This window comes from Macaca mulatta, chromosome 11 (assembly GCF_049350105.2).
Source record: "Macaca mulatta isolate MMU2019108-1 chromosome 11, T2T-MMU8v2.0, whole genome shotgun sequence".
NCBI lineage: Eukaryota > Metazoa > Chordata > Mammalia > Primates > Cercopithecidae > Macaca > Macaca mulatta.
In genome coordinates this window covers 24,508,405-24,772,500 of record NC_133416.1, presented here as the reverse complement: position 1 = coordinate 24,772,500, position 264,096 = coordinate 24,508,405, and the positions used below count along the sequence as shown (strand labels likewise).

At 38.8% G+C, this 264,096-nt stretch overlaps 1 protein-coding gene and 1 long non-coding RNA gene across 2 annotated transcripts; both read left to right on the top strand.

Annotated features, from left to right (window-relative positions):
• The first annotated feature begins 20,253 nt into the window (after positions 1 to 20,253).
• Positions 20,254 to 24,362, top strand: LOC144332805 (uncharacterized). The gene is made up of 4 exons (XR_013400929.1): positions 20,254 to 20,394; positions 20,978 to 21,140; positions 22,709 to 22,795; positions 23,167 to 24,362. It is a non-coding gene; the product is annotated as an uncharacterized LOC144332805 (long non-coding RNA).
• A 12,785-nt stretch (positions 24,363 to 37,147) lies between these two features.
• On the top strand, positions 37,148 to 173,489 carry ST8SIA1 (ST8 alpha-N-acetyl-neuraminide alpha-2,8-sialyltransferase 1). Its single transcript, XM_001099511.4, has 5 exons — positions 37,148 to 38,061; positions 85,472 to 85,616; positions 118,433 to 118,542; positions 124,375 to 124,467; positions 172,460 to 173,489. The coding sequence occupies exons 1-5, from the start codon at positions 37,826 to 37,828 to the stop codon at positions 172,944 to 172,946; spliced, it is 1,071 nt and encodes a 356-aa protein (XP_001099511.1). The 5' UTR covers positions 37,148 to 37,825; the 3' UTR covers positions 172,947 to 173,489.
• The last annotated feature ends 90,607 nt before the right edge of the window (positions 173,490 to 264,096 follow it).

Genomic DNA, 264,096 nt, shown 5'->3' with positions numbered 1-264,096 from the left:
TTTTCCTTTAAAATTATTTGTGAAAGTTCTTTGATGCCTGGGTTAAAGATGAATCCCTACAAAAATGATTTGTGTTTGCATTTGCTGGACTCTAGGCTATACTATAATCAGAAACAATTTTAAACTGAATTCTCAATTTGAATTTTTTTTTTTACACATTCCAGCAAATGTGATCATGATTTAGTCATCCATGCGTTCACTTACTTCTGTTTATGGTTTTTCAAGTGTCTCTCCGCTTCTTCCCTTTTCTGTTCAACTAAGATAACATTCGTTGTGGTCTGTGGTTGGGTCTCTAGAGTGGGTTGATATTATTTTTTACATTTGTGAAGCTGAGGGCCTCTTTGCAGTCTCCTGAACTTGTCAGCATAATCCTCACCAGCTGAGCCAAAATCTTGGTGGCTGAAAAGAATAAAAATGTATTATTTCATTCATGGCATAGTCAGACATAAGTCAGTTGGCTCTCTTAGGTTTGTCCCCTCCAAGGCATCTGTCAAGAAGTTGTTAATATTTGGCAAAGGAAACTGCGCTCTTGAGGATGACTTAAAGGGCTGGGTGTGGAAGTGACATTCATAAGTTCTGTACTTATTCTACTGACTAAGCTAGACATGTGTCCCCAACAGAACTATAAGAAGCAATAGGAAATACAATCTTCCTGTGGGCCCAAAATAAAGAAACAGTATCTGCGAGCACAGGGCCAGTCTCTGTCTTACCTGTCTGTGGTGGTCCCACAGCCCTTGAGCAGTGAAAACAAAATCACAAGTCCTCAGGGTTCAGCAAACACTCTCAGAGCAAAATTAGCTTCAGAGCTTTGTTTTCCTCTCTGGGTTTCTGCCTTCTCCTAGATTTATGCCTGGCAATTGCTTGTCATCTCTTCTCTTCAAGGCTTTAAAATGATACAACAACATTTAAATGTGTTCAGCATTTATGGTTGTTCTCAGCTGGAGTGATGGTCCAGAAATGCAGCCAGACTGAGTTCCAGAAATGAAAATCCAAAAAAATTTTTCCGGCTGGGCGTGGCGGCTCACCCCTGTAATCCCAGCACTTTGGGAGGCTGAGTCAGGTGGATCATGAGGTCAAGAGATTGAGACTATCCTGGCCAACATGGTGAAACCCCGTCTCTACTAAAAATACAAAAATTAGCTGGGCGTGGTGGTGGGTGCCTGTAGTCCCAGCTACTTGGGAGGCTGAGGCAGGAGAATCACTTGAATCCGGGAGGGCGAGGTTGTAGTGAGCTGGGATCATGCCACTGCACTCCAGTCTGGTGACAGAGTGATACTCTGTCTAAAAAAAAAAAAAAAAAAAAAAAAAAAAAAAAATTCTGTTACCTGGGCTTTGTAGGGCTATCACTATGCATATGATTCCCTGGAGCTTAACTCCCCTAAATAGCTTAACTATTTGTTTGGAGCTGGTAGGTAATAGATTCTTATTTTGTAAGTCTAAACAGCACATATATGCACTATATAACACTACATAAGATAACACTACATAAGGTTTAAGTGATCTCACATCTAGGTTTCATACCATCAGTTTCCAGAAGGGCCACTTTGTCTTTCTAGGTGAGAGGGCAATGTCTGTGGCTTTACCCTTTATCTATCTGGGGCAGAGATTATCTACTTTTCCATGAAGCTAATCACGATTACTCATTCAAGCCTGTTTCTGCCTCTCCCACTCTTGGGCATTGCTTTGCTTCTCCGGTTTTTCTCTGACATTCTGTTTTTAAATTGGCTTTGTCTGCTTGGCTGTGCTCAGGCTCTGCATGTGCAGGGTAGGTATGGGGAAATTCTATCGGCTTGCTGAAGGTCAGGGACCTCACATCAGCTCTTAGCTTGAGAACCAGCCTCTCGCCTCTCACTTGTTTTTCCGGGCTCCTGGAATCCGAGCTTGTGATGCCTGCTGACCAAATCTGATAACAGATTTTTTTTATTTTATTAATTTCATCCCTTGGACATCTCTCTCCTTTTATGAAAGAATGTAAAAAAGGAACAACCAAACCTCAGCTTCTTTCTTAAACAATTCAGAAGCCACAGAAGCTGTGGGCTCCAGCCAAGGTCTCAAACTATCCTAAGCCATGTTATTTTTTTCCCATTGCTTAAAATGTTGGTGACATCTAGGAAGACCATCTATACCTAAACAGATTTATGTCTGAAATAGGAAAGTAAGTTATTTAACACTTAGTTGCTTTGTCTCAGTGACATTTTTTAATTTAGTAAAATAGACCTCCCTGCAAATAGTGAGCCTTATAAATGTCTCAAAGACATTTAATCCAAATAAAATTCTATTTTACTTGGCATAGATAATATAGAGGCAGAGCTTTTAAAAATAAATGGTTTGAATGCTTTAGCAATGAAAGTTTTATGAATCTATTGAATATCTAGTTCAACTAGAGAAACATTTTTAAGGTCCTGTCTTTAAACACAGATTTTTCTTTGAGTGTAATTTGTTTGTATAAATTTTAGTGATTCAGGCCAGGATTGTCACTAAGGAGAAGGATTTTGGTATGCATTTTAACAACATTAGTTAAAAATAAGAATTTATGAACCAGTATTGGCACTAAATTATTTATTGGCACGAAACTATTTTTTCATAATTAACCCTTTTCTATAATTTTCACATATACGATATGTAGTTTTCATTTAATATTTTAAAGTGGAGAAACTATTTTTTCATCGTAAGAGGAAGTATGCCTTTTTGATCCAGATTGTCTGGTGTGACCTGATCCATTTTCCTACCCCTCCAGCATGTAGACACCTTGGGCAATTTACTTCCTGTGCTTTGGTTTCCTCAGCTACAAATTGGGTTTAATAACAATAATTCAAGTCATAGAGTTGTTGTGATATTAAGAGAGTCAATAGATGTAAAGCATTTAAAAGAGCTCCTGGCGCATCATAAGCCCTAAGAGTTACCAGTTAATATTAACATAAATAGTATTTTATTAACCTTTTTGTTTTGTATAAGCAAGTTATTATTACCGTAATAAAATAATTTTAAAAAATAAGTTGTGTTCCCAGAATCACAGGTCTTAACCATTTTGTTGTAATGATTCATCAGTCACCACCCATTCAGACCTATAAAAGCTACTCAACCTCAGTGTGTCACCTTCTTTATTCACAAAAATGGATATCACAGTAGTGCCCACTCGCGAGGATGCTCTGAGGACCAATTTGAGCCATCATCGTATGTCAGGTACTTGGAGGAGCGTGTGGTGTACAGCAAGCATACCAGCAAATGTCAACCATCCCCACACCTTTGTCACTATCCCCGTGAAGGTCTGTATGTCTCCTTTATTTTAAATGTTATCTCAGTCTGATTTGTTGAGCATTAAACGGAACTCAATGATATATCTTAGGTTTTATTTTTAACCCTGTACTATTTTTTTTTTTGTATTCGTGACATGAGTGAACAGAATGCTTTAGTAAAAGTAACTTTATATTTCTGTCACAGTTTGTCGAAGTCAAGGATAAATTTTGAAAGCTTGTCGCTAGTTTCCATTCTGACTTTCAGGATTGGATATCTAACAAGTTAAAAAAGTAGCAGCCCTGCCTATCACAGGGAATAGGGAGAATGGTTTCAGTGCTAAGAGAGTAACAGATAATAAGAGTAACAGATAATAACGCTACCCATCTTCCATTCATTAGGCCAAGTTCTTTAAAAATGCTACCTCATTCAATCCTCATAGCAACCCTACAGGGCAGGTTCTATTGCTATTATCATTTATAAATGAATAAACTGAGTCAGAGAATGGTTCAACAGATTAAATAACTTGCCTAAGATGATACCACTATTAAGTGGTAGAGCCACAGAAATTAAACCCAGGAAGTCTGGTTCTCAAATATTGACTCTTAAACATGAGCTTTGATGCAGGTGGAGAAGGATTTTATGATGGAGCAATGTGGTCTTCTCTGACCAAGGCTTTCTCTCTGTGGGCTTGCTTTTTTCTTATGACATTATAATTAGAGCGACCTAAATCAGGGGCAGACACCAAGTGATATTGTTGTAGGAAAAAACCGGGTTCTTGTTACACCACCAGGAAAGGTGAAGCTCATGGACACACAGAAGGGCTAGGAGTGGAGTTTATTGGGTGAAAAGGAAAAAGAAAAATCAGCAAAGTGAGAGGCGTTCCTGTTAACAGGCCCTCATCTCACAGACAGAATCCCAGGGACAGGATAGGCCGGATCCTCTCCGCTGCAAACAGCGCGAACTTCCCGAGGCCCCGCCCCGTCCTCCCACTGTGCAGGTCGGTGGGAGATTCTTCCAGAACCCCTTTTTACTTGGCTGTCTCAGGATTTTGTAAAACTTATAGTTTTATGGAGGACTTTATCCCCTTACTTTTATTTGTATGTCAAGTAATGTCTGTTTAACCTTTAATCTAGGTATTTCCAAATATTCCCAAACTCTTTACGCAACTATAAATAAAAACTTATAATGAGCCAATTAAAATTTTGAAATATTTAAACATAGATTTTAATCTTAATATTTCTATAAGCCCAATAGAGTGAATTTTCTTGTGTTGTAAGGACTCTTAAATATGTCCACTTTATTGGATTTATTTTATATTATAAGTTATCTATTCACTTACCAGGGTGAACTTGTTTTGTACTTCCAGTGCCTTTTAGAGACGAACAATATTACTTGAGCCTAAGGATCCATTTAAGGGTAAATTCAGTTTACTATTATGTTATTAATGTACTATAATGCCAGGTAAAGAAGTAGTAATTATCCAAGTATTTGCAAGTATAATTCTGCTGGTATTTCATGCTTAAAGCTTGCTTCATTTTTTTCTCTCGCTTTTTGGTATTATTTTTTAATAAGTTTCACAAGAATATTATTATTATTCCCCTTGTGAAGGCAGGGAGTGCAAACGTCAGAATTGTGGAAGTTTCTACTCCGAAAGAGACAGTCTGTTCCTTTTCAGAGTTTATGTGGCTACATAAACCAGGGTTCTGCAGCTTGAGTCAGAAACAAACTCCCAGTGCTCAGTATTACTGAAGACATTATTCGAGGTCTCCAGTGAGTCTGCTAATAAATCTGGGTGATCTCTTAACCAACCAAACATGCTTACCTGAAAACTCCAAATATCCCTAATTACAAAAACTACCAGAAACCTAAAAAGACTGCTTGGCTTAAAAATAGATACAAATAAGGAGGTAGATGTTGAAATATATCTATAGATCAGTGTTTCCCAACCTTGGCACTACTGATACTTTGAATAGATTAATTCTTTGTTGTGGAAGATTGTCCCGTGTGTTATAGAATTTAGCAGCATTCCTGGCCTCCGCCTATTAGATGCCAGTAGCATCCCTCCCCCAGTAATCATGGCCAAAAATGTCTTTGGACATTGCCAAACCTTGAGAACAACATCTCCTTGGTTGAAAATCACCGATACACATGTCGTAATTCAAATATATGCTGTGGTATGGAGAATGAAACCCAAGTAGAAACATTTAAAAATACTTCCCTGACCTTGATATTGTTGATGGAGAGGGAGGAGAGGGGTCCTGCTTCTCACCACAAAGCTGAAGGCCATGAGAGAGACCAAAGTGGCACCAAGTGTAGTAGAAAGCAGAAAAGCAGACTGAACTCCAATTTGCACACAGGTTGTTCTCTGGTTGTTCGGGATGGATAGGGATTGCTAACTTTTAGAGAGAGGTTCCAGAGAATTGCCTATATAAACCTTTTATGTTAAATGTCTTCAGCAGCAGCATGAGGTGAGTGCACTTTTGTGGGAACTTTATGGTAGTCTTTATCTACCTTATAAATTGATTTCAATGTTGTTTGCAACTTAATATTTATGGAGAAAGTAGTTTTTCTACATTTAAAGGACGCAAGAGCCAGCATCAGAGATACTCTTAAAAGGACATTTAGACAATTTCATTTTCTGAGATAGACAGTGATATTTTATAAGCTAGAACTAAGGGGAAATAATGGGCAATATTTTTGCAATGAGGGAGACTTTTAGTAATTTGTTTCATTGTATGAGAAACTTAAGTTAAGGTACCAAAACAAAGTAACACATAGTTCCCCACTGACTTCATTTTTGCTTTATAGCTACAACTATGAAAAATTATTCCTTATAAGAAAGATATAAAAATTTCATACACTCCCTATTTTTTCATATTTTTATTTCCCATTTATCTTGTCTCCCCTTTCTAATCCTATCTCTCCTCTCTGTTTACACTGTATTCTTCTCTTTTACCCTGCCTTGTACTTTCATTTTTTCCTCTGTCTATTCCCTTGCAGTTGGTTTTCTCATCTCTTTACAATTTATCAAACAGCCTGCAATGGTCTTACCAAGTTTCTACAAAGAGGACAGAATTGATTCAGTGTTTTTGTTCTGCAACATGCAAATTTTTAATCTTCACATCGTTTTACTTGTGGATCTATATGGAAAAGGTTTGCACTAGAGAGTAATTCCATGCAGAATTAAACTTTATATGGTGGATGCTACTGATTATCCATAAAAGTCTGTTTTCCACTTGAACTATAGTCATAGAATTGTGACTAGATATGAAGTAAAAGCACACTGGGTTGGTAAAAACTACATGGAGAGACATTCTAAGAAGATTGAAATTTAATTGATTTAAAAATGTATGTCTGATTATATTTTAATTTTACATGTAGTAAAATTTACTATTTAGTTTACAGTTCTTTGAATTGTGAAACATGCATAGAGTCATAGGATCACCACCACCCAATCAAGATACATAACAGTTTCATCATCAAAAGAACATTTCTCCATATCCCTTTGTCATCAATCACTCTCCAGTCCCAACCCCTGACAACCACTGATCTGTCCTCTCTGCCTGTAGTTCTGCCTTTTCCACAATGTTGTATAATTGGAATCATACAGTATGTAGACTATGGCTTTTTTCACCTAACATGATGTATTTGAGATTTATTTTTGTTTGGTATCAAGTTGGGTATTTAAAACAATTGCTGAATCATATTCCTTTTTATGGATGGAGCAGAGTTTGTTTATCATCCACAAGCTAAAGAGCATTTGTGCTGTTTCCAGTTTTTGGCAGTTATAAATTAAGCTGCTATAAACATCTACATACAGGTTTTTGTGTGAATATAAATTTGGATTTGTCTTGGATAAATAACTGGGAATGGAATTGCTGAGTCATATAGTAATTAATGTGTAGTTATATGAGAAACTGTCAAACTGTTGTCTTAAATAGCTGTGCCAGTTTGCATTTCCATCAGTCATGTATGAGAGTTTTAGTTGTTTTGCATCGTTATCAGCATTCGGTATTGTTAATGACTTTTAATAAATGCGTAAGTAAATAAATGAATAAATAAAGCTATTCTAGTAGGTGTTTAATGATAACTCCCTGTAGTTTTAAATAATTATTCATAATGAATAATGATAATGTGCATTTGTTCATGTGCTTATTTTCCATTTGTATAATTATTTTACTAAACTGTCTTAAAATCTTTTGCGAATTTTTTAAACTGTTTTCAATTTTCTTATTGCTGAATTTTGAGACTTCTTTACTCTTTTTTTTAACATTTTAAAAATTATACTTTAAGTTCTGGGGTACATATGCAGAACGTGCAGGTTTGTTACATAGGTATAACACATGCCATGGTGGTTTGCTGCACCCATCAACCTGTCATCTACATTAGGTACTTCTACTAAAGCTATCCCTGCCCTAGCCCCCCCACCACCCGACAGGCCCTGGTATGTGATGTTCCCTTCTCTGTGTCCATGTGTTCTCATTGTGCAATTCCCACTTATGAGTGAGAACATGTGGTGTTTGGTTTTCTGCCTCTGTGTTAGTTTGCTGATAATGATGGTTTCCAGTTTGACCCATGTCCCTGCAAAGAACATGAACTCATCTTTTTTATGCTGCATAGTATTCCACTGTGTGTATGTGCCACATTTTCTTTATCCAGTCTATCATTGATGGGCATTTGGGTTGGTTCCAAGTCTTTGCTATTGTGAACAGTGCTGCAGTAAACATATGTGTGTGCATGTGTCTTTCTTTATAGTAGAATGACTTATAATACTTTGGGTATATGCCCAGAAATGGAATTGCTGGATCAAATGGTATTTCTGGATCTAGATCCTTGAGGAATCGTCATAGTCTTCCACAATGATTGAACTAATTTACACTCCCACCAACAGTGTAAAAGCGTTCCTATTTCTCCACATCCTCTTCAGCATCTGTTGTTTCCTGACTTTTTAATGATCACCATTAAAACTGGCATGAGATGGTATCTCATTGTGGTTGTGATTTGCATTTCTTTAATGACCAGTGATGATGAGCTTTTTTTCATAAGTTTGTTGGCCGTGTAAATGTCTTCTTTTGAGAAGTGTCTGTACATATCCTTTGCACACTTTTTGATGGGTTTTTTTCTTGTAAGTTTGTTTAAGTTCTTTATAGATTCTGGATATTAGCCCTTTGTCAGATGGATAGATTGCAAAACTTTTCCCATTCTGTAGGTTGTCTGTTAACTCTGATGATAGTTTCTTTTGCTGTGAAGAAACTCTTTCATTTAATTAGATCCATTTATTAATTTTAGCTTTTGTTGCCAATGCTTTTGGTGTTTTAGTCATGAAGTCTTTGCCCATGCCTATGTCCTGAAAGGTATTGCCTAGGTTTTCTTCTAGAGTTTTAAGGTTTTACGTCTAATATTTAAGTCTTTAATCCATCTTGAATTAATTTTTGTATAAGGTGTAAGGAAGGGATCCAGTTTCAGCTTTCTACATATGGCTATCCAGTTTTCCCAGCACCATTTATTAAATAGGAATCCTTTCCCCATTTCTTGTTTTTGTCAGGTTTATCAAAGATCAGATGGTTGTAAATGTGTGGCATTATTTCTGAGGCCTCTGTTGTGTTCCATTGGTGTGTGTGTGTGTGTATATATATGTATATATCTGTTTTGGTACCAGTACCATGCTGTTTTGGCTACTGTAGCCTTGTTGCATAGTTTGAAGTCAGGTAGCATGATGCCTCCAGCTTTGTTCTTTTTGCTTAGGATTGCCTTGGCTATACGGGCTCTTTTTTGGTTTCATATGAAATTTAAAGTAGTTTTTTTCTAATTATGTGAAGAAAGTCAATGGTAGCTTGATGAGGATAGCATTGAATCTATAAATTACTTTAGGCAGTATGGCCTTTTCACCACATTGATTCTTCCCATCCATGAGCATGGAATATTTTTTCATTGGCTTGTGTCCTCTTTTATTTTGTTGAGCAGTGGTTTGTAGCTCTCCTTGAAGAGGTCTTTCACATCCCTTGTAAGTTGGACTCCTAGGTATTTAATTCTCTTTGTAGCAATTATGAATGGGAATTCACTCATGATTTGGCTCTCTGTTTGTCTATTATTGGTGTATAGGAATGCTTGTGATTTTTACACATTGATTTTTGTATCCTGAGACTTTGCTGAAGTTGCTTATCAGCTTAAGGAGATTTTGGGCTAAGATGATGGGGTTTTCTCAATATACAATCATGTCATTTGCAAACAGAGACCATTTGAATTCCTCTGTTCCTATATGAATACCCTTTATTTCATTCTCTTGCCTGACTGCCCTGGCCAGAACTTCCAATACTATGTTGAATAGGAGTGGTGAGAGAGGGCATCTTTGTCATGTGCCAGTTTTCAAAGGGAATGTTTCCAGCTTTTGCCCATTCCGTATGATATTGGTTATGGGTTTGTCATGAATAACTCTTATTATTTGAGAGTTTTTAGCATGAAAGTGTGTTGAATTTTGTCTAAGTCCTTTTCTGTATCTATTGAGATAACCAGGTGGTTTTTGTCATTGTTTCTGTTTATGTGATGGATTACGATTATTGATTTGCATATGTTGAACGAGCCTTACATCCCAGGGATGAAGCTAACTTGATTATGGTAGATAAGCTTTTTGATGTGCTGCTGGATTTGGTTTGCCACTATTTTACAGTGGCTTTTTGCCTTGATATTCATCTGGGATATTGGACTGAAATTTTCTTTTTTTGTTGTGTCTTTGCCAGGTTTTGGTATCAGGATGATGCTGGTCTCATAAAATGAGTTATGGAGGAGTTCCTCTTTTTCTATTGTCTGGAATAGTTTCAGAAGGAATAGTACCAGCTCCTCTTTATGCCTCTGGTAGAATTCGGCTGTGAATCCGTCTGGTCCTGAGCTTTTTTTGGGTGGTAGGCTATTAATTACTGCCTCAATTTCAGAACTTGTTATTGGTCTATTCAGGGATTCAACTTTTTCCTGGGTTAGTCTTGGGAGGGTGTATGTGTCTAGGAATTTATCCATTTCTTCTAGATTTTCTAGTTTATTTGCGTAGAAGTGTTTAAAATATTCTCTGATGGTATTTTGCATTTCTGTGGGATCAGTGGTGATATCCCTTTTATCAGTTTTTATTGCATCTATTTGATTCTTCTCTCTTTTCTTTGTTAGTCTCGCTAATGGTCTCTTTTGTTAATCTTTTCAAAAATCCAGCTCTTGGATTCATTGATTTTTTGAAGGGTTTTTCGTGTCTCATATCTACTTCAGTTCTGCTCTGATCTTAATTATTTCTTGTATTCTGCTAGCTTTTGAATGTGTTTGCTCTTGCTTCTCTAGTTGTTTTAATTGTGATGTTAGAGAGTTGATTTTAGATCTTTCCCACTTTCTCCTATGTGTATTCAGCGCTATAAATTTCCCTCTAAACACTGCTTTAGCTGTGTCCCAGAGATTCTGGTATGTTGTGTCTTTGTACTCACTGGTTTCAAATACCTTCTTCATTATTGCCTTCATTTCGTTATGTACCCAGTAGTCATTCAGGATCAGGTTGTTCAGTTTCCATGTAGTTGTGTGGTTTTGAGTGAGTTTCTTAATCCTGAGTTTTAATTTGATTGTACTGTGGTCTGAGAGACTGTTTGTTATGATTTCTGTTCTTTTGCATTTGCTGAGGAGTGTTTTACTTCCAACTATGTGGTCAATTGTATAATTAGTGCAATTTGGTGTTGAGAAGAATGTATATTCTGCTGATTTGGGGTGAAGAGTTCTGAAGATGTCTATTAGGTCTGCTTGGTCCAGAGCTAAGTTCAAGTCCTAAATAATTTCTGTCTTGTTGATCTGTCTAATGTGGACAGTGGGGTGTTAAAGTCTTTCACTATTATGGTGTGGGAGTCTAAGTTTCTTTGTAGGTATCTAAGACTTGCTATATGAATCTGGGTGCTCCTGTATTGGGTGGATATATATTTAGGATAGTTAGCTCTTCTTGTTGCATTGATCCCTTTACCATTATGTAATGTCCTTTTTTGTCTTTTTTGATCTTTGTTGGTTTAAAGTCTGTTTTATCAGAAACTAGGATTGCAACCCTTGCTTTTTTTTTTTTTTTTTTTTTTTTTTTTTTTTTTTTTTGCTTTCCATTTCCTTGGTAAATATTCCTTCACCCTTTTATTTTGAGCCTATGTGTGTCCTTGTATGTGAGATGGGTCTCCTGAATGCAGCACACCGATGAGTCTTGACTTTATCCAGTTTGCCAGCCTGTGTCTTTTAACTGGGGAATTTAACTCATTTACATTAAAAGTTAATGTTGTTATGAGTGAATTTGATCTTGTCATTATGATGCCAGCTGCTTATTTTGCCCATTAGTTGATTCAGTTTCTTCATAGTGTCAATGGTCTTTATAATTTGGTATCTTTTTGCAGTGGCTGATACCAGTTTTTCCTTTCCATATTTAGTGTTTCCTTCAGGAGCTCTTGTAAGGCAGGCCTGATGGTGACAAAATCTCTCAGCATTTGCTTCTCTGTAAAGGATTTTATTTCTCCTTCGCCTATGAAACTTAGCTTGGCTGGATATGAAATTCTGGGTTGAAAATTCTTTCCTTTAAAAATGTTGAATATTGGCCCCCACTCTCATCTGGCTTGTAGGGTTTCTGCAGAGAGATCCAGTGTTAGTTTGATGGGCTTCCTTCTGTGGGTAACCTGACCTTTCTCTCTGGCTGCCCTTAACATTTTTTTCTTCATTTCAACCTTGGTGAGTCTGATAATTATGTGTCTTGGGGTGGCTCTTCTTGAGGAGCACTTTTGTAGTATTCTTTGTATTTCCTGAATTTGAATGTTGGCCTGTCTTGCTAGGCTGGGCAAGTTTTCCTGGAGGATATCCTGAAGAGTGTTTTCCAACTTAGTTCCATTCTGCCCGTCACTTTCAGGTACACCAGTGAAATGTAGGTTTGGTCTTTTCACATAGTCCCATATTTCTTGGAGGCTTTGTTTGTTCCTTTTCATTCTTTTTTCTCTAATCTTGTCTTCATGCTTTATTTCATTAAGCTGATCTTCACTCTCTGGTATCCTTTCTTCTGCTTGATTGATTCAGCTATTGATACTTGTGTATGCTTCACGAAGTTCTTATGCTGTGTTTTTCAGCTCCATCAGGTCATTATGTTCTTCCTTAAACTGGTTATTCTAGTTGGCAATTCCTCTAGCCTTTTACTTCAAGATTCTTAGTTTCCTTGGATTGGGTTAGAACATGCTCCTTTAGCTCAAAGGAGTTTGTTGTTACCCACCTTCTGAAGCCTACTGCTGACAATTCGTCAAACTTATCCTCTGTCCAGTTTTGTTCCCTTGCTGGTGAGGACTTGTGATCTTTTGGAGGAGAAGAGGCGTTCTGCTTTTTGGAATTTTCAGCCTTTTTGCACTGGTTTCTCCTCATCTTCGTGGATTTATCTACCTTTGGTCTTTGATGTTGGTGGCCTTCTGATGGGGTTTCTGTGTGGACATCCTTTTTGTTGATGTTGATGCTATTCCTTTCTGTTTGTTAGTTTTCCTTCTAACAGTGAGGCCCCTCAGCTGCAGGTCTGCTGGAGTTTGCTGGAGGTCCACTCCAGACCCTGTTTGCCTGGGTATCACCAGCAGAGGCTGCAGAACAGCAACGATTGCTGCCTGTTCCTTCCTCTGGAAGCTTTGTCCAGAGGGACACCCACCAGATGCCAGCTGGAGCTCTCTAGTGTGCGGTGTCTGTTGACCCCTGCTGGGAGGTGTCTCCCAGTCAGGAGGCATGGGGGTCAGGGACCCATTTGAGGAAGCAATCTGTCCCTTAGCAGAGCTTGAGCACTGTGCTGGGAGAGACATACTGCTCTCTTCAGAGCCGGGAAGGTAGGAACGTTTAAGTCTTCTGAAGCTGTGCCCACAGCTGCCCTTTCCCCCACATTCTCTGTCCTGGGGAGATGGTAGTTTTATCTATAAGCCCCTGACTGGGGCTGCTGCCTTACTTTCAGAGATGCCTCGCCCAGAGAGGAGAAATCTAGAGAGGCAGTTTGGCTACAGTGGCTCTGTGGAACTTCGGTGGGCTCCACCCAGTTTGAACTTCTTGGTGGCTTTGTTTACACCGTGAGGGGAAAACCACCTACTCAAGCCTCAGTAATGGTAGATGCCACTTCCCCCACCAAGCTTGAGTGTCCCAGGTCAACTTCAGACTGCTGTACTGGCAGTGAGAATTTCAGGTCCGTGGATCTTGGCTTGCTGTGCTCTGTGGGCATGGGATCCACTGTGTTAGACCACTTGACTCTCTGGCTTCAGCTCCCTTTCCAGGGGAGTGAGTGATTTTGTCTTGCTGGCATTCCAGGTGCCTCTGGGGTATGAAAAAAAAACTCCTGCAGCTAGCTCAATGTCTGCCCAAATGGCCACCCAGTTTTGTGCTTGAAACCCAGGGCCCTGGTGGCGTAGGCACCCGAGGGAATCTCCTGGTCTGCGGGTTGTGAAGACCATGGGAAAAGTGTGGTATCTGGGCCCGAATGCACCATTCCTCATGGCACAGTCCCTCATGGCTTCCCTTGGCTAGGGGAGGGAGTTCCCCAACCCCTTGTGCTTCCTGGGTAAGGCAATGCCTCACACTTCTTCGGCCTGCCCTCCATGGGCTGCACCCGCTGTCTAACCAGTCCCAGTGAGATAAGCTGGGTACCTCAGTTGGAAATGCAGAAATCACCCACCTTCTGCATTGATCTCACTGGGAGATGCAGAACGAAGATGTTCCTATTCGGCCGTCTTGCCTGTGACCCTTCTTTACTCTTTATACAAGTCCTTTGTCAGTAATAAAATTTGTTGTAAACATTTTTTCCCAGTTTGTGGCTTTCAGTTCATTTTAAAAGTGTTTTTTAGAGGCAGAAATAATTTAATTTTGCTGATACTGATTTCATCAGCTTTTTAAAAAAATGCCTTGTGCTTTTGGTGTCTTATCTAAGGAATCTTTGCCTAACTCAAGGTCACAAAAATTTTCTCCTTTGTTTTCCTCTTAGAGTTGTATATTTTACATTTAGTCTTATGATCCATTTGAGTTAATCTTTTTAAATCAGGTATGAGATATGTGTTGAGGATTTTTTTTTTATGTCGATGTTTTAGCACCATTTGTTGAAATGACTATTTTTGCTCCATTAAACTTCCATTGTGTTTTTGTAAAAAAAACATTGCCTATATTTTTGTGAATCTATTTATGGGTTCTCTATTCTGCATCATTATTATATTTGTCCTTTCACCAATACCACACAGTTTTCACCATGTAGCTTTATTTTTGGTCTTGAAATTATGTAATTGTAATATGAATCCTCCAACTTTGTTCTTCTTTTTCAAAATTGTTTTGGCTATTCTAGGTCCTTTTCCTTTCCATATAAATTTTAGAATAAGTTTGCTAATATCTCTACAAAGTCCTGCTGGGATTTTGTTTAGAACTGCCTTAAATCTATAGATAAATTTTAAGACAAGTGGCACTCAACAATATTGATTAACACAATCTGTGGACACATTATCTCTCTTCATTTGTTTTGGTCTCTGGCTTTTTTCATCAGTGTCTAATATTTTTCAGCATACTTATCTTGCACTTATCTTGTTAAATATGTACATATTTCTTTTATTTGTATTTCTGATGCTATTTTAAATGGTACTCCCCATCTCCAAATTTTGATTTCCACTTTTTTGTTACTAGAATATAGAAATATAACTAATTTTTATATATTGACCTTGTATCTTGGAATCTTGCTAAATTCATTTATTAGTTTTAGGAGCTTCTTACTGGATTACTTTAGACTTTCTATGTAGATGGTCATTAATCTGTAAATAGAGATAATTTTATTTGCTCCTTTCCAATCTGTAGGCCATTTATTCTTTTCTTGCTTTATTGCAGTGGCTAGGACTATCAATAGGATATTAAATAGGAGAGGTGAAAACAGACATCCTTGCCTCATCAGTGATCTTAGGGGAAAGGCTTAGATCTTTAATTGGTAAATACAATGTAGTTTATAGGTTATTTTGTTTGTTTGTTTTTTGTTTCTTTGTAGCTGCCCATTATCAGAGCCAAGGCATTTATTCTTTCATTATTAAGTCTGATGTAGAATGTAGAGATTTTTTAGATGTCCTTGATTAGGCTAATGAAGTTTATATTCCTAGTCCATATCAACCGCTATTAAATTTTATAACGTGCTTTTTTGCATCTATTGAGATGATTATGTAATATTTTCTATTGATATTGTAAACCATATTGATTGATATTTTAATGTTGAATCAGCTTTGAACTACTGGGAAAATCCCAGTTGGTCATGATATATTATCTTTCTGACATATTGCACATGCTGTAAGATTCTATTAATATTTTGTTGAAAATCTTTCTGTCCATATTCATGTTTTTCTATAGTTTTTACTTCTTGCTATATCTATATCTGGTTTGGGTATTGGGTTATGCTGGTCTCATAAAATGAATTGAGGAATGTTCTGGAAAGGCATTGTATAGAGTTTGTATCATTTCTTTGAATGTACACCATAATTTTTCAGTCACATGCTCTGGGAATAGACTTTTCTTGTGGAAACGTTTGTATGTACAAACTTAGTATTTCTTTAATGGACATATGATTATTTATTTTATCTATTTCTTTATCAAATTTATCAGTGAATCTTGGCAGTTTCTGTCATGCAATTATTCTATTTTATCTATATTTTTATATTTATGGGCATTGAGCAATTGATAGCCTTTTATTAACTTTTCTTTTGGATGGTTTTATTTTTAAAATGTTGTATTTTATATCATTATTGGCTTTTTGACTATCTAGCATGTGTACCTGTGCGTGTGTTCTAAGGATTGCAATATACCTACTTAACAGTCTTTGAGTTAATATTTTGCCATTTCAAGCAAAGTGTAGAAATCTCCCCTTTAACCTTTCCTTTTCTGTTATGGTTGTCACATTTTACATCTATGTAAACTGAAAACCTGCATCAAGAAATATTACCATTTTTCTTTTTGATGGCTATGTATAAAGAACTTAGGAAGAGAAAAACAATTTTTAAAATATTTACCTGGATATGTACCTACTTACATTGTTCTTCCTTCATTCCTGAAGTTCCAGATATCTCTCTGGTATCATTTTTCTTAAGCTGGGAAAACGTCTTTTACCATTTGTTTTAGAGCAAGTCTACTGACAACAAATTCTCTTAGGATCCCTTCATTTGAGAATATATTTATTTTGTCATTACTCCTGAAGGATATTTTCACTGGACATAGAATTGCGAGTTGACAGTTATTTATTTATTTATTTATTTATTTATTTATTTATTTATTTATAGTACTTTGAAGATGTCGTCCCACAGTTTTCCGGCTTCCCTAGTTTCTGATGAGAAATCCACAATCATTCATGTTGTTCTTCCCTTATATATAAAGTGGCATTTTAAGTGGCTTCTTTCATGGCTTTTCTTAACCTCTGGTTTTCAGCAGTTTTATTCTTACATGTCTGGTTTTGGTTTTCCTTGGGTTTTCCTCTGTGGAGTGTGCCAAACTACTTAAATCTGTAGATTTATGCCTTTCCTCAAATCTGGGAAGTTTCAGTATTATTTCTTCAGATATATTTCCCTTTACTAATTGTTTCTCCTCTTCCTCCATGATGCTAATGGTATGAATATTAGACCATTTAATATTGTCTCACATTTTCCTAAAGCTCTTTTAATTTTATTTTTAATCTCTTTTTCGCTTTGTTTTTCAGATTGGATAATCCCTTAACCAGTGGTCCCCAACCTTTTTGGCACCAGGGACCAGTTTCGTGGAAGCCAATTTTTCTGTGCAAGGGGTGGGTGAGGGATGATTCAAGGGCATTACATTTATTGTGCACTTTATTTCTATTATTACTATGTTGTAATACATAATGATAAAATCATACAATTCACCATAATGTAAAATTAGTGGGAACCCTGAACTTGTTTTCCTGAAACTAAATGGCCTCATCTGGAGGTGCTAGAAGACAGTGACACATCATCAGGCATTAGATTCTTATAAGGAATGTGAAGCCTAGATCCCTCACATGGGCAGTTCACAATAAGGTTTGTGTTCCTATGAGAATCTAATGCCCCTGCCGGCCTGACAGGAGGCAGAGCTCAGGCTGTAATGCTCGCTCAGCTCACCTCCTGCTGTGAGCCTGGTTCCTAACAGGCCACCAGTCTGTGGCCGGGGTTGGGGACCCCTGTCTTAACCTATCTTCTAAGTGTCTCTTCCCTTTTCACCTCCATTCTGCTATTGAACCCATACCCTATTTTTATTCCCAATATTGTATTTTTCAATTGTAAGGTTTTGATATCATTTGTTTTTAGTTTCTAGCTGAAAGCTTGTTTTTATTCGTTTTAAGAATTTTCACCTTTGCCTCACAGGATAGTTAATAATGGCTGCTCTAATGTATTTTTCTGATAATTCCAATATCTAAGTCATCTCAGGGTTGTCATCTCTTGATTGTCTTTTCCCTTGGTAATTGCACACATTTTCCTAGATTTTGATATTTTGAGTAATTTTAGATTGCATACTGAACATTTTGAATATTATGTCATAAAACACCGAGTCCTGTTAAAATTTTCTGGAGGAAGTTGATTATTCTGTTTTAAAAGACAATTCCGCTTTCTCTGGTTATATGATAAGATGAATTAGACAAAATTTTTCCTAGTTCTCCCACCAATTACACTTAAAAATCCTAAACATTATTTATGAAGCAAACACAGAAGACTTTTGAAGGTAGAGAGATGACAAGCTAGAGACCTGGGACTTGTAGAAACTTTAGCAGAGTTTCTTGTTTCTGTTTTGTTATTGTTGCTGTTGATTTACATACCCTGGACTGGGCGCTGAAGAATGGGGCAGTCTGGAAATACCAATGGGCATAGACAAAAATAATCCCAAAGAAAAGCAATTTTCTCTAGCTAAGGGACCATGACAATGGCAGTCTAGAAAGAATGAAATATTTTAGATACTAACTACCCTAATGCAACCATTACAACCCAGAGTAAATGGGCTACTTCCCCTTCAGCAAAGGCTGAGTGAGGAAACTGGACTTCCACCCTCACCTGGCTATAATGAGCCCTTTCCTTCCCCTGTGCTGTCAGCAGAGACCACAGTGGGAGCTTGGACTTCCATCCCCATCTGGCAGTAATGAAAAGGTTCCTCCTTTCTCCTCTCCCACACTGGCCTGGTGTCAGAAAAAAAAACTGTTTGACAGAAGATTTAAATAAGTCCTAGAGTCTCATAGGAATACCTGAAATGCCCGGAATACAATAAAAATAACTTATTGTAAAAATCAGAAAAATCTTAACATGAATGAGAAGAGAAAATTCACCAGTGCCAACGCTGACTTGATAGAAACGTTGGAACTATCCAACAGGAAATTTAAAGCAGTCATCATAAAAAGGTTTCAATAATCAATTACAAGCATGCTTGAAACAAATGGAAAAAAAAATAGTATTAAAGAAATACAACACTTTGGGAGGCTGAGACGGGCGGAGCACGAGGTCAGGAGATCGAGACCATCCTGGCGAACACGGTGTAACCCCGTCTCTACTAAATATACAAAAAATTAGCTGGGCATGGTGGCGGGCGCCTGTAGTCCCAGCTACTTGGGAGGCTGAGGCAGGAGAATGGCGTGAACCCGGGAGGAGGAGCTTGCAGTGAGCCGAGATCACGCCACTGCACTCCAGCCTGGACGACGGAATGAGACTCGGTCTCAAAAAAGAAAACAAAACAAACAAAAAAAGTTAAAAAGAAACAAAACAACAACAAAAACCCAACACACATAACGTGCACCTGAGTGCATCGTGGGAAGAAGTGTAATTGTGAATGGAAGGCTTTGCTGTTGCTGGGATTTCTTCTACCCTTTGCCTGATTTTAATTGAGTATGTTAATTAAGAAATCTTAGAATTGTCCAAACCCTCCTCCATAGTGAATATTAAGCAATACCCAAATCCCAGAAGGATAAAAAGAAATTTCAGCTTTAATTTAAATATATAACAGAGTCATTTAATCCTATAGTATGAATGTAGATTGGTGTAGCCTTTATGGATATATGGATACACCTTTATGGATAAACACTATAATCTCTATAGAGGATAGTGGATAAACACTATAGTAGATATTCCTAAAGAAATTAAAAATAAAACAACCATATGACTCAGCAATCCCTCTTCTGGGCACATACCCAAAAGAGACGAAATCACTAACTCATAAAGATATATGCATTATCATGTTTATTACAGCATTAGTCACAATGCCCATGATAGGGAAACAGTGTAAGTGTCTGCTGATGGGCAAATGGATAAAGTGTCTGCTGATGGGCAAATGGATATATGATACTATACTATATATGACAGTATACTATACTATTTCGCCTTAAAAAAGGAGATCCTGCCAATTTGTCACAGCATGGATGGAGCTGGAGGACATTATGCTAAGTGAAATAAGCCAGACACAGAAAGAAATGTATTTAATGATCTCACTTACATATGGAATCTTTTTAAAAATGTCAAATACATAGAGACAGAGAATAACACAGTGGTTACTGGGGTGGGGGCATGTGAAGGAAATGGGGTGATATAGGTCAAAGGATACAAAGTAGCAGATATGTAGGATGAACAAGTCTAGAGATCTAATGTACATGAGGACTACAGTTAATGAAATTAGATTTTATTAGGGATTTCATTAAATAAGCACATTTTAGCTGCTCTTGCGACAAAAAGTGACCATGTGAGATGATAGATATGTTAATCTGCTTCACTACAGTAATCATTTTACTGTTTAAATGTATCCAATAACATCATATTGTAAACCCCAAATATACACAATAACATTTATTTAAAAAATAATAAAAATAAATATTAAAATATAGTAGAACGACACTAATTTCCAACAGCTTGCTTGACAATTGTTCCTCTCTCGCTTGTGGGAAGAAAAATGGGTGACTCCTGTAAAGTAACTTGTTTACTGTGGCTTAAACCAAGTAGCTCCATCTGTAACCCTCATCGTGTCAGACATGGGTGAACCTATTCAGGAAATCCAATAGCGTAATATGACTGGGATGCTGTGAGAGTCTTGGTGATTTTTTTTCTTCTCTGTCCTAGTCTTAGAAGAAATCTGGCAAAATGTCCCTTTTCAGGGGAATGATTGATGTACACTCACCATTCTCTACCACAGGTAGTTGAATTCTCCGGTATATTTTGACGAGTTGGTGACGTAAGGTTTAGTCAAATGCAAGTTGGTATATGCATTAATGATAACAGGAGTTTCCCTGTCAGAGGGGAAAGCCCAGGAGGATCTGAGAACAGTACTGGCATCTATGACTAGATGAAGATGGCTAATCTGTGTGGTTAAAATACAGCTCAATCAGTTAAACACTTGAGAGTGACTTGGATTGGAGGCCACGAGAGACAGTCCACAGAAGGCAGAGAATAAACGAATGTGTTTGCTAGACTCTGCTAGTAAGAAAGGAGACACAAAAATCTGTGGGGCATTCTGGACTTGGGGGACACCATACGCTGTTCCTGGGCATCTTGCTAGCTAAAATATATCGAGTGACAAGAAAGAAAAATATGAATTTGAAAGATATCCAAAATAAAAACAAGCTTTGAAGACTTACAGAGAGCTGTAACCCAAAACAGCACTATTTGGGTTGGCCTACTGTACAAATTATTTTGGAGTGTTTTACTATCTAGATAGATATGTGCAGACTGTAGTCTCTTGCCAAAGTTGTTAACACTGTTCTCCTTGCCCTAAGCAGTGACTGCTGGAAGAAAATTGAATTTGAAGATACCTGATGTCAAGACAAAATATGGCCCCTTCAGAAGACAATTACTGCCCTTTTACTGGGCTTTAGTGGTGATTGTTCCCACCACTCAGGGATTTCAAATAATTCTGAGACCTAAAGTACCTTGATGTCCTAGGTAATGTCAGATTCATTCCGATAAGGAAGGAGCACCTCAACAGGGTTCAGTGTTAAAATAGAAATAGTATATTTATAGGAATGCTCCACTTGCTATGGCCCTGAAGACACTGTATCCATAAATATATTGCTACTTTGCTCTTAGGACCAACAACAGGAGCCCCCAAAACTGCCAGCTCTTGGTGCTGGATGGTTTTAATCATAGGTTTCTCTCCTTGTTAAAGTAAAGTGAGTTTCCTGGTTTACTTATAGAAGCCCTCAAATCAAGGATGCGCTGCAGTCTAGATGTTTGAGCCCATTTGATCAGTAGGTCATAAAACCTTGGCTGAAGAAGCAAGGGTAACGAGTAATGCTCAAAATTGAGGGCAGTATACCCATAGAACAGTAAGAGCTTGGACTTGCCAAGGCCTTAAGGCATAGTCAGGCAACACATTCTCCCTCCCTCCTTCCCTCCCTCCCTCCCTGCCTTCCCTCCCTCCCTTCTTCTTTCCTTCCTAGATTGTAATTATGAAATCCCTGTAGGAACTCCAAGGATGAATTAAAATGGCCTATGTATATGCCAACCAGAAAAATGCAGTTGGTGGCTCAGAGGAGGACTGAGATGTAGAGGCTGTCTTGTCCAGCCTCTAGAAATAGCTACTTAGGTACATAACCCGAGCAGCATTTCAAGTTATGAAATGTTGGATGGAAAAATGATATATTTCTTTGTCTCTCATTGAAGCTGGTAATAAGGTAAATGTCAAGAATAAAAGAATCATCTAAAGATGGCTTTAGGTAAGATTCCCTGAGTTTAGGAGCTGGCATTTAGCTAGCAAATTGATACCTGGGACCCTCACTAGTAGTCCCAGCTGGCTTGACATGGGTCCTGCCTGAAGTAGACATGTAATCTGCTTTGGTCTTTTCTTACTTAGTCACCCAAGCAATGGTTAAGAATGTCATTTAAGGTATGTAGCACCAAGTCTGGTCCCGCAAATCACATTTCATTGGACTAAGGTATGCATTTAGCTGCTGGCAATGTAAAAAACTGAACTAAAAAAATAATAATGCATGGACCAGTATCCCTGATCACACGCAGAGTAACAGTTTGGATGAGAACTGGGATGAGCAATTAGAATACCTATTAATAAACCTAAGGGGTGATGAGGCATGAAAAGATTGCTGACTCACTTGGGTGAACATGTTTCATCCAAGTATATAGGCAGCAAAGGGGAGGAACATCTTTTGGACAAGTTTTTGGAATATGGCATTGGGGAAAAAAGGAATAGGGTTCGATGCCATCACAGTGATTCTGTATTCCTCCTTTGCCACAAAATTTTTTGGTTTTCCTGTGTCCAAATGTCTCGGGTCTGGATTGCCCTTGTGTGTATGGAAGAGAGAGACAGTATTCAGGACATTCTTTAAATTACTCCTAATTTGACTCAGTGTATTCTTAGCATAGAGTGAGATGGATAGTGACTTTCTGTCATATGGCTAACTGAGGCCTGACCATATGTGCTACTTTATTGTTTAGTAGTAGAAGTCCCATTATCCCTAACTTTTTTTTTTTTTAAACACTACTTTCTTGGACAGGGGCAAAAAAGGAACCTCTTACAAGGCTATGTCTGCTACCTGCCTTGTGATTGGGCAGAAATTCCCACCCATGGAAGCTGAAACTAGGTAATAAATGCAAACAAGTGGAAATTGTAGGAGATGGGAATGGGATATTTAACTGGTAACAATGCTAGGAAAGGGAACCATCATTCTTTTCTTGAGACAACATCTCACAGCAGGAAAATAATATTTTTAGCTGTCTCAGATGTGGTGTGGAACCATGGCCAATGCTAGGCAAAGCCCCCAGATTTGTTTTTCCCTGAAAAAAAAGATTGGATTGAATCCATGCTATAAAATTCACTCAAAGAATGTACTTGGGAAGTTTTGAGAAAATACATTAATTAGCATCCCTTGATGATTCTTGAATATGAGCAGGTTGCAGTTGCCATTTGGGTTGTGTTATGTTGGTTGTATTTATTGTATTTATTCTTTTGTAGCTTTTAGAGAAAACTTTTCTTTGAACTGGAGGATACATTGTGATTTTGGCATCTGTAGCTGATACTCTGCATTGCCGTGAACCAAGATGACAGCCTGTTAAGGCAACTGTGCGTGATGAGAGATGACTTGCCACATCGCTGCCTGCCTTGTACATCAAGGTCTACTTTGCTTATTTGACAATACCAGATGTGAATACAGACAGTGCTAGACAAGCTCATCTTGATAGGGTTGGGATTGTGCTCCAGACAGTGAATATTGGCTTGACATGCTTATCATATATCACAGATAATTCATCCCTGGAACTTCAAAAAGGATAATTATGGAAATTTTATGACTTACTCAGAACTGTATTTAAGAGTTGCATAGGCTCAAATAGCACAATTCTTGAATTTCACCCATACCACAAATACACAGTGGCAACATTTGTTGTCCCTTAACAAGTAGTGGCTGCAATGTGCTAAAAGGGGCTTTTGGGTCTTAGTAATTGGGCTTGGTATGTGGAGACAAGTGGAGATGACAGTCCTTTTGAAGCTTCACAATTGTGATAGACCTGTTAAGTCAGATAAGTACAACTAGAAGGACAGCCATGGGCTTGACAGTTGGTCTGGAAAGATGATAAAGAAATATGCAAATGGATATTGCCCATTACCAAACTGATTGAGAATTAGGCTTGCTAACATCTTTGAATGACATGAACCTTGGCATGTTGCTTACAATAGAATGTGATGTACTCGCAGGGAAGTGCCCAGGTATAATGAAGCACCAGGCTGGAAGGATACATTCGGGGGTGGGGAACTGTGGCAAGCCTAAACTATGATGAGATGTCACTAGTCATTAGATGCCTTCTATCAGTTTCATCACACGCACAGTGCCACAAATTAAAAAGGCATTTATATTCTGTGTGGTACAAATTGGTTGACTTTTGACAAATTAAGGATCGTGACTTATTGTTCAGAATGACAGGCCCTCACTCCAAACTTTCTGAATCAGAATCTGAATTTTAACCATATTCCCCAGGTGAATCATATACACATCAAAGTTTGAGAAACACTAGAATAGGCTTTATCTGTCCTTCTCATAATGCAGGATTGCCTCTATTTCTGTCAGTAGAGCTGAAGGAATTATTAGGGATTTTATCTGGTTTTGATATTGTCAAATATACTATATTGTATAAAAGAGATTTTCCAAAAGCCAACTGTCTTAGTCCATTCGTGTTGTTATAAAAGAATACCTGAGGCTGGGGGATTTATAAAGAAAAGATGTTGGTTCATGACTGACAGGCTGTACAAGAGGCACAGCACCAGCAGATGATTCTTGTGAGGGCTAGAGGCTGCTTCTACTCAAGGTGGAAGGTGAAGGGAAGCCAATTGCGTGGCGATCACATGGTGAGAGAGAGGAGTGACAGAGAGAGAGAGAAGAAGAAGGAGGAGGAGGTCATGCTCTTTTAACAATCAGTTCTCCAGACAATGAATATTGGCTCGAGAATATTACCCATATATATGTGGGTATATGTGTATAAAAATAGAATTATGTATATGTATAATTATATACAATATGTAATTATATAGATATAATTATATGTAATATAGATATATTATATGTAATTATATAGATATATGCATACTTATATATTATTATTATACATATACCTATATATAATAATAGAATTCTATAACTGGAGGAATCTTCAAGATTATCAACTATAATTGTCTGATTTTAGAAGAGAGAAAATGTAGCACAGAAAGATTAGGTGGCTTTGTAATCCACCTAGAATTTGATATAGTGTATATACTGACATTTAGAAAAAAGGGAATATCTCATGCCAGAGGGAGTGGGCATTTAGTCTCCACTGGGTCTCATGAAACAGATGACCTTACAAAGTATACAAAGAATTTACCTGAACATGGTCCCCATAATAAAACCAGCCCAAGTCACTGTTAGGATTTGAATGTTTGTCTACTCTAAAGTTCATGTTGAAATTTAATCCCCCATGTGGCAGTATTAAGATGTGGAGCCTTTAAGAGGTGATTGGGTCATGAGGAACCTGCCCTCCTGAATGGGTTAATTCATTAATGGATTAATGGGTTACTGGTTTAATGGGTTATCATGGGAGTGGGACTGGTGGCTTTATAAGAAGAAGAGAAACCTAAGCTAGCATGCTCAGTCCCTCACCATGTGATACCCTGATCCACGTTGGGAAGAGTCTCCACCAACAAGAAGTCCTTCACCAAGGTAGCACCTCAACCTTAGACTTCTCAGCCCTTACAACTGTAAGAAATAAATTTATTTACTATATAAATTGCTCAGTTTCTGGTATTCTGTTATAGGAAAATGGACTAAGACAGCAACTGGAACAAGAGTGAATACAAATTTTCTTATGAATATTTTTACTGATAGGAGAAAAGATATTTGAGTATGGAGAAGGAGGGAATTTATTTGCTTTGTTGGGAAGATAGACTTCTTTTGATAATTTTTTCATGTTCCATGGACATTTTGTGTAACATAAAAAGTCTGATTTATGATATGCTAGCAGGAGTTATGGGGAAGCATAGTCACTGAATACAGTTTTAGCTCCATTAACACAGAAAAGACTGGCTGGTGCTAGAAAGGATGGAGAAAATACGCTTTGTGTGAACTGGGACTCTGTCTGACTTGTTCATAGCTGTATCTTTACCCCCATGGTAGTGACTTGGATTAAAATAGTGGCTTTTTAGTTGTATGCGATTGGTGTCTACTCTCAAGTAGCTCAAAATAAAATTGAGAAATCAAATCATGTAATTCCAATATGCTGGTAAGAAAATAAAATTAAAATTCAAACCATGTTGCAATAGTTTTTGATGCACTGCTGAAAGAAGTTTACAAACAATTGGCATAAAATCACAAGGGGAGAGATGATCAGGACCTGGAATGTTGCAGGAGAAAATAAACATTCATGAAAAGAATGGGATATTGAAAATGGTTAAGATCTGAATAAGCAGAGAAAGTGAAACAGAATTTCAAATGAAGGAACTTACATGCATGAAGTAAGTCCAAGAAAGCTGAGACAAAGTATAGAATGACTCAGATGCAGGCAATTGGGTGTATGAGGATATAAGGATGAGAATAAGGGTTGTTGAGATTGTGGTTTATCCTGCCTGCTAGGCTATGGATTTTGACACGTATTTGTAGGCAACTGGTGGTTCTTGTTTAAGTGCAGGACGGAGTGACTAAAGGTGTCTTAGAAAGATAAATATGTCAGTGGTACACAAGATGGATGAGTTGAAGAACTGCTGGAAAAGATAATGTTAGGAGATAAAAGAAAAACCAGAAGCAGAATTGGGATGGTAGCAAATGGACTAAAAAGGGAAGATTGTCTTCTAAAAACATAACAAAGAAAGAATTGGAAGAACTTAGCACTGATCAGCTGGGGGACATTCACCATTGCTTTCCTCTTTCTACCCATAACCTACGGACTTAGGATTTTCTTAAGGTTAAGACAAATATTTATCATACATAAAGTTAATAATATATTCTTTTCCATGCAAAAAGGTCAATACACTTTCATTAAGTAATCTCTGAATGTCTGTGGGAAGAATAATACCCTAAGCCAACGATTTTAGGATGGATGGTTTCAGGGTGACATTGTTCTACCTCAGATCATCAGGCATTGGATTCTCAAAAGAAACACGCAACCTAGATCCCTCACATCTGCAGTTAACAACAGGGTTCGTCCTCCTGTGAGAATCTAATGCCACAGCTCATGTGACAGGAGTCAGAGCTCAGGCAGTAATGCTCACTGCCTGGCGCTCACCTTCTGCTGTGCTGCCCGGTTGCTAACAGGCCATGCATGAACTGGTACTGGTTCACAACCTGGGGGTTGGGGAACCCTGAAGCCCTTTCAGTTCTGTTGCTTAAGGTTACTCCATAAGGAAGCTACCCATTTATAAAAAGTTTTCTCAAGATATTTCTAGGTAGACCTTAAAAAAGAATAAAATGATGTAAATTGTTTGACTTCTATATGCCTCAATTGCTCCTTTCAAAAATAGGAATAACAATAAATAGTACATCCCAGGACTTTGTGAGGATTGAATGAGTTTATACATGTGAAGTGTCAACTTAGTGTCTCAGTGGTAGCTCTTCTTCCTCTTTTCTTATTTTTAATGCATCTGAAATAGCCTTTTTTGAAATACTAGAACAGTTGTTGTACACTAAAATGGTTGTTTTTCTCCTCAAACTATAGTTTGCTAAAACTACTTTTGAAATGATTAAATATCAGTACACAAAATTGTCCTTTGATATTCCAACCAGACTCTGACCTTGGATCACCTAAAAAAAATAGACCATATGAAAGGAAATATATTCTTTCTTTATACACCATTTATCATGTCTTCTGCCACTCAATACTCCCTTGCTTTCTATGACACCATACTCTCTGGGTTTTCTTTCCCTCTTGGGCCAGTCCTTTTCTAACTCTTTTACACACTTATTCTTTTCCATGGGTCCACCTTTATGTTGGGTATTTATAGCTCAATCTTAGGTAGTCTTCTTTCTGCCCTGTGTTTTCCTCCACTAATTCAACAATTTTATCGATGTCATTATCTACAGATATGTAATTTCCAAATATATATCATACCCAAATCTCTTCTCTGAGTTCCAGGTACAAATACTTCCCTGTCCAGAAGATATTTCTACCTGGATGTCTCAAAGGCACCTCACATTCACTTGTCCAAAACCAAATTCAAGTCCTGAGACCCAACTTGCTCCCCTTCTGGTGTTTGCTGTCTTTAAGAATAGCATATTTTATTATTTCGCCAGAAATCTATGAATTACTCTCAACACCTACGTTTCCCTCATGTCTGTTTTCAAATTTATCTTCAACTCCCATCAATTTTATTTCCTAAATGATTCTCTAATCCACCCTCTTTTCTTCATCTTTACTGCAAACATCTCAAGACTCTAAATAATCTCCCTGAATATCCTTTGGCTCTCTTCCTGCTTGTTTTTTTTTTTTTCTATTTAAAGTTTATATTTTTTATTTTATGGAATGAATAAAAGCACATGTTTTAAGAAGCCATATAGTAATACCAGAACTACTAGGCTTAGAATAGTAAATAAATAGACAAATACACAAACAAACAAACAAATAGTACTACCTGTCCCATCCCTAATTCACTATTCCACAGAGGCTATCCTTTTTAGCTGTTTTAGTTATTTCTTAGGCAGTTACTTCAAATTTTGAAATAATGTTCTTACATTGCCTTTCCTAGATCTTTTTTTAAAATGTGATCTATTATATTCCTTCTAAGGAAGATAGAATTTTGTTGTGTTATACCCTCATATTACCCTACTCTCACCCAATATTATTATATCACATTTTTTGTTAAATTAGTATTTATTGTTTATGTTATTAAGATTAGGGATTAAATATATTGAAATATTTCTTTTCTTTTACAACTTTTCATTTTATCTGGAGTTAATTATTGCCTTGTTTTTACATTGGCTTAGTTAGTATATAGAAAACTAGCTAACACAATGTTCATTCTAAACACACTCAAACTTACCAGGTGGTCTCTCAGCTTAATTTTTTCTTCTGGGAGAACTTCTTTTTCAGGGTCTCTATTTTTCCACTTCAATAAAGTTTGCTTGCTCTTTTTCCCCTACTTTTCCTCTTCTTCTTTTTCAACCCTCTCTGGTTTTAACTGAACATTCTATATGACTCCATTTAATCTTTTGTCTTAGTTTCTCTTCCTGAAAACCTGCTGATGAAACAACAGAGTTCCCTTATTCTCCTCACAGGACATGCAACAGGGGTGTGGCTTGCTCCTTTGATGGCCCTGCTACTCAAACTCTTAGGGGGAGCATGCAGATGGGCAGGTGCAGAGGCTCTGGGGAGTGCTTTTGGGGTTTGGCCCCATGGCAGCATATAGGGATGGGTATCTGTGACTCCCGAAGCCCAAGTGGGCATGTGTTACAGTGTGCTTTTTCAGCTTTGCTGTCTGCAGATGGCTTGTGTTAATCAGCTCAATAGACCCTCAGCCTTATCAGTTGTATGATATGAGATTGCAATATTTATTTTTTGAGTTTTTCTAAACTCTTATTTTCAACATATGTTGTTAACTCTTCTAAGTCTATCTTCAAATAACACTATACATCTTCAAGTGTAGTACAGGTATCTTATAACAAAGTATTTCCAATTCCTCTCTCCTGATTCTTATGATACCGCTATCATTCACTTCGCTTATCTGTATGTTATGATCATTCTATACATTGTTATTACTATCACTCTTACAATTATTTTTAGTTGAATTAAAAATAAGAAAAATAAAATATTTTATTATGCCGTAATTAATTTAATGTAATTTAATTTAATTCTTTTGAGACAGGCTCTTGCTCTGTCACCCAGGCTAGAGTTCAATGGCATGATGATGGCTTACTGCAGCCTTGACCTCCTGGGCTCAAGCAATTCTCCTGCCTTAGTCTCCTGAGTGGCTGGGACTACAGGCACATGCCACAAGGCCCAGCCAATTTTTAAAAACTTTTTTAGTAGAGATGAGGTCTCACTATGTTGCTCAGGCTGGTCTCGAACTCCTGAGCTCAAGCAATCCTCTCACATTGGCCTCCTAAAGTGCTGGGATTGCAGGCATGAGCCACTGAACCTGGCTTATACCTCAATGTATTACTTCTCTAATGCTCTTTCTTTTTTTATGTGGCTCTGAGTTTCTCACCTGTATCATTTCTTTCTTTCTGAAGAACTTCTTTCAATATTTTTTTCAGGGTCAATCTGTTGGTGATGAATCAGTTCAGTTTTTGTTGAAGAAAGTATTTATTTATCTTTCACTTTTGAAAGATAGTCTCACTCAATTTAGAATCTTATTGGTTGTGATTTTTCCCCTCAACAGTTCAAGTATTTCACTCCATTATCTGCTTATTTGTATGGTTTTTGATGAAAAGTCAGTTGTAATCTTAACTTTTTCATCTGTGGGTAAGGTGTTTTTTTCCACTCTGGCTTCTTTCAAGATTTTTTTCTTTGTATTTGGTTTTATGTGGTTTGAATAGGATATACCCATGTATTTTGTGTGTGTGTGTGTGTGTGTGAGTGATTTATCATGCTTGGTGTTCTCTGAGGTTCCTGAATTTGTGGTTTGGTGTCTGTCATTACTTTTGGAAATTTCTCAGCTATTACCGCTTTGGATATTTCTTCTGTTCCTTTTTCTTTCTTTTTTTTCCCCTGGTATTCCAATTACTTTTATGTTACACCCTTTGAAATTGTCCTGTGGTTCATATTGGCAAATTTTTATTGAACTGTCTTCAGGCTTACTGATTCTCTCCGCAGCCAGATCCAATCACTGATGGGCCCATTAAAGGCATTCTTCATTTGTGTTATAGTGGGTTTGATTTCTAGCGTTTTTGTTTGATTCTTTCTTAGAGTTTCCATGTCTCTGCTTACATCAGCCATCCATTCTTGCATGTTGTCTACTTTTTTACTAAAGCCTTTAATATCTTAATCATAGTGATTTTAAATTCTCTGTCCAATAATTCCAACATGTATGCCTTATGTTTTGTGCTGTGACTGGTTCTGATGCTTGTTTTATCTCTTCAGAATTTTTTTCTTGCCTTATAATTATTTGTTAGCCAGATATGATGTATTGGGTAATACAAGCAAAGGTAAACAGGCCCTCAAGTGTGAAGTTTTATGTTAATGTGGCTAAGATTTGGGCTGTGTTTAATGTTTGCTATAGCTGTGAGTATCAGAGTCTTCAAATTTCTCCAATGTTCTAGTTTTCGTTTCTCCTGTCTGGGCTTGTCTAAGTACTTCTCCTCAGAGAGAATCTGTGTCTTGTATCTTTTTCAGCTGTAATCCGTTGATATTATATCAGAGCCATACTGGTGTGGTGATAAGGTATAGGGGAGGAGAAATGTTCTATAATCTTATTATTACATTTTAGTGTTTAGTGGCCCTGTGTCCTTGGACAATGAACTTGGCAAGTGTTTCTTAGCTTTATTTTCCCAGCTTAGGAGAGACAGAAAGCCTAGAGGGGATTGGAGTGGAAGAAATGCCCTTCCCCAAGATGAGATAATGATATGGTAAGGTTTTCTGCTCCGAAGAGTAGGGCTTTGTTGTGGATAATCTTCTGGGTATATTTCACAGTGGTTACTCTTCCCTACCCATGTAAGAACCCTAAGATGACCTTTCTTATTTTCTCTTCCTGCAAACCTGGTGATGAAACAGGAGAGTTCCCTTATTCTCCTCACAGAACATGCAACAGGGGTGTGGCTTGCTCCTTTGATGGCCCTGCTACTCAAACTCCTAGGGGGAGCATGCAGATGGGCAGGCACAGAGGCTGTGGGGAGCGCTTTTGAGGTTTGACCCCATGGCAGCATCTAGGGATGGGTATCTGTGACTCCTGAAGCCCAAGTGGGCATGTGTTACAGTGTGCTTTTTCAGCTTTGCTGTCTGCATACGGCTTGTGTTAATCAGCTCAATAGACCCTCTGCCTTACTGCAAGAGCAGAGAGCCAGTGTGACAGCTTTCTGTATCCTGAGCTCTTGCCCAGTATATCGGAAAAATCGGATCACATGTGGGCTGGAAGGCTCAGTGCAAAGTTTTATTGAGTGGTGGGGGTGGCTTTCATCCGATGGATGGGGAGCTGGATGAGGGGGATGGAGTGGAAATGTGGTCTTCCCCAGGAGTTGGGCCGCCCAGCAGCCAGACTCTTCTCTAACCGCCCCCAGCCGAACTCCTCTTGGCATCCACATGTCCCTCCCCTTCTCTCTTTCTCTGCCATGTTGTTCCACCATCACTGGTCTGCCAGTCTGCTGGTGTGTTCCTCTGCTCTGCTGGACATTCAGCTGCTTGCATCTGTGCCTGCTAAGGCCGTGGGTTTATATGAAAGCAGGATGGGGGGCATGGTGGGCCAGAGTGGTCTTGGAAAATGCAACATCTGGGCACAACAACAGGAGTGCCTGTTCTCACTTAGGTCTGTGGGCACAGGCCTGAGGGTGGAGCCCTCTCCAGGGACACTGCCCTTCTTTACCCAATACTTCCCTGGCCCCCATCCTGTATCAGTGAGATTCTTGGAGATAAAACTCCTAAAAGTGTGGATGCCCACTTGACCATGATCTCCAGGAGTTCCTGATTGTGATCCCCAGGAGTTTCTCCCTTTCACTCTAGTCCACACTCAGCCTCCAGCAATTCCACTATGCCAATTCCAAATGACCACTTAAGCTTTCCTACCAGTTTATGGCTTCAACATCTTATGCTCCAGATAAACATACCTCAACTCTGGCTCTGGATTTGTTCATCTCTCCATTTGGAGGAGGGGGGAATAGACTTGTAACTTTAGTTCTTTGATGAGCCCAAGTAAAGTTGATTTTCAGCTTTTTTGCTTTAAATAAATCTAATTCCAACATAATTTCCAATCTTTTGAATGCATTTTTCTTTTTTAATCTTTCATGATTTTCTCTTTCTTATTTTGTAAAATTTCACTGTTATATACCTTTGGTGTGGGTTTAAAAAATGCATTATATTGAGTCCTTAATGAACCCTTAAATTTTAGGATTTCTTTTTAGTATGTCTTTGAAAATCTTCTCCTTTTTGTTTCTCATTGTTTAGATATTGATTTTTTGTTTGAGTCTATAACTTATTATCTTGTTTACCCTCTTTTATATTTTTGGCCTGCTTTCTGAGATATTTCTTCAACTTTGTAATTCAACTTTTCTATGAATCCTGTTATATATTTTGTTACCATATTTTCAGTTTCAAAGGACTTTATTTTTTGTTGTCTGAACATTCCTCTTGTTCTTGCTTCATTGGATTGTGTCTTAGCCCATGTGAGAATATTAATTATGGCTTTTATTGAAGATTTCTTATGTTTCCTGTGTTAGCATTTTTTTCTTAGGGTTGATTTCTGTGTGTGATTATTTGCTTGTTTTGTCTCTGCTTTCTTTTTCTTTTTTTTTTTGAGACGGAGTCTCGCTGTGTCGCCCAGGGTGGAGTGCAGTGGCCAGATCTCAGCTCACTGCAAGCTCCGCCTCCCGGGTTTTTACGCCATTCTCCTGCCTCAGCCTCCCGAGTAGCCGGGACTACAGGCGCCCACCACCTCGCCCGGCTAGTTTTTTGTATTTTTTAGTAGAGACGGGGTGTCACCGTGTTAGCCAGGATGGTCTCGAACTCCTGACCTCGTGATCCGCCCGTCTCGGCCTCCCAAAGTGCTGGGATTACAGGCTTGAGCCACCGCGCCCGGCCTGTCTCTGCTTTCATGTTGGAGACTCTCTTTAAATGTCTAGGGATCCTTGACTCTCCCCTCATATTTAAGAAGGAGGCCTTAAAAAGAGGCCACAAAACTCTGTGTAGGCAGAGCTTATCCACTGGTGGGTCTCACTAGAGGGTGTTAGACAGGGATTTGGCCATATGATTGGAGATTTCTTGCACATATCAGAATCTGTAGGTCTTCCCTTTTGTGCTGGTCAATCTCTAGAGAGTTAACTTCCTGTTTTAAGCCAGGTTGGGGAGTAAGATCTAGATGTTTCAACTGCTCCTTTTTAAAGATTTCCAACAAACCTCTTACTTCGTTTAATTCATTACCTCCATCTCCAGAGGTCCTAGGTGCTTTTATTTCTGAGCCTTTCAAGAACCCTGTAGTACAAATTAGCTTGATTCTTGTTGGCTTCTCTCTATGCTCCCCTAGTTTTTGTGTGTGTGTGTGTGCGCGCGCGCACACACACACACACACACACACACACACACACACACACACACAGAGTTACTTGAAGGCCCAGACCTTTTTCTCTCCTGATAAGGCAGTTAACACCTGTTTAATTGCATTCCTCCTTGTGAACTTTTTGACATCCTTTGTCTGCTTTTGTATTCCTTCTTTTTCTCCTGTTCTTCTGAATCTTTTTTCTCTTTTAGTCCTTTACTGTTCTTTTAGTGAGGTCACAATAGGGAGTGGAGATAAATAAATGCATTTATTCAGATAAACTATGTTTATAACCTTTCTCAATCTACAACCTTATTTACCTTGGTATTGTAATTGGTTGTGAAACAGGCATCATTTTATGCTTTTGACTGGCCATTCCAAGCCATTCTGACAAGAAGAACTTGAGCAGAGACTGAAGAATGGCCTTTTAAAATTTTTACTTCAAATCACTGATAATTCTGCTTAATCTGGACTCTTGCCTTTACGTTTTTCTACTCCACATTTATAGAGTTTTAAAAGTTGTTTAGTCCCTGAGGAAATCCTGTTTGTGTCCACTAAGCATACTTAGATGCAGAAGTATAAAAGAATACCTAAGCTACTTACTATAAGTCATACAAACAAGATGGCTAAATATCAGTTAAAATATTTTATTTAAAACATTAAAACTTGGGGGTTCATACTTTTCCTTAAACAGTGATGCCTTGGCAATAGACTGAATAAGTTTGAGGATCTCACTGTAAAACCAAGCAACAATTATTTGTTGAAGTGCCTGAGTTGGTACCTAGAGGAACATGAAGAAAATGGGAAATATTGTTCTTTCTCTTCTCCTAGACACTTAGCCATGCCATGTGGAGTCCTAATTTGATCAAAAGCACAGGCTTGTCATTTGATACATAAGACTAAATACCCTTCCTGCCTAGTTGGTGAGACATAGTTATATATGAAAAATGCTAGCAGTACAACACAACACAACACAGCACAACTAAGTGTTTAATCATCTGTCAGAGCCAGCAAATACTATGAAATCAGAGCAGGAGGTCAAAGAGAATAGAAGCAGAAACCACAAATATTTATTGAGTTCCCATAAAGTCTGTGTTTTAGGTGGCCTGGGAATACATTATTGAATGAGAACTTTCTAGCTACTTGGCTTGGTCTTGAATAATGCACTGGATTTATACATGGGGAGAAAAAAAACCAAACACACATCCCATGCGTGGATCACAACACTGTGACAGAACTGAGACCTGTGTGTGATATGGTTTGACTCCGTGTCCTCACCCAAATCTTATCTTGAATTGTTTTCCCAATAATCCCCCCATGTCCAGGGTGGGACCTGGTGGGAGGTGATTGGATCATGGGGGCTGTTTCCCCCAGGCTGCTCTCATGATAGTGAGTTCTCACGAGATCTGATGGTTTTATAAGTGTTTGACAGTTCATCCTATACATGCATTCTCTCTCTTGCCTACCACCATGTAAGACATGCCTGCTTTGCCTTCCACCATGATTGTAAGTTTCCTGAGGCCTCCCCAGCCATGTGGAACAATTAAACCTCTTTCCTTTACAAATTACCCAGTCTCAGTGGTATTCTTTATAGTAATGGGAGAACAGACCAGTGTAGTATGACTTGGAAGGGTGAGAGCGATGGCCTGATTAGATTTGGGGCTCACGTTAAGAAAAAGCAGGGAATAAGTTTGGATTGTTGGGTGGGCAAAAGCCCATCAGGGTAAGAGAATTCTTAGTTTGCAGAAGAAAGAAAAACAGCACATTGTGTTACACAGATCTTTTGATATAAAGCATGACTTTAATGCATTATTATGATATTAAATGGAGAAACATTTACATAGCCCCTTCATAACTGTAATATGCCTTAGTTTTGTTTGCCAGTTTATTTCTTTGTTATTTACTCTACAAATATCCCTTGAACTTGAGGAAGAAAAGAGAAATGGGAATGGTTTGTGTTTTACTTAAATTATAAGATCAGAGATGGCAGATGATTTATCCAAAGCCCAGGCAAGTAGGAAAAGCTCCTTCCTCCCTTCCCCTTTTCCAGAATAGAAGAGAGTTGACTGGTTAACTTTGCAGGACTTAAGATGATCTTCATTTTAAAGAATCTGTATTAGCCTCCACTGTGGTAAGATGTGACTGGGATTTCAAGGTTTCCCCTGTCTCTACTGATTTACCTAAGTAGGACAGAGATTTCTGGGGCGCGCCTGCCGGTGGAGGGCAGTAGGTCACTCAACTAAGAGAGCGCAGTATTGTTGAGAAAATGACACCAAAGTGGTCATCTGGGATGCTACTTCGCTTTTGGTAAATAACTTTGCATCAACTTCTCAAGGTCTACCTCTCAGTGGAGAAGGATGCTAGAGAAAGATACCAGGCATCGCAGCCTAGTCGGCTGAACAAATGGAGTTATAGCCTTAGATTTTGTTTTCGTGATGACTAAGCTGACCAGGTTTCTTCTTTGTCCTTGCACACTTTATGCTTGACGAGATGCTTAAGCAAATAGAATAGGCGACCGCTAGGAGGTACCCAAGCTATGCGTCGGCCCCGAGGAGAGCAGAAATGGCTAACAGCGACTCCCTCAGCTCGGTGGGTCCAGGCGGGTGGCGCTTTTCCAAGGTCGGGGTTGCGATAAGCTTATCGCTTATCACAAGCAAGAAGAGCAAGAAGGACGTCTAAGAACCAATGATCCTTTAATCCGAAAGGCCGCGCGCCTCCAAGGCAATTTGACATCTTGAGGTCTGGCGTTTGGGCACCAGCTGCCTGCACATCTGGATGCAGCAGTGCCTTTCCTTGCAGGGAGGAGGCGAGGCGGAGGACCCCGGAGTGCACGCACCTCCTCGTGAGCGCGCTCGCTTGCGCCCGTGAACGTGTGTGTGTGTGTGTGTGTGTGTGTGTGTGTGTGTACGCGCGCGCGCACACGGGCCGCGGGTACGGGACCGGCTAATGGGGGTGGGGGCCCAGGAAGGAATAAATCTCCGCCAGCCTCCTCGCGCCTGGCTGCGGGTTAATATCCAACCAGTTAGAGAAAGACAAGGGTGACGGCAGCAGGGTGACAGCCCGGGCACACCGGCCGCGTGTCGAAGGGTCAGGATATTAGCCAGTCTCCGCCGCACTCAAGGACTGATATATTTCTACTGGCGGGGGCTGTTGTTTTTTATTGTCTGCCGTTATCTCCAGGGCACGAGTGAGGGGTGCGCGCTCTGGGCGAGTGTCGCGGCTCGGATCGGGTCGAAAGAGGCAATTTTGCGGGTGGGGGAGGGAGGGGGAGACCTTGATTTCCACCAATCCCCGGGCGTTTGTCTGCAAAGTCCAGGGCGCAGCGGAAGGCTGCGGCGCGCCGCTGAATTAACTGATGAGAGCGAGTTCTTTTCTTCTCCGGGAGGGGTGGAGAGCGAGGGTCCTGGCGGGCGAGGCGGAGGAGCCTGGGGCAGGATAGCGGTCCCGGGCCGCCGTGGAAATTTCCAAGGACTTGGCGCGGCGCAGAGAGCGCGTCTGGGGGGGTTGCCTGGCGGCGCAGTAGCGCGGGAGGCGGCGAAGGGCGCAGGAGCATCGCTTGGAAGGGGACAAGGGAACGCCACGGGCCAAATGTCTGGGAGAGAGCCGAGCCTTTTCCCGGACCCTCGCCGAGGGCGACCGTGATGCGGCAGAACCGGCCGGAGCGACTCGCCGCCACCGCTGTCTGCGCTCTCGGAGACCCCAGCGCCCGCCTTCTGCAGGGGAAGCGACCATGGCCATAGATCGTGACTTGCCCCCCAGCCACTTCCCCTAGAAAGAAATCCTTGGAAAAGTTGCATTTAAAAAAATCCTTGCGCTGACCTTTGGGGCCGACGGGGCAGAAGAAGCGTGCGTGCGTTTGCAAGCAAGAGAACGAAAGGTGTGTGTGCATGGGGGGCCGGCGGTGGGAGACCCTCCGCTGCCACTTCGCCTAGCTTTGTGCTGAGGCCCCGGCCCCCGCCCCTGGGACGCCGGGGCTGCGATGAGCCCCTGCGGGCGGGCCCGGCGACAAACGTCCAGAGGGGCCATGGCTGTACTGGCGTGGAAGTTCCCGCGGACCCGGCTGCCCATGGGAGCCAGTGCCCTCTGTGTCGTGGTCCTCTGTTGGCTCTACATCTTTCCAGTCTACCGGCTGCCCAACGAGAAGGAGATCGTGCAGGGTGTGCTGCAACAGGGCACGGCGTGGAGGAGGAACCAGACCGCGGCCAGAGCGTTCAGGTACTCCTGCCCTCGCGGCTCATCCCCTCTAGCGTCCTTTCCTCCCCTAGTGCAGAGGACAGGGTCACCGGCGAGGACCGCCTTGCACCGCCTCGCAGAGGCATCCCTTTCATCCGCTCTTCCGTGTCCTTTCCCTCCATTTGTGCCATTCCCAACCTGGAGACTTTAGTTAGGGTCCCTTCCCCACCCCTGACCCCCAGAGATGTGCAGACACTTGCTTTGCGCAGGTAAAGACTCGACGCATTTCTTCAGAAAGCGGAGTTTTATTTAACAATTTAAGGAAAAACAGAGGGAAGGAGAACCCAGGATAACTTAGTCTCTTGCACTTAATGAGAATCTATCTCTTGGGCTCTGCAGACATTTGAAGCTGTAGGGAACAAGAAGCAGGTAAAAGGCATCTCCCCGAGGTGAGGTGCACAGTTGGTAACATAAATCCCCAACGTCGGACTGATGGGCAGTGGACACATGGACGGATCCCGCAGCTTTGCGCAGTGTGCCCACAGCAAATGCATAGTACTGACTGACGTCCTACTAAGAGATGATACTGTGCAATATTTGTGTTGAAACGTCAAACAACTTTCTAGTATTATTATCTCATCTTGTTGACCACAAATTGATTCTTCAGAAGGATGAGTAACTTCCCCCAAGGTCATTACTTTTGACCTGTGGGTGCTGGATTTTTCATCACTTAAAGCTTCAAAGCTCCCAGCTCTTTTTATTGGCTTAGACTGTGGATGCCTCTGGAAGATGGGAGATGTACTTTAAGTAGGCACCTGAAGTCAGAAAACAAACGAAATCCCCAAGCCAGGTTGGAAATCAGAACTCTGAGGATCACTCAGAGGTTGTAGATCCGCTTCCTTTCCGGGAATTTTAGATTGAATGTCTAAAAATAAGTTACGGCAGCAGGGGTTGTGTAGTTAGATTGGAGGGAAGGCAGAGCTGCTTCCCCTTCCTCTCCACCTCCCCGGGCATGTTGAGGGAACATACGGGTGCTTCCACCACTGCGAGGTGCCCCTTTCACCTTTAGTCCCTGGGGCTGAAGATGCTGCCGTTGGCTTCTTCCTGTGATTGTAGTGGTCTGGGTGGTTGGAAATGCTCCCCTCTGCTCTGCAGAGGATCTTTCTAATCAGTGCAGGGGCAGGTGAGTTCTCATGTAAACATTTTTTCACTACAGTTATTTACAAATATTCAGGAGCATCTATACATTTTTAAAAACTTTTTAAACATATGGTTTCCTTCTCCTTCTGAGGCCTCCTCCTGGAAAGAGGGTTAAAAAGATAACAGAGCCAATTTGTTTAGAGGAAGGCAACTGCATTCTCCTTGGAAGGCAGGATTTTCCTTCTGTTTTTTTAGAACTCTACCATCATTGAATTTAAAAATAACTCCACTCTTTCTAAAAGTATATAAGGGTTAATTTTTTCTTTCCTTCACAGTATTGATTGTGGGACTCAAAAGCAGGCACAGGCATCACATCCAGCAATTATTTTCCCTAAAGACAGAAAGCACTTTCATTTCAAGTGATCTAAGGAAATGAGTTAAGAACTTCCCATTGGTTTGCAGTGAAAGAGTCTATTTTTTTAATATAGGAGGAGGAATGATGAAGCCCTGTTAGAGGATAGATTTCTTGTTAGAGGACACAATCAAGTGGAAAATGCTTCATATTCTGAGAAACACAGGCTGATAGTTTCTGAGACACATTTGTTCCTTGCTTTCTGTAGCCTGGAGTAATCTTCAGTGTGTTTGGATGTTATTTGGTCTGGTCTTTATGTGCAGGGAATTACTTATTAAAATCCATACACTATAAAAACGACCTAAACACATATCCCTCAAAGTTAGTGGCTGTAAAACCATGTAAAAGGCACCATTGCTTATTGAAATAAGTTTGAGCTTCAGAGTAGAATTCTGAATTTGTACACTGAGTATGCTGTGACTAGATAAACAGCAGAGAATCTTTGGCAAGTTACTATATTTTTCGAGTCCTGGCTTTCTTGTTTATCTATATTGCAGAGTTGTTAGAAGGCTTAAATTTTTAATAAAAACTGATGCCAAGGATCTGGTACATTGTGTACCCAGAAAATGGTTGCTTTATAATTGTTATAAATTATAATTTCTAGTATATGTTACAACATAAATAAGGAAATCTGGTCAGCCCATGAGAATTTGGAATGTTTCTCCTGCCAGATTTACAGGTAAACATTATTAGTCCTTACCCCTCTCCCCAACCACATACACTTATGCTAATGAACAGGGACAAGACATTTTGAAAGGTAGGAGAAGTTTCATAGCTTGAGTTAATTATTTTTTTACATGTGCATTTAATGTTCTTTCACATTTGGATTGTTAGTATATGGCAGTAGTGTTTATTTGTTAAATATTAGACCGGTCAGTCAGAAGCCATGATCATGTTAAGGAGACACAACTTTGACAAACAAGCATCTGTTTTTCTCTAGTCTGAAACATCTTCTGCATAAATACGAATATATGCACACAAATGCACAAGGTGCACTTATATGTAGAGTTTTATGTGAATTTATTCACAAATCATGGAATGGTGTCATATATGTGTAAAAATATATATGTATATATATATGTAAATACAAACATTTGCAATCAGTCAATTGACCAATATTTCATGAGTGACTACTCTGCATCAGATACGTGTTAGGCCTTAGGGGATTGCAGTGAATAGAATGGATAGATTGCCTCCTCTAACAACTTGCCTCCTAGTAGAGGATGATTGACACACAATTAAATAAATACGATGACAACATACGGTTAAATTGTATGAAGAGAAAAGAGAGTGTTTCCCTATGTTTATAAACACCAAAATTTAGGATTTTATTTTGCCCTCTGTGCTTCCATTTACTTTCATAATTTTCTTCTTCTTCTAGCTCAGTACTTGATATGTACTGAATTCTCGGAGGAGAACCTTGTCAAATTGCATAGGAGATGGCAGGAAGAAAGTAAGAAAGCTGTAAGAGTTTTGAACAGAACAGGAAGTTTTCCTAATGTTTATGTGGTGATAGAAAGATAAAGGAATCAATAGAACTTATTATAGAAACTTTCTTAATTCTTGTTGCTTTTGATTAAGTGATATTGTGGGAAGTGCCAAACCAAAGTAGTGTTTGTTTCTTCCTTCAGATCCTCACCCATTTCATTTGCTCCTCAGAAATGAACCTGAACTCAGAATTTATGTGCACGGCTTTATTCTTGGCACCTGACATGGTAACAATAATAGTAACAATTAAACTAGCAAGTTAGTAGGTGCTTATTATCTGCCTGACACTATGCTAGTATGTATTGTCTCATTTAATCCTCATAAGAATCTTGTATAAATGGATATATCATTATCCACTTTTATGAAAATGAACATGCCCTGGTCTTCAAGGGAGTTGCTATAATCCCATGGAAGAGACAGATAATGTATATAATTAACTAACTGGAAACAGGGCCATCAAAGAGAGGAAACATAGCAGAGTGAAAACGTTATGGATTTGGGAGCTGTCAGAACATGGTTGGAATTCTGGCTGTATCCCTTTCCAGTTGTGCAATCATTGGTAAGTCCAACACTCAGAGCTTTAGTTCCTCGATTTGTAAATTGGGGCTTGTAAGAATGTCTTACAAGTTTCCGGTGAAAACTACATGATAGCATATAGACAGCACCTGGAATGATGCTTGCCACCTATCTCTGTTTAATACGTGATTGTTGTAACAACAGAAACACCAGTGAATGCTGGGGACGTTCCCACAACATGACATTTAATTCTACTGAAGGGAGGGAAATCGGGTTTCAGAGAGGAGGTGGTGCTTGGAGTAAGCCTCCAAGGATGGTAGGGTGGCATCGTGGTAAGAGGTGAGGATAGAAGTATATGCCAGGCAGAGAGAACAGCAAAGATCAAGGCGGAGAGATTTAGAAGTGCCTGGTGTGTTTACTGTATGGAAAGTTATTAAGTCACCCATGGAGACCACCATAGAAAAGTAGGCTGGATGGTAAGACGAAGCCAGGAATTTTTGAATGTATTTAAGGTGTGGCTCATTAGAAATGGACAAACATCAAGGATCTAATGGTACTGGCTGCATGTTAGCTATCAGCAGAGATGGCACATCACTGTTACCAGTGGGTTTGGGGAATAGAATAGAGGTTAATACAGTGAAGTGGTTGTTTTGAAAATTCTATCGACTCATTGGGTGGTAACCATTACTCTAAGCAGTCAAGTTCTTTCTTTTTCAAAATTCTGAACAAACGACTACTTTCAGCAGTTCCACCTTTATGTGGCCTCTTTTATTTACCTATTTTTGAATAGGGATGTTAAAAGCTCTGAAATTTCCATAATTGTCCTGGTGGCAGGAGAAGGGCATTGGGAGTGGAGGGGATGAACGTAGGTGCAGCCATCTGTACGGATAAAATGTAAGTTTGGTGTTTGAAAGTTGGAGATTTATGGAATTCACTTTGAAAAGGTAGTTTAGGAAAAAGAGGGTTTAATAAGTTTTGGTGCTCAAGAAAATAGGCTACAGTTATGTTGCAAATTTACAAATGTGGAAAAAAATCTCATCAGCAATCATCGCAATAGCAAAAATCAATCACTAACATTTATTGGATACATAAGATATACCAGGCCCAGGTCTTAGCACTTATATATGTGTTTTCCCCCAAAGCAACCTTATAAAGTAGGTTTGTGTATCTTCCTGGTTTTACAGATGAGGATATGGAGGTTTAGAGAGATCCATGAACAAAATGATGGAGTTTGATTTCCAACCTGGAGCTATTTAATTCTAAACCTCATGCTTGTTCCCTGCTAATTTTGGATAAATGAAGCAATGCTGTATACATTTCTCTCATGATTTGGCTCTGATTACTTCTCCAATGTCATCTTTCATCAGTTTTTCTTTTTATTCTTTGCTAATATTGGAATAATTACGGTTCCTGAAATAGGCCAGGCTATATTGGGTTTGCTCGAGCCATCTCCTCCACCTGGAATGACTTGACTTTAGGCCACATCTTCCTGCCTTTCACCTGGCCAGTTCCTTCTCATCTATTGACAGTGCATTACAGTGCTTAAGAGCAAAGGTTCTGAAGTCAGCTGTGTTCAAATCCTGATTCCATCACTTGCTGTGTTGTTGAGCAAATCAGCCTTCATTGCTCATTTCTCTATCCGTAAAATGAGGCTTCTTAAAGGATTGTTCTAAGAATTAGAATAGATAATGTGTTTAAAATGCTTAGAACTATTTCCAGCATATAATTAATGCTCAGACTTATTAGTTCTCCTCAAGGTGGCTTCCCTTACTCCTTCCTCCCTTCCCAGGCTGTGCTTAGAAGCTTCTCCTCTCTGTTGTCTTTATACCATGCACATATGATTATAATCCTTTCAATTATTCTAAATACCTACTACTCTGTGTCTACCACTATTACTATAGGATAGGAGATGCTGGGTCTGTAGCTGTGAACTGAACAAAATTTTTACTTTCTTGGAATTTATAGGATAATGATGACAGACAGAAAATAAACAGAGAAATATACAAATGACTGGTAGTGACAGGTGCATTAATCATGATGTATTAAAAATATGAGTGCACTTGCCTGCCTTTCCTGCTAAATTTTAAGTTTCTCACAGACAGGAACTGTGCCTCATTCATAGTTGCATTCCCAGAGCCCAGCATGGTCCCTGGTACACTACATTTTGCTTAGATATTATGTGAATGAATGTTTAGGAAGGTGTGGAACCAGATAGCCACCCAATCGGTCAACAGATATTTAATGAGACCTACTGTGTGTCCAGCACGCTGTTCGGCAGTGTAGCAGATCAGAGGAGTAAGCATCCTTTATATTCTCAAAGAGCTCTTACTCTAGAGCAGAGGTTCTTAGTTTCAACCCTCCTGACATTTTAGGCTGCATACTGCTTTGTTGTGGAGTGCCGTCCGGGCACATTGTAGAATGTTTAGCAGCATCCCTGGCGTCTGTCCACTAAATGAGACAACTAACTATGTCTCCAGAGTTGGCAAAATACCCCCTGGGGGGAAAAGTGCCCCTGACTGAGAACCACTGATTTGCAGGAACAAAATCTGCCCAATCGACAGGATTTAAGAAACCTTGAAAGTATGCGTAATTAAGAACTAAAATTGGAAACTACAGTATAAATGCTTTGACTGTTTAGAGAAAGGAGCTGTCTCTGCGGGCTCAAGTTGTTGGAGAAGGCCTCCTGGAAGAGGACTGAGTGAACTGTACTTGACAGATAGGTCTTGGTTAGGGAAAGGTCAGGAGAGGGGAGGCGTTTTAGGATATTTATATAAGCAACCGTCTCTGTTGAAAGTATATATAAGAGCTGTTTAAGATTTTCATGAATGTTCCCCTTAATCCCTGGTGAGAGGGGTCCATGCTCTGTGCGCTATACTTTAAGGGGCCACATCCTGGCCGGGCGCGGTGGCTCAAGCCTGTAATCCCAGCACTTTGGGAGGCCGAGACGGGTGGATCACGAGGTCAGGAGATCGAGACCATCCTGGATAACACGGTGAAACCCCGTCTCTACTAAGAAATACAAAAAACTAGCCGGGCGAGGTGGCGGGCGCCTGTAGTCCCAGCTACTCGGGAGGCTGAGGCCGGAGAATGGCGTGAACCCGGGAGGCGGAGCTTGCAGTGAGCTGAGATCCGGCCACTGCACTCCAGCCTGGGTGACAGAGCGAGACTCCGTCTCAAAAAAAAAAAAAAAAAAAAAAAAAAAAATGGGGCCACATCCTTCTTTTTCTCTGGTTTCACCCTTTCTCAATGAGGCAGGGTGTTAATGGGACCTTTCTAGACCCTGAAATTTCCTGCCCAAATGACCCCAGTCTACTTCCACAGCCTGCCTGCCTGCGTGGGGCATTTTCCCCAATCTTCTTCCTGAGAGTGGCTTGCCCCCTGGTGTGTACAATCCTAGGCCACACATCAGAGAGGACAAGGGACGGCTAAGGGACAGCTCTTTGAGGGAGACGTTGTGGAAGGAACTTTGATATGGGGCTGTGGAGCCGACATACGCACGTAGTATAGGCTTGCCCTGTGTCCCCAGGTTGCAGGACCAAACTTCCTGGATTTCAGGAGTCTAAATGTGAATCTGGCATTCCCGATTGTTTTGCAGGTTTATTTTTCCAGGGAGGAGAACAGAACATGTTTTATCGGTTTGTTGGTTTGATGATAACTTCTCAATATTAGATACAGTTGTACTTTTGTTCTCTGCCTTGCAAATAGAGGTGGCTGGAGAGTTTTGGTCTGTACTGTATAATCAATACTCAAGTGAAAAATTATACTGGGTTTTTTGTAACTTGGGAGTCTATCAGTCTTCATCTGAGAGCAGAGTGTTTTAGGAAACTAGTTGGATCAATTGAATAATTATGTAAGTCAGTATAGAGTGTGGTCAGTTAGTCTTTTGACAAAGTTGTGAGTCATCTTGGAAATAATGATACTACACATCATTAATGCACTCTCTCATGATGGATTTGATAGACTTCTGGTAAAATAATCTATTTTAGCTTCTCATTCTGACCTGGCTCTATCAGGAGCGGTGTGACCTTGGGCAAGTTACTAACCTCTCTGTACCTTTGTTGCATCATCTGAAAGATGAGTATCATGGGCTAATCTACTTCATAGGTTTGTGATGATAATTAAATCAGATAACAAATGTAGAATCCATAGCCATCCTCACCTGGCTGGGTGGGATGACAGGAAGCTTGTTCTCACCTGGAAAATGTCTGGACTTTGGAGTCCCAGAGATCAGGATCTTATCTTGGTTCTGTCATTTATCAAACTTGTGACATTGAAAAATTTACTCGGTCTTGCTGAGCCTTAGCTGCAGGTGGCAATAGTTACCTTGAGAGGATTAGTTGTTGGATAATTGCTAATTATTAGTCCATAATGAGGAGAAAGTCCATGCCTTTGGACACATTCTGTGCCTATTAATTGCACTTCCTGTAAAAGAATATCTGACAATGAAATGTGACCTTGTGACACACCCTCTTTTTTCACAGAATTAGTGCTGAGGGTGCTGTACTGTGGCCTGAAAAATTTTATGGAAGACAGCAGAGCCCAGCAATCAATCAACTGATTTCAATCATTTATTCAACCACGTTCCCTGAATGTCTACCATGTACCAGTTAGGTGCGGCAATACAGTGATGAATACAAGAATGTGGTCCTGGATTTGATAAAATTTATAATCTAATTAACAGCAGTTCTTCCATATCTGTGGGTTTGTTTTCCGTGGTTTCAGTTGTCCATGGTTAATTTGGTCCAACAATATTAAATGGAAATTCCAGAAATAATTCATAAGTCTTAAGTTGTGCTCTGTTTTGAGTAGTGTGATGAGATCTCGCTTTGTCCCACTGCATCTTGCCTGGGATGTGAATCTTCCCTTTGGTCAGCATCTCCACACTGTTGACACTTGCTGCCCATGAGTCATTTAATATCCATCTTGGTTGTGGGATCACCATGCTTGTGTTCAAGGAACACCTATTTTACTTTACCAATGGCCCCAAAATGCAAGAGTGATGATGCAGGTATATTGTTATAATTGTTCTATTTTATTATTGCTATTATTGTTAATCTCTTACTGTGCCTAATTTATAAATCAAATTTTATCATAGGCATGTATGTATAGGAAAAATAGGAAAACACGGTATACAGGGCTTGGTACCATCTGAAGTTTCAGACATCCACTGGGGGTCTTGGAATGTGTCCTCCACAGATAAGAGGAGATTCCTAGTTTCATTCTTTAAATCAGTAAGGAACTGAGTAACATGGGGTTCCAAGTCTTACAGTTTGACTGTTTTGGATAATGATAATGAGCTTTGAAGGAATCGATTTTTTCCTCTTTCTGTTGAACTGTGTTCTAGCTATGGCATTGCATGAGAAGGAAGCAGCCAAGACCGTAAGAGCTGTGTCACTCCAATTAGGTGCCAGGAGGAAGTGGAAATGAATTCAGAACCACACATTCTCCATTTTTCAGATCTTAAACACAGAAGACACTACCAGAGATTTCCAGGTGACCACAATGAGAAAAGGGCCTTTTGTCCCACTATGTCTTGCCTGGGATGTGAAATCTTTAGTTTGTTTCCATTATTGATAAAATAAACATATATAGTACATGATTTTATGTTCCCCATGTTCATTTAAATAATTCATAGTGTTTATTATTTGTCTGATTTTGGAAAGAATACATATTTACTATAGAAAATGTTTAAATATAATAAAAAGAAGAAAAAGCCTGCTCAAATTCCCTCACTCAGAAGTACTCATTGTAAACAGTCTCTTTTATGTATGTTTGTTTGTATGTGTGTATTTCTAAATTGTATGTATTTTGTATATTTAATTTTATATCCTCTTTTATTCACTCAAAATTATACCTTTAGTATTTTCTCATATAATTAATTTTTAATTTACAAACTTGTGAAAAAATAGCTTTATAATTTTTTATTTTGGAAAAATAATTATTTATTTTCCAAGTATTACCATAAAAATACTTTAAAAAAGATTGTTTATGCTGCTGACAAATTTACATTAGACTTTTTTTCTTTAATGATTTCTTCATATGTATTTGTTGTATAGCTGAGCATAGGAAATTAAAAAGCCTCTTTAAAGATCTGTACTTTCTCAAGGTTGACATTTAAAGGATAAAAGCAACACTATTTTCATTTGTAAAATTAATTGACATTTAACAAACATCGCTAATATTTTGGTTTATGTTCTTCTGGATCATTCAATGCCAATGTGTGTATAAATGAAACAAAAATATAATGAATTTGACGGTACATTGCAAATATTTTTCTAGTAGTAGTATATGCAGTCTACATTATCTCTTCTAATGACTCTAAGATTTTCTATTGTTAGGATAGATACAAATTTATTTAATTAATCTACTGTTATTGGATATTTATGTTGCAATTTCTCACTTTTATGAATAATTATGTGGTGACCATCCTTTTATGTACATCTTAAACATGTGCTTATAGCTTTCTAGAATTAATGTTTTCACATTTTAATTTGAAGTGCCAATTCTTTTTTTTTTAAATCTTTTTAAAATTTTTGTTCCTTGAGTTTATTCACTTAAAATGAATGCTACTACAAGCATTTCTTCCGTGCCATTAAACATTAGCCCAGACATACATTTCAAAGTTTGCATAATTTTCTGTCATATGAATATCATTAAATGTATTTAACCAATGATTTTTGTCCGAAATTTAGTTTATTTACTATTTTATGATCATGAATAACACTGTCATTTCATGACTTTAAGTTGACTTAATTCTATGTTGGTTTTTTTCTTTCCTTTTTTTTTTTTCAACTTTTATTTTAAGTTCAGGGGTACATGTGCAGGATATGCAGGTTTGTTTCATAGGTAAACATGCGCCATAGTGGTTTACTCCACATATCATCCCATTACCCAGGTATTAAGCCCAGCATTCATTAGCTATTCTTCCTGATGCTCCTCCTTCCCTCACCCCACCCCCGACAGGTGTGGTGTTGTTCCTGCCCATGTGTCCATGTGTTCTTATCGATCAGCTCTCACTTATAAGTGAGAACATGCGGTGTTTGGTTTTCTGTTCCTGGGTTAGTTTGCTGAGAATAATGGCTTCCAACTCCATCCATGTCCCTGCAAAGGATATGATCTCATTCCTTTTTATGGCTGCATAGTATTCCATGGTGTATATGTGCCACATTTTCTTTATCCAGTCTATCATTGATGGGCTTTTGGGTTGATTCCATGTCTTTGCTATTGTGAATAGTGCTGCAGTGAACGTATGCATGCATGTATCTTTATAATGGAATGATTTATATTTCTTTGGGTTTATACCCAGTAATGGGATTACTGGGTCAAGTGGTATTTCGGCCTCTAGGTCTTTGAGGAACTGTCACACTGTCTTCCACAATGGTTGAACTAATTTACACTCCCACCATCAGTAAACACCAATTCTTACATTTGGCATCTTTGGTTGTTCATAGAGAATCTTTGGCTTTGGCTAAGTGCAGATTTGGGGTTTTTCCCTCTTTCAGTGTGCATAGTGATTGCATAAATAGCAGACATACTGTGATTGTTAAATTAAATGATAAAATTTCCCTTAGGTGGATTTACAATAGGTCGGGCAACAAAAAAAGATCCCCATACAACTGGATATGTACAGTGGCAGGTAAACCCTTCATTCGGGATTGCAGAGACCCAGCTATGAGGAATTTATGTAGCACAGTGGTATATGTGCTTTTATTTTTCATGATTATCCTCTCCATTACAGTACAGTTGATAATTAGCATGGTGTTTTATCTCCATTTAAAAAGCCGTAGATTTCTTTCTTCTAGGACTTAAGCAATTAAATAAAACTGTGATTTTAAAAGGAAAATGAACTTTTACTTCATAATAAGGTAGAGATTTCAAGGTAAAAGAAAAGTGTCCTAGATAAAATGGAAATATTATGTTTAACAACTCTAATTTTAAGATTTTCCTATTTACTAAAATAAAACGTCCTCAGCATGAATCTGGAGCAGATCGTACCCACCTGGTGAAGGGTGGAGGTGTCGTAAAAAGGCACAAAAATTCCATGGTAATATTTTGTTGGGTCAATATTTTGGAGGTCAGGTGTTGGTGATTGCGATGACATTGCCAGATATCATCTGTATTGTGTCCTTCTGCTCCCTTGCACCTGTGTGAAATGGCTCTACATACCGTTGCTTTGGTGCTTTGGGGCTAGAAATGAAGTCTTGTTGATATTTGTCTGTCTCAAGTCCCTGGTCACAGCCTTACTAAATGTCTAATGAGTATTGGATGAATAAAAACATCAGATTGTCTGAAAGACTGGTAGACAGCTGTCTGAATACCTTTTAGGGGCAGTTTCATTTATTGTCTATTATTAAGACTCTAGGCTCTAAATAGTCACTACTAATTCATTTATTCACTCCTTCATTCCTTTATTCAACAAATACGTATTCGATGCCTTCTATGTGCCATGCACAGTGCTAGGTACTGAGAACAGAGTGATAAACCAAGAGGATGCGGGCCTTCCCCCATACAGCAAACAAGCACGCGGCACACATTGGGAAAGAAGCAGCAACATTCTCCAGTCTCTCCACTTCTTTATATGGAAGGAAAAACAAACACAGGTTTGCCTTAACTTTTCAGAACTTAGCTGTGTCTGTCTGTGTTTGATTCAGTCCAGAAAGGGCCCAAATCGCCACTCTGGTCCATTCAGTGTGGTGCCTGAATCATGGCTGCGATGCCAGAGGTTTCCCTCTAGTTCAGTGGTATGATATCTTTGGACTCTTGCTAACCTATGCAACATGTGAAATGCTGGAGAGGACAGGCACTTTAAAACCTTGCTGGGCCGGGCGCGGTGGCTCAAGCCTGTAATCCCAGCACTTTGGGAGGCCGAGACGGGCGGATCACAAGGTCAGGAGATCGAGACCATCCTGGCTAACACGGTGAAACCCCGTCTCTATTAAGAAATACAAAAAACTAGCCGGGCGAGGTGGCGGGCGCCTGTAGTCCCAGCTACTCGGGAGGCTGAGGCCGGAGAATGGCGTAAACCCGGGAGGCGGAGCTTGCAGTGAGCTGAGATCCGGCCACTGCACTCCAGCCTGGGTGACAGAGCGAGACTCCGTCTCAAAAAAAAAAAAAAAAACCTTGCTGAAAGATACATGAGCTCATGGGGGAACACAAAGCTCAATTACTGGTAGAGTCAAAGAGACAGAGGCAGGCTGGCTTGGATGGGCATTGCTCACTTTGTAAGCAGCTGTTCTCAACTCAACCTGCCACCCTGCAATAGCCAAGAGGAGGAAGTGGAGGGGCCGGCAGAAAGGCTCTCTGGTGAGCTGAGTCGGTAGGCAGTGAGCTGAGTCTCGATTTGGGGTAAAAACACAGTCGCTTTATTGTTTCCTAATAACTGCTCCAACTATGGCATGTCAAATCTACCCCCTGACCCCCACGCCATACCCCAATTAGATGGCTCTAATGGGTCTCTGAACAACTTGGCCAGGTTTTACTGATTTTTTATCCACTTTGATTCTTGGGACAGTCTCACTCTGGTATTTAGCTCAGTTTTGTTTATTTTAAAGCACAATGAATATTCTGGCGTCTACCGCCTCCGCCTGCTCAGGTTCTAGAACCTCTAGGTGCTTACGGTGGAAGGCAAGAAGAGCATTCTCTGAGGTGGCGCCCACTCCACCCTCCTCTAGGGGCTGCTTCTTCAATTTGGGCAGGGAGGAGGGGAATATTCATAGTCCCTTTCTCTGTGGGGGTGGCTGCTTCCACATGAACCCTGCCTAGCTGCCCAGTCTTCTAATGGCAAAGTGTTCTGGTTCTTTCCCCTGGCGGGCAGCCTTCTTAGGTGTGGTCCTGATAAACACTCCATCCACAGGGAGATCCCCTATCCTTGCCACGCCAAAGGGCTCTTTCTTGCCCACCCCTCTCAGCCTCACCATCTGGCTTTCCATTTCCGTTTCCGCTTTCTCCATGGCTCAGGGACAGCCCTAGAAAAGATCCTGGTGTGTCTGGTGTCTGGTTGGTTCTGCTGACTTCCTTCCTTCCTTCCTTCCTTCCTTCCTTCCTTCCTTCCTTCCTTCCTTCCTTCCTGCCTCCCTCCCTCCCTCTCTCTCTCTTTCTTTCTTTCTTTCTCTTTCTCTCTGTCTTCTTTTCTTGTCTTTTCTTTCTTTTCGGGTCTTTCTTTGCACCCAGGCTGGAGTGCAGTGGTGCAATCATAGCTCACTGCAGCCCTGCAGGGCTCAAGCAATCCTCCTGCCTCAGCCTTCCAAGTACCTGGGACTGTAGGCCCGGCAAATTTTTAATTTTTATCTTTGTAGAGAAGGGATCTCCCTATGTTGCCCGGGCTGATCTCGAATTCCTGGGTTCAAGCTATCCTCCGGCCTCAGCCTCACAAAGTGAAAGGAAACTCTATCCTCTGTGTTGGAAAGCCCTTGTCTCCCCTCTCCGTGGGGGTGGAAAGGCTGTGGCCTCACCGCAAATGTATGCTCCCAAGGTAGCTCCTTCCCCAGTATGAATCAGCAGGGTCGTACCAGGACTGGTCCTCTTAGAAAACCTGTGGAGTGGTAAACATAAAAGATCGGGTACTTAGCCTATTTTGGCCTCAAGGTGGGGCCTTGACTGTCATTCCCAGATAACAGGGAAAAATCCTCACATTTTGTTATACTTATCCCCTGGATAAGTCTTTGAACCTTCGTGAAGCTAAGTTGTTGTACACTGACTAAGTTCCTTTTCTTTCTTTAAATAGATGCATTATAGATGTACATAGCTTTGGAGTACATGTGGTAATTTAATACATTCATATAATTTGTAAAGATCCAATCTGTTGTATACTGTTTCTTAAAGGATCTCTGAAGGGTCTATGTGGTACGGAAATGCTCAACTGAGTCCATTCTGTTTCATCTTGAGCAAGAAATCAAGGTTTCCCATTACAAATGAGATTCCTAAGCCCCTCACCTCCTCTTTAGGGGGCTTACCATGAATGTCTTGAACTGTCTCTTCACCATTTAGAATCACTCTTGACTGCCTTTTTAAAAATTTCCTTTTCTTCTTGCTTAGGAAGGTCATGGTCAGATCAACATACCTTCTAGCTAAGCTAGGAGTCTTCCAAATGGGGAATGATGAATGATGCCTCTTCGGCCAGGTAGCCCCCAACCTTGATTCTCTTGGGGCCTCCCTCTTCTTCAGGGGAGGGAAGAATCCCCATTCTCAACAGATTCTTCTTGCTCCCAATTTTCTCCCGAACGCCAAGGTGAGGGGCAATTATAGTGGTGGTGCTGGACTGCCAATCAGACTCTTCCTCCAGCCCTGCTGATGGACATATGTCCAGGGGCTCTCCCAACTCATGCAGGATACTCAGCAGCTGTGTCTCCAGCCTTGGACTTCAACCATAATTCCAGCGTAAAATCCCACTGAGCATTCTGTTACAAAAGGAAAGAACCAATAAAGAAGCCAGAAGATTGCTCCTTGTGTATCAGATGTCAAGGTTTATAACTTATAAGTAGTCCAAAAAATTCTCTTTGGACTTTTAAAATAGAGATGCAATATGGAAAATTAAGTTCAGATTTAATGAACATTTATTGAGTACCAACTGTGTGCAAGCACTGTGCTAGATGCTTTAATGCAGATTTTATCAGTCAATTTAACCCTAGATCAGCTCCATTTTTTAGGCAATAATGATGATATTTTCAGTAATAGAGTTGCTATTTATTTATTTTGTGTCTGCCATATGCCAGGCACTATTTTCAGCACCCTACACAGTGTTATTTAACACTTGCAAATGCAAAATGAAGAAGATATTATTATACTTATTTTACAAAGAAACAGGCTGTGAACAATGATTTACCTAAGGGCAGTTAGACAGTCAGTGGTGCGCAGGGCTAGCATTTAATGAATACTTACTATGCGTCAACTCCTCTTTTAAGGATGTTTGTGGTTGTTAAGATCATCCTTTTCTTGATGGAGAAACTGAGCCACAAAGAGCTGAAGGACCTTGGTTAGGGTTACACAGTTAGAAAATGGTCTGTCTGGCTCCAGGACTTGCAAACTTCCTGACTGTGCTGAACCTTTGCAGTAAGATCCACATTCACATTCAGGGGTTCAAGTCAAAGCCTGATAGCTCCTTATATTGCAGTGTCTTCCCGCAAGGGAATGAATCGCAAATGATAAAACTTCATTCCATATACCTGAATTAACACTTTATTCTATTTTGCTATTGTTAGAATCAAAGGCTGTTTATATCACCCATTCCTCAAGAGCCCTACAAATAAAGCAGTGAGGAAGGAGGATGTCTCTTTTTTTCCTCTCTCTGCCTGACATCTCTGATTCATCCCAGTGGCTTAGCTTGGGAAGGAGGTGGGGAAAAGAGGGGGAAGGAGGATGTGTGTTTTTTTCCCCTTTCTGCCTAACATCTCTGATTCATCCTAGTGGCTTAGCTTTAGGATTGTTTGCTCTCTTAACTATCTAGCTCTCACAGCCCACTTGCTTAATTCCCCCTTTTATCTGTAAGGTGGAAGCCTAGAAAGGATGCCAGCCATACTACAGTCAGGGAAACTATGGCCTGTCCAACTGAGAAACAGGAGAGGAGCAATGAATCTTATGGAGACTTATTCTGCGCACCCAGAAAGGGCAGTGATTCTTTCATTTCTCTCCATTGCTCAAATCTCCATGGATTTTCCTTTTGGCTACACTCACTGTCTCTGAAGTGGAATCTATGGGATAGTGTTTTGAGTTATTCAGAAAGAGAATCCAATGTGTATTTTTTAATTAAAATAATGTACTTGTATTATGCAAGTGTATTAATCAAACATAAAAGTCTTATCAGGCTTATTTCCTAGAGATAAACAATGTGATTATTTTGATGTCTATTCTTCCAGATGTTTTCCTATTTAAAGTATAATTCATTATTTAAACTGGGATACCTGAGATAAAATGCTATAATTATGCCAGGACAACAGGCACAAACTAAGACTATTTTCAACAAACTGAGGTATATAATCTCCTTACTGTGCATGAATTTTTATAGCTATATTTACAGAAATATCTAGATACACTCAACATGTGTTATATGTGGTGATGCACAACCTCTAAGATGGCTCCCAGTGATCTCCACTCCTGCTATTCATGCCCTTGTGTCACCCTCTGCTTCCGAGTGGAGGCTGCATTTAGTGACTCACTACTGGAATAGAATAGGATACTATGGAAGAGATGGCATGGCACTTCAGAGATTAGGTTATGAAAAGACCATGGCTTCCATGTTGAGTGCCCTCGTTCTCTCCCTATTGGATCACTCGCTCTGGGGGAAGCCAGCTGCCATGCTATGAGGCCACTCAGGCAGTCTGTGGAGAGACCCTTGTGCCAAAAAACTGTGATTCTGGTTGATAGCTAGTGAGGAACTGAGGCCACCGACAACCACATAAGTGAACTAGGAAGCAGGTCCTTTAGCTTCTGATGACTGCAACCCCAGCAGACAGCTTGACTGCAACTTCATGAGAGACCTTGAGCTAGAGCCCTCCAGCTGAGATACTCCTGGCCCTCATAAACTGTGTGAGAAAGTAAGTCTTGGCTGTTTTAAGCTGCTACGTTTGTGGTAATTTGTTATATCATAACAGATAACTCATCCACATTTATTAAATAAAAAATCAAATCACATAATAAATTGTTTTTAACAATATCCTCCTTTCCACCCACAACGTCTATCAGTAGATACCTCACTTAGTATGTGTAGTACAGAGCAATACTATTTTATTTTTTAAAATAGATAAAATGTAAAATTATTTTAGGGTTGACCATAATGTTTCTCCTTTCCTTTTCATTAAATTTAAAAAATGCCTTTAAAATCCTTGGAAATATGTTTTGTGCTCCTGCAATTATCGCCACAGGGTAGCTTCTTAAAGGAAAGATTTCCGGGTCATGAGACAGCACATTTAAGATTTCCGGGTCATGAGACAGCACATTTAGATTTACACTGATATTTATGAATTATGTTCCAATTGAAGTCAATGTTTTGTGGCCAAGAGTGTATGAGAAAGCCCGTTTGTTTTTCCAATACTGAATGTTATCAACTTTAAACAATTTTGCCAGTATATAGGTGAAAAAGTATAATTGTATTGATGAGTGAGACTGAGCTCTCTTTTACCTATGCATTATTATCTCTGTGGATTTTGTCTTCTGTGAGGGGCACATTCATGTCTCTTAGACACTTTCTTCTTGGGTGTCTCATCTTTTCTTTTTTGATACTAAGTGTTCCTTATTTCTTAAGGGACTGTAGCAGACGTTTTTGTCACATCTGTTGCAAATATTTTTCTCAGTTTGTCTTATGACTGCTTACGTTCATGTTTGAATTTTTTTTCCATAACAACTTTAAAAATTATCAGGCAATCAACCTCATCAGTTTTTTCTTTTATAGCTTTTGAGCCTTCATGTCATGAATCGTGCAGCCCAAAACATTTTCATCTGGTATTTTTATGATTTAACTTTTTGCATCTAAATTTGAGATCTATCTGTGATTTGTTTTAGTATAGTGAGGTAGAGATCCAACTTTTTCCACCAGATGTTCTAGCATCATTACTGAAACAAAAACAAAAACAAAAATTCACCTCTCCCCACTAATTTGTAATGCCAAGTTCATCCATTCTAGATAATCCGATATGTGTGGGTCTATTTCAGAAGTCCCACTTTTCTTCCATAGTTGTGTCTCACTTGTTCTTTTCTAGAGTCATACCATAGCTTTATAGTACATTTTAATATATGCTGGGCCAATCACTGTTTCTTTGTCAGAATTTTCTTTGCTATTGTGTCATATTTTTCTCTCAGATACAATTAAGATTGTTTTACAAGTTCAAATGATTCCTGCTGAGATTTTTTATTTGAATTTCACTCATTTATAAATGATTATTAAGAACTGAAACTTCTTGTTTATGAATATTTACTTGTATATTTAATTCTTATTTTATTTTCCTAAACAGAGTATTTAGTTTTTTAAAAATTCTATCTTTTTAAAATATTTAATTTAATTTTATTTTAAGTTCTGGGCTACATTGCAGGATATGCCAGTTTGTTACATAGGTAAACGTGTGCCATAGTGGTTTGCTGTACCTATGAACCCATCACCTAGGTTTGAAGCCCCACAGGCATTAGCTATTTATCCTGGTGGACTTTTGACTCCAAGAACAATTTTTTCACCACACCGCATTGCCTCTCTGTGAGGGTTTTTTTTTTTTTCTTTTTTTTTACATTAAGGGGTTTGTGAATGTATTTATTTGCTTGCCCTAACTACTCTTATCTCTTCTGGATTGTTCAGAGGTGTTTAGTTCCCTCATTACTCCAAGGTTTGCTGCTGCATATTCTCCTCTTGCCCTTCAGTATAGGCCCTTGGTTTGAAAGGAAACACAGCTCACTGTGAGATGCTTAAATCAAAAGAATCCGGTTTCTGGAAATGTCATTATTTTGGGAGGGAGCACGGGAGGTAGAGAAGGAAAATAGTTTAGATTCTTGTGGGGAAATGGAAAGCAAGAGGCAAAATAGATGTTCTGTTCAGAAAGGAAGTTTCTCTAGGTTTTAAAAATCAGTATGTGTTAATTTTGCTATATTTTCTCTAGCAGTGGGATTATTGCATGAATCTTACTGGTAGAAAGAGTGGTTGCTCTAAACCAAGTCCTCTGTCAGTAAAGCACAGGTCTGTGATGGGTGGTTGGGATGGGGATGAATAAGGAGTAGGAAAAATGACAGAAATAGATGCTTCTTATTTGCAAGTGATAGAATTTACAACTCTGTTTAGCACTTTTTTTTTTTTAATTCAACGAGTCATTATTGAGTTTCTACTATGAGGACAGCTTCAAGGGAGAATATAAAGAAAGCATAAGGCATAGTCTCTGATCTCCAGGTAATTGTAACTAGTGGATCAGACAATTAAATGCTGGTACTCGGTAGCAGAGAGGAGTGCTGAACTTAATCTTGAGGGTGAGTGGGATTTGAATTGGCAGAGAAACAGTCATGCATATTCTGAGCCTGAGAAAAATCTGAGAAATGGTTTTTGGTTGAGAGTTAGCTGAATGGTTGGTTTGAGCAGCATTATGTGAGTGGGAGAAATGAAAGAAAACCTTGGGCAGTTAGGATGAGCTTCACTTGGAGTTTGAGAGCTATTGTCAGCTCTGGAGTATGCAAGTAACATGGTAACTGTAATTAGGAGCATGAATCTGGGAGAGGCAGGCCTGGAGCCAGGGATGTGAGTTAAGAAACAGTCATGCCAAGAGCCCAGTCTAGAGTGCAAACAATGGGAATGGCATAGAATGGGCAGATCTAACAGACACAACAGAAAATCCTCCAGAATAAGGAAATGATTTTGTAAAGTTCATGGAAGAGAAGGAAGATACACAATTCAAAACCGGACAGGTTTGACACTACCTGGGTACTCTTGCTCTATATCATGGAATCTGGACTGGAATTGAGTTTTCTTCTGCTAATTGAGCCAGTTACTGCATTTTTTTCTTTAAATTTTTCTTTAAATTGTTAGATAGCATTCTTGATGTGTTCCCATAGGTTTTACAGTTACGCTGAATTGTCTTCAGGTGAACCTCCCAGTAGATGCTCTGGTGACTGAAAAGTTAAAGCTGTCACTATGATGGCATAAATTGAGCAGGAGGTTAAACACTGTGTTAAGAGGCTTACCGGCTGGCCTTCTCTCTGGGTTAACATATTTTGGCCTTGTGGGATAATCATGTTTGAGAGTTCTTTGATGGCTAAAGATGTGCCATGAAGGGTAGTACTAGTGAGCATGGAGGAAGGAGGGGGAGAGTGCAGGGTTTCATGTAGCCATGTTGTCATTTTCTCTGTCCTGTCCCATTTTGCAGCAGCTCTTTGTACACGTGGTGGGACTAAGCTAGCAGGAGTCTGGATGGACGGGGGAAACAGCCTCCTGACATCCTTATTTGCCTCCTTTATCCCTCCTCAGACAAACCAACTCATGGCTTTAAGGACCACAAAACGCTTATTCCAAATGCACCCCTTACTACAACAAACCCAAACGTAGACACACACATACGTGGAACAAATGCAACCAAAATATTTTTTAAAGAGATAGACATTTTAAAGAATGAAAATTTCTAAATTTGCATTATGAGCAAATGCCAGGGCATAAGTTGAGCATATCTGCTAGTGTCAGGTATCTGGCCACTGATTGGTCAGTCCATATGGCCTGGGGCACCTTCCTGCTGGCAACACATGCTCTTGGCTCCATAGATATTCCTGGCACGTTCCAGATACAGCAGTACCTATGTGAAAGTTAAAAATCATTAGCATAAAAATCGGTAAATTGGCTTTATGCATAAATTCATCAATATGAGTGCAACTAAATGTACATTCCAGTGATTCCTTTTTGATGACGAACATTGAGGGTATCCAGCTTAGTTGTCTAGATTCACTGAAATAGGTGACATTTGTGGACAAATGTTTACCCAGGCCCTTTGGCATAGGCTAGAATCCTCTTGCTTCTCATTTTCAGTGTATTTGGCCATTATCCCATTTTCTATGCCTCATGGTTTCTGTGTGGAAGTAACTCCTCCAACATTTGTTCTGTTCCTTTCCTATTTTCTTCATTGGCAAAACTCAAGTGTGTTTATTTGGTAGCTTGACGGCGCTGAGCTTTCTTGCCCTTTTATCTTATCTATTTTTGCTGTTGTTGAAAAAAATGAACTTAAATAATACTACTGCTGCTAATGCCTAACTGGTTGAGAAATGTGACAGTTTCCATGCAAAGGGGTTTATATGTATGGGCTTTATTAGTTCTCTCTTCTAATGTATGAGGGAAGTACTATTTAATTTCTGCTGTCCAGTTGAGAAAACTAAGGCTTAGAGAGGCTATGGAACATACTCAAGGTCTCATATGTAGTAGGAGACAGGGCCAGAATTTAGATTCGGTATGGCCTGCCTCCATGAACTCAGACTCTACCAGCGCCTTTATAGATGATTCATATTTAAACAGTAAATTATACAGATATGTCTCAAATTTAAAAGTTATTCCAAAATTATAGCATAAAGTATCAATGTAAATTCTCATCTCTGTATACCAAAGGGTTAGACCAGTAATTCACAAGAAATGCACGTTTTTTGCTAACCTAACTAAAAGTTCTGATTAAAACTTTTAGAGGGCTTCAGCATTGAAAAGCATATGGTATACTCAGTTTAGTAAAGTTTTGCTTGTGTCCATCAGGACCACTTTAATGCCTTTAGGAATTTACATACCAAATTCTTTTTACAATTTTTTTTTTCCATTTCCGTGATGCCCCTATTTGGTTGGCACACCAAATACAAACAGTCTGCTTTTGGTTAATCCAGCAATGACTAAAGTAATTTATATTTACCAACAAGAGCAATAGCAATTGAAAATCGTAGCCAAGTCCCCATAACACTAATGATGCACTGATAAAACATGTCTTTTCCGACAATTGTGGGAATTTCCAAACCGTGCATGTGTCTGTGCACAAAGGAAGCATTGTTCTATTGCCAACTGCTGCTCGGCAGCCAGGCTTCTTTGGAGAATGTTGAATGAGAATCCTTGGTAAACTCTCACATGTGGCAATTCTAGTGTTTGAATACTGAATTTTAATAACTCTTAAAATTAACTTAGTAGATTGTTAGTAGGTTGTCCTCCATCACAGATAAAAATCCAAGTCTGGGGAAAGATGTGCCATTCATTTATTAGAACCCAAGAAGTGTCTTTTGGTTTTCTTCACTTCATGTCCTATTCTAGAACCCTGGTAGGCAGTATCCCGGCCGAAGGTGATCCAGGAGAAAGAGCTAGGAGGGGAGATTTTAACAGCTGGTTAGTTTATACATTTATTTAGCAGAGAGGGAGGGTCTGATTGATGTTAACCTTCTACCTTTGGGGCAACATACTAGAATTTATGGGGAACATCATCAGCTCATCTCAATTGTGGTTTACGCACCCACGAAGCTTGGTAGGTTGGGTGCTTATCAGCATCAACAGTTTAGAAAGGAGTACCAGAGAAAAAGAGTGGGGGACTTGCCCAGCATTGTACTGACTAATTCCTCAATTTTGACAGTCACCCTTATCTTTTGTGACTATGGGATGAAGCCTAAATTTCCTAGCCAGCCATTTAAAGTCCTTTGTAATGGAGGTCCTGCCTACTCTATGCATTTAATCTCTTACATAAACTATTATTGTTTATTTGCTTGCTGTGTGTACTCTGCTGATTGATCATGCCAAGTACTGGTGGTTCTGTTGATGCATCATGCACAGAGTTTCCCAAATTTAGGATTTAATGGGCTAGAGAATTGCCAAATAAATAAAAACATGAATAGTGTTGATGATTTCGTATTACAGCAAGTAAGGACATTGTAAAATACCACCATTTCACTAAAGCCTTTATATGTTGACATTTTAAAAAGGAGAAAGGACATCATCTCAGAATAAAGATCACTAATTAAAATAAACTATGAAAACCTCACACATTGCCTATATTTTCCTCATTTTGCCAGAGACATTTGAAGAAATAGTTGTGGACTGGCGCTGGCCTGTGATGTTTGGGAATGATGTTGCTTACCCTTTTGCCTGTCTGAATAAATCCTCCTAGTCTTTCGATTCTCAGTTTACACCTTGACCTTAGAAATTCTTCTATCCCCCTCCACCTGCTGTCTTGCACCCCACCCACCCTTCCAATTATCTCTCTTGGTGGCAGTCTGTGCGTCCTCTTCCAAGTACTGATAAGATGTGCTGGGGTAATTTGCTGCTATCTCTTGCCACAAGACCATGAGATTCTTGTGGACGGAGGCTGCATCTTATTCACCTTCATTCCCAAAGTTTAGCACGTAGTCTTTGACACACACTCAGTGCATAATAAGTAGTAGGTGAATGAATGAATGAGTGATTACCTGGATGCCCTGCCTGTTCTTTGTGTTTTGCACGTCTTCTGTGACCTGCAGTTTTGAGCACATGGGATTTATTCAAACAAACACTAATATTCATTAAATTGAATTAATTTATGGGTTTTGACCTCATCAGTTCTTCTATTTTGCTTTGCTGAAGAAAACTAATTATGTTCTCCATTATCAGAGTGTCTGGGAACAGTCTGCAGCTGCTGTCTGAAACACAGGGGCTATAATGCGTCTCTCAGCTCTTCTGGCCAGCTTGTGTTTTTCTTTAGTCAATTCATTTTGGGTTGCCATGTTGATTATCATATTTTTATTTATTTTTATAGGAAAAGGAATGTACGACATTGTAAGACACGCTATCTAGTGAGTGTAGAGAAAAGTCAGCATGTTTTGTAGACTGATTTTTCTAAATCCACCGAGGCGTATATGCTTTGCTGTTATGTTGTTATTGTTTCTTTTTTAAAAAACACACTTGTATTTGCGTTAAACATTTTTTGAAATCAAAACAACATATCCAGAAAGCATAGATGCAGCTTCTCTTAAGATTCAGTGGTGATCTGAGCTGTCTCATTTGGGGACATATGGTCTCTAGGCAATCGAGTTACTGGGTTGAGCATTTTCCCAGCTCACAAGATGACTGTGACGAGTTATTGCACTGACTCTTGCTCAGTCACGGGGAGGACCTGCCCCTTTGTCTTTCTCACAGACAAGCCCCTTATAGATGCAAGGTTGTGCAGCCACTAGAGACCTGGGCTTCAGCTGGGCTTGGATCTGTGCCTTGAAAGAAACATTCGATCTTCTTTCTGAAACTCTCTCGCCTTCCTTCTCCTAGTGTTATATTCTTTTGTTAATGACAATAACCCATATTCATAGAGTCGGAATAACAACTATTGATGGGCACTTCCTGTGTACTAGGTACTTTATACAACTTATTTATAAGCCTTTCATTTGTAATCAACTAATTTTGTCCTTATTTTATAAATGAGAAAACCGAAGACCAGAAAGTTGTATTTGACCAACGCCACAGAGCAGTAAGTAGTAGCATCAAAGCTGTGTAATCTCCAAGCCTCTGTTTCTTCCATCACATCAGTCTGGTTTCCTTTTTTTATAACCTGGAACATAGCTGTGTCATTTTGTGTGGCTGCTTAACTCTTGTAAAGAGAAAAAAAGGTACCTAACTCACAGGATTGTTTTGAGAATGAAATGAAGGTAATATATATGAAAGGACATGGCATAGCATCTGTGCATAGTGAGAACCAAATATATTTTTAAAATTTCTTCTTCTTTTTCCTGTAGGCCCTCCTTTCTTCACTGATCCAGCCCTACCTTTCTACTGCCAACTAAAGGATGATGAGGTTCAAAAATTTGGAAAGGAGAGCTTTATTTCTCATAAAGTGTTGCAGCCTGCAAGTGACCATTCTGCTAGGCTTAGAAGCATAGCCTCCCACCAGAAGCCAGAAACAGATACTTTGAGAGAGGGACAAAGGGAACAAGAATTCATACTGAGCAGAGTGGCCAAATCTACACATTCAATAAGCTATAGAAAGACTCATGAATATTAATGAAAGGAGAAATGTGTACATGTGCAATTGAGCTTCATGCCCCTTCTTGGGTATCGTGTGCAAAAGGTAGTGGTGTTAGCATGATCTGAGGGTGGAGTGTTTGGCCCTCTGATGTCAAAAGGTGAAGCAGAGGACACAAAGACCCTTACTGTGCATTCTCCACAGACTGGCCAAAACCACTCTGTAGTCGGTGGTGTCTTATCAGGCAAAAAGGAGGGGCAGTGTCAGATGTATGGTGGACATCAGTGGTGGAGTTCTTTGAAAGGGCCGGTTTGTCTTTAGTCTTTAGGGAAGAAAAGCTAATGGTAATTAGCGAGGGAGGAGGCATAGCAAGGCATGTCTGACTTCTATCCCACGTCATGGCCAAGAACTTAATTTTCAAGATTATCTTGGGGTCCCCTTGGCCAAGAGGGTGTCCATTCAGTTGCTTGGGGGGCTTAGAATTTCATGTTTAGTTCACAATACGTTAGACATCTCCTGATGGTCCATCCTAGGTCTTTTCTCTTTTGTATCTCTTTTAGAGATATTCGTTTTCTTGGGATGCATATAAGGAATGTGGCTGTGATTCAATCCTTCATTATGAATAGAATAATAAACGCTGAGGATCAAGGTGTAAGCCTTGGGACAATACTATTTAGGTGATGGGAGGAAAAAGCGCTGTTTTATCAGGGAAGAGAGAAAAAGCCGTTAGAGAAGAGTTGATATCTAGGATGTGAGACTACCATGGATATCAGAGAAGGCAGACTTACAAGAAGGAGAAATTTGGTCAACTGTGTCAAATGCTAGAGGGATCAGGATGAGTAATGAGGAAGGGCCATTTGATTTGATTTGATCATTCAGATATCTTTAAAGACCTTGAAGAGGGCAGTTTCAGTAGAGGCAGTGGGCTGGAGGAAAGTAATAAGGATGGTGAGGAAATAGAGGCAATAATTATTCTGAGATATTTGGTTTGTAAAAATCAGAGAGATTTTATCATATCTTGAAGAGATGTCATATTTGAAAGAATTTTTCTTTTAGTTCAGAAGTAAGAGTTTGTATGGGCAAAAATTAAAGATCTAGTTAAGAAGGAGATTTTGAAAATGTCAGAGAGCAGAGATAATTGATAGGTAAGTGTGTGCCGATTTTGAAGAAAGCCTGAGAATCTAATGTCAAGATCACGCTGAGAAAATTGTTAATAGTGTTTTTCTTTGTATGATTGTGTTCCTTTTTAACTTTTAATTTCTTCTTTGTTCTCTTTTACATTTTCTAGATTTTCTATAACAAGCATCTATAACTTTTAAATTTTTAATAGCTCTTAAAAGTTAAGCAGATTTAAAATGATAAAACATGTTCATGACACTAAGAAACTATAGAAACATGTAAGATGAAAATTATAACTTCCCACATGCCCTAATATTTTATTTCCATTTCTTTAAAGCAACCACCATCAAAAACTTACTTGGTAAGCTGGGTGTGGTGGCACGTGCCTGTAGTCCCAGTTACTCAGGAGGTTGAGGCGGGAGGATCGCTTGAGTTCAGGAGTTTGAGACAAGCCTGGGCAACATACTGCGACCTCTCATCTCAAAATAAAATTTTTTCTTGGTAGCTCTTCAGTAATTTTTTATACACATATGTTTTAAAATCAGAAAACAGTATTGAAAACTCATTAGTAAAGAAGTTAAGCTTGAAAAGGATAATACCACCTGACTTATGATTTTCTGATCCCTCTTGAAAGACTAATAACATGAGAAGAGAAGAATGTAAATAGTCATAAACCTGTAAGAACGAAGATAATGGAAGAGAAGAAAATAGCAGACAAAAGACCTCAACGAAATATTAGGAGATGAAAAACAGATGGGCTAGTGATATCTGGCTAGGAGAGCACAGAAGTCTACAACTTCAGTGCTCACAACATGGGAAGCAGTAAAAGGTAGTCAGTTCTGTTACAAATTCCTGAAAGACTCAGGAATTAGAGATGAGAGTGCTGATGTCACTAAAACCTGGAAGATTGGCTGGAAGTGTGTCTGCTCTCCCCCTACCCACAGGTGCAAGGAGTTGCCCTTTCCCATCTGTTAGAAGACTGGAGATGAAACAGGGAGGCACTGGACTTGGGACATTAGCTGAAGACAGGAAAGGTCGTATCCTGAAGAGAGAGACCTCAGCCCATCTTATCACCTGGCTGGCAGAATGTTAGCAACTAGGCTTAGACCATACCAAGAGACTGGAGGGTTTCTTTCTGGGGAGACTGACTAGGCCAAGAGAAAAGACTGCTGTTATGTGGAGACTGACATTTGTGAAATGACTGAGTCCCCGTGGATCAACCTCTGATGAAGCCCAGCGCTTGGCAATTACCACCCAAGCATAAAGAGCTTTCAGTCAGCTGTGCCTCATTCTCAAATGTAAATGACAGCTATGGATCAGTAAATATTTCTAGAAAGCTTCTCACGTAAAAAAAGAGAGACCAAACAAAGCAATAGAAAAAACAGAAAACAGACAAGCAGGAGGCAGAAGAATATATAACAAATGATATAGTTATGATCATTTCAAAGAAAATATACTGCATTCACCAAGGGTAGGAATCTATGCAAATAGAACCTTTTGAAGCTAAGAAAGACTTTTTGTTCTTAAAAAATGTGATAGTAGAAATTAAAATGTCAAAAATGGATTAGCAAAATAATGTTTAGGAAATCACTCCTGAAAGGACAGAAAGGAAAAAAGAGATAAAAAGGTTAGAAGTATGGATAATAGGAGTTCCAGGAAGAGAGATATAAAAGAGAGGGCAGAAGTTATTAAACAAACAATAAAAAACTGTTTCCAGAGCTGAAGGACCTGTTTTCTGGTTGCGAGGGAACACCAAGTGTCCAGCACAATGAATATAAAAAGACATATCCAAGGCATATTAGTGACATTTCGGAATCCCTAAATTAACATCTTACAAACATTTAAAGAAAAATCGTTGTAGTAAAATAATTACTTCTAAGAATGATGTCAGATTACTCAATAGAAACACTGAAAGTCAGAAAACAATGAATAATGCCTTCAAAATCTAAGGGAAATTATTTCTAAATGTTCTGGAATTTTGTTACCCAGCCAAACTAGGAAGTGTTTTCAACATGCAAAGCCTCAAAAAGTGTACTTTGCTTGTACCCTTTCTCAAGAAAGAAATAGATTGTATGCTATTCCAAAATGAGGGCGTACTAAAAAAAAGAAAGAAAGAATAAGGTGTGAACCCTGAATATATAAGACAGGTTTCAGTTAACTTAGAAAGTTTATTTTGCCAAGGTTGGGGGCGCGCCCATGACACAGCCTCAGGAGGTCCTCACAACATGTGCCCAAGGTGGCCAGAGCACAACTTGGTTTTATACATTTTAGGGAGACATAAGACATCAATCAATATATGTAAGATGTACATTGGTTCCACCCAGAAAGGCAGGAGAACTCAAGCATGGAAGGGACTTCCAGGTCACAGGTAGGTGAAAGACAGTGAAAAAGATACGACCTAACTGATTCCATCTTGCTTCTAACCTCCAAGCTGTCTTTGTTCATTCCTGGACTTTGGGAGGAACTTAGTTTATAGTTTAGCTCTGAAACAAAGATGATGACAGTCCTTTCCCAAAACAAACCTTCTTACTGCCTATGGACTAGACTGCCCAAAACCACAAGATTAGAAGTTATGATAATTTTAATAAATAATTCAAGGTGTAGCTGTTTTCAGTAAACCAATATCAATGTCTTATTTATTAAAAATTACACAAGCAAAGATCATTCTGTTTTGGGCTGGGTTTAGAGTAATGTAACCCCAATGCCAAATTTTGACACTTTATAGTATTTGCCAGGGATAAGTATGAGATTGCTTGGTCAATAAATGCAAACAAAAATGTATGCTGAGCTGGGTGTGGTGGCTCACGCCTGTAATCCCAGCACTTTGGGAGGCCGAGGCAGGTGGGTCACCTGAGGTCAGGAGCTCGAGGCCAGCCTGACCAACATGGTGAAACCCCATCTCTACAAAAAATACAAAAATTATCTGGGCATAGTAGCGGGCACCTGTGAACCCAGATACTTGGGGGGCTGAGGAAGGAGAATAGCTTGAAGCCGGGAGGTGGAGGTTGCAGTGAGCCAAGATTGCGCCATTGCATTCCAGCCTGGGCAACAGAGCAAGACTCCATCTCCAAAAAAAAAAAAAAAAGTATACTGGAAATTCTTAAGACATTTCTAATATTACTTTACCAGTAATATTAAAGCTAACTTATTTATTAAAGATTCAACTTAAGTCACATACACTTGAAAAAGCATTTGACTAGTCGTTCCTTTTTTCTGATAAAGTATTTGATTTAAGCATTTTTATTTTTCTTTAAGCCCATTCATTAGAGCTCTTTTATATATTTTTAGCGGTGAAACATTGTGTACACAACACATAAATAAATAGATGTATTAGGCATACTGATAGAAGTACATTTATAGATTCCTAAGACCTCCTTTTTTGTTTTTCCTATCTTAGACTTGCAAACTCTTGATAACCTGTTTCATCACCCTGGTAGCTGTCAGCTAAATAGCCCTAAATCTGCATATTGAAGGAAACAACTCTCAGTGAAAAATCAGATAGCAAAATTTACATCTCAAGGTACTGAAAGAAAAAGTCTGGTAGTGCTGGAGGGAGATTAAAGATGGATGTCAAACACAAAATTATACAAATCTACCATATGATTTTAAGAGGAGACCAATTTTATTTAGATAGGGACTACTTGTCTTTTAACTGGATCTGAGCTCTGGGCAGAGCCTACATTGAATCCTGGGTCTCCAAAAAGGGAGAATTATTATGAGGCTAGACCATTGATGCTTTTACAGTGCACTTTAAAAAAAGTTTTTTTAAACAAAGACTTTTCTGAGTGTCTAAACTACACTCTCCCTAAAAACCCAAGAGTAGCCTCTGTTGCAATAACCATTTTAGTCAATAAATCAAATAACAATACAAAAGCAAGTAGTTTAAGAGTTGAGATGAACTGGTCTGTTTATGCTCTTGGGGTTCCATAAGGAAAAGCAGATTTCTCCCCCAAAGGGAGTCTGGCACTTTCTCTGTTTTCTTTAAGGCTGTTATAAACTATTTTAGGTTCCTTATTCAGCAGAGGGTGCAAGAGAAAGGAGAGGCAGAAGAAGTAAATGGAGAAAACAGAATTCAGTCAACTGAGAAGAAGAGAAAAAAAAAAAAAGGAAAGACAAGGTCCTAGGAGAAAAAAAAAAAAAGCCAACATGAAGGCCTTTTAAATACAAACACATAGACACACACATGCATTTTGGATGTTAGCTTTTAATTAAGCTGACTTTTAACCATCGAGCTCCTTAGAAAAAATCTTTTTAAATCTTATGACCATAGTTCAGCTGGAACAAATTGCTGCTATTTTAGAAGTACCAAGTGTCAAACCAGAAAGGGCTTGATTTAGGAAACAAACCCAGGCTGTTGCGGTGGAATAAAAGATGGCAGAACCCTTAGCTAAAGCAGCGTGAGGTGACAGCCATTGCTCTTTTGGTTGGCCTGACTAGCAAAAAGGTGGCCTTGTTATGTAAATAAAGCCTTTTAAGTAGTCAGAAATGAAAGTCTTTCCTGTTTTTTTGCTGTTCATTTTTCTCCCTGTACCACACCACCGTGTGTGTGTGTGTGTGTGTGTGTGTGTGTGTGTGTGTGTGTGTGTGTGTGGTGGGGTGGTGGTGGTAGTGGGATTTAGCCACTTCAGAGGCCTTTTTCCCCATAATTTGGAACTTTCCTTCTAATTTGATTAAGTCAGATAGAGTTGATCAAACCCAACAGGAAAAAGACCAAAACAACCACAAAAACAGAAACAAAAACAACAACAACAGAAAGTTAAGCAAAACAAACAAACAAAAACAGTTAAGCAAAACAAACAAAACAAAACAAACAGTTAAGCAAAACAACCTATACAATTACTGAGCGTTCTAATGATAAGGAGCAATTAAAACCAGCTGGTTGTTAATCTTAACTTTAGCCAAAAACAAACCCTAACTGAGTTACTTACCTAGGAATGGGTCTCAGGTTGAAGACTGCTGTCTACCATCCTAGAAGCAGGACAAATCTCAAATTCATCTTCCCTGTTGGAAGAGAGTTCAGACTTCATAAAATAGTTACCTGCCTTCCACTGTTGTGGAAGCAGGTAAAACATGCATTCCTTGTGTGGGAAGCAAGAAAAATTCCAAAAACAAGGAGCTGTATGGCAATATAAACTTTAGATCTTGACCAAATTTTGGGAGATCATGGATTCTCTGTAGAGGATGCTTTCAGGCTTCAGCAAATTGTCCTAATGGTCTGAGCCATAAAGATATCTCAAGCTGGTACCAAGCACCAACAGGAGATTTGTCAAAGGTCAGGGGCACCTCCACTCAGAATCTCTTTGCAGTTATCAAAATGTGAACCCTGAATATCTGAGACAGGTTTCATTTAATTTAGAAAGTTTATTTTGTCAAGGTTGAGGATGCATACCCATGACACAGCCTCAGGAAGTCCTGACAACATGTGCCCAAGGTGGTCTGGGCACAGCTTGGTTTTATACACATTTTAGGGAGACATGAGACATCAATTGATATATGTAAGATGCACATTGGTTCCATCAAGAAAGGTAGGACAGCTCAAGCAGGGAGGGGGCTTCAAGTCATAGGTAGGTGAGAGACAAATGGTTGCACTCTTTTGAGTTCTGATAAGCCTTCCCAAGAGTGTCAATCAGACATGCATTTATCTCAGTGAGAGGAGGGATGACTTTGAATAGAATGGGAAGCAGCTTTGTCCTAAGCAGTTCCCAGCCTGACTTTTCCCTTTAGCTTAGTAATTTTTGGGGCCCCAAGATTTATTTTCCTTTGACATTTCCCACCTTTTCTTTCCTAAAGTTTTTGGAGAAAGCATTTTACAAGAAAACGAGCCTTTGGTCTCAGGTTTCATCTGATCTCTCATGTCTGGGATGGTTTATTCCTGTATAGGTAGGTCCCGAATTATTAGGAAAGCTCATTTTTAGCAGGTTGAGAAGTCTCAAGTTCTATGAAGAGAAAATAGGGGGAGGAAGGGAGAAAAACAATAACAAACAAAAGCGCAATCCTGGAAAATTGGTATAGGCCACATTTCTCTGAAGTCCATACATCAGTAGGCAGGTATGAAAGTGGCTTATGTGTGTAAATAGGTTGCTGTTATTTTCTTCTGATGTTTATTTAAGTTGTCTAAATTCAGTTAGCAGGGCTTTAAGAAAGCAAAGGTTAGTTTTTAGTGATCTCAAATTAGAAAAATTGGGGGGGGAAGGAAAAGAGAGAAGAAAAAAATGAAAACATTATTTTTGGATACTTGCAGCCAGGAAAAATTAGAATTCAATCTAAACTGTAGAAAATAATAAAAGTTAAAAAACCTTAAGCAAGACTGGAATCTAACATCAGGTGTACTATAGTTTTTTTTGTTTGTTTGTTTGTTTTTGGTTTTGGTTTTTTGTTTTTGTTTGAGATGGAGTCTTGCTCTGTTGCCCAGGCTGGAGTGCAGTGGCATGGTCTCGGCTCACTGCAAGCTCTGCCTCCTGGGTTCATGCCATTCTCCTGCCTCAGCCTCCCGAGTAGCTGGGACTACAGGCACCCACTACCATGCCCAGCTAATTTTTTGTATTTTTAGTAGAGATGGGGTTTCACCATTTTAGCCAGGATGGTCTTGATCTCCTGACCCTGTGAGCCACCCGCCTCAGCCTCCCAAAGTGCTGGGATTACAGACTTGAGCCACCGTGCCTGGCCTGGTTTTTGAAACATAATTTTTCTCTCTCCAGTTTCCTATTTTTTACTAAGGACAAATCATGGTAGGACTGATTTGCTTTATTATAGTTAGCCAGATCATTTGTATAAAGTATAGCAAGAATAATTATCTTTCACATAGGCTTTTTATATTGGCTTTGATGGAACTTTGTTCCATAAAAGGAATCTCAGATAAGATTTTTTTAAAAGCTGAGCCCAGCCATGGATTTGTACCATCAAATACCTATGAGTTGGATGAATTACTCTCCTCTTGAGGTTCCAAGGTATTAATAGGTTGGGGCTCTGGGCCTATCAGAAAGTGACATTCTTTACTTGCTACAGGTCAGGAACCCTGTACAGGAACCACGTAGACAAGGTATGAGGCCAGTTTTCCCAAGAGGCTTTTATTGGCTTTCTAAGCCAACTTTGATTCCTTAAAGGAAAGCACACCATGCCAGTCAAAGCCTTAGTAAAATAACCAGTTTCTCTAATTGTGTCCTGTTACAAATGAAAACAGATTCTTATTGAATTTATGCAAATAACTATATTGCCATAAGTTAAGAATATTCACAAATAGTTTCTGAATTCTGGAGAAATCAGGTAGAGAAAAATAAATATGCTTCAAATTTTGTTTATAGGAGTATACTCAATTGTTAAAAGCTGTCAATAGCTCAAAAGAAAAGTTTCCTTTACTCTGAAAAACAAAACAAAGGATCAGCAACATTTTAAGCAAAAAGTCAACAAGATTATTCCAGTCTTCTATTAGTTTAGTCTGTGCAGTTAATACCTATTCAACTTGATACTCATAAACATTTAACCTCTCCATTAGTCCTGAAAATTTTACCACTATTCTGATGTCACAATCTCCGGAGTTACCAGACACCTTCATTCAAGAGCACCTGTTAGAGTTTTATAGCTGATTATAAAACCACCTTCAAAAGAGGATCAAAACAAGACAATAATTGTCCATGGATGACAAAAAGTTTTAGGGCAGCCATAGTCAAAGACACAATTGACAAGGAAATTTGTTACCTCTGTGGCACACAATAATTTATTATAACAATTATAATTATTACTGAAAATGTACACTAAGTCATATCAGAGTGATAGGAGTTTCTCATAATTTTGGAGCATATACCAATAACATATTTATGCAAATACAACCCAAAGAAAACCAAACACCATTTCAGATTTGACAATGCTTCCTATATAATTTTTATACCAAATAAGTCAAATATATCAACTTTGAACTTTAGGAAGCCTAATATCTTAAAGGATTAATGAAGTCAGAAAAAGACATAATTTATGATTTAATTTTGAGAAGTTTGATATCACAAAATCGGATCACAAGTCATTGTAAAACAAGTTACTTAAACAAAATGGTAACTCAAGGATTTCAAAAAAAGGCAAAAACCTTCAGTCTTTGAGAGAGGAGACTTAGAAGCCCTAATAAAAAACAGCACAAAGCCAATTAAACTTGTTTTTCAAAATTTTATAAATGATCTATAAAATTGTAATCTTGACTGTAAGATATAACTTCCATAAACCTTTTATAACCTTTATAAGCTTTATTAAAGAGTCAGTTAATGCTTCAAGAAAACCTTGCTAATCTGATACAGGGGCCTATATGTTGGTCTTGCATTAGTGTGCCTTTGACGTTAATGGTTAATTTATTGAGGAATTGAACTTATTTCATCTCTCAACATCAGCCCTTACAATCACACATACCTACCTCTTCTGCAATACTCCCTGGACCTTGAGGAGCTGAATAGCTTTAAGTTCTGGCCCTGTGTCGGAATGCAGTTGATTTTGATTGCCATTTTATAGTGGGACTGGAGATGAGGCTTTAATTGCTTTCAGTTTTTAAGATTTAGCAGGACTTGGTGTCCTTTTTAGATCCAGGAGCCAAAGCCCTGTAACTCAATATCACGAGGACTTTAAAAGCACATAAAGTAGGATATACAGATGTAATAACCTTAATTAAAAAATAATTATTTTAAATCTTAGTTTTTTTTTCTAAGCAAACCAAAACTTAAAAATAATGGCATAGGAATAATTTTGATAAAATGTAAAATCTGTTAGGCCTGTTACCAAAAGGCAAAAGAAAAGACTTTCTGTAGTGCACAGAATATATTATGTTGGAAGAAATCATTTCCTTTAGACCTTTAAGAAAACATTGTGGCCAGGCGCGGTGGCTCAAGCCTGTAATCCCAGCACTTTGGGAGGCTGAGACGGGCAGATCACGAGGTCAGGAGCTTCAGACCATCCTGGCTAACCCAGTGAAACCCCGTCTCTACTAAAAAATACAAAAAACTAGCCGGGTGAGGTGGCGGGCACCTGTAGTCCCAGCTACTCCGGAGGCTGAGGCAGGAGAATGGCGTAAACCCAGGAGTCGGAGCTTGCAGTGAGCTGAGATCCGGCCACTGCACTCCAGCCTGGGCGATAGAGCGAGACTCCGTCTCAAAAAAAAAACAAGAAAACATTGTTAGCATCAGGCCACAACAAACAGAACTTGAGGGGAAAAAACCTTCTATGAGCTGAAAATGAGTTGAAGGAGGGTGTTACTATTTTGTGGCTTTTAAAAGGGGAGAGAAAACTGATAATGGTGAGATGCAATAAAAGTTGAACTTTGGGTTAAAAAATTAAAATCTCTTATAATTTATTAAGAGTAAATCAATCCCTAAAGAAAATTGTATTGTTCTAATCAATTTTTTAGTGTATTAGTGTTCTTTTACATCAAACCCAATCTCTAGAAAGACCATTATAATTTCCCTTTAATTATAGACAACTGGATCATATAAAAGTTTTTATTAATAAATCACCTTATTGGATTTATACTCTATACATTTTTAAATACAGCCTCTTATTGGACTTACACAGACTCTTCATAACATGCTTGGACTTCCTGGTTTGTCCTGAACATCCCTCTTTCATAAACAACCAGTAATTTTATTCTAGGACTAAATTTACTATATAAGATTCCTTGTCATACAAAACGATTTCTCTTTAAGCTTTCTTACCAAAAAATACCTCCTTATTTCTATAACTTTCTTTACATCTGTCTTATTTCCTGGTTCTTTTCACCTTGTTTTATATATAAAAGGTAAATAAGCTTTGGATTAGACAAAAATTGTTCACCTCTTTAAAAAGGACACTTTTTTTAGAAAGAATATTTTCCTACAACATATTTTTATTGGAAAATACCCAAATAATGAAATACACATTATTTAATTTAATATACCTTTAGATTCTAAATTATGACAAGTTTGTCTACAAGTATTTATCCCATTACATTTACCTAATTATCTTCTCAGCAAACTAAAAAAAACCAAACTCCATTTCATTTCTCATTTTCCTTCCCTTTTGCCAGTTGTTGCTTCTTTATTCACTCCTTGTCAAATGATTCGTTCCATCTACATTTGTAATATCCTTTATTTTCTCAATGCTTCCAAGTTAAAAAAAAAATCTCTACTTTTGTTTTCATTACTAAGCCTATGCTTCTCCTTAACTGTTGCTTTCAACTCTCTCAATACCTCTTCACTTTTCTATCAAGATGGCCAGTGATATTCACAAAACAATATTAAGTACAAATGCAGTGAACACAGTGAACAGGTGAGGGATGATGGGTGGATGAGGTGGCAGTGCCTGCCTGACTGTTTTCACAATATGTTGGTGAGGAGCTGAGTTAACCTACTGGAACTAGAAAATAGCTTTGTTTATGTCTATGATCATGTATAGGGTGGATGTTTAAAAAGAGTTACCTTTATGTGATATAAATAGCTTACTTTCTTATGATTTGACTTGATATAGAGAAAGAATATTGAGAGTAGGAAAAAACCATGCACAAACTCAAAGTGCTTTTTCTATTCTTTCACTCAACACAATCAACACAGACTTCTGTGATCAAATGCATGGGGATTTCTCCCTACCAACAAGCAAGCAATCAATTCTGTGGTGGACCCAGCTGGGTGTCTTCCAATTCAGTTTCAACACTGTCTACCTAGATATAGAATCATATCCCACAGGATGAGGGTTTAGTCCCTGAGACTGCCCTCGATTTTAGATGCCAGTGGCAAGCCCCAGGTTGTTTTACCAGTGCTTCTGACTGACTTGCTATAAATTGGGGATTCCACAACCTCCTCCTTGGGTTCAATTAATTTGCTAGAGCAGTTCACAGAACTCAGGGAAACACATTTACTGTTTATTATACAGGATATTACGAAGGATGCAGATGAAGAGATGCATGCAATGAGATATGGAGGAAGGGGTGCGGAACTTCCATGCCCTCACGAGGCACATCACCCTCCAGAAACCTCCAGGTGTTCAGCTATACAAAAGCTATTCAAATCCTGTCAATTTCAGTTTGATTAAACCATTGGTCACTGGTTTCAGCCACCCTTTCCTCCTCAGAGTTTGGGGGATGTGGCTTAAAGTTCTAATCCTGTAATCATGCTTTGGCCTTTTAAATGATCAGCCCCCATCCTGAATCTACCTAGGGGTCTCTAGCCACCAGTCTACTAATTAGCATACAAAAAGACATCATTTTGGAGTTTCTAAGGATTTTAAGACTTGTATGCCAGGAAACGGGGTCAAAGAGCAAATTTATGTTTCATAATTTCACAAATATAAAGACTCCAGCTCCCAGAATAAGATTCAGCTAGCACATTCCTTAATGGAAACTGGATGACAGTCAGTTAAAGGTTGTTGACAACCTGAAATGCTGATATTCTGTGCTGAGTAGAGAGACCCATATGTTTTAGACAAGCAGGTGGCACAGTTAATATTCTGTAAAGAAAATTGAGAATCTTTGACTTGTGTTTACACAGAATTCCATTCTGTGAAAATGGTTCATAGCACAAAGCCAAATTTTTTCTCAGAAAATAATTTTGAATCTTACTCACAGAAATACCAGAAGTGTATGCCATGAATCATGAAAGAGACAATTAAGATCTGCAAAAATGTCAGGACAGATGCTACTGTCCAGTACTGTATCTAGTAGGCAGTGCAGCTGGGATGAGTCCACAGAGCTGACGCCAGGATCTTACCCTCTGAAATATGTCACTTCCCTGATCATCTTAATGTTTGCTGGTTTAGTTCCCTGACTTAAAAAATCTGTGTAATTTAGAAATTCATAATGCTGTTTCTGTATCTTTTTTCTCTTCCTTTCATTTGCTTTGCCTTTCACAAACTTCTCCCTATCTTTCACAGACATAATCTCAGATCTAGGTGTCATTACAACAAGAAAGAAAAAGTGTTTCTGAATGGAGTTCTTATATCTATTATATAATGTCTGGCCTCCCCAGTGCTATTCAGGAGCACCATGGGCCATGATTGGATAAAGACATCCTTGCTGCATCCCACCCTGCTGTGTAAACATGTATATTCGAGAAGCGGCTCAATTATAAGTCACTGCATGCAGTTTGGAGCATCTGCTACTTGCATACATGTCTAAAAGCCCAGTGGAGTATACGGGCTCATGTGGGGACTGGTGCTCCTGATATGGACCGTATTTTCAGCTGTTCTCACAATGACTGCCCAACTACTGCATCTCTCTGAGTGGATGGACCTGCCCACCCCTATGCTCCTGCTCAAGCCTCCAGAAGTGAATTCATTGCATCTCTCCAAACATGTGTTTTAAACTTCAGACCACCGAAACACACTCTTCAGATGTGGTAGATATCCATTTCCCTGTTTTTCTGTGATGCCATTAACAGATGAACAGAATTTTATTCATAAAGATATGAATTCATGTAAAACAGGAATATTTTCTTGGGTGGGTTTTCTCATATCTAAGCATGGTATTAAATGATTATGAGGGGAATCAAAATTGGAGAGTCTAATGGAGGGATACCTTGCTGTGGATAGGACAGAGATAAGAGCGAGAGAGGGTGGGCTTGATGGGGCTGGTTAGAGAAAATGTTAGAAATATGTCTAGGAGAGAAACAGGCATCCACTGGAAGATTTTATGAAGTTTCTGCTGTGCAGTGGCCCCACATCCTCCATTGCAACTTCTAGTCAAATTCAAACGTCTTGCTGTGCTTTTGGAGTTGTATTTATTCTTTAGGATCTGTAAGGGAGGGCAGATTCTTCTCCTTTTCACTCAGAGTAAGTGCTGCATGCACCCAGCCCTGTGTGAGCCTCTCCCCCAACACACCAGTCTGTCCCATTCTCACTTTATTCTAGCTTCACTGGTTTCCTTGATGGCCTTTCAGCATACGAGGCATGCTCCTCCTTAAGACCTCTGCACTTGGTGTTTGCTATACCTGGAATGCTTTTGAAGGACAGTAGATTATGACCCCCAAAACATACCACTACCACACGGGGATTACTTCAAGCTAAAGATGCTTGAAGAACAGCAGATGCAAGAAGGACATTCTTATCTTCCCTTTTTCTAACTGAAGGCAGGAGATTAAAAACTCCCAGGTGAAAGCTGCCCTCCATATGCTAGGAAGAAAGAAACATTCTTTGATGGCGAGGCATAGCCAAGAGAATTCCGTACAAGCAGACTTAGTTAAAATAAATCTTGTCTTCCTTTAGCCTCGCCATAGTTTAGTTACTTTTCCACAATTGCGTCTCTTTGTTCAACCTATACAAAATCAAGTAAGTTCTTTTTGTTGGTTTGTTCTGAAACAGGGTCTCACTTTGTTGCCCAGGCTGGAGTACAGTAGTGTGATCATGACTTACTGCAGCCTTGAACTCCTGGGCTCAAGCAATCCTCCAGGCAGCGTCTCAAGTAGCTGGGACCACAGGCATGCACCGCCACATCAGGCTAATTAAAAATATATTTTTTGCAGAAACAAGGTCTCACCATGTTGCCCAGGCTGGTCTCAAACTCCTGGGCTCAAGCTGTCTTCCAGCCTTGGCCTCCTAAAGTGCTGGGATTACAGGTGTGAGCCGTAGTGCCTGGCCTACACGTATGTTTTGCCACATCTTTGAGTCCTACTTTTCTTATGAGGGCTCCCATATCCTGTAAAACTTACATTAAATACATTTTAAAACTTTTCTCCTGTTAATCTCTCATGTGTCAATTTAATTTTCAGACCCAGCCAGGACCCTATGAGGGGACAGATAGAGTTTTGACTCCACTATACTCTTCTTTCAGATATTCACATGGCTTTCTTCTTCACCTCCTTCAGGTCCTTACTCAAATGTCACCTGGTGAGGACTGACTTAGTCACCCTGTTAAAAATTGCATCTTTCCCAGCTCACCCAAGTAAATTATTTATTTTGTTTTTCTGATTCCTCCATTAGAATTAGGAGGGCAAGGTGTCCCCTGTACCTCTGCTCCTGGTTTATTCACGGCCTTATCCTCAGTGTCTAGAACAGCACTAGGCACATAGACGTTGCTCAGCAAATGTTTGTCGATTGACTGAATGAGTGCAGCCTGAATAGGCCCAGTCACTTCCAGCTACTAAAATAACAAATAAGTGGTTCTCAAAAGATAATACTAGAATCTTTCTAGCTGTATAGACCAGTAAGCCTGAGTAGGAAGACAAAAAATAAGCATTCATTGAAATCCTTCCTGGAAACACTGATATTCTTTAATCCAAATAATTCTGTGTACTTGTTCAATAAATTATAAAACAAATGTGTATTAGAAAAAACAGATCCTCCTTGAAATATTTATGTTTCAAAAGTTCCTTCTTTCAATTTTCTCTGCCTGTACTAGAGAAACACAAATTACACATGGCACTAATCTCCCTTTCTTTGGAACACATTTCCTTTATCATGCAGTCATTTCAAATATGAAAAATAAAATACTGCTAAACACAAGACTACTTGCTGGCTTAAACAGTGGATAAGAGTTGTTTTTCTCTGTGTTTGTAGTTCTGGCAGATTATCCAAAAGATTAATCTTTGAAAAGACTTTTTTATTATTTCTGTAGAAAACATTATTTTAAAGCAATAATCTAATGAAAGTACTTCTCCTTCATACAATTTAAGAGATTTGATTGAAAAATAACATGAATACAAATCTCTATATGGAATGTGTATTTCGCCCTGTTCGATCAATGATGTAAGCTACTGCAGGGAACCAGTACAGTTGCCCCAATACCTGGGGCAAAAGTATTGTCTGCCCCAGAGGCAGTTTTATCACCACTTGTCTCCATTCCTCCTCCGTGAGCAAGACCCTACTGCTTGATTCTGAAAACACAATATTAGAATCTTTCTAGCTACATAGACCAGTAGATATAAACAGGGAGACTGAAAATAAATATTCACTGAAATTCTTCAGAGCAGCTTCTGCCACTTCTTGTTCTAGATCATATAGAAAATATGTCTGGGCCCTCAGCCAACAGTGACCCTTGAAAAAAAAAAAAACACCTGCTTTGAAATTGATTATTTCAGACAGATTTCTTTAAGTCAGGGGAAAAAATAAACATATACTGGCCCAGACTCTACTTTTTCATGTGAAATCTGCCACTTAGTTTTTAGAATAAAAAACTTCTCTGATTCCTATCTAGGCTACCAGATTCTTCACTTAAAGAGAAGCCCCCTTTTGTGAGATGCTTAACTTTTCAGCTTCCACTCTTTATATGGTGAACATACAACTTATTATTCAAATAGGGACAAGTTTGAGAATAGAAGGGGTAACTATTAAAAATTATGGCCAGAAAAAGTTACAAACTGATATTGTGTGAAGCAAACAAAGTTGTATTGTCTCTAACTATTAAGAAGGAGAATGAAATTACTTACTAAGGTCATGTAATGTGCTAAGTGATTTATATCTATTACCTCAATTTCAAAACCATCCTCTGATATTGAGGCTTGGGAACATTTTCAGTCATGAATCTGAGGCTCTGTGACATTAACCCAAAGAGTCAACATGTCGTAGTCTAAAAGGAATTTTAGGAACTCAGCTCAGGACACTTTACCATCAGGACTATTGATTTAGCTGTCTGGAGGAAATGCATTAGATACACATTTTGGCTGAAAGCCAAATGTTAAAATCAATAATTGACAAGTCAGATATCACTAGAATAGGAAGAACTTTGGGGAGACAAGATTACATTTGAAACCTTACCAAACATTTTCAATGTCAACATTTGGAAGTTTGACAATATAGTGAAGGAAAAGTAATTTCTCAGCACCATCCACTGGTGGATTATTCCTGTGGTCTCTGTCTGTGTGTCTGCAGTCCTACAGACATGCCTACTTTAACAAGACTAACATTTAGCACATAGTGGCAGGAACTGGGATTCGCTGCTCAGCAAATGCCCCAAATCCTGGATCTTCTACTACTGAAAATGTTTGCCAGTCTAAAGCAATTATTTTGACAAGTGTTTGTTTCTTAGTCCCAAAACAGACAACACAGAAGAAAACTATAAGGAATTGACTTCTTAAATTTGAATTTTGACTGTGGAAGCAAAATGCACATTGCAATTCTCTGCTTTCTCTAACACTGTCTTTTTTCTTCCTATTTGTTATTTATTCATTCAATCAGTATTTATTTATTTATTATAATTACAACTTTTAGATTCAGAGGGTACATGTGCAGGTTTGGATATATTGTGCGATGCTGAGGTTTGGGGTACAAATGATTCCATTATTCAGATAGTGACCATAGTACCCAATAGGTCATTTTCCAGTTCTTTTCTCCCCTTCTCTCTCCCCCTTCTAGTACTCCCCAATGTGTATTGTTCTCATCTTTATGTCCTTGTGTACTCAGTGTTTAGCTTCCACTTATAAGTGAGAACATGTAGTATTTGGTTTTCTGTTCCTCCATTAACTCACGTGGGATAATGGCCTCCAGCTGCATCCATGTTGCAAAGGACATGATTTCCTTCTTTGTATGGCTGCATAATATTTCATCCATATATATGTCACATTTTATTGATCCAATCCACTGTTGATGAGCATCTAGGTTGTCAATAAATATTAAGCACTTTTTTAATGTCTCAGGCAGCATTTCAGGAAACGGGGATACAACAGTGAACAGAAGACAGAAGTCTCTGCCTTCATGGATTCTATATTCTGGGCCTTAGGGATATGGAAAATAAACAAGACTATAAATTAAATATATAGCATATAAATAGTTTTAAGTGCTAGAGAGAAGAATAAAGCAGGGAAGAGGGATATGAGGAATTCTGTATTGTGATTGGATCAAAGATGATTTCTCATGATATTGTTTTTGGAGTATTTATTCCTCATGGAACTTTTTGAGGGCAGATTTAATATTTAACATTCAGTTCTTCATAACAAGATGTAAAGAGTTCCAATGTAGGACTTTTTTTTCCTTGAAAATCTCATTGTCTTAATGGAATTAAATAATGTAAAATTAAATATAGTTCTTCAAGGTTATTTTGTCTAATGTTTTGAGTGTCAGTATGTAAAATAACTCTATGAAGACCTGACTTATTTAATGTCAACTCTGTTATTCTGCTTTGTATTATTTAAAATTTTATAAATATTAGTTGGCAGAATAATGATGTGGCGTTTTTCCTAAGGTTATATTCCAGACATGCTCTGACTTAATATTTCCTTTAACTGACAATTTACTCTCCTAGGTAGTAAATAATACCTCAGAATTTTTTTGTATATAAAACTAATAGCTTTCATAATAAATTTACTATTGCAGCATTTTCTTCTTGCAATATTAAATATTCACTTACACTTCACTTGACTGATAGAATTTCAACATAGAAAGCACATAAAGAGATTGTCATTGTTTACCCCTATATTGCGTATAAGAATTGTAGATTGCATATTGCTTACAAACAATAAACTCCGATGACACTCCCTGTTTGTGCTGCTCACATTGATGCCCTGATTAGGTATCAAGGGGACATACATGATCACTTGATCATTTGTCACATGCATGTTCAGGGATGTCAGCACTGGCATTGATTTGGATGTTTGTCTATCTGACTATTTAACCTTCCAAAAGCTAAGTCTAAATAGCTACAGTGTAACAGTAGATTCTGGCCAGATGCTGAGACTGAGGTAGAATTCTTGCCCACCCCTCCTGTCTCAAATTCAATTATCCCTTGGAAGGGGCACAAAAGTATCAGTCATTGGAGTGGCAGCCTCCCAACCTTGTTCCTGTCTGGTGACCAAAGCGTGGAACATGGCATCTCAAAGGGTCATAACAAAGTTCATTCTGATCCTAGGCATTGTTAATTGCGTGGTTGGATTTTCACCGTTATTTGCCTGTTGAGTTTCCTCAGAATCTGACTTCCTAGTCAGTAGGCGCAGTCAACAGATGAGGGCTTCTTAGCTTAACTGATCTTATGAATTCCATTAGGAGGGATGAGAACCTGAGTTAGGTTCTAGCAAGTGGTTCCCAGGCTTCATAAGTATTTACCCTTATGCTGCAGTTATAGCATCATTAGTTACAACTGTTGCTGAAGCTTGAATTCAAATAAAAAGCAATTAGATGTTAATTCCAGTACTCAATTCACCTGCAACTGAAACTTAATGATCTGGCAATTTGAACTTGAATATGAAAAAGGAATTGCTTTAGCTTTTTTGATCCTCTGATTTTATTGTCTGCCACAAAAGAAAAGCAAATAATACACAGCATCAGTGCAAAGCATGGAAAAGGGGATAGGAGCCACATTCGCTAAAAATTCTAAAAGCTGGTCTATAGCTCTGCTCCAGAATTACCTGAAGGTTGGATGGCGGTGAAGTCCATTATTTAATCCGACAATTTCCTAGACATCACAAACAACAGGCCGCAAATCTCAGATCAGGAAATGCTTCCTGGAACCCTGGATGTGATCTAATGTCCTCTTTTTTCCAAACAACCACAGACATCTGTGCACACCTCTGCTGTGACTTTGGTCACATCTCCCTGCATACACAGGAAGTCACTTGCTTGTTGGTTGCCCCTTTTCTTGATTATGTTTTCAGAAGGAAGATCTGATTTTAAATTCAATTTTATATCCCAAGAACCTAGCACAGTTTTAGGTAAGAACTCAGTAAAAATCACTACTACGACTTCTAAAATGACTACTACTATCAGTACTGCTGCTGGTAGTACTGGAGTGCTAGTACTATTCCTGATTTTGCTGCTGCTACCATATCCAGTGTAGCTGGTGAGCTAATGAGGACCCCACTCAGGCACATGGGATATGCATACACATTTCCACATTGGGGTTCTTTTCAGTCACCCCCCAGAGATGGTCATGGCAGAGGGAAGATGTGGAGGCATTCTGGATGAAGGGAAAAGTTTAAGAGTTTATGATAGAAAAACCACTCATATTGCAAAGAGTGATATGATCACTGTGAATTTGCTATACCTCTTGGATTTTACAATATTTCTATCATTTGTGAAATTTTGTATTTTCTATAGCGTATTTGGTAAAAGGTATGATTGCCCTAGCATGGTGATGCTGTAGAAGGAGATGAGAATTTGATTCAACATCATCTAATACATATTTTATCAATAATTAAGAAAACATTTGCTAACCTAATGAACTTAAACAAGTCTCTGAGTCTCAGCGTCAGTTTCACTGTCCATAAATTCAGAATAATGTAACCTGTCTTCTCAGGCTATTTTGAGGATGCAAAGAGGAAACAAATATGAAAGTGATTTGCAAGCTGCCAGGTACTAGGCAACGTAAGGTGTTACATGGCTGTGACAAATTTTCCTTCTGAACCTCCTGTAGCACTTTGTACTGAATGGCACGTTCAGCTGGTTGGAGGCCAGAGCCATGGTCTTGTTGGAAATAAGTACCTGATATGAGGTACAAAGACCTGGGAGCAAAGCTCTGCCCCACCGTTTCACTAGTTATGTGACCTGAGATAAATTACTTGAGAAAAGAATCTTAAAGTCATCCCGCTCATGGGTTACTGTGAGAATTAAGTAGAAAAATATCTGTGCAGGCACCTGGTGTACTGCAGGCAGTTGGCCAGTGTTTACACAGCATTTCTTTTAGGGCAGAGAAAGATACAAATGAATCAAAATGGTTTGGAGTAGGTAACCTGCAAAGAGGAGAAAGCTTGGACGCTGCAGACCTGGCTTCCTACTCTGCCCTGTATGACCTGAGCAAGTCCTAGAACCGCTCTAAGCCTGTTTCCTCAGATGAGAATTGGGAGGAATAATGATGATAATAATAATAATAAAGCATTTCCTTAATTATCTCTTAGGGTTGCTCTGAGGACTAAAAAATATAAGATATCAGCAGACATGGGATAGGAACTAAACATTTAGCCTATCCTCCCCCAAAGTTTAGCATCATGCTCATGATAATTCTCCTTATTTTTAAAGATAGTCTTAAACCATGTCCAGGTGTTTTCTGTTGATTCAAGAAGAGCCTAGGATGCACTTTTGACAAAATGTTTGCAGTCCAGTATAAAACTTTACCTTAGCCAGGCGTGGTGGCACGTGCCTGTTGTGCCAGTCATTTGGGAGACTGAGGCAGGAGGATCGCTTGAGCCCAGGAGTTTGAGGTTGCAGTGACGGCACTCCAGCCTGCGCAACAGAGTGAGACCCTGTTTCAAAAAACGAGGACGACAACAACAACAAAGAACAACAACAAAAAACCTTTACCATCTCTGGAAGCCACCTTTTGAGTGGCAAAACACCAATGAAAATGAATGAAGGTGGAGAAGAAGAGGAAAGGGAGAGGCAGCTGATGAGAAACGGAGGGCTAGTGTAGGAGCAAGAAGAGACACTCGGTCTAGCAACTTTGATAAGATGAAAGCTTTCTTCCTGAGCTCTTCTCCCCTTGTCTGCCTTGAGCCCTTCTCTCCTGTCCTTCTTTCCATTGAAACCTTCGTGAAGGCAAAGCCAACGAAGATCTCGAGAGTGCAAGGGGAGACAAAGTGTGGCGGGAAGAGCACCTCCCCGGCAGGCTGAGGAAGCCTGCCCACACCGCAGGGCCCGCTGCAGGGGCAACCTTACTGACTAGGCTGATTCCTGGCAACAATGAGGCTGGGACAGTGTAACAATAAGAAGGAGAACACCTGCCACGTATTGAACTTTCACTGTGTGCTCTACCAGTACCTTCTCAGTGGACTCTCAATGAAAGTCTCATAGGGCAATTCTGCAGCCCTGTCTCTTTGCCCAGTCATGGAGTTAGTAAGCTGCAGAGGCAGGACTTGAAGTCAGGTCCCCCACTCCACCGTCCCCTTTCAGCTAAGGAGGTCGAGCGAGCATTTCTGCGTGAGGTCATTCAGAAATGGTTTATGCCAGCAATTTTATTCATCTTCCTAGAGGTGGAAGTGGTGAATAAGCTCTTTTACTCATGACTAAGTGGAATTTATTTCTGGTAGATTATTAAGTGGAGGGTCATATAAAGATTTCCCCATAGAACAAACATGGCTTAGACTTGAGGGGCTACCTGGGGAGTAGCCTGCAAGCCAGCCCAGAAGGGTGAGTTTATCCCAGTGATGCTGGTAGCTGAATAGCTCTGCTGTAGCTGAATAGCCCAACAGTCTCCAAAGTTAGCTATCCAAGTCTTTTCTGGACCTGGATGTTGGAATTGATCAGTACATCTGCAACTGTAATGATTATTTTTGTCTTTTGACATATCTCACCTGAATCTGAGAGCTGATGTATTTTTCTTAAACATTTTTTTTCTTTTACTGTGAAATATTCTAGTCACGCACTTTGGTGGCTAGAAGAGTGAATTAATAGTAGTCTAATCACCCTGGAGATGCTATGCTTCTGTGAGCTGGCACTGAGGTAAGGCGGCACATCTCTGTGGAAATGAGAAGTGAATGAATCTGCCCCTCATTTAACTGGCTGTTCTTTTCTCTCTCTCTGTTTTCTCTCCTAGGAAACAAATGGAAGACTGCTGCGACCCTGCCCATCTCTTTGCTATGACTAAAATGAATTCCCCTATGGGGAAGAGCATGTGGTATGATGGGGAGTTTTTATACTCTTTCACCATTGACAATTCAACTTATTCTCTCTTCCCTCAGGTTAGTATAGAGTTGGTTGCCTTCAATATAGTTTCTTAAATTTCTTGGTATCATAGAAAAGGGATAAGTGAGTTTGCCTAACTCATCAGATAGACTTTTTGTTTTCTTTCTTCTCTCTTAACTTTAAATGCTTTTCTTTATATCTGTCATTTGTGTGTGTGAATAAATCACATAGTCTTTTGATGCAAGGGTGGAAGCAGGATATTATAGAGTTACAGTTTTCCTAGCCTTTCTGATTTGAGCCCTGAGACTGAAGGTAGCAAGAAATGAATGATCAGGGACTTGTGGAATTCTAGTGTTCTGAGGTTGGCTGTGGAATGCCCGTAAGAATTTGTGTGATACTGGAATGTTTTCTTAGGACTGATGTTGCTCAAGGAGTGGGGACCATATGATGAGAAGTTTGCTTCTTAGAGCTCTTGAATGTGGTTAGATTACTGCTGTGAAATGGAGGAGTGGTGGATACGGAGAGGAATAATTCAACTTGACCACTTTTGAAGTGGTCTAAATCAAGCTTTGCTTACTTAATATCTCTTCTTGGTTTTCTGAGCATTGAAATAAAATGTTTTTCTAACATACATGTAGGCAGCAAGTGGGGGGAAAAGGGAAATTTTATTTTAGGGAACTCTAGCTGTGGGGAGGGGAGATCTTAGGCAAAATTGCAATTAGGGAAAAATTCAGAAATGAATTGTGGCCTCCCCAAGACCTCTTTTAGCCTCCCTTGGTTTGCTCAGATGATTGTACAGAAAGAAAATTTTGAGCCTTGGAAGGTGGGACTGAACCTTTCATGCATCTCTGTTAATAGTCCTTGAGACTTTAAAGGAGGAATCCCACAAAGTTGAGACACAGGTTCTGCCAGATCCAAAGTCACACTCTCTATGAAATAGCCATGCTGACTAGCTCATCCTTAGCTATTTTAGTCTAGTTTAATGGTTTTAAAATGTAGTGATAAGGTTTTTCTTTTAATTTTTGAAATAGGAAATAGAAGCTTTAGTTTATTGCCAGTATCTACGTGTTTTCTCTCTCTTCTTCATCTGCCCTTGGGAGGCTTCGAAGTGTCAAAGGAAATAACTAAGAGTCATAATATACGGAACTGAATTTTGTCTCCATCTCTCACTAACTAAATTCCTTGGGTAATTACCTAAGTCGTCTGAGATTCAGCTGTCTTGTCTCTATGATGGCTAGAGCAGCACTTGTCCTATTTACCTTACAGAGCTGTGGAAAAGATCAACTTAGATAATGCGTGGAAATATCCTCTTTTTTTTTTTTTTTTTTTTTGACAGAGTCCCACTCACTGTGTTGCCTGGGCTTGAGTGCAGTAGCATGATCTCGGCTCACTGCAACCTCCACCTTTCAGGTTCAAGCAATCCTCCTGCCTCAGCCTCCTGAGTAGCTGGGATCACAGACATGTACCACCAAACCCAGCGAAGTTTTGTATTTTTAGTAGAGACCATGTTTCGCCATGCTGGCCAAGCTGGTCTCGAACTCCTGACCTCAAGTGACCTGCCCATCTTGGCCTCCCAAAGTGGTAGGATTACAGGCGTGAGCCATCGCGCCCGACTGTAATGCATAATAAATATACTTTATAAACTACAAAGCATTATATGTTTGGTGTTAATGTGCTGATTCATACTTAGTATCTTGAGGCTGAGTCATGAAGAATAGAATTGTATTGGTGAGGGTTTTGGTAAGGTACAGCAATCTCTGTAGGTACTTTTAGCAGAAAGATATTTCAGCAGAAAGATATTTCATATAGGGAATATGCCATTTAAAAAAATCATTGAAAGATTGGAGAAATGGGAGCCAAAGGTGGTTCCTAGAATTACTGAGTTCAAGAGCCTACTGCTATAACTGTGGTCTAGGGACTGGGAAGCCCTAACTTGCATTGCTGTTAGCATGGCCACAACTGCTTCCATTAGAAATAGGGAAAGAAGATGAGTTTCAACTCTCCTCATCGTTTCAAATCTTCTTCAAATGCTTCTAATGGAGAAATGATTTGCATCCAGAATACTAGTTATGAAGAAGTCCAGGAAAGGCAATTTTTAACTATCACGCTTCATCAGGAAACTGGAAAGAGAGTGGTATAGAGGTTAAGCAAGCCAATCCACAGGATATTCTATGTACGAAAACTGCTACCAACTAGTTGTGGCATGAGGAAAAGATAAGGAAGCAATCTCCTTTAACAGTTCCTCAGGCAGAAACATTTTAAATGAAATCCAAAGTAGCTTTTTTTATAGATGAGGACTTTTAGTTATACCAACTGAATTCTAACTTTGTATTAGAAAATACATTTAAAAGGACGATTAAAAAATATAAACTAGCTTCCTATGTTAGCTGTCGGTTGCAGTAATAGGGTTGTAAGAAACATTTACTTTGTAAAGTGTGTGCAAATGAATTCTGTGCCTCTTTGTGCCAGTTGCAAGACCAAGGAAACATCCTTGAGTAATAAAGGAAGAATGCTCTTTTCTTGGGAATTGGAAGTCATTACATCATTGTGTATGGGCACAACCATCGCAAAAGGCAGAACCAATTCAATGAGTAGATTTTTTTTTAATTGCATATGTATGTATTTTCCTGCTAAGAATCTGAAATGACTAATTAATTCATAGAAATCTTGGTAAACCAGTTTGTATCACTGGAAAAATGGTATTTTCCCTCTGCTCTCACCCATTATTTCCTAGCAAAATGTTTCTAGTTTGTTATTAGCCAACAAGGTTGCCAGTTAATTGATATGCTTCATTCATGTTCCCAGTAGGAAGATAATAGTGTGTGCAGATGAGGTAGAAATGCAGGTGAGTGGGCCAGGCTCAGTGTTTTCAGCATGAACAAAGCTTCAGTCCTTTCCCTGAGTTTCAGTGAAATAATGCTAAGTCACTCATTTCCAACCTCGATTCTACATCTGTACCTTTACACTTGCCCCTTAAATGCTCTGTATATGTTAGCCATCATTATCAATGTTATTTGTTTGCCTACTTTTAACTATTGTTTTTTTGTTGTTGGTACCAAGATGCAATGTAAGGGAGATGCTCTCATACATTAGGGAACATCAATAGGTCCTGTAGGGGCTGGGGCGGTGAATCCGCAGGAGGTAACTATTGAAATGTCTGTACGTTGAGATTCCACATCAAACTCCTTTTAGTTAGTTAGTTCTTTGTTATTTGAACCTTCCACAACTTTCTGTAACTTTGTGTTCAGATTTGTTCAATTCTGCCACATAATGCTGCGTATATAACTTCATACCTCCATATGACAGTGTTTTGTGTTCTAAAAGTCCTTATCTGCTATCTCAGTAGCATCTTGTGAGCTCTTGAGAACAAGAGGGTTTTCCCTTTTGCGCCCACTGCATTGCTTCCCACTCAGTATAAATATTCATTTCCAACCACTCATGTCTGTCAAGGGCTTTCCTGTCTGTGTCTCACTTGGGCTGGACCCCTGCAGTGCCCTTGCTTGAACTGTAGGAAACTAAGCAGGGCATTCAGAGGTAGCTGTTTCCAAAGGGCTCTGTAAGTGTATTTTGGTGAGATATTTGTTGAAGATTATTAGGCATGAAGGGCAGAATTTTTAACCTTCACAGAGGATTTTTAAAACACGTGATGTATGTGTGTGTGTTTGTATTTGGGGAGGACAGTGCGATGGTATTAGCATTCCCACTTTGAGAATAGCTGCTCCCAGTCCCCTGTGTTGAGACCAGCTCTTTTCTGCTTAGCCAGGAACTGCCCCTTTTAAGCCTGCATGGTCCAGTGTTTGCAGGAATTATTGAATGAACCCTATTTTGGCCTAAGATATATTGCCCAGGAAGAACACAAATTTCCATGGAAATGAGTGAGGGAGTAGCAGGAATGTTAGAAACCACAACTGTGCTGATACCATCTGAAAAATATTTCCTTTTGGTGTTATAAAAACACGGTTGGCTCTCCATTCTCTTACATTGTGATATAAATTACAAACGACTATTCATTTCTCATCAGCATGTTCACCCAAGGCCATATGTAAAGCATCACAAAACATCATTAATGCACCCCTCATTTCCAGCTTCCTAGATTGACCGTAGGCTCCTGTCATGTTCCACTGAGCCTGGACCTGCAGCGTCCTTGGCCTGTGGGAAACCCAGCAGGACATTTTGGAGTACTTTGTCAAAATAGCCTTGTTAAAATGAAAATATACTTTTTTTTTTTTCCTTCACAGTAATGTGCTTAATAGAATTCTCTGAGCTCCTGGATATCCCTGAGTCTCACAGCAATTTTTTTTCTTTTGATAAAATTTGGATCATACTATATAATCTACAGAATTTGGTAGTTTTTTTTTTTCGACTTATTCGTATTATTGTAATCATTTCCCCTGATATATATCTTTTTGGCTGGAAGGAAACTAAGGGATCTAATGTCTGGTGAGGATTGATCTTTGCTGGACTTTTGTTAGGCTCTGTTGTTAGGCTTGCATCTGGCTGCTTTATAACAGAAACCTGATTGGGGGCAGAACCAAATAGGCGCTTATTTATCTCAAGCAATAAGGAATTAGAGGGTGGGTAGTTTAAGGCTCAGTGATGGCTACATAGTGTGCCATCAAGCTCCCAGATCCCTGTCTTGCTATTCAAACCTCCTTAGCTGATGGCCAAGGAACTTCACAGTTTTGGTTCAGGATCCCAGCAAAAAGAAGGAGTAAGCAGAAGAGGAAAGTTGGACAGATTCCTGCTCACATATCATTAATCAGGACTGAGTCACATGGACGTGTCTAACTGCAAGAAAGCCTGGGAAGTTCAGTGTTCCAGTTTTAGGCAAATGCCTTGCATTTGTCAACTGTACGGGCTGCGTCAGTTTCTTCACATGTTCTCTCAGCCCTTACAGTGACTCTGTGTGGCTGTTATTATTGTCTCCATTTCATGGATGAAGTTAAGACTGAGAGGGGTTAAATACCTTATTTAGGGTCCCGGAGCTGGTAGGTGGAAGGGCTGGGATGTGAAACCTGGCCTGTCTGATTTCAAAGGTTTTAGTGTTTACTCTCTGGTTTATTTCCTTAGAAGATGTGGGTTCTAGTGGATTAGTTCATTCTTATCACTCAGTCATCTTGAAACCATTTTAAGGTTTTTCACTTCTTTTATAAGAATACCCTTATAAGAAATGGAGAAGTTTCATTTTTTAAATATATTTTTATTTTATTTTATTTTGAGACAGGGTTTTGCTCTGTTTGATAAACTAAAAGCACAGTGGCATGATCATGGCTCACTGCAAGCCTCCACCTCCTGGGCTCAAGTGATCCTCCCACCTCCATCTCCCAGGTAGCTGGGATAACAGGCATGTGCTACCACACCTGGCTGATTTTTGTATTTTTGTATTTTTTTTTTTTTGTAGAGACAAGGTTTTGTTACGTTGACCAGGCTGGTCTAGGACTGCTGGGTTCAAGTAATCCACCCATCTTGGCCTCCCCAAATGCTGGAATTGCAGGCGTGAACCACTACACCTGGCCAAGAAATTTCTTTTGCAGCTTTTTGGGAGAAAAAAATAGAGTGTAGATATACAGGATGTGGAATCCTATACAATAACATAGTTTCCCATACAATCGTCTCTGTTTGGCTTTGAGCTCCCCAGTATCCCCTGTTGAAAGGAGAAATAAGAGCATTTACATTATTTTGAGTTTTATAAAGGGGAAATCTTGCATTGCTTCTTTGATAAAGGAATCTAGAACATGGTTCCACTACTACTGAATAATTAAGGTAATTCACCCTGCCATTCTCTTGGCCTAATGCTAACACTAGAGTACTATTTAGGGCTTGCAGTCTTAAAATCTGGATCCTAAGCCTGGCCTTTCTATGATGACGCTTATGATCCTAGACAAGTTGTGGAACCATTCTCAGCCTGAATTTTATAATTTGCACATTGGGACAAACAATACCTGGCCTTTATATTTCAGTATTATTATCATGAGTAACAAAGTTAAAATGAGATAATGGGTTTAAAAGTGCTTCGTAATGAATGCACTGTGAAAACATATGATAATATTATTACTGTTATTTTTTTTCTGATTCCAAGTCTAGTTTTCTTTTTGCTTTTTATTTTTTTTTAATTATTATACTGTATGTTATAGGGTACAATCATGCTGCTATAAAGACACACGCACACGTATGTTTATTGCGGCACTATTCACAATAGCAAAGACTTGGAACCAACCCAAATGTCCGTCAATGACAGACTGGATTAAGAAAATGTGGTACTGTTATTTTCTCTTAAAGTGTTTATGGACTTTAGCATTGCTTTGGCATTTGGGTGATGCCAGGAACCCATGGAGCAAAACAAAAACTAGAACACCACTAAAAAAGGGGTGAAATCCATTTTCCAGGACAGTGAAAAGAAATAAAGATGTTGAAGCTGGGATTTTGGAAAACATAAAGTAGTAATGGAGAATGCTATAGTCTTTGTTTCATTATATTTGGATAATAATTGCAGTAAAGTAAAAGAGCAAGGTGAAATAAGTCATTAACTTCCAGTGAATTAAGATTGTGATCTGAACAATGAATTGATATCCACTGTTCTTCAAATGACTCTGTAACTGAGAAGAGCAGGAAAATGGATCATCACTGGATGTCCAAATATCTGTTATCTTCACAGGGAAAGGAAAACAATTGATTAGAAGTGAGGTAGTGCAATGGAGTTGCTCAGAAGAATAGCTGACAGGAACTTTAAGATGTCTTGTTTTTCAAATTTAGAAATAATTATAAATTAAGACATTTCTTTAATGAAAATTTGCAGGTTGTCTGTGGTTGAGAACAAAATGGAAAATAAAGGAATGCTCTATCTTGCCATGGTGTAGATCTTTCTAAATTACTTGACAGTGTGTAAAATTTCGTACAAAGGCTGATTATGGCTCAGGATTCTAGCTTCCTGGGAATAATTGAAAAGAATTCGTGACATCAATTACCACTGAGTCACATCTCATCCTGTAGGCCTGATGGGAGTGATAGCTTTTCTTAGGAGGTGTTACTGTTCCACGTAACATTTTCTTGTTAGGTTTGCTGACATGACAGGGTGTTTCCCTGCAGAAAAACCTAGTATACCTTTATTTTTTTTTATTTGATTAGTTGCTTAATCTTGGTTGCTCTTACAGACAAAGGTCCAAGTGTAGAAAGGAATTTGCATCCTATTTTAATTTAGTTTTGAGCATTTGTTTGGATACTAGGAAGCCTCTGTTTCATTTCTATTAATATGCTCACTTGTACTTTTAAACTCTATTAGGAGTCGCTTAAATGCATAAACATATTTGATTAACTTACAGAGAGGTATCATTTCAACCCTGAATTTTCTCTGAACTTTGGATTTTAAAATATCCTCAAACAATCTCCATGTCTGGCTTAATTAATTCAGTCAAATATTCAAGATGTATGAATAGGTACAGAGAACGTTTTCAGAGTGTTTGTCTATGTTCAGATCAATTCACTATCTTCCTTCTAATTCATTGTCTTCCTTCCATTGATGGTTAAAAATTCTTAGATCACAGGTGAGCTAGCAGAACATTTTTTTAATCACTCATGGCCTGACTAGCTCTACTGTGTTATCTTCAGGGTTCAGAACTTCTGAGTACATTGAAGAGACTGACCCTAAAGCTAGACTTGCCCAACACAATGGGGAAAGGGGTTAGCTAGGGATAGGATAGGGAGTGAACATAGCTTTGGGGGCTAAAAGGAAGTCCAGCCAGTAGCCAGAAAGGGGTATTGCAGTTCTTAATGTGGGACACTGTTGGCAATAACCAGAAGATAATAAGGAGTAACATGATGTGCTGCTAGTATGTGGGATGCAGAGATGAAAATGGGTGTGGATGGAGCTATATCCAGAGATCCGGTTAAAGCAATTGACTTCAAGTTCCCAGTCTCTACGCTGGAGGTTTTGGCAACTGGCAGCTTCCAAGGGTACTGGTCAGAAGAAGGCAGAGCCTCTGACTTCTAGAGGTTTGGGAACTGGCCGTTTATCACAGCAGAAACACAAGTGAACAAGGTGAGGGTCCCAGCATTGGGGCCAAAATTAGGGACTGTTTTTGTAAGCAAGGCTGAAGCTCAGTTACTGGAACTTGGTATGAGCTGGGAGGCAGGGACCTGGGTTATGTTTTGAAATTAAGTCATAAATCAAGTTACCAGAGCCATACCTCAAAGCCAGGGCCAGAACACAAGTGTAACTTGATAGTGATTCCCATAGCTTCAGGTGACCATCCCCATTCATTCCCCTAAAGGCCAGGATTCACCCACGTTGCTCAGGGCTCAGTCTGAATCTGTAGTGACCTCAGCTGTAGGTTCAGGTGTATATAGAGGTTGAGAAGTATTCTGGATAAATGAGTAGAATTTTTCAGACAAAGACGTTAGATTCTTACTGTCTTCAATGTCTAGCTCTGTGGAGGCTGACAGTACAGAGAGAGCAAAAACTAAGTGTAAGCAGAGGATTTGGGAAAATTGTTAGTTAACTAAGAAATTACACTAGCAACTTGTCAGAAAAATAGGTAAGTGGATAAGTGTGGTGAGAAAATTTAGGATAGATGGGCGTGGGTCAACATCTGCTGATTGTAAAGGAAACAAAAGTGCTTTCTGAGGGTAAGACAACATTTTATACTCTGAAAATTATTATGCATAGGTTTTTTTCTTGCTAAGTTTTATTTTTCCTGTCTATTCAGACTCTATTCCTGAGATTTCAGAATTTTAACTCTATACAAAGAAAAAGAAAATAAGTGCTGAGAGAAATGCGATTATAAATTAAATTAATTTGATAATCACTTCACCTGGGGTAGTCTGCAGTTAATGAAGCACTGGCTAACAGCCCCATATATAATATGTATCATCTGATTATTTTGCTTACATTTTTCTGTTTCTAGAGTTCAATCCACTCTGATTTTATATATGTCTTGGGTCTAATATACTATTCAGAGGATAGTGTATTCACAAAGTCTGGTTAGTTCTGGAGCCATAATTTATAAATTTCCAATTGCCTTTTCTTGTTATAGTCTTACATAGTCTTTGACTATAACACCCAACGTCAGTAAGAATTGAAGTTGCTACAGTTTGTAGGTGCTTCGAGATGCCTGACATGGAGATTGTTTGAGGATATTTTAAAATCCAAAGTTCAGTAATATTTCTGGACTCAAGAAAAAACACAATATTTCTAGATGAACTATAAAATTTAGTGTAAATCAAAAATCTACAAAATAAAATCAGGGTTAGAATTAAATTGAAAGCAAGGATTTGATGCATTGAAAATTGCTTTACACATTGATTGGACTTGTCACCTAAATAAATATGCCCTGCTACCGGCACAACTATACTTTCCTGAAATTTTCATGATTCTATGTAAGTAAAATAAGTGTTCAACCACTCATTCAAGAAGTACTTATTGAGCAACTACTACTGTGTGGTAGGGACTGTGCTAGTTCCTGGGGAAACAATAGTGAGTAAAAATAGATCTGATGCTGTACCTATTGGATACTGTCCTCAGTGTTCCATAGGCACCTTACCTTTTACATGCCCACAGTTCTGTCCCTCTCTCCTGCTTCTTTTCCTCTATTCCTGATCTCAGGTAATGACACTATTGTCTACTCAGTCACTTGAGCTGGACGCTAGGGTCTTATGTTTGAATTTCACTGTCCAAATCCAAGTTTATTTCTTAAATATCTCCTGAATCAATCCCCTCTTTTCTTACCTCACTGCCACTAGGTTAGGTCAAGGTTTATCATCTGTTATCTAGACTAATTCAAGAACTTTCAAAAATGTCTCACAGACTGGCATGGTGGCTCATGCCTATAATCCCAGCACTTTAGGAGACTGAGGCGGGCAGATCGTTTGATGTCAGGAGTCTGAGACTAGCCTGGCCAACAGGATGAAACCATGTCTCTACTAAAAATACAAAAATTAGCTGGGCGTGGTGGCAGGCACCTGTAATCCCTGCTATTCAGGAGGCTGGAGCAGGAGAATTGCTTGAACCCAGGAGGCAGAGGTTGCAGTGAGCCAAAATCACACCACTGCACTCCAGCCTGGGCAATAGAGTGAGACTCCGTCTCAAAAAAAAAAAAAAAAAAAAAAGTTCACTATTATGAATTTGCCTTCCTATGACATCCTCCACCCTCTGCCAATTTTGTCGTTATAAAGTATAAACTGGTGTGTGTGACATTTCTTAAGTCACTCTTCACTACTTGCCATGCAGATGAGCAAGTGGCTAAATGGCAGAGTCGCCAAGTCGGCTGGAGCAGCATTCACAGAGACAACTCCTGAAGGACAAGGAGCAGCTAGTAGATATGCTGTTGCATTTTATTATTAAAAATAAGGAAATTCTACCCTCTAAGAAAGGGAACCTGAAACTACACTGGGCTTTGTAGTTCTGTAATTAGGGATGCACCAATCCTTCCCCGGGGGCGATTCAGAGACTGAGATATCACATACTTACTAAGATAGGGCAGAACTGTGGCTTTGGCCTGTTTTATCAACTTAGTGTTTATAGGGAATGGAAAGCCAGTGTAGCTATGATGGGTGACTCAGGTACAAGTCTTGCAGATACAGTTGAACAACATAGATGGCCAGAAACGGTGGGTTTTGCTTTTTTTTTTTTTTTTTCATTTTATTTTATTTTGTCATGAGCTCAACAGCATCTCTCTTTCTCTCTCTCTCCCCTCTCCCTGGCAGGTCACAGACATAAATTAAAAATAAAATCTACAAGGAAAATAACTTATAAAAGCACTCCCAGGCTCACACCTTCTATCCCTACTGCTCAGTTAGGAACACCCCAACTGGAAATCAGTGCTTGCCTCCCTCCACTTCTCTCCTGCTTGTCTGGGGCAGACAGTACTCCAGAGCTGGGCAGGGGTGGGGACAGTGGTGGCAAACAGTTAAAAATAAAGACATTGTTATCCTGGAACCATCTGGTCACCTTGGCACTTCCACGACTGCCTCCCCCAGGCAGCCCTCCAGGAGCTTGGGCTCAGCTGGGGCTGTGGAGACGCTGCTCGTGGCTGAGAGCTTGTGTGTCTGGTGGGTGCTCTCAGCCCCTGTCACATGCACTTCTCCATCTTCTAGAAAGAAACCCAAAAAAGAAAGCAGACAACTACCTTGGGACAAAGGAGAAAAATCCCGAGTATTCACACAGTTACATGGAGTCTTTATGGCAAAGAGGACATTTAGCTGCTTTGAGTATTGGAGCATCTCCTTTTTACTCAACACAAGCACTCTAGACTCTACAAGAGAAACAGGGCACAAGCCCTAAAAAAATCAAAGCGCATGAAATTCTAAGAGGACCAGTTTTATTGTTGTTGCTGGGTTGTGCGATGTTTTGTGTTTTCCCAGTAACAAGCCCAGTTGTTGGTAGGCAGAGGCCCGAGGCCCGAGGCTAGGATCACTCCCCAGTGTTGTGCTGAATCCTGCCTGGAGGCTGCTGCACCAGATCCTCCCTCCATATCATTTCCCTGACTCACAGCAGTACTGGAAGAGGAAGGCTGCAGGCCAGTTCCCAGAGCACTGCCAGCACCTCACCCCAGCTACAGAAGAGCTCAGGCAGCCGGTGAGGGGTGGGGAACACAAACGGGAATTATTTCATCAGCTTATGGTTGCAGAAGAGCTAGTCTCTTCCATGGCTTGCTGAGAATAGTGAGAATCCAAGCCTTGCTACTGACCAGGATTGAGGGCCTTGGGTGCTGAGCCCCATCTGGTTTCCAAGCAGCTCTATAGGAGGCCACTTCTTTTTCCTGTCGACAGTGGATCAGTCTTGAGCAGGTTCATCCTTCCTGGTTACAACCTGTATGATAAAGTTCAAACCCCTTAGAGTGGCACCCAAGGTCTTCTCTGAGAATGTCAGCGAATATAGGCTTACCAATTGACATCCATCTGCTTCCTCCAGCTCCTCATTATTAACATACATTATTGTTAAGAAATTGTTATTGGATGGAGCTGAAGGATATTTTGATACTTGTGAAGATAATTTCTTTTTCTCACATTCACCTGTTATTTTCTCCCATTGTCTTTACCATCTTATTTCAAATGATAATGGCCTCTTGCCTAGAATTCTACAAAAGTTATCTTTGGGATTTTTGTATCTAATCTGACCTCTTCTCCTGTCCATTACCAAACTGTAGTCTGAGTTAGCTTTTTAAAATGCAAATCAGATCATGCCATCATTTTGCTTAAAACCCTTGATTGTCTTCCCATTGATTTTTTAGGATAAAGATAAACTCCTTAAGGCTTGATCTCTGCCTGTGACTCCAGCATCAATTTCCACAATGTTCCCTCTCACCCTCATACCTTGCTTTACTGGCCTTCTTTCATATCCTCACAAACACTGTGCTCTCTTCTTCTGTAGAGGTTTTCAACACACTATCCATTTTCCTGGAAAACTGTTGCCTCCTCTTACCTAATTAACTTACATTGATCCCTTACATCTTGTTTGAGAACCATTTCCTGGGGAGAACGGGGCTGGTTCCCAGAGCACCTGGTACCTTTCATTTGCAGCTTCATATTCAATTGTATAAGTATTTGATTCAAGTTGCCTTCTCTCACCAGCTGGGAACCTCTCCACAGAGAGTGTTTAATTCTGGACCACAGGGAGTTGTGCATCTCAGTTTGTAGCATAGTGCTTGGGACATGGTAGAGATTCAATAAATATTAGTGGAATGAATGAATGAATGAATGAGTTCAGCTGCTTGGTTTTGGTGGATACAATCACCAAGTATATCCTGGTGTACCTAGAGCCTATGCTTTGGTATAAATATAAATAGACTTGGAGTTCATTAATAGAGAGTGGAGGGGAAAATCCTCACATCGGAAGCAGTCAACATAATGATGAGGGATTTTTTGCTTGTTAGGTCAACTAGGTCTGGGTTCTTGTCTCAGGACCAGGAAGAAGTAGGCACACAGACATTCGAAGAGTGAGCAAGGTGGGGAGTTTCACTGAATGATGAAACAGCTTTTAGCAGGGGTTATCCCTCTACTCAAAGGCAGTAAAGTTCTCAATATGGCTGAGTCTGGGGCTCTTTGTGGGCTCAGAAGAGGTAGTTTGTGTTGATTGGTTTGTGAGTATGCAAAAAGGTCAAAGCAAAGATGCCACTCAAAGGTGGACATGGCAGTGTAGAAAGCCATTTAGGAAAAGGCAGGTATATGAAAAATAGGTGAAGGGTGGGGACCAATCAGAGGCAAATGTGCCAAACGGGCAGGTGGGGTCTCAATCCAGTCTGAAGATTTAATTTGAGGCTTGGCTTTCAGGGTTTAAACTGTCTGCAACTTGGAGGTGGGGTTTCGCCAGGACCTGCCACTATCTATCTAGGCATTTGTCTGCCTCCTGTCACTATCAGTAAGAAACTCAGAATAACTGTCCCAGACTGAAGCCTTTAGGGCTAACTGTGAAGATAGTCAAACAGCGTGACTGCGAGCCCTTTTGTTACCATGTCACCCTTGTGTCATTAGATAATACAAGTCTCAGGTGTTGCAATGACATCAATCTTAAAGGACACCATAATGGAGAAATTGCTGTTCTTTTTGAAGATGTGAAAATCACAGTGAGAGATGTCAGCTCAGCCAGTCTCTGCCTTCTCCCCAACCAGAACTAAATGGCAGAGTGCAGTGACAGAGCTAAAAGCTGAACTGGCTCCAAGGTCTCTTCCCTGCCAGGAGCTGGCATCTCCAGACTCTCGGCTCCTATGTTGGGGCCTTGGTGCTCTTCAGTCTTTTAGCCATCAAATATGCTTGTACCAATTTTCCCACAAAGCGAATGAGTGGGAGTTGTGTTTTAAAACCACAGCTATTATAATACCTGTATCTTTGAAACTGACATACTGTCTCCCTGTTGGTTTTCAATTTTTCTTGGCCCAGCTGCTGGAGGAAAACACTTTTTAGTCTTTGTAGCACTGTGGAGCCAATATGTTTAGGAAACAAGCCAGTCGATATAGCTCCCAAACAACCTCTTGCCAGAGACAGTAATAATTTTTTAATCCCTTGAACTCTAAACAAGAAAATGGTTTCATCCAGATTATGAACACTAAACCTTGGTTGGTGTGGGCAGTTTGAACAATCATCCTTTGAGTTGAAAACTTTTTGACTGTCCTTGGAATTAGTAAAGGACATACATTAAGTAATCCCCTAGGACTTCTCTTTCAGCTTGTAATCACATTTCAAGGAAATGGCCCTGTAAAACAAGCAGCAAAGTGCTCTCTGCAATATTCGAAAGTGAGACCATAACAGGTCAAAAATTAAAAAGTAAATTATAGTCATTCACTTAAAACATTCACTTAAGGCATTTTATAATTTCATTGCTGACCTTTTATTGCATCATGAACAAATAGGGGCAAGAAAGGACTTAGAAGATAAAGATTTGGGCTTAGGAAAATAAGCATTCAGTGGTAAGGATTTATAAGATGTAAGATAGATGAAGTAAGGTCCAGGAAACCTTTGGGGGAAAAGGCAAAGTGTTATCATATGAATAAAAATAATGGTAATAAAATGTCATAGATTATGTCATGTCTTTAAAAAGAGAATACTTGAAGGAAATATAAATTTCATATTTTAGGTTATGTCATACCATGGGGATCTTGATATATAGAAATTTCCTTTCACTTTTGCACATGATTGAGAGATCTAAGAACAGTGGAGAGATGCAGAGAACAAGGGGACAGGAAGGGCTGGTGTAGGGCACAGAACATCAGAATAATTACGTGGAGCAGGGAAGCCACAGAGCAATGTAATGATTGGCGCTCTCATATTTTACAGCTGTTAATAGCGCATATTGACTGAATGATTTCTAAGTTCCAGACCTGGCACTTTTTATAATTATCATTTTATTTAATTCTTTCAATAAAGAGGTAATTTCTTACGATTCCCTTCACCCCATTTTATAGATGAGGAAGCTGAGGCTAAGAAAGGTTCAGTACCCATCACAAAGTACATTGGAAGTGGCAGAATCCTCTGATGCTGTAATTGTGTATATAACCATTTTATTCTCCATGACCTGGACAGTTAGAAGATGACTGAGGAATGATTTAGATATGTTATGTATATTCATATAGAGTTTATATATGCTGTTGTTCCATCTGTCTGTGAAGTTTTCCTCAATTAAGTTGTGCTTGAGAAGCATTGAGGATTAAATTGGCCAACCCCGAACTTTTTATTGCCAGTGCTTCCTGTGGGCTTGGCATTCTGTTTAGTACACTTACAAGAAAGTCATTCCAGCCTTGAAAATCATCCTGTTAATGCAGATGTTTTCTTACTGAGTCAGTTAATGGATATGTGAGCCAAAAGTTTCATCAAAGCCACTGCTGATGAAACAACCAAAGCTTCATTTTCTTGAGGCTCCTATTGGAAAGAAAAAGGAAATCTGTGTGCCTGTGGGAACTGTAGACATAAACTACCTACCTCATGTAAAAGGCTGCCACGATTGAAAGTGACACGGTAGATGCAAGCATGGCCAAATACATAGGGGAAAAAAGGCATATTTTGATGAACTTTTAGTATATTTGCATTTACTAATTATGAATCTGTGACCACCTGTACAAATAAAGCAATTAATGTCAACTGTTTACGACTCCTACAAAAATTCTTCTTTTCAAATTTCAATTTTCTTTTTGTTCCTATTTTTAAAATTTGTGTACATTTAGGGGTACAAGTATGATTTTGTTTCATGGATATATTGCGTAGCGGTGAAGTCAGAGCTTTTAGTGTATCCATCACCAGAATCACATACAGGGTCTTCATTAAATAATTTCTCATTATCCAGGCCCCTCTCACCCCTTTACCTTTCTGAGTCTCCATTGTCTATCATTCCACACTCTAGGTCCACGTAAAAGTTGCTTATTTGAAATAGATTATATCTATTTAGAGGAAAAAATTATATTGAACATATTTTTGTTTTAATTCAGTATTTAATTTTAAATTGGAAATAATAAGTAAGTTAATTTAAACAAATTAACTCAATTCCCCAAAATGTGACACCTTAAGGAAAGTGCATAGGAAACATTAATAAAACTCAAATGTATTAGAGAAAACCTACCTAAGAGTAGGTTGGTTATAGTTTCACAATTTGATTCAATTTTGTGGATACACTCTACAACTGTAGTTTGTTGAAGATTAACTATGTGCTAGTCTCTTTGCTAAATGTTTTGCATGCATTATCTGATAATCCCAACATATGATGCTGATATTATTGTCTCCATTTTACATGCAGAAATTGAGGCTGAGCCCAAAGTGTCCTGCCTGGGATTTCCCAGCTAGACACTGGTTCCATGCTGTGATTTCAAGTCAAGATTCAAACTGAGGCCTGTTGAAGTTAAGCTAACATCTGCAAATTTAGCTGTTTAAATTGCACCGCATTTCCTTTCAAGTTAAGTAATATGCTACAAAATGATTACAACCTAATGAAGTCTCTCTCCTGATATGTCTGAAATACCTATAATAGTGTATAAGGAGATTCCCATTTTGTTTTTCTTATGGAAACAGATGGACACTTACTCAGTTGCTAATTTCTGTAATGCAGTCCAAATTGTTTAAACCTAGCAATTCCATATTTAAGCATTTATCTTAAAGAATTAACTGTATAACTGCTCCAGGCTGTACATATCAGATAAGTAACAGCAGGAGGACCTCTGTGTGGAATGGGTTAGTGATGGTGAACATGTTGAAAGGGGGTTCTGTCTCTTCAAGACTCCATGTGAGGTGTTTTACATACAATTAAGCAAACTTTATTGTCCATATAAAAGAAGAGAATACAGTGGGCTGATACTCCCCTTTCTCAGCTAGCTTCTTAGCTCTGCCACAATTCAAAGATGTTTATAACAGTATTGTTTACCACAGTGAAAAATTGGGAAAGACCTAAATTTTCAACATTAAGGAATCAGTTAAAGTATGAACCACCTCTACAGTTAAATACCCTGTTGATATTAAAATCATGATGGAAAGTTATCCATAATATCTTGTTAAATAAACATACACATTACAATAGTATTCATATGGGATCATCTGATCCCCTTTTGGTTAGAAAATAAGCCATTTAGGATGGGAAGTCCAGGCTGGGCGTGATGGCTCATGCCTGTAATCCCAGCACTTTGGGAGGCCGAGACGGGCAGATCACGAGGTCAGGAGATCGAGACCATCCTGGCTAACATGGTGACCCGTCTCTATAAAAATACAAAAAATTAGCGGGGCATGGTGGCGGGCGCCTGTAGTCCCAGCTACTCGGGAGGCTGAGGCAGGAGAATGGCGTGAACCCAGGAGGCGGAGCTTGCAGTGAGCCAAGATCGCGCCACTGCACTCCAGCCTGGGCAACAGAGCGAGACTCCATTTAAAAAAAAAAAAAAAAAAAGGATGGGAAATCCAAGCAACAGAGAGCTGAGAAATCACTGCAGGTAATATAAAAATATTACTTAATGTTATTTTGAAAAGAAGCAAGGGAGACTTTTAGAAACTTTTGGACTTCTCTTTGTCAGTTAGAATCCTGAATTTTTCAGTAACTGCCTTATAAAAAAAAAAAAAAACCCTGTATTTCATTTAAATCTGGCACGGAGAAAGGAGTCTTTCCCAATCTTTGGCTAAATTTCCCTAAAGCATGTATTTTCCTACTGCATCTTTTGAAATAATTTAAGATATGCACTCTTCTCTAACTGCCTACTCTTGGAATAAATATATTTATTAAGTATGCTAGGGCCCTGCCTGGGTCTATAGTAGGATATGAAAATTGGCTACCAGTTAAGACAAATCTGGCCTTCAAATTTTGGCTTTACTTTAAAAAAACTCATTTGAACTATATGCCAACTTTTAAAAACTAGGAGCTTTTACATTAACACCTGGATTTTTAGTATCACTTGGAAAAAAATCAGAATATCTGGCAGTCCTGGCTCCCAAGTCCATGAGTAGGGAATGAGCAGCTCCTTATCGTGTTGCTTTGGTGATATGGTTTTGGGTTGGCTGTGTCCCCACCCAACTCCCATCTTCAACTGTAGTTCCCATGATCCCCACATGTAAGGGAGGGAGCAGGTGGGATGTAATTTAATCATGGGGGTGGTTACCCTCATGCTGTTCTCATCATAGTGAGTTCTCACGAGATTTGATGAGTTTATGACGGGCTTCCCCCCTCCCCTTGACTTCGCTCTGCACTTCTCCTTGCTGCTGCCACATAAGAAAGGATGTGTTTGCTTCCCCTTCTGCCACGATTATTTCCTAAGGCTTCCCCGGCCATGCTGAACTGTTAGTCAATTAAACCTCTTTCTTTATAAATTACCCACTCTCAGGTATGTCTTTATTGGTAGTGTGAAAACAGACTAATACATTTGGCCATGTGCCCTTTGTTTGCCACAGTCTCTAGCACTTCCTACTGCCTTCTTTCCACTCGTTTATGTCACCTGCTTGAATTGTGTAGGCATTTCATTTTGCACCTCTGGTGTGCTAGACTTTAAAATAATCTAAAAATCTCCTCTGTGTATCATTTAGCAATTTCCTTAACCTTTCTGTCAGTGGTCTGAAAAGGGGAACAAATTTGCTCAATTTGCTTAGATTCTTGGCATTTCTCCAGAAAGTCTGGGGCTGGATTAAATCAATTAATCAATGATAACATCTGTATACTTATGTGGTAGGCTCTGCAGACACTAAGAGTTACAAAGTTGTGGTTTATGTCCTTGAGGGGCTTATTCTCTGTTGTGGAAGATGGGTGTACACAACGGTAGCTAGTCAAGTGTTACCCAGTGCCAAGGGCCTAGAATGTCTGCTTAGTGAGACTGACGGTAAGTGCAGTAGGTGTTTCTATGGGAGTGGGCAGGATGTGCATGCCAATCCTAGAAGATGACATAGGTCAGGGAAGGTTTTAGGGAAGGAAGACCTCAGGTCATATCTGAGAGTTGGCAGATCCGGTGGGTCACAAACATCACTATGCATGTGAATTGTATCGTGTAGGGCAACTTCAGATTCCTAAGCTGTACCCAGAGATCCTATTTCTAGAGGGCTGAAGTGGACCGAGAACATGCATCTATAATATGAATTCCATGTGACTCTGAAATATGCGAATTACACTGAGAAAAAGGGGTGGAAGATAAGCCAAGCAAGTCAGGAGAAATAAGAAAAGGTAGGAATGTGGGAAGGCAATTTAGAGGCCGCACAACTCAGCTGATTGGATGCTTGTATGCACAGTCCTGCGAGATAATTAAGGGAGGAATACTGGGAAGAGAGGGATGCTCTGGAAATCACTTCTTTTCCTTTTTACCAGTAAGAAAGGATGGCAGATACATTTTATTAAATTGGGGAAATAAAACAGCAGCAGCAGCCAGTTATTCCCAAAAAGAATATTCTCTGCTTGGTTTATTTATCTTTTAATGGAATAAAATAGTTATATATGAGACAATCAATCATGGACATGCTTTTTTCAAAAAATGCAAATAATAGTTAATTAGCAGGCAAATTGATCCTGGTCCTGCTAGTTCAGGTGCCTAATCAGTTAAATTGGATTAACAGTTTAGCAGTCGGCTGCATTACTGAGTAACTGCACACTATTTATAGTTGAAAACAACATGGATGCCCTAATTTATACCACCTTTTAGTGTAGCAAATACTGAACTGAAGCTCACAGTTGCTGACCCAGCATCTCACACAGTGACTGGTATATGGTTAGCTGGCACTCAATAAATACTTGCCAAAGGTTCTTAACTGAAACTTGCTTGATATTTGTAGTTCTTCATTTCTGAAAAAATGGAGTTGGATTGTACTCATGGTTTTCTACACCATCAAATTCCTTGGGGTGTCTAAGTGTCACTTCCAGAAATAGAGAGACCAAGAAATTAGGGAAGAGTGCCCACTTTACCTCATCTTCTCTTTTGTGTATATGTGTGTGTGTGTGAGTGTGTGTGTGTGTGTGTATATATATACACTTTTGTGTGTGTGTGGGTGTGCATATGTGTGCACACATTTTTTCAAGAGACAGGGTCTGACTCTGTCTCCCAGGCTGGAATGCAGTGACACAATCATAGCTCACTGCAGCCTTCAACTCCCAGGTTCAAGAGATCCTCCCGCCTCAGCCTCCCAAGTAGCTGGGACTACATGTCCATGCCACGATGCTGGGCTAATTAAAAAATATATTATTTTTTAGTAGAGACAGAGTCTCACTATGTTGCCCAGGCTGGTCTCAAACTCCTGGCTCAAGCAATCCTCATGCCTCAGCCTTCTGAAGTTCTGGAATTACAGATGTGAGCCGCCGTGCCTAGCCTATATTTTGTTCTTTTTTTTTTTTTTTTTTAATAGGGGTTTTCTGGTATAACCTTGTCTGAGAAACAATAAAGGCTTCCATTTTGAAGCAAAGAAAATAACCGTAGCAACAGTAATAAGTTTGGAAGTCTCTGAAGTATTGAATAAATGATTTGTTTCAATTCCATGTGTATTTGCCGGCCACCGTGCACAGCTTTAATACATAATCTCATGACTCACGGCGCATAAATGAATTCCAGTGTGCCTCTTGTCTGCTTGAGTTTATTTAGCATTCCTTGCACTTGCAGGGAATTTTATTGGACCCTATACTTGCAGTCCCTTCATAGGTCTTAAGGTTGAAAAATAATTTGGAAGGCAAGTAATAGAGTAGAGAAAGTAAGGAGAAGGGGTGACGGCGAGCCATTGAAGCAGCTTTAAGAGAGGTAGGGAGACAGGAAATTCAGGCTGTGTCTGAGGAAACACAGGTGCGTAAAATGGTGTGGAGGGAATACTGGGTGTATGCATAGATAACGAGGTGTTAGAAAAGAATGAACAGGAAGTTTAGGGTGTTGAGAGGTCCTGGATGGTTGCTTCAATGAAGATCCCAAATGTTTTTGTCTGTGAGCAAGGGAAAACGTACATTTTTTTTTTAATTAGAAAAGTGATTTGCACTAGCTTTTGTTTTAGAAGAATTAGGATATGAGAATGAAGGACTGATGATAGGCAAGAATTAGAGGCCGATTGATAGCATTAAGCCATTTTAAACAATAGTTACAATGAGGGTGGAAAGAGAAGAACAGAAGGGCCTCTGCAGAGGGAGGTGTTAGGTAGATATCAAGAGAGAGGTGAGCAAAAATGCCTCTGAGATTTCTAGCCTGTGTTGCTGAGAAAATGTTGATCTCTTAAAGATAAAAATAACAATTATTGATCATTTACCTTGTGCCAGACATAAGTCATTTAATCCTCACAACAACTGTAAGAAGTCAGTACAATTATTACAAGTGAGACAACGAAGGCACTACGTTTAAATAACTTGCCAGTGGTCATAGAGGAACATTAAAGCCAGGGACTGGATGCAGGCAGGCAGGCTACAAGATGATGTTCATCAACATGAAGATGTGCTTTCTGTATTTGGAGAAAATGAATCTTTCTGTGGTATTTCCAATGAGGGGATTGCAAATATGACGTCTAGCAATGGCATGAGGCTTAGTTCTTCCTGCTGCTGCTGCTTCCATTTTCTGCTCCACTACTAAGATGATTGGCACTACCTTTGAAATGTTGGGCATGCCCTTCATTATTTCCTTCCCTTTCCATCATGAAAAGAAAACAGTTTTGAGGACTTTCAAAATGTGGTCAACCTCTGCCCTAAAGTGTAGGCACAGTCTTTATCACCTTATGGTTCCAGAAACAACATCAGTAAGAAATTTCAATTCATTGGGACTTGACTATGAAATGTTTAATAAATCTGCTGCATGGGTACATGAACTGATGCCATACGAATTGTATCCAGAATAACAGATCATATGTGAAACATACAAAACACTTTTTGGAATGCTTTCATGTTATTTTTTTATAACGGATTGAGTAAGAAATTTGAATAGGCAAATAACACCCACTACATAAATATTCACATCATTCAATTTCCAAAGACGCATCCTGTGTAGAGAGCATAACACTGAAGTTATCCTTTTGAAATCACAATTTTGGCCAGGCGCGGTGGCTCAAGCCTGTAATCCCAGCACTTTGGGAGGCCGAGACGGGCGGATCCCGAGGTCAGGAGATCGAGACCATCCTGGCTAACATGGTGAAACCCCGTCTCTACTAAAAAATACGAAAAACTAGCCGGGCGCGGAGGCGGGCACCTGTAGTCGCAGCTACTCGGGAGGCTACTCGGGAGGCTGAGGCAGGAGAATGGCATGAACCCGGGAGGCGGAGCTTGCAATGAGCTGAGATCTGGCCATTGCACTCCAGCCTGGGCGACAGAGCGAGACTCCGTCTCAAAAAAAATAAACAAAATCAAAACTTTATTAATAGAATGGGGAATACAAATCTTAGCAGCAGCTTTCTGGAAATTTGTTTTCATAGGAGAACTGTTAAAAGTCCTTGAGTGGTAGGGCAACTGCAAATATTCTATAACTAGCATGTACAAATATATACCTTCAGGGAAAATTTTGTGTAATTTTTTAAAGGGTTTAATAATTAAATATCTATAATGAGACGTATTTTTTTTCTCTGAAATAAGTGAAATAATTTCCAGATATTTTCATCATAAAATGCTTACGTATGCAAAGTAAGAAAACAGCTGAAATTTTAATTTGGACTTCCAAGGGGCTAGTTAAATGACTGAAAAAGCCAATACGTGTTCATTTACTTGCTGGAAAGAACCAAAGCTGCTTTTGATTCGGCTGCATCTTGTTATTATTTTGTTTGTTTAGCTGGGCACCATGCTCGCTAGGAATTCGCTTGTGGGAAGTTGCCAGTCCTTAGTTGAGGTAATAAAGTGACTGGGGTACAGGAATAAAGAGATGTTCGTATGAGGAATATTGTTGGAGAGTTGGGGACTTGACTGGTGCACTGGTTAGAATGCAATTAGGTCCTGAAGCAGGGCAGTGCAATTAAATATGTTAAGGAGGGATAATTAGGTGGGAGGCCGAATGATGTAATTACATTTATAAGAGGGGGGCTATAATTAAATGTGAGGCAGGGGTGTGTATTTAGATGCCTAAGTTGAGGATATAATTAACATATGGGCAAGAAATTAAATTATGTGTGTGGGTGAAGAATAATTATGTGTGGGAGTTCAGGAGGATACGTGGGTGAGGGTATATAGAAAGAAATGGGTCGGAGTGCAACTAGATGTGTGAGTTGATGTTCTTATGGTCGAAAACTTGAGATTTTCATTAAGAAGGGCAAACATATGTTTTGACATCATGATTGATAGCAGGTGGCATGTAGTGACAGCCTTTCAGACCACTCTGAAGGCTTGCAAAGCAAACTCTGTGCTTTTCCAATACGGTTTGAGACCTGCAGCTAACACTGCTGTTGATTCTTCTTAATTGTGGCACTCGGTGCCACAATTCTAAATACTGAGTGGCTGGATAATTTTTCTAGCTTTAAAACACAATTACATGACAAGGAATACCTGCTCCCCCTTCCTGTCAAAGAGAAAAGTTTGGCGGGGATTACTATGGCAAATAAACACACAAACAAGAACAACAAAACTCTCTTACCACCACCAACCAAAAAACCGATTTTTCTTTATATTGCCAAATGTGAAAGTAAGCATCACTCTTTTAGCTAAAAGGGTATCACATAAACATAAATGTGTAACAAAATCAACAAAACTTAGTTATGGTAGTATCATTATTTTAAATTTCTAAAACAATATGTTTTCGTCAATAATTTTAGCATCCTCCCAACATATAAAAGCAACAAAGCAACAAATGTAGGCTGCAGATAAAAGAGGAACTAGGGAGTGGCAGAAGGAAGCCAGGGGAAGAATGATCACAAGGAAATAGGTGAAAAATTACTCAGGGCATCTCAGAAACTTACATTGAAGCAGTGGAGTATGGTAAGAGTGATCATAATAATCTGATATATCCTATATTAAACTTAAAACATGGAGACTCCTGTTGTCATCTTCAAAAGCTAGAGAACATTTCGAGTATTTGTTCGTTGCTTAGATAATTGTTGAAATTAAAGATATTTGGCCGGGCGCAGTGGCTCAAGCCTGTAATCCCAGCACTTTGGGAGGCCGAGACGGGCGGATCACCAGGTCAGGAGATCGAGACCATCCTGGCTAACACGGTGAAATTCCGTCTCTACTAAAAAATACAAAAAAAAAAAAAAAAAAAAAAAAAACTAGCCGGGCGTGGTGACGGGCGTCTGTATTCCCAGCTACTCGGGAGGCTGAGGCAGGAGAATGGCGTAAACCCAGGAGGCGGAGCTTGCAGTGAGCTGAGATCCCGCCACTGCACTCCAGCCTGGGCAACAGAGCGAGATTCCGTCTCAAAAAAAAAAAAAAAAAAAAGGAAATTAAAGATATTTAATTGACCACTAGTCTGCTTAAACTGATTCAATCTAACACTCAATTTTCATAAACCGCAGAGCCTCGGAGCCTCCTCATATCTGCTCAGGCCTTAGGTCAGTTCTGACAGAACACCACTATTGGTAGAATCCTGGTGAGCTGGTTGTTTCAGGGATTCTGAAGTTTTTAGATTCAAAAAGACTCCAAAAAGGATTCAAGAAATCTATATTTAAGGTTAGTTATTTTTTATAACGTGGATGTAAGGGCATTGCAGCCTGCCCGCCATCTCTTGTTCTGCCCTTTAGTGGTTTTAAAGAACTTCTTTTTAATTCTTAGATGTTGATTTCACATCAATGCATGATGCTGATTTTTAAAATTACAGACATGCCTCAAAAGCAGCCTCTCGCAAAGGCTCTTGTTACTTAATTTGTAATCGGAAGTGCTCTTAGTAAAATGTTGTGCATTCCTGTGAAAATTACTGTTGCATCCAATTCTCTATCCACTAAGTGGTTTACATTTTCTTTTTCTCCATGCACTTGCTACTTTTTGCCCTGCCTCCCAGACCAGCTCAGACTCTGCAACAATTAATGATTTATGGTGGTTAACTCATGTGCTTCGAGAGGTCACACAATTATCTTTCAAGACATCTAGTTATGTCTGTGGGTTGGAAGATGAGTAGGTGTAAAGTCTCCTTGTGCCAGTGGACGAGGTCAGTGCTGGCTCTGCTGTTTGGGGGTGGGGGTGGAGTCCCAGCTCGCCAGCTCTTTGTTGCTTTGTGTGGATTGCACAAGGAGAGGAGGAAGAGGTGGGATTCGGGCTTTGGAAATGATTCTGGTAAATGATGCTTTGTTTACTTAATTATAAAAACCATTCTGAGATGCTCCAGTACTATTTACATAAGGCACAAAAAACAGGGTTTAAATTCTTCAGATTTGAATAGCATTTTTCCAGAATTGATATTGTGAGCCAGGAATATGTTTGCAGCTGGCAGTTAACAAGCCTTTTCACTCTCATGCATACTACAAAACACCAAAGATCCTAATTTTTGTTTGTCTTTTTTTTCACCTTCCTAATATTATCTAATAGACCAGAAATCTCAACTACTTTCATATGCCTAAAGCTATAGATCTCAGCTTAAATGTTAATTCCTCAGAGAAATTTTTCCTAATCTTATAGCACTCTGCACTTTGCTGTCATGTTTGTTAAATTCTGTTTTTCTATTTAGCGTGTAATCTGCATGAGCGGGGTATGTGTCTATTTTGTTCACCATCACATTTTCAGCATCCATAACAGCTCCTGGCCCATACTAGGTGCTCAATGAAAAGGTGATGAATGAACAGGGAAGTTAGGTATTAGGGCTATTTGAGAAGAGGCACGAGTGATGCAGACTGTGGAAAATGAGGATAAGGGATATCTCAGAAGCAACGCACTGAATGGCCTTACTGATGGGTTCATATTTAGAGTGATGGGGCTCACACTTGTTCTTCAAATTTGGAGATTTATTTATATATTCATTACAACATAAGGAAATGCCACTTTAGGTCCAGAAACTGCTGAGAATGGATTAGATGCTCCAGGAAAATTTTGTGATTAAATAACTAATTATTGAACAATTTGTTGATCATCTCATCTGTACTTAGCCCAGATATGACGTGTTGAAAAAAGGTATGATACCTGCAATGATTTCTACAAACATATATGTCATTAAAAGTCATGACTTGATAGAAGTTGTATTAATAGGCCAGGCGCGGTGGCTCAAGCCTGTAATCCCAGCACTTTGGGAGGCCGAGACGGGCGGATCACGAGGTCAGGAGATCGAGACCATCCTGGCTAACACGGTGAAACACCGTCTCTACTAAAAAATACGAAAAACTAGCCGGGCGAGGTGGCGGGCGCCTGTAGTCCCAGCTACTCGGGAGGCTGAGGCAGGAGAATGGCGTAAACCCGGGAGGCGGAGCTTGCAGTGAGCTGAGATCCGGCCACTGCACTCCAGCCTGGGCGACAGAGCGAGACTCCGTCTCAAAAAAAAAAAAAAAAAAAAAAAAAAAAAAAGAAAAGAAGTTGTATTAATAAATATACCCTTGGCTGAGCACGGTAGCTCACACCTGTAGTCTCAGCACTTTGGGAGGCTGAGGCAGGCAGATCACCTGAGGTCTGGCCAACATGGTGAAACCCCATCTTTACTAAAAACACAAAAATAAAGACCCGAGTGTGGTGGTGTGCACCTGCAATCCCAGCTACTAAGGAGGCTGAGGCAGGAGAATTGCTTGAACCCAGGAGGCCGAGGTTGCCGTGAGCCAAGATTGCACCACTGCACTCCAGCCTGGGTGACAGAATGAGACTCTGTCTCAAAACAAACAAATAAACAAACAAACAAATACACCCTCAAAGGACCAATGACCAAAAAGATTGATTTGTTCAAAATCTATATAAATTAGCTTGGGTAACGTGGTGAAACCTCGTGTCTACCAAAAAAACACCAAAAAACAAAAAATAAAAATTAGCCAGGCATGGTGGTATGCGCCTATAGCCCCAGCTATTCTGGTGGCTGAGGCAGGAGGATTGCTTGAACCCAGGAGGTTGAAGCTGCTGTGAGCCGTGATTGGACCACTGCACTCCAGCCTTGGGGACAGAGTGAAACCCTGTCTCAAAACAAACAACAAACAAACAAACAAACAAAACAGACAACAACTATATAAAATTGAAAATAAATTTGAAATTGAAAATATCTCACACAAATATAGACTAAATATCACAGTGCTCTACCAAAATACTAACTTTCCCCTAAGGAATGCAATTTTGTTAGTATATAATAATGAATTAATATAATATATTTATATGGGACTTCAAAGGTTCCTGGTAATGGTCAATGCCTCACCTTATTTTAAGTCTCATAATAGTCCTGGAAGATGGAACAGATGGTTTTTTTATCATGCCTTGTTTCCAATGAGGCACTGAGGGGTTGAGGGGCCTGACAAATCTGAATGTCAATCCAGATGATTAATATAATATGGTCACTAATAAGATGGCCATTAACAGATGGAACAGTTACAGATAAAAAAAACTTTGGACAAAGATCCATAGGATGGTTAGTGGCTGAGAAAGAATAGGAAATCTTTGAGGCTGGGCACAGTTGCTCATGCCTTATCTCAATACTTTGAGAGGCTGAGACGAGCAGATTGCTTCAACCTGAGTTCGAGACCAGCCTGGGCAGCATGGTGAAATCTTGTCTCTACAAAAAATACAAAAATAGCCGTGTGTGGTGGCACGCACCTATAGTTCCAGCTACTTGGGAGGCTGAGGCAGGAGGATTACTTGGGCCTGGGAGATCAAGGCTGCAGTGAGCAGTGATGGCACCGTTGTATTCTAGCATGGGTGACACAGAACTAGATCCGGTGTCTAAAAAATAAAAAAAAAAAAGGAAGAAAAAAGAAAGAAAAGAAAAAAGAAAAAAAACGCTTGAGCTCATTACTATAGTTAATCTGTCTAATTTATCCTTGCATTTAGAATAGATTTTTTAAAGTTAGCAAGAGTGTTATAGTATATTATATTCTCAAATCCAGTAGATTATTTTCTTGCATAGGTACAAGGAGACACATTTGAAAAGACAGCATGCGATGCCTTAATAAAAATACTCTCTGTTAAAATAATAATATTCATGTGGCAATGGATGACCAAACTTCTTTCTATATAAGTAGACTCAAAAAGGAAAACGTCTTGTTCATACATCGTTCTGGAAAACATGGACCATTGCCAAGCTGAGAAATTAAGGAGGTATTCTGTGAGTGTTAATGAGAGTATTATCTCAATTACTTTTAAAAAATCCGTAGTATTTTCTCAGTTAAGTTTTTTGTCTGTAAATGGGCTTTGGTGTGCTGTTATTGTTCACTGATGTATTGTAAGTGCCCAGAGAGTGCACTCAGGCACTCAAGAAATATTTATTGAAATGAAATGAAATTGCTTGTCAATAAAAAGTCAAAATGGCTTTGTTTTTAAACCCCTGGACTTCTGTTTGAGGGCTTTAGGGGGATGGTATTTTACTAGTGCATGGATATAATAGCTAAGTTTTCTGTTAATAAAATTATTACTAATTTTTAAGGTAGTGTGATAAATTACTATTTTACCATGTTCTACAGAAACCATGAAATCTAGGCACTTCATGGCTTGAGCAAGCCAGGGAGAATCTGCTAGAAGGAGGAAAGAAATGAAAAAGGGAAGGAAGATGAGTGGACTTCCATGCCACTGGCTTGGTTAGATGCTTGACATCCACAAACTCATATAATTTCATGAAAACCTGTGTGAGGTTAGATCCCTTCTAGGACAGGAAGCAGAATACAGAGGGGTTTGACAGCCTATCTTCCAATTCCATAGTTCCACAGTATGGAAGTTAGGAGGTAATGTTTATATCTAGGACTATGTTGCTGCTTTCAAGCCCGTTTGTTTTGGGGCCAGATTCCTGACAGAAAACCTGGAATTCCCGGTCTAATAGGTTCAGGCAAGAACCACTCTTTAACAATTAAAGGGATTTTTAGTTGGCTTTTCTAAAGCAAACTAAATATTAGTTAAGGATGAGTGAACCCAGATTTTTCAAATAAGCTATATGAAAATAAATATGCAAATGTACATGTATAGCTTACTCAGATCAGGTTTTTGTTCTTATCACTGAACTAAATTTACATTTTTCAAGGTCACCAGTGACCTTCCTGTTGCTAAGTCCAGTGGCAATTTTCAGCTCTTGTCTTACTTAATCTATCAGTAGCATTTGATGTATTTTTTTTTCCTTTCTTCTTGAGACACTTTTTTTTTAACTTGGACAATTCTTAGACCTCTTCTCTTTTCCATCTGCACTCATTCGCCATCCAGTCTCCTGACTTTAAATACCCATGCTGATCACTCTCTATTTTCTATCTCCAGGAAAGACCGACTCCCTGACTGCATAGTCATATATTCACTTGCCTACTTGACATTGCCACCTGGGTATCTAAAGGACATCATGCACTTGACATATTTATTTTTTTTTTATTTTTTTTATTTTTTATTTTTTTTTTGAGACTGAGTCTGGCTCTGTCGCCCAGGCTGGAGTGCAGTGGCCGGATCTCAGCTCACTGCAAGCTCCACCTCCCGGGTTTACGCCATTCTCCTGCCTCAGCCTCCTGAGTAGCTGGGACCACAGGCGCCCGCCACTTCGCCCGGCTAGTTTTTTGTATTTTTTAGTAGAGATGGGGTTTCACCGTGTTAGCCAGGATGGTCTCGATCTCCTGACCTCGTGATCCGCCCGTCTCGGCCTCCCAAAGTGCTGGGATTACAGGCTTGAGCCACCGCGCCCGGCCGCACTTGACATATTTAAGACTGAACTCCAAATCATTCCCCAGAAACCTGATCCTCCTGTAATCTTCCATATGTTGGTAAATTGCAAGTCTATCTTTACAGTTGTTCAAGCCAGAACTCTTGGCATCATCCTTGATTTCTCTCTTTTTCTCTTGCCCTGTTTCCATTGTATCAGCAAATCCAGTTAGCTGTCTCCAGAATATGTCCAGAACCTGGCTACTTCTCACTATTCCTAGTGACAGTGATAGGGTAGTGTGAGAAGCAGCCAGATTCTGGACATATTCTGGTTCAACAGTTACCAAAATCTCTTACAAAAGACTCCTATCTGGTGTCTCTCTTTCTGCCCATGACATTCTACAGTCTGTTCGCGTAGCAGTATAGTGATTGCTCCAAAATATGTCATAATGTCACTCCTTTGCACACCCAACGTTGACTTGATTCTCATCTTAGAATAAAAACCTACGTCTTTACAATACCCTACAAGGCCCTTCAGAATGTATTCCCCAACCTCTCTACTAGTCTACTCTCCGATATCCTTCCTACTTCTCCCTCCCTCGCTTCTTCATCTCCAGACACAACAGGCTCTTTGCTCCCCCTGTCCCATCCCAGGAATGTTTTCTCCTTAGGGTTTCTGCCCCAGGGGTTCCCACAGAGATCTGTGAGGCTCACCTACCTCATCTCCTACAGGAATTTGCTCACTGATCACCCTATTAAAATTGTCGTTCCTGGGGCCAGGTGTGGTGGCTCACTCCTGTAATCCCAGCGCTTTGGGAGGAAGAGGTGAGCCGATCACCTGAGGTCAGGAATTTGAGATTAGCCTGGCCAACCTGGTGAAACCCCATTTCTACTAAAAAAAAAAATAAAAAATACAAAAATTAGCTGGGCATGGTGACGTGTACCCGTAATCCTAGCTACTCAAGAGGCCGAGGCAGGAGAATCACTTGAACCCCGGAGGTGTGGGTTGTAATGAGCCGAGATCGTGCCACTGTACTCCAGCCTGGGTGACAGTCTGTCTCAAAAGAAAATAATAATAATAATAATAATAATAATAATTGCAGTTGCTCTCCGAAAGCATCTCCTAATCCTTTCATGGCAATGCTTTCTTCCTTTCCAAAGCTTATGTCACCATCTGACCCACTGTTCATTTTACTCATTTATCTTTACTTATCGTCTGTTTTCCACAGTAGAATATAACCTCTGTGGGAACAGGAATTTTTACTTATGTCTCTGTCACCCAGGGCAGTGCCTGATGCATAGTAGGCACTTTGTAAATACCTGTGGAATAAACAAACAGCTACTTTGAATATAAGCATTTAAATCTTCACCTAACAAATTATAGCTTTAACTGATGTTTTTCTAGTGTTGATTCCAAGCCCTCCTCTATTTCTTGCCCGTCCCTCCACTCTGGATCTGCTCTGATGTTTGTTGGGCTGGTCTCTGGTGTAGTAATGCAGGAAATTCTTAACTCTGCTGGCAAATGCTTAGACATTACACTTTAAGTACTGTATTTTTATCAACAATATTTCCATAGCTCTGGCTGTTCCTTTGACAACTAGAAATCAGAGGATTAAAATCCTCTTCTTGTGCTGCATTAAGTTGCCACCTCAGCTACCAATGAATACAGAAACACCTGGAATTTTATTTTTGGTTTAACTACTTCCTGCCTATATGAGGCCCTTACAGTGTATATTCATATACTTATGGAATTTGTTCTTTTGGAATAACCCATATTATTTGCCTGAGATTCATCTAGGGTGGTTATTTTTGATGCCAGCTGTATATATGTAAGGTCTTTCCCTAAAGAACTCCAGCTGCTCTGCGTTGTTTCAGCAAGCAGGAAATTCTGTACCTGGCAGTTCTTGCTGACCCAGCTAGAAGTGACCGAATGACGCATTTCACTTTCAGGGGCTATTGCTGGGTTTTCATATTCATTCTATAAATAGCACTTCAGGGAACACTCAGATACACTGAACATTTTCTTTGCAGTCCAGTTCAGTGCTGGCAGAAGGAAGGTCACATGCTATCTGGTTCTGCACAAGCCACTTGCCCCTTAGTGGATCCTAAGTTCTAGACAGACCCACCCAGAGTGTTCATTAGCTCATAAACACAGCATTACTCTCAGCAAATACTTCTGTGCCATTGTTTGTGCTGCGTTCCGTGCCTGGAGGAATCCTACGTATTCCTTATTATTATTATTATTATTAAGATACTTTAAGTTCTAGGGTACATATGCACAATGTGCAGGTTTGTTACATATGTATACATGTGCCATGTTGGTGTGCTGCACCCATTAACTCGTCATTTACGTTAGGTATATCTCCTAATGCTATTCCTCCCTACTTCCCCCTCCCCCCAATAGGCCCCAGTGTGTGATGTTCCCCTTCCTGTGTCCAGGTAAATCATGCTGCTATAAAGACACAGCCACACGTATGTTTATTGCAGCACTATTCACAATAGCAAAGACTTGGAATCAACCCAAATGTCCATCAGTGACAGACTGGATTAAGAAAATGTGGCACATATACACCATGGAATACTATGCAGCCATAAAAAAGGATGAGTTCATTTCCTTTGTAGGGACATGGATGCAGCTGGAAACCATCATCCTACATATTCTTTAAGGTTCAGCTCAGGTGAGAAAGCTTTCCCTGAGTTGGCTCAGCAGAAACACCTTCTTCTTCCTTGTGGATTGCCCCATAACATTCGGTCGGTATCTCTTTGGCAGCAACTTCAGCATTATAATAGAGTTTGTTACCTAGGTATATATTTTCACACTCTCATCATCCCTTTCTCTCCTCACATCCCGAACTGTGAACCCTCAGGCCTGTGACTTCTGTCGCATGTATCTCTCCCCAACAGTTAGCAAAGGAAATATTCAGAAACATTTGTTGAGTGAATGGCCGATTGTATGAAAGAATGAGTTTGCAATCACAGAGGAGAAAGGAGCTCATTTGATTCCAGCTTAATGGCTTTAAAAATAATCCTGCGTTTAGTTTGTATTTTTTTTTTTTTAATTTTTCCTAGCAAACACGTTCTACTATGTGCATGGCCAATGGGAGATGAAAAAAAAATGTTGTTATATTTAAATACACTTCAGGGAGGCTTTTTAAAATTTTGCTTTTTAAATTCCAAGGCAACAGACGAGTTTGTTCCTTACAAACTTCTTGGCATCTTTCTTTTCACATGCTCTTTTTTGCTCGACCCAGTCTTCAGTCAAATTCCTCCAAAGGGTCTGCTGTAAACAATGATTTTGTGAGCAGTTGTGTGTTCTTTGCAGTGAAAACCCGCCTTGTTTTCTGTTGCTAGGCAACCCCATTCCAGCTGCCATTGAAGAAATGCGCGGTGGTGGGAAATGGTGGGATTCTGAAGAAGAGTGGCTGTGGCCGTCAAATAGATGAAGCAAATTTTGTCATGCGGTAAGAGAGAGCACCCACAGCGCGGCCTCTGCCTTCTCTCCTTTTCCCCACCCCTCCCATAAGCCCTGGGGCTTTTCAAAACTAGTCACTTGTGATTAATCAGTTGTAGCACGCTCCTTAGCTTCACTTCCAGCTCATAGACAAGTGAGTTTAGGAGAGAGGTAAGGGGAATGAGGGAACATGCCCCGAGAAAGTACAGAGCCGAGAAGGCTCAGGCGGAACAGAGATACCCACTCTGCTGTGAATAAAGGGAACAGGGGAAAGTGGAAAATCTCACATCTCATTTTAGATTGTACAGCCAGGTGATTCTGACTTTTTAAATTGTTCTTTTCCTTAAGGGCAACTCTCTGTGAATAAATGTTTTAATGGATTCATTTTATTCTATACCATATTCTTAGTTTGTCACCAAAGCATGTGTAAGTAGCAAGTGGGATTTGAAGACAGATTAAATCTTTGAGTGAGTGGGAAAACTGGAACAAAGAAACAGGGGTAAATTTCAAACAAGGAGGATGCTTGGTAAAGGGACTGAGCAGATTGGTGATGTGCACATCTGTTCCAGGAAAAACAGGAGGCCCCTGCAGGAGATGAAAAGGAATTGCTGAGACATATTCAGCCAGGGGCAGAGACTGCCAAACTGTAGTGGCAGCAGCCTGCACTGCTGGGTGATTCTGCCCAGACATGCTTACCAGCCAGGCATAGAAGGAAAGACAGCAAGTGATTCGATAAAGACAGGTTTGGGATTATCTGGGTGAGAGGGAAGAAGGACAGGGAGTGACAACTTGGAGGGCTCTGGCTAGAGAGAGTGTAAAGTAACACACCTTGAAATCTGGGCTGGGCAGGAAGAGAGCTCTGAGATGAGTGAAAGAGAAAGGAAAGGGAAAAATGATGGGGTCATTCAGAGCAGGGGTGAGGTAAGTTGTGGCTCCTGGCTGTGAATGAAGGAGACGTGGAATAAGAAGCAGCAGCTAAAGTCAAAGAATGGCTTTCTGGAGGGCAAGATTTCAGAGCTCAGGGTATCTGGGGGATGAGTGGACATGTTGTAGAAAAAGAAAACATTTGTTATTGAGAAAATAAAGGAACCTTGAGGATAGACTCTGAGAGGCCTTTCAGGTGGACCCTCAAGTCTCATTGAGGTAGAAATGACTATGAACCAAGTGCCAGCAGACTCTGTGGCCAGGAAGGGTGAAGACCGCAGCAACATCAAGGACAGAAAGCTGAGCGAGATTTTGTATTCCTGTTTATGTTTAAGTATAAACGAATAACAGTCTAGGAGTGGAAAAAAGGTAGCCGAGAGAATGCTAAGCCACCTCTGAGCCCTGAGCTAAGTGGGAGAGGGAAGAGCAAAGACTTTATCTGAGAGGGTTTTTAAGAGAAGCCGTGTACTTGTGGGGGCTAAGTTCTCTCTCGGAGTTAGTCTCCTTGAAAGACATTTTTTCTCACTTGTTGAAGCCTGCAGGAGAGTCTAGATCCTTGTCTACCCACCTTTCCTTCGAACAGGTACCCCCAGCATAGTTTTTCCTCTATATTGCAGTTTTTCTTTTCAATATATACAAATAATAGAAAAATGGAAAAAGTACAAATGTAGTTCTTTTAGTTCCAGTCAATGCAACACCTGCTCACTGAGCACCCATAACCTATGGGCCTTGAGCTGGCTCTGGGAATGGTGTGCTGAACAATCCTGTAATGAATTTATGTCCTAGAGATGTGCTTGCTACCGTGGGGGAGTTCAGACACACAGGAGCTTCTCAAGAGAAGTGGTGTCTGAGCTAAGTCTTCTCTTCATTTCACCCTAAGCAGAGAAACAACCCAAGGGTCCAAGGTGGGAACGACAGCAAGTGCTGTTGCAGTGTCATGAACAGTGGAGAGAGTGGCTTGAGATGGAGCCAGAGAGGTGTTTAAGGTATTGGAGTGGAGAAAATCACCTAGAGAGCATGAATAGGTGAGAGCAGAGCCCTGAGCCACCTTCAGGCACCCTCTTCAGTATTTTGGCATTAGGTGAGGCTGAGGAGCCAGTAAAGAACGCAGAGAGGTAGGAGACAAGTCCTTGCTGTTGTTAACTAGGTCTGTGACCTACAGTGCATTATTTTACCCTTGCTGGGGCCCGGCTTTCTAATTTGTAGGAGGAAGCAGAGTAGTCAGTTCCTCAGGCCCTTCCCACTATGGCAACTCTTACTCTATCTATGACTGTATGAATACCGTATAATTGTAACACCGTTTATGTAGTTTAGTTTAGATTTTCAAATTGCTCTTGAGTATTATTAGTTTATGTGCTCTTTCCAAAAATTATGTAAGAAAGAAGGAATACATAGTATTCAACTCACGGATTCAAAGAAGTTAAGTGATTTCAAGTGGCCTTGATACACGTGGAAGTGTAAATACACTTCGTGCAGTATAATAAATGTATTTTTGTATTATTCATGAGTGTGTATGTGTGTGTGTCATACATTTGTGAAGATGGACATGTACTAACATGTAGAAGACTAGGCTTAGGCACCATAGAGTGTTATCTATTATTTCCAGTGGGCCATATTTATCACAAGTAAACAAGACTTTGTTGGCTTTATATGCAATCTGATGTTGATATATTCAAGTTCAGAATTAAAGGGTGCTTCTGATTAGAGTGCCTGGCACAATATTGAGCATAATATTTCTAAAATATGAGGAGATGAGGGTTGAAAGAATTCTTGTTATGGTAGCACCATAACAAGAACGATGTATGCATATGCCTTTGATTTAATTTCAAGAATAGTGCTGTTTTATGACACATTTTAATTTTTAAAAGCCTTATGTATAGTTTAAATTATAGGAGTAATAAAAGTTGATAAATTATTTTAAAATTATTTGACCATTTGCAGATCTATTAATAAATCATTGCTTAATATGCATTTTGGGGCATGCTTAATATATCGAGATATTATATATTCAAAATGTGACATTTAATGAATAAATGTAGATTAGAAAGCATGTCGTATGTCTGGTCCTAGACTGTAGGGTGTGTGATGGACAGATGTACTGGGAGACAACATCAAAAAGTAGTGCTGCCTGTACACAGTGATGTACCAGATTACCGTTCAAAGTGTCTTCTAGGAGTAGGATACAACAATTTCATAATTTTCTCTGCTTAAATGTTTTCAAACACATCTTCTAGTGCTGGAAATCAATTTCCCATTTCTCAAAGTAAGCATTTGCTCTGTAGCCAAAAGCAATACTTTAAAAAATAATATTGTTGAATTCAATTTATTGGGAAGGTTTACCAGACAAAAGTTAACAGGGATTGCATCCTCAAAAGGAACTGGTTAACTTGGGGACATGAATGAGAGAACATAATTTTGGTGCCTTTTGAATTATGCCCAAATGTATGTTTTGTATACTCACATATATATAAAAAATGTAAAGGGATTTTGTGATTTTTCTACCTTAAGATTTCTTTCTATCAAGCCCATTTCCCTCTTACTTCCACATCCCAATTCAAAGAATATTCATTTCTTGTTAATTCTCTGATCAGATCTCTTTTAAGATCGTGAGTACAGTTGCTAAGACACTTCAGTCATTAATATTTGTTAATTGTGCCAACAGCGATAATGCAAACTTTGAAACATTTTACACCACAAATATGCCTTATTAAAACAATTTGACTTTATTAAATGTGCCTTTTGTGTACATCTTTGTAATTATCAATTTCTGAGTTGAGGAACGAAAATTATGGTGTGCTTTTCCTGAGAGAAGACAGACAGGAAAGTGTCACAGATATTTGCACTTAAAGAAAAAGTTTACCCAGAACTTACACCAAAATGTATTGTCGTTATTTTCTGGAAATACATCAAAATTCATATAAAACGTTATCTTTATGATTTTAAGCATGAATCCCTCTGTTCTAGATGATAATAAATAACTGCAAGTTTTTCTTGAGCTATTACTCTGTGGCAGTAGATATGAAAAGACCCAGACACATGAGCCATGGAACACACAGGAAAACAAAGTGTTTACTCATGAAAACCAGTTTGTTTAATAATGACAAAACACGTTGACAGCACTCTCCAGCAATACTCAGAATTTACAGTTTTAGCATAACATAGCTGATTCTCACATGCTTTCAAGGGCAATTAAGATCAAAGCTGCTTTAAGAGACAAGTATCCAAATTTTAGTCTGTGTTTTATCCTGGAAGTCATCTTCCTCTTTGCAAAGATCAATTAAATCACAAGACCACAATCCGTTACCACAACCGGATGAGCCTGGCTGTTGATGCATAAACTCACTCCCTCATGAGAATCCTCAGGAAACACCACATGGGATATGGGGCAACCACTCTATCTACTCTTGTACATACCTCAAGAGTAGGTTCTCTGACTTGGGCTCCAGCCCCAAGCACTGTGTGCTTTCAGTGGGCACTCAGCAAAAGCCACTGACTGGTTAACTGACCTGTTGGCAGCTACCAGAAAAACCAGTATCTTATCACCAAAGAGCAGATAAAAAGAAGCTTCTAAATCAACTGAGACAAGTTTCTGCCTAGGATGCTTTGATGTGGTGACGCTCACAGGGTAAATAAGAGACAAAATCAGAGAACCTGAGCTGATCAGCTGAGTGGGTGCCTGGATACTGGGGGTAATTTGTAGGGAAAATTTAGTTGTTGGGAAACTAGCAGAGACTGCAATATTTGTAAGATATCTTTACCTACAAGTAAGTGATGCTTTGGTTTACTGAAGTGATAAAAAGTTACAGATGCCCTAATGTGGTAGGAATCAAGTTAGACATATGGTTGGAGAGGAGAAATGAGGACTCGGTAATAAAAGAAAGCTTAATGGAAACTATAGGCCCAATTGGCATTTTCATAGATAATAAATGTATATTTAATTATTTTTGTATGCTATATCTGATTTGTGATGTTTTTTAATATTTACTAAGTGTACACATCAAGGTTAGGGAATTTTTTTATTACATACCATTTTTAATCCTTACAACAATTCAATAAAAGAGGAAAAATCATCATCCTCATTTTGTGTAATGGCAAAACTGAAGTCAGGCAAATAAATTAACTTGCCTAATGTTCCACAGGCAGAAAGCCATGGGATTTGAATTTGGGGTGGTCATATTTCCTATTGTAAGCATTTATAAGACATGGCGGCCAAGGAAAGCAACTAGGGCAGGGTGGTGTTTTGGGAATGGGAGTGGAGTGGCTATTCCCATCACCAGGGAAACATCACCTGTACTCTTTCCTTTGGCTGAACTGGGATGGTGGATCACTGCATTTATTTGGATGATGAGCCGTTATGCCTTCACCAGTAATCAGCCTGTGCATTGGCCACACACACACAAGTCAGACATGCTGTGATTTAAGTGAATAGCACATGGCCCTGAATGCACTCTTATAATTTAGATTTTGGAAAAAGAAAGAAAAACACCAGAAAATATATTAATTCTTCCCTGTCTTTTGAGGTTTATGGGTGTGCAGAGGTACTGTAGGTCCCATGTCCTCTAGTGTACCATACTGTCCTGAGTTCTAATTCAGGTCTAAGAATGTCTGTCCTACCCTCTCAAAAATATTTTGAATGGAATAAATACCTCCTAGTTACTGTCTCTTTCTTTTTGTAGATCATTTACCCCTTTGACTGACATTATCTTTCTTCCTAAACAGGAGTGGTTTTTATGACAGCATTTGGAAGATGCTGATAGTTAATTATTCATCTAATGTCTATTAAAAGGGAGAGGTGGTTAAAAAAAGAAACAGTTACTTGTGAATTGAGCTAGAATTAATAAAATTTCTATTTGTATTATTCTCACTGATGATTTAAAATATGCGAATCATTCCAAAATGTTTGTTCTTGTTTCTCTAGATGCAATCTCCCTCCTTTGTCAAGTGAATACACTAAAGATGTTGGATCCAAAAGTCATTTAGTGACAGCTAACCCCAGCATAATTCGGCAAAGGTAAGAGTTTATGACTTCTGTTTGTGACGAATGAAGATGAAGTCTTCTCAAGTACTTAGCATCTCAAAGGCAGTGAGCATAGTTCAGTTTGGGAAATCAAGAGGAAAACCATCTGGACAGGCAGGCAAGGATGAAGGGAATTGTAAATAAGGAAAGCAGGATTATGGGAATCCAAACAGTATTTTATGCTTCCTCTGGGATTCTGTTTCTTGCCTTTAGAGATGGTAGAAATAACAAGAAGATCAATTGTTTTGCTCAAAGAACAGCACAATATTCTGCTTACTCATTACTGCTACTTTTCAGTTTGTTGACTTCGGTCCCAATTTATTGATTGGCAACTGTGAACTGAATTAATATCAAGAATAAAAACAAAGCAATGGCTAATCCATTACATTGCTTTGGCCAATCCATGCATGCTTTAAAATAGCAATATTGTCAGAATGTACAAGAATATGTGGTTATAGTATACTATATCACATTACATTATATTATATTCAATCATATTTGGGAGAGCAGTTGTAAAATTCTTGTTCTAGTATCAATTCCAGAAATCTTGAAATTCCCTGCAATCTGGGAAGCTGCTGTGGGAGCTTCGGCGGGGGCGGGGTCAGTCTGTAATTGATGAAGTGCATCAGCGAGCTATCAGCTGTTTCTCCAAGGACTGTTCATTGTAGAGAAGGAGGAATCAAGCATTGCTTTAGGTCCTTCTGTGTCCCTAGCAATTAGGAGTGAAATATCCAGATGTTCTGGGCCCAGGCGCTTGTCATCTAAATAAGTCCCATCCAAGTGAACGGCATGTGTGTTCACTTTTTCACAGTGTGGCACTACTTGTTTTGGTTCATAAGTATTCCCATAAAATACATATCTAGAAATGCAATCAGCTTTTAATTTTGGGAGATATTGTTAAATTACCCTCCCCAAAATGTACCATTTATCTTCAATAATGGATAAGACTGATTGTTACCCATATGGAAAAACAATACTATTTGTGGAAAAAAAGGATACATTATATTTGACTTAATTTGCATTTTTCTGAATATAAGAAGAGCTGAGTGGGTATTGACTATTAGTATTTTTTCTTCTGTTTCTTTGTATTTTTTGCCTACTTTCGACTTGCTTTTAAAAATATTTTTCTATTGATTTATAGGAACTCTATATTATGTATATTAAGTCTTTGTATCAAATATTTTATTCTAGCCTGTTACATATATTTTAATTTATATTCTATTGCAATTTAAAAATTTTTATGCAATGAGACTTTTTAGTATTTTCCTTTATGGTTTCTTTTAAAAAAACAATCTTTCTTTGGATGATCTTTCTTACTCTGATGCTCCTCCCTTCCACGAAAAAAATCCTGAATTTTTCTAATGTATTTATAGTTTATATTTAGAAATGTAATCCATATAAATGTATTTATTTTTATTCTTGTAAGAGTAATTTTATTGTTTTTCAATGCAAATATATATTCATTATAAGAAATCAAACAGAAAAGTACAAAGAAGAAATGAGAACACTTACAAGAAATTTTTTTATTAAAACAATTTATTTTTATATACCTATAGATTCACAGAAAATTGCAAAAAACAATTTACAAGAAGGTTCTACATAGTCTTTACCCAGTTTCCCCCAAAGGTGACATCTTTGACTATTATTTTGATTTGGGAATAAAATAACTTTTAAGCAGGAACACATGTTCCTTTGGAGGGAAATGAAACATTTAATATATTGTATCCAAGACCAGAAGATTCTGTTTTTCTACCTGAATATGTGGAGTTGTTGTAAGATTTAAAAAGGAATGTGAAAAAGAATGTTCAGAGCAAGATTTAGAACAAGCTGAGGGAGAGAGGAAGGGAGGAAACGAGGGAGGGAGGGAGAGGGAGAGATTGTTTTTTGGGGAAAAATATAAATACAAATGGAGGAAGGACAGTCAAAAATTAAATTTTGAAGAGGAAAGTAGAACTGTTTTTTAAGACTTAAGCTCACTGTGAAGAAAACATGCATGGACAAGCAAGAATCATTATCACTAACGTTGGTAAGTATTTAGTTCACATTTCTGTGTGCCAGGTTCTGTGCTCTTTATAGGTAGTGCCTCACTTCATCCTTAAAACAATCCTAATAGACAGGAGCTATTTTAATTTATGCATTTGACAGAAGAATCCTGTGATGTGGTGAATCTAGGAATCTGTTCATACACACAGCTGCTAATAATCGCCTGGGACTTCACCCAGGCCTCTCTTATTCCAAAGCCCATGCTCTCAACCAGGGACCATCTCTGGTCACTGCTGACCAACTGCTTTTTCTCTGTTCTCACACTACAACACAGAAGACTGTGAAAAGAACCAAGGTTGGGTGGTGTCTGGCTGTTTCCAGGGACCAGCCCCCACCCTGAAGCTGCATAGGGCCTCAGTCAACTCATTAACATGCAAAAAGATAACACCGTGGTTTCTAAAGATTTTAGGTGTTGTATGCCACGAAATGAGATCAAAGATCTCAAATATATATTTCAGAATATTACACCATCACACCCTCTCATCTTTTTCCGAAATCCATATGTTGCCCAAGGAGACAATAGAGTTTTCCCAGAATAATCAACATAGAAAACTTCTGCCACCAAATGTGTTTGTGTTTTTCCCCCACACACCAAGCAAGCAAGCAGTTCTGCAGCAGACACCAGCGGGGTATCTCCAATTCAATTCCAGCACTATCTACAGATAGTGTCAGATCCCACAGACTGAGGGCTCAGTCCTACAAGACTACCCCCAACCCCTACCAGTCACAAATCTAGGCCTCTGGAACTTTTGACTGACTGGCTTCAAGTTGGGGTTCCCCCAACTCTCTTTTTGAGTTTGATTAATTTGCTAGGGCAGCTCACAGAACTCAAGGAAACACTTACTTACGTTTACTGGTTTATTATGTTACAAAGGATTCAGATGAAGGAGTGCATAGGATGAGGTATGGGGGAAGGGACGCGGAGCTTCTGTGCCCTCCGTGGGCACATCACCCTCCAGAAACCCCCACCTTCTTATCTGGAAGCTCTCCAAGCCCTGTCCTTTTGGAGTTTTATGGAGGCTTCATTAACAGGCATGATTGATGAAACCATTAGCCACTGGTGATCAACTTAACCTGTAACCCTTTTCTCCTCCCCAGAGGTCACGGAGTGGGCCTGAAAATCCCAACCCTAGAATCCTGCCTTGATTCTTTCCAGTGAACAGCCCCCACCTGGAAGGGCTGGTCAGCTGTCAGTCAACTCATTAAGATGCAAAGAGGTATCAATGTGGAGTTGCTAAAGATTTTAGGAGTTACAAGGCCAAAGATCAAATATATATTTCATAACATTACACCATCACACCCTCTGATCTTTCTCTGTGATTCATGTGTTGCACAAGGGGACAGTAGCATTTTCACAGGTTATACATAATTTTGTAAAAGTGAAAGTTTCTTTACTTTAAAAAATGTATTCAGGCCGGGCGCGGTGGCCCAAGCCTGTAATCCCAGCACTTTGGGAGGCCGAGACGGGTGGATCACGAGGTCAGGAGATCGAGACCATCCTGACTAACACGGTGAAACCCCGTCTCTACTAAAAAATACAAAAACTAGCCAGGCGTAGTGGCAGGCGCCTGTAGTCCCAGCTACTCGGGAGGCTGAGGCAGGAGAATGGCATGAACCTGGGAGGCGGAGCTTGCAGTGAGCTGAGATGCGGCCACTGCACTACAGCCTGGGCGACAGAGCAAGACTCTGTTTCAAAAAAAAAAAAAAAAAAGTATTCAATGTAACAACATTTCTGTTCAAATCAACATGCATACACCAATTCCATTTTGTAACATAAGAAAAAATTGCATTTACAATAGCATCAAATAATATGATACATTTAATTAAACAAGAAAGCAAGTCCTCTTTGGAAAAAATATGAAATTTTATTGAGAGACACTTTAGACAACCTGATTAGATGTACTGATAATACCATGTGCATGATTGAAAGACTCAGTATTGTAAAGGCACCAGGTCTACCCAAATCTATCTACAGATTCATTGAAATTTCAATGGAAATCTTCATGATGCATGCATGTGTATATGTGTGCTAAACTTCAAAAGTTTTGTAGAAATATGAAGAGCCGAGAATAACAAAGAAGCTCTTGAAGAAAAAATGATTGGCAGCGTTGCTTTATAAGATGTTAAGACTTGTTAAAACGCTATTATAATTAAGACAATGTGGCTCTGTTGCAGGGATAAACCAACTGAGCAGTGAAACAGAATAGGATACTCCCAAATATTTCCACATAGATATAAACCATATATATGACAGATGTCATATTTATATCAGTGATATAAATATGAAGAGTCGAGAATAGCGAAGAAGTATAAATTTTTCAAAATGATGTTGGGATAATTAGATTACATATGGGAAAAAAATAAAGTAAATTAAACCTCTACCTCATCATAACTTATACCAAAAATTATTTTCAGGTGGTTAAGACTTAAAAATAAAGCTGCTGGGCCCAGTGGCTCACGCCTGTAATCTTAGCACTTTGGGAGGCCGAGGCTGGTGGACTGGCTGAGGAGTTGAGACCAGTCTGGGCAACATGGCAAAACCTCATCTCTACCAAAAAATACAAAAGTTAGCCGGGTATGGTGGCATGCAGCTGTAGTCCTAGCTACTTGGGAGGCTGAGGCAGCAGAATTGCTTGAGTCCAGGAGGTCAAGGCTGCAGTGAGCCAAGTTTGTGCCACTGCACCAAAGTCTGTCGAGTGAGACCTTGTCTCTAAAATAATAATAATAATAATAATAATAAGAAGAAGAAGAAGAAGAAGAAGTAGAAGAAAATTTAAAATAAAAATAAAAGCAACTAACAATACAGCTAGGAACAAAGATGTAGCAAGTAAAACTATAAGGAATAGTAAGTAATCACTTATCAGGGTAGGAAGAGTATTGGGTTCAGGTGTGGAATAATGAGACTTCTGGATTGCTAGAAGTGTTCTTTTTCTTGGCCAGGCTGGTGTAACATGGATATAAACTTCATAATGATTCCTTAGGCTGCACATGTATGTTAGATGCACTCTTCAGTACATATACTTTACTAAAAACGTAAGAAAAAGGTATGCTAAGTGATGGAGGACTATACAACTTATAGTTAATTTTAAAGGTTCTCGGTTTGCTTTTTTGACAAAATTGAGTTCCAGAGAAGTATACTAGAGTGTAAGTTCTATATAAAAGGGATCTCAGTGTCTTGAACATAAGGATTGATAAAAACATTTTTTTTTTTTGAGACAGTTTTTCACTCTTGTTGCCCAGGCTGGAGGGCAGTGGAGCGATCTTGGCTCATTGCAACCTCTGCCTCCCCGGTTCAAAAGATTCTTCTGCTTCAACCTCCCAAGTAGCTGGGATTACAGTCATGCGCCACCATGCCCAGCTAATTTTGTATTTTTTGTAGAGACAGGGTTTCACCATGTTGGCCAGGCTGGTCTTGAACTCCTGACATCAGGTGATCCACCTGCCTTTTCTCCTGAAGTACTGGCATTCCAGGCATGAGCCACCGCACCTGGCCAATAAAAATATGTGAATAGAAATATAGTTAAAGCCTAATCAGCACCACTGTCAGTGTTGTGAAGCTCTGTGCTCAAATTGGAATACAATGTTTTAAGTCATCACTTATCAACTTTTCATTGTCTAGAAGGGATCAAACAGGTAGCAAGTGCTGGAAACTTTTGGTTAAATACGTCTGAGACTGCATTCATAGCATCTTCTTCATGTGGCCAGCAGTATATGCAAACAGGGTGGTATACAAAGTGCAAACACTTGTATGTAGGGATTAAAATATAGATGATGCTATACTATCATGGCCCAGTAAAATGGAAGAAATGATATTAAAGTGAGAAAGGCAGTATGTATTTCTATATTAGATTATCCTATTTATATTAGATATTTTATTCCTATCTCGTAGTCTTCCCTCAAAGCTGTGCAAATCCAAGACATCAGTGGTTACCTTGTACTTTCATGTGATGAAAAATTAAACTCATTGGGCAGAGATGTGCAGTGGAAATGCTAATTTTCATAGCTGTCTCCAAAACCTTGATTCTGCTAAAAAATATTCTATCAGAAGTTATAAGCATTAAGAGTTTTCACTACAAAATTCTGTTAGAAAATATCAGTAACAAGATAAAACAGGTTTTAGAAAAATTAAGTACACATATATGAGAGGCACACAGAATTATAGTGACAAAAAGAAAGTTAGAGAAGGTAATACTTATTGCTCTATCTGAAAGAAATTCTCGGTAAGAAGGAGATTTGCTACAGTAAGAAGGAGCTTTGCTACAGCCTTTGTTAGGATATCTTGTTTGGAGTGCATTCTTCTTGACAGTACCCAGAACAAAAAGATTAGTTAGGGTGCCTGAGACATAAGATTAGGAAGGGCTTTGCAGTCACATTCATCCTCTGATTGAATTTTTATGGGCGAAGAGAGGAGAGAGGTGGTTTTAATCTGGCAGCTAGATCTTTAAACTCCTTACTATTATCCTTTTTCTTCCTTTGCTGGCCCTTACAGGTGGAAGGCAGAGGATTCATACCTATCATTACCCTTCATCAATGCACCGTCTGTAGCCTTTCGTCTTAAAACATTTTTGTTCAAATACTCTTTATTTTATTTGTATGAATTTCAAGGATATAGTGCCATTTTGTTACGTGGTTATATTGTGTAGGGATCAAGTTAGTGTCCAAATATCCTTTAAAATATTTTTAAAATCCATGATTCCCTTGATTATTTTAATTAACCTAATTTTGTGGCATAGGTTAAATTGTTGCCAAGTATGGACTTTTGAGGGCATTACATACATATGCTTTAAATATGTATTGTCAGAATTTCAGAAGTGCGGATCCAGTTCTTCCGATGTTACATGTCCTCATGGCAAAGTCAGTCTCTTTGTCAAATTAATTTATTAAGTTAACTTTTTGTCAGAAAAGATGGACTACCTTTTTAATTCAAATAAGTGTTACACTATAATGTTACCCACTATAATCATCTCACTTCTGAGGTTTAATTATTCAACATATACAGTACAGGGAACTATCAAGAGTTTGTCCCTTGGACAAAATAAGGCACAGCTCCTCTCTATTTCTTCTAAATAAATGTTTGCTTTTGTTCAGGGGATATTCTTTCAGAAGCTGTGTATTTTGGAAATGTTTCTTTGTTTGGTGGCCTAGTGGCTTTTATCCTTTGGGGCAATGCATCATTATAGTATTTGGGATAATAGGAGGCATGACTTTCTTTTATGAAGTAGGAAAAGAAAAATTATGGAAATAGAATTTGGAAAAGAGAGTTCTTTAGACTGTCAGATTGGTCTTGAGCAAATATATTTTAGAAAAGTATACATATGGAATTTGAAGGTCTGGAAATTTACGGGAAGATGGAGGAGGAAAAGGAGAGCCAACAAATATTTCTTGAAATATACTCTGGGATGTGACATACAAAGTTGAATGAGATGACCTCAAACCCTGAAGTTGCTCACGGAAGCAGATATGCCCATGGTTGTAGTCTCCATTGAAGGGATTTTATAAATTTGAGGGGACCCTTCTGTATTAGTCCATTCCCACATTGCTTGCAGTGAGCAGAGATCACGCCGCTGCACTCCAGCCTGGGTGGCAGAGCGAGACTCCGTCTCAAAAAAAGAAATGCCGGAGACTGGGTAATTCGTAAAGAAAAGAGGTTCAGTTGGCTCATGGTTCGGCAGATTTTACAGGAAGCATGATGTTGGCATCTGCTCAGCATCTGGGGAGGCCTCGTAAACTCACAATCATGGCAGAAGGCAAAGGGGGATCAGGCATATCACATGGCCGGAGCAGGAGCAAGAGGGAGTGAGCGAGCTGCCACACTTTTAAACAGTCAGGTCTTATGATAAGTCACTTACTATTGCAAGGACAGCACCAAGGGGATAGTACTAAGCCATTGATGAGAAATTGTCGCCATAATCCAATCACCTACCATCAGGCCCCACCTCCAACACTGGGGATTACAATTCAATATGAGATGTGGGTGTGGACACAGATACAAAACATATTACCTTCTGAAATTATAAAAAAATGTTCTCTACAAAAAATAATAAAAACCTGGCTGGGTAGGGAGGCATGTTCTTGTAGTGCCAGCTACTCAGGAGGCTGAGGTGAGAGGATTGCTTGAGTCCAGAAAGCTGGGTTAGGGTTAGGGTTAGGTTAGCCATAATTGCACTCTAGCCTGGGCAGCAGAACAAGACCCTGTCTCAAAAAAAAAAAGAGTTGGCATGAACTAGGAAACAGAAAAGTGTTTAGAACAAACGTAGTAAAAATCATGGTGGAGTTAAACTTTTAAAATTTGTAAATGCATTACTTTTAATTCAATAAGGGGACTTGATATGAGACCTCAATATTTATTTTGAGGTATAATCTGCATACAAGTGGAAGAGATTTTATCCAATGGTTAGTGCCTCTAAGTTGAATAAAGGGAATTGAGAACATAGAGATAATCACAGGGGGAACAATTGCTTATGTTATTTATGTGCTTTTTAAATAATAACTTGAGCTTTGAGGAAAATAACTTGGGTCCAAGAAGGTTATAGCAATTTATCTTTAAAATTGCGTACAACCCAATGTACACATAATATACATGCATGTTTCAAACTGCCTTCCTAAAACTTCCATATCTCTTTTGCTGTTTGACTTCTTTTTTTTTTTTTTCTTCAAACTCAGAGCAGCTTATCAGTGTTTGTATCAAGGCTTCGGAGTCATTGATAGCTATTTATTCTAACATCTGTTCTGAAATAAGGGAATTAGAAGGCAGATAATAAAACTGAGACTAGAGATAGCAAGTAGGAGATAGAAAAGAAAAAGCCCCTAAAAATATGAATACATGGAGGTGGTGTCTGAGAGGCAATATTACATAGCAGTGAAGAACACAAGTTTTGATTAGAACGGATTTGTTTTCAAATTCTACTGCTAGTGCTAGTAAGTGCTCCTACCTACTAGCTATGTAACCTTAGTTACTTAATGTATCATATGTCAATTGAGTATAAAATTATTTACCTTGGGGACCGCTGAGAGATATAAACAAGATAATGTAACTGCATCTAGTAGAAGCTATTCTGACTGATATCCAAATTAGCTACTCAAGAGGACTCTCCTGTTGCAATACATTTTGTTCTTGGATAAAACATATTATTCAATACATTTTTGTACTCATCAGATTTAGAGAAATCTCCAACCATATCTGCATGCCCACCTTCCCACCAAAAAAAAACAAAAACAGAAAACGAGGGAACAAAAACCAGACCAAATGCTGAGAATTATAAAAGTCAGATATCAAAACTTAGAAAAGAGACCAATCTCTGGACTCACCATGTTAATGGGTGTCCCTTATTAAGCCCTGAGAAGGAGCCTATTGTGGTTCCAGGTCAGTAGCAGCCCTTGGCTTCCAACAGAAGCAAACAAATTTCTTCTGGAAGAAAGCTCATGGAATTCTTATATGCTATGTTCAAACAAATGATAGCTCATAAGCAAACACTCAAAATGCACACAAGCCATCAATAGTGTAAATTCTCAGAGACAAAAATCAAACAAAAAGTAACAGATGAATTTAATGCCTGAGAACATATTGGAATTTTCAGATGCAGTAGATTACTAAATATGTAATCTTTATAGAAAATAAAAAGAATGAGAAGTCAGTAAGAGAATATCCAAATTAAGTAGGTAGACTTGAAAAAGAACTAAATTGAACTTTTAGAAATGAAAACTATAATTGTTGAAATGGAAAGACATCAAATTAGACATAACTGAAGAGAGAATTGGTGAACTGGAAGATAAAGCAAATAATTTTCCAGATAATGAGGCTATGGAAAATATAAAGGCAAGACAAAGAAACATGGAGGATAGAATGAGAAAGAATATGCTAAAGTGGAATTGTGGAACTATAAAATAGAGATAAGAATTCTTTTTCAGAATTCATGATTAATGTGATCCATAAGTAAAGAAAACACAAAGTATCAAGCAGATCAATTAAAATTTTTTTAAATGCAAACAGACAACTTTAGTGAAACAGAACTAAAGATAATAAGAAGCTTATAAAAGCAGCCAGAAAGAAAAGACAGATCACCTGCAAAAGAATAATTATACTAAAAACAAACTTCTAACAGTAAAAATGGACATCAGGAAACAGTGGAAGAGTATCTTCAAAGTGCTAAGAGAGAAACTACCAACATCGAAATGCATATTCAGCAATCTATTTCTTCAATAGTTGTTTCAATAGAAAATGTTTTCTGAAAAGCAGACACAGATTTTTTACCTCCAAAGATCCTTCACTGAGAGGAAATCTGAAGAATATATCTCAGAAAAACAGTGTGTTACTCCAGAAAAAAATCTGGGATGCAAATGAGTTGCTAAGCATATCAATAAATCCAAACCATTTTGTCTGTATAAAATAATAATTATTTTCATACATTATTTTTGCAGATTTGTGTGATCAAAACAAAAGACAACTAAAATACTGGAAAATGACATTGCATAAGTTGGGAGGGGGAGATCGAAATGTTATTAGCTCTTCTTTCAGTTTTTTACTTCTTAGTGACAAGTCATCCTTTTGTCCTAAGCAGCAACAGCAATAATTTTAGTATCTTTCACTGTTTCTGTGGGTCAGGAATTCAGGAAGAACTAGGCTGAACAGATCTGTCTCATGATCTCTCACATGGTGGCTGGAGTTGAAATGGCAAAGGCTTGGAGTAGCCGGGGCTGGTCAAGCATCTCCCTTCCTGTAGTCTCAGGGCTTTCCGTGTGGTTTCTCCTTGTGAATTAGTGTGGGCACCCTCAGCATGATCGAATACAGGAAGTTGGACTGTTTACATGGCAGCTGGATTCCCCCAAAGCTAGTGTCCATACAGAACAATTTGAAGTGCATGACGTTTCAATAGCCTTACATGGGAAGTGCGCTAGCATCACTTTCATCATACTCTATTGGTTGAAGCAATCACAAAGTCCCACCCAGGTGCAAGAGAGAAGAGTTCTAGCACAGATCCACCTCTTGTTGGGGGAAGTTTTCAAGTAACATTATTAGAAGAGTATGCATGGTAGGAGATTTTTTGTGTCCATCTCTGGAAAATATAATCTGCCACAGTCTGCCCTTGAGTGACAACAATGTATATCCCTCACATATTCAAAATAAACTCATTGCCTTCCTGAAGACCCTCAAGACCTATTCCATTACAGCATCAGTTTAAAATCCAGGATCTCCAAAAGGTTGAAAGAGGAACAGACAGCAACAACAACAAAAACCAGAAAAGAATAAACTGAAAACAAAAATACAACAGAGTGGGTCCAAAAAGCCAAAGTTGATACTTTGAAAAGTCTACCACAATTAACAAACGTTTAGTAAAGTTGACAGATAAATAAATAATTATTATTTTAAAATAGACTTTTCATGATTTTTCTACAAATCCATCCTAAAAAACAAGAAAAAACTCTACTGTACACAAACGTATTATGTACATCATAAATGGCTAATGAGAACAAAATAGTATCTCCAAACCTAAAAAAAAACCAGTGATTTTGTAACTTATGATATATCCATATTGATGGTATATTATGCAAAGATATTATGGATTAATGTACATAAGTGGTTTTAATAAATGGTGAAATGCTCATGTTCTAATATTAAGTGAAAAAATAAATATATAAATGTGTAAATATATAAAATTATATTTATGTAGTTATATTAAGAGAAAATCTCTAAGGAAAAAAAGATCAACATTTTCCAAAGTTGCAAAACTTTATAATGGGGAAAAAAAATATTTAAAAAGCAGACCTTGGCTGGGCGCAGTGGCTCACACCTGTAATCCCAACTCTTTGGGAGGTAGGAGGCTGAGGTGGGAGGATTGCTTGAGGCCAGGGCTTTGAGAACAGCCTGGGCCATACAGTGAGACCTTATCACTACAAAAATAAAAAATAAAAAATTAGCCAGACATGGTGCCTATAGTCCTAGTTGCTTAGAAAGCTGAGATAGGAGGATTACTTGAACCTAGGAGTTCAAGGCTGCAGTGAGCTGTGATCATGCCACTGTACTGCAGCCTGGATGACAGAGTGAGGCCCCATCTCTCTAAAAAAGGGCCTTGTTATTTTATAATTTCTCCTAATATTAACTCATTTTGACAATACCACAGCCCTGTGAGTTGGAGGGGCAAACAGTTTGAATAAAGCCCTGATTTTGTGTGTGGGTTCCTGCCCTTCCAGATTTAAATGAGATTAACTTGCACTCCAAATTTTATGCACTTAATTCAGAGTCAGAACATTCTCCACATCTTTCCGGTAACCTTGTCCTGAGAGCAGCAGAGGTGAGCATAGAACCAAGAACCCAGGACCTGACACACAGGAGTTACTGCGTAAATGTCCGTTTATCTTCTTCCTTTCTTTCCCTCTGTGAAGCTCTAGTCTTCAGTGTTAAATAGCAGATAAGATCAAACATTACTCTAAAAGCAAAATTAGTACAGAATTAGTAAATAAATATTAGAATAGCCCAAGTTCTCGTGGCGCTTTCATGCAGGCCCACTGAGAGTGGGTTGTACCCCGTGGAAAAACATTAGGGGAGGACCCAGCAAGGGTACCAGGTGGAGAATCTTTACCCAGGATTTATATTGATATGCCACTGGGCCAACAGTTTGTACCCGCTTTCTCTCATCCACCCCTCCTCAGCCCTCTTTTTAATGTGTGCTTCAGTTGAATCTTTTTTTGAATCAGTAAAATGTCAGTGAGTTGCAATTTCAGTGAAAGAAAATGTGCGGAGGGGTTTCTGTCAGCTAATGGGACAGCATTGCCTGTGTGATCAAAGATGAGTTGTTCAACCACTCTCTGCACGGAATGAGGCAGAAAACGTTTAACAGTCAGCACCAGAATTTTGTTTTGAAGGTGTGCTGTCTGTATATGGAACTATTTCTTGCTGACTTCTAGGGATCAGGGAGAAACTCAAGGGCCTGTGTTGGTTCGGGAGTTGAATCTGAGTAATAGGTGAGTGTGGAATTGTTGGGATGAGCAAAAGAGAGGGGTTGGGGAAGAAAGAAGGTCTAGAGAAGGGAGACGTGGTGAAGGAGCAGGAGAGAAATCTTTGGGAAACTTAGGCATGTTGACTAGAAACAAACTGAAATGTCTGAAATCAATTGTAAGTTGTTTTTCAGAAAGTGTGTGTCCTGAGATGATTTTCCCTTAATTCTCTCTTAACTGCTATGACTCTTCAGATTTCTAATGTAGCTATGCATTTTTGTCAGTTTTGTATATGATATTAGCATGTGTATGTGTGTGTATGTGTGTGTGTGTGTGTGTGTGTGTGTGTGTGTGTGTGTGTGTGTGGTGAAGGGAATGTGCTTCATTCGTCTGGCATCAACATGGTTTGTTCTCCTGGATAATGGCACTGAGGAGACAGAGAGGACCTGGAAAATGTAACCCTCCTAGGGATGTTCAGATGCAAATCCTGGGAAACGCCACTTTAGTAGTTGACTGCATGCCCCTTTTGGAATGTAGAGTCAACCTTTTGATTTACAAAATAGCTTTGTAGCTATTTCGTTACAGCCAAGGCATTTGTGCCCCTGCTGAACTGTGGGAGGCAAACTTAAGTGTGAAGTGTGAACTGGCTAATTATCTTATCTCCATATATGCCAAGAGCCTCTTTGAGCAAAATGGTAGGGGTCCATCTGTGAACAATTCATTGCACAGAGTTGATTTCGTATTCAGTGATTTCAGATTGTTCAGCTATGAACTTTCTTCATTATCCTCATGAAAACGGATAAGACAGTAATATTTATTAGTAGGTGAATATTTCTATTACTTTATTAAAATTAAAATGACTTTATTGCTAAATTTATATTTGTAATTCATTTTACTGGAGACTAGAAACCATGTAGATTAAATAGAATATAGTCTCAATGATTACTAATTGTATTGCATTGGATTATATATTGTTTAAAACAATATTTTTCTTTTAAAAAAGTTTTCTTTCCAACTGGAATTATAAGAACATATCTCTATAAGTTTCTGTTCCTAAGTTGCTTTAATTCATTTAATAGAATTTTAAAAATCAGAGCTTTAGAACTTTGGTGTTATTGGATTTATAAATCACGATACGCATTTTTAACCGAAGTTTCTACTGTAGCTTTTATATCTGAATCTCTGTGGACACACACACAATACACGTGCTCACACACATGCACATACACCCGGTAATGAGACAAAGGAGAATCAGAATCACCATGCAAATTATTGACAAGGGCAGAATATAAATTAGTGGAACAGATATCATATTTGATAAATATTATTGCAAATACAAATGAAAGGAAAGGCAGAAAAAGGAAGCGCTACCCGCATGATTAAATTGACACATTTTATTGATTGTGAGCTGCACAGTTTTTAATATTTTAACATCTGTGAAACAGCTGCTGTGTACAACCTGTGATGTCCAGTTGGAAGCTGAGGCATAGTTGGCACTGGGAGTACATAGTTGTCACCTTGCTCATAGCTGCTCCTGTGCTGTCCTCCTGATTAAATTATGCACACTGTTGGTACTGCGCATGTTGAGTTTGACTGGCATTTAAAATATCTCCAAAAACATAGAATATCTATTGTGTATAAAGATAGAAACAAAGCCTAGGATGTAAATTTGATTTGTAAGCAAATTACTTCAGAGAAATAATGGAAGCAATTTTATATTTTCTTGCAAAGCAACATAAAAAAGGAAGAAGAAAATAACCACCAGCAAATGATGGTTTATGTTAAGTAGTTACTAAGTTCTGTGCAAAATGATTGTCTAGACAATGCAGATGAAAGTAGGAAAAATTGTTGTGTTCCTTAGAATGGATGAAAAATGCCAAAACAAGAAGAGACCAGTACAAGACTATTCACAATACTATTATAAAAACACTGAGGCATGGTTTTATTGGCAGTGCTTTTTTCTTTATAGTTAGTAAATAATATCTTTTTTTTTTTTTTTTTTTAGACAGAGTCTCGATCTGTTGCTCAGGTTGGAGTACAGTGGTGCGATCCCAGCTCACTGTAACCTCCGCCTCCCGAGTTCAAGTGATTCTCCTGCCTCAGCCTCCCAAGTAGCTGGAATTACAGGCACCCACCACCACACCCAGCTAATTTTTGTATTTTTAGTAGAGACGGGGTTTCACCATGTTGGCCAGGCTGGTCTCAAACTCCTGACCTCAAGTGATCCGCCCACCTTGGCCTCTCAAAGTGTTGAGATTACAGGTGTGAGCCACTGCACCCAGCCAAATAATATATTATATTTGATAAAATATAATTTGTTTTAAATAAACAATATCTGCCAATTCCTCTGAAATACAAATGATTAGATAGAAAATAAAACAGGGAATATTTGGAGGAAGCATGGCATATAAAAGAAAATACTAAGCACTGCACAACCATGAGGCACATAGAACTGATATGTTGAGAGGTGAGTAATGTATGTATTAGCATTATCCTGATTTTTCAGTGAAAACTTTTGTGACGGACAAGTGAGGTGAATTGCTTCAATCAGCTATTAAGTGGCAGATTAGGCACTTGAACCTAGGTCTTTGGACCCTTTGTTTTTTTTTGAGAAGTAGTTCCAGAGATATTGTGGAGGGGTTTATGGTTGGGATCACAGCTTAGTCGTGTTTTACTGGGAGAGAAGAGAAAACAAGAGAATTCCAAGAGGTCAATAATGAGTTTACCATTTAAAAGAGAAAGGGAGGATTTATTGACTTGAGATACTTAAGTGAAACTCCTGGGGAGACAAAAAAGGGTGATTTATGACTCTGTGCTCTGTATTTCAAAGATTCTGACAGTAACAGAATATATGAAAGGGTGAAAGAATGCATGCTCAGTAAATGTTAAAAAAAAAAAAAAAAAAAAAAAACACCACCACAGTACTCTACTCTTACACTTGATTGATATTTTTGCTGGGATTTTATTTCTACTTTGGAAATCCTTTTAGCATTTTGAAGATGTTCCTCCAATGTTTCTTCCTAGAGTCAGTGTTGCTTCTGAGAAAACTGATGTCATTGTGATTCCTGATCTTTTGTATGTGACCTGTATGTCTGCTTACTCCTGCATTCTAATCTGGTCTTCTTCCTCGCCTCATATTTTGAAATTTCACAGTGATACGCCCAGTGATTGGCTTAATTTCATTCATTGTGCTGGCATGCAGTGGAGCTTTTCAAATCTGCAAAGTTATGTCCTTTCATTTTGGAAATTTTTCTTGAGTTATTTCCTTAATTCTGCTTTGCTGATTGGAGTAGTCAGTTTTCAGTTCTCTGATTTGACCTACCCGGAACATGTGACACATTGATTTTTCTCTCCTTAAACCACTTACTTCACTTAGTTTCCAAGTCAATGCTCTTTAGATTCTCTTGTTATTTTATTTTTTATTTATTTTTATTTTAGTATTTTATTTTTGAGGCAGAGTTTCTCTCTGTCACCTGGCTGGAGTGCAGTGGCGCGATCTTGGCTCACCGCAACCGCCACCTCCCAGGTTCAAACCATTCTCCTGCCTCAGCCTCCCGAGTAGCTGGGATTCCAGGCATGCACCACCACGCCCGGCCTATTTTATTCACTTTCTACAGGATTTTATCCAGTCTCAGGGCTTAAATACTATATGTATATCCTCTGATGACTCTTAAATTTGTACTCTGAGACCTGTCTTTTATCTCCAGACTCATATACCTAACTCCCAGCTTGGCTCATCTATTTGGATATATAATACGAATATCAAACTTAAAATACCCAGTACAGAACTCCTAATTCCCCCTTTTCTGTGAACCTGTGTATTCTGTCATTTCCCCCATCTCAAAGAAGTGGAAACTCCATTTTTCATTTGCTCAGCTCAAAAACCTTGAATTGGAGTCCCCCTTGGCTGATTTTATTAAATCCACTGCTAAATTATGGTGGCTCTACTTTCATGTTTTATGAGCATTATTCACCTCCTCCACTGGTCACCTTGGTCCATGTGTCTCCTGAATAATTGCAGTCATCCTCCAACAAGTTTTTATGCTTCCAGCCTTACCACTGTGCTATTTAGTAGCTTGTTGCCTCTCAGCTGCAAAACCACTTCCATGTACCCTGGTTTGTGTTGCTGAAACCATGATTTTACAAATCATGTTTCCCCCTTGCCAGCTAGTTTCCAACTGGGGGCACTAGAGGGACACTATGGGAGGCTGAAAGGGGAAAGGGATTTATTCCTTCCTGCTGGTGTCCTGTGGGTCTCCTGTCTCCTTGTGGTTCCTATGAGAATAACCCTAGCAACCATTCCTTTCTATAGCAGTAGCTAAATTCAATTGGCAGTATTTCTCAGCACTTTAAACCTAATCAACACACATGTAAGAGATTCTTATTCTTGTCTTTCAAACTTTGACATTTGTAAAACCACAACAACCCAGTCTAAGAATAAACCTAATACTTTGGGAGGTCGAGGCAGGCGGATCATGAGGCCAGGAGATTGAGACCATCCTGGCTAACATGGTGAAACCCCACCTCTAATAAAATATACAAAAAATTCGACGGGCGTGGTGGCAGATGCCTGTAGTCCCAGCTACTCGAGAGACTGAGGCAGGAGAATGGCATGAACCTGGGAGGCAGAGCTTGCAGTGAGCTGAGATCCTACAACTGCACTCTAGCCTGGGTGACAGAGCAAAACTCCATCTCAAAAAAAAAAAAAAAAAATAGAATAAAGCTTATTGCATTAGCGCAAAGTAGAAGATTTAGTTTATCCTTGGCCATCCCAAACTCTTATGCTTCTTTATTCTAGCCAAGTATTTCCTTCCCACATGGGCTGGTTTTTCTGCTTTAAATGATCATTTCATCTTACAGTTGTCTCCTGTGGTACTCTTCAGCTCAGGAAAAAAAGCTTATTCTAATTAATTTGACAAAATTATTCGTCTCTTACTTGTTTTGGAGTGAAGATGTTAGTGATAGGGTGGTGATCGTGGAACAACTGGAATGTCAAGTCAGGATTTCCAGCAGGGCACGGGTCTTTGGAAAATCACATGCAACATTATTCGTTTAATTCATTTGGAAATTCATTAAATTTTCCAAATATTAGTATTTAAATATATAATCTTATGTACATATTATTATGTCTATTACATATTTATATATAATTAAGTATAATTATATCTACAAAGTATATAATTATATATTTAAATACCCATACTCACCTATTTTCACAACTCAACTTACAAAACATCAAGTTCACCAACATATTTTTAATTGTTTGGAATATGCGGAGATGTGATTCTTAGAAGAGGCCATACCTTCCCTGGGAAGTGGATCAGAATCGGCAGAGGCATGGCCCAAGAGATCTTAACGTTTATTAAAGACAAATATGGGTTAAAAACAACAGTCTGGGGAATGCTGCTTTCCATTACCCCCTCCCCAGTTGTGGTATCCTTGCTCCCAGTCCCAGTGACGTGGTGTTCCTTGGTTCCAAGAGCCCTGTCCCCTAGCAAGGCCCTGTGGTTCAGATCTTCTAAACTCAATGTCTAGTCTCTACTCTATTCAACATGATAGTGAGTCATTTGATAAACATATCTTTGTTGAACTGTTAGTAGTTTATAAAGGGTAATGTTTTACTTCTCTCTGTGGTTTTACATTTTAACTGGAGCCACCTCAAGGAAACAGAATGCTTTTAAAAAATGGAATAATTCTTTAACTGGAGAAACTGCAGACACTTTGACTGTCTTGGGAGTGGGGGCTGGGCAGGGGATTTTAGGCGGGGGATTGGAAAGCAATCCTTCATGTTCTTTACATCATTCCATTTATACAGCTAGTTATTCCTAGGGCTGACCTCGCTACTGCAAGATTAATGATGGCTTTTGGAGAACTAATGGGAAACAGACTCTACTCTTTTGTATTGCAAAGCCCCAGAGAGGGCAGGATTCAGAGAGTTTATAGCTGTCCTCTAAGACTAGAGGCTCTTAGAAGGTTGCCTTTTTCATGGTTTACATCTCACAGCAACAAATTCTGTGAAAAAAGAGATTTCATTTCTCAAATATATGCTAGATCATAACATGTGCCTGATGTCGCTAAAACCCCAGAAGGCAACGGTTTCATAACACAGATTCTCATTAGACGGAAAAGTTTTCTGATTTTTGTGTAAGAGCATTATTTTGTAAGAGCTTGACATTATTTGTTTGAACAGTTGTTAAATAAATATTTTGAAACAGAGATTTAAAGTCCTGGACGAGTGAAACTAGTGGTTACCGGTACTTACATTACTTCATCTCTGCCGCACTTAACACATGTTTCTGCATTCTTGATATTCTTTTCACCCTATGTCCCAATACGGCTCTCTTTACTGTTTCTTGTTAGCTTCCTTTGTTGGTTTTCCCTTCATCTGCTACCTTAATGTTGGTGTTCCCTAGTGTTAAACTACCACTAGTTCAGACCTGTCCCAGGCCCTGATTCTCTTCTGTGCTTCAGACAGCTATGTGTCTACTGGCCAACTCCACTTAGAAATCCTCAGGTACCTCATGTTTCATATGTCCTTAAGGTGAATAATTTTTCTCCCATCTAACTGTCCTTGCTCCTGTAGTCCTCATCACAGTTATTGGCACCATCTGTCAAGCCAAGCCACCATGGTGAATAACTTTGAAGTTATTCTTTTTTTTTTTTTTTTTTTTTGAGACCCTGTCTTGCTCTGTCTCTCAGACTGGAGTGCAGTGGTGCCATCACAGCTCACTGTAGACTTGACTGCCTGGACTCAAGCAATCCTCCCACTTCAGCCTCTCAAGTAGCTGAGAAAACAGGAGCATGCCACCATGTCCAGCTGATTTTTTAATTTTTCTAGAGACAAGTTCTCCCTATGTTGCCCATTGTGGTCTCAAATCCCTGGCCTGGAGCAATCCTCCCACCTCAGCCTCCCAAAGTATTGGGATTACAGGCATGAGCCACCATGCTGAGCCCTTGAAGTCATTCTTGTACATCCTTGCTGTCATCATCCCTATATTAATCTACAAAACACTGTTAATATCACTTTTACATCATCCATGAACTCTGTTACTGTCTCAGTATTTCCACTGCCATTGTCTTTGTTCAGGCAATTCTAATCCCTTGCTGAAAATAGTGTCCTAAGATCTTCCTTCAACACCCCTCCCCGTTTTTTTCACAGTATAGATTTGTCTTTTAAAATCCAGAGTCAATATTCTTCACTGGCTCCCCATTACTTTTTTTTTTGGAGATGGAGTCTTGCTCTGTGGCCCAGGCTGGAGTGTAGTGGTGTGATCTTAGCTTACTGCAACCTCCGCCTCCTGGGTTCAAGCTGCCTCAGCCTCTCGAGTAGCTGGAATTACAAACGCCCACCACTGTGCCCAGCTAATTTTTGTATTTTTAGATAAGACAGCGTTTCACCATGTTGGCCAGGCTGGTCTTGAACTCCTGACCTCATTATCCACCTGCCTTGGCCTCCCAAAGTGCCAGGATTACAGGCGTGAGCCACCGCGCCCAGTCCCCATTACTTTTTAAATGGAATCTCAGGTCATCATCCCCACCACTGTCTCCTGCTTTCCTCAGATACCGGTATTGCTTGTCACTCTCCAGGGACCACACTCACCAGTAGCTCTGCACACATGCAATGTCCTCTGCCTAGACAGTCTTTCTTTGTATTGTCCCTTAGAAGGATTAGCTCTCCAATGGCAATGCTCTGTCTCTTTTTATCTTTTTATTCTCAGTATCTAGCAGAGTGTTTAACACAGTGAGTCATTAGCAAGTATCTGGGTTAGTATGTGCCATTCTGGTGAAATGTTATATTCCAACTTTTAAATTAAATTATCATAAATAAACACATAGACAAAAAAAAATCTACAAGAGAACTGAAAAATAGGGACAAGAGAAAAATAAAATGCTGGAATCTGCAGGGAATTTCCACTAACTGCAGCAAGGAGGGGGTTGGGTTGAGAGTCATAATCCTAAACTAAGCCTGCTGAACCAGAATAGCACAGAAATCTGGGAAGAAGATGGGAAAAGACTGTGACTCAACCCCACTCTATCCACTGGCAAAGAAACACAGAAAATCCCAAAGCTGTGTGAATTCTTTTCTTAGCTGGCTAGGGCCATGCCCTTTCTTCTCTTAATCAGTTCTTCTCTTTCGTCATCCACTTGACAGCCATACTTCACGATACACAAAACTGCCATGGGTAGAGAGTGAAGAGTAGAGGCAGTATCACTTTGCAGGCTGAGCTGTGTAAAGATTTTAGGAAACCATTCAAGGAGGGAAGATGAGAAGAAGAGCCCTTAGAACAGTGCAGCTGGAGGTGCGATTTTTATCTCTATCACTAAAGGAAGAATTAAATTCTGCGTGTGACTCCCTCACCATCATCAGACAACCTGTCAGTTGGAGTAGAAGATCTTCCCTCAGTTGAGCAAAAATTTTAGATGACCGTTTGCTAGACATGAGAAACCAGGCTCAGGTCTTTGCACTGTGGCATTCTTTGTAAGTCTAGGTCTAAGAAAGAAAATGCACGAATACTCAAATGATTAGTGCCTGAAGATAAAAGGATACTATATACACCTTTTTGAAGCCAAATATGGTTCTGGAACAAGTTTCTTGCTTTATGTTTGTTTTTCTACTATTTAAGATAAATAATAGAAAAAAATATTTGGTATAGAACACCTTAAAACATTTGTTTTTGTTTTTGTTTTTTTTAGATGGAGTCTTGCTCTGTCGCCAAGGCTGGAGTGCAGTGACACAATCTCGGCTCACTGCAACCTCCGCCTCCCAGGTTCAGTGATTCTGCTGCCTCAGCCTCCCGAGTAGCTGGGATTGCAGGCACCCACCACCATGCCTGGCTGATTTTTATATTTTTAGTAGAGACGGGATTTCACCATGTTGGCCAGGCTGGTCTCGAACTGCTGACCTTGTGATCTGCCTGCCTTGGCCTCCCAATAGTGCTGGGATTACAGGTGTGAGCCACTGCGCCTGGCCTCAAAACATTTTGTGATACAGAAAATGTGACTTAAAGACTTAGAGGAAAGGTCAGGTGCAGTGGCTCACACCAGTAATCCCAGCACTCTGAGAGGCTGAGGTGGGTGCATCATGAGGTCAAGAGATCGAGACCATTCTGGCCAACATGGTGAAACCCCCTCTCTACTAAAAATACAAAAATTAGCCAGGTGTGGTGGTGGGTGCCTGTCATCCCAGCAACTCGGGAGGCTGAGGCAGGAGAATCATTGAACCTGGGGGTGGAGGTTGCAGTGAGCCAAGATCACGCCACTGCATTCCAGCCTGGAAACAAAGCGAGACTCCATCTCAAAAAACAAAAACAAACAAACAAACAAACAAAAAAGACACAGAGGAAAAACACGCATATAAACATGCTTTTGCAGAGGGAATAGAAAAAATTTCAAAGCCTTCGCTTGATGATGTAATAAGAATTGACCCCTTAGGTGCACAGAGTGGTTAGGAGAACAAAGGATGAGCTGAAAGTTGAGATGAAAAGAGAGATGGCTGAGAGCAGGCAGAATTGCAAAGAAAGCAATAAAGTTCATGTTGGGTGTTGCAAAGAGCAGAGCTATAGTGCAGAAAGTAAACTCCATAATATTTCCATTTTAAGAATGTTGAGGAAAAAAACTCAGAGAGATGAATATAATGAGAAAAAACAGATGAAGGAAAAGGAAAGGAGATTCATCCTAAAGATGACAAGTTTTCTGAAGAAGAATCAAGAAAGAATTTTAAAAAGTAATCATTAGTCCCAATAAGAAAAAAAAAAAAGTTTTAATAGCCTAAAGGCTTTCCAGAGCTGAGACAGGACTGGGTCCACAGACAGAAGTACTTAGTTACATTCCAGATAAAATTAATGCAAAAAGATTCACATTTAGACATATTGTGATGAATTTTTACACTTCAAAGATAAAGAGAAAAACTCTACAAGCATCCAATCAGAAAAACGTGATTTACCTACAATGGAGTAAGGATCAAGGTAGCTTCAGACTTTTCCCTATCACTAAATTTCAGGATAGATGTCATGGTAAGTACCAAGATGTGAAAAGTATGATTCTTCAAAAAGTCTAGCCAAGTTGTCATATATATATAAAATACAAGAACTCAGAAAGGTTATTTCTTGCATATTCTTCTTGAATTTTTTGAATATAAAATATGTACTATATGCATATGTATTATGAATACGCACTACAGCTGAGAGCCAAATATTCAAGAATAAGAAATTTGCAGTATAAGATACTGATAGTAATTCAAAAGCAATTAAAAGTATACCGATTGAAACAGTGTGCTGGTAAATGTTTCAAAACCAGCTCTGGGGTGGGGAGGAAAGCCTTCATTTTTAGTGTTTGCTGATATGCATGGTTTAAGTACTGCCCCCACGGCCAATTCAAGCTATGTTGTGATGGTAATGTGGAGTTGGGGAGTGATAAAAAGTAAACTGAGGTACACTAAAATTTTAAAGAGTTTATTTGAGCAAACAGTGGTTCTTGTTTCACAAAGCACCAAACCAAAGGTGGTTTCAGGCTCTGCAGAGGGAATGCAAGGAGAAGACTTTTTTATGGGGTGAACGCTGAAAGAAAGCAAGAAAACATTTGATTGGTAACGGTTATAGAGTTGCCTTATTTGGTCTGTCCTGCAGAAAAGTATTTAGTTACATAACCGTAAGTTTGTTAATTGGTGGCTTCTGATAAACTGAACTTAAAAGTTTCATTTTTCTTTAATGTAGGTGTTTACAAGGAATATTAATAGCTCAAGTTTTGTTTCATTTATGTTATCAAGCCAGTTTCATTTTTTTTTAAATAGGCGTTTACAAGAAATATTAATAACTCAAGTTTTGTTTCACTTATGTTTGCAAATCAAGCAAGGTTAAGGCCACTTATGAGCTCTGACTGGCTTTGTCTGCTCAGGAATTCCTCAGCCCTGGTCTCCATTTTAATTTAACAGGAGAAATGTGAGCAACTGGTCCTCACATGCCTACTAGGATCCAGCTATTAGTAGGATCCAGATCCTAATAATTAGAATCTGGACCTATTAGTTCACTCTTTGAGCACAAAATAACTTAAATCTTCATCTCAGGCCATATATCAAAATTAACTGTATAATCATTTTATTAGTTTCTTAGGGCTGCTACCACAAGTGACCACAAACTGTGTGACTCAACGGAAATTTATTTTCTCAGAATTTTGGAGGCTAGAATTTTGAAATCAAGGTGTCAGCAAGGTCAGACTCTCTGTGAAGTTTCCAGGGCTCTAGAGGAGGATCCTTCCTTACATCATCCTAGCTTCTGGTGGTGTCTAACAATCTATAGCTTTCCTGGCTGATAGACTCAGCACTCCATCTCTGCCTCTGTCCTCACAGAGCATTCTTCCTATGTATGATCTGTGTCGCTGTTTTTCCTTTTTATAAGGCTGCCAGTCATTGGATCAGGGCTCACCCTAATGTGCTGTGGCCTCATTTTGACTTAACTATTACATCTACAAATATCCTGTTTCTAAATAAAGTCACATTCTGAAGTTCTGAGTGGATGTGAACTTTGTGGGGATCAGTACAAGCATTTGACCCAGGAGAAGGATTCACACATTAAATGTAAGGAACAGACTACAAAAATTAAAAGCATTAGTGTGAATACTTATTTGTCTCGAGGATAGAGTACTTTCTGCTGGCAGAAATCAAAGAAAAATGATTTACACATTTGACTCCAAAAATTTAAAATTTGTTCTTGTCTCTAAAACATCAACGAAATCTAAAAGCCAACAATTATTTGGGAAAAAAATTGCATCAGAGATACCAAGATAAAGTATAAATAGGCCAGGCATGGTGGCTCATGCTTGTAATCCCAGCACTTTGGGAGGCCAAGGTGGGCGAAACCCTGTCTCTACTAAAAAATACAAAAATTAGCTAGGAGTGGTGGTGTGCATCTATAATCCCAGCTACTCAGGAGGCTGAGGCAGGAGAATCGCTTGAACCCAGGAGGAGGAAGTTGCAGTGAGCCGAGATTGTGCCATTGCACTCCAGCCTGGGTGACAGAGTAAGACTGCATCTCAAAAAAACTATACATATATTTTTATATATTTATAAAGATGATATGTAAACAGGTATGAAAAATATTGTAGTCTTAGGAGATAATTGGATGTAGAGGGGGAAAAGTCACAAAGGAGTAAATACAGATGGCTTGTAAAATAAGTATTCAGTCATATTAATAATTAAATATACTCACATTAGAACTGGAAGCAAATTATCTATTTTTAACTACCAAAATGGCAAAAATAAAGAGAAATGATAACAAAGCTGCTGTATATTCTCATGCGCTGCTAAAGGGAGTATAAAGGATCTAGAGGAGGATACAAACTTTCTTTTAGGAAAACAAAAGAATTGACATGTATCAAGAATCTTGAAAATGTTCCTACCTTTTGAATTCATAATAACACTTCTAAAAAAGTCAGAAAGTAATAATCTAGCAATGTATAAAGGATAAAGATGTACAAAGCAAAAGAAGATATAACAGAATTAAGTATTATTTTGCACAATTAGAAACATTCTATTGTTAAGGATATTGCAGAGAATGTAATTCATTCTAACTAGCCTAAGCATAAAGGGATTTATTTAAAGGGATTTTACAGCTGTCGAGAGGGTGAAGAAATAGATTCTTGATTAAGGAAATGGAAAACAGCTCCAAAAGCCAAACGACAGAACGTCTCCAGCAATCAATAATCTGCAGAATCAGTCAGAATCAGAATCCCTGCCATGCTGGGAAGCCACAACTTCAGCTGCTCACTCCAAACTCATGCTGCTTGAATCAGAATCTGGCTTGAAAAATGGGTCCCTGTCTCCTCATTTAACCCAGTTCAGAAGTCAGGACTCACACAGGTACATCACATTGGCTGAGCCAGCATCACAGTTGGAATCCCAGCTATAAAGAAGTCTGAGAAAGGCAGTTCTGGCCGGGCGCGGTGGCTCAAGCCTGTAATCCCAGCACTTTGGGAGGCCAAGATGGGCGGATCACAAGGTCAGGAGATCGAGACCATCCTGGCTAACACGGCGAAACCCTGTCTCTAATAAAAACACAAAAAATTAGCCGGGCGAGGTGGCGGCGCCTGTGGTCCCAGCTACTCGGGAGGCTGAGGCAGGAGAATGGCGGGAACCCGAGAGGCGGAGCTTGCAGTGAGCCGAGATCGTGCCACTGCACTCCAGCCTGGGCGACAGAGCGAGACTCCGTCTCACAAAAAAAAAAAAAAAAAAGAGAAAGGCAGTTCTTAGCTTTCCCACTTTGGACTACAGGAAGATACAGATTTGGACTACAGGAAGATACAGAAGGAGGTTGAAATGATTATTTTGTGATCTAGTCCATATATGCACCATACTCTAAACATTCAAATTATAAGAAATGTATTCAATGGCTTTAAATGACTCTGAAATACTTTTGATTAAACATTTTTTTAAAAGCATGAAATAGAAGCATATATAATACATGATCTCATCTATGTAAAATATAGAAGACAAAACACCTGAGAAATATGTCAGTGCATTAAACACTTGCATGAAACTATAGGAGTTGTTCTTTTTCTTAATTATACCTTTTCTGTTTCCTGAAATGAACATAAATTAATTTTATAATTCTCATTTCCCATCAAAACAAGCAAACATATGTTTGTTAAATAAATGAAGGAAGTATTGAGGACATGAATGAAAAGAAAATAAATGTATCCATGACTGTTTCTTTTGCTGTTTTAGGGTTTGAAGAGATCCCAAAAAGGCTTGTTAATTTCCCTCTAAATTTGACTTTTTCACATCAGGCATGAGTTGTAGCTGCTGATGAAATACTAGAGTTAGCACAGGCTAATCATTTAGACTTCAATTTAGGGGTATTTGTATATGTATGGGTTTCTCTTGGGTAATATATAATATATATGTGTGTATATTTAATATTTGGGTTAAAGTATATGACTATTTAGAATCTTATTTAATATTAAAATGTAAAGAAACTAATTTTATTTATCAATCATAAATCAATGAGTACAGTGATTGCTTCCAAAGAAAACAAAAACCCAGAGATACAGTATATATACATGTGTATACATATATATATGATCTTTTTCTAGTTAACTGTCAGTAAGATTATTTACACTTCTTTCACATAGAGTGCTACTTTTAATTAAAATATTATTGATATTTTGAATGAATACTTTATACTGCTTGTTAACTGTGATAAAAATAAGTTCTTCAACGTCTTTTCTCTCACTTGTTTAAGTATTAGAGATTTTCTTTTTGGAAAATTAGAGATTTTCTAATGTAAATCCATTACCAAAATAAAAATACTCAAGCAGAGCAAAAAGTTACTGTCTACAATTTTTCCCTCGTGAGGCAGCTTCTCTCGCTGAACATGTTTGGACCAAGCTTTCCAACTTAGCATATGATGTAGCACAACAAGTCCCTTGGAGATTCTGAGGGATGATTCAACTGCCCTACCTCATTACAAGAAATTCCTTCAGGGTGAAGGTGTGAACTAATGTGTTAAAATTAACCCAATCATAAAACAAGTTAAATAAGTTTGTTTACTTACGTTTGTTAAATGTTAATAAACTTTTTTTGAAATTTATTCAAATTTCAAATTGAAAAATTGAAAAATGTAAATATATTTTGTTTCTTATCCTATTGCAATTATAGGACATACTATTAAGAAGATTCCAATGTGCACTGCATTGTGCAGGGTTTTTTTTAACTTTCTTTTCCATTTTTGAAAATAGATGAAGAATGGTGGTATTAGCCATATTTTAGAGAGATAGGAGAATGATTGCTGTATATACATGTAACATATGAAATTCAGTATTCAAAATACTTCTTAGGCTAGGCAGACAGTAACTGAGGACATGTAGAAATGGAAGAAATTACTATTTGCCCCACATCTAATATAGGTATAAGCAAGGAAAAGGTTTACTTTAAAAGCTGATGTCATCCACTACGACTTCAATCACAATGTGAAATGAAAATAGATGTTCTGTTTTCAACAACTGTAATATAATTAACTCTCAGGCTCTGTTTTTGCTTAGCCACTGAATCAACTGTTTTGCAGCCTACTGTGGTTTGTTTGGGGCTGTTTGCAGCACGTGATTTAAAGAATTGGAGGTGAAGTGAAATGAGTGTATAATTTAGGCCTTGAAATTGAAGAGAGCAAGTGAGACATTTCGTCTCACCTCCTCTTCTTTGTTATTTTCTGCACTTTGATATTTCCCTCTTCATCTTTGTTCATTGTGGCAGATAAATAATGGGATGAGTGATAGGAAGGAAAATGATTTTTGTTCTTTTTCTCTTTTTGCATTTCAGCCTCTTTATCATACAAGTTTTTGATTGCCTATTTTATCTTTGCTATTGTTTTTGGTAATACCTTTTTATTTACCTCCTCTTCCTCTTGTCCTTTTGCTTCACATTCTTCTGTTCTCTTTTTTTTCCCTTTCTTCTCCATCTGTCTTCACTCATCATTTTTTTTCTTTCCAGGTGATGGTGTAAATTGGAAAGTTAGGGTAGTGGTATTTTTGGGGGGCATTGTGGGTGTCTGAAATAACTACATGCTTCTCCAAGGAGACTGGCGGCCTAGGAGGGAGCCATCTTGGTGCTAGGAGAGAATGAAAAATGGCTGAAGGGAAAGCCCAGGGATGGATTTGAGATGCTACCTCCAGTTCTCCATAGCATGCATGTGATATTTTGGGAATCATGACATTTCCACACTTCCAATATGTAGAAAAGCACTAAAAGTACTGATAGAACAAAAAGGGCCCAAGGCAGAGAAAAGGCAGGCACGGATTACTGGGACGACAGAGAAGGTTACAGACTTGAGTTCTGATTGTCAACTTGGTGTCCAGAAAAACCAGACGTACCAGCCATGCAGACACCACCAGTGCTAGGTCCCAAGGACAAGCTCAGATCAACTTCACCACACTGGAGACAGCATGAGGATCCTGAAGGGAGAGGACCCGGAGAGACCACCTGGGAGGGAAAAACCAGCTCTGAAGGAGTTTTGCATTTCAAATGAATGAAATGTTTGCCCCCAACACTATTTTTACTTTGAAAGATACTTAATTGCTTTTAATTGGCAAATTTAAGGGTTTTTCTTCTGCCATCGGTGAAGATGGGAACATCAGAGTAAGATGAAGGCAATTGCAGGGGGAAAGAAGTTAGACTTTTGCACATGCGAGTTGTGTGTAAATTTTCAATTCTGCTATTGGGGTGTGTATATGAAAGACAAAAATCGGTATGTTAATTGAGGTAAACTCTGAATGGTAGAACTGTCAGTTGGTTATTGTTTTACTTTTCCTTCTCTCTCTCTCTCTTATTCAATATACATTTATTAAACACTGTCCCTCGGCCAAACATACTCCTTTGTGCTTATCTTTATTTCTAAATTTCTCTACAAATAAAATATTTCTGTTTTACTTTTGTGAAGAGGAAGACATAATTCACTGTTATTTAAAAATAAATCTATCCTATTCACTCACTGTAGTATTTGAGTGACCATGTCTCACGATGTGAATTGAAAACAAGGCCTTGGAGTTGACTCTTCTGTTCCTCAGTATAGGTTTTTGAGGTTAGTTAAATATAAGTTCCAAGGTTTTCAGGAATCATTTTGCTGGGCTTATATAGAGCTTAATTCCCATGCAAGCCTTTTCATTCACTATTTTAGGCTATGTTGTGGTTACATATAAACTAGAACTCTGTTTTGATCTTCAGTAGTGGAGGATGTTTGTAGAGTGTTATGATACTCTGGTACTCAAGTGATCATACTGAAAATAGATTAGAAAAGTTCACGTGAAAGTCAAAGTCAAATCTGGTAGTAGTTTCTTTTTCAAATATAATGATTTCTCTACGTGGGTCAAATTTTTATCACATCAAATACAATGGAAATTCATTGCAGATGAGTCATAGGCACCCTGGCATGATGTCTTATAGCAGCCTCCTAATGTAGTCATGCAAGGTATAGATGGCAGGCACGTACCAGTGAGAAATTTCCTTTTGCTTTCCCAGAACTAGCAAATACACTCTCTACCAGCTATAAAGATCTTGTAAATGATTAGTTCATGATAATTTCATTTAAAAAAAATCCTCCACAACAGGGTTCCCCACATTAATTATCTTGTGGCTTGCAGTAGACAACAATCAACCTGCCAGGTCACCTAACCAAAGGCAAGGTGAGTGGAATATTAAGTCCTCTCTTGTTTCTTCAGATGTAGTCTGAGGCCTGGGAAATGGTTTCCAGTGCTCTTGCCTCCACCCTGTCTGGGCTCTGAAGTGCAGCTGATGCTCCCTTCCACTGCTGCATCCCAAGAGAAGGATCCCTATCTTCACACCCTTCCCAGATTTTCAATTTGAGTTTATGGCACAAAGAAAAATTCCAGATTACTTCTGAACTTTTCAATTGAAGGATAATCAAAGAGATTATAGCGATATCCTATCCATATAGCTATAGAAATATAATAAAATTAAAACACAATATAATTTACATTTGTGGTATGTTTTTGGCAAGAACTTTTAATAAAATAATAATTGAATAATGAAATTCATCATTAATTAAATAAATGTGATACCTATAATAAATGTGCAATATATTAAAACTTTCAATGCTAATGCAAATAGTTCTGTCAGTTGTTTTAAATTAGAGTATAGAGAGGGCATAGCTAAGGTCTTTGTCATAAAATAAAGATGATACATTTTATAATATTTTGGTGGGATTCCATTCTCTTATAAAACTTTGCTTACATTTAGCTTGTTTCTTTTGGATTATGGAAAAGAGATTCTTTGATATTCCCTTTCTGTGCTGAGTCTCTGACAAAGAACATGAAATTCACCATTTTCACTGATCCCTGCACTTATTATTCCTTGTTATTTCTTTTTTATTTTATTTTACTTATTATTATTTTTTTTTTTTTTGAGACCGAGTCTCACTCTGTTGCCCAGGCTAGAGTGCAGTGGCTCAATCTCAGCTCACTGCAACCTCTGCCTCCCAGGTTCAAGTGATTCTCCTGCCTCGGCCTCCTAGCTGGGATTACAGGCATCTGCTACCACGCCTGGCTACTTTTTGTATTTATTTATTTATTCATTTTTTTGAAACTGAGTATTGCTCTGTTGCCCAGACTGGAGTGCAATGGCATGATCTCAGCCTACTGCAACCTCTGCCTCCCAGGTTCAAGTGATTCTTGTGTCTCAGCCTCCCGAGTAGCTGGGATTATGGGCGCCTGCCACCACACCTGGCTAATTTTTGTATTTTTTGTAGAGATGGGGTTTTGCCATGTTGGTCAGGCTGGTCGGGAACTCCTGACCTCAAGGTATCCTCCCATCTTGGCCTCCCAAAGTGCTGGGTTTACAGGCGTAAGCCATCATGCCTAGTCTATTTTATTTTTTTGAGAGAGTCTCACTCTGTCGCCCAGACTGGGGTGCAATGGCATGATCTCAGCCCACTGCAACCTCTGCCTCCCAGGTCCAAGTGATTCTTGTGTCTCAGCCTCCCAAGTAGCTGGGATTATGGGCGCTCGCCACCAAGCCTGGCTAATTTTTATATTTTTTGTACAGATGGGGTTTTGCCATGTTGGTAAGGCTGGTCTCAAACTCCTGGCCTCAAGTGATCCTCCTGCCTCAGACTTCCAAAGTCCTGGGATTATAGGCATGAGTCACTGGACCTATTTCTTGTTATTTCTAAGTATTCACTGACAGTTTGGAATGTCAGTCACATGTTTAAATTTTATTTCACAAAACAGTGAGAAATGAACAGTTATTTACATTCATCTCACTATTCTGATAATGCCTTTATAAACAAATGCACAGCCATACCAAGACTAGGAAGTGGTTTCCTATTTATAACTTGTGTCCCTGGAGATAATGATTATTTCTTTGGAAGAGTTCTTTTAAGATTCAAATTTTCATATCTTGCTCTTGCAAAGAGGAGATTAACGATGATGATGATAATGATGATGTGATGATGATGATGAAAGCTAGTAGTGTAAGACTTATGTGCCAGGCACTATTCTAAGTGTGTTATACATATGAACTCATGTAGTCCTCACAACAGCCCTGTGAACTACATGCTATTATTTTTTTTTTTCAGATGAGAAAATTGAGGCATAAAGAAATGAAGTAACCAGCTTAAGGTTGCGCAGTTTGCCTGTGGAAAAGGCGGAACATACAGGCTTGTCAAAATACCTTCCTTAAAATTTGAAACCACATTTGAAACCATCATCTATATTAGACACAGATACGAACATGGCAAAAATCAATGGGTTTTCCATGATACAGCCTATTTTTAAAATATAAGTGTTGCTTTATGCCATCATCTCCATTTTTTTACTTAAAGGGGGACAGTCTATAGATTAGAATATACTTCACTTAATTTTATGTCTTGAAATACATTAATATCTGTTTTTAAAGTTTAGTATGGCCTTAATTTCATATAAAGGAACTTAAACAAATAAATTGCTATTCTGAGAACTTCAAAAGGGAGAGACCATAAGAGATGAACACCTATGGTCAAAACAACAGCAAGTACAATTTTATTTGTCCTGGAAAAAAATGAGATTTTTCTAAATGATTTCTAATATTAAAAATAGTGGTGTGATTTGTGGAAAGTTTAATGTTTCTCAGAAATTACCATATTCTGTTTACAAGAAAATGAACTAGTGTCTAATGAGAGATTTGTATTTAAGGGTGCTATTCAGTTGCTAATTACCCATTTTCTGGCTTCAGTCAGGAAAATAGCTTGCATAAAAGCCAGTGATAGAAAATGTTGCATGACAAATGTGAAGGCAATCAAAGTATCTCTTATGTTATCTTGGTATTCCTTAAAAAAGAAATAGCATATTTTGCTTTTCCTATAGCATATTTTGGTAAGAATTAAATGCACTTTGTGACAAAGATACAAAAGTGCTTAGAAATTCACTCATTTCATTATGCATTTATTTGTTCAACAAATATTTATTAGATGCTGCATGTCAGACATAGCATTGGCCTTAGGGGACACCAAGATAAAGGACATTAGTCTTTTCTGAAGGAATTCAGTAAAGGAGATCTAAAAATTAAGACATGGCAAGGTGACAAGTACCTTGATAAAAATAAAGTGCTAAGAGAACACAAAGTTAGATACCTAATCCAGGCTCAGGGTCATGGAAAACTTTTTATAGTAGTTGCCATGATTTGAGTCCTGAAAGATTAGTAGGAATTAGCCGGGCAAAGGGGGCATTCACTTTAAACAGAACGAGTAGCATGTGCAACAGCTTAGAGGCTTCAGTGAGCATGACCCTTTTGATGAACACAAAGTAATTGGGCAGGGTAAGGGTAGGGAGTGCTGATGAGCAGCGGCAAGAAAAGAGGCTGAAGGTGTAGGCAGGGATTATATCACCAAAGCCCTTTCAATATCCAGATTGCTTGGACTTAATCTGAAGATGAGGAGAAGCCCTTGAAGAATGCCCCCTTGACAGGAAGTGACATGGTCAAATTGGGACTTGGGACAATTACTTGGGGAGCATTGAGAATTATGTGTTGGAGACTGAGCTGTTAAAATAATATGAAGGAGGCTTGAAGGTAACCTGAAATTAAATCATGGTACTGAAGATATGCATTAGTTGGGGTTGGCCAACTGCCATGATAAACTACCCCAAACCTTCATGACTTAATGCAGTAAAGCATTCTTTCTCATCGAGATACAATTTGAAGGTGCACAGAAAAGGAGAATGATTCTATTCTACACTGTCATTTATGGACCCCAAATTCTTCCATCTCTGGTTCCACCATTCCCTTAGGGCTACAGAGTCCTTGAATAGATCCTGTTGTTGCTGAAAGGATTCTGTTGTTGCTGACAGAGGAAACAACTGTCTTTGACCTGCATAATGGCCATTTCATGTGGCTCAGTCTGTAACACTGTAATAGGTAGAGAGAAAGAAAGGTAAACTTAAGAGATGCTATGAAAATGGAACGTAGTGACCAACTGGATGTAGAAGTTGCAGAAAAGGGAAGAATATATGTTTTTACTTTGGTTGAGTCACTGGTGGATGGTTGTGCAATCTTTTCATGCAAGCAATATGGTTGTCCCAATGGATACTGGGGGAAAGATGTGAGTTTGAGATGCTTCCCACAGATCTCCACAGGGCTGACTCCCTAACTTTCTTTGAACCTGTGTTAAAATGTCAGCCTAAACAAAATAGCAACACTCTCGCTCTCTCTTTTCTTATTATCCCACTTTATTCTCTTCATAGCACTTCCCACACGTTCTTCATTTTTTGGTTTACTGGTTGTCTCTTCTTACTTGAATGAAAGCTCCATGACAGCAGAGACTTTGTCAGTATTGTTCATTGCTACATCCCTCAGTGCATAGAACAGCATCTTGTACATGATAGGTACTTAATAAATAATTGCGAAGAGTGCGAATGAATCCATATGGAAATGGTCGGTGGAATGAGGCTTTCCAGAGAGTATGGGTGACACGAGAGAAGAAATCAGTCATTGAAAGAAGGAAAGAGATTGGGAAGTAACTAGAGAAAGATGTACTTTTGAGCACATTTTTGTTTGTTGTGTTAGTTTTCAGTCTGGGGAGACTTGGGAAAGAGCCTACATGGAGGAAGGGGCCAATGACATGGAGTAGGCAAAGAAAACGATGTGGACCAGGTCCTGTAGAAGGTGAGAAGGAACCCAGACTACCGGGGAATGAACTCATAGGACAGGAGAGATGTGTCTTCTACTCAGGGAAAAGCTACACAGTATAATTCAGAGCATTGAACCAAGTGTCAGGCTGATCCGAGTTGGAAGCCAGAGTCTACTACATTCTTGTTATGAAATTTTGCTAGAATACTTAACTGCCCTGATCCTTAATTTTCTCAACAGCAGAAAAGCGATAATGCTTTCCTCAAAGAGTTACTGCAAGGCTTAAATGACATAACATGCATTAAGCAAGAATCTTGTGATGGAATTTGTTGATTATTTCTCTAATTTAATTACAGATTTTTAATTATCACTGGTGTCATAAATAAACAAGAGACCCTATTATATGTTTTTTTTGTTTCATTTGCTCCGAAGGGATTTGGGATTTCATGGTTTCATGTCCTTTGGAAATCTGAATAAGTTTTGAGGGTTGACATCAAACTTGTTGCCAACAGGCCAAATCTGGCCTGCAGAATTATTTCACTTGGCTCTTTCTTTTTTCTTTTTAACCTGAAATCCTTAAATGGGACATGCAATATTCCATTTCCAAGTCTACTCCCTCTTGTCTTTTGCCTCATCTCTTCACATATTTTCCTAATCTGCTTGGCCCTTGTAGATGACCCATGATCTAGACTGATTTCTACTATGAAATGAATTTTATAGTAATTTCTACTATTGATTTCTACTATAAAATATCTCATACCTTTAATAACTCTCGTGTTGCAAAATCCCCACAGACCGTTTTCTGTCTCTCAGCATTTGCCACTGTTGATAAACTTTTGAAACTCCTTTTTTCCTCTATTTCCTGTCACCTTCCTTTTTTGTCTACTCTTTGCAGCAGCTCTGCCTCCTTTGCCCACCATTTCAATGCGATAATTTGTCAGTGTTTTTATTTTAACTCACTGTTCTTCTGGTTGGCTCATGTCTGTGGCTCAACATGTCCAAATTTATATAATAGTCTTTCTCTTCAAACCATTTTCTTCTATTGTGTTACATATCACAATGAAAGCAGTCACCGGAAATCCAAGCCATTCAATCCCCCAAACCGAAACCACTTTCACATCTAAAAATAATAAATATTCAATAACTGGCACAGTACAGGCATTAAATAAGACTGGACAGTGCCCTGTATACCTCACCATTGCTTCCCAGCTAAAGATCAGCTCTCTACACTCAGTTACCAAAGCCAGCTCCTACTGCCCCTGTGGTAACATCATTTTACCATGGACTATTCACATTCTAATGTGTTTTCATTTTCCTTGTAGGTAAAATCTCAACCTTGAGTGGCATAGATCCTTCGTTTATTCTGTCCTGTGCATCCAGCTAGCTACATCTGTAACTGCTCCCAAGGCTCTAAACTTTACCGTATTAAATTGTTTGCATTTCCCCAGGTACTACCTACTCTTACCACATGCCCTTGCCCATGCTGGTCTTTCAGCAGAGTGCTCTTCTCCTTCAACTCCGTTTGCATAGCTACCTTTTACTCATTCTTCAAAATTCATTTCAGATATATGCATATCTGAAAGGCCTGCCCTAACTTTCTTCTGTCTTAGCAACCAACATCCCCAGTCTAGGTTTGGAACCCCCATGCTGCAAGTATTTTAAAAGTTTGCATTTGTAAGTCATATTTTATTATTGTTATAGCCCAACAAATTATTCTTGCCTGCTGCACAGAAAAAGCAAATACACAGAAACATCAGATATTATAGTAGAGAAAGAATGTAATCATTATAGGGTGTCAAGCAAATAGGATGGAAGATATTTCTCAAATTCACCTCCTTGAGAACTCAGAGGCTAGGGTTTTTAAGGATAATTTGGTGGGCAGGGGACTAGGGAATGGCTGATTGGTTGGGAATGAACTCATAGGGATGTTGAGACTATCTTCATGTCCTGAGTCAGTTTCTGGCCGACAGGGGTGGGCAACAGGACCTGTGGACCTGTCGAGTCAGTTCTTTGGTGTAGGTCATGGATTCAGGTGGCAAGAGTTGGTCTGCCAGAATGCAAGAGTCTGAAAACGATCTCAAAGACCAGTCTTAGGTTTTACAATAGAGATGAATATACAGGAGCAATTGGGAAAGTTACAAATCTTTTGCCTTCTGGCTATATGATTCCTGAGCACTGAGCAGTTATAGAAAACCAATCTAGGGAACAATGGCTGGTTATTGTTTAACTATGCCTACCTCTTAGCAGAATCAGGCCCCACTACAGTCTTACAAAGATGGTGTCAGTCCCCAGGGATCAGTTTGGGAAAGGGACTATGATCATCCTTGCTTCAAAGTTAAACTATAAGCTAAATTCTTCCTATAGTTAGTTTAACCTGTGCTCAGGCATGAGCAAGGGCAGTTAGCTTGTGAGGTGAAGAGCAAGATGGAGCCAGTTTATGTTAGATTTCTCTCACTGTTACAAATTTTTTTAAAGGCAGTTCGTGTCTTGTCTATCAATGGAATAGCTTGACATAGAATGTTCATTGCAATCTGGTAAAATACTTTCCTGTTGAAGAAACACATCCATAAAATGAGAAGGTACGGAGGAGGAAAGTATTGTAAATCAACATAAAATTAACATTCATTGACAGAAGGAAAGGAAGTGACAGCTGGGTAAACAAACAGCTGCTCAAAGAGACAGAAAAATGACAGTAAGCAGCCGTGAACATGGAAAATGGTCCCCAAATATTAGAAAAGCAAGTAAATAATATGAGGAAATGAATTAACCCATTGGAAAATTGCTGAAGCATTTGAATTAGAAGTAAATAAAGGAAGTGTTCAAATTAAAGTTATTATACAGAAAAAAGTAGAATAAATATGCTGTGTAAAAAAAGTGGACTTTTAAAATGCAATATGCTTAGTAGATAATTAACTTGAAAATTTATATGACTTATTTTTTATAAATGTGTTTTATACTGCACAGACATTATAATAATATTTAAAAATCAAAAGAATAAAAGTACTCCATTATCCTCATTTGTCATTGTGTTAAAAATAGTAAATTAGGGCCAGGTGCAGTGGCTCATGCCTGTAATCCCAGCACTTTGGGAGGCCGAGGTGTGTGGATCACCTGCGGTCAGGAGTTCAAGATCAGCCTGGCCAACTTGGCGAAACCCCGTCTCTACTAAAAATACAAAATTAGCTGGGCATGGTGGCAGGCGCCTGAAGTCCCAGCTACTCGGGAGGCTGATGCAGGAGAAGTACTTGGACCCGGGAGGTGGAGGTTGCAGTGAACCAAGATCGCACCACTGCACTCCAGTCTGGGTGACAGAGCGAGCAAGACACCATCTCAAAAAAAAGAAAAAAGTAAATTAGAAAATCACAGTTGGTTTACTTTGCATTTATAGGATTACTAAAGAGCCTAAGCTTTTAAAAGGACGTATTTAATAACACAAGTAACATACATATATTCACCTTCTAAAAAATTAAAATCATTACAGATAAGGCTTTGGCCCTGTGAAATACGTATTTGATCTTCAACCTATTTCATCACATACAACCCCTAAAATCCTTAGAATCTCCACAAGGTGATGTATTTTGTATGCTAATGATTAGCCAATTATTAGCATGCAATCATGGTTGACAGCCCCTAGGTAGCTTCAGGCTGGGAGCTGATCACAGGAAAGACCAAGGTATGATTAGAGGATTGAGACTTTTAGCCCATTCCCCAGTCTCTAGGGAGGAGAGAGAGGCCGAAGGTTGAGGTGATCACCAATGGCCAGTGGTTCAATCAATCGTGGCTATGTAATGAAGCCTCCATAAAAACCTAATGGGACAGGGTTTGAAGAGCTTCTGGATAGCTGAACATGTGAAAGTTCCTGGAGGGGTTGCACACTCCTTCCTCGATACATTGCCCTGTGCATCTCTCTCCCTCTGTATCCTTTGTAATGTTAAAAGGAAAACTTTAGACAAATTAAATTTAACCGAGTGTAATTGAGTAAAGACTCATGAATCAGGCAGCCCCTAGAATCAGAAATGGTTCAGAGCAACTCCATGCTGCTGTGTTTTCTGAGAGAATTTATGGTCAGAAAAAGGAAAGTGACATGCAGAAAGTTGAGCTGAGGTACAGAAACAGCATGATTGGTTACGGCTTGGTGTTTGTCTTACTCGAACACAGCTGGAACGGTTGGCCACCTTTGGCTGAAAGTTGGTGATTGGTACAAGAGTAGGTTATGGTCTGTTTACACATCCTGTTAAGTTACAGTTCACTGTGTATACAGAAATCTTTAGGCTGAACCTAAAATATGTAAAGAGGCAGCTTTAGACTAAACTTCATTTAGCAGTAATACTCTTTATAATAAACCAGTAAATGTGAATGTTTGCCTGAGATTTGTGAGTTACTTTAGCAAATTAATCCAAAGTAAAGAAGAGATTGAAGGAACCTCAATGTGAAGCCGGCTGGTCAGAAGTTCTGGAGGCCCAGACTTGCAACTGACGTCCAAGGGGTTGAGGGGTGTCTTGTGGGATCTGACTCTATCTCTAGGTAGATAATGTTGGAATTGAATTGGAGGACCCCCAGCTGGTGTCCGCTGTAAATTGCTTGTTCGATGTGTGGGGGAAGAAACCCACACATAGGTCACAGAAGTTTTCTGTGTTGATTGGTGTTGAGTGATAGAACAGAAAAATCACTTTGAATTTGTTTTTTCTACACAGAGACCCTTAGCACTACCTCCATACCACTGCTCTCCCTGGAGGTAACCATTGTTTTCAGTTTTATGTGTATCTCCAACATTCTCCCATGCACTTACATATGTATATGTAACTATAGAAAATTTTTATCTTTATCTTTTATGATATGTATATATGATAATCCACTATACAAATTGCAGTAGTAATTCTGCAACTTCTTCATGTTTCTATATAACATTTGTCTTGGAAATATTTCCATTTCAATGTAAATTAGAGTTGTGTCATTTAAAAAAATTGCCATGTATCATAATATGGATATAATGTAATTTATTTGGCATTCTACTAGTGATGGCATTTAGGTGATTCCTAATCTGCATCCTCCAGCAAACATTCATGGATATTTACTTAGTGCCATGTGCCAGGCACCTTTCTTGGTTGAGAGGATTTAATAGTAAACAAAATAATCCTTCTTGTGAACATGTAAGAGGAGACAAACATAAATGAAGACATGTATATGTAATAAAACATTATGTATGATAAAAGAATTACAACAGAGACGGTGAAGATGTATATGTAAAATACATCTTAGAAAGAAAATACAAAAAATACAATAAAGATGTTGTGAAAAACATAGAGAAAGAAAACAAAGATGAGAGAGTAGGTGTCAGTAAAGGCTTCTATGAAGAGCTTTCATTTGAGCCAAGACCTGAAAGAAGTGATGGATGGTGCCCTGCAAATATGAAAGGCACCAGCTGAGAACTGGAAATGCAGGGTCAGTAGGCGTGCATATTTGAAATGCAAAATCACTTTCCCAGCTGTCAGTAGCAACTCATACTCCCATTTGAAGCATAAAAGTGTACTGTGTCTCACAGGTTTCTTTGTTATTATCAATTTCCTTAATTTGTACCAGTCAGATGTGTGGAAAACTGTTAATTTCCTATATAGTTTTGTCATAACTTGAATGCTAGTGAGGTTGTGCTTATTTTAATATGCATATTGGCCCTTTGAATTTCCTCATCTCGGACTTGGCAGTTCTACATCGTTGTTCATTTATCCATTGTGATATTTGCAAGTTTGTTATTACTTTTTATGGTTTGTGTTCTGGATACTACTGTCTTGTTATATGGTGCTATTTGCGGTATTTGTTACTGATTTTTATCATTTGTATCCTGGATACTAATCCCTTGTCATGTATGTTGTAAATATTTTCAACCCAATCTGCTGCTTGTCTCTTTAAAAATATGTTTGTGGAAGACTTTCATTATAAAGCTGTCATGTTTAACAATCTTTTATGGATTTTTGCTAAGGAATTGCCTCATGTTTACATTGTCTTTTGTGTCCTAAAGGTCTTAAAGACATTTTCTTATATTTTCTTCTAATTTTATGGTATATGATTATTCCATCTGGAGCTTAATTTTTGGGACAGTGTGAGGTAGGAATTTATCTTATTTTCTATTATTGGCTAGCCAGTAGACCCAGTACAATGTATGGAATAGTAGATTTTTATGAATTGGTTTGAAATGTTACTTTTAGCATAAAGGAAATCTCCAAAAATGCTTAGGTACATTTTAAGACTCATTCTCCTGTTTCATCATACCTGGTTTATTTTTGCGTGAGTTCCATAGTGTTTTTATTATTATAGTTTTATAATCAGTTTTGACGTTGGTAAGTTAAGTTTTCTGTTATTCTTTTGTCCAAAATTATTGTCAGTATACATACTAATTTATACCTCCCATATGATGTTTAGAATTATCTTAATGATAAGTTAAATCTGAAGTAAAATCAAATTTTACTTCAAAATAATGTTGGGATTTTTGTAGAGATTGCGTTTGAACCTACAAATTTATACGGGGAGACATCTTTCAATGTTCATTATTGTCCCCATAAAAATGTTGTATTTATTTTTAGCCTTGTTTCAAAGTGTTTGGGGGCTTTGTTGCTATTAACAATGAAATTTTTGTTTTGTTGTATTATTTTAATATATGATTCCTGCTGTATAGGGAAGCTAAGACTCTATTGATTCCAATAAATATTTTTTTCAGTTGATTCTTTTATATATTCTAGATAGGTAATTATAGCATCTTCAACTAGTGACAGATTTCCCCTTATATACATAATTGAAATATGTTTTTAAAAATTTTTTCTAGTGCAGTGTGTGTGTGTATTTTTATGTCGTTGACTTCTGTTTTTTTTTTTTTTTCTGAAACGGAGCCTCACTCTGTCGCCCAGGCTGGAGTGTAGTGGAGCAATCTCGGCTCACTGCAAACTCCGCCTCCCAGGTTCACGCCATTCTCCTGCCTCAGTCTCCCGAGTAGCTGGGACTACAGGTACCCACCAGCATGCCCGGCCAATTTTTTTTTTTTTTTTTTTTTTTTTTGGTATTTTTAGTAGAGAAAGGGTTTCACTGTGGTCTCGATCTCTTGACCTTGTGATCTGCCCACCTCGGCCTCCCAAAGTGCTGGGATTACAGGTGTGAGCCACTGTGCCCAGCAGACTTCTCATTTTTTTTTTACATTTTTGATCAGTGTGACCCATATGATGATAATTGTTTTATTATTGCTTTTTCTTTTGTAACATGATGTTTGGTTTTTGTTTTTTTTTTTTTGAGACAGAGCCTTGGTCTGTCGCCAAAGCTGGAGTGCAGTGGCACGATCTTGGCTCACTGCAACCTCCCCCTCCTGGGTTCAAGTGATTCTTCTGCCTCAGTCTCCTGAGTTGGGACTACAGGCACCTGCCACCACACCCGGCTAATTTTTGTATTTTTAGTAAAGATGGGATTTCACCATATTGGCCAGGCTGGTCTCGAACTCCTGACCTCATGATCTGCCCACATTGGCCTCTCAAAGTGCTGGGATTGTAGGCATGAGGCACTGTGCCTGGCTAGAAATTTTCTATTTTATGTGTTTTAAATAATATATTTTAAAATTGAAAACTCACTATGATTGTGGACTTGTGAATTTCTATCTGTAGTTTTTATTGGTTTAACTATATATATTTTTAAAAGCTATCATGCTAGGTATTTAAAGTTTCTTGACTATTATTATTTTGGTAGTCTTGTGAACTTGGTCAACAAAAATTGTCTTATCTTTTTTATAATTTTAAACATAAATTTCTGTTTTTACCAAAATAATACACATACGTGGAAAAATTAACTCATATGACAAAGTTCAAAATGAAAACCAGCAATCTCCTGTCTCAGACCCCCCCCCACTTCTCCAAGTTATGTTCCAAGAATCTATACCTTTCAACTTCTTCAGCTGTTTTTTTTCTTGTCACATGTGAAAACAACATGCTTAATTACAATTCTTAAAATTTCAGCTTGTCTGTTGATCTCTTATGGAAAAATAGACTGAGTTCTCTTCATGTGCTCCTCACAGCACTGCTGACTACCTTATACACTTATACTTTCTTGACCTCTCAATCCAGATATATCACAATCAAATCAATAGTCAGTGTCTACCTAAGTGTAGTTCACATCTGAGATAAAAAGTTTATTACAGGAATTGACAGCCTGTCCACATTTAAATTTTCTCCCAGAGCACATAAAGCCCTTCCATGCGGCGGTCGTGAATCCATCTCTAGAATCCTTTGAAAGTGCAGCTCTTCCATCTCTGCTGCACATTGGTTTATCTGGGGCACTGTTTGTTTCTGTTGAGACGTTCATCTGGAGCTGTATTTTTCTCTTACTTGAACCTGATTGATGGCTTTCTAGGCCTACTGTATAGCTATATTTCTGGAGCTTTCCTTTACCCAAATCCACCTTTTGTTATATTTTTTAAATTGCCAGCAGCACTTTCTTATTACCTAAATGCTTTTTCTTTTTATATCATCCTAGTCCAGATGTGGTAGCCATGAGCATGAGTAAACAAACTAATTATAGATGTTTAAGAGTTTTCCTCTGCCCCTTGAATGTGAGTCCCTCTGCTCTGACTCTTGTGTTGGACACTATCCATCAGTGTCTTCTGAGCTTGCCTGTGTGTTCTTGTTTGGTGACTGGAAGCTCTATGCAGAGACTGTACCTACCAACAGGTGGGTTTTACTCTGGGTTGAGAAGGTGGCAATGTTGCCTTCTCTTGGGCGGTTCCCAAATGTTACTGCTTGTAGGTCTTCTCCTTGGGCTACTCAGTGTCAGTATTCCACTTGGGAACTATAGGCCTGACTGCTGATATTGTATGAGTTGAGAATTCCATTTCCCTGGGATGAGCCAGCTTTCTGGACATACCCACTTTTCCTGCCTGGAAACTGACACCTCCTTCCATATACACGGTGATAATTGATCAGTGCAGGATTTTAGAGTTCAGCCCACCTGGGTGTCTCTGCTACCCCATAATCCGAACAATAACCTTGCTGATTGCTGTTAGACACCACTTTCGCTAGTATCTCCTGCCTCCAGGCATAGGGCACTGCTACTGCTGTCTTTTAGAGGAATGCTCAACAAGTTACTTCATGCTCTGGTTTCCTTTGGTAAGCTGTCTGTTTTTTTGAGGTAACCTAGATTCAGGATCCACTGAGGTTTGCTTTCTTTCTTATTTTCAGAATGGAGGTGGACTTTTCAAAAATGATTTTCCCCGATTTCTAGAGATTTGTCATAGGAGGTGAGAGCTGGACCCTCACTCTTTATTGTGTTTCTTTCTATTCTGTTAATATTCCCTTTTGTATTCAGTTTGCATCTTGTAACTGTAACCAAATGCTTTAACATTTTTAATTGAAATTCCTTCTAGATTAATTGTCTATTTTCATATCAATGTATCAATATATTCAGACACTACAGTTTATTGATACCGATTTATGTTTGTCATATTTGCTGTAAATATTTCTTGGAGTAATTCCCTTTTTACTTTAGTTATCTTATTCTTCATGGTAATGAAATTTCACATCATGACATAATCAATGTTGTCAATATTTTCCTTTGTTGAAATATATTTTGCAAATGTCTGATAAGTTCGATTTTTTTTTAGTTTTTTTGTAGCATAGATTTTACTGAATATTTACTCATAATTTATTGAGATGGTTGCCCAGGCTGGTCTCGAATTCCTGGCCTCAAGTGATCCTCCCACCTCAGCTGCCTAAAGTGCTAGGATTGTAGACCTGAGTCGCTTTGCCGGCTAGATTTTAAATATCTATCTTACTTATCTTAAAATTATTTAGTAATTGTCTTGTGAAGTATGAATCTGTTCCCTCTCAGATTTCCAAATTGTTAGCTAACTATCTCAGTATTGTTTATTAAGTAATTAGAAAAATCTTATTGGTTTTTCCCCCATTATCACATATTCAATTCCTTTGTAAAATGTGGTACACTTTTGTGCTTTCTACTCTGTTTTTGTTTTTCCTTTTATGCTCATATTGATTATAAATTAATCATTTCTATTTTAATAATATATGGGCTGATCTTACTTCATTTTTATTCTTAATTCATAGGCTGGTCTGATTTCTTTTTTATGTTTAAAAATTATTGTTTAGTAGTTTTCTATTCATATAGTACACAAATATTCTGAGCTAGGTTATAAAAATTAAAGGATGAATAGGACTCATCCTTTGTTTTCAAGGAGTACATAGTCTTAAAGAGTATGAGCAATTATTATTCAGGAATTCAAAGAAGACTTTTGAAAGCTTAAGTTGGAAGGAAGGAATAAGCCTAATAAAGGAAATCTTAAGTTGGGTCTTGATTTATAGACACAGCGTCACCAGGGCAGTGACTAGATCAGCAAAAATGAATCTATATATGCAATAAGAGTTGTGGACAGGTACACACACAGGGATGGCTGAGGCATAGGGTGAGGACATGAGGAGTAGCTGAGTATGAGGCTGGAGAGACAAACTGGAGCACCCCTCTTTTCTTATTCCAGCTGAATTTTGCGATAATGTAATAAAATTCAATACCAGCCCCATTAAACTCTTGATCAGGATATTATTAAACATATTCAGTGTACCATAACAATTATTGAATTGAATTGAATTCTTAAATAATAATGTCATTTGTCACAGAATGGGAGAGGTAAAAATAATAACAGTGTCAATAAAATTAGGACTGTAGTAAATTCAAGCTGTGTGTTCATTTTCAAAGTGAAAACTCAGAGAGGGAAAGCTCCTCCCTTCAAGACTAATCAGTTGGCTTTAAGACAGGAAACAGAAAATCAATCATCCTGACTTTATTGAAGCAGCATGTAATTCTCCACTAGTATGTAGTCCACTACGGAGACGGGGATCAGTTCCATCAGCCAGCAGGGCCCTGTGAAATGGGAGCCGTTCTGTACAGGAATAAGGAGGGAATGGAAGCAAGCAAGGAAAGCAATAGAGGTATCCTAACTGCTCTAGAAGGTTGATGGTGAAATGACAGAACGAGAATGTAGCACTGGGAACAGTGTGAGCATATTAAGAAGAGTGTTTTTAAGTTCTAACCTGCTTTTGTAATCATTTCACAGTGTATGTGTATATCAAAACACCACATTGCACACCTTAAATATACACGATTTTTATTTGTAAAATATACCTTAGTAAAGTTGAAGGGGAAAGTTCTAACCATATGTAGAAGACAGAGGAAATAATTCAGTCAAGATGGAGAGATTGAATTTTTTTTTAAAGAGGAGAGACCCACTTTGGAACATGAGTTCTTCAGGATATGTTAAACAGCTTGTCTCAAGATACAGAGGGGAAGATGGAGCACTTCTTAGAATGGCAGTAAGGATGTCATTAGAAGATATAAAGAAAAAGTGGTGACGGATGGATGCAGAAAGCCAGACAGCTTACACTGATGCTTTGATCTTCTAAATAAGTATGTCCCACCTGTGTCAGATTACCCAGGAGTACTGGGCAAAAATTCAGCCCCTGGATCACTCTCATCAGAACCCAGGAAGCTGTGATATTAGTGAACTCTCTGGGATATTCTAACTAAAGTGTGAGAACCAAGGGCTCAAAAGGAGTAGGAGGTTATCTGCATGGTGTGTCTATATGATTGGGAAAGCACTGGTATTTCAGGAAGAGAGTGGAAGACATTAGTGGGCAATGGAAGGGAGAAAAGAATTGCTGAGCAGAGCCCATCTGGAAGTTGGGAAGCAGGAATTTGTATTCCTGGGAGAGAGGCTGGCCCAGCTCCAGATATGTGCTTCCATGGCTCCTTCTAAGTTAAAGTGAATCTAACTAAAGATCCTGTTATTACTTCTGTATCAGGGCCCAGGGAAAATTGATAAAGCAGGCTACTGGATCAAGAAAGCAGGCTACTGGATCGAGGATATGAAGACAACTTGAGAGATTTCCCTTCCTTCTGGCCTTGAGAACCATACCTTTCTGAGCAGGCAGAGTAAATAACATTGATTTCTACATACAATCCTGTGGATTTGTGTATTCAGAACTTTAATTTCACCTAATTATGATGAGCCTGCCAACATGTCAGGCCAGACTTTCCTCTGCTAGTTGTGGCTCAGTTCATTCTTTGATGTTGCTGCTCCACCTGCACATAACCCAAGATGGGCAGCTCCCGTGGTCAAAGGAATTAAAAGTTGCAAGGCCCTAGTCTAGTTTGTTGCTTTTCTCTCCCTCTACCCTTCGCACTCCCTCTCTTTCTCTCTCTCTCTCTCTTTCTTTCTTTCTTTTTTTTTAACTTGAGTATATTAGCAACCTCTTACCTGGTCTCCAGGCTACCAGCCACTTCCTTCCAAGGTAATCTTCTAGTCTATTAGAGTACCTTTTTTTTACACAGACTGACAGTTGTCATAAGTGCTGTAAGCAGTAACTGCTGTGAAGATTTCCCATCACCACATGTGACGTTCAAGCAAACAAAACAGACATAAGAGGTTTTTCGAAGAGTGCATTGTCTTCAGCCACTGCCCCTGCCATTAGCACCTCCCACATTCTAGGGACAGGGAATCCTTGTCATTGCCTCAGTATATTGTGCACTCCTGCCTATAACCAAAGTGTCTCTTCGAGTTCAGTTGCTGTTCTATCTATTGCTTCCTTATAAGAAGTGTATTTAAATGTTATTCCGGCTCTGTAGCTTTCTTGGGCCACACTCCCTCTTTTAAGTCAGAGTTATTTTTTTCATCTGTATTCCATAATACTTTATACAAATATGAACATTGTATTTAGAACATTATATTGTACTTATTTGTATCTTTGTTTCTACAACTGCATTAGAATGTCATGTAATCCAAACTGAAAGAACATAGGAAAGTAGAGTTCTCTGGAGCAAGCAATATGGGCAACTCCCTGCATTATTTTGTAATAGTAACAAGCTTTTATTTTTCCATGTAATACTATAGTTATAGCATTGATGAATCTGAATATTTATAGAATCATAGAATTTCAGTGGGAAGAGGCATCTTAGAAGTGATTCCTTTGATATGCAGATGAAGAAACCACTCCTGTGCTTACGTTAGACCGCCTAAGTACCTTTCATCAAAATTCCAGCCAACAACCTTTAGGAATTTATGAGAATTAAACCATTTTACATTTCAGGCAGAAACATTCTGGAAGAGAACAAATGTGTAATGCATTTGAGTTCAGAGGGAGCCCCATTAACGAATGTTAACTGTGTTTAAGAAGTTGGGGTCAGGGGAAAAGCCAGGCTATTTGATGAGAGATAATTGATAAGTTCAAGGAGGATTTTAAATACGAATAAAGTGTTTTTTATGTGTTTCATTGAGATGATTTGAGGTATCACGGTCACCAGAAGACAGCAGAGTGGGTTTTAGTGAGTTTCTTTTTCTCTAGGTTTAATTGAACCATTTTTTTTTTTCTTTAATAGGTTTCAGAACCTTCTGTGGTCCAGAAAGACATTTGTGGACAACATGAAAATCTATAACCACAGTTACATCTACATGCCTGCCTTTTCTATGAAGACAGGAACAGAGCCATCTTTGCGGGTTTATTATACACTGTCAGATGTTGGTGCCAATCAAACAGTGCTGTTTGCCAACCCCAACTTTCTGCGTAGCATTGGAAAGTTCTGGAAAAGTAGAGGAATCCATGCCAAGCGCCTGTCCACAGGACTTTTTCTGGTGAGCGCAGCTCTGGGTCTCTGTGAAGAGGTGGCCATCTATGGCTTCTGGCCCTTCTCTGTGAATATGCATGAGCAGCCCATCAGCCACCACTACTATGATAACGTCTTACCCTTTTCTGGCTTCCATGCCATGCCCGAGGAATTTCTCCAACTCTGGTATCTTCATAAAATCGGCGCACTGAGAATGCAGTTGGACCCATGTGAAGATACCTCACTCCAGCCCACTTCCTAGGGACAATGGAAGAAGAAAGGACTGAACCAGGGTATTTTTGTTAGGTTTTCTACATGACTCCAAGAGGGAATGGTTAAGTTGTTTCATGGGTTTGCATGGGCCCTTGGAAAAACAGGAAAGGAACGATGATGATCCAAGCAAAACTTTACTTTCAGTGTTGGCTTGGAGGACAAATAAGAAATGAAACATCCTGTGAAATACTTTATAGCACATGGCAGATTTGCAACTAGTAAAATGCTGGTGAAATGCTGTTGGTAAAGCACATGGTTCAAATCTAGAAGATGCAGTTCAAAAACAAGACAGACTTGAGTTGTTAGGGCTGAGGAACCAATCAATATAGAATAAAGAAAATGTTGGGGTAAAAGTGTTGCTGATTGTCAACACAAACTGGCTTAATAATATTAATAAGAACCTGTCTTATTAAGACTGGCTTGAGAACTGTAGGTTTTTAAAAAAATTATTATTTATTTTTGCCCTCTTTAGGGGAAGTGGGTGGGTAGATTTAAAAAATCCCTTCCTGAGTAATAAAGATACAAAATGTTACTGCTGATAATTGTGATTTGTTGAGCCACGTCTATATTAACTATAGCTCCCCTCTATTTTTAAAATTTTACATAAGAATTGCTTCTTCCTCTTTTGTCAACTCTACAGAGACAATGTGAAGCATTATTGAATTTAGACTGTGTTGATTCATAGTCTGGATAACAGGAGCCACTTTCCTTCCTCAGAATTTAGGACATAAACCCAATTTTAGGTCTGCATTATGTAAGCCTGTTTGCATTGTCATTTTTATTTTAGTGCAAAAGACTACCAATGAGTGCATTATTTATTTGTAAATTGGCATAATTGTCTTCATAATTCAATATTCAGAAATACAGTAAAGCACAATGATGGAAAGCTTAGTCTCTGTGGAAGACAGACCAGAAGACAAATCCCTTTTCTATCTACTGTGGCATATTCACTGCAAGATAAAGGACATGTGTGCATACATGCAAGAATGCATATATACAAACATGTAGACACACACATACATACACACAAAGTTAAAGCTCATTTCTGTGCAACTATGAAAGCTGAACTCATATGACTCGGTATGGCAAAAATTTGTAACCAGTGTTGGAGAATCACAAATGTGTTATGCACTATTACATGTTGATATAAGACAACCAAGCTCACTGGTTACTGCACATAATACCCACAGCAGCACGAGATGCAAGTCTTACCCCCAAATGCTTACCCGGAATGAGCAGAATTATCTTACTCATCCTGATTTTACCCAAAATCTCATGAATGGGCTTGGTGTTGAGCATGGTCACACAAGGTATAGTTTGTACAAGTAAAAAGATGTGAATTAGTAGCTATTTATTTCCTTAGTAGCAGGTAGGACTACTTAGCTTTTTACACGAGCTTTGATACACAGCAAGAAAACTCTACTGACAGATTACAAGCATCCAAAAGTGTTTACATTTCAGAGAAGGATAAAGGAAACCTCTCGTTGTCTTCATACTTTGGAATGTCTTAAGCTAAAATGAGACACTGGAACTCAATCTCTTTATTATTTTAAATGTCACCAAATTTTAGGTAAATTGTACCAAAAAGTTCTAGTTTAATTTTAACAGTAAAAACTTGGCATACCATGTTACTATGTAAACAATAATGGCTGGTATTTTTTGATGGGTTAATTTAACATGACATCAATATAAGAAAGCCCTTGGCAAAATTCTACATCATTGAAGTAGACCATTTCTAAATGCAATTAAATATTGAAGTTATTATAAAAATTAGCATTTAAAATATGACTTATTGATAGTGCAGATTATATTGTTACTTAGAAAGTTAAGAATTTGAGAGTATTGATTCTATTGGAGAACTGGTTTGCTATACAGCAACAAAAACGTGAGAATGTACCATGAGGAAACTGTGTTAAATATTCACTTTGAGTGAAACTTTGAATATGTTCCCTCTTTTGAGCTATTATTATTTAGTAGTTACCTAAAAAAGAACACATTTTCACTAGTATACCATTAAAAATGTAAAAGCCTTAACAAAAACACATATAAAAGTTAATAAAGTATGTGTTACTCAGATTAGTACTTTAATTGTTAAAATGTAATTAATGAGCTCCATAAAGCCCATACATCACAGTTCCACTGAAAATATTATCTGGACTAGAATATCTTAAACTCGGGAAGTGGAGGTTGCAGTGAGCCAAGATCATGCCACTGCACTCCAGCCTGGGTGACAGGGCAAGATCTCATCTCAAAAAAAAAAAAAAAAAAAAAAAAAAAAAGGAGAAGGAAGGAAGGAAGGAAGGAAGAGAAAAAATATTATGCGAAAATTTTTCATCTTGTTATGATGCCTGGAATAGATTTATGCAGTAGATTTATATAAAATTTTTAGTTTACAAACTTGTGAAACTATTTCATGTGGGTTCTGAAGGGCAAAACAGAAATGGCCAGTGCTGGTGATGTTTGATTAGACCAGTTCTTCTCAGCTGGGATGATTCCTTATTCCTCTCTGGTGACATTTGGCAATGTCTGGAGACCAGAGACATTTTTTGTTTTCATGACTCGAGGGTGCTGATAGCATGTAATTAGTAGAAGTTAAGGATTCTGCTAAAGATCTTACAATGCACAAGTCAGCCTCTCACAACAAAATAATTATCCAGGCTGAGATGTCAGTAGTACCAAGGTTGAGACACCCTGGATTAGACCAAAATGAAATTTTGGTTGTTCCACTTTGTCTTCACTTAAAGATAGACATACACCCTCACAGCATTCAAACTATGACTACAATTTAATGGAAATATTTTCTTACTGTAGATTACAACTCACTAGATATGCCATACATATGCCTTTTGGCCATAATAGGTTAGATAGAAGTGTGTGTGTGTGTGTGTATGTGTGTGTGTGCTTGTGTCATGAAGTTAGGCATCTCTATCCTTACTGTGTTATGTGTTCCTAAGTAAGGACCTTGCTAGAATCATCCTGTAGCGTGCTCTGGAATACTCTATTATTATTAAGATCTTCAATTCTAAGCTCCCACTATCTTTCTTTGTTTATCTGAAATTAAGACCTTCAGAATTGGGCCTGGTACTTTTCCAGATTTGATCAATTACATTTTGAAATCACTGACCCTTAAAATTCAGCTCAGAAGACACTCAATAAGAAAATCTTTAATCACTTTTGATGATGCACCTGCCAAGAAGGGGCATCTCTTTGTACCATCAGACTAATTTAAAAAATAGTTGTGTGGTCATAAAAATTTGGCTGCTCCATGGGGGCAAAAGGAAGGGTGAAGAGGCTAAAAACTAGTATCCTGATAGGATTTTAGTTTTTGTTAGCCTTGATTTGAGAATTGCATTGATTCCAAAGATCATGACTAAGGATGGCCTCTTTAATTTTAATCACACTTCAGTAAAATTAAGATAGGTGAAAGATTAAGTCATTCCATAATTAAGAAAAGTAATGTTTATATGAAAGATTTTTATATGGACAATGACTCACAGACACATACGCTTTGTATAGAGTATTTTGCCAAAAGTTTATACAAAATTGTGCATCTAAACTGCATAATTCTCATGTAAGAAGTTAAGGAAGTGCTCACTGGATTTTGCTTCTGTACAATTCACTTTTATCTGTCTTCACAAGGGTAGGAAGTAAATGATCCCAAATGGCACATGTTCAGACAATACTGTGTTTGGCTTTGTGATGTCTCATGTATTTCTCTTGGCTAAAAAAAATTGCTTAGGCTATATATAACTTGTACCTGAAGCAATCTGGATAACATGGCTTGAAATGGAAAATAACTGAAAAAATCCTGGGATTTTAAATTTGCCAAAAATATCCTTGGATTAGTCAAGGGCTTTACAAGAGTGTTATAGATGATTCAAAATGGAAACAATATTGATACCATTTCTTTTCGTCAGCAGTTATATATTCCAGTTTTATAACTTTATTATATACAGTTTTTGATTTCTTTATTAATAGAAAGTCAGCCATCCAGAGTTTTAATTTCTTTGTTTGAAATATCGACTTTGAAATTTTTTCACTGACAAATCCTTGTCGGGAGGGACCTAAGGGGGAGGGGAATGTTACCAGTCCGCTGAAAACTTTAGGAAATGTTCAGTGTGTTGTGTAAATACTTTCCCACCAGCACCAGGTAATATATGCTCTATATTTGTAGAATTCCAAAGATCAAGAGCTGTTAAGGATGTTTATATGAACTTGAGGACAAGCTTGTGGAGGAATAAGGACTGAGACTAATATTATGCTTTTTCTTTCTTTATCTTCCCATCATATAGGTCGACTCTCAGGTTATATGAATTTTGTTGGGCACACATCAGGGCTGGAAGTGGTAGAAGTGGGTTAACAATTTCAAGGTACTTGCAACCTAGGTCAAAGCCTCTAATAAAGTCAGCAGTACATATAACTAGCAACTTCATTCCACTATGTGCTAAGAGGAGGGTGAGGCAAGTTGAAAGGAGGAGATGACCCTCGCCCCATGCTCTCAGGATGTAAAAGGGCAGAGTGGTCTCTACCCTTAACCTTGGCTTTTTAGCATAATCAGTCTCAGTCCTTTCCCAGGAGAGCTGCCTTGGCTCCAAAGTTGAGCTAGTAGCATTGTGACTAGAGAGGTAGTGTGGAAATTCGCTGAGGACCTCAAAATTTTACACTGCCTTAAACTGTTTTGTTTTTGCTTAAACTCGTGCTGTCTAAATTTGGGTGTCTTGTGGCAGAGTCTGATCACCCCGACCTAGTTATAGCCTTGCCAGGCCTGCCAGCAATTCTAAAGTGGAGCTTTTCCCCCTCATTCATATGGATAGTCTGGGTCCTTGAAGCTAGGGAGATATCAAATATTCCACTAGTTTCTACATAGCTTCTTTAAAAGTCCTAGAGACTAACTCACAGGAAGTCTGAAGCCCAGAGCATCTGTTTATAAACTCCTAAATATGAGGCCACAATATTTAGATTGAGCACTACAAAATTTCTATTTTGCAAGTGGAAGGAGACTTGAATCTATAATTGTTGTAGGTTTTTTTCCTTCTATCATAAGAAAATGGATACCATCTGCTTTACCCTCAGCCCAGACTTGTCTTTTGAATTTTTTACATACATCTTAGGGGTGAGAGATTGAAGCAAGAGCATGAATGAAAAGCTTATTCAAGCATAACACAGCCTCTGCTCACCATTTCAATAAGGGAAAATACATGTTTCTGTTTCCCTCTAATTTGCTTTCTCTGGTGCCAACATTTCTGATTTCTTCTGTCTCTAAAATGTAAGGAATAACTACCATATTATAAATTGACTTACCTTATTATAAATTGACATACCTGTGAGCATTTGCCAGACAGTCAAAGCCCATGACTATAACTTTTTAAAGCACAGAAGAGGAATTATATTTTATGGTCACTCTTCTGTGTTTCTATTGATCTCTATATTGTGCTAAAATTCTTTCACATAATTTTTTTCTTGTTGAAGCTGTGGGATATAAGCAATGATGCCAAGCTGTCTGAGAGTTTTATAGAATAATATCCAAATATATTGGTCCTGCCTCTTTCTGCTTCTATGTAATTAAACTTTCTCTTAATGTTTATTTTTAAAATATATGCTTCGCACAATACCGATAAACATCTAAGAGATGTGATTTAATCCAAGGCAGAGAAAACTAAGAATCAGTTAATGTCTATTTTATCTGCAGAGTAAGAAAAACAGAAAATTGTAATAAAAAAAGGTTTAACCAAACTGAAAAAAAAAAGAGAGAGAAGATCTTGTTTTAATTTGAAAGGATGATTGAGAGTGATCTCAGAAGAGAGTTCAGCAAGAAGCAAGAAAGAGGCTGTTGACCTTGAGGGGAGCCTCAAGAATGGAACTTTTTTGAAATATTTTAAAGGGAATATCTTGTCATCCAGCTGTTATGGTTAATAATGGATAGTTTTCTCTCTCTGGGTGAGGCTTATCCATTGCACACCTGATGTGCTGACCCCTGCGATTTCCCCAAATGTGGGAAAGTTGCCCGCGTAATTTGTGGTCATGGGGGACTGTGTGTTCCTGCTTTTCCCTGGTTACAAAAAACAAAAAACGAGAGAGAGAGAGAGAGAGAGAGAGAGAGAGAGAGAGAGAGAGAGAAGATGCTAGAGGAAGCAGTGTGACAGCCAGATTGTGAGATGCTGACGGAGAGAACAGAGTGGTACCTGCTTATCCACTCGGACCATGACAGTCTCAAGGCTCCACCCTTTGCTGTCCATTTCCGAGAGGTGCTCTCCGGGGAGTTTGATCTCAGTGAAACAACACTCCTGTTTTCTTTTTCTTTTTTTTGTTGAGACGGAGTTTTTTGCTCTTGTTGCCCAGGCTGGAGTGCAATGGCGTGATCTCGGCTCACCGCAACCTTCGCCTCCCAGGTTCAAGCGATTCTCCTGCCTCAGCCTCTGGAGTAGTTGGGACTACAGGCATGCGCCACCTCCCCCGGATAATTTCGTATTTGTAGCAGAGACGGAGTTTCTCCATGTTGGTCAGGCTGGTCTCAAACTCCTGACCTCAGGTGATCCGCCCGCCTCAGCCTCCCAAAGTGCCGGGATTACAGGCGTGAGCCACCGCGCCCGGCCCCACGCTCCTGTTTTCATAGCCTTTTTTTGTCTGTACTTTGGCACATATTCCCCAAATAAGATTATTATTTAGATCTCCTGTCATGTTGAGGCAGTGATAGCAGGAAGTGTCACGTTGACCCTCACCCTTGGAAAGTGGGCTATGCATAGCTAGAGTTAGAACAGGAGGTTCTAACTTTGCCTCCACAATTACTTCAGTAACAGGCTTTTGTATCCAAGATTACTTGAGCTGACTTAGATGCATTTTCTAGTGTATACAACACACACACATAAGCCCTTTACCCGTGGAGAAGAGGGAGATGGCTGATTCAGTGGGAGTGGGAAGTGGCAGAGGGTGCCTTAACTTTTTCTGGCTTGACCCCTACTTCCTTATGTGTTTCCTTCGTGTACCTCTGTCACTTTAGAGATGTAACCGTGTCTGTTCCAAGTTGTATCATTATTATCAAGAAGTCCTATAAATGTAGCAAATGTGACTATTTTATAGAAATGAACAATAGTATATAGGCCTTGGAGAAGTCTGATAATAGTATGTAAATATCCTTTATTGAAGTTGTAGAACCTTCTAGAAGGAAGCTCTTTAGGTGATAACTGCAAGAGGATTAATGTTTGTTTCTCCAGCAAACACCAGAAGCAAGGAATCAAACTCACTGCTTTTCATTCAGTCTTAAGCACCGCTGGGCTCTCTTGTTGATAGGTTCCTATAGACACTCCCCTTATAACTAATATACAGGATTCACAATTTAGGATGACTGATGGCCACTAGGGTACATCTTAGAGACACCAGAGAGAAGAGAACAAATACAGTTCCATCAAAAAGCCTGCTTAATCTTTAACAAGTCTGAAATATTACTAGAATTCCAGTTACCATGCAGCATAGTTGGTCTAAAAGCACTCGGGAAGAAAGGTGTCGTTTTGGTCTCTTTAACTCTATTATGGCACATTTTAATATTATTCCACATGTGTGCAAACTGTTTCTCAAGAGCAAAGTTTGAGCCTGGAGATAAGAAAAATTTAAACATCATTTTTTCTCATGTAATATAATATGACTACTAATTCACGGATATAATAATTCTGGGAAAAAATTTAGATTAGACTATAAAATTGAAATCACCTTTGAAGAGTATATAGAATTGCTTCTTTCTATTAAAGCCAACCTCCATTGGCAGAAAGTGTGGAGAAAATCAGTGTGCTTCAATTCTTTTTGTAGAGTTTCATATAAAATGTTGCAGGTAGAAAAGAAAACTTTAATTGGTACTTTCTACAGTGTGACTAGAAAAATTAGTATCTATCTCTGTTGGTTCTGCTGACTTGCTTCTTTCCACCGAATCTAAATGCAATGTCATAGGAGGAGGTTTGCTGTAAAAACATGTCTTTTTCTTTGGTGTGTTCATTGTAATTATGGCTGGCAGTGAGAAGGTTCAGTAAGTCTCAATTTCTCTACCTCCCTTACTTGGAGAAAATTTGTAAATGTACCCTGTGAATAAAATGATTTTTTTTATAGCTTGTGAAGTCTTTTTATTTTCCAGAATTAAATGGGTGATGCTCTTTCATTTTCTATTCCTGCTTTATTTTGTATCCATATCAGCTACACTGATATTTTTTCTTACAGATTAAAAGTCATGAGACTTAGTGAGGAAATCATTTTAGAAACACTGGATTATAATTGCTAGAATATAAGAACACTATTGGTACTTCTTATGTGGATGAAAGGACTATCTATAGGGCAAACTAGAAAGAAAACTGAGCATTTATTTAATATGATTAATGTAGATGAGGCTAGTTTTTCCAGTGATAAAACTTCTCCTTTTTGTCAATATCAATATGTGTGTCCAAGAGATACTTTAATACTTTCCTAACAAGATGCAATACATTTGGATTCCCCTTCTCCACATATGGGTGACTTTCAAAGCCCAAGTGTGCCTTTTTGTCTGAATTATTTAGATAATTGCTTCAAACTCCCATTTCCCTTGGGCGCTGTTGGCCCAGTTCTGCCAGACTCTTCCTCAAAGGGAGTGACATCAGGAAATGTGACCTTGATCCATCCTTTATTATACATTTCTCCTCAGAAATTGATCAAGGTACTCTGTACAGATCTCCTTATTAATTCTCTGACTTCATTCTCACACGACACAGCTTTTTGGGCTACAGCTATTTCAAGAAAGGACATTCTATTACCTAATGGAAAATCTACATGGTGTTTAGCTGAATCACTTGGAAACAAATGCAAAGCTCCAGTATAAATGTGGGTTACCCTAACCTATCCTCAGACCATATGAGGAAAACAGACTCAACTTGTTTTCACCAACTATCATTAAGTCCCCAAATCTAGATTTGACTGAGTCCTGCTCTTCTACTTTGTTTCGATTTGAGCATTCCAAAACAGATATTAAGACTCCAAAGGCATTAATTACTCAAGAGTTCCCCCTAAACCTAAAAGGAGGATAATTATAAATCATAGACTATATTTTTGCTTGAAAACTTATTATTTGGGATATACAGTTAGATTCCTGACGATATGAACAATTATAGATGTGGAAGGATTGACTTCATTTATAATTTATATTATTCCATTTTATGAGCATTTAGAAGTATAAGAAAACAAGTTCTTTGTTTATTTTATATAGATAGAGTAAAAGTTATTTCTTTCCTTCTCAATAGTCATGAATTCTGGGCAGGAATTAAAAAGTCACCCTCAATACTTGGGAACGTTTTCATGGTAAACAGTGCAATCAAATGTTAGGTTAAAAGGCAATCAAGAATTTGTGGGTCTCAAGATAGATGTCAATCAAGGAGATTCCAACCTTTGCATATGGGGGCAAGGGAGACAGCAGGAATAAGGTACAAGTGTTCATTGGGTGGGAGCACTGTAATCGATTTCCTACCAGGCAGATTACTGATCTCTAGAAAGAGAATGCTTCTCTACCAAGGGTTTAACATTAGCCTTTGCTATTGTTCGTTGGGCACTTGGCAGTGGTGGAAGCCAGATTATCATTAGTCTTTGATGTCGATTCCATGCATAACCTCCATACCTGTTACCAAAACCGCTTTATATAGAAGTCCATTGAGAAAGTAGTGGAGTAATTGAGAAAAGAGACCAGCTGATAGCCATTCAACACACTATTTAGTCTGGGCATCTTATAAAGGTTATGACTGCAGTAGTGAGGTTAATTTCTGGAGTGGTTTTCAATGCGTTCTATCCTGGAGCACATAACAATTTATTCTAACTAAACTAGACATGTATTCCAGATTTGCCTTTCCGGTCCTCAGTGCTTCTGCCAGCATAGCTATCTGTGAACTTACAGAGTGACTCATTTACCATATCGACATCATGTACAACATATAATATCCTTCTGACCAAGGAACACACATTTTATGGCTAAAGAAATGTACCAAGGAACTAATTCCCATGGAACTAGCTTCTATTAGTATTATTCTTTACCGTCTCATATAGAACATACATTATCAACAGGAGAGATACTGCCCCCTAAAAAGGCAAAAATTGGTTTTAGGGAGTGTGATCTGAGAGACCAAGTTAGGTGCCTTTTTATCAATCAGGACAGACCCAAAGATTAAGGAAACAAAGTTAACCTATGGGAGGAGGATTCAGGCTCTGACTGGCATGACACATTTCTAAATTCTTACAAGAATAACCACACTCTCACCACTCACCAACCTCCTTAACAATAAGAGCTTTCAGGCAAGTTATCCTAACTCTGATTTACAACCCAGACCACTGCAACTCTGATTGGACAGGGGATCAGCCTTATAAACATTCTCTTCTGATAAGCTACTGCAGACCTTAAACCAGTTTCAGCAGCTTATAAGGCTACACACAAACTCTTTGCATCCTATACTTCACCTTTTGATGTAAAGAGCCAAATTCCACCTCATTTTAATGCTAAAACTCAGCCCCAAAGTGAATACGGCTGTATGTTATGTGGATGTTTGCCCATCATGCATGTACTCTGCTCCCTTCATAAATATGTATAGCTTTCCCTTCAAACCCGCTGAATATTTATGACTGTACAAACCTTGCCAGGCATATAACCCAACCTGTCTTTTCCCTCTGCAAAGACAGAGCACCTTTGGTCTATGCTGGAGACTTTCTCTTCCTGGCTTGCAAGCCAATATTGCTAATAAAACTCTCCTTTCTACTGTCTAGCCATCTGGGTATCTTTTGAATGACAGAGGTTAAAAAAAAATTAGATACTATAATGGTTAGGAAAAAATATCTTAAAAGTTTATTTGGGGGATAATTTTTAAAAGTTTGAGGAACACTGATCTAGAAGTGTCTGCCTTACACAAAGTTATCATGGCCTAATAGGGACTCATTTTTAAGGACCATCTGAGAGACAATGTTGGGAGTATGGGGTGCCATCTTATAGGATGTGGTGTATGTTTTGCTCAGTGACTAGTTTCTCCCATTATATGTTTGGGTTGTATTTAGAATATCTGGATCCGGGAACCAAGAGATGGAAGTAGAAGAGGCTCCACAAGTTGTGATACTTTGCGCTTTTACCATTTTTTAAATCAGAATATTATCTAATTATCTCGTGATTTTTCTTTAAATCAATTGTTACTTAGTATATTTTAAATTTCCAAATACATGGAAGATTTTCTGGTATCTTTTTGTTATCTCTTTCTCATTTAATTCTGGCATGACCAGAGACTATATTATGTGTGATTTTATTTTCTAAAATTTATTAAGAATTATTTTATGGCACAGGTTCCATGAGTACTTTAAAGGAACATCCAGTCTGTAGTTCTTGGCAATAGTGTACTGAAAGTGTTTATTAGGTCAAGTAGGGATGATCCTTGAACAATGTAAAGGTTAGGGGTGTCGACTCCGATGTATTTGAAAATCGACATGTATCTTTTGATTCCCCCAAAACCTAATTACTGATAGCCTACTGTTGACCAGAGACCTTACCAATAACATAAACAGTTGATTAACAAATATTTTGCATATATATAAAAAAATGCTGTATTCTTACAATAAAGTAAGCTAGAGAATAGGAAATGTTATTAAGAAAATTATAAAAAAGAGAAAGCATATTTACTATTCATTAAGTGGATCATCAAAAAGGTCTTCCTCCTCATCCCCTTAATATTGGGTAGACTGAGGAGGACAAGGAACAGGAGGGATTGATCTTGCTATTTCAGGCTGGCAAAGATGGAAGAAAATCCTCATATAAGTAGATCTGCGCTGTTCAAACTTATGCTGTTCAAGGGTCAACTGTACACTCTTACTGATATATTTTATCTATTTGCTCCATTAACTATAGAAAAAAAGTAAAGTCTCTAAGTATGATATGCCAATTTCTCCTTTTAGTTCTATACATTTTAGTTTTATTGAATTTACTTTGAAATTTATTATAAGTTTCATTCATTGAGGAGTCTGACTTCCAGATCAAACTCCTATCTGTAATTCTTCCTGTCTGACCACAGACAATTATAAGGCTTTGTCTAGCAGGCCTAATGGAGAGAAGCTGCTCTCCTGTATTATTTTGTTTTTGAATTACTATAAAGAAATATCTGAGGTTGGGTCATTTATTAAGAAAAGAAGTTTAATTGGCTCATGGTTCTGCAGGCTGTACAAGCATGGCACCAACATCTGCTTGGCTTCTGGTGAGGGCCTCAGGAAGCTTATAATCATGTCGAAAGGCAAAGCACACAGCAGGAGCAAGCCCATCACATGGCAAGAGTGGGAGCAGGGTGGGAGGTACCACACACTTTTAAACAACCAGATCTGGTGTGAACTTGGAGTGAGAACTCACTTATTACCAAGGGGACGGTGCTAAATCATTCATGTGGGTTTTGTCCCCATCAAACAAACACCACCCACCAGGCCCCACCTCCAATACTGGGAGTCACATTTCAACATGAGATTTGGAGATGACAAACATCCAAACCATATCACCTCCTCACACCTTGGTGCATAGCCAATTCATCAGTTTTCTAGAGTGAGTTGCAGTCAAGGACTTAGGACTCTTAGGAGAGCCATGCTCATATGCATATCGGCATTCCTAACCCAACACCTTCATGTAGAGGCCTTTTTTCAGGGAACTTTGTTGAGACACCTCTCCACTTTGACTCAGTATCTTTCCGCTGCTAGAAGACCTGCCCTCTCTTCTTCCCCCTGGCCCATAGGTCCATAAAGAGAGAAAGAGCCTTTTGTTTAGGATTCCTTGGCATTGAGACAATTCTCCCATCTACACTGCATTCAGTTAACTCTCGCCCAGTCCCATTCCATGGGGAAAAACTACACCCCAGTAAACTGGTACCTCCTGCTTGCAGGGTCATAGTAAGTAAATAAAGGCTTGATTGTTGCTTTCAGTTGGCTTATTGTCCTGACTGACCAACACTTGATGGCTCGAAATACACGTTGAAGATTGTTATATTTTCTTTATGAATTGGCCCTTTTATTCTTAACTTTTATAACAATATAAGTATTATCATATGAATAAGTATCAAAATAATTACATATATTTTTCTTTTTTATTTTTTGTAACACTGTTTTGAAGTCTACATCAACATTAATGAAAAATTACAAAATTTTTTACAGTTAATATTTACCTGGTGTATCTTTTTCTATCCTTTTACTTTGAGCTTATTGTAGTTATTCTATTTTTGCAATGTATCTCTTTTTTTTTTTTTTTTTTTTTTTTTTGAGACGGAATCTCGCTCTGTCGCCCAGGCTGGAGTGCAGTGGCCAGATCTCAGCTCACTGCAAGCTCCGCCTCCCGGGTTTACGCCATTCTCCTGCCTCAGCCTCCGGAGTAGCTGGGACTACAGGCGCCCGCCACCTCGCCCGGCTAGTTTTTTGTATTTTTTAGTAGAATCGGGGTTTCACCGTGTTAGCCAGGATGGTCTCCACCTCCTGACCTCGTGATCCGCCCGTCTGGGCCTCCCAAAGTGCTGGGATTACAGGCTTGAGCCACCGCGCCCGGCCTGCAATGTATCTCTTGTATGCAGCATAGTTAGGTCTTGTTTTTCTTTTTTATCTCTTTCAACAATCTTTGCCCTTTAACTGAGGCATTTATCACTATTATATTTAATGCAATTGTTGATATTGATGGATTTAAGTCTATCATTTTATTACAGTCATGTGTCACTTAATGGTGGGATACATTCTGAGAAATGAGTTACGTGATTTCATCATTGTGCAAACATCATAGCGTGTACTTATGCAAACCTAGATGCTACAGCCGACTACACACCTGTGCTATATGTGTGTAGCTGATTGCTCCTAGACTAGAAACCTGTACAGAATGATACTCTATTAAATACTGTAGGCAATGGGAAGATAATGGTAAGTATTTGTGTATCTAAACACAGAAAAGATACAGTAAATATATGGTATAAAAGATTTAAAAATGGTATATCTATATGGAGCATTTACCATGTGAAACTTATAGTACTGGAAGCTGCTCTGGGTCCGTCAATGAGTGAATGTGAAGGCCTAGGACATTACTGTCCACTACTGTAGACTTTACAAACAATGTACACTTAGGCTGTACTAAATTTACAATCTTATGGGACCAATGTCATATATGCAGTTCATCACTGACAGAAATACTGTTGTATGGTGCATAACTTTGTTTTTTATTGGTTTTCCTCTGTTCTTTTTGCCTTTCATGCTGCTTTCTTGCCTTTTCTTAGATTAATCTTTTTTTTAAACTATATTTTTATCTGTTGCTCTAGGGATTATAATATGCATCTTTAATCACAGTATAACATGAATTAATATTATCCTACTTCACAAATAAGGTTATATTAGTATGTCACATTACTCTGTCTCCCGATCCTTTTTCCTATTGCCATGTGTATTATTCCTATATATTTGATTAATTCCATAATACAACATTGTTGTTTTTTGTTTTAAAAACAGATGCCTTTCAAAGAAATTAGAATATGAAAATACTTTTTTGTTTATATATCCCTTTATGTATAGATCTATTGCTTTTAATCCTTTCTGTAGAAATGATACCATTTCTCAACAGCCTAAGAACTTCCTTTAGCTTTTCTTGTAGTGCTGGTAACAAGTTCTGTCTACTTTCTTTCTTTTCTTTTTTTTCTTTTGAGACAGGTATTCCCTATCTAGTTTATGCTGGTCTCAAACTCCTGGGTGCAAGAGATCCTCCCACCTTAGCCTCCCATAGTGCAAGGATTACAGGCATGAGCTCCCACACATGGCCTCTCTCAGCTTTTATTTACCTGAAAATGTCTGTAGTTCACTTTCATTTTTGAAGTTTATTTTATTTGCTATAGAATTCTAGCTTGACAGGTTTTCTTTCAGCTTATTAAATATATTATCCCATTGTCTTCCAGTTTACCATGTTTCTGAAGATTTTGCTAGAATTATCACCATTGTATTATAGGTGACGTTTGCTTTTGCTTTCACCCTCTAACTTCTTTTAAGGTTTTCTTTTTTCCTCCAGCAGACTAGAGCCCCTGGTTTGTTGAGTTGAATACAAAATACTTAAAGCGTGGTATTTTTCAGGCGGACTCACTGCAGCCACCAATAATGTCATTTTGTTTCTTTCTCTTTTCTTTTGGTAGAAGGGCAAGAGTCCTGAAATGCTCAATGAGCCAACTAATGCTGCTGATGTATTCAATTAGATCTGAAGTAAGGACAAAACACCAGAAACATAACATCTATGATTCTTTGCAAATTCATAGAGATTCAAAGGAAAAGAAACACTACGATTTCGGTTTTGGACAAAACGAAAGGTTATTTCAGAGATGATCTGATCAAAATACTCTACATTACAGGTGAGTCAATTTCAAGTTACAGAGGCACAAGTGACCTGAAGTACAGTCACCAGACACATATTTTAAAAAGAAAAGGTTTAGTTTTGCAGATGAAAAATGTGTGCATAAATAATTTAATAAAAGATATTTATAAATCATTAGAGGAAATTGCTTTACTATTATTATTCCTAGTTTATTAATAATTTTTTGTAGTACTGAACTATACAGATAGAGGCCTTGTATTTTAGGGTGCTTTTTTTCATTTAGGTTTCAGCATTTGGATAGAGATTTAACACAGTAGTATCCACAGTTCCAGGTATCACTAGAATGTGCAAAACCACGTAATTCCTTTGTGTGTGTGGGTGGGCAGGCGGAGGTGATACCCTATTTTTTAGATTCACAGAAAAATTGAGGAGAAAGTACAGAGATTTCCCAAATACTCTCTGTCCCCACACATGCAGACCTTCCCCCGTTATCAACATCTCCCACCAGAGTTGTACATTTTTTACAAGTAGTGAGCCCTACATTGACAAAGTTATCACCCAACATCCATAGTTTACACTATGGTTCACTCTTAGTGTTACAAAATTCTTTGGGTTTGGACAAATGTATAAGGACATGTTTCCACCATTGTCATGCCCTTTATCATATGTTACTCTGTATCATAAAGAGTAGGTTCACTGCCCTATAGGTTTTTCATGCTCTGTTTATTCTTTCCTCCCTCCCACCTACTCTCTGGTAACCACTGGTCTTTTTACTATCTCAGTAGTTTTGACTCCTCCAGAATGTCATATAGTTGAATCATTGTGTATACCCTTTTCAGACTGGCTTCTGTCACTCAGCAATATGCATTTAAGGTTTCCTTTGTGTCTTTTAATGGCTTGATCACCATTTCTTTTTAGCACTTAATAGTATTCTATTGTCTGAATATACCACAGTTTATTTATTCATTTACCTACTGAAGGACATCTTTGTTGGTTCTAAGTTTTTATAATGAATTAAGAATAAACATTTAAATATAAATAAAGCTGGTATAAACATCTGAGTTCGGGTTTTTGTGTAGACATAAGTTTTCAACTATTTTGGATAAATATCAAGGAGCACAATTACTGTATTATATGGTTAGAGTATATTTAATTTTGCAAGAAACTGGCAAATTGTATTCCAAAGTGGCTGTACTATTTTATAGTCATTTCCACCAGCATTGCATGAAAGTTTCTGTTGCTCCACATCCTCACCAGCATTAATGTTACTGCTTTAGATTTTGACCATTCTATAAGTGCGTAGTGATATCTCACTGTTATTTTAATTTGCACTTCTTGGATGAAAAATGATGTGCAGCATCTTTTCATATGCTGTTTGTCGCCTGTATAGTCTATTTGGTGAGGTGTCTGTTAAGGTCTTTGGTCCATTTTTAACTGGGTTCTTGGTGTTATTGTTGAGTTTTAAGATTTTGTACGTTTTGAATAATACTCTTTTATTGGTTTTGTCTTTTTGCAATTATTTTCTCTCAAGCTCTTTCTAGTTTCCTATGGGGGAAGCTTAACTCATTGATTTTTAGATCTTTCTTCTTTTCTTTTCCTTTCCTTTCCTTTTTTTTTTTTTTTTTTTTTTTTTTTTTTTTTTTTTTGAGACAGAGTTTCCCTTTGTCACCCAGTTTGGAGGACAGTGGTGCAATCTTGGCTCACTGCAACCTCTGCTTCCCAAGCTCAAATGATCCTCCCACGTCAGCCTCCCAAGCAGCTGGGAGTACAGGTTTGCGCCACTATGCCGGGCTAATTTTTGTATTTTTTTTAGAGATGGAGTTTCACCATGTTGCTCAAGATGGTCTCAAACTCCTGAGCTCAAGCAATCTGCTCACCTTGGTCTCCCAAAGTGCTAGGATTATGGGTGTGAGCCACTGCACCTGGCCCTTCTTTTCTAATGTATGTATTTGGTGCTATAAATATCATTCTAAGCATTACTTTTACTTCATCCCATAAATTTTGATACATTGTGTTTTCATTTTCATTTAGCTTAAAATAGTTTTAAATTTCCCCTTGCAATTTCTTCTTTGACCCATGTGTTATTTAAAAGTATGAACCTAACAATATAGCATCAAAATAAGTGAGGCAAAAACTAATAGAGCAGTCCAGACATTTTAATCTGCAAGCATTTGGGGGATTTTTCAGCTAGCTTTCTATTATTGATTTCTAGTTTAATTCCACTGTGGTCTGAGAGAAGACATTGTATCATTTCTGTGCTTTTAAAATGTGTTAAGGTGTGATTTATGGTCCAAAATGTAGTATATCTTGGTGAGTGTTCCAGAGGAGTTTGAGAGAATGTGTATTTTGCTGTTGTTAGATGAAGCAATCTATAAATACCTAGATATCCAGGTGATTCATTGTGTTGGGTTCAACTGTGTCCTTACTGGCTTTCTGTCTGCTAGATCTGCCATTTCTGATACAGGAATATTGAAATCTTCAACTATCATAATAGATTCATCTATCTTTCCTTTCTGTTTGATTAGCTTTTTAAAAATTATTTATTTATCTCTTTAGAGACACAGTCTTGCTCTGTCACCCAGGCTGGTGTGCAGTGGTACAATCATAGTTCACTGCAGCCTCTATCTCTTGGGCTCCAGTGATCCTCCTGCCTGAACCTCCTGAGTAGCTGGTACTACAGGCACACACTACCATGCCCAACTAATTAAAATTTTTTTTTTTAATAGATGGGGTCTTATTATGCTTGCCCAGCCTGTCCTCAAAGTGAGAGACCTCAAGTAATCCTCCTGCCTTGGCCTCCCAAAGTACTAAGATTAGAGGCATGAGCCACCATATCTGGACTGCTCTATTACTTTTTGCCTCACTTATTTTGATGCCATGTTGTTAGGTGCATACACATCAAAGATTACCATGTCTTCTTCAATAATTGACCTCTTTTTTCATTATGTAATGCTCTTCTTTATCCAGATAACTTTCCTTGCACTGAACTCTGCCTTGTCTGAAATTAATATTGTTATAGAATATAGTTATTTCTGCTTTCTTTTGATTAGTGTTAGGATAATATATCTTTCTCCACCCATTTACTTTTATCTATATGTCTTTAAAGTAAATTTCTTATAGACAACACACAATTGGGTTTTATTTTTGATGCTTTCTTACATTCTCTGTATTTTAATTGGTGGACTGTCATTCACAGAGATTACTGATATGGGTCAGATTAGTATATACCACATTTTTTAGCGTTTTCCATTGTTGTCCCTGTTCTTTGTTCCTATTTTTGTCTTCCATTACTTTTCTGCCTTTTGTGGCTTTGATTGAACATTTTACATTATTCCATTTTCTCTTTCCTTCTTAGTATATCAGTTGTACTTTTTAATATTTTTAATAGTTGCTCTAGAGTTTGCAATATACAGTTACAACTAATTCAACTCCACTTTCTTTTTTTTTTTTTTTTTTTTTTTTGAGACGGAGTCTTGCTCTGTTGCCTAGGCTGGAGTGCAGTGGCCGGATCTCAGCTCACTGCAAGCTCCGCCACCCGGGTTTACACCATTCTCCTGCCTCAGCCTCCCGAGCAGCTGGGACTACAGGCGCCCACCACCTCGCCCGGCTAGATTTTTTTTTTTTTTTGTATTTTTTAGTAGAGACGGGGTTTCACCATGTTAGCCAGGATGGTCTCGAACTCCTGAGCTTGTGATCCGCCCGTCTCGGCCTCCCAAAGTGCTGGGATTACAGGCTTGAGCCACCGCGCCCGGCCCAACTCCACTTTCAAATAAAACTATACTTACTTCACAAATAGTGCCTTATAATAAAATATTCCTAATTCCTTCCTCCCATCACTTGTATTATTTCTGCCATGTATTTCACATATACATAGCATATATATATATGTAAATAATAAAATACATTGTTGCTATCGTAATTTTGAACAAACTCTTCTTTATTAGGTCAATTAAGAATAAGAAAGAAAATAATTTTTATTTTACTTTCATCTATTTCTTCTTTGATGTTTTTCCTTTCTTTACGTAGGTCTGACTTTCTGACTGACATGGTTTGGCTGCGTACCCACCCAAATCTCGTCTTGAATTGTAGTTCCCATAATCCCCACGTACCATGGGAGGGACCTGGTGGGAGGTAATTGAATCATGAGGGCAGTTACCTCCATGCTGTTCTCGTGATAGTGAATTCTCACGAGATCCGATGGTTTTATAAGGGGCTTTTCTCTTTCTGCTGGGCAGTTCTTCCTGCCTCAATGTGAAGAAGGTGCGTCCTTCTCCTTGCCGTCTTCCATGACTGTAAGTTTCCTGAGGCCTCCTCAGCCCTGAGGAACCATGGGTCAATTAAACCTCTTTCTTCTATAGAGGCCAGCCTTGGGTATTTCTTCATAGCAGAGTGCGAATGGACTATCAAACTGACCTATATAATCCTTACCTCTAAATAGCGTATTTTAATTTTTATTATGAAATAGGTCTACTAGCAACAGATACCCTCAATTTTTATTTGTCTGGGAAAGTCTTTATTTCTTCTTAACTTTTGAGGAATAATTTTGCAGAAAACAGAATTCCAGGTTGGTGGGTTGTTTTCCTCTCAACATTTCAAATATTTCATTTCACTTTCCTTGCTTGCGTAGTTTGTGAGAAAACAAATGTAATTGCTTCTCTATAGATAAGGATATTTTTTTCTCTCTAGCTTTTTTCAAACTTTTTTTATCTTTGATTTTCTGCAGTTTGAATATTATATGTCTAGATATAGTCTTTTTCTGGCATTTATTCTGCTTATTGGTTTATGAGTTTCCTGAGTCTGTAGTTCGTTATTAGACATTCATTTGGGGGAAATTTTCAGTCATTATTGTTTTAAATATTTCTCTGTCCCTTTCTCTCCTTTGTACTTCTGATATTTCCATTATGTATTATGTATATGTTACAACTTTTGTAGTCATCCCACAGTTCTTGGATATTCTATTCTGGTTTTTTTTCCCCCAGTCTCTTTTCTGTTTGCTTTTTCGGTTTTGGAGGTTTGCACTGACATATCCTCAAGCTCAGAGATTCTTTGTCAGCTGTGTCCTGTGTACTTACAACCACATCAAAGACGTTCTGCATTTCTATTGCAGTGTTTTGATCTCTAGCACTTCTTTTTGATTCTTTCTTAGTATTTTCATATATCTGCCTTCATGGCCCATTTATTATTGCACACTGTCTGCTTTATCCATTATTCATGTCTACTTTAGCATATTAGTTATCGTTTGTTTTAAATTCCTGGTCTGATAATCTCAACATCTCTGCCACATCTGAATCTGGTTCTGATGCTTGCTTTGTCTCCTCAATCTGTTGTTTTTTGCCCCAGTACACCTTGTAATTTTTTTCTTAATAACCAGACTGAGTAAATTATTTTACTCAGTCTAATGTAAATTAGTGTATTATTTTCTTGAGAATGTACTGAGTAAAAGGAACTTCTGTAAATAGTCCTTTACTCAGGTGGTTGTAAGGTGGTAGGGGAGGGGAATGTCCTATAGTTCTATGATTAGGTCTCAGTCCTCAGAAACCCTGTGCCTCTGGACTGTCACAAATGCTTCTCATTTTTTCTCCCTAAAAACAACAACAACAACAACAAAAGCAACTGGAACAATTGGTTTAAGTGGGTTGGAGTTAGGCATGTCTCTTCTCCCACGTGGAAGACTACAGCTGGCTAGAGTTAAGATTTCTCTTCCCCCAGGTCATTAAGGCTCAGATAAAGCCCCAGTAGGTTAGACTCTGGTTAGTTTCTCCTGAGGGCAGACCTTGTTAAGAAGAATGAAGTGCTCTGGCCTATTTCAGAATGGTTCCTTTTTCCCTTTCCTTGCCAGAAACACATGGGGATTATTCTCTGATAGTCACTGTGAGGACCCAGTTGATTTCCTGGAGGTAAAACTCATGAAAGTGTTGGGGGCTCTCCTATGACTGGGTCTCCCTGAAGTTTTTAACTCTCAGAATTCACCACACTGAACTCCCTGCAATTCATTCATTACCATTTAAAGAGTTGTTGAATGTTCACTTTGTTTAGATTTTTACTTATTGTTAGAAGAGGGTGGTGATTTCCAAGTTTCTTATGAGCCAGACTAGAAACCATTCTTCTCTGAGTTTTTCAGGTCTAACTCAACTAACCTTTTCATATCAAAATGGTTGGTGGTGTTGGTTTGGTAGAGGAGATGTCAGGTCAAGGCAATCATTGTTGCATCTGAGGATTTTTCCAGACTCCAGTCAGCCCTTTCTGCTCCAAGTACCAATAGCTTGATTGGTTTATGATTGTTATTATTTAACAGACAAGCTACCCAAGATCTGTGTGAAAGATGAATATTATATTTTACTTAAAACTAAATTGGGTTTCTAATAAATTTTTAACAACTTTATTTAGGGATAGTTTATATGCCATACAATTTACATTATAAGTGTACAGTTTGATTATTTTTAGTAACATTTATAGTTGTTCAAACATTCCTAGAGTTCAGTTTTATAACACTTCTGCCACCTCCAAAAGTTTTCTAGTTACAGTTTGGATCAATCCCTGCTCCCAGCTCTGACCCCAGACAACCATGGATCTTCTTTTGGTCTCTACATCTTTGTCTTTTCTGGAAACTTCATATATATGGAATAAGACAATATGTATTATGTATGTAGTCATCTGTGTCTGGCTTCTTAGCATAATGTTTTCAAGGTTTATCTATGTTGTATATATCAATAGTGTGTTCCTTCTGATTGCAGAATAATATTTCATTGTATGCATTTACCACATTTTGTTCATCCACTCATTGGTTGATGTACATTTGGATTGTTTTTAGTCTCTAGCTGTTTTGAATAATGCTGGTGCAAACGTTTGTGTACAGATTGCTGGTTCTCATGGTAAAATTTTCATTTTAAGACACTTCTAAACTGTTTTCCAAAGTAGCTATACCATTTTACACCAGCCAATATCAACCTATGATTGTTTTGATTTCCTCACATACTCAACAACATTTGTTGTTGGTGGTCTGTTTAAAAATAACCACTCTTGGAGATTGTGTGATGATATCATTTGTAATTTCAACTTTCATTTCCCTAATGACTAATGATGTTGAGCAAGTATTTATAAAAACAAACAAATGAAAACATAGAAAAACCCTCTAATAAAGCTATTTGTATTTCTGCTTTGTTGAAGTATGTATTAAAATATTTACATTGCACATTTGGGGGAAATGGTTGTAAGATTATAAAAAATATAATCTGCATACAAGTCCTTTTTCAGATATAACATTTGCATTTTTTTCTTGTCTATAAATTATTTATTCATTTTCTTAATTGTGTCTCTTAAGATCAGAGGGGTTTCTTTTAAAAAAAGTCACTTTTAATTTTTGTGGGTACATAGGTGTATATATTTATGGGGTACATGAGACGTTTTGATACAAGCATGCAATATGAAGTAATCACATCATGGGCAAATGGGGTATCCATCCCCTCAGGCATTTATCCCTTGAGTTACAACCAATCCAATTACACTCTTTTAGTTATTTTAAAATGTACAATTAAGTTGTTGTTGACTATAGTCAGCCTGTTGTGCTATCAGATAGTGTGTCTTATTCATTTTCTCTAACCATTTTTTGTGCCCATTAACCATCCCATCCTTCTTCCCAGGGATTTTCATTTTGATAAAGACCATGTTGTATTTTTGCATAAAGAGAGTGCCTTTGGTGTCTTCTGCAAATAAAGACACATTTCTTTCTTTTCAATATGCATGCATTTAGTTTTTTATTCTTGCTTTAATATACTAGGTAAAACTTCTAATACAATGTCGAATGCAAATACTGAAAATGGACGTCTTTGCCTCGCTCCTGATATTAGGTGAAGTTTCATCTTTCCAGATTAATAGGATACTAACTGAAGTTTTTTAAAGAGATGCCCTTTATCAGAATGAGGAAATTGATTTCTCTTCCTAGTTTCTTGAGAGTTATTATTATGAATGATTCTTTACTACTTACAAATGTATTTTTCTATATCTATTGAGATGATTGTTCTTGTTTTCTTTATTCTATCATTGTGGTGTATTAATCAGTTAATATGTTAAACCGATCTTGCATTCCTGTGATAAACCCCACATTCTCATGGTGTATAAAGATTTTGTGTGTTTCAGGATTTGGTTTGCTAATATTTTATTAAGGATTTTGTGTGCTTATGAGGTGTATTGGTCTATAATTTTCTTTTCTTGTGATGTCTTTGGCTTTGGCATCAGGTAAAACTGACCTAGAAAAGAAATTGAGAAAGTTTGTATGGGGTTTGTATTATTTCTTCATTAAATTGTGGATAGAATCATAGTAAAACCAGCTAGGGATTGGCTTTCCTTTATGGGAGGAATTTTAATTGCTAATTCAAATATCTTCCCTGTATATAGATCTATTTTGAATTTCCATAAGTCAGTATTATTAATTTGTGTAGTTTGTCTAGTTTCTTGGCATAAAATTATTAATAATATTGTTACTTTGTTTGTTTGTTTTTTTGAGATGGAGTCTTGGTCTGTCGTCCAGGCTGGAGTGCAGTGGTGTCATCTTGGCCTTACAGGTTCAAGCGATTCTCATATCTCAGCCTCCCAAGCAGCTGGAACTACAGGCATGCACCACCATATTGGCTAATTTTTACTTAAATTTTTTTTTTTTAGTAGAGGTGGAGTTTCACCACGGTGGCCAGACTTGTCTCAAACTCCTGGCCTCAAGTGATTCACTTGCCTCAGCCTCCCAAAGTGCTGGGATTACATGCCTGGCCATTATTCTTTTAATTTATCTAAGATCTGCATTGATGTCTGCTATTTTATTTCTGAATTGTAGTTTGTGTCTTTCTATTTTATTCACAGTAAGTCTCACTAAAGATTTATCAGTTGTTTTGCTCTTTGCAAAAATAAAACCCCACCGCGTTTTAGTGTCGTCATACATTTTCTTTTTTTGTTTTTCATGTCATTGATTTTTGCTATGAGCTTTATTATTTCCTTTCTTCTACTTCCTTTCAGTTTGCTTTGTTCCTGGAGAGGTAATGATAATGTATTATAGGAGTTTAAAGAATGAGTACTTCCCATTCTTGAATCAGGGAATTCTTTGAGGAGAATAAGCCTTGAAGAGTAGATTATGATGGAGTGAGAAGGATAAGAGGTAATGGGGAAGACATTCATAGAAGAGGGAGTAAGACAAGCAAAGGCAGGCAAATACAGACTGTATGGGAAAAAAAAACGAATAGTTCACTTTGTTAACTAGAGACCAAATACATCAGCAAGCACAATTAATTTAAATACACTCAAGTCTCCGATTGAAAGACAAATGTTCTACCTTTATTATGGATTTGTCAAATTGGAGTTTTGTCTAATTTTGTTTAATGTATTTTACAGCTATGCTATTAGGTACAGTTTTAAGACTGTTTCATCTTTCTGGTTGTTGAATAGGTTAGATTTATTTCAGAACAGAAGGAGGCTTCAACATTAGAGAACATATTAACATAGTTAATCACATTAACCAGGTTAAAAAAAAATCTATGTTCATATCAGTAAAGAAGATCATGAGAAAAAAATTATTTTTAATTTAAAAAAATCTTAGATAACTTCCCTAACTTTATAATGATATTTACCTAAAAAATGTATAGTAAACATCATTCTTAGCAGTGAAACATTAGAACATACCTTTAAAAATAAAGGTTAAGAGTAGGATACCTTATCATTCAACATTTTCTCTGGGCACCTAGATGACACATACACAAAAATAGAAAGAAATAAAAACATAAAGATCTGAAAGAAAAAACACAACTCTTCTTTTTAAAAGATAGAAAAACCAAAATTATCTACAATTTCACCTATCAAAATTTGAAAAGTTTGTAATATTAATGCACAAATTTGATAAGGTTGCCAAATACAAGATCAGCATATAAAAGTAAATTTCATTTTTACAGCATTAGTCATAAACAGCTAGAAAATGCAATTTGAATAATGAAACTATTTACTATGGCAGCAATAATAATGAAATGCCAAGACCTAATAAACACAACAAAAAATATACATGTCTCTTATGGAATAATTATAAAATTTATTGAAAGACAATAAAAAAGACCTGAATTAATTGAGAAATGTACTATATTCATAGACAGAAAGACTCAATATTTTAAGGATGTCTTTGCTACTAAAATTGATTTAGACCCATAGAATTTGTTGTATAACTTAATTTATAATTTATATAGAAAAGCAAAGGATTGATAATTGCCAAGACACTCCACATTGATACAGTGTTTGGTGAGCATTTTCTTAAATTATTAAGATACATGGGACATGAAATGAATTGAAAATCAAACTTTTGCATGTGTTGCATGAAGCTCTTAGGCATCAATTCCAAATGACTTTCAGCCAGTCCATCAGACGTTCATCCATCCAATTATTTTGGAGTTTATATGCACTGGCATTTTTGGAGCTCTCATTCTTAGATTTCATGCTGTGGCTTAAAATTAAATATGTGGAAATAATTTTTGGTCTTCAGTAATTATGCATATTATCAGCGATATACTGATTTTTATAGCTGGTAGTCACAATCTTGGTCTCCTTAATAACTTTAACATTGTCCATATGACTTTGAGGAATGTTTCTACCTTAGGATTTCACTAGGATGTCTAATTAACTATTTCCATGTTTTTCCTGAATGAATTATGTATCACTAAAGTAATCAGCTTCTATTCGAAATTATCAGGAAGACGCTGACAAACTGACATTTTATTGATAGTCTTGCATAATGAATGAATAGTTCACATCAGTATCTCATTTTTTTGAAGTTTAATCTATTCAGAGGTACCGTTGCAAATTTTTCTGCCTTTAGTTGGATTGCATGGCACGCAATAAGCAATATTTTTGCATGAATTTCAGCAATAAAATATAATCCAGCTTTATTCATTTCTGGGTATCTTTCCTTCTTAGGTCTTATAGAAAACTTGGTTGTTGTATTGCAGCATAATTTGGAAATGTAGTCATTCTTCCAAAAAATAATCAATTTATAGTAATCAATTTACATCTCACTGCATAATTTTCCTGCCATTTTACACATACAATAGCTTTGGGCCTTAATGCACAATTACGACTCACTCTGTAGACTACATGTATATGTATAGGTAATTGTTGGTTCATCATATCTTTTTAAAGATATTTAAATGGCAGTTAAATTAAACAAAAATGACCCAAACAATGCCCATTAGTAAACTAATGGGAGATTGAGAAGTGCCGTAACAGAGTTTGTATATATATAGGAAATGATGGTTACATCATGAGACTGCATACCTAACAGTAATAGGGACAGCATCAATTGTAAGATACAGTTTGATCTCAGAAATGTTAGAATGTGAAAAAAGTGTATCTTAGAATCAACAAATACTTTTATCTTCCATCATTGGGACGGAAAAAAAGGCATTTTGAAAGGAGGATGAAGCACAAGTCAATGATGCAGTCATGGAGAACGGAAGGGTTCTAATATTCTAAAACTGGTCCTTCCCCTCAGAAGAATAAATCAGGCTGATAAGAAGCAAGGGAATATTGAATTAAAGGAGTGAATCAGAGATCATTCCCTTGGCAATTTGTTCAAATTCCAGTTAATTCAGGCTCCTCTAGACAGATGTTTTTGTACACTAGAGGGCTCTAACACACAACATGTCAAAAAAAAAAGATATTGATAGCTCATTTTGTTTGTTTTTAAATTTTGTTTCCTCAACAAATATTTATTGAACATGAATTCTTAAACATTATGCTAATCATTGTAAGGAATATTAAATGACTATAATCTGTACTCAGCCCATAAGAGATTTATAATTTGGTAAGGGAGACAAAGCATGGATAAAAGTTAAAATAAAGGGAGGGGTGAGACAAAAGTTAAAATAAAGGAAGGCATAAAACTAGACCAAAGAATTATAAAAATTCAGAAGAGTAGTGAATCTTTGTCTAGATAAACTTGTCCAACCCACAGCCCACGGGATAGATTTGAATGTGGCCCAACACAAATTCATAAACTTTCTCAAAACATTATGAGATTTAGTGTGTGTGTGTGTGTGTGTGTGTGTGTGTGTGTGTTTAGCTTATCAGCTATCTCTAGTGTTAGTGTATTTTACTTGTGGCCCAAGACAATTCTTCTTCCAGTGTGACCCAGGGAAGCCAAAAGATTGAACACCCCTGGCCTAAGTCATCAACTGAAATTTATTTGAGTTGGAAAAAATTTAACCATCTCCTTAATGACTGACCAGACTGTGTATTTCAGGGTATGCTCCTGACCAAAGTTTGTGGGCAGCGTAAGAACAAAAGAAGCTGCCTCTTGCAAATATCCTTGAAGGTCAGCTGGGTAGTACCGGAGCACATGCTTATTCTACACCTTAGTCACTACATTCCTCCTCTTGTCCTCCTCTCCTTCCTTCCCGTTTTCAGACTTCCCTCCTTTGGCTTCTTCCTTGGGGTACTCTAGACCATAATTACCTGGCAGTGACTCTAAGATATAGTGTTAATCTTTCTTTTCTTTTTTTTTTTTTTTTTTTTTGAGACGGAGTCTCGCTCTGTCACCCGGGCTGGAGTGCAGTGGCCGGATCTCAGCTCACTGCAAGCTCCGCCTCCCGGGTTTACACCATTCTCCTGCCTCAGCCTCCCAAGTAGCTGGGACTACAGGCGCCCGCCACCTCGCCCAGCTAGTCTTTTTGTATTTTTTTAGTAGAGACGGGGTTTCACCGTGTTAGCCAGGATGGTCTCGATCTCCTGACCTCGTGATTCGCCCGTCTCGGCCTCCCAAAGTGCTGGGATTACAGGCTTGAGCCACTGCGCCCGGCCCTGTTCTTACTTTCTAAGCTGCTGTACAAGTGAAGTTATAAATCCATTAAGAAGTCTTTACAAGAACTGCCGGGGTCTACACTGTTCCAGGAGCCCACGGCAAAAAAAAATATCCTGCTTTCTTACTTTGGCTTTCCGTCTTATGTTTGATAGTTGAGAAAGATCTATTTAAAGATTTGTTTCATTTATTTATTTAAAATGTTTAATTTAAAAGAACTATCAGGCTGGGTGTAGAGGCTCACGCCCGTAGTGCCAACACTTTAGGAGGCCAACACAGGCAAATCACTTGACCCTAGGAGTTCAAGTCCAGCCTGAGCAACATGGTGAAACCCTGTCTCTACGAAAAATACAAAAATTAGCTGGGCATGGCAGCTAATTTAGCCACAGCACACACCTGTGGTCCTAGCTACCAGAGAGGCTGAGGTGGGAGGAGCACTTGAACCTGGGAGGCCAAGGTTGTAGTGAGCCAAGATCAAGCCACTGCACTCCAGTCTGGGTAACAGAGCAAAACTCTGCCAAAAAACAAACAAACAAACAGAAAACCATCAATTTTAATAGTTGCAAAAATAATACTCCCATATAATCTTTACTCATTATCAACAATCATTAATGTTTTTGCCATATTTGCTTTTTAAAATATAATTATTATTCTTATTGCTGAAATGTTAGAAAGTAAGTTGCAGATACCATAATCCTTTACTCCCAAACTATTTCAATGTATATATCCTAACAAGGACATTTTCCTAGATAATAATAGTATAATAATAAGGTAAGAAATTTGATGCTGATGTAATATTGTCTAATACACAGTTTATATACAGATTTTACCAATTTTCTCATTAATGTTCTTTTTGGTGATTTTTTTTTCCCATTCTAGGATTGGATCTAGAATCACACATAGGATGATTGTCATTTCTTTAGTCTCATTTCATCTGGAACTATTCTTCTATCTTTCATCATCTTTAACATTGATTTTTATTTATTATTATTATTATTATTATTATTTTGAGACAGAGTCTCGCTCTGTTGCCCAGGCTGGAGTGCAGTGGCATGATCTTGGCTCACTGCAAGCTCTGCCTCCTGTGTTCACGCCATTCTCCTGCCTCGGCCTTCGAGTAGCTGGGACTACAGGCACCCGCCACCACGCTGGCTAGTTTTTTGTATTTTTAGTAGAGACGGGGTTTCACCGTGTTAGCCAGGATGGTCTCGATCTCCTGACCTCGTGATCCACCCGCCTCGGCCTCCCAAAGTGCTGGGATTACAGGCTTGAGCCACCGCGCCCGGCCAATCCCCCTTGCTTTATAAATTACCCAGCCTCAGGTATTCCTCTATAGCAGCACAAACAAGCTAAGACATAAGGCATGTATACATGGTGTCTGCCCTGGCTTCTGTTTCTCTGCATAATACTTTTGAAACCCACCCACATTGCTGCATATACCGGCAAATTATTTTTCTTATTACTGAGCAGTATCCCATTGTGTGACTATGCCACAATTTATTTATCCATTGTCTTTTTTACGGTGTTTTGCTTCCAATTCGTGGCTGTTACGAATAATTTATGAGCATTTATGAACAAGTCCTTGTGTTGACGTATGATTTTGCTTCTTTTAGGTAAATATATAGGAATGAGGTTGTCGGGTCATATTGCAGGTGTCTATCTAACTTGATAAGAACTTTCCAAACTGCTTTCCAAAGAGGTTGTACCATTTTACATTCCCGCCAGCAATGTTTGAGAGTTCCAATTTCTTTGCATTCTCACCAACAGCTGGTATGTTTATTTTTAATTTAGAATTAGTGGGTGTGTAATGGTATCCCATTGTGGTTTAAATTGATGTTTATGTTGACTAATGACTTTGAGCATCTTTTTATGTGCCATTTGTATATCTCATATTGTGAAGTCTCTTTTCAAACGTTTTGCCTGTTTATTATTTGGTTGTTTGTCTATTATTGAGTTTAAGAAATACTTAGATGTATGGATTACGAATATTTTCTCCAAGTTTGTGCCTGTCTTTTCATTTTCTTAAGTGCCTTTCGAAGAGAAGTTTTAATGTTGGTAAAATGAAACCTATCATTTTTCTTCTTTTGTGGTGTGCATTTTGTGTGATATCTAAGAAAACATGCCATAAGTTTGGGTTGATTTTTCTCGTGTTTTCTTCTAGAATATTTATAGTTTGATCACAATGTAGACATATATGAAAACATCACTTTGTGTCCCATAAACATACATAATTTTTATTTGTCAATTAAAAACAAGAACAAAGAATAACAGAATAAAAATTGAAAAATAAATTACATTGAGATTAAAAAAATGTGTGTATGTATATGTGTGTATATGTATATGTATACACACATATACATACACATTTTATGTATACATATAAAATATATATGTGTGTGTATATATATAGTTTTAGCTTTACATTTAGGTCTGTGGGATCTATTTTGAGAATCTCAAATCTTTTGTCACTCTAGCTTCATGAAAATCTCTTTTATCCCCCCACCACTTTGTTTTCAACAAAATTTTTCCCTCAGGGGACAAGCCTGATTTTTTCACCCTGGCAGTGCCCAGAATCAGCAAATGCCTTTATGAATAGTTGCAGATCTTCTGCTTCCTTCTGAAGGATTTCCCTTCTTGGAAATTTTTCTCCAACTCCTGTTGCTTTCACCACTCTCTGATGCTCTTAAATATATGACTGATGTAATTTACCTGGATTTTCTGGTTATTTGTTCAGTGTTCCTGGCCTGTTGTGAACTACTTTATCCTGTTAGAAGTGGATCACCTTTTCTGACTGCTCTTAATATTTTTAAAAAATTTGCCTCTAATTTTTAACAGTGTGCCTATGTGCAGTTTTCTTTGTATTTATCTTGCTTGTTGCTGTAGCCCTTCTTAAATTGGAAGCTTGATGTCATTCATAAACTGCGAAAAATTATTGCCTATTAGCTCATCAAAATGCTCTGTCCATCTTTTCTAACCTTTTCTCCTGAGATTTGAATTTTACATACTTTAGATCTTTTCGCTGTATGGCATCTATCTCTTACGTTCTTTCCTGTGTATTTCCATCCTTTTGTTTCTGTGATTTAGTTTGAATAATGTCTTCTGTCCTTTCTCCCAATTTATTAATTCTTTCTTTAGCTCTGTGTGATTTGACTTTAAATGTATTCACTGAGGTCTGAATTTCATTTAAAAAATTTTACACTCAAAAGTTCCCCCTTTTTTTTTTTTTTTTGACAGAGTTTCGCTCTTGTTGCCCAGGCTGGAGTGCAATGGTGCAATCTTGGCTCACTGCAACCTCCGCCTCCTGGGTTCAAGAAATTCTGCCTCAGCCTCCCAAATAGCTGGGATTACAGGCACACGGCACCACGCCTGGCTAATTTTTTGTATTTAGTAGAGACGGGGTTTCTCCATGTTGGTCAGGCTGGTCTCGATGTCCTGACCTCAGGTGATCCACCTGCCTCAGCCTCCCAAAGTGCTGCAATTACAGGCATTAGCCACCACGCCTGGCCTGGTTTTTTATATAAATTATATTCGATTTTTGTTGAAATTCTTCATTCTTTCATTTATTTTCTTGAATATATTGTCATACTTAAATTATGTGTCTGACAACTTTAATATTTAGGTCACCTATATATTTCTGATTCTTTTGTCTGCTTTTTCTCTGGCTTTTGAGTCAAATTTTTTAACTTGTCAATTTTGGATTGAGTGCTGGAAATTGCATATTAAAAATCATCAAGATAACTGGATGCTCTTAATTATTGTATCTTCCTTCATGAATAATTTATTTGGCTTTGACAGAAAGTTATAGAGGTAGGTCACCTTAAATTTTTGAAAGACTTAGTTGATATAAAGACTTCAGTGTCTGTGATTGTGGTCTACTTCCGGGTCACCCTTATTTCTGTGTCAGGGATCTTTACCAAAAGCCCCTCCTTGAAGAGTCCTAACCTGTTGTTTTTGTTCTTCAACTCTTCTGAGACTGCAGAAGTTCTGCCTAGTTTTTGGGTTTTCAGCTACACTTTCTGCTTTTGAAATTGCCATGTAAATTGAAGTAAAAGTTCAACTCAAATGCTATGTTCATCTCTTATTCTCTCTTCTTCTAGACTTTCACCTTTAAAATTCTCACCATTTCTTATATCTTCAAATGGGTTTTTAAAAAATTTGTCTATTTTTTATTTTCAATAGGGAAGTTGGTCTAAGGCAATCTAATCATCAATACTAGGGTTGAAAACTATGAGTATCATATTTAATTTCCATAGGTATCATTCAGTACTTGCTAATAATCTTCCCACATCATGCTAAGCCAAAAGAATAGCTTTTACAGTATTGTAGGGAACTGGGTGGAGAGACAGGTTGGGTGGGTGAGAATTTTCCCCAAGCTCTCCTCTATCACATCTGTGGCCTCAGAACAATCAACTGTAGTGGTAATTGCAAAGTGTATTGCAGGGCATACACATGGCTGGTGAGGGAAAATTGGACTGTCCATGAGACGATGCATCTGGTAGACACTGGATGGTAGGTGAGCTGAATTAGTCATGACTGCCTGGGATCATGCCATGGAAACCCTAAGAAACTATCAAAAGGAGGACACTGTTTGTATTCTGATGGGATATTAGACAAAGGAAATGAGATTTACTATTTTTAGTATGACCCTGCTTGTATCCACAGGTTAGATGGCCTGAATATACAGACTATATTTAAAATGGAATTCCTCTAATTTAAATAAAATACAGTCTTCATTCTGAATTTTCTTATTCATCTTGTTACTGTGTCAATTCACTAAGCCTTCAAAGGATGACAGAAGTATAATATCTGTGGAAATCTCAAGAGGTCATTTTTATGAGTTCGAACTTTATTATCAAATAACGTTTTATAAACCTTCTGTGATAGGATTTCGTACTTTCCAAAGACATTATTCTCCAATGTAGAGAAACCTTCTTTTACCTTTAGAAAACTGTGTACTGCGATCAGTGGTTAGCTCTTAAGAAGAAAGGAACTGAGCTAAACGTTTAATTCTACCCCTGTAAATTGTTCACCGGAACCTTTCCAATTCATTCAGAACAATCAAGTATTGTAAGGGTTATGGGTGGAGGGAAGAGGAAAGAAATTGCTCTCATTGATTAAATTTCCTTTTCTTTCTGAGTTCTGGATTTGTCAGTTTCCTCTGAGTTTTTGTTTGCACCAACCTCTGAGGTCATGTTTGCACCAATGATTTTATCCAATAGTTGATCCCAAACCATCTTAACTTTTCATAGGTCACTCTTCCAAGGTTCATGAGAAAAAACTGAAAGTTTGCATCTTTGGTACTTCAATTAACACTGACTTCACTTGGTATTAGTGCTCCTTTTAGCAACTGTATTAGTGTATCCTCACACTGCTTATAAAGAATTACCCAAGACACTGGGTGATTTATAAAGGGAAGAGGTGTAATTGACTCACAGTTCAGCATGGCTAGGGAGGCCTCGGGAAACTTAGAATCATGGTGGAAGGGGAAGCAAACATTCTTTTTTACATGGCAGCAACAAGGAGAAGTGCCAGGCAAAAGGGAGAAAAGCCCCTTACAAAACCATCAGATCTCCTGAGAACTCACTTATTATCACCAGAACAGCAGCATGGGGATAACCACCCCCATGATTCAATTATCTTCCACCAGGTCTCTCCCACGGCATGTAGGAATAATGGGAATAACAATTCAAGAAGATATTTGGGTGGGGACAGAGCATCCCCGTCCCCTCCCAAATTGCATGTGCTCACATTTCAAAACACAATGCTACCTTTTCAACAGTTCCCCAAGATCTTAACTCATTACAGCATTAACCTGAAAGTCCAAGTCCAAAGTATCATAAATTGACACTCAATATTAACCATTGGCCAGGTGTGGTGGGTCACATCTATAATCCCAGCACTTTGGGAGGCCGAGGCAAGAGGATCACTTAAGGTCAGGAATTCGAGACCAGCCTGGCCAATATGGCAAAACCCCACCTCTACTAAAAATACAAAAATTAGCAGGGTGTGGTGGTGGATACCTGTAATCCTAGCTACTTGGGAGGCTGAGACAGGAGAATCGCTTTAACCTGGGAGGCAGAGGCTGCAGTGAGCTGAGATCGCACCACTGCACTCAGGCCTGGGCAACAAAGTGAGATTTTGTCTTAAAAAAAAAAAAATTAACCATCATAGCAACCTTTGAGAATTCATATGTACCTGGTAGCATGGTGTATAAACTGAGCTGAATCAATAAACAAGACCTACTTGATTGAAAAACCTAATTACTCCTCCCATACCAATCTCTACAGTATACCTATTTATCCATCGCTAAGCTCCTTGGTAACTATGGACCAAAACCTGTGTGAAACTTAAAAGAAGAAAAGCAATTAATCTCCTGAACTACAGAAAAACACCCACAGTCCAGGTATAAAATAGTTTCCCAAACTGAGCCTCATCTGCATAAAGTGTGTCTGAATCAACAGCTAAATGAGGAAATAAAGCCCTGATATTTAAAGTCAGTAATGCTTTGATTCATTTGCCTTTTGATGTAGTATATTTTTATGGCTCAGGGGAAGTAACACATTGAAAAGGACACAGGAGAGGAGGAGGAAGTGGCAGGCAGTGAGGGTGGAGAAAATAAGGGCAGAGCCACTGAGAAGAAAAACATTAAAAAGCAATAACTCTAGCAAGAAAGACACAAAAATGATTACATGATATCTCCAATAGATTTTACATTAATAAAAAACTACTGATAGCATTTCTAATGCAAAAGGCTTCAAACAATTGATGATAAATGATTTATCAGATAATTTCAGTAACAATATTCAAGACCCACTTTATAGTGAACACATGACACACACATCACATGGAGTGTTACGGTCATCTTCTGATTGTTGGACTTTATGTAAATATTTTCTTCAATCATTTTAATAGCTTCATTCAGGTATAATTAGTATGCAATAAACTACATATTTAAAGTGTGTAACTGACATATGGACATACTTGTGAAGCCATCACCACAATCAACATATTGAGGAGATCAATCACACCCAAAAGATTTCTCATGCCTCATGACCCTTTGTGTCCCTGCCTCCTGCCCCTGCCCACTTCCTTCCTACCCCAAGGAACCAATGATCTGCATTCTTTTATTACAGACAAGTTTGCAGTTTTCAGATTTTTTTTTTTTTTTTTTTACTGTGTCTCGCTCTGTCGCCCAGGCTGGAGTGCAGTGGCATGATCTTGGCTCACTGCAACCTTCACCTCCCGGGTTCAAGCGATTCTCCTGCCTTAGCCTCCATAGTAACTGGGATTACAGGCACCTACCACCACACCTGGCTAATTCATGCATTTTTAGTAGAGATGGCGTTTGGCCATCTTGGCCAGACTGGTCTCAAACTCCTGACCTCAAGTGATCTGCCTACCTCAGCCTCCCAAAGTGCTGGGATTACAGGCATGAGCCACCATGCCTGGTGGTTTTCAGATTTTTATACCAATAAAATCATGCTACATGTACCCTTTGTCTGACTTTTCTTAACCCAGCAAAATTATTTTGAGATGCATCCATGTAGGGCATATATCAACTGTTTCTTTCTTGTTATTGGTGAATATTATATATATCATACATTGTTTTTTCATTCACTTGCTGATGGACCTTTGTGTTTGTTGCTATCACAAATCAAATTGCTGTGAGCATTCACGTACAGGTCTTTGTGTGGAGGTTTATTCTTATTTCTGTTAGGTATATACCTAAGAGTAGAATGGCTAAATCATGCAGCAGAAATATGTTTAACATCTCAAGAAATTCTCAAACTATTTCACAAAGTAGGGAATTCTAGTTCTTCCACATTCTTACCAAAACTTGGTGTGGTCAGTCTTTCTAATTTTAGCTTGTTTTATTTCATATAAGACATATTTAAGATTCTAGAGGATTACCCTTTGAATACAGAAAATAAAGACCAGCACCTCATCAGAGAAGCTTTCCCTGACCACCCAAATTAAAGTAGCCCCCCAATTATTCCATACTGTATCACCCTGGTTTTGATTTTTGTATTGTACTTATCACTACTTGATATTTTCTTGTTAATTTGTCAATTAAAAATAATTCTCTATCCCGTGAGCTGAAATTCTCTTCATAAAAGCATATACCTTTCAATCTCATTCAGAGTCTCTTTCCCTTAGCCACAATAATATCTGGCCCATTTTAAGTGCTGAATAAAATGCTGAAAAAGTATTTTCCAGCTCTGGCGTGACGGCAGCTGTTGCTCCAATGGAAAGAGTTTCAAAAGAAAAATCAACTTGTTTTAAAAAGTAGCACCACAATGAAGCTCCATGGTCACTGACATCTATTCTCCATCTCTACTTATGACTTCATTGTTCGTGTCACCAGTGATTTCATTCTACCAGTTGTGATTCCTGTTGCTTAACATTTCCTGTTCTGGAATCTGTTTTATCCTGACCTCAAAGTCATCATCATACCTCTCTCTGGTACCAAAGCAATGGGAGAAAGAAAAATAACTTCCTTCCTGAGTTTATTATTTCTGTAAGCAATCAGTCCACTTTATGTTTTCAGTTGTTGTGTTTGTTTGTTTGTTATACCCTCCATCCTGCTGCCACATCCCAGACTTACTTTCTTTCTTCATAGTCCGAAACCTGAAAACACCTTTCATTTCCTTGGCTACCTAGTCAGTTCAAGTCAAGCTTTTTGCCTATCCTGACTGAGTTGCCTGCTTCCAAGTTCCCCTTTTTCTTTCATTGACTTTATGCACAGCATCTAGATAACATTCCCAAAGTAAATTCTCGCCTTTTATTCTATAAAAAAAAAAAAACAAAAACCCGAATGGCTTTCTAGGCAAGGGTTGCAAATCAGCCCCCTATGGTTCTAATTTAGATGGAATATATGTTTTGTTTGTTTGGGTTTCTTAGTTTTAAAACAAAATTTTTACCCGTTTGTTAAATAGTTAAGGGATTTTATATAAAAATCTGATTTCTCATAAAAACTAAAAGATATGCAAACAGTGGGCCTAGGCTCTCATGAGATAGTAAACAGTTGAGTATTGGCTGCTCCCTGTAGACAAAGTAAATACTCTCCAGTTTGCCAGAGTCCCCAACACTCCCTATTATTTCCCTGCTGAAGTCAAGCATAATTTATTATTTATGTTACTCTTGTGCTGTTGTTTTTCTTAGAGTGGAGAAATATTTCTCTAACCTCATCTGTCTTTCAAACATAAGAAAATGAAAGCCTGAGAAGGCTACCTATTTGCTTATGGGAATGCAGACCGTTTTTAAGTATATAATATGGAAAAGCTAGTGTATGTCTTCGTCATACATTTAGCACCCTTTTTTTTTTTTTTTTTTTTTTTTGAGACGGAGTCTCTGTCTGTCGCCCAGGCTGGAGCGCAGCGGCGCAATCTCGGCTCACTACAAGCTCCGCCTCGCAAGTTCACGCCATTCTCCTGCTTCAGCCTCCCGAGTAGCTGGGACTACAGGCGTCCACCACCTCGCCTGGCTAGTTTTTTTGTATTTTTAGTTGAGATGGGGTTTCACCGTATTAGCCAGGATGGTCTCGATCTCCTGACCTCGTGATCCGCCCACCTCGGCCTCCCAAAGTGCTGGAATTACAGGCGTGACCCACTGTGCCCGGCCATTTAGCACTCTTTACTCTCTTCCATTACTTACCCAGCCTCTGTGGGGAGGAGAATTTGTGACTCCATCTGGTTATACTCCAGAACGGGAGCAGGTCCCTCACTCAGACATTCAACGCTTTCCAAGGCAGAGGCCCAGGCGGACTTGGACTTTTTAACCTCATCTTCTACTGCAACTATTCTACCTTCAACTGAGATTGTTGTGGCTGAAACTTCTTATGCACTGTCCTCCAGGCCTAAAATCTTTCTCCTATAGCCCCACTCTTTTCAGAAATCACAGCCCACCCACACTTTTTCTGTGAAAAGCCTTTCCATCTTCAAACTGGCCCTTGTCAAAGGCGATTGTCCCTAGGAATCGTTACTGATCTACCAGATGTGGCTTCCTTCCTCTCAGCTTCCATAGCTTTGTTCTTCTACTGCAATTACGGGGCCTATATTCTGCTTTAAGTTTTAATATCCCACTAGGGATTATATCTAGGGTTCTGGAAAGCTCCAAAGATGCAAATAATATTTTTAGAACTGGCAGAGAATGAAAAGAACTTAGGACAATAAACAGCAGATATAAACATCTGACATTTAAAGATTTATGACTCAGGACATTTTACTTATACATGCATACACACATTCTTGCACAAACACTTCTAGGAGGAATATCACAGTGATTTGGAGAATGGGTTTTCAGGTTAATCATATGTACCAATAGCAGTGATATTCTAGCTAAATTTATTCTGGGGTAAATTACTTAATCCCACTGAATCTGTTATCACTAAAAAACTACAGGTTTAATATTTCTTTCACAGTGTTGTTAAAAAGATTAAATGAGCATGAAACACTTATCACAATGCTTGGCATGATATAATAAGCACATTATAAATGGTATCCATTTTGACAATGGTAATAATTTTAAAATAGTTAATATACTTTCCTCTTTTGGCTTTTCAGGTGTAAAAATTTTACCCCAGTACTACTGGAGATGGGGAAAGGAAACTAGCAGTGTTACAAAAGAAAAATAACGAAAGCATTATTTTTCATATTTGACATTGAAAGTGGAATTTATGCATCAAGACAACAGCCTAGGCCAGGCATGGTGGCTCATGCCTGTAATCTCAGTACTTTGGGAGGCTGAGGCGGGTAGATCACTTGAGGTCAGGAGTTCAAGACCAGCCTGGCCAACATGGTGAAACCCTGGCTCTACTAAAAATACAAATTAGCCATTATGCATCTGTAGTCCCAGCTAGTCGAGTGGCTGAGGCATGAGAATCGCTTGAACCTGGGAAGCAGAGGTTGCAGTGAGCTGAGATCACACCGCTGTACTCTAGCTGGGCAATAAAGTGAGACTCTGTCTCCAGAAAAGAAAAAAAAAAAAAAAAAGACAATAGCCTAGTAAAACAGATTATCATTTTGAGAGAAGATTTTAAAATTTCCTTAATATTCTCCCCAACTCTTATTTTTTAGCATATCAAGGTGAGCATATTTAGCTTCATAACCAGATTCTTGAGGTTAGAGTTTTCCCTAAGGAGTCCCAGACAGCAAGATTCAAGTGGAGAGCCTGCACTTTTCTGGCCACAGGGGGTTACAGGGAGGAGAAAGAGGGAGGGAGAGAACCACACATGTGTTGCTGTTGCTAGTTGTCTGCTAGCACCCACCACTGTCACACACACTGATGCTCTTTCTCTCATTCCAACACTGCTATTGGCTCAGTCACCATGCCCACGAGGATACTGAACCCTTTCTCAGAAAAGAAGGAAGCACTCCTGTGAATATGATGCTGGAAGGGCTTTTCCTGCCCATACAATTAGAGCTGTCTTGGCCTTTTTGCAGGATCACCCGGTGTTGCATCTAAACACATTTCTTGCTTATGATCAACCAGTCATCCCTTCATTCCTCTTCTATGTCCAGGCGTGTTTGCTCCAAAAGTTTATCTAGCCCTCATTTGTCCTCTTCCTTTTAATGTAAAATGAAAATAATTTCACTTCTTGAGAAGATGAACAGTATATGCCCCCTGTAAAAAATTGCAAACAATATATGAAGAAGAAATAAACTGGTACTTGAAATCCATTCATCGTGTGATAACCACCGTTAACATGTAGTGACTCTCATTTTCTATATCTCATCATGCAAATAGACAAATATGTGTATATATTTTCACATAATTTATATCATATGCTTGCTGTTCTTGTCAGAATCAATCTTCTAGTTCTTTAAAAAATTACTTCATTCTTCATAGGCATTGTCATAAAATGATAACATCTATGTATCATAAATTTTCATATCTTTCTACTGCTCACATCGATATATATACACAAATACAAAGGAAAGAAGGAAGATAAGTAGGAAGGAAGGTCACCTGGTAACCATTCAGATGAGCTCCCAACTGATAGCCAGCATGAACTCCTAGCCATATAGGTGAGACACCTGCATGACCAGGTCAGTCTTCAGGTGACTTCAGTCCCAGCTACCATGAAAGACTCCAAATGAGAATTGGCCTGATGAGCCCAGTAACATTATAAAACCATGAGAGATAATAAACTGTTGTTCTAAGGCACCACATTTGGGGGTGGTTTGTTATATAGCAAATAGATAATGGAATAGAAATTGGTACTTGTATGTGAGGTGTTTTTGTAACAAACACCTAAAACATGTAGTATTGACTTTGGGATTGAACAGTTGAGTGGAACCTTAGCAGTTGGGAAAAATGTTAGCAAACTCTTGAAGAACAATAAGGAAGTTATTATTAGTTGCTGGATGGAAAAGAATGAGAGTTATATGTAACAGAAAAATTAGCAACACTATGTCCTGAGTTCCTGTGGAATATAGAAAGGGTACTTAACAAACACTTGGCTTTGCAAAGAAAATATTCAGACAGAATGTTGAAAGTGATGACTGGCTTCTTCTGGTGTCTATGATGAAATAGAAGAAGGGTTGAAATAAAGATGAAACTGCTCAGCTTTTATTAAAATTTGGTGGAAAATAGGATCCATGACAGTCCTTCTAGCTAGCAAAACCTTCTCAAAGTAAGAAATTGGCTCAGAGCAAAGATTATACCCATGGCACTACCAGCAACACATAGTTTCAGGCTACAGATGAAATAAAAAGTATGGCCCTCGTAGATACCTCAGAGAAATTAAAATGAATGTCCTCATAGACTTTTGAGGTAGACAAGAAGGCTTTTAGCAATCTTAAGGGCATATCACTCAGTCCTAATCTGCTAGGCAAAAAGTTTGTGAGAATCTTGGCATCATCTCAAAGCACCTGATGCTCATTCCAAAGAAGAATGTGGCCTATCCTGAAGATATTCATGTGTGTGGCTTTTGTCTCACGGAGGTAGCACCAGTGATATTCATTGGGAACCTTGAAGAACACTGTGTTGGAGAAACATACGAACAAACATACCCATCTACTTGGACTTAAAGGAACAGAGGCAATTCAAAAGGAAAAGTGCTCACAGAGGCCCCAGCCGTCTTCAGGCATGAATAAATCTATGAAATCAGCTCAGCTGTTAACAGTGCTATCTCTTATGGAAAGGAAAGATCTCCTGGAGTGCAGCATCAAGAGCTCAAATGACACAGCCCAGAACCACAGAGAATTGGCGTGGTGCGGTGGCTCATGCCTGTAATCCCAGCACTGTGGGAGGCTGAAGCTGGTGGATCACTTGAGGTCAGAAGTTCGAGACCAGCCTGGCCAACGTGGTGAAACCATGTCTCTACTAAAAATATAAAAATTAGCTGGGCGTGGTGGAATGTGCCAGTAATCCTAGTTACTTAGACAAGAGAATCACTTGAAACCAGAAGGCAGATGTTGCAGTGAGCTGAGATCACCCATTGCACTCCAGCCTGGGTTACAGAGAGAGTTACAGAAAAAAAAAAAAAAAAAATTTCCACAGAGAATTACCTGTAGGGTGGAGGATGGACTCAGCACTATTTCTACAGTCCACTGACAGTGATGTGCCTCCTGATCTTCCCCCTTTTTAAGTGGAAGTGTTTCATACAGTTCTCTCATCCCTGTCTCACCATCGTACTTGGGTGTGTAAAGGCAGATAACTTGTCTCTTGAATTCACAAGTCTTCAGATTGAGAGGAATCATGCTCCAAGACTGCATTCAAGGTGCTTCAGCAAAGAACTGGCCCCGCGGAACCCCATTCATACCTGGACCTGCTTTAGATGAAATCAGACTTACAACCTGACCCTCGTGACTTAATACAGTGAGACTTTGGGGGTTTGAGAAGGCTGTTGGAGCAATTTGCTGGTAGAATGAAGATAAATCATTGGTAGTAAGAGGAAGACGTCAAGACCTAGTTTCCCATGATGGCCCCAGTGAACTACACTTCCCTTTATTCATGCCTTTGTGTAGTTCCCACCCACACTGAATCTGGGCTAACCCTGTAGGACCAATAGAATATGACTGATGTGATGCTGTGTGACTACCCGGGCTAGGTCATAAGAAGCCTTGAAGCTTCTGCTGAAGTCTCCTGGCATATTTACTCTTGGAACACTCCCTTCCAAAATCCAGCTGCAGTACTGTAAAAAGCCCAAACCACATGGAAAAGCTACATAGAAGGACCCAGCTAAACTCAGAGTCAGCAGCCAGAATCAACTGTAAGCTACATGAGTGAGCCACCTTCTATGTCATGTCCAATCAAATCTTCAGATGAATATGGTACTTACTGCCACCTGCCATCAGCTGCGTGAGAGATCTGAAGCAAGAGCTACTCAGCTAAAGTACCCATAGAACTGTGAAAGATAACATCAAAAGTTCATTGTTGCTTTTAAGTCACTAAACTTTATGGTGGTTAGCAGCAATAGAAAAATAGGATACTGCCAAATACTTTTCCAAAATATTGTAGCCAATTTACACTCCTGTCAGTAAAGTATGACAATATCATATGTTGGTAAGGATTTGAATCAACTAGAGTTCTTACATTTTGTTGGTGAGAGATTCTGGTGGATATATAGTGTTAGATGGTTGATTTTTTTTAATATGACAGCTTTATTTTATATAATCACATAATATGCAGTTCAATCATTTAAATAGAAAAATCAATGATTTTTAGCATATATTTACAAAGTTATGAAAGAATCAGCACAATCAATTTTGGAACATTTAATCACCTTGAACACAAGAAACCCCACACCCATTAGCAGTTACTGTCAATTTTCCTTCAACCTCTCAGACTGTAGGCAACCACTACCCTGCTTTCTGGCTTCATATATTTGCATATTCTGGACATTCAATATAAATTGAACCTTAAAATACATGGTTTTTTTGTGTGTGTGACTAGCTTCTTTCACTTAGCCTAATGTTTTCAATGTTTGTCCATGTTGAAGTATCTACCCGTAATTCATTCCTTTTTATTGCTGAATAAGTTTCCATTCTATGGTGTGGGTAGACAGAAAAACAGCTCCCCAAAAGATGTCAGTATACTAATTCCCAGAACCTGTGAATATGTTACTTTATATAGTAAAAGAGATTGTGAAGATCTGATTAAGTTAACAGTCTAGAGATGGGGAGATTATCCTAAAGTATCTGGGTGGGCTCAGTGTAATCACAGGGGCTTTATAAGAGAGACACAAGACAGTCAAAGTTAAGGAGAAGGTGATGGGACTACAGAAACAGAGAGGAAAAGGAGGCTATGTTTTGCAGAATCATGAAACAATGAATGAGGGAAGCCTTTAGAAGCTGAAGAAGTCAAGAAAGTAATTCTCAGAACCTCCAAAAGGAAAACAGCCCTGCCAACACTCATTTTAAAACCTCTGTCTTCTAGGATTATAATATAGTAAACTAGCTTTGCTTTAAGCCACCAAATTATGGTAATTTGTAACAGAAGCAATAGGAAATTAACACATATTGATGTACCACATCATATATGTGTGTGTATGTATGTATATGTGATATATGTGTGTCTATATACACACACATATGCAACAGTTAATGGATATTTAAGTTGTTTTTACTTTTTTACTATTATGAATAATGCTTCTGTGAACATTTGTGTGTAATTTTGTGTGTAAACCTGTGTTTTCATTTCTCTTGGGTATACGGCTAGGAGAAAGATTGCTACATCAGAGGGTAACTATGTTTAATCTTTTGTGGAAATACCAGACTGTTTTCCAAAGCAATTGTGCTATTTTATATTCCCACCAGCAGCGTCTGAGGGTTCAACTTTCTCCACAACTTGTCATCATTTTTTATCTGTCTTGTTATTATAGCCATCCTAGTGGTGTGAAATGCTCTCTGATTGTGGTTTTAATTTGCATTTCACTGGTGGTTTATGTTGTTGAGCCACTTTTCATGTGCTTGTTGGTCATTTGAATATCTTCTTTGGAGAAATGCCTATTCAGATACTTTGAACATTTTCCTAATTGGATTTTGTTTTATTACTGAATTATAAGTGTTTCCTACATATTCTGGGCACAAGTTCCTTATCAGGTATGTACTTTGCTAATATTTTCTCCCATTCCATAGGTTATATTTTCACTCTCTTGATGGTATCTTGAAGGAGAAAAGTTTTAATGAAGTCCAATATATCTTTTTTTTTTTTTTTTTTTTTTTTTTTGCGTGTGCCTTTGGTATCAGATCTGAGACAGCGTTGTCTAGCCCAAGGCTGTGAAGATTTCCTTGGATGTTTTCTCCAAAAAATTTTGCAATTTTAGCTCTTATATTTAGTTAATTTTTAGATACAGTTTGAGGAAGGGGTCTAACTCTATCCTTTTATATGTGAATACTCACTCATCCCAACAATATTTATTAAAAACACTATTCTTTTGCCCTTGAATAATCTTTAGAACCTTATAAAGAATCAATTGACCATTAATATGAGGGTTTATTTCTAGATTCTATATGTCTGTCCTTATACCAGTGCCATGCTATCTTGATGATTTTGCTTTATTGTGTGTCTTGAAATCCAGAAGTGTGCATCCTGCAACTCTTTTCCTTTTCAAGAATCATCTGGCTATTTTAGGTCACTTGTATTTCCATATGAATTACAGGATCAGCTTCTCAATTTCTTTACAGAAGTCGACTGGAAATTTAATACAGATTTCATGGACTTTCTGCATCAATTTGGAGAGTGTTGCCATTTAAAAATATTAGTTCTTCCAAATCATGAACATATGGAATGTGTTCCCACTGTTTTAGATCTTCTTTAGTTTTTTTCAACATTATGTTATAATATTCAGGATGTAAACTTTGTTAAATTTCTTCTGAAAGAATTTATTCTTTTCATGCTATTATAAGTAGAATTTTCTTAATTTCATTTTTGAGTTATTCTTTGCTAATGTGTAGAAACAGAATTGTTTTCATATGTTGATCTTTTTCATGCAACTTGCTGGATTCGTTTATTAGTTCTACCACATTTTAGTGGATTCTTCAAGATTTTCTACATACAAGATTGTGTCATCTGTATATATAAATAGTTTTACTTCTTCCTTTTCAATATAGATAGCTTTTTTACCCCCCACTTTCTTACCCAATTACTCTGGCAAGAAACTCAGTACAAAATTGAATAGAAGTGATGAGAGCAGATATTCTTGTTTTGTTCCTGTCTTACTGGAAAAGCATTAAGTCTTTTATCATTATCTGTGATGTCAGCTGTTGGTTTTTTGTAGATGACCTTTATCTGTACTGTTCTATTCTTGGTTTATTTAATGTTTCTATCCTGAAAGGCTGTTTAAATTTTCAAATTTATTTCTGTATCTATTGCAATGGTTATTTGATTTTCGTCGTTACTTTTAAGTAGCGTATTACATTAGTTTATTTTCAATTAAAATTGTTTGGTCATGGTACATAATCATTTATATATGTTGCTGGATTTAGTTTTAGCATTCCACTGAACATTTGTGCCAAAGGTATTAGTAGGTAGTTTCCTTGTAACGTTTGTCTGGCTTTAGTATCGCCCTGATACCAAGGTCAGAATATAACTTCGAATATGTTAAGGAGTGTTCTCCCCTCTTCTGTTCTTTGGAAGAGTTTGTGAAGAATTGTTAACTCTTCTTTCAATGTTTGGTAGAGTTTACCACTGAAGCCATTTGGACCTGGACTTTTACTTGTGAAATAATTTTGATTACAAATTTAATCTATTAACTTTTTATAGTTTGTTCAGTTTTCCTATTACTTCTTAAGTCAGTTTTGATTATTTGTATCTTCCCAGGAGTTAGTTCATTTCATCTAAGTTATCTAATTTGATTTAATATAGTTGTCTACAGTATTCACCTATAATCTTTTTTATTTCTTTTTTTATTATTATACTTTAAGTTCTGGGATGCATGTGCAGAATGTGCAGGCTTGTTACATAGGTATACACATACCATGGTGGTTTGCTGCACTTATCAACCTGTCATCTACATTAAGTATTTCTTCTAATGCTATCCCTCCACTAGCCCCTCATCCCCCCAAGAGGCCCCAGTGTGTGATGTTCCCCTCCCTGTGTCCATGTGTTCTCATTGTTCAACTTCCACTTATGAGTGAGAACCTATGGTATTTAGTTTTCTGTTCTTGTGTTAGTTTGCTGAGAATGATGGTTTCCAGCTTCATCCATGTCCCTGCAAAGGACAGGAACTCATCCTTTTTTATGGCTGCATAGTGTTCCATGGTGTATATGTGCCACATTTTCTTTATCCAGTCTATCATTGATGGGCATCTGGGTTGGTTCCAAGTCTTTGCTATTGTGTACAGTGCCACAATAAACAAATGTGTTTATGTGGTTTTATAGTAGAATGATTTATAATCCTTTGGGTATATACCAAGTAATGGGATTGCTGGGTCAAATGGTATTTCTGGTTCGAGATCCTCGAGGAATCGCCACACTGTCTTCCACAATGGTTGAACTAATTTACACTTCTACCAACAGTGTAAAAGTCTTCCTATTTCTCCACATCCTCTCCAGCATCTGTTGTTTCCTGATTTTTAAATGATCGTCATTCTAACTGGTGTGAGATGGTATTTCATTATGGTTTTGATTTCATTTCTCTAATGACCAGTGGTGATGAGCTTTCTTTCATGTTTGTTGGCTGCATAAATGTCTTCTTTAGAGAAGTGTCTGTTGATAACCTTTGCCCACTTTTTGATGGAGTCGGTTTTTTTCTTGTAAATTTGTTTAAGTTTTTGTAGATTCTGGATATTAGCCTTTTGTCCGATGGATAGATTGCAAAATTTTTCTCCCATTCTGTAGGTTGCCTGTTCACTTTGATGATAGTTTCTTTTGCTGTATGGAATTTTTTTAGTTTAATTAGATCCCATTTGTCAGTTTCGGCTTTTGTTGCCATTGCTTTTGGTGTTTTAGTCTTGAAGTCTTTGTGCATGCCTATGTCCTGAATGGTATCGCCTAGGTTTTCTTCTAGAATTTTTATGGTTTTAGGTCTTACGTTTACATCTTTAATTCATCTTGAGTTAATTTTTGAATAAGGTGTAAGGAAGGGGTCCAGTTTCAGTTTTCTGCATGTGGCTAGCCAGTTTTCCCAACACCATTTACTAAATAGGGAATCCTTTCCCCATTGCTTGTTTTTGTTAGGATTGTCAAAGATCTGATGGTTGTAGATGTATGGTGTTATTTCTGAGGCCTCTGTTCTCTTCCATTGGTCTAGATACCTGCTTTTGTACCAATACCATGCTGTTTTGGTTACTGTAGCCTTGTAGTGTAGTTTGAAGTCAAGTAGCGTGATGCCTCCTGCTTTGTTCTTTTTGCTTAGGATTGTCTTGGCTAGGTGGCCTATTTTTTGGTTCCAAATAAAATTTAAAGTAGTTTTTTTTCTAATTCTGTGGAACAAAGTCAATGGTAGCTTGATGGGGATGGCATTGAATCGATCAATTACTTTGGGCAGTATGGTCCTTTTCACAATATTGATTCTTCCTATCCATGAGCATGGAATGCTCTTGCATTTGTTTGTGTCTTCTCTTATTTCCTTGAGCAGTGGTTTGTAGTTCTCCTTGAAGAGGTCTTTTTTATCCCTTGTAAGTTGTATTACGAGGTATTTAATTATCTTTGTAGTAATTGTGAATGGGAGTTCACTCACGATTTGGCTGTTTGTCTGTTATTGGTGTATAGGAATGCTTGTGATTTTTGCATATTGATTTTGTATTCTGAGACTTTGCTGAAGTTGCTTATCAGCTTAAGGAAATTTTGGCCTGAGACCATGGGGTTTTCTAAATACACAATCATGTCATCTGCAAATAGGGACAATTTGAATACCCTTTATTTGAATATCCTTTATTTGTTTCTCTTGCCTGATTGCCCTGGCCAGAACTTCCAATACTATGTTGAATAGGAGTGGTGAGAGAGGGCATCCTTGTCTTGTGCCAGTTTTCAAAGGGAATGCTTCCAGCTTTTGCCCATTCAGTATGATATTGGCTGTGGGTTTGTCACAAATAGCTTTTATTATTTTGAGATAGATTCCATCAATACTGAATTTATTGAGAGTTTTTAGCATTAAGGAGTGTTGAATTTTATCTAAGGCCTTTTCTTCATCTACTGAAGTAATCATGTTTTTTTGTCATCGGTTCTGTTTATGTGATGGATTACATTTATTAATCTACATATGTTGATCCAGCCTTGCATCCTAGGGATGAAGCTGACTTGATCATGGTGGATAAACTTTTTGATGTGCTGCTGGTTCAGTTTGCCGGTATTTTATTTGGGATTTTTGCGTGGATGTTCATCAGGGATATTGACCTGAAATTTTCTTTTTTTGTTCTGTCTCTGCCAGGTTTTGGTATCAGGATGATGCTGGCCTCATAAAATGAGTAAGGAAGGAGTCCCTCTTTTTCTTTTGTTTGGAATAGTTTAAGAAGAAATGATACCAGCTCCTTTTTGTACCTCTGGTAGAATTCGGCTGTGAATCTGTCTGGTTCTGGACTTTTTTTGGTTGGTAGGTCATTAATTATTGCCTCAATTTCAGAACTATTTATTGGTCTATTCAGGGATTCAAATTATTCCTTGTTTAGGCTTGGAAGGGTGTATGTGTCCAGGAATTTATCTATTTCTTCTAGATTTTCTAGTTTATTTGCATAGAGTTGTTTATAATATTCTCTGATGGTAGTTTGTATTTCTGTGGGATCAGTGGTGACATACCCTTTATCATTTTTTATTGTGTCTATTTGATTCTTCTCTCTTTTCTTCTTTATTAGTCTGGCTAGCAATCTATTTTGTTGATATTTTAAAAAAAAAAAAACCAGGTGCTGGATTCACTGATTTTTTTGAAGAGTTTTTTTTGTCTCTATCTCCTTCAGTTCTGCTCTGGTCTTAGTTATTTTTTGACTTCTGCTAGCTTTGGAATTTGTTTGCTCTTGCTTCTCTAGTTCTTTTAATTGTGATGCTAGAGTGTCGATTTTAGATCTTCCCTGCTTTCTTTTCTGGGCATTTAGTGCTATAAATTTATCTCTACACATTGCTTTAAATGTGTCCCAGAGATTCTCCTATGTTGTGTCTTTGTTCTCATTGGTTTCAAAGAACATCTTTATTTCTGCCTTCATTTCATATTTACCTAGTAGTCATTCAGGAGCAGGTTGTTCAGTTACCATGTAGTTGTGCAGTTTGAGTGAGTTTCTTAATCCTGAGTTCTAATTTGATTACACTGTGGCATGAGAGACTGTTATGATTTCTGTTCTTTTGCATTTCCTGAGAAGTGTTTTACTTCCAATTATGTGGTCAATTTTAGAATAAGTGCGAAGTGGTGCTGAGAAGAATGTATATTCTGTTGATTTGGGGTGGAGAGTTCTATAGATGTCTATTAGATTCTCTTGGTCCAGAGCTGAGTTCAAGTCCTGAATATCTTTATTAATATTCTGTGTCATTGATCTGTATATTATTGACCGTGGGGTGTTAAAGTCTCCCACTATTATTGTGTGGGAGTCTAAGTCTCTGTAGGTTTCTAAGAACTTGCTTTATGAATCTGGGTGCTCCTGTATTAGGTGCATACATATTTAGGATAGGTAAATCTTCTTGTTGCATTGATCCCTTTACCATTATGTAATGCCCTTCTTTGTCTCGTTTGATCTTTGTCGGTTTAAAGTCTGCTTTATCAGAAACTAGAATTGCAACCCCTGCTTTTTGTTTTTGTTTTTTTGTTTTTGTGTGTGTGTTTTGTTTGTTTGTTTTGTTTTGTTTTTTGCTTTCCATTTGCTTGGTAGATCTTTCTCCATCCCTTTATTTTGAGCCTATGTGTGTCTTTGCACGTGAGATGGTCTCCTGAATACAGCACACTGATGGGTCTTGTCTCTATCCAATTTGCCACTCTATGTTTTTAATTGGGTAATTTAGCCCATTTACATTTAAGGTTCATATTATTATGTGTGAATTTGATCCTGTCATTATGATACTAGCTGGTTATTTTGTCTGTTAATTGATGCAGTTTCTTCATAGTGTAGATGGTCTTATAATTTGGTATATTTTTGCAGTGGCTGGTACCAGTTGTTCCTTTCCATGGTTAGTGCTTCCTTGAGGAGTTCTTGTAAGGCAGGCCTGGTGGTGACAAAATCAGCATTTGCTTGTCTGTAGAGGATTTTATTTCTCCTTCTCTTGTGAAGCTTAGTTTGGCTGGGTATGAAATTCTGGGTTGAAAATTCTTTTCTTTAAGATTATTGAATATTGGTCCCCACTCTCTTCTGGCTTGTAGGGTTTCTGCAGAGAGATAAGCTATTAGTCTGATGGGCTTCCCTTTGTGGGTAACTCGACTTTTCTCTCTGGCTGCCCTTAACATTTTTTCTTTCATTTCAACCTTGGTGAGTCTGACGATTATGCGTCTTGGGGTTGCTCTTCTCAAGGAGTATCTTTGTGGTGTTCTCTGTATTTCCTGAATTTGCATGGTGACCTGTCTTGCAAGGTTGAAGAAGTTCTCCTGGATAATATCCTGAAAAGTGTCTTCCAACTTGGTTTCATTCTCCCTGTCACTTTCAGTTACGCCAGTCAAACATAGGTTTGGTCTATTCACATAGTTCCATATTTCTTGGAGTCTTTGTTCATTCCTTTTTATTCTTTTTTTCTTTAGTTTTGTCTTCACACTTGTATTTCATTAAGTTCTTCCATCTCTGATATCCTTTCTTCCACTTGATGGATTCAGGTATTGTGTATGGTTCACGAAGTTCTCATGTTGTGTCTTTCTGCTCCATCAGGTCATTTATGTTCATCTCTAAACTGGTTATTCTAGTTACCAATTCCTCTGGCCTTTTTTTCAAGGTTCTTATCTTCCTTGCATTGGGTTAGAACATGCTCCTTTAGCTCAGAGGAGGTTTTTATTACCCACTTTCCGAAGCCTACTTCTGTCAATTTGTCAAAACTCATTATCTGTCCAGTTTTATTCTCTTGCTGGTGAGGAGTTGTGATCCTTTGAAGGAGAAAAGGCATTCTGTTTTTGGAATTTTCAGCCTTTTTGCACTGGTTTCTCCCCATTTTCATGGATTTATCTACCTTTGGTTTTTGATGTTGGTGACTTTCGGATGGGGTTTCTGAGTGTACATCCTTCTTGTTGATGTTGATGTTGATACTATTCCTTTCTGTTTGTTAGTTTTCCTTCTTACAGTCAAGCCCTTCTGCTGCAGATGCTGGAGTTTGCTGGAGGTGCACTCCATACCCTGTTTGCCTGGGTATCACCCGTGGAGGCTGAAAAACAGCAAAGATTGCTACCTGTTCCTTCCTCTGGAAGCTTCATCTCAGAGTGGCATCCACCAGATGCCAGCCAGAGCTCTCCTGTATGAGGTGTCTGTTGGCCCCTACTTGGAAGTGTCTGCCTCTCTGGAGACATGCGGGTCAGGGACCCACTTGAGGAGGCAGTCTGACCGTTAGCAGAGCTTAAATGCTGTGCTCGGAGATCTGCTGCACAGAGTCGGCAGGCAGGGACATTTAACTCTGCTGAAGCTGTGCCCACAGACTCCCCTTCCCCCAGGTGCTCTATCACAGGGAGATGGGAGTTTTATCTATAAGCCCTTGACTGGGGCTGCTGCCTTTTTTTCAGAGATGCCCTGCCCAGAGAGGAGGAATCTAGAGAGGCAGTCTGGCTACAGTGGCTTTGATGATCTGTGGAGGGCTCCACCCTGTTGGAACTTTCCCAAGTCTTTGTTTACCCTGTGAGGGGAAAATTGCCTACTCAAGCCTCAGTAATGCAAATGCCCCTTCCCCCAACCAAGCTCCAGGGTCCCAGGTCGACTTTAGACTGCCGTGCTGGCAGAGAGAATTTCAAGCCAGGGGATCTTAGCTTGCTGGGCCCTGTGGGGGTGGGATCCACTGAACTAGACCACTTGACTTCCTGGCTTTAGTCCCCTTTCCAGGGGAATGAACAGTTCTGTCCCACTGGTGTTCCAGGCACCACCGGGGTATGAAAAAATCTCCTGCAGCTAGCTCAGTGTCTGCAGAAATGGCCGTCCTATTTTGTGCTTGAAACCCAGGGCCCTGGTGACATAGGCACCCGAGGGGAACTCCTGGTCCGTGGGTCTGTGGGTTGTGAAGACTGTGAGAAAAGCCTACTATATGGGCCAGGATGCACCGTTCTTCATGGCAGTGTCCCTCCCAGGTTCCCTTGGCTAGGGTAGGGCTTCGGCTTGCCCTCTGTGGGCTGCACCCACTGTCTAACCAGTCCCAATGAGATGAGCTGGGTACCTCAATTGGAAATGCAGAAATCACCTGCCTTCTGTGTTGATCTCACTGGGAGTTGCAGACTGGAGCTGTTCCTATTCGGCCATCTTGCTAGGTCTCTCTCTTTCTATTTATATCTTATTGTACTGTCTGTGTCTTGAAGATTTGTTATTATTATTTAATTAAATAATTAATTTTGAGATGGAATCTTGCTCTGTCACACAGGCTGGGGTGGAGTGGCACAACCTTGACTCACTGCAACTTTGCCTACCCATTTTAAAGTGACTCTCCTGCCTCAGCCTCCCAAGTAGCTGGGACTAAGGCATGCGTCACCATGCCTGGCTAATGTTTGGATTTCTAGTAGAGACTGTTTGATCATGCTGGTCAGGCTGGTCTTGAACTCCTGAGCTCAGGTGATCTGCCCACCTCAGCTTCCCAAAGTACTGGGATTACAAGCATGAGCCATTGTGCCCAGCCTTTATTATTTTTGATCAGTTCATCTTTTACTCTTTCTGCTTAAGATTTAAGTAGTTTACAAACCACAATTACACGGTTATAATATTCTGTGTTTTCTGTGTACTTACTATTATCAGTGAGTTTTGTACCTTCAGATTATTTCTTATAGCTCATTAATGTCCTTTTCTTTCAGACTGAAGAACTTCCTTTAGCACTTCTTGTAGGACAAGTCTAGTGTTGATGAAATCCCTCTGCTTTTTTTTTTTTTTTTTTTTAATCTGTGAGAGTCTTTCTTTTGCATGTTTAAGGAAAATTTTTTGCCAAATATACTATTCTAGGGTAAAAACGTTTTCTTTCTTCAGCACTTTAAATATCATGCTAATCACTCATGGCCTGTAAGGTTTCCACTGAGAAGTCTGCTGCCAAATGTATTGGCCCTCCATTGAATGTTATTTGTTTCTTTTCTCTTGCTGCTTTCAGCGTCCTTTCTTTTATCCCTGACTTTTGGGAGTTTGATTATTAAATGTCTTGAGGTAGTCTTCTTTGTGTTAAATCTTCTTGGTGTTCTATAACCTTTTAGTACTTGAATATTGGTATATTTCTCTAGGTTTGGAAAGTTCCCTGTTATTTGCCCTTTGAATAAACTTTCCACTTTTATGTTTCTCTCTGCCTTCTCTTTAAGGCCAGTAACTCTTAGATTTGTCCTTTTGAGGCTATTTTCTAGATCTTCACTGTTTCTTATTTTTTTCTTTTGTCTCTTCTGACTATGTATTTTCAAATAGCCTGTCTTCGAACTCACTAATTCTTTCTTCTGCTTGATTAATTCTGCTATTAAGAGACTCTGACACATTCTTCAGGATGTCAATCGCATTCGTCAACTCCAGAATTTCTGCTTGATTCTTTTAAGTCATTCTAATGTCTTCTTTAAAGGTATCTGATAAATTCTGAATTCTCTCTTTGTGTTATTTGGAATTTCATTGACTTCACTCAAAACAGGTATTTGACCAGGTGTGGTAGCTCACATCTGTAATCCCAGCACTTTGGGAGGCAGAGGCTGGCAATCACCTGAGGTCAGGAGTTTGAGACCAGCCTAACCAACATGGTGAAACCCTGTCTCTACTAAAAATACAAAAGAAATTAGCTGGGTGTGGTGGCAGGCACCGTTAATCCCAGCTACTAGGGAGACTGAGGCAGGAGAAGCACTTGAACCTGGGAGGCGGAGGTTGCAGGGAGCCGAGATCATGCCATTGCACTCCAGCTTGGGTGACAGAGCGAGACTCTGTCTCAAAACAAACAAACAAAAAACAAAAAACAAAAAAGCACAAAAACACAACTATCGACCTCTCTGTTTGAAAGGTCACTTATCTCTGTCTCTCTAGGATGGGTCTTTGGTGACTTATTTAGTTCATTTGGTGAGGTCATGTTTTCCTGGATGGTACTGATGCTTGTGGATGTTTGTCAGTGTCTGGGCGTTGAAGAGTTAGGTATTTATTGTAGTCTTCGTAGTCTGGACTTTTGCATACCAGTCCTTTTGGGCAAAACTTCCCAGATATTTGAAGGGATTTGAGTGTTGTGATCTGAGCTTTTGGTCACTACAGCCATATCTACATGAGGGAGCACCCCAGCCCCATCACGCACTAGTTCCTGTAGTCTTGAGAATTACCACCTTGTTGGTCTTGGATAAGATTCCGAAGAATTATCCAGATGTCCCATGTAGAGACTCTTGTTCTCTTTCCTTACTTTCTCCCAAGCAAAAGGAGTCTCTCTCTGGCTATGCTGAGCTGCCTGGAGCTGGGGAAGGAGTGACACAAACACCCCTGTGGCCACCACCACTAGGACTGCACTGGGTCAGACCTGAAGCCAGAAAAGCACTTGGTCTTGCCCAAGGTCCGTTGTAACCACTACCTGGCTATTACCCATATTCACTCAAGGCCCTGGGGCTCTACAGTCAGCAGCTGGCAAAGTCAGTCAATGTTGTACCCTTCCTTTCAGGGTGGTGAGTTGCTCCAGGCCCCATGTGGTTCCGGAGACGCTGTCCAGGAGCCAGGGCCTAGAATTGGAAACCTTAGAAATCTACCTGGTGCTTCGTTCTACTGCAGCTAAGCCAGCATCCAAACCATAAGACAAAGTCCTTCCCACTCTTCCCTCCCCTTTCCACAGGCAAAGGAGTCTCTCCCCACGTCCATCACTACCACAGGCCCACAGGGAGTACTGCCAGGTTCCACTGATGTTCACTTAAGTCTTCAGGGCTCTTCAGTCAGCTTGTGGTGAATCCTGCCAAGCCTGGAACTCATGCTTCAGGGCAGTGGGCTCCCTTCTGGCCCAGGGTAGGTTCAGTAATGTCATCCAAGGGCTAAGGCCTGGAATCAAGGGCCCTGAAAGCCCACTTGATGGTCTTCCCCACTATGGCTGAGTTACAAGATGAAGACGAAGTCCCCTTCATTCTTCCCTCACCTTTTCTCAATCAGAAGGAGTCTTTCCTCATGGCCACCACAACTGTGAACATGCTTGGTGTCGCCTGAAGCCAGCACGTCTCACAGTCTCACCCAAGGCCTATGGCATGTATTACCTGGCTACCAACAAGCAATGAATCCTGCAGGGACTGGATTGTTCCCTTCAAGGCAGCAGGTTCCCTTCTGGCCCAGGGTGTATCTAGAAATGTTGTCTGGGAGCTAGGGCTTGGAATGAGGACCTCATGACTCTGCCCGGTTCTCTATTCTAAAATGGCAGAGCTGATAGTCAAGTTGCCAGACAAAGTCCTCTTTACTTATCCCTCTCCTCTCCTCAAGCAGAAGGAATCGGGGCTCTTTTGGAGCTGTGAGTTATGCTGCCTGGGATTGAGGGAGGGGTGGTGTAACACTCCCTTGTCTGCCCTGGCTGGCGTCTCAGTAGGTCATGTGCCCACCAAGTCCCCTAGCTCTGAGCCCAGCACAGCAGTAGAACTTGCCTAGGAGTTGCAATTTTTGTAGCCTAGACTGCCTGTCAAGGTAATTTAGGACCCCAAAGCACTTTAGCCCATGGAAGCGAGGCTTGCTGGAACTGAAATTACAGTCTATGGCATGAACAATTCCCCTCTGCCTATGGCTGGTGTCAGCAGAGTTCTGCCCAGTGTTGGCAGCACTATAGGCCATACAAAGTCCTACTAGGGTGGCTGTGCCCTCCCTCCCCTAAGTGTACACATTCTCTGTGCCACATGACACTGCCAGGGTATGAGGGAGGGGTGGCATCAGCAAGTGAAGACTATCTTTCTTACCCTCTGCATTGCCTCTTTCAGTGATATAAAGTTAAAACCAGGTATTGTGATTATTCACCTGATTTTCAGTGATTTTCTTGAAAGGTCATTTTTGTGTGTGTAGATAGCTGTTAAATTTGGTGTCTCTGTTGGGAGGTGGATGATTGGAAGGGGCTTCTATTTGGCCTCTTGTTCCACCTCCTCAGGCTAATTTTTATTTAATGACAAATAATGTTAAATATCTTTTCGAAGGCTTATTTATGTCTTTTGCTCTTTTTTGTTGCCATTTTTCATTTTTAAATTATTGATTAGTAAGAGTTTATTAAAGAGTCTGGAAATGCATACAGTATGAAATATAGTAATATGCATTACCCTATTTTCTTCCAGATCATGGCTTGTTTTTCACTCTCTAAATGGTGACTTTTAATTAACAGAGGTTCTCAATTTAATTGTAAATTTTTTTCCTTAATGGTTAGGGCTTTGGTGTATCCTGTTTAAGAAAGGTTTACCTTTCCAAGGATTATAAAAAATATTCTCCCATGTTTTCATCTAAAGGCTTTTATTTTTTAAATTTAATTATCTGATCCATTTTTATTTTTTCTTTGTATATAGTATAAAGTAGAATTCATTTTACTTCTCAGATGGATCAAAAAATAAGTGCCACTCATTTTAAAAGACAACTTTCTTCACTAAAGTTTACCTTTGTCAGGAATCAAATGACCATTTATGTGTGTGTCTTTCTCTGCACTCTTTGTTCTGTTCCATTGCTCTGTATGTGTAGGCTTGAGCTCAGGCCATGCTATCTTAACTACATTTGCTTTGTGGTAAATCTTGAAATCTGATAGTATAAATCATACAGAATTTTTTCTCCTTTCAGATTTTCTTGACCTTTTCATTTTCATATAAATGATTGCTTGTCAATTTACACACACACACGCGCACATGCACATGTTGAGGTTCTGATCAAGTTAAATTGACGTTTACAAATCAATAAGGTGAATTTTGTCATTTAAAAATTAGCTCATCTGGTACATGAACATAGTATATGTCTCTCTTTATTTCTATTCCTTTGTTTAACTGATCTCAGTAATACTTTGTGGTTTTTCCATGCCTTACAGTAACAGAGTTATTTTCAGAAAATTGATTTTTTATATTATTTTAAATAGTATTGTTTTTCAAATTTTATTTTTCAGTTGATTGTTCCCAGAACACAGAAATACAATTTATTTTCATGTATTGACTCATAATCTAACAGTCATGTTCAATTTACATGTTCATTCTAATTGAGATTCTTTGGATTTTCTGCGTATATGATGATTGTCTTCATTTCTCCCACAGTAGACCTTTATATTTTTTTGTGCTCAGCTAAAATGTTGGTCAGTCCCTTGTTGATACACAATTCCTTTAAGGGTTTGACAGGCAAAGATTCAACTCTGGTTCACTGAAATAATTGGGCACTTTGTTGCCATATCTAACTGAATCCAGAGTATCACAATATTAGTGACAAAAGCTATGCATGACTCAGACAAGGGTTTATACACATCAACCTAAAAATTTATGTTTATAGGAAAGCTCAAGATATTTATTTTCTGGCTTAGGTGTCCTAATTCCCGTATTAGCTAAAGTACTGCTTGTAAGGTTTGCATTTAGTCATAGATTTACTTGCCAATTTCCATTAAAAAAATTATATTTATCTTTTCTCATTCTACGGCTCTCTTCATGAAATGCAATACTAGCTACTTCCTCATCTCTGTGTTAATATTAATAAGAAGAAATCTATTTTTTCTAATACTTTCCACAGTGACATAATCCATTACAGCCACTAATAGCCTTTCTTTATCTAGGCCAAAGAATTTGATTAATTTTGTACCTTAATATAATGATTATATTATGATAGTTTGGTAGCTTTTTATGCAAACTATCTTGAGTGCCCAGTTAGAGGAAATGTTTTGTAATGTGTATTATCAAAATTCAGATATCATTTTCACAGTAGACCTTGGCTCGGTTATGGTTTAAAAACAACTTGTGAAGAATTGCAAAGGGTTCCCCAGTTTGAATGCTAGCTTAGTTATTCTAAGATTACCTTCACATTGAGCTAAGGTTAAGATTAAGGACCATACTTGCTCTGTGTCTTGTGTAATATCAGTGTTTAGTAAGTACTTTTTGATAGGTTTGATGAAAGATGCCATCCCAGGAGCAGTTAAGTATTCTTTTTTTTGTTTTGTTTGTTTTGTTTTGTTGGTGCAAGAGAAAATGATGTCTTTCTGGTTTCCTGTCCAAACTCTGGTACATTTGTTTTAATGCATTTAAAAAATATATAGAAATGCTGTTTTGGTTTCTGTAGCCTTGTAGTGTAGTTTGAAGTCAGACGGCGTGATGCCTCCAGCTTTGTTCTTTTTGCTTAGAGTTGTCTTGGCTATGCGGGCTCTTTTTTGGTTTCATATAAAATTTAAAGTAGTTTTTTCTAATTCTGTGAAGTAAGTCAATGGTAGCTTGATGGGGGATAGCATTGACTCGATCAATTACTTTGGGCAGTGTGGCCATTTTCACAATATTGATTTCTCCTATCCATGAGCATGGAATGATTTTGCATTTGTTTCTGTCCTCTCATTTCCTTGAGCAGTGGTTTGTAGTTCTCCTTGAAGAGGTCTTTCACATCCCTTGTAAGTTGTATTCCTAGGTATTTTATTCTCTTTGTAGCAATTGTGAATGGGAGTTCACTCATGATTTGGCTCTCTGTTTGTCTATTATTGGAATATAGGAATGCTTGTGATTTTTGCACATTGATTATATATCCTGAGAATTTGCTGAAGTTGCTTATCAGCTTAAGGAGATTTTGGGCTGAGACCATGGGGTTTTCTAAACATACAATCATGTAATTTGCTAACAGAGACAATTTGACTTCCTCTGTTCCTCTATGAATACCCTTTATTTGTTTCTCTTGCCTGATTGCCCTGGCCAGAACTTCCAATACTGTGCTGAATAGGAGTGGTGAGAGAAGACATCCTTGTCTTGTGCCAGTTTTCAAAGGGAATGCTTCCAGCTTTTGCTCATTCAGTATGATATTGACTGTGGGTTTGTCATAAATGGCTCTTATTATTATGAGATATATTCCATCAATACCAAAACAGATATATAGACCAATGGAACAGAACAGAGGCCTCAGAAATAATGCCACACATCTTCGACCATCTGATCTTTGACAAACCTGACAAAAACAAGCAATGGGGAAAGGATTCCCTATTTAATAAATGATGTTGGGAAAATTGGCTAGCCATATGCAGAAAACCGAAAGAAAACCCTTCCTTACACCTTGTACAAAAATTAACTCAAGGTGGATTGAAGACAAATGTAAGACCTAAAACCATAAAAACCCTAGAAGAAAACCTAGGCAATACCATTCAGGACATAGGCATGCACAAAGACTTCAAGACTAAAACACCAAAAGCAATGGCAACAAAAGCCGAAACTGACAAATGGGATCTAATTAAACTAAAAAAATTCCATACAGCAAAAGAAACTATCATCAGAGTGAACAGGCAACCTACATAATGGGAGAAATTTTTTGCAATGTATCCATCTGACAGAGGGCTAATATCTATAATCTACAAAGAACTTAAACAAATTTAAAAGAAAAAGCAAACAAACCCAGCAAAAAGTGGGTGAAGGATATGAACTCCTCAAGAGAAGACATTTATGCAGCCAAAAAAACCTATGAAAAGAAGCTCATCATCACTGATCATTAGAGAAATGCAAATCAAAACCACAATAAGATACCATCTCATGCCAGTTAGAATGTGATCATTAAAAAGTCAGGAAACAATAGATGCTGGAGAGGATCTGGAGAAATAGGAATGCTTTTACACTGTTGGTAGGAGTGTAAATTAGTTCAATCATTGTGGAAGACAGTGTGGCAATTCCTCAAAGATCCAGAACCAGAAATACCATCTGACCCAGCAATCCCATTACTAGCTATATAGCCAAAGGATTATAAATCATCCTACTACAAAGACACATGCACACGTGTGTTTATTGCAGCACTGTTCACAATAGCAAGGACTTGGAACCAACCCAAATGCCCATCAATGATAGACTGGATAAAGAAAATGTGGCACATATACACCATGGAATACTATGTAGCCATAAAAAAATGGATGAGTTCTTGTCCTTTGCAGGGACATTGATGAAGCTGGAAACCATCATTCTCAGTAAACTAACACAAGAACAGAAAACCAAACACTACATGTTCTCACTCATAAGTGGGAGTTGAACAACGAGAACACATGGACACAGGGAGGGGAACATCACACACTGGGGCCTTTTGAGGGATGGGGGGAGCAGGGAGGGATAACATTAGAAGAAATACCTAATGTAGATGACGGGTTGATGTGTGCAGCAAACCACCATGGCACGTGTATATACCTGTGTAACAAACCTGCACGTTCTCCACATGTATCCCAGAACTTAAAGTATAATAATAAAAAATATATAGAAATGCAATTTGAAGAAATACAATAATTTTCATGAAACATTTATTTTAAAAATATTCCCACAGCTGATTCTAATTTACAACCTTGATATTATAGAGATAAACAGTGTGCCTTCTTGGAAACATTCAAGCTTACTATACTCTTGCTTCTATTTGATTCATGAAGACATATAGACAATATATGATAAGCATAATAGCTACAACATTATAGAGTTATGCTTTGTACAAGTCATAATGATGACTAAATGGTGTTTGTTCAATTCACACTTAATAATTGATTTATAAATAGTTATTTTCTTCTGGGTGAATAAAAGCCATACATATTTTTATTGTCAAAGTTTGTTCCTTCATATAGGTATATGCCCATGAAGGGAAGGAATAATTGTTATGAATAATATCATTGTATAGAGAATCAAAATTAGTTCTATGTTACTTTTGTTTTAGCGAAATGACCAAGTTATGTAATATCCAACTGCCTGTTGCTCATTCTAAGAGTAGGCATAGGGGATGGGCATGCAACTGCTGGCGTGAGTAACTAAGAGCCAAGCTCCCTTTGAGTTGTCTGTGCATTTTAGTTCCTTTATCTGAGGACCAAGAGAACCTACCAGAGGGAAGATGCCGAGCTCACATTGGGCCAGATCTACCAGATGCTTTTTGAAAATAAATATAAACCATAACTATGTTTGTTGATAAATAAGAAAATATTGTTGCAAATGGATATTAAACGATTGCCCTTAAAATACTTTAAGGTAAAGTTGAAATGTATTAGTGTGCTCCGTGAATAAATATATCTTACCTAAAATTGATCTGTTAGTTTAGAAAGTAATTTATGATACTTTAAATGTTCTTAGAGAAGGTAGCTAACTTATACCATTTAAAAGCAACTAATATAGGTTTTCACTGTGTAATTTCACTGCCTATAATTTAACATCTTCTGCCATCTAAAGCATCAAGTACCAGGAGGTCCTCATTAATAGCACAAAGCCATGTATATTCTCTCTACCTCATCAAAATAAATCAATATGTTTTGTTAGAATAATGCAGCTATCACTGCTAGTCACATTTGTATGAATATTACAATTATAAATACTTAAGGCTTATTAACATAATTTAAAATAGTCTTAATATTAAAACGTACAATGCAAATGAGGACATTGTTTAAACTCTAAATATTTGTTTAACTGTAAATTTGTTAATATCGTATCTCATTGAAATTACAATGAGATAAATGAAGGTTAGGCCTGATTTAAACTCTTTGAGAACGTTGGTTTCATATTAGTGAGACATCCACCCTACTGCCTGCAAACTTCTATTTCCCTGCCCCAACTTACTATTGTCTACCACACTGCAGCATATCCACCATTCGCTTCATGTAAATATGAAGTTGTATTCCTTCCAGGTTCCATGGTAGCAGGCTTGTATGTCAATGATGTTTGAATGTAGCATATGTTCTTTGTTCAGATGCTTTTTTAGCACAACTACTATGTATCTACGCACAAACAAACCAAGATACAATGGCTATCTTCAAGTGGAGAGTGGGAAGATAGACAAGAACATGAGCTGTGCAACTGTCCTCTGGTGTGTGTTCCAGTGGAGAGAGGAGCTGGGTACACTGTGGGAAGACAGAGAGCCATGAACAACTCTGCCCAGGGGTGGGGACTCAGGGGACAGTTTATAAAAGAGGAAAATGCATGAGCTTGCAGGACCAGTAGGAATCCTACATGGAAAGATCTGTGTGAACTTGTGATATGGAGAAGGGCCTAGGGATGAGTCATAGCGTAGAAGAGTATTTCAAGCTGAGGAAACAGCATGCAGTTTTCATACCTTTTCACACTCTTTAGAATATGATCCTACCTATGACATGAGTTAGCATCTCAAGTGTTTCAGCAGGTTTTGACAGGTTTCAGGAGGTAATAATAACTGTTTACAATAAAACTAATGGATTAATCGCTTTTATAGCGTGCTAATTTTCTACATCCATTTTATCAAGAGTGACATGTCATGAAAATTGTGTTTTATTTTAGCTTGAAGGCATTCACTGGGTTGCAGACGCCATTGGGAACGTTCCCAACACCAGAATTACTCTAACATCTCCTATTGAATTGGAGACATTTCTAAATTTGAAGAGCTAAAGTTGTATTCTGACAGAAGAATAATTCCAATGCCTTTGAGCTATGACATGTGCCACCCAGGAATATTAAGCCAATGGAATGCAAGGTAAGTTCTATGGGATAAAGACAGAGGTTTGGAGATCTGACAAAACTGGGCTTGGATATTTGGTCTGTTATGCAGCTTGAAAGGCAGAGCAGGCCGGGCGCGGTGGCCCACGCCTGTAATCCCAGAACTTTGGGAGGCCGAGGCGGGGGGATCACGAGGTCAGGAGATCAAGACCATCCTGGCTAACACGGTGAAACCTCGTCTCTACTAAAAATATAACAAAAATTAGCCGGGCGTGGTGGCGGGCGCCTGTAGTCCCAGCTACTCGGGAGGCTGAGGCGGGAGAATAGCGTGAATCTGGGAGGCAGAGCTTGCTGTGAGCTGAGATCACGCCACTGAACTCCAGCCTGGGCGACAGAGCAAGACTCTGCCTCAGAAAACAAAGAAAGGAAAGCAGAGCAAATGCCACTTATATTTTAATAATTTTATCTGTCATCCTTGCATGGGATTATATAGGAAACTAAATAAATAAATTGTAATAAAAATGCAAAGAATAGTTACCTCAAGCCATTTTAAAAGTGAACATTATGATTTTTATTTTTTATTTTTGAGACAGGGTCTCGCTCCTTCACCCAGGCTGGAGTGTGGTGGCACAATCTTGGCTCACTGCAACCTCTGCCTCCCGGGCTCAAGCAATTCTCCCACCGAAGCCTCCCAAGTAGCTGGGACCACAGGTGTGTGCCACCATGCCTGGCTAATATTTTGTATTTTTTTTTTTTTTTTTTAGAGATAAGGTTTCACTGTGTTGCTCAGGCTGGTCTCAAAATCTTGGGCTTAAACAATCCTCCCACCTCAGCATCTCGAAGTGCTGGGATTGCAGGCGTGAGCCACTGCACCCAGCTAACATGCACACATTATTTTAAAAGTGAATTGTAATTTAAAAGAATGCTTTCTATTTTCAAAACTTTCTTATTCAAATTTAAGTTTTCATGGCAAAACGCATGTGGGTTAAGGTTAAGTAGAAACTATGTTTTTAAATTCATATATATGAAATAATCTGAATTTAGTTAAAATATACACATACATGCATTAAAGAAGAGTAGATATAAATATATCAATGTGCCAAGTGATTTTCTACAGTATGGCATTAGTGTTGAATTTTATTTTCTTTAGAGATATATGTATGAGGAATATTTTAAAATTCTATTTTGATCAGGAAAAAAAAAGAATATTTGAAAAGCAAAATCAGGATACATTGCAAGTTCCCAGTAGTAAAGCCTCTTCAAACGATGTCAGCCACATTCTAAACATAAAAACAGAAACAACCTACCAGTCATATGTGTAACTGATTGTAACTCTGTGACCACAGTGCCTCTGCCCACACCATCTACTCTTGTGCCCCAAAGAAAGTAAACACAATCAACCAGAGGCAAAATGTCAGAGAGTTTGTCTTTGCCCCCAGTGAATCTGTCAGAACAGGGGAAGATGTATTAACTGGATTACAGTTTCGTTGAACAAATCATTTTCGTTTCCAGCAGACGATTTCTAAGACAGGCAGGAAGGAGAGAGAGAGGAGACAGAGAAGAGAGAGAGATTTGAGGAGAAAAGGAGTCTGGTAAACTAAGTAACACTTAGTGTAATGCAATAACATTGATAACAAATGACTGTCAGATAGTAAGCTATGTGTTTTGTATACATTGCAACAATGACAAGTGTATGTATTTCTGCTTTTATGGGTAAAGAAACTGAAGCTCAGAAGGATTGAGATACTATTAAACTTTCACAGTGAAGGAAGGTATAGCCTTAAGATACAATACTTTCAGCGTGCCCCATACTGGGAACTGAGACCTTCCAGTTCTGTCTCCTGAGAGGACAACCTGTCCGCTGTTACTGATGGCTTGGTCCCTGAGAGCTCCCAGATTGGACAAGCTTCTTTTGCCCTAACAGGGCCTGTCAAATAGGAGCTTCCTCCCCTAGTCTTTCCTTCTCAGCTCACAACCCTGCTTTGCCTTCTATATTTTCTTCCTAATTTTTGTTTCTCCTTCTTTATGTTTCTAAACTCTCTGGTGTGAAAGGTATGCTTTCCAGCACATTTCATGACGTTTTGTTTAATATTTGATCCCCTATCACTTCCAGAGTCCTGTTCCACCTTCCCTGTATGTCCCCCAACCTACTCCAATAGTTCTTCTGATTTCATAGAATACAGTCTTTGACAAAATAGGCATTATTTTGCCATGAGTTGCATTGTCTTTGCCAGAAGATACTACAGATATGTAACTTTAGGTGTCCTCCAAAGGCCCTAAAATCTCTCTTCTTTGTCGAAACAAATACATCCAACTAAATGGATGAGGCCTAACGTTCCGCCATTTTATTCCTTTTTATTAAGAAGTAGATTTTTAAAATTGTGCTCCCTGAGCCTTGGGGTTCTGTGATCTGCTGAGAAAGTCTAGAACAGTTGGAGAAAGCATGACATGTTGGGAAAGCTCCACAATTCCTTCCTCAGATAAAGAGAGGATATTGTGGTATTGGAGGTAAGTGAGGGGGTTAGTGACTATTTATTCCTGTATACAGTGGCCTTTATACATCTCTCAATTAAAAATAGCAGGTGCTATTCATGTGGACTCACACAATACCTGGACTATAATTGAAACTATCTTTATAGAATTATTACAGCAAGACAAATCTAACACAGTTGACTCCATCTTGCTTCTAACCTCTAAACTGTCTTTGGTCATTTCTGGATATAGACCAAGTTGACTTTGGGAGAAATGTAGTATATAGTTTAACCTTAAAGCAAGGATAAAAATAGCCCTTCCCAAACCAAACCACCTTTGCAAAACCAATGTAACACCATGATGTGGTTTGGCTGTGTCCCCACCCAAATCTCATCTTGAGTTGTAACTTCCACAACTCCTATGTGCCATGGGAAGAACCTGGTGGGAGGTAACTGAATCATGGGGGCAGGTCTTTCTCGTACTGTTCTCGTGATACTGACTCAGTCTCATGAAATCTACTGGTTTTAAAAACAGGAGTTTCCCTGCACAAGCTCTCTCTCTTTGCCTGCTGCCATCCACATAAGATGTGACTTGCTCCTCCTTGCCTTCTGCCATGATTGTGAGGCCGCTCCTAGCCATGTGGAACTGTAAGTCCATTAAACCTCTTTCTTTTGTAGATTGCCCAGTCTCTGGTATGTCTTTATCAGCAACATGAAAATGGACTAATACACACCACAATGTTAGGATGATGAGAGGGGCCTAAATTCTGATAAGATGTAGGTATAGTTTCTATAATACCTTACTGCTCAGGAGTCATGTGGTCAAATGTCATAAGATTTGTGTCTTCCCCAATTACTCCTATAAATAACATCACTATTATAGAACCTAAGATTGGATTTTTGAGATATTTTTCAGGTTGACTGCACCCAGACTCTTGACTCATGACTCAACTGATCCTGTGGTCCCACCCAGAGGTGGACTTAGTGCACAAGGACTGTTTTCCACACTCCTATGATTTCATCTGTAACCAATCAATATTCTCCATTCCCTAGTCCCCTGTTCACAAACTTCCTGGAAAAATCCTAGCCTTTGAGCCTTTGAGATTGATTTGAGGCCGGTCTCACATCAGTTAAACTATTTCTCTACTGCAATGCCATGGTCTCAGTCAATTGATTTTGTGCAGCAGGCAGAAAGAACCCATCAGGTGATGTTATAAACATGTCACAGAAAGAGAGTTATGTATTAAAAATGACTCAGCAAATGCTTTCTTACCTAAGTAAAATGTGCCTGTTCTGATTATCAATTAAAAGCAGAGCATGCAATGTTGAGCATGATTGAAAATATTACTATCACATCCAACTTCTAATACTGGGTTTAATCATCAGCTGAAGCTGCCCAAAACAACTGTGTCTTGCATAGGTGAATTTAAATGCTACTTCCTTATAGAAATGTTTTGTACTGGGGTTATTTCCATCCAAGAATAAATGAATCTAACAGATTTTCTACATCGTTAGGAATCTAAAAGACACAGCTCTTTCTTTATGCCACTACTACAGAGATAACCCTAATCTCATCTGCATTAAAACATGGGCTGTGATTTTAGAGCTATTCCTAAGAGAAAATGGTAAATATAACAATAATTTTTATTTTTAATTCACAGTGAACTTTGTCACTCAAAAATGCAAGCATTTTCCAAAAGTTTAAGTGGATTGTAACCATTTTTAGAAATATACTAAATATTATTCTTATATTCTTTCTAAGCAAATTCTTTCTCAGTTTGCTTCTTCACAGTTGTATTAATCCATTTTCACACTGCTGTAAAGACATAACCAAGACTGGGAAGAAAAATAGGTTTAATGAACTCACAGTTTCACATGGCTGGGGAGGCCTCACAATCATGGCGCAAGTGAAAGGCACTTCTTACTTGGTGGCAGCAAGACAGAATAAGAGCCAAGCAAGAGGGATTTCCCCTTATAAAACCATCAGATTTCATGAAACTTACTCACTACCATGAGAACAGTATGAGGGAAACTGCTCCTACGATTCAAATTATCTCCCACTGGGTCCCTCCCACAACACATGGGAATTATGGGAACTAAAATTCAAGATGAGATTTGGGTGAAGACACAGCCAACTCATATTATTCCACCCTGGTCCCTCCCAAATCTCATGTTCTCACATTTCAAAATGAATCATGCCTTCCCAATAGTCCCCCAAAGTCTTAACTTATTTCAGCATTAACTCAAAAATCCACAGTCCAAAGTCGCATCTGAGACAAGGCAAGTCCCTTTCACCTATAAGCCTGTAAAATCAAAAGCAAGTTATTCACTTCCTAGATACAATGGGTGTACAGGCATTGGGTAATACAGCTGTTCCAAATGGGAGAAATTGGCCAAAACAAAGGGGCTACCAGCCCCATGCAGGTCCAAAATCTAGTGGGGCAGCCAAATCTTAAAGATTCAAAATAATCTCCTTTGATTCCGTGTCTCACATCCAGGTCATGCTGATGCAAGAGGTGGGTTCTTATGGTCTTGGACAGCTCCACTCCTGTGGCTTTGCAGAGTACAGCTCCCCTCCAGGGTGTGCTCACAGGCTGACATTGAGTATTTATGGCTTTTCCAGGTGCATGGTGCAAGCTGTGGGTAGATCTACCATTCTGGGTCTGGAGGATGCTGTCCCTATTCTCACAGTTCCACCAGTAGGGACTCTGTGTGAGGGCTCCAACCCCACATTTTCCTTTCCCCACTGCCCTAGTTCTCCATGAGGGCCCCATATCTGCAGCAAACTTCTGTCTGGGCATCTGGACATTTCCATACATCCTCTGAAATCTAGGCAGTGGTTCTCAAATCCCAGTTCTTCTGTGCACTCACAGGCTCAACACCACGTGGAAGCTGTCAAGACTTGGGGCTTGCACCCTCTGAAGCCATGGCTTGAGTCCTGTGTTGACCCCTTTCAGCCACAGCTGGAGTGGCTAGGAGGCAGGGCACCAAGTCACTAGGCTGCACACAGCACGAGGACCCTGGGCTCAGCCCACAAGACCATTTTCCTCCTAGGCCTCTGGGCCTGTGATGGGAGGGGCTGCCATGAAAACAGCCCAAATGTCAAGTTCCTCATCTCCATCTGAGTCTGTCTCAGCCTGCACTTTATTGTCTATATCACTATCAGCATTTTGGGCAAAACCATTCAACAAGTCTCTAGGAAGTACCAAACTTTCTGATATTTTTCTGTCTTCTTCCGAACCCTCCAAACTGTACCAACCTCTGCCTGTTACTCAGTTCCAAAGTTGCTTCCACATTTTTGGGTATTTTTCCAGCAGATACTCACTCTACTGGTTTACTGTATTAGTTATTAGTTTACTGTATTAGTTTATTTTCATGCTGTGAATAAAGACATATGAGCCAAGCAAGAGGGGTTTCACCTTATAAAACCATCAGATCTTGTGAGACTTATTCACTACCATGAGAACTTATGGGGAAAATAAATTCCCATGGTTCAATTATCTCCCACTGGGTCCCTCCCACAACACTTGGGAATTATGGGAGCTACAATTCAAGATGAGATTTGGGTGGCGACACAGCCAAACCATAGCAACAGTCTTTCTTATAACCTGTGGATAGCGCATATTAGTGATTACTTACTGAGCTAGTGTGTTCAAAACAGAGATTAATTCTGTACAAGCGCCTTTTGTTTTCATATATCACCAATCTTTTTAGTGAAATAATTATTCACTGATTGAAATGCATAGACACGTAGCTGAAACCTGACGAGGTAGTCTGAAATGTACCTTATATATATACCTGCCTAGAAAACAAAACAACACAAATAAAAAAATACATACACTCATACAAGTAAGTTCCTCAAACAAACAGTGAGAGAATTGGTTTTATAAAAACGAATGAAGGCCAGGTGCAGTAGCTCACACCTGTAATCCCAACACTTTGGGAAGCCATTGCAGGTAGATCACTTGAGCCCAGGAGTTTGAGGTCAGTTTGGGCAACATGGAGAAAACCTGTCTCTATTATTTAAAAATATATTCATTTAAAAAAACCTAATGGAAAGTAATTTATCCTGAAAACATCACAATGAAATGTGATTTGATTAAGCTGTACAGCACACATTGGTCCTGTGTGTACAGCACACAGCCATTGACTCCAACCCTTTCTCCCTGACTCATTGGTGTCTGAAGCACTTAGAAAAACTATTCTGAATTCCCAAGGCTTTCACTGAACAAAAATAAATATGCCAAGATGATACAGAATTTTGAAGACAAATTATTTAGGAATGCTGCACAACTAAAGAATCCTGTCTCTTATTGGACTTAGAGTAGAACTTTTTAATTGTTAAATATTGTTATTTTGCTTGAAAATTGTTACACTTTTATATTTTCATTTCAGGGAAGTCACAGCAAGTGTAACTTTAACATAAGGACATTGGTAATTCAGCAGCAAATAGGTTTGCTATTCCCTATAGAAGAATATGCAATGCTCACACTATTTCAACTCCTGTTTTTCATTATCTGTTTTCCTCTTTAACTGATGGCACACACTTAGTGGAATCATAAAGTTTCAGGAAGGACAGGTACCTTAATGTTTATCTGGTCAAATTATCTACCCAATGTTTGAATTACCCTTACAAAGCAACACATTCTATGTTGGAACTGCTGAGATGTTTTAAAAAAAGTTCTTGGCCAGCCACGGTAATCCCAGCACTTTGGGAGGCCGAGGCAGGTGGATCACCTGAAGTCAGGAGTTTGAGACCAGCCTGGTCAATATGGTGAAACCCCGTCTCAACTAAAAATACAAAAATTAGCTGGGTGTGGTGGTGCATGCCTGTAATTCCAGCTACTCTGGGCGCCAAGGCAGGAGAATCACTTGAACCCAGGGGCAGAGGTTGCAGTGGGCCGAGATTGTGCCACTACACTCCAGCCTGGGCCACAGAATGAGATTCCATCTCAAAAACAAACAAAAAAAAATTAGCTAGGCTTGGTGGCACACACCTGAAATCTCAGCTACTCAGGAGGCTGAGGCAGGAGAGTCATTTGAACCCAGGAGGCAGAGGTTGCAGTGAGTCGAGATCATGCCACTGCACTCCAGCCTGGGTAACAGAGTGAGACTCCATCACAAAAAAAAAATCTTAAACATTTACTGTTTTCTAACCATGTGCTACAGACACTTATCTAAGTGCCATGCTAACAATATCTCATGTCTTCCTTATTAGAACACCATGAAGTAGATGTCATTATCCTCATTTTACAGAGGAGGAAAATGCAAACCTTGGGAGGCCAACTCACTTGTCCACAGATGTGTAACTAATAAGGAAAACACTCAAGATATAAATTCAAGTAGCAGCTCGAAAATCTTTGCCTTTACCACTGTGTCATAATTTGTCCAAACCAAACCAAACCAAACAAAACACCAGTCCTCCTGATTATTAATTCCTCCTCCATATGAAAGACTTCTAAATATTTGAAGATAGTTTGCATGCCTCACTCTACCTCAATTCCGTTTTTGGAGTAAGCAGAGTTGAAATACATATATTAAAAAAACAAAGATTGAGTCTGCTTTTCCTCAAGAAAAGAAATGCTGTTTTTGTCTACTGTCATTACACTCTGTGGTTCACCACCTCTCTCTCCCGGCTGCATGAGCTCTGATTTGGCCACATCTCTATTATTGTGCAGTGCTTAGAAGGAAACACACACTGTAGATATGGTCTGACTAAGGCAGGGTAGAGCAGACCTAGTACTGTTTCTGTTCTAGAGATCATTTTTCTGTGACCGCAGCCACAAAAATGCCAGCCCAGACCAGAACTCGGTGAAGCTCATTGGCCTTCAGGGAACATCTGCCTTTGTTGTCACCACGTTAATCAGGACTCACAGCGGAATATCTAGGAGGGGCAGAGTGTGGTGGGAAAAATATTCCACATGATTCTTTTACACCTTAGGTACGAAGAGATTTTACTTGTAAGTATTCTACATCAAGATGATCCAGCCTGTGCAAACCCTGTCACCACCAGGAATAGTCACTGAATCACTAGAGCTTTTAAAGGAAATCTGTATGAATGGAAGCAGTAGCTTCACTTTTCTTTACTTATAACGATACGGGAGGGGATAGGGAAGTGCTGGGTAGAGAAGGGTGGAATCCCTGGCCAGGGCTTTACCCTCGGGCCTGTGCCTGTGGACCTAAATGAGAATGAGCACTCCTGTTTTCACACCTGAGTATTGCATTTTCCAAGACCACTCTGGTCCACTATGCCCCCATCCTGTACCCATATAATCCTGAGATTTTAGCAGGCACACACACAAGTGGCTGAATGTTGAGACCAGCAGACCAGAGATGGTGGAATGACACACAGCAGAGAAAGAGGGAAGAGGAGGGATGTCTGGAAGCTGAGGGGAGTTTGTCCGGGAGTGGTCAGAGAAGAGTTCGGCTGCTGGGTAGCCCAACTCCAGGGGAATACCACCTTCCCACTCCATCCCCATATCTAGCTCTCCATCCATCTCAATGAGAGCCACTTCCACCACTCAATAAAACCTTGAACTCATCCTTTGAGCCCACATGTGATCTGATTATTCCAGGATACTGGGCAAGAGCTTAGAGTACAGAAGGCTGTCACACTGGCCCTCTGCCCTTGCAATAAGGAAGAGGGTCCATTGAGCTGATTAACACACAAGCCATCTACCGGTGGCAAATTTGAAAGACCTTTGTAACACATACCCACTTGGGCTTTGGGAGTCACGGACACCCACCCCTAGATGCTGCCGTGGGGCCAGAGCCCAAAAGTTCACAGGTGGCCTCTGCACCTGCCTGTCTGCATGCTCCACCTAGGGGTTTGAGCTTTAGGGTGACCAAGCAGGTGAGCCACACCCCTGGCACATGTCCTGCGAGGGGAATTGGGAGACTTTCCCATTTCATTAAGATAGGGCTGTTTGTCTTTCTGAGTGTATGCACATATGGATGTGTTATATGCATGTGACTGTGTTTCAGGGATGTTCTTTAATGACTTTCCTTCTTTTTCTTTTTCTTTCTTTCCTTTTTTTTTTTTTTTTTTTTTTTTTTGAGTCAAGGTTTCACTCTTCACCCAGGCTGGAGTGCAGTGATGCGACCACAGCTCTTCACACCCTTGATCTCCTGGCCCCAAGCAATCCTCCCACCTCAACCTCCTGAGTAGCTGGGACTACAGGTGCACAGCAACATGCCCAGCTAATTTTTGTATTTTTTATACAGATGGGGTTTCGTCATATGGCTCAGGCTGGTCTTGAACTCCTGAGCTCAAGCAATCTACCTGCCTCAGACTCCCAAAGTGCTGGGATTATAGGCATGAGCCACTACGCCCAGCCTTCAATGACTTTTTGAGGGGAGGCTTATCCTCTTGCAAATGAAAAAAGAACGTAGTAGAAAGAAAAGGTGATGGAGGTAGAAGACTTGGCATCAAGCTCTGACTACAATTTATTCCCTGTGTGACTTTGGATGAGCAGAGTAACCATTCTGAGTTCTACGTTTCTAATATAAAATAAGACTAATAAATCTATTTTGTAGGATTAGAGATTCAAATTAAGTAATGACTAAAATATGCTATAGAAATCTACTCATTATTCTACTAGACACAGAAGACTTTTAAGTAGTTTTATATCAATGTGAAAATATGGTAAGCAAATATTTATCTAAAGAGATTACAACTAAGGCATCAGGATAGTCTGTATTCATCTTCAAATGTAGTCATAGACATGAGTTATATGACAAGACAGTATAATAAAGAGACAGCAGGTTGGGCATGGTGGCTCACTCCTATAATCCCAGCACCTTGGGAGGCCGAGGCAGACGAAACGCCTGAGGTCAGGAGTTTGAGACCAGCATGGCCAACACGGCGAAATCCTGTCTCTACTAAAAAAATTACAAAAATTAGCTGGGCCTGGTGGCACGTGCCTGTAATCCCAGCTACTTGGGAGTCTGAGACAAGAGAATCACTTGAACCCAGGAGGCGGAGGTTGCAGTGAGCCGAGATTGCACCACTGCACTCCAGCCTGGGTGACAGAGCAAAGCTCTGTCTCAAAAAAAAAAAAAAAAAAAAAGAAAAAGAAAAAAGAAAAAAAGAAACAGCTCCATTTATCTAACTTGTAATTTACCTTTTAGATAGTATATAAATATGTTTTATTTTTTCGAGTTAAACAATAACTGAAAATTGTGCTCTAGTAATATTTTGACAAGTTAGTATTTTGATGAAATTAATATATTAGCATTTTTTTCTTTTTTTCCTTGTAGCTCTATCTCCAGTCTCATATTATTACTCCATATTTCCTAGGCCACTTCATCCTAGAGAATTTATATTTTCTGTACAATTATCTATCCTCAAAGTACTTTCTAGAAACTCAAGACTAAGATGCTCATTATAATCAGATATAAGAGTGGGGCAGAAGGTTTGCAGAAAGTATGGAAGGTTTGAAATAGCTGAGGTTTGAAAGAATAGAATGTGTTAATGTAGGACAAGTAGGTTTGGTAGGTGGCCTTGGTGTGAATAGAGTTGTGTAAATTTCTCCAGCAGCACTCTGTAGCAGTGGAGAGAAGAAAAGATGGTAAAGTGTTTTGATTCAACACTGGGCACATTTTTAGGTGACTGAAATAAGCAATAAGGGGCAAGGAAGTTGAAGGTTTTGACAAGAAAACTGTGGAGAGGATGAACAAGGGAAAGAAAGTAAAGATAGAAAGGGACAAAAGTGGTCAGAGTAGGGATCGCAGAAACTCTTCATTAAAGTCACTCCAGTTGATGGTGAGATTTGAGATGACACAGAAAATGTTGATCTAAAGTCAGAATCTTCTGTGAATGTAGGGGAGAGAACAGGAGGTCAACTTATGACTGAAATATTGAAGGAAAGAGTGGCAGAGTCGCATGACTCTCACAGAGGCCTGGTTTCTATAGGAGGAGGGAGTTCTGAAAGTTTCTAGGAAGCAGTGAGATTGTTGACTCTTCAGACCCTAAGACATGGGTTGGATGAGAGTAAGCAACCTCTATTCAGGGGCACACAGGGGAAGGAGCCATTTGGACCACAGAGAAAGGGCAGTCCAGGCATATGTTAAGGCCAAGAGGTGGTGGGATAATTCTGTAATTAACCAAAGAAAAGCATTTCCTAGAAAAGGATTTCAAATCTCTATTTTGGAAGCTACATTTTCTTTAAAGTCCCAGATCTATTAATAACCTGCAAAATGAGGATTCTGATTTAAAAATTAACTCAAATGTTTTCTTAAAAATTCTAACTTTTGGCAAGTGTGGTGGCTCACACCTGTAATCCCAGCACTTCGGGAGGTTAGGCAGGTGGACTGCTTGAGCCCCAGAATTCAAGACCAGCCTGGCCAACATGGTGAAACGCTGTCTCTACCGAAAACACAAAAATTGGCCAGATATGGTGGCATGCACCTGTAATCTCAGCTACTCAGGAGGCTGAGGCATGAGAATAGTTTGAACCTGGGAGGCGGAGGTTGCAGTGAGCAGAGATTGCACCATTGTACTCCAGCCTGGGTGACAAAATGAGATACTGTTTCAAAAAAGTTAAAAATAAAAAAAAAATTAACTTTTTAAAAAAAGTCTTTAAATATATTAATACATTCACTTTCCTATGGTAGTATGGAAGACACAGGCAGCCAATTGTTTACATTCTTTTGGCTGACTTAAGTCTTTTGGAACAAGGTGGTATATAAATTAATTAGTAACAGAACAGCTTGTTGTCAAATTGCAATCAGGCTATGCTCCAAAAGTTCTTTTTAAAATCTATTTTGAGGCATGTTGCAATATATTTTCAACTGAAAAAACATAATGGGCAGAGTCAATTACACCTGACCTTGGAGTGTGACACTGAGTCTCTGTCCCTGCCCAGCTTACTGGGCACAAGAGCTTGAGCTTCCCTGACAGTCTCAAGGGCATCTGCAACCTCAGCAACCCTGGGCACAGGGATGACATCATCCAGGAGGCCTGGGCTGTGGCTGTTGGTGGGAGGTGGGGAGGCAGGTAATATGTTTGAACACTGTTTGGATGCTAGGGACTAGTTAACTTCCCAAATATGCATCAGAGATCAGTTTTTCTATCATCCAGTTTTTGTGTCTGGGAAAAGATGGGCTATTCTTAGAGGGCAAATCCCTTATCACTGACATAGTAATTTGAGTAATTCTAAGATAATGTTTTTTGTAAGTCATCGGAATAGTCTGAGATTGCTAATAACTAAAGACTGTATCAGGACAGCTTTTCTAAGCACCAATTCTTATTACATATATAACCCTGTGGGTCCCAGCAACAGGAAATGGTACTGATTTTTTAATGACCCTACAGTCATCCTGGAAATTCTTGTTCTAAAAATACATTATGGTTATTTTCTTGCCTTTAATTTCCTCAAGAACTGAAGCCATGAAAAACTGCAGTTAGTTTGGAGTTAATTATACTTCAATTTAATCAAAGCTTTAATGTTCAGAATGTCTAGCACAATGTCTGGCAGACACTAATGGCTTAATAAATGTTTATTCAATGAATCAAAAGTCAGCAGATCTTCAGGAAATCACTAGCAGAGTAGCTCTTTTATGCTTGGGCATTAGCTAGAATTTAAACTTTTGGATGATGAGTGCATGGAATGATGGATTATAGCACTTTCAATTACTATGTTTTATGCTTGAGATTTTCATACTATTTGGCTTCTTGTGAGGACAAGAAGTTGCTCACATTTTGTTTTTAATCATCACTGCTGAAGAGATTATTGTGCACGATAATATTTTACTTTTAAGCCCTAAAGGTTTTTTAAGGCTGTCCTTTACCAACAAGATATAGATAAAATCAGCTACAGATAAATCCCTAGGACTGTGTTTTTCAGCCTTGAACTAAGATAAGTGAATGGAATCTTTTATTTGAAGTCTGTAAACTTTTCGTGGTGAGCCTATAATTATGAAAAGTATGTCACTTTCAGAAAGAAAATGGTAAATTCTCAATGTTTGTCTATTTCTCTCAAAAACCAAAGCAGTAACCAGAACATAGTTATTAGGAAAAATGTGTAGCTCTGTATTTCTGTTGCCCCTTTTGCTTACAATAAGATCATATTAACTAGAAATAGACAAAACAACACTAATAGGCTTAATAAAAGATATGATCATCCAGTTTCATATCACAACATTGTATTTAGTTGAAACAATAGTGAAATTGAGCTCTTCTAAGGAAAACTCTCTCACTTTTTGCTGAAGTGGGAAGAACTCAGGGATGCAAACCCATAATGTTTAATATGAACAGTTTACCTTTCTTCCAGTTGTATATGGATCCTGGTTTGATCATATTTTAAGCTGGGAAGAGTACAAGAGTGATAAAAATTATATTTTATGAAGAAATGAAAAAAAAGTAAGTCCTTCCCAATGTTCCAACCACCCAAATTTAAATCAAATGAAGTTAAAACACGAAATTTGTCAATGAACTTAGTTTTCTGGGAATTAATTTGGTATTTTGACAAGAGTTGCACTTATTGTTTTAATTCAATTATTGCTCAGTATCTTTCTGAAAGCATAAAGAAAATAACTACTTTCCTTAGTATAAACGTGAAATGATAGTGAAATTAATAAGATTGCTTAGAAAATATCATTCAGTGAAATGAGAAATAATGCAGCCAAAGAAAATTGTGATCCAAATCATACCATCTGTGCTTCACATCTAACAGGAACCTGGTATTTAGGAAAGGTAAGCCAGAAAGCCATGTGGTGCTTTGTCTGCAGCCTATATTTGGAAGCAGTTCTGATACGGACAGGAGACAGGGCGATACTGGGGAGAAGAGGGTGGTTCCCTGGCAAAGACCCCATCCTCAAGCTTGAAGATCTGCAGCCCTAAGTGGGAACAGGCATTTTTGTTTTTGTGCCCAAAAAGTTGCCTTTTGGCCTACCCTGCCCCCCTGTCCTGTACCCATATAAACCCCAAGGCTCCAGAAGCAGACGAGGAAACGAGGGGACAAGCAGGCAAACAGACGGATAGCAGAACGGCATGGCAGAGAAAGGGAGAAGAGAAGGAATGTCTGAAGGCAAAGAGGGATTCAGCTGGGGACAGTTGGAGGGGAATTCGGCAGCTGGATGGCCAAACTCCAGGGGAAGATCATTTTCCCACTCCATCCCCCTGCCAACTCGCCATCCATCCCACTAAGCAACCTCCACCCCTCAATAAAACCTCACGTTCATCCTTCAAGCCCATGTGTCACCGAGTCTTCCGGGATGCTGGGCAAGAGTTCAGGATACAGAAAACTGTCACACTAGCCCCCCACCCTTGTGAAAAGACAGAGGGTCCACGGGCTGGTTAAAACTTAAACCATCTGAGGATGGCAGAGCTAAAAGAGCATTGTAACACTGGGACTGCAGGCACCCACCCTTGGACACTACCCAGGGGCGGGAACCCACAGCACTTGCCTTGGCTCCTGCACCTGCCTATGTGTTCTCTCTCCTGTTGGAGGTTTGAGCAGCAGAGGTGACTGAACAGACAAGCCACACCCCTGCTGCATGTACTGCAAAGGGGATCAGGGAACTCCTATTTCAGTTCCAGAGTTTTGGCCTTTTAAATTTCTCATTTCACCTTCATACAGCCCATATCTTGTGCAATGGATTCCACATTGTCACCCTTCAGTGAATGTTTATTAAATGAAATTCTTGAGTTGCATTCTTTCCAGATTTGAGATTTCCATGCCCAGTTAGAAACCAATTGAGAGGGAGGCACAGGACTCAAAAAGATGGAAATGATAAAGCTATTGAATTCTGTGCCTCAGGTCTGCAGCCTAGTGTGTTTGCTTATCGTTTACCCTGAATTTTACAAACATACCCACTTAGTTACAGTCAATTGAATGCAGGCTTTTCTCCCACTGGGGCCAGCCACCAGACTGTGGTGGGGAGCCCTATAAGACACTTGTTCTTCAGGAGACAGAAGGGAGCTGAGGAGTATGAATGGTGCATTTCCCTCAACTCATCAACCTGCAAAATTACCCTGCAGAAATAAGTAAGAGGTTAGGAGTAAAGCTGGGATTTCTATCTAAGGAAGTTCCTCTGCATGAAAACACAGAGAGAAGGAAATAAATCTTTTCCCACTAATTCCTGAGGTTTAACTTAAAAGTAAGTTGGGTCAGCCGAGCTCAGTGCACCACCCCTGTAATCTCAGCACTTTGTGAGGCTAAGGTGGGCAGATCACCTGAGGTCAGGAGTTCAAGACCTGCCTGGCCTACATGGCAAAATCCCATCTCTACTAAAAAAAAAAAAAAAAAAAAAAAAAAAAAAAAAAAAGTTAGCAAGGCATGGTGGCAGGTGTAATCCCAGCTTGTAATCCCAGCTACTCAGGAGGCTGAGGCAGGAGAATGGCTTGAACCAGGGAGGCGGAGGTTGCAGTGAGCCAAGATTGTGCCACTGCATTCCAGCCTGGGTGACACAGCAGGACTCCGTCTCAAGACAAAAAAAAAAGTAAGTTGGATACATCTCAATATAGAATTGTTTTAAAGTCTGTGAATTTTTATCTAGATGTGGGGGCAAATGTTTTAATATAATCACAAAGGCAAATTGGGTTTCTTACCAGAAAATGCACATTTGTTTCCCTTCTTTGCCCCAACTGGATTGAATTCACTCCAAAGCATATATTTCCCAACTCATGTAGAACAGATATTGTTTTAATTTTGCAAATTATTATTTTCCCTTTTGGTGGCTCATTTTTTTATTTCCTTATGGTTGCAAAAGGGCTAGAGGGACTTGAGAATTCAATTCAACCAATATTTATTAGTGCATGATTACTTCTAGGAACTACCATTCAAAAATTGAACAAAACATAGCCCATTCCTTCACAGGATCATAATTTAGATAGTAATACAAGATGATTATACAAGTAATAAAAGGTAGTATGAGCAAATGTGGATGGGAACATGGGTAAAAGAGAGATCATTTTACCCCAGCAAAGTAGGGTGAGGAGATCATATTGGATCTCAAACTGAAAGAATGAGCAGGATTTTACTAGGAAAATGATGGGGAAGAAATACATTCCAGCAAGAGCTAATAGCAAGAAGAAAAGCTCAAAACCACCATAAGATTGGATGTCATTTTCTAGAAATAGCAGGTAGTCTCGTGGGCTGGAGTGTTATATGATGTGTGAAACAGAATGAGGTAGATAAAGACTGATGCCTGAGAGCTTTGGTGGACAGCATGAGGAGCTCTTTTCCCCCCTTGGTTTGTTGCTGAAAGAAGGAACCTGACATCATCAGACCTACGTGCTAAAAAAAGCACAGAATCAGGGTAGAAAACTGATTAGAAGAGGGTGAAAGCAGAAGCAGAACGTCTAATTAAGATGTTGTAATAGTTTTGGGTGGGAAACATCAAGGGTCATAATTAGAGCGGTGACAGTGAAATCACTGTTGGGTGGAGCTCAGCTGAAGAGTGAGTTTAGGAGCCATCAGCTGGTCATGGAATTAGGTAAAATTGTCAAGGCAAGTGGGAAGAGCTAGCGAAGAAAGTGATAGAAGATGGAGCCCTGGAGCCCTGGAGACCCTAACGTCAATGGGAATGAAACGGTCCAAGAAAAGTCAAGAAAAAAGGATCGGACAGAATTAGGAGGAAAACCAGGATCACATGTGGCTGTTGGTTTATCATTCCTGAATTCTGAGAGCACAGCATCGACAGCAATAGAGATGGAAGCCAGGCTGAGGGATTTGAAGAGATGAGATGTGAAGAAGGGGAGCGGCAATAAGGACCACTCTTCCAAGTAGTTGTTTCTTTGTTTGTTTTTACGGGAGACTGGAGTTTTATTATTACTCAAATCAGTCTCCCCGAGAATTTGGGGATCAGAGTTTTAAAGATAATTTGGTGGGTTGGGGGAAGGCCAGTGAGTCGAGAGGACTGAATGGATGCATCTTGCAATATTGCTCTTAACAATGAAAACCTAGAATGCACTTAAATGACCATTAATCAAAAACTGTTAAGACACAACCATAAAGAGACTCAGTATGAAGTCATGAAAATTGGGTCAGAGATGAAATCATAGGGAATTGAAGCTGTCCTCTTGCACTGAGTCAGTGCCTGGGTGGCGGCCACAAGATCAGATAAGCCAGTTATCGAACTGGGTGGTGCCAGCTGACCCGTCAGTGCAGGATCTGCATAATATCTCAAGCTCTGACCTTAGGAGCAGTTTAGGGAGGGTCAGAATGTTGTAAACTCCAGCTCCATGACTCCTAAACCATAATTTCCAATTATGGGTAATTTGTTAGTCCTACAAAGGCAGTCTAGTCTCCAACCAAGAAGGAGGTTTGTTTTGGGAAAGGGCTGTTACTGTCTTTGTTTTAAACCATAAACTAAGTTCTTCCCCAAATTAGTTCAGCCTACGCCTAGGAATGAACGAAGACAGCTTGGAGGTTAGAAGCAAGGTGGAGCTGGTTAGGTTAGATCTCTTTCACTGTCTCAGTTATAATTTTGCAATGGCACTCTTCCAAGAAGTTTGAGAGTGGAGAATGGGGACAAGACAACATGGGAGCTCGAGTGAGAGAGAGAGAGGCAGGGTCAAGGCAAAGATTAAGAGTGGTTGGGGAGAGAAGATGAAGGGAAGACAGGAAGACTTTAGAAAAGGATACATGAAGGAAGTCAAAATAAGCAAAGGGGAGAGAAAGATGGGGAGGGACCCTGGTAAAGAGGACAGTGAGAAATGAGGAAGTTCTGATGCTCGGTGGTGTTTGGTGTCACTGTTCACACATTATCACTGCTCTTTGAGATTTGGATGAGCAAAATAATCAGGATTCACACACAGTGTCCTACAAACTTGGGTAATTTTACTCTAAGAGGGAGAGAGTTGATCTCTGACCTGCCACACTAGTAACCCTGGTAAATATCCTCAGGTGAAATCATATCGACATGATTGTAGCTAGTGACATTAGTTCTAATGCATTGAAATTCTATCTAATAAGTGTTTTTCTTGTGCTGGATCTAATCACAGAAGGTTACAAGTGGAAACATCCTCACTGACAGTTATCACCTGAGCACCTGTTGCAGAATTAAACACAAGGATGAACAAATAGAGCCCATTTGCTTCACTCCTTTCACTGATTGATTGGATGGGGTGGGAGTTACTGACCTATTATGTGAAAATAATTATTTCAAATAAAGTACTGAAGTCATTGATTCAGACTCCTTGGCTCACAGAGTTATTCCACACTTTACAAAGAATTTATGCTTGTGGTTCTTTTTTTAAATTTTTTTAATTTCTATTTTTATGGGGGGGGGTCTCACTATGTTGCCCAGGCTGGACTTGAACTTCTGGCATCAAGTGATCCTCCTGCCTTGGCCTCCCAAAGTGCTGGGATTACAGGCATGAGCCGCTGTGCCCTGCCAGCAGTTCTCTTTATACTCTGATGTCAGAAATAGAGCTGATACTCAATAAAGTCGGTTGGAAGCAGTGGCTCATGACTGTAATTCTAGCACTTTGGGAGGCTGAGATGGAAGGATCACTTGAGGTCAGGAATTCAAGACCAGCCTGGGCAGCAGAGTGAGACCCAATCTCTACAAAAATAAAAAGTAAATAATTAAACACTTTTTTTAAAAGAAAGAGATTATAGTCATCATGGAGATAAGGTGAGAGGTGAGAACACAAGTGTCGCAGGTCCAAAGGCCCATACATATTAAAAGTCAGGGGAAGAATTACAGGTGGGTGGAAGGACGTATGGACTGGGTGCATCTTGCAATATTGCTTATAACAATGAAAACCTAGAATGCACTTAAATGATCATTAATCAAAAACTGTTAAGACACAACCATATAGGGACTCAGTACAAAGTCATGAAAAATACAGAAAATTGTATAACTAGCGTTTATCGAGTGTTTCCGATGTGCCAGGCATAGTACTTGGTTTATTTTAAACATGGCAGCAGGCTTGAGGATGACATTCATGCTGTCCACACTTTGCTGAGATGTCAAGCACCTGAATAATTTGTCCAAAGTCACAGAACTAGTAGAAGGTAGTCAAGCTTTGAGTTCAAATAGTCTTATTTGTCTTCTCTTTACTCCTAGTCTAACCAAAGGTTTGTCAATGTTGTCTACTTTTCAAAAAACAACTCTAGGTTTTGTTGACTATTTTCCTACTGCTTTTCTATTCTCTATTTCATTTATTTCTGCTCTAAGCATTATTATTTTCTTCCGTCAGCTAACTTTGGGCTTAGTTTGCTCTTTTTATAGTTCCTTGAGGTATAAAGTTAAGTTGTTTTTTTGAGATCATCTTCTTTTTAAATATAAGTGTTTAACCCTATAAACTGCCCTCTTTGTACTGCTTTTGCACAAATCTAATACATTCTATAATTTTTTTTTTTTTTTTTTGAGATGGAGTCTCGCTCTGTTGCCCAGGCTGGAGTACAGTGCCATGATCTCGGCTCACTGCAACCTCCGCCTCCCAGGTTCAAGTGATTCACCTGCCTCAGCCTCTTGACTAACTGGGATTACTGGTGCCTGCCACCATGCCCAGCTAATTTTTTGTATTTTTAATAGAGATGGGGTTTCACAGTGTTGGCCAGGCTAGTCTTGAACTTCTGACCTCAAATGATCCACCCTCCTCGGCCCCCCAAAGTACTGGGATTACAGGCATGAGTCACTGTGCCCGGCAACATCCTATAATTTTTGATATGTTGTGTTTTGATTTTCATTTGTCTCAAGATATTTTCTAATCTTTTGATTTCTTTTTTGACCTACTGGTTACTCATCTTGCTCTACTGAACCATAATTTTTTATTGTAAGTATATGTGTGTGTGTGTGTGTATTTGTCTGTGTATATATACACATATTAACGTTAACATTGAAGATAATCAAAGTTTAGTAAGTGAAAAAGCAGGTTGAAGTTGTGTGATTTTTAAATGTAGTTTATATATGTGTGTGTGTCTGCAAAGAAAAACATCTGGAAGAATGCATGTTAGCAGATCTGTTGGCCATGTTAGCTGAGTGTATTTACTCTATTTCATCTTTTGCTTATATAATTTTCCATAACCTACGTATACAACTACGATATTTTTTAAAAAGCTTTTCTTTTAGTAAAGGAAAAAAATGGTATGGCGAAAGAACAAATCAAAAACAGGGCAAAGAAACAAAAGTCAGGTCAAATGAAGTAAGAGTTCAGGTGAATAATATAGAAGCCAGACGGTAGAACCAGAAAAGACAAAAGAATATTGACAATCACAGGCACATCTCATAAATTGCACTTTGCATTATTTCTGTTTGCAGATATTGGTATTTGTTTTTATTTTATTTTTTTACAAATTGCAGGTTTGTGGCAACCCTGTGTTAAGTAAGTCTATGGATGCCATTTTTTCAAAAGTATGCACTCACTTTGTGTCTCTGTGTCACATTTTGGTAATTCTCCCAATGTTTCAAACACTTTTATTATTATATATGTTAGGGTGATGTATGATCAGCGATCTTTGATGTTACTATTGTAATTGTTGTGGGTGCCATGAAATGTGCCTATATAAGATGGTGAACCTAATTGATAAGTGCTGTAAGTGTTCTGACTGTTCCACCAAACAGCTGTTCCCACATCTGTCTCCATCTCTTCCAGCCTGCCTATTCACTGAGACACAACAATATTGAAATTAGGACAATCAATAAACCTACAATGACTTCTAAGTGCTCAAGTGAAAGAAAGAGTCGCACATCACTCACTTTAAATCAAAAGCTAAAATGATTCAACTTTTTCACTCATTGATTGATGGGCATTTGGGCTCCTTTCATATTTTTGCAATTGCAAATTGTGCTGCTATAAACATGCATATGCAATTATCTATTTTTGTATAATGACTTATTTTCCTCTGGGTAGATACCTGGTAGTGGGATCGCTGGATCAAACAGTAGATCTATTTTTAGTTCTTTAAGGAATCTCCACACTGTTTTCCATAGTGGTTGTACTAGTTTACATTCCCATGAACAGTGTAGAAAAGTTTTCCCTTTTCACCACATCCATGCCAATATCTATTATTTTTTAATTCTTGCAGGAATGAGGTGGTATCACATTGTGGTTTTGATTTGCATTTCCCTGATGATTAGTGATGTTGAGCATTTTTCCATATGTTTGTTGGCCATTTATAGATGTTCTTTTGAGAATTGTCTATTCATGTCCTTAGCTCAGTTTTTTACGGGATTTTTTTTTCTTGCTGATTTGTTTGAGTTCTTTATAGATTGTGGATATTAGTCCTTTGTCAGGTGTATAAATTGTGAAGATTTTCTCCCACTCTGTGGGTTGTCTGTTTACTCTGCTTAGTTTCTTTTGCAGTGCAGAAACGTTTAATTAAGTCCCACCTGTTTATCATTGTTTTTGTTGTTGTATTTGCTGTTGGGTTTTTGGTCATGAAGTCTTTGCCTAAGCCAATGTCAAGAAGGATTTTTCCAATGTTATATTCTAGAATATTTATGGCTTCAGGTCTTAGATTTAAGTCTTTGATCCTTCTTGAGTTGATTTTTGTATAAGGTGAGAGATGAGGATCCAGTTTCATTCTGCTACATGTGGTTTGCCAATTACCCCAGCACCATTTGTTGAATACAGTGTCCTTTCCTCACATTGTATTTTTGTTTGCCTTGTCAAAGATCAGTTTGTTGTAAGTATTTGGCTTTATTTCTGGGTTCTCTATTCTGTTCTATTGGTCTGTGTGCCTATTTTTATACTGATACCTTGCTGTTTTGGTGACTATGACCTTATAGTATACTTTGAAATCAGGTAATGCAATGCCTCCAACTTTGTTCTTTTTGCTTAGTCTTTCTTTGCCTATGTAGGCTCTTTTTTGATTCCATATGAATTTTAGGATTTTTTTTTTCTAGTTCTGTGAAGAATGATGGTGGTATTTTGATGGTAATTGTATTGAATTTGTAGATTGCTTTTGGCAGTACGGTCATTTTCACAATGGTGATTGTACCCTTCTATGAGCATGGGATGTGTTTCCATTTGTTTGTGATATCTATGATTTCTTTCAGCAGTGTTTTGTAGTTTTCCTTGTAAAGGCTTTCACATCCTTGTTAAGTACATTCCTAAGTATTTTATTTTTATTTTTGCAGTTATTGTGAAAGGGGTTGAATTGTTGATTTGACTGTCAGCTTGGTCGCTGTTGGTGAATAGCAGAGCTACTAATTACTGTACATTAATTTTGTATCTTGAAACTTTGCTGAATTCATTTACCAGTTCTAGGAGCTTTTTGGATGAGTCTTTAGGGTTTTCTAGGCATACGATTGTATTAGCAAACAGCGGCACTTTGACTTTCTCGTTACTGATTTGGATGCCCTTTATTCCTTTCTCTTGTCTGATTGCTCTGGCTATGACATCCAGTACCATGTTCAATAGAAGTGATGAAAGTGGGCATCCTTGTCTTGTTCCAGTTCTCACAGGGAATGCTTTCAACTTTTCCCCATTCAGTATAACGTTGGCTGTGATTTTGTCATAGATGACTTTCGTTACCTTAAGGTATGTCCTTTCTCTGCCGATTTTGCTGAGGGTCTTAATCACAAAGGGATGCTGGATTTAGTCAAGTGCTTTTTCTGTGTCCATTCAGATAGTCATGAGACTTTTTTTTTTTTTTTTTTTTTTTGAGATGGAGTCTGACTCTGTCCCCAGGCTGGAGTGCAGTGGCGCAATCTTGGTTCACTGCAACCTCCACCTCCCGGGTTCAAGTGATTCTTCTGCCTCAGTCTCCCAAGTAGCTGAGACTACAGGCACGCACCACCACACCCAGCTAATTTTTGTATTTTTAGTAGAGACGGGGTTTCACCATGTTGGCCAGGATGGTCTCAATCTCTTTACCTCGTGATCCACCTGCCTCAGCCTCCCAAAGTGCTGGGATTACAGGCGTGAGCCACCACGCCTGGCCTGATTTTTGTTTTTAATTCTGTTTAGGTAATGTATCACATTTATTCACTTATATATGTTAAACCATCCCTGTGAGCCTCCCCATTGAGAAAGCAAGCAGACTCACAACTTTTTGGCATCTCAGGGATTCTGAGGCAGTGACCTAGTTCCTTCAAAGGGTCCGAGGATTCTCTTGACTTTCCCGGTATGTTCCTGCAGTAGTCCTGGGAGCCAAGGTTCATGATGTGAGTCTCCACATGCTGCTCTGTCTGTCTGAGAGGAAGCTGCAAACTAGTCTTAATTCCTGTCTGCCATTTTCACTCAATCACACAAAGATGTCTTTATAACATAAAGATGCAAGGAGAAACAGCAAGTGCTAATGAAGAAGCTGCAGCAAGTTATCCAGAAGACTTAATTAAGATCATTGATGAAGGTGGTTACACTAAACAAGATTTTTAATGTAGACGAAATAGCCTCCTGTTGGAAGAAGGTACCATCTAAGATTTTCATAGCTATAGTGGAGAAGTCAGTGTTTCAAAGCTTCAAGGGAAAGGCTGACTCTCTTTTTAGGGGTTAATGCTGCTGGTGACTTAATGTTGACGTCAATGCTCACTTACTATTCTGAAAATTCTAGGGCCCTTAAGTATTAGGGTAAATCAACTCTGCCTGTGCTTTATAAATGTAACAACAAAGCCTGGATGGGAGCACATCTGTTTGTAGCATGATTTATTAAATATTTGAAACCCACTGTTGAGACCTACTGCTCAGAAAAAAAGATTCCTTTAAAATGTTACTGCTCATTGACAATTCATCTGGTCACTCAAGAGCTCTGATGGTGATATAAAAGCTGATTAATGCTGTTTTCATGCCTGTTTATGCCTACTAACATAACATCCATTCCACAGTCATGGATCAAAGACTAATTTCAACTTTCAAGGTCTTATTACTTAAGGAATACATATCATAAGGTGACTGCTGTCATAGATAGTGATTTCTCTAATGTAACTGGGCAAACCAAATTGAAAATCTTCTGGAAAGGATTAATCATTCTATTGCCATTAAGAACATTTGGGATTCATGGAAAGAGGTCAAAATGTCAACATTAACAGCAGTTTGGAAGAAGTCGATTTCAATACTCATGGATGGGTTCAATACTCATGGAAGTTGTGGTGGAAATAGCAGGAGAACTAGAAATAAAAGTGAACCCTGAAGATGTGACTGAATTGCTGCAATGTCATGGTCAAAGTTGAATAGATGATTATGTGGTTTGGCTGTCTGCCCCCATCCAAATCTTACCTTGAATTGTAATACTCTCCACATGTCATGGGAGGGACCTAGTGGGAGGTAATTGAATCATGGGGGTAGTTTTCCCCATACTGTTCTTGTGATAGTGAGTTCTCACAAGATCTGATGGTTTTATAAGGGGGCTCTTCCCTTCACTCTGCCACTCTTCTCCTTTCTGCTGCCTTGTGAAGAAGGTGCTTTGTTTCCCTTTCACCTTCTGTCATGGTTGTGGGTTTCCCAAGGCCTCTCCTGTCATGCTGAACTGTGAGTCAACTAAACCTCTTTCCCTTAGAAATTTCCCAGTCTTGGGAAGTTCTTTATAGCAGTATGAAAATGGACTAATACAGATGAGGAGTTGCTTCTTATGGATGAGTTTAAAAAGTGGTTTCTCCTGGTGGAGATGTTGTGAACATTGTTTAAATGACAACCAAGAATTTAGAATATTACATATACTTAGCTGATAAATCACTAGCAGGGCTTAAGAGAATTGACTCCAGTTTTGAAAGTTCTACTATGGATAAAATGTTATTGGATAGCATTGCATGCCTCAGAGAAATCTTTACTGAAAGGATGAGTCAATTGATGTGTAAACTCACTGTTTTATTTTAAGAAAATGCCACTGCTATTTCAACCTTCAGCAATTACCACTCTGTTCACTTAACAGCCATCAACAGGGAGTCAAGACCCTCTATCAGAGAAAAGATTACAACTTGCTAAAGGCCCAGATGTTTGTTAGCAATTTTTAGCAACAAAGTATTTTTAATTAAGGTATGTTCATTGTTTATTATTATACATAATGCTATTACACACTTAATAGACTATAGTATAGTGTAAATATAACTTTTTATGCACTGGGAAACAAAACAACCCATGTGACTCACTCTATTGTAATATTCACTTTATTGGGGTGGTCTGGGACTGAACCTGCAATATCTCCAAGGTATGCCTTTGACATTAATATTAATCTTCTATGGGCCAGGCACTTCAACCTCATGGAGTTGACCTTGTCTCCCAATTCGTGCATTTTAGGAGCAATGTCATTTCCTTACTCTGAGATCTCTCTGGTACTACTTTTTGTCATTTCTCTCTGCTTCTTCTTAAACTCAGTCTTTTGAACCAGGAATCAACAACATCAAAACTTCCTAGATTTTACTATATTTGTTTGCTGTGGGAAATTGTCTGACATTCAGTCAAAACACAGGTATTTACTGAGGACCTGCTGGCTGCTGGTCAGCACTGGATGAGAGGTTCTGCAGGATTACACACTAACAGCACATCACAGTTCCTAACATGAATGAGCGTATAAGCTCTTTGGAAAGAAAAGATGATAGAGAACAATAGAAGATGGTCTGTAATGTAATGAATGGATAAAATGTGTCACTGGCTCCAGTACAGGTAGACCCCAGAGATGAAGTTTGAGGCCAGAAGTGTCAAAAGACCATTGCGGGCAAGATCCAGGGTTGGGGTTTAGCATTGTGTGCATAATGGAGGCAAAAAAAAAAAAAAAAAAAAGGCAGTCGTGTGTGGTTGACCCTGTGGCCAAGGCTGAGAGAGGTGGTTTGTACGATCAAGAGAGGCTGATGGACTATGTGAAGTGTTTATCTTATCTCAATCGCCCAACACCTTATATTGAAGGTGAGGATATCACACAACTAAATTTTGTTTGTGTTTATATAACTTGGCACTTATGTTTTTAATATCAACTTTGTAAAATAAATGTCTTTAAAATTAGACTAATTATCGCCACCCTCCAGTCATCAGCACAGCTTCTGCTGTGGAGATGTGCAAGTCGGGAAATAAACGAAACATCATCATGTCCATATTGCCCACTTTATGATTTTATTAAGTTTAGGTGATAAACTTTGCCTGCTAGAGTAAAACCTATGACATTCGTGTATTTTTAATCTGCCTTTATTTTCCAGAAATAACTTTTTAAACTGCATAATATACAACCGTTACAGAAGAAATTAGAAACAACAGGTAAGTCAATAAAGAATAATCCCCTATCATCTTGGCACCAAGAGATACAAAATGTTCACATTTTATTTTAAACTGGCAGATTTCTTTTGCGAATACAATACATATAAATTGGTTCTCGTCTGATACATTTCCAATCTATCCAGGAGTGGTGGTTGATTGGATAAACTACTTCAGAGCAGAAGAGTATTTGACGAAGTATTCACAGAGAAGATGAAACACAGTGAAGTGGTAAGATATTTTGAAGATCACTCTTAGTACAAATGGGAAATGAAACCAATTTTTATTTTATGCAATGCAGTGCTTGGGGAAAACATAGATATTTTTCACCATTATAGAAAGCAGATTTTTTTTTCAGTGCAAAACAGACACTTTATAAATGTGTCAAAAGTGTCATGTGTGATAGACTGTTATCATATTTTGTGATAGTAGAGAATTATTAGTAAGGAAAAAAGTAGTGGTGAGGGGGTTAGCCAAGATGGCTGACTAGAGGCAGCTAGGTTGTGCCAATCTAAGAGAAATAGAAGGCGTGAGTAAATACAGCACCTTTAACAGAAGCATCCAGGTACACACATTGGGATTCATCAAGGAAACAATTTGACTCATGGAGAATGGAGAAAAGCAACTGCCCACCCGGCAGTGACATGGAACCAGGGGCGCCTCCCTTGCCTAGGGAAGTGTTGACTGAATGAGGAAGTGACTGCAGAGAACCACTGTTCTACCACAGATCTTTGCAACCCTCAGGTCAGGAGATCTCTTCATGGACCCACTCTACCAGAACCTTCAGTTTGACATGCAGAGCTACATAATGTTTCTGCCAAGTAGCCATTCAGGCACACGTGGAGCCCTGGGAGCCTTAGATATTCAGCTTCCTGGCAAAAAGTAGCTGCAACTCTGGCAAAGTGAGAGGTTAGACCCTTGTACATACCCGTAGGAAAGGGGCTGAATCCAGGGGAGTGAGCAGCGACGGACTGCAGGCCCTGCCTCCATGGCACCTCACAGGGTAAGACCCGCTGGCTTGGGAATCCAGCCAGTCACCACCAACAACAGTTACACCTTCCTGAGATGGAGCTCCGGGTGGGGGGGGCGGGGGGGCGGCACATCTTTGCTGTTTTACAGCCTTAGCAGATGTTGCCTTTGGACTCTAGGGAATCTGAAGTGACTGGAGGCTGGAGCGGACCCCCAGTCCAGCATAGCAGCTCTACAAAGCGGCAGCCGACTGCTTTTCATGTGGATCCCAAATCCCTTTTCTCTTCACTGGGTAGAATCTCCTGACCAGGACCTCCTGTCACCCACACTGGTGTTTTCTGGCTGACAGCAGTTTCAACCCCTCCCTGAGATGCAGCTTCTGGAGGGAGGGGCAGGCCACCATCTTCACTCATTAGGAGCCTTAGCCATTGTTGCCTTCAGGCATTAGAGAGTCCAAGGTGACCAGGGGCTGTAGTGGACCCCCAGAAAAGCACAGCTATCCTGAGAAAAAGCAGCCAGACTGCTTTTTTACACGGGTCCCTGATCCTATACCTCCTCACTGGGTGGGATCTCCCGACTGGGGTCTCCAACCACTTCCTGCAGGTGTGTTCAGGTCTGTAACAGGTCCGACCTCCCTGGGATGGAGCTCCCAGAGGGAAAGGTGGACCACCATTTTTGCCGTTTTTCAGCCTTCACCATTGATACCTTTAGATACTGGAAAATTCAAGGCAACTGGGGACTGGAGTGGACCACCAGCATACCGCGGCAGCCCTGTGGAAAAGTGGCCAGACTGGCATGTGGGTCCCCAATCTCGTATCTCCTCACTGGGCAGGTCCTCTTGGCTTGGGTCTCCAACTACCCTTTGCTGCGGCTATAGAGCCAATAGCAGCTCTGTAACTCCCTGGGGCAGGTCTCCCCATGGTAGGGGCAGGTTG

Coding starts and splice junctions, on each gene's coding strand:
- ST8SIA1 (XM_001099511.4), top strand. CDS start 37,826: ATGAGCCCCTGCGGGCGGGCCCGGCGACAAACGTCCAGAGGGGCCATG. Junction 85,617..118,432: donor CTTATTCTCTCTTCCCTCAG/GTTAGTATAGAG, acceptor TTCTGTTGCTAG/GCAACCCCATTCCAGCTGCC. Junction 124,468..172,459: donor CCCAGCATAATTCGGCAAAG/GTAAGAGTTTAT, acceptor TTTCTTTAATAG/GTTTCAGAACCTTCTGTGGT.